The sequence below is a fragment of the Eublepharis macularius genome, chromosome 12 (assembly GCF_028583425.1).
Source record: "Eublepharis macularius isolate TG4126 chromosome 12, MPM_Emac_v1.0, whole genome shotgun sequence".
NCBI classification, from domain to species: Eukaryota; Metazoa; Chordata; class Lepidosauria; order Squamata; family Eublepharidae; genus Eublepharis; species Eublepharis macularius.
In genome coordinates this window covers 47,710,812-47,996,579 of record NC_072801.1, presented here as the reverse complement: position 1 = coordinate 47,996,579, position 285,768 = coordinate 47,710,812, and the positions used below count along the sequence as shown (strand labels likewise).

General features: G+C 46.3%; 10 protein-coding genes across 14 annotated transcripts in view; 4 read left to right on the top strand and 6 right to left on the bottom strand.

Moving 5' to 3' along the window:
• The first annotated feature begins 51,133 nt into the window (after positions 1–51,133).
• Positions 51,134–79,804, top strand: SYT3 (synaptotagmin 3). The gene is made up of 9 exons (XM_054994765.1): positions 51,134–51,218; positions 51,817–51,957; positions 52,912–53,293; positions 55,471–56,023; positions 71,085–71,205; positions 72,904–73,075; positions 74,836–74,965; positions 76,556–76,675; positions 79,495–79,804. Exons 2-8 carry the CDS (start codon positions 51,822–51,824, stop codon positions 76,640–76,642), a joined length of 1,581 nt encoding a protein of 526 aa, XP_054850740.1. The 5' UTR covers positions 51,134–51,218; positions 51,817–51,821; the 3' UTR covers positions 76,643–76,675; positions 79,495–79,804.
• Positions 79,805–85,817: 6,013 nt separating this feature from the next.
• EMC10 (ER membrane protein complex subunit 10) lies at positions 85,818–95,554 on the bottom strand. 2 transcript variants are annotated; one of them, XM_054994808.1, is made up of 8 exons: positions 95,417–95,554; positions 93,227–93,293; positions 92,264–92,376; positions 90,107–90,211; positions 88,190–88,371; positions 87,087–87,180; positions 86,760–86,849; positions 85,910–85,982 (listed from the first exon to the last, which is right to left on the bottom strand). In XM_054994808.1, the coding sequence occupies exons 1-7, from the start codon at positions 95,531–95,533 to the stop codon at positions 86,766–86,768; spliced, it is 762 nt and encodes a 253-aa protein (XP_054850783.1). In that variant the 5' UTR covers positions 95,534–95,554; the 3' UTR covers positions 85,910–85,982; positions 86,760–86,765. The 2 variants fall into 2 exon arrangements, with proteins under 2 accessions (XP_054850781.1, XP_054850783.1); XM_054994806.1 differs by lacking the exon at positions 86,760–86,849 and having other exon boundaries at positions 85,818–85,982.
• A 421-nt stretch (positions 95,555–95,975) lies between these two features.
• Positions 95,976–102,483, top strand: GARIN5A (golgi associated RAB2 interactor 5A). The gene is made up of 4 exons (XM_054995413.1): positions 95,976–96,188; positions 96,943–97,074; positions 98,623–98,801; positions 102,199–102,483. Exons 2-4 carry the CDS (start codon positions 96,991–96,993, stop codon positions 102,446–102,448), a joined length of 513 nt encoding a protein of 170 aa, XP_054851388.1. The 5' UTR covers positions 95,976–96,188; positions 96,943–96,990; the 3' UTR covers positions 102,449–102,483.
• Positions 102,484–103,327: 844 nt separating this feature from the next.
• MYBPC2 (myosin binding protein C2) lies at positions 103,328–167,818 on the bottom strand. Its single transcript, XM_054993394.1, has 30 exons — positions 167,730–167,818; positions 141,399–141,470; positions 140,863–140,898; positions 139,559–139,633; positions 137,545–137,693; positions 133,911–134,028; positions 131,688–131,733; positions 131,480–131,542; positions 129,995–130,194; positions 128,091–128,223; positions 127,842–127,966; positions 127,566–127,671; positions 124,189–124,355; positions 123,931–124,096; positions 122,994–123,100; positions 122,344–122,373; positions 120,423–120,562; positions 118,715–118,874; positions 118,511–118,615; positions 116,124–116,312; positions 115,636–115,770; positions 114,878–115,045; positions 114,480–114,568; positions 114,013–114,208; positions 110,637–110,776; positions 109,098–109,257; positions 108,186–108,322; positions 104,095–104,281; positions 103,924–103,966; positions 103,328–103,540 (listed from the first exon to the last, which is right to left on the bottom strand). Exons 1-29 carry the CDS (start codon positions 167,749–167,751, stop codon positions 103,956–103,958), a joined length of 3,432 nt encoding a protein of 1,143 aa, XP_054849369.1. The 5' UTR covers positions 167,752–167,818; the 3' UTR covers positions 103,328–103,540; positions 103,924–103,955.
• Positions 167,819–171,506: 3,688 nt separating this feature from the next.
• Positions 171,507–192,109, bottom strand: SPIB (Spi-B transcription factor). Of its 2 annotated transcripts, none has more exons than XM_054994772.1 (6): positions 192,043–192,109; positions 186,975–187,002; positions 186,375–186,462; positions 180,460–180,680; positions 177,711–177,855; positions 171,507–172,608 (listed from the first exon to the last, which is right to left on the bottom strand). In XM_054994772.1, exons 1-6 carry the CDS (start codon positions 192,057–192,059, stop codon positions 172,310–172,312), a joined length of 798 nt encoding a protein of 265 aa, XP_054850747.1. In that variant the 5' UTR covers positions 192,060–192,109; the 3' UTR covers positions 171,507–172,309. The 2 variants fall into 2 exon arrangements, with proteins under 2 accessions (XP_054850747.1, XP_054850748.1); XM_054994773.1 differs by having other exon boundaries at positions 180,460–180,665.
• A 4,927-nt stretch (positions 192,110–197,036) lies between these two features.
• On the bottom strand, positions 197,037–223,915 carry POLD1 (DNA polymerase delta 1, catalytic subunit). Its single transcript, XM_054993268.1, has 27 exons — positions 223,835–223,915; positions 223,036–223,244; positions 222,674–222,787; positions 221,876–222,016; positions 221,655–221,780; positions 220,514–220,682; positions 219,513–219,627; positions 216,944–217,073; positions 216,115–216,281; positions 215,160–215,264; positions 214,111–214,251; positions 213,889–213,999; positions 212,686–212,877; positions 212,020–212,108; positions 211,246–211,362; positions 210,159–210,272; positions 208,299–208,446; positions 206,580–206,675; positions 205,742–205,879; positions 204,227–204,402; positions 203,267–203,419; positions 202,273–202,375; positions 200,756–200,888; positions 199,510–199,623; positions 198,605–198,657; positions 198,245–198,342; positions 197,037–197,418 (listed from the first exon to the last, which is right to left on the bottom strand). Exons 2-27 carry the CDS (start codon positions 223,232–223,234, stop codon positions 197,322–197,324), a joined length of 3,339 nt encoding a protein of 1,112 aa, XP_054849243.1. The 5' UTR covers positions 223,235–223,244; positions 223,835–223,915; the 3' UTR covers positions 197,037–197,321.
• A 12,664-nt stretch (positions 223,916–236,579) lies between these two features.
• NR1H2 (nuclear receptor subfamily 1 group H member 2) lies at positions 236,580–251,365 on the bottom strand. 2 transcript variants are annotated; one of them, XM_054995675.1, is made up of 10 exons: positions 251,294–251,365; positions 248,382–248,507; positions 247,422–247,500; positions 247,196–247,318; positions 245,700–245,969; positions 245,301–245,545; positions 243,196–243,375; positions 242,106–242,205; positions 239,154–239,362; positions 236,580–237,183 (listed from the first exon to the last, which is right to left on the bottom strand). In XM_054995675.1, the coding sequence occupies exons 3-10, from the start codon at positions 247,459–247,461 to the stop codon at positions 237,037–237,039; spliced, it is 1,314 nt and encodes a 437-aa protein (XP_054851650.1). In that variant the 5' UTR covers positions 247,462–247,500; positions 248,382–248,507; positions 251,294–251,365; the 3' UTR covers positions 236,580–237,036. The 2 variants fall into 2 exon arrangements, with proteins under 2 accessions (XP_054851650.1, XP_054851651.1); XM_054995676.1 differs by having other exon boundaries at positions 245,700–245,966.
• A 7,572-nt stretch (positions 251,366–258,937) lies between these two features.
• On the top strand, positions 258,938–267,558 carry BCL2L12 (BCL2 like 12). Its single transcript, XM_054994974.1, has 6 exons — positions 258,938–259,098; positions 260,205–260,572; positions 262,228–262,389; positions 263,415–263,515; positions 265,817–266,068; positions 266,521–267,558. Exons 1-6 carry the CDS (start codon positions 258,938–258,940, stop codon positions 266,566–266,568), a joined length of 1,092 nt encoding a protein of 363 aa, XP_054850949.1. The 3' UTR covers positions 266,569–267,558.
• Positions 267,559–270,398: 2,840 nt separating this feature from the next.
• On the top strand, positions 270,399–278,268 carry RUVBL2 (RuvB like AAA ATPase 2). The gene is made up of 15 exons (XM_054993378.1): positions 270,399–270,469; positions 271,545–271,593; positions 271,817–271,872; positions 272,687–272,828; positions 273,037–273,166; positions 273,622–273,688; positions 273,804–273,910; positions 274,017–274,110; positions 274,420–274,543; positions 275,252–275,346; positions 275,464–275,582; positions 276,818–276,937; positions 277,088–277,217; positions 277,751–277,865; positions 278,159–278,268. Exons 1-15 carry the CDS (start codon positions 270,455–270,457, stop codon positions 278,182–278,184), a joined length of 1,389 nt encoding a protein of 462 aa, XP_054849353.1. The 5' UTR covers positions 270,399–270,454; the 3' UTR covers positions 278,185–278,268.
• A 1,351-nt stretch (positions 278,269–279,619) lies between these two features.
• Positions 279,620–285,768, bottom strand: part of PNKP (polynucleotide kinase 3'-phosphatase) — a 13,659-nt gene continuing 7,510 nt past the window's right edge. For both annotated transcript variants that reach the window (XM_054992293.1, XM_054992294.1), the window contains exons 11-17: positions 284,359–284,451; positions 283,358–283,454; positions 282,328–282,389; positions 282,131–282,240; positions 281,439–281,526; positions 280,363–280,424; positions 279,620–279,974 (exon numbers count right to left, since the gene is read on the bottom strand). In XM_054992293.1, coding sequence (XP_054848268.1) covers positions 279,854–279,974; positions 280,363–280,424; positions 281,439–281,526; positions 282,131–282,240; positions 282,328–282,389; positions 283,358–283,454; positions 284,359–284,451 — 633 coding nt within the window. In that variant the 3' untranslated portion in view covers positions 279,620–279,853. The remainder of the gene's footprint in view (positions 279,975–280,362; positions 280,425–281,438; positions 281,527–282,130; positions 282,241–282,327; positions 282,390–283,357; positions 283,455–284,358; positions 284,452–285,768) is intronic.

Here is a 285,768-nt window from a genome sequence, read left to right as displayed (position 1 = left end):
AAGCCTTGGAAGACACCAAACAAACAAAGATGCTGGGGAACAAAACAGGATAGGGGTCCTGGGCACCACGAAACTGGGCAGATTAGGTAGTAATTTTTCAGATGGTGGCATCAGAAGTGGCTCTAGGCACCCCTGCAGTCAAGCAAAGTGCCTTATCCTGCGTTGGATCCAACTAGCTTTTTCACTCAATCTTACTAGCTCAGCTTACTCAACAGGGCCAGCCTTGGTTAGTAATTGGATGGGGGACCTCCAATGAAGCCCAGGGTTGCAGAGTCAGGCAATGGCAAACCATCCCTGTTAGTCTCTTGCCATGAAAACCCTACTAGGGTCGCCATAAGTCAACTCTGACTTGAGGGCTCTCTCCACCACCACCAGCTTACTACAGCCACTGCTGCACATGCTTTCATCTGCATGTCTTATCCTGCCTGGCTTTTGTCCCCATGATCCCCGCATAGTCTTTTTTTGAGTAGTCAAAGGGGAACACTTTTCACCTGCCAAAAAGCTGCTTGGGTCCAATCTAATGAATCCTTCTAATTCAATCCTGTTTTTTCAAAGAATCTTGAACCCATGCATACCAGTGCCCCTCAGGATGCCAGGGCCAGGCCTGAGAACGTGGTGATAAGAGGGGAAAGCGCATCTCATCTATCCCATAAGAAACACAACAATCGCTTCCAGACCATACTAGCTTGAGCTGTAGGGTCTCTCCCAGTACAAAATTCCTCTCCTCTCCTGGAATAGCCTACAGAACAAATTTAGGATTGAAGCTTTTCTGCGGATAAAAACAGCGGCAAGAGTTAGCAAAAAAAACCCTGGTTGGATCCAACCCGTTGCATGTGGAAGGAAGTACCATGAACTGCCTCTGGGGGGCACTCTCTCCCCATACTTTCCACCAGCAGAAGAACCAGATTAGGTGTAGACTCTTGAAAGAAAGGCTATTAGGTTGGATCTTTCTCCATCCACTTTAGTGGAGATAGCAGCCAAGGCGTTCTCTTTTTAATTTGAACAAAAGCCATTCAAACAGGCCAACAGTATGTTTCTTTTTGCTGCTGACTCTTCCCTGGACCTCACAGTACATTCAAATGGTTTGCATCCCAGGAGTCGCTGAGGGTCTCCAGCAGGCGCTGACGTGCCAGCGCCCTGCGGAGATGCATGCGATAGTCCTCCATCACCAGATCATCCCAGCGTCTCAGTGGGAAGTGGTTTTGGTCCACCATCAAGCCTGTGTGCAGGAGCTGGTTCCGGGTTCGGAAATCTGACACTGTGAGCAGCCACCTACACCAGAAGATTCAAAAGGGTAGCAGACAGGTTTGGCAGTGAGGTGGCATTTCTGGCCTTATCATTATTCAGGCAGAGCGCTGCTGCCGAGTGTTAGCAACCACAGATCCAACAAGTGCCGAATTAATTGAAAAAGCTGGCATCAGGCCCAGCAGAGAAAGCAACAGCAGGGACTGATACATTGACAGTGGGCAGGGAAACAGCCTCCAAGGAGACAGAGTATTTATTTATTTAGGCTATTTCTATGCCACCTGTTTAGAGTCCTGCTTGATGTGGCTTACAATTAAAATCACCACAATATTAACAACAAGCCACTGGACAAACTCCAAGGCATTCTCACCTGGCATTCTAGAATTACAGTTGATAATCAGACTTCAGAGATCAGCTCCCCCAGAAGAAATGGCAGTTTGGGATGGTGGACTCTATGGTATACCATAAAGTCTGTGAGAATCAGAAATCCTGACATCATATCCCAGGCACCACCCACAAATCTCCAGGAATTTCTCAAGCTGGAGGTAGCTTCACAACATGTCCTCCATTGCAGGAGCCACTTCAGGGAGGTGATAGCTTTGTGGACATTGAGCATGAGATGAGAAGGCAAACTGCTAGGCAGTAGGGGGCTGGAGTTGATTATACAGAGAATGGGAGGAAGCTGAATTTTCTAAAAGATGTATGGACAGGGCTGGAAATCGAGCTTTGCATGGGCAATGAGTCCTAGTGAGCAGAAGAGACCCAGGCAAGATGGGTAGGATTGCCAGCTGGGAGCATTGGGGGCAGAACATTTGGAAGCCGAGACTGAGGAAAACAGTGTCATGCAGTGCTCTAGGAACTCCACCAGTCTCTGTGGTAAAAAGTTCAGCAATTAGGGGAATTCCTAGATTGTCACACCACTAGGGTTGCCAGTCTCCAGGTGTGGCCTGGAATTGCCATTGAATTACTGTATCTCCAGACTACAGAGATCAGTTCCCTTGGAGGAAATGGCAGCTTTGAAGGGTGGACTCCTCCCCAAACTCCACTCTCCCCAGGCTCCATCCCCAAATCTCTAGAGTTCTCAACCCTACACAAAACACCATTCCTCCACCACAAACACTTTGCCTGTGCTGTTCCATTGAGCAAGGATGGAGCATGGGGTCAGGAGGCTGTCCCCACAGTGGGCAACCTGGTAAGTCTAAGAGGGAGGTCTAACCTGTTCTTCCGTCCAGCTGTCCCACAGATCACATTGGTGTTCTCGAACTGGATGCTGCGCAAGAGGCCCCTCTCAAAGGCGTTGGGAATGGCCGCGTCGACAGCCGAGAGGACCTCTGCATGATTCATCTCTTTTTCAGGCTGGAAGCAAAGCCACAGCTCATCAGACAGGATTCTGTCCCCACCTGACCCACCCATTAGGAATGACTTCCTCTACATGTGGCAGTAAAACTACCTTCTTTCACAGCCTCCAATTGAATTAAGCACTGCACACCCACACTCAGTTTTTGAGCTATTCACAAGTATTCATAAATGGCAGTGGAGATTGGGGAGGAAAGTGAAAAAGGACCTGTCTGGATGGATCAGGCCACAGTTTATCCTGTTCAGCATTCTATATCTGCCAGTAACCTTCCAGTGGCCTTCATCAGACTCACAAACAGGATGCCTGTCCTCTGACCCCAGTGTCCTATACTCAGCAGTTCAGGAAAGCAGAGGTTTCATTGACCTATTATGCCTAAATGAAATCACCTTTAATAGACCAATTCACTATCCATCACATTCCTTATCCTTCCCATTCCTTTGATCAGTGTACATAGTTCTCCTCTCCCCCATTTTATCTGCACAACAGTCCTGTGAGGTAGGCTAGATGGAAAGAGACAAACTGGCCTCAGATCACCCAGTGAGATTCCTGGCTCAGCAGAATTTGAACCTTGCCGCCCCCATCCCCCACCTTAACTGTTCCATCACATGCTCTCACTGTGAATTTGTCCAATCATTCTGGGATTTTTTAAAAAAAATATGGCCTTCCTCACTTCTTGTGGTAGTCAACCTCATAAGTGGATGTTACTAAAAACACTGAACAAGAGGTCTTGTCAAACAGTTTATCATCACTGCAGGCATACAATTAGTTCTGAATTTTTTTTCACTGAAACAATGGTCTAAGGTAAAAAAAAAAACAGGTCTCTTGAAAGCCTTCAGTTTTCTAAAGCCACAAATTAGGTCAGCCAAGGCTATAGAAGTTCTCTCATTCTGTGGAAATCACCTGGGCTATAATCCTGTGGAAAAGAGCCAAAATGTAAGGAAACGTACATCTGGAATGGCCACTGAAAATCATGTAAATAATTAAATTCATGGCATATGCCAACAGAGAAGATGTAATACACATTACATTTGCTTGTAAGAAAGAGCCCACGTGTTAATTTTAAAATTAAAACCAGGGAACCAGATTTGGATAAAGGTTGAGTTTCAATAATTGTATATTCAGCTGTACATGTGTTGAGTGTAATGTAAGAAGTATTCAATGTGCAGAAGAAGAAAAACCTTGTGTACAATGTACACAGATTATATATAACCCTGTTCACATGTTACAGTGAATATACAATCTGCATGTATGTGTGTACATCTTTTTCTAAGGAAGAGGCAGTACGTGTTCAATTTACAAATGAAACCAGGGAGGGACCAGCACCTGGATAAAAGTGGAGTTTAAATCACACTTTGAGTGGTACATGCACTGAATGTAACATGAGATTACTCAACACATATAAAGAAAAATCAAGAATACGCTGTACAGATTGTGTGTCTGTTCACTGTAATGTGTTTACAGGGCGGCGGCTGCTACTACTATTCTGCCTTTCTTGGACTCAAGGCAGCTCTGGGGAGCTGGATTTACACTGACAGGTTAGCTCTTTTCTAATGTTACATCCACACATACGGGCAAGCCTAGCAGCTGCATATTGACAGCATACTCCCAGATATGCTCAGTTGCACTGTCCGAACAGGGATACTGTGCATATTTTGCATGCACATCTAGTTCCAAGATGTGCAAACAGGTCCCTAAAAAATCCAGTCACTGTGATACATGCGTTCGATTGTGAAGACCTGCATGCTCTGTTCCTGCTCATTCAACATGGTGACTGTGTATATCAGCAGGATCTACACACACACGCCAGGCTCCTGGTATGCAAGGATGTAATGTCTGAAAAGGGCTACGAATGCGCTGGAGCCCCTTCCTCCTCCATACACTTCAGCCAAATGCCTCAAATTCTCCCTCCCAGCACCGAAGCCCAACTGACCGGGATCTCCATACAAAGGCAAAGGGGCCGGGCAGGTGGAGGCCTGGGGAACTTCCGGATACAAGGCATTTCCATGTCCAGAGCCTCATATTCAGCAATGATTTTTTTCAAGTATTGACGCCTGCAGGGGGAGATAAGAAGGCTGAAGGGGAGAGCCCTCCATGCTGCTCAAAATGAACAAGATTCTCCGCCATTGAGTTATACTTCAATGAGAGGTGGGAGCAAGGGCTCTACTACAAAATGTTTTGCCCAGGGCTTATTTTCAGCTGCAACGTGGTGGGACGGCATTCCAGCATCTCTTGCCCTGGGAGCAAAATTCTGAGGGGTGCAAAATTTCTCCAGCCCTGCCTCTATACCCTCTCTGGGACAGCTGAGGAGAGTCCCTCATATCTATTGAGGAGACCCATTCCTCACAACGATCCAGCCTCCCCTCCCCAAGCAGCCACTCACGCCAGATCTCTGCACAGTGCCAAGCAGCTGTGCATCCACCTTCCTCCCCGCCATGGCCTCCTCATGGCGGGCCCCCTCCCTGCCATGGCCTCACTCATGGGAGTGAGCGTGGGGCTGCTCACTCCTATTGGCTGGAAGGCCAGCTGGGCCAGGAGCATGCTGGGAGATGTTGTCCTGTGGGCACCATGATTGCAGGCAAGCTCAGGAGCAGCAACGGATGCCCGGTGTGGGAGCAGAGATGGCCAAGGAGGAGTGCTGCAGCTCTTGGCCAAGCAGAAGCTCCATGGCTGGGCTGGGGCACCCATTACATCCACCCTGAGCTGAAAGCATGCACGTCCACCTCATGCATGTGAGGGGGGGAAGATGAACATTTACCGTACCCTGCAGGGGTGATAAAATATGCATGAAGGGCCGAGGGAAAGACAGGCCAGCTGACGATCCTGGTTCCAGGTGACCAAAGTGCTTCTTCACCTCATCCATGATGACGTGATGGGTTGCCAGACTCCATGTGGTGGATGGAGATCTCTTGGAATTACAACTGATCTCCAGGCCACAGAGATTATTTGGCTGCTTTGGATGGTGGACTCTATGGCAACGTACCCTGCTGAGGTCAATCTCCTACCCAGGCCCCTCTCAACTGTCTCAAAAGAGATCCATCAATAAAGGGACAGGGAGGGACCCCAGAGGAACCCCAGACTTTACTACCGTGGAATTCATGACTATTGTGATAAGTATGATCCTACTGGGTAGTTCCTATGTTGTTTAATACCACCCCCTCACACACAAGTTAGGGGGTTCTGTCTCACAGTTGATGTAAGTCCATAGCGCATGAAAATAATAATATTTCAAAGAACACTGTGTGTTTCTCCCTCATTTCCCTCTTGAGAGTTCCACCACCTCTTTTCCCAGAAAGAAAGCCCTGGTTTTGCCCATTCTCCAGACTCAGGATTCTTTGCAGGGAGCCTCAACAGTTCAAGCAATATGAAACTAATATTGTTTATTATAAAAGCTCCATGGTTTCTGGAAACATGGTGTGGCCACATGAAGAAACCCTGCCAATACAGTGCAGAGTATCATATCCAGCAGATGACTTGGTATCATCCGAAGCAGAGAAATAGGCATTTTTCAAATTGGCACTGCAGCCTGTACATTGTTTTATTTTAACATGCATTTGCTTGTGCTCTGCCACATCAACAAGTTTCCCAATCCAGAAACAGCAAATTTGAATCAGAAAAGAAAAGTTACAGGTTTAAAATCAGCAGCCATGACAACAATAAAGGACACAGCCTTAAATGCAATGAACAACAAGGGAAATAAAGATCCCCTTTGGATGCTTTACAAAATGCCTCCAACCAAGCAGAAAAGTGATCCTGCAGATGCTGGGTTGGATCCAGCCAGTTTTCTTGCTCAATCTTAGCCAGTTCCCCTCCTTAGGGGAACCCCCATTGCTTTTGTCCATGCAGATAGCCCAGTGTAGCCTTTTTGGGTAGCTCTTTTTCACCAGCAGGCTGAATCTAATCCATGTAACCCTTATAGGCTTGTCAGCATTTGAACTCGCCCATGCCTCTGTAGCAACAGCTTGAATTACAGGAATCGGGTGATACTGCTTAGCTCTGTGCTGTAGTAGCAAGAAATAAGGTTCAACAGGCCCTCAGCAGAAGTTGTTTATTAACACAGAGCACAACACTAACACAAAAACTCCACCCACTTCAGCCACAGTCCACAAACTACAGCAGCTGGAGATACTCTGACCCCTGAAAAAGCTTTGCCTACTCTTAAAATTACAATAACTGATCAAGAGTCAAGACCCCCTTTCTGCTGGTAATTTGCTACCCCTAGCAGCTTGGAAAAGATAAGGAAATCTGACAACTTGAAATGGGGCGCTTGCAGCCAATCTGAGCAGTGTATGTGAGACTTAGTGGTTGATGACTAAGGTTGCCAGTGCTGGGATGGGAAATTCCTGGAGGTTTCGAAGTGGAGCCTGGGGAATCCAGGGTTTCAGGAGAGAAGGGACCTTGTAGGATATGAAGCCACGGAGTCCGCCCTCCAAGCAGCCATTTTTTCCAGGGGAACTGATCTCAGTAGTCTGGAGATCAGTCGTAATTCTGAGATACCGCCAGGCCCCATCTGGAGGTTGGGAACCCCTAGATGGGTCTCTGCAGCGGTGCTTCAGACCAGCAAGGCTTAGCAGGTGGTGATACTTCTCTCTGTGGCCTGAAGCATCACATGCTTGCAGTGAAAGGCATAAGAGCAGACCAGGAAAGTATGTAGGGTTGGGGGTGGGATGTCTGGGTACCTTTCCAACAGGTCAAGTTGGGTTTGCCCATGTCATAACTGGAAGGAACTACTCACGAGGTTTTACGTGGTGGTGGGCAGGGCTGTTCCAGTTCTGGGAAAGGGGAAGAGGGGGTCTCTTCATTCACCAGTTCCAGCATGGATGGAGCTGCAGGGAAGAAGGGCTGTTAGTGTTCAGCTCTGAAACAACTTTTCCTGTTTTACACAGTAAAATCCAGCTGCAAAGTGAATTGAAAGTGCATTATTCAGCACGTGTGAAAGCAGCTTAGGGCTGGGGAAACTGGGTTCAAACCCCTGCTTTGAACCAAATCGTGAAGCTTATTAGGTGACCTTGAGCCAGTCACTTTCTTTCAGCTTAACCTAACTCACAAGGTTGTTGTGAGGAGGCTTGCAGGGATGTTATTGACAATGCCATGAAAAGCTTCATCTACTCCTGTCAATACATTAAGCTTCTGTTAAATGGACAGGATATTTTCTCCAGGCCTGTTGGCAACCTTAACAAGGACAGCCACAATGGCTCAGATCAAAGCTCATCTAGGACAGCTTCCTATTTCCCACAGTAGAGAGAAAAGCATCCAAACTGGGTTTTTCATTGCATTCTGACCTTGCCATTTAATTACAAAAAGTTGGACTCTCTTATTCTGCGATAATCAGCATGGAAGGGCTATATGCTACAAAACTGCAGTCACGAACATGGCTCAAAAGCCCTAGCTGGGCTTTTGATCTGTGTTCTTTCATCCCTTACCCAACAAGTGATATTTAGTGTAGTTTTTACAAAATTGTATCAGGAGGTTCCCATTTTAAAACAGATCGAAAACAAACCCTCTTTGATGCAGTTTAAGCAGGGAACTGTAGGTTAGCTACAAGTTAGGCATCCATCTGGACTGGACAGAGCTAAGCTCTGCTTTCAAAATGGCATGTGGCAGCTCAGTGCCATGTGTTTATTTCCCCTTCCCCTTTTTTCCATTTGTAGGGCAGTTCTCTTTCCCAGCACAGCCACACTGTACCTTGACAGCAGAGCTGGACTGAGAAAGGGAAAGGGCAGGGGAAGATGTTCCAGGCTTGGCGGGAGTGTTGTGATTGCCATTGGACTTTGTTTTTGTGCACCATGATGGAGGAAAGGGGAGGAGCAGCAGTGGAGTGGTGGCAGCAGTCACGGTGAGAATGCACATGTGCAAACCTGTTCTCACCCCACTTGCTGTTGCTGCTGTTGAAGTGGAGGCTCATTTTGCACCCCTGTGTAGAAGCATCCAAGGACGCATTTGGGATAGAATTGATTCTTTTCTTCTTCCCAGTGTTTAGTGTGCCAGCAATGAATGACAGAGACACAGTGAGCTGCACACAGACATTGTGGAATATGGTTTGATTGGTGGTGGTGGAGAGAGCCCTCAAGTCATAGCTGACTTATGGCAACCCCTAGCAGGTTTTTCATGGCAAGAGACTAACAGAGGTGGTTTGTTGTTGCCTGCCTCTGCAACTCTGTTCTTTGCTTAAGGGCTCCCATCCAATTACTAACCAAGGTTGACCCTGCTTAGCTTCTGACAAGATCGGGTTCACCTGGGCTATCCAGGTTAAACCTCCATTTTTTGTCATGTCCAAATACCAGCCACCCAACAAACTACGTTTTATTGTAAAGGTTAAACCAGGATTCTGGAGTTGTAATGCCAATAAAGGTTGTCGAAGGCTTTCACGGCCGGAGAACGATGGTTATTGTGGATTTTCCGGGCTGTATAGCCGTGGATCTCTGTCTTTTGGTGCTACACCTCTGAAGATGCCAGCCACAGCTGCTGGCGAAACGTCAGGAACTACAACGCCAAGACCACGGCAATGCAGCCCGGAAAATCCACAACCACCACCAATAAAGGTTGCTGCTGATTCTGGAGTGGTTAAGCCAAGATTTGTGTGGCTTCCTAACCATGGCATTTCAACACATCCTAAAGCAGAAATTATGTCTAGTTTAATAGTTCTGCCTTTACAGCCACCAAGTCACAAAATCAGCAGCACGGAGCAGCAGGAAAAACTAATTGCTCCAGTGATATTAAATATTGCTTTCTCATGACTCAACCTCCTTCTCCCCTCCTCTAAGACTTTCTCACCATCCGTCCCTCCTCCCTCCTACAGCCCCCTTTCCTGCTTGTAAGGACTCACAAAGAAACTCCAGCCCCACCTACTTTGTGGGAACCAACAGGCCACCACCATGTTGCTGAGCGCCACTCTAGCCGCTAGGCAGCAGTGGCATTATTGGTATGCCCCTGCTGTTTCCCCAGAGAAATGTCTGGCAAGTTAGTAGACTGAAGCATGAAACCTAGGTTGTCTAAAGCTAGCATTGGGCATAGGGTTACCACCCTCCAGTTACAACTGACCTTCAGATTGCAGAGATCTGTTCCCATGGAGGAAACAGAAGCTTTGGAGGGTAGACTATAGAAATGCGTTCCCGTGACACTGCTCCCTCCCCAGACTCCACTCTCCCTGGGCACCACCACCACCCAGACGCCAAGAATTCCTGAGTTGGAACTGACAACCCTAGATGGCTGTTGGAAGAGGTGCTCTGCAGCTGACAGTCCTGGGAAGAGATTGACTGTTTTAAAAGCTGGCCACCCTAGCTGGAGCTCTTAGGTTGCTCCACTGTGCTGTGTCTCAATGGAGCTGAGCTGGCAGGAGGGCAAGAGAGCAGTTCTTTCTGTCTATGCTGTGTTGCCAGCAATATGGGTTGCTCACGGCCTGGGGCGGGGGATTAAGAATGAGCCTCCCGCCTCTCCTCCAGCCCTGCAGAATATCTGCTGTGCCCCCTCCTGCTCCCCTCCTCCTCCTTTCATTTCTGCATTTCCCCCCTGGCATCCTTTCAAACTCAACTCCCTTTGACTGGATAATTATGTTAAAACCGAGTGCTGGCAGGCAGCCGCATCTTCTAAAGTGATGGTGCAGGATAAGAGTGGGAGAGGAAAGATGGGGGTGGGGGTGGGGGTGGGCAGTCCCACCCCACAAAGAGGGCCCGCCAGGGTGGAGGATTCAGCCTCTTGGGATTTTTACCTCCCATTGATTGCCGGAACTAGACCGCAATTTGGAACCTTCAGTTTCATCTTCCTGCATCCTTGGAGAGAGTTAAAGAATCAGAGCCCGATTTACACATAAGCTAAACGATGTACAGTTTACGTTATTAGGGGCTTCTAAATACAAAAATCCCCCAACATTGTTAGAATAATATGCATTTTTGGTAATGCTATGGAGCCTCTTAAACTTGACACAGTTTATGGCTTCAATATGTCTTAACCCATCCCTATTAAAAATGCTTGGAACTATCTTAAACTTGATTTCTGCCCCTCCACCCAAGCTATCCTGACTTTTGCATGAGTCTTTTGCCCCTACAAATCTTTTTTTTTTTTACCCAGTCAGTCTTGAGATGTCTCCTAGAAGGGAGGAAAGCAGGCATGAAACACTTTTCAGACTCTCAAACCAAGCTGGAAACTCCTAATTTTCCCAGTCCTTTCTGTTTGCTCATGATTTTTTGATGGGCAACTGCTCCCTAAAGCAGCATGCTGAAATTGTATCATCTTTTCATTTTACAGATGAGCAAGTTGGAGCTGATTCGCATGTTACGGAGCATGCAGGTTGGGTCTGCACCCTTACCTCATGTGACAATCCGATGTGCGCTGTGGGTTCTCTCCGCTCCGCTGTGGGTTTTCTCAACTCCTGTGGAAAATGGGCTTTGGCCTCCTGCCCATTGGGGAGGAGGGGTAGTTGGCCCATTGGAAAAACCAACTCATGTGTATCCCAGGACATTGAAGTGAACCTGCAACTCACATCTTACTATTACATAGGGAGCCCCCCCCCCCCCAGACCTAACCTACGCACTCTGTAACATGTGAATCAGCCCTTTGGCAAAGAGATGGCATCACATTGCCCTGGGGACAAGGCAGCTATGAACAGCTTTGCTTCACGCAACTGTCCCCTTCCCCATTTTTCATGTGGACGAGAGCCATCGCTTTGTGAATTTCCCATTCAAGAGGGAGTGTGCGGAGACTCTCAATAGGTTGGCACTGATCCACATTATATGTATTTCCAGATGTTATGGCAAAAAGGAGGATCAGCCCCTTTCCCCTTTCCAGTTTCTCCTTTTCTTTATCCCTTTAATTGGGGCAGTCACCTGTTCTGGGTCCTGGAAAAAGAAAGCCGTGGCAATGAAATAAATGGGGGGGGCACAATAACAGCCCCTCCATGCCATTCCCTGTGGTCTCCCTGACCCATTCAGCCCTCCATCACAGATTGGTACCCCCTGAATATAGTTGTGGCTCCTCCTCTTCTTGTTCCTCCACGCTAGAGTCTCTGCCAGTTTACTTCAGCAATTCCCTTTAAAGGGGAATGTAGCATTTCCAACAAGCCAACTGTAACAATTCAAACCCATGTTCAAGGTTCCAGAAATCTGGTTCTGGGGGGAAGGGATTGTTCTTATCAGCCTCCAGGTGAGGCTTAGACTTCTCTCAAGATGACAACTGATCTCCAGACCACAGAGATCTGTTTCCTTGGAGGAAATGGCAACTTCAGAGGAGGGATGCTAGGATGTACTATAAAGTTTAGGGGAAATGGAAGTCCGAGAGTGCTATCACATCCCTACTGAGCTCGCTTCCTAAACTCTGCCTTCCCTGGGCTCCACCTCCACATCTCCGGGAATTTCACAAGCTGGAGTTGGTATCACCAGTTGTTCTCCCTGCCGGACTAGGGCTGCCAACCTCCAAGTGAGGCTTGGAGATCCCCTGGAATTACATCTTATCTCCAGACTTTAGAGATCAGTTCCTCTGGAGAAAATGGCTGCTTTGGGGGGATGGACTCCTCAGCATGAGGTCCCTCCTCTCCCCAAACCCTGGCCTCCATAGGCTCTATCCTCAAATCTCCAGGAAACACAAAGGCTATTTTTGGGTTGAGGTGTGAAGTGTTGTGTTCCATTGGCAGAGATATATAAGCACAAAACTACAAGCAGCAGGGAAAGGGGAAGAAGTTGTTAGGAAGATGGGTTCATCTTGAGCTATGGCAAAAAGGCAGGATAGAAATAGTTTAATAAATAAATAAACAAGGGTTGCCAGCTCCAGATTGGGAAATTCCTGAAAATGTGGGGGTGGAGCCTGGGGAGGGTGGGGTTTGGGGAAAGGAGAGACCTCACCTGGATATAATGCCAAACAGTCCACCATCCAAGGCAGCCATTTTCTCCAGGAGGACTGATCTCTGTTGGTTGGAGAGCAGTTGTAATTCTGGGAGATCTCCAGCCACCACCTGGAGGTTGGCAACTCTAGTAGTTTCCTGCAAGTGATGTCGCAAAACTGGGGAAATAACTCTCCCCCAGTACTGTTTCCACATGGGAAAATGGCTTGGGAAGAATGCAGGAGCCCTTCCTCCCTCTGTGGCTGTGTTCCAAGCCTATTTGGGCTCTCCTTTTTTAAAATTGCCACTACTGTGTGAAACCTGTGTTGGTCCAGGGAACTTGGATATATAATTTGGCCCTTAGTAAAATAGGATCGGACTAATGTTCATGAACCTGTAAGAGGGACAATTGCTTTCTGCAGTGAGCTAACCAGCCTCAATCCCTGTTGAGTCAAAGAGTGTCAAAGCTGCATCTGAACTGCAACTCGGCCCCTAAAAAGATAGCGTGTGTACCTGCTAATACATTTCCCCACCACATAGACTCTGGAGTAAAAAAAATAAAAAATGAGTTTGTCTCTTTGTGATATGGGTTCTGTGGGCTGGAAGTAGAGTTAACCAAGACTAACTGTGGGCAGGAACATACGGACCATTTTGCTAGGTCAAAATAAGGTCCAACACAAGGTCAACATTCAGTTTTCAACTGTGGCAAAAACTTTGGCTGCGCACGAGCAGGCTATGACAATGATGCAAGTTTGCATTGCCAAGGTATACGAACTCTGTAAACAGAGATTCCATTTACCAACCATTCCTGGCAGTAGATTTCTTCCAGGAATTTGTCTCATCCTTTTTTATAGAAACTAATGGCCAACACCACAACCTGTAACGGGGGATTCCATACGTTAATTGCTTGTTGTAGGAATGACAATGCTTTCGTTTGGCCGGTCCTGAATCACTGTTTCATTTTGAGTTCTAATATGAGACAGTACAGGGAGAAAAATACGCTCTGGTGATGATGAGATTGGAGCCAGGAATCTTGGGTTGTGGGGAAGATACTTTTGGAAGTCAGGCAGAGGCTGGTTCCAGAAAAGAAGCATAGCAGAAGAACAGTGATATTATTGCAGGCAGAGTTTACAGCCACTGTCAGTGAGGGACAGCTGAACATAGACAGATTATAGAATAAGAAGCAATGCACTAAAAGCACTGTAACAATGCAATAGCAGTGGGTTACAAAATCAGAAAAAGCAATAGGAAAAGTATAATACAGTAATACAGTATTTTTTTTCATAAACATTAAAAACTACAACCCTATTCCCTTTATTTAAAAAAATGCCCTCTCAAACAATTCTCTCTTACTACAACCCTTTATAAAAATGTATACTGGGAGAAGTCCTTTGGCATATGCTTTGGAGTGGTCCAAAGTTGATTTGGGGATACAAACCGCCCCCTTCCTTGGTGGAATGTGCATCTATTCCTCCATGCATCCAGCTTACAATATCACCCACACAATGTTATCTAGTGGTTACAGCACCAGGCTAGCACTGGGAAGACCCAGGAACAAATCCCCACTGTGCCATGAAGCTCTGTGGGTGTCCTAGGACCAGTCTTTCACTGTCAGCCTAACCTGCCTCACAGGATGTAAGGTTGCAAATTCTGGCTTACAAAATTCCTGTAGATTTGGGGGTGGAGCCTAGAGAAGGTGGAATGTGAGGAGAAAAGGGTGCCATAGAGTGCACCATCTGAAACTGCCGTTTCCTCCAAGGTAGCTGATCTCTGTAGTCTAGGCCTACCAACCTGAAGGTGGGGGCCTGGAGTTTTCCTGGAATTACAACCAGGGCTTTTTTCCAGCTGGAACACAGTGGAATGGAGTTCTGGAACCTCGTTGAAAATGGTCACATGTCTGGAGATCAGGGGGCGGGGCCACCAGCCATGTGACCGTTTTCTCCGAGGGCAACCCACTGAGTTCCACCACCTCTTTCCCCAGAAAAAAGCCCTGATTAAAACTGCTATTACAGAGGTCATTTACCAAACGTGGCACCTATGGGTGCCATGGTGCCCACAGACCCCTGTGCCTGGTGCCCACCAAGTGTTTTTAGAAAACGGGCTGGCAGGGAGAGGTGGGGTTTTTGCCCAGCAGGGCTTCTGATTGGCCATTGGAGAGCTGATTGGCTGTACAGAAGTTGCTTTGGCAGCAGCTGATAGCACAGCACAAGGATCTTCGCTGTATGGCTGAAGATGAGTTGTGTGTATGCAAGAAAATATTTTTAAAACAATATGTTCATTTCAGAAGGCATCCTGTTAAACAGAGCTTCTGCCTGAAATGGTGAAGAGTTACACATGACCTCACTCCCTGAGATTTTGTGGTTGGCTCTGACTCTTATGATTGCCCATTGTGGTTCTGCCCATCATGCAATGTCAGAATTCCAAAGGGGCCCACAAAGGGATACCAGTCCCCTAGTAGGGGTGGGGATCCCCCCGCTCCCAACCTCCCCCTCGGCCACCTCTCACCTGGCCTGCAGGGGGGAAAGGCTTGGGTATAGGCTTGGGAGCCCCGCAGAAGTGCTCTGGAGCACTTCTGCATTGTGCCAGGAATGACAACATTCCTGGTGCAACATAGAAGTGGTGGGTTGCACACGGGGCTGATTCGATAACTCCCCAACCCCCTGTCCCCATCCCCTGGTTTCAAGGTTGGGAGACCTGATGACCCTATGCCCTAGGCTCAAAAAGCTTCCTCTCCTGGAGGAAATGGCAGCTTTGGAGAGAGGACTCTATGGTATGCCATAGAGTTTAGGAGAAATGGAAGTCTTACAGTGACATAACATCCCCATTGAGCTCCCCTCCCCAGACTCAGAGCTCTTGAAGCACTACCACCAAATCTTCAAGTATTTCCCAATCAGAAGTTAACAACCTTACATCTTTCACTCTGCAGCAAGCAACAGCCTGTGTCCTATTGACAAAGTATAATTCTCTGGCACTGAACTCCTTCCCTGCTGCCAACGTTGCCTCTCACCCCTCTGTGCTGAAGCCAGCTCGCATCTTGAAATCTGCATGTCTCAAATGTGGCCTTAGTGGATTTGTGCTGCACACACAGTGAAAGTTATTGTGCAGTGCGTTTAGCTTGCCAAAGGACCTGTGTTTGCCAGGCGACCATCCGTCCCTCTTTGGATGGTGGTTGCCTGCCACAGCCACAGTTGCGCTTGCACAGCATTGGCGTATCACCGTCTGACAGCAGATTGGGCCCACCAGCCTGAAAAATACACAAGCTGTTGCTCAGGGTGACAATATTTTTCAGGGTGTCAATCAAGCAGTCTGCAAAGCACACAACAGATTCCCTTTCTGTGCATGGAGGATGCTGGGATTGAACTCATTGTGGCATTGTGCCCCAGCATGGTTTACAGTATTGCAAGAGATCCTGGGGTATATCTAGAGTTGCCACACTCCAAGTGGAGTCTGGCTATCTCCCAGAATTACTACTGATCTCTAGACTGCAGGTATCAGTTTCCCTGGAGAAAATGGCTGCTTTGGAGGGTGGACTCTATGGCTCTCCTTCCAAACCCTGCCCTCCCTAGGTTTCACCCCCAAATCTCCAGAAATTTCCCAACCCAGAGTTGGCAGCCCTAAGTACATCTCTTCAACTGTGCTGCACAGGGTTGCTTGGATCTGCTGACCTGCAATATCAACACACCAATTTCTGTGCAGCTCTCCGTCTGGCATCTATGTATTTTTATTCCACTATTCTTCCACAAAGCTAAGGACACCGTACATGGTTCTCTCTCGCCTTGTTTTAGTCTCACAACATCCCTGTTAGGTAGGTTTAGCTGAGATCCAATGACTAGGCTAAAGTTACCCAGTGAATTTCACAGCAGGATGGGGATTCGAACCCCATTCTCCCCAATCCTGGCCCAACACTCTAACCACTACACATACTGTTTCTCCATGGAAATAGATGTCAGGGAGCATTCAGAAGGGCAATTTCCCCCTCTGGCTGGACATTTGAGAGCAGTCCCGAAAGACTACCTGGTAAGCAACCTATTGGGTTGCCATTCTCCAGGTGGGGCCTGGAGTTCTCATGAAATTCCAACTGATCTTCAGACTGCTGAGTTCAGTTTCCTGGAAAAAATGGCAACTTCAGAGGGTGAACTTTGGCATCCCATCCCTGCTGAGTTCCCTCCCCAAACACCACCCTTCCTGAGCTCTGCCCTCAAATCTCCAGGAATTTCCCAACCCAGAGTTGACAACACTAGCAACCAGTCTCCCTCAGTTTAATGCATTCCAAAAGCATGCAGTAATATTCTTCTTAGTACAGCTCTAGTCTCTGATATCTTAGATACACAATTGTCCGTGGTCTCTCAGTTCACTTTTCTCAGGCACAAAAGTGCCTCCGCCTCTTGATCCTTTGAAGAAGACTCCCCTCCCCTCCATTAAAAACGTAGCACAGGACAGCATTCCATCCATCCACTCTCCCCACGCCCATCAGCCAGATTTGCCAAATAAAGATGGGAAGAGTGATTGACTAGTTGGTCCATTGCCATGGATACTGTTACCATGGAAACAGAGATCCATAGCCCTGCCCTGGCCCCTTGATGCTTTATCCTTCCAGGAATGGACTCTGCTTACAAGGGGTGGGAATGAGTAGCCCTCTGAGCCAGGAGAAGAGCAAATGAATTAATGAATAGCGGAAGGAGGGATAAGAACTTGGTATTCTGAGCAGAGAGGTCAGTCAGGTTACTCTGGAGCAGAGAAATAAATTAAAGAGGTTGCAAAGGAGGTGTGAGCAGGACAACTGGGGAAAGGGAGAACGATAAAATGCAGCATGGGGTAGAGAAAGGGGTCCTAAGGGGAGGGAGTGGAACGTCTGCTTCCCTTGGAAAGAAGCAGGGTCTTTTGGGAGAGAAGAGGAGGGGCTGGGGATCTTGGGCTGTTCTGGCTGCTCATTCCTGTGTTAGGCGCACAGCCCAGGATCATTGTAGCTGATGCTTTTTCAATGGGAGCTAATTTCTTAGCTCCTCATAACTCTGTTCAAGGACCCTACACTTTTCTATGAAGCTGCCTTCTTCTGAGTCAAACTCTCAGTCCATCAAGGTCAGTCTTGTCTTCTCTGAGTGGCAGTGGCATTCCGGGGTCTCCAGCAGGGGTCTTTCAAATCACCTGCCACCTGATCCGAAATGCTGGGGCTTGAACCTGGGACTTTCTGCATGCTGAGAAGATGTTCTACCACTGTACCACCAGCCTTTCTCGGTCAGAACTTGGAGAAAGTGTCTCCATAAAGGAGACAGAGCAGGTGAGTAAAAGAAGGAACAGCAGTTTTGAGTTGGAGCAGTTTGAGTCTGGAAACAGCAGTTTTGAGTTTGGAAACTGACAGAGAAGCAGACAACTGAGTTGGCTGAAGGTGAAACCCTGGGGTGCACAGTTTCTATTTCTCTGTTACTATTTTTGATTCAGATATGAGATGGTGGATCTACCACATTCAATGGTGCTACTTTGCTTTCACATGTTAGACTTGCATATTTGTAAATGAATGTTACAAAATGCCACCAGTCTCCACTGATCTCCAGTCACTTATCATACATGTAGGAGGGTCTGTGGCTTGGTGGTAGAGCATCTGCTTAGCATGCAGAAGGTCCCAGGTTCAATTCTTGGTATCTCCAGTTAAGAGGACTGGGAAGTCGGTTATGTGAAAATCCTCCACCAGAGATGCTGGAGATCCTCTGCCAGTCAGAGTAGAAGATACTGACCCTTATGGGCCAATGGGCTGCCTCAGTATACAAAGGCGGCTTCACATGAGCCAATGGCATAATTGTTAGCGTAGAATCCGGGAGACCCAGGTTTGAATTCCAACTCTGCCATGGAAACTCACTGACCTTGGGCCAGTCACGCAACTCTCAGCCTAGCCTGTCACAGGGTTGCTGTGAAGATAAAATGGAGGAGAGGAGAATGAAGTAAGCCTGTTTCAGTCCTCACAAGGGAGGAAGGCTATAAATAAATAAGTATGCTCATCCCAATGGACCCAAACCCTAGTAGCATTTCCCCTGGATCTTTTCACCACCACACTTAGAAGCAGGGACTGTGTTAACAAGAATGGCGGGGTATGTTCAGATTGTGCCATAATTATGCAATTCCTATCAGAAATTGTGTGTTTATTTATCTATTTACCTCATTTACTTTCCCAATGGAAGGACCCAAAGTGGCTTGCCTCATTCTTCTCTCCTCCTCCTTGGCAAGCTGTAACCAGGCCTCAGGGAACAAGGCCTATGCAGACACTGGTACTCATTCCGATGCATTTCACCTCAGTGCATCAAATATATACATTTTACTTAATTTAAACCTCAACTTTCTCCCCAACGGGGACCCAAGGCAGCCTGCTCAGTTCTTCTTGTGTTGTTGTTGTTGTTCTACTTTCCTCCATTTATCCTCACAACAACCCTGTGAGGTAGTTTAGGCTGAAAGTGTGTGACTTATCCAAGGTCATCCAGTGAGTTTCCATGGCAGAGCGGGGATTCAAACCTGTGGTAGGGTACATGCTTTTGCACAAATAAGGCCCTGACCTTACTCCCCAGTGGGGGCTTGCCTGGATCTAAAGTGTTCGGAACAGGGGGATGGAAGGACTGAAGGGACTGAAAATGTCTGGTTGGGCTCAGCTACTCCCTGCCCCTTGTCTCTTCCTGGCATTCCCGTGCGTCATCCACGTAATTGCTCTTTCCAGTGCAGCTTCACCCGTCAGGTCTGGTTGTCAGCTAGGATTAGCCTGCCACGGGCTGACAGAGTGCCGGGCAGTGGCATTGACAGCAAAGGGCAGTGACAGGCAGGTGCCCCCGGTCAGAGAATTGGCCCCTCTTTTGACACAATGGTTTTATGCCTGCTTGGAATTATGCAAGCCTGCAGTCATGGCCCTTATGTACTGGCTCATTGGAGCATATGCAGCAGATTTGCACATCCACATGGCGCAGACTTTAGAAACATATGCTAAGCAAGCATCCCAAAAGTGTCCAAAGCGCTACCTCGGGAATCAGAGATGCCAACAGGCCCTGGAGAAAAATGTCCTGTCCCATTACTAAAAGCTTAAAGTGTGGGAAGGGGCAGCTGAAGCTTTTCATGGCGTGGCGGTAAATCACATCACCTGGAAAATCACATCCCATTAAGCCTCTATTAAAAGGACCGGATTTTTTTCTCCAGGCACTTGGCATCCTGTCAGCAGTCCTTGCAATGAGTTTGTTGGTCTCCCCAAGGACTTTGAAGAGGTCAGCTTTGAGAGCTGCTGTCGCATAGTAGTTAAGTGGCTGGATTGCCAATCAGCACTCTGCTGGTCTGAATCCCACTACTGCCATGAGCTCAGTAGGTGGTTTTGGGTAAGCCAGTCCTCTCAGTCCCAGCTCCCCAGCTGCATTGTGGGGATAATAATCAATGACTTTGTTCGCTGCTCAGAGTGGGGCACTAATCTGCCTTGAAGAGCAGTATATAAGCATTACTATTACTATTACTATTACTATTACTATTATTGATCAGAGGAATGCCTGGAGTTCCATGCTGGGAATGTAATTCAAGGAACAGATTTAGATCCAGGCTATGGCTTGTAGGGAAAAGTGGCTTCAGCCTTCCTCTTGCACATACCTGAGAATTAAGCCTGGAGAAAAATGTCCTTTTCCTTTAACAGAGGCTTAATGGTCTGCTGATGCTTAGCATGGCATGGAGGTAAATAAATAAGGGTTTCATGTCTACACATTACATCTCTGTTAAAGGGACATTTTTCTCCAGGTCTGTTGGCAACCCTAGATGATATACACATTTTGGGCCTGTTTCAGCCTGGATTGGGGCTGAAATGGCCCAGTTTGGGCCCGAAATGGCCAGGATCGGGCCTCTGATGGGTGGTGGATCACTCTCCCACTCAGCAGTGGCTCAGTCCTAACCATTTTGGGCCCCTTTTAAGCCATTTTCAGCCCCTTTTTGCCATTTTGGGCCCAATTTCGGCCTTGAATGGCCAGGATTGGGTCCAAAACAGCCAGGCTAGGTGATGTCAGGGGGTGCGGCATATGCAAATCAGTTATGCTAATGACACACTCCCGGTGATGGCAAGGGGCATGGCATATGCAAATGAGTTGTGCTAATGAGTTATGCTAATAAGTTCCTGCAGCTCTTTTTCTGTGATATGACCCCTGCAGAGGACAATGTTCCGGAACCAGCATTGATCCATGCTATTCAGTCTGATGACGACTCCAACATCAGATGGGATTTCGCATTGGAACCATCTCCACTAGAATTCCTTACCGAGGATTCTGCTGTGTCCTTGAATAAGGACCTCCATTTATACACTGAACAGTTAGTCTGGATAGCGAGATCTCTTGACATTGAGGTGGCCTGTTCTGCTCTGACCTTGTCAGATCCAGTCTTCAAGGTCCTACATTCAGAAGCGGCAGGACCGGTGGCATTTCTGATAAAGCAAGGCATGCTCGTCATGACCAAAGATCGTGACCGGACCGGCCTCAACTCCAGCTCTGTCAAAAAAGCTGGATAATTTGTATAGCACCAAACAAGAAGGATCAGGTTTCCTGTTTACTCACCCTCCTGCCTATTCTATTGTTACCGAGACCCTCCAAGGCAAGGGCCTCCAAAACAGCATGGGCCATTTGGCTCCAATTGATAAAGAACACAGGAAACTAGACATACTAGGTAGAAAGGTTTATGCTTCTGCAGCCTTAACCTTCAGAATCAGTAACCTCTCGAGCCCATAGCTACCTGCTCCCTTAAATTTCTGACAGCTAAAACCGCCTTCCTAGTGGCTATAACCTCGGCTAGGAGGGTGAGCCTCCCATCTCTGCTGAAGGTCGTCTCCACTTTTCACTTAAACCAATACATGGTCTTATAGGTATTTTCCCTACTCCTACGACTAACACAGAGGCACTTTTGCACACCCTTAGCGTTAAACATGATTTGTGAGTCTACTTGGACAGGACAGCTAATCTTTGTCTTGTTTAAAAGGTACAAAAAGTGCCTGAAGGTCTCTGCACAGACCATTTCAAATTGGATAGTTTGGCTCATTAAGGATTGTTACAATCAGTCCAAACAACCATGCCCATTGCACATAAGAGCGCACTCTACAAGGGCTCAATCCACTTCATCAGCCTTCAACTTGGGCATCCCTCTAGTGGAATTATGTAAGGCGGCCACCTGGTCTCTGCCACATTCATCAAACATTATGCCATTGATGTAGACTCCAGAAAAGATGCAGCTCAAGGCAAGGCCATCCTCAAGAGTCTTTTCCATTAAAGAGCTTCACGCCTACCTCCTGCATAAGTCAGCTCGCCGGTCTCCCACATGGGACTGCACAGAAGACACGACGATGAAAACGGGTGCACTTACCTGTCACTGTTGTTCCTCAAGTGGTCTTCTGTGCAGGCACACATCCCTGTCTCCTTTCCCACCGTGTGCTCTTTTTTCTTACCTTCCTTCTACGCTGGCAGCTTAGGGAACTGAGGGAGGGAGTGCAAAAAAGGCTAGGCAAACATCTTGCACCTCTAGGACGTTTGGAACGTCTGCAGCTGGCCTGCGTATGCAGTTCCTATGTGTGTCTGCAAAGAAGACCATTCAATGAACAATAGTTACAGGTAAGTGCCACTTTGTTTTACTAGCAATGTGGACGGAATCTTGTTTGGCTTGTTTTGTTTGTTAAAAACGTTCTGATTCTTCAGTACCTTTGTATTACATCATTGGACCCAAAATATTCAGGTAAAGTTTACATTGGTTTCGGTGCAAGGGGGGACGGGGTCTTCCTGTAATTTCTTGTCCCACACCCAAATGAGATGAAATTGTCCAGAGCTGTAACCCTCTCCCAAGAGAGACTCCATACCAAATTGCAGGGAGGAGAAAGTGCTCCAGTTTACATCCTGCCTTGTAGCGTAGGCACACAAATGTTGTGGAATGAGACTGAGTTTCCTCCATTATTTTCCATCAGGATCCTGATGTTTAGTTAGATGTTGGAAGCCCAATAGTTTCCCTTCTCTGAAGCAAGCAGCTTGCCAGTTATGATACAAGGAGGAATGGAATACAAGATCAGCCTCTTGCAGTTCAAGTTGCCTCACTAAACACTGCTACCATCCCTGCTTTACAATAAATTATCTAAATAAATAAAATTTTCAGAAGTGTTCTTTGTTGGAGCCACATAGTAAAGAACAAGAGCCCTCCCCAAGGCACTGCTGTGATAGGAGGGAAATGATATGCACAGAAATTCCAGTCAGGGTTTGGTGTAAGCATGAGCTAAATGCTCTGGTTGGACAAGGTCCCTGCCAGGCACCTATCTGCTGAGCCATGCTCTCAATTCACTGCCCTTCTGTATCCCTTGCCACCCCAGGGAAACAGAAATGTAAAGATACCATGGGGAAACAGACAGCACAGTGTAGCTGCATACCCTAATCAGTATGGATCCCAAAGTTAGAGCTAATTTCATTTGGATTAGTTACATTCCAGATTGAAGAAACAGGGTATATTCAACCCAGATTTTGATTAGTTATATTCCAAATACACGTCCTTGCAAGGTGTCTGGTACTCTTGTATTATGTGAAATTTAAATCCATGTCACTGTCCTGGGCATGCCTCAAAGAACCAGGGATATGTACAATACCCTTTCAAGATTTAATTCTTGAGATTCTTTTGAGGAGAGTTGCTAAGCCAGTTGGCTTATAAAAAAGATGTGACCCAGATATGTGAAAGTACATATTGCTAAGAGCATCTAACATGGCTGTGTTGTGCTGATGCAAAGAGAATATATCACTTCCATGTCCAGGTAACAAGTTTGCAAAAGATTCACATTCTGCAAGCCTGTTTGAGTAGGCATGAAGACAGAAAGGATATATGTGTTGCCTAGAGGTATGTGTCACTTTGCCTTCCTGTAGGCAAAAAAGGAGCAAGCCATTTCTAACCCCACATGTAGTTTCATCCTCCACGTATGCATATGCTCAAGCATGCAGGAAAATTCATGAACTGCTAGTGGAAAGCATATCTGCAGCATGAGAACAGAAAAATCACAACCCAGTGTATGCTCTTGGGTCACCCAGACGAATGCATTGGATACATGTAATATTTGATAAATGGGACTACGGGTGGGTAAATAGAGATTTCAAAAGAGATAAATTTGAAGAGGAATGGATGGATACAGTATTGTAAAATTTTTGTGTTGGTACATAAAGAGCAATGGCGCATGTATGAGGAAGGGGCAGTGTATGTTGCCAAGTGTATATATGCCTGTGCATACCAATTATTAGCATTGTAAATATGTATCTGCATTGAAACTATTCATGCATTATGAGTGCTGTATCCAAAGTGGATGCACAGTGCATGTGAGTGAACAAACACAAAAGACTAAGGATTTCGACGTTATGAGCATCTGAAAATCTTGTTTGCTTCTATGGCAAAGTGAGACCATGAGTATATACACATAGACAAGATAAATCCATAGCATTACATAATTTAAAAAATCTTGGCTCTCTTGAAAGTAAAAAGGGTCAAACCTGGATCTGAACTTTGGGGACTGCATATGTACTGATGGGATACCTGTGCAGCCTCCATTTTGGGTCAGGAAACAGCATGGAGGGAAGAAGGAAGCCCACTCTCCCCATGCACCATGTCCTGATCAAAATTGGGGCCTGGCATAGTTGAAAAATGAGCTCCCACACAGCTAATGGGGGATTGTCTGAGGCAAAGTTTGGGTGGAGAAACCTAGACAAGACAAATTAAACAATGTAACATGTCGTGTAGCATTCAACCAGCTTTCTGCTAGTGAACAAGGGATGCGGGGGGTAACCTCTGACCATCTCCCCCCCGCAAATACTGTGAGGCCTGCATGTACAAACGCCATGTGGGACAGGGGCTGTATTTATGAGGAGAATTGAGTGGGATAAAGTGAAAAAGCTGAGTAGATCCCACCCTTAATCTTCAAGGGAGTGTGTTGTGATTTACATTGAAACTGCTTATTCATGTGCTCAAGGCTAGCATCAGAGGTCAGCATTGTCGTGCAGGTGACAGAATCCCAGTGGGCCATTGCTGATACCTGACTGAGCCTTTTCTGTGGTGACATCTCACCTGTAGAATTTTCTCCCTATATCTTTTCAGCAGGTGCCTGCTGTTTTGAGCATATTTGGCCTGTTGAAGAAACAAACACATATCCAAAGGAACATGAGCTTTTCCCCACTGGGCCAAGTTGTTTCCCCAATGACTGTTCCAGGTTGGGGAAATGACAAAGGCAGAGGTGGAATGGCCATTGAAGCCACAGGGAAGAGTCCCAGTGGGCCAATGACCTAGGGCCAAGCTACAAGTGACGAATGACACTTGAACGGCAAGTGTATTTCTCCCTGTTCACTTGCCCTCTACTCAACCCACTTGCCGTTCAAGTGTCATTCGTAATGTGTAGCTTGACCCCTAGAGAGCTGCTCCCCCCTCTGAGGCCACCTGAACATGGGGGCCACACACACCCCAGCTGCCAGGGCCATCCCAGCCCCCAAACAGATGTAGGCACGAGCCACAGGTGCAGGGAAGGAGGGCCTGCCATAGGCCAGGCTGGGGAGCTCACACCACCAGCTTGCAAAGGAACTGCAAGAACTGGAGTGAATTAATATTTTTCTTTTAATTTTGGGCTTAAAATGTTTTAAGTTGCAAACCAACTTTAATGCCTTGGCAGGCAAGCTCTGCTCTGGTTAGACCTCACCCAGAGTATTGTGTTCAGTTTTGGGCACCACAGTTTAAGAGGGATATAAACAAGCTGGAACGTGTCCAGAGGACGGCAATGAAGATGGTGAGAGATCTGGAGGCCAAGTCCTATGAAGAAAGGTTGAAGGAGCTTGGTATGTTTAGCCTGGAGATGACTGAGAGGTGATATGATAACCATCTTCAAGTACTTGAAGGGCTGTCATATAGAGGATGGTGTGGAGTTGTTTTCCATTGCCCCAGGTCAGACCAGAACCAACAGGCTGAAATTAAATCAAAAGAGTTTTTGGCTAAACATTAGGAAGAACTTCCTGACAGTCAGAGCAGTCCCTCATGGAACTGGCTTCCTCAGGAGGTGGTGGGCTCTCCTTCTTTAAAGGTTTTTAAGCAGAGGCTAGGTGGCCATCTGACAGCAATGCTGATTCTAGGCAGATCATGAGAGGGAGGGCAGAAAGGGTTACATCAGTGTTTATTCTTACAAGGACAGGGTAATGCTGATCGCCACTTATAAGTCAGGAAGCAATTGTCTCCAGGCCAGTTTGGCTAAGGATCCTGGAGGTTTTTTGCCTTCTTCTGGGCAAAGAGCAATAGTCACTGGGACTGGGGGAGGTAGTTGTGAATTTCCTGCATTGTGCAGGGGGTGGACTAGATGATCCTGGAGGCACCTTCTAACTGTGATTCGATGATTTTTTTTTAAAATGAACAAACTGAACAAACTTCTTCTAATAGAAAATTCCCCCCTCCCATTCATGATAACATAAGCAGCAACAACATCAGGCCATCCGCAGTTACAGTTACACTCTGGGACCCATTCACATATGCAGAAAAACCAGCCTTTTAAAATTAACCAACCCACCAAAAACAAAAATGCCCTAATGAAAACGGAATATGCTCTAGGAGGCATAAAATGTTGCAAGCAGTTGAGTCAGTTGGGGGGGGGGGCAGGGAGGTGTGCCTCCTGTGGAATTCGTTGCCACAGGAGGTGGTGGCAGCTACAAGCATTGCCAGCTTCAAGAGGGGACTGGACAAATATATGGAGCAGAGGTCCATCAGTGGCTATTAGCCACAGGAGATAGATGGTATTCTCTTTGTGGGGAGGTGGTGCTCTGTTGTCTTGGTGCTGGAAGGAAGGCAGTGGGAGGGCTTCTGGTGTCCTGGCCTCACTGACAGTCCTTTAGATGGCACTGGATTTCTAGCCACTGTGTGTGACAGAATGTTGGACTGGATGGGCCACTGGCCTGATCCAACATGGCTTTGCTTATGTTCTTTGCTTAAGGCTTTACAGAATCCTGGCACGGGAGATCTCCCAGTTTACAAATAAATAATGCTGAAGGCCTGGTCCATTGTATGCTTATTCAGAAGCAAAGTCTCCCAATGTTCAGTGAATCTACTTCTAGGTAAGCATGTCTATGATTGCAGGCTTTGCTGCCTTTACAAAGAAACTGACAGGCAAGTCAAAAGGCCTACAGCCGGAAGGCCAAACACGCATGATAAAAAGGCCTTGCTTCGCTTGGCCAGGGATTTTTCTCCTATGGAATGATCAGCGCACAATGTTAACATAAGGGGAAAAGACAGATCCTTGCCTCAAGGAGCTTACAATTTAAATGTTTACAGCATGGTGAACGGCAAGCTGACACTGGGAAAGGAGGAAGGGAGAACAACGCGTGAGTTTGAGCTGATGCAATCTGCAGCACTCGTGTGTGGAAAGGGCACACCAAAAGGCTGTCCACATATCAAATGGACAGAAGGCTTTTTGCAGGTATATCTAGCAAGGGCGCCTTTGTGGTGCATTTAATGTGTATATACCAGTCCCCGGGGGTGGGGCATATGTTTAGGTCTGTTGCTGCAAAAACAATAGTCTTGTGGCAACATGAAGAGAAACAAACGTATTGGAGTACTGCATTTTATGAACCGGAACCTGCTTGGTCCTGCTTGGATTTTGTGAACCGGAACCTGCTCGGGCTCTAGTAACTGAAAGCTTCTGCCACAATAATTGTATTAGCCTATAATGTGCCACAAGACTCTTGGCTGTTTCATAGTTATGTTAAAAATTTGCATGCACATCCTTTTCTGTGATGAATATAAATGCCACAAACCTAGTGGATGTACCCTGCAACACATCTGATGAAGTGAGCACTGAGCCATAAACACTTATGTATTTTATTCTGTCATGTGTCCATCTTTCTCACTGAGGCTCAGGGCAGATTACAAAATTATAAAACTAGAATAAATACTAGAAAATAAATACATCATACAATGAAATAAAACTGGATTAAACAATTAGAATACAAAGACTGCATAATACATCTAATGAACAATGTAATTTAGATGCCAGGGGGACTGGCTATAGTTTTTGCAGGCAATTAAAATGTACGGTAGAATAAATACTGGTCATCTTGAAGGTATCACTAGATTCTTGTTTTAATTTGCTGTTACAGATGCACAACTCTAGCCCACTGGAAATTGTAGAAAAGTCAGATCCCGCTATGTGTGTTTACTCATATTGTATGATCATACCTGTGAAAAAATGTACAGTGTCAAGGAGTAGATGTGTGTTGAATATAAATAAGCTGCAGGCATTTCTGGCTGCGCACAGTGAAGAATCAGCTGTGTGTATGGAGTCTTTATACAAAAAGCTGTGCACATACTAGGTTCCATACATGGGAACAGGCCCTTTCTCCCATCCTTCTTTGGCTGCACACGGGCAGACGCAGCACTCCCATTGCCTGCTACTTCCCCAGTTCCCAGCAGGCAACGGAGAACACCTTCCCTGCTGTGAAACATTAAATGCAGCTTGTTCCATGGCACAAAGGCGCCCAGGTGGCGTCTCAGCATGCTACAGAAGTGGAACATGTGGTTTTAGCATAGATGGCTGCCCCACCATATACATACCAGGTCTATTTCAATCATATCGGCCTGAGCTACGAACAAGGCTGTATGTTACAATTCCCAGAAGCATAAATACAGAAGAAGAGTTGAGTTGCTACCAACTCACAGCAAACCTTTTTACAGGGAGTTCCCAGCATGGGATGGGCAGAAGTGATTTGCCATTGCCTTCCTCCATGTAGCAACCCAGTCTTTCCTTAGCAGTTTCCCATCTAAGTACCAACCAATAAACACAGAACATAGCACCAAACATAGCACTAAGCTTTCTGAGAATGTCTCCTCTCCCTTTTTCTTAAAAGATAGTTTTTAGTCCTTATGGGTGTCTTTTGATATCTTGGAACCCAGAATGGTGGCTGAATAAAATTTCCATTGGTGTGTCTGGGGGGTTCGGGGGTGGGGGAGGTCATTTCCTCATATTGCCCCACAGCTATCAAAACTGGAATATAATTAATTATGCAAAACGGTATGCAAATATTTTGCACATTTGCTCATGGTAGCGTTTCAACAGGTTGCGGAAGGAAAATTTTAGCTTTGGAATTTGATTTATACAGTGGAGAGGCAGTGTGTTTGAATTATTAAACTGAATTATTAAAGTGTCAGACTAGGATCTGGGAGAGCCAGGCTGAGGGAGATCCCACTCTGCCATGGAAGCTTGCTGGGTGACCTTGGGCCAGTCAGAATCTCTCAGCCTAACCTAACTCACAGGGTTATTATGAGAATGAAACGAAGGACAGGAAATCCATGTATGCCACTTTGGGTCTCCACCGGAGAAAATGGCAGAGTATAAATGAAGTAAATAAATTATCGATGGCTCCCTTGAAATTTGGAAACTTCAACTGGTGCAAAAGGCAGCCACCTTCTTATTAGCCAAGGCCAGCTGCATTTTCAGATCTCTGCACTGGTTGCTGATTTGTTTCGGAGTCCAATTCAAGGTGCAAGTTGTTATCTGGAAAGCTCTTCATGTCCTGGGGTCGAGACCTCCAGGACTGCCTTTGTATAACAGTTCCTCTCCTAGGACCCCCCCCCCCCCGCCTCCATTGCTTATTCTAGGGTAAAGAGTATGATCCCTGCATAATCTAGGGAATATTCAAGATGGCTTCAATTTTATGGAACAGCCTTCCTGAAGTGCTTCATTCGGTTGTGCTGAGTTTCTGTATTTTGTGCGCACAGTGGAATTATTCAGGACGGAGGGCTTTTGAAATGTCCACCTTATTTTTCATAAACTCCTTTGACTTTATGGATTTTTTTTAAAAAAGCATTATTTTTATTATTCTTGAGTCTAGTTCCAAATATGCTTGAAATAAATAATAGTTGGTGTACAATGTGCACTACACCTACAGGCCACATCTAGAAAAGCGCGCGCGGGGGGGGGGGGAACGACTGCTGCGCATACTTGTGTTTGGTGCACATTCTTCTAAACTAGGCTTCGGGGACAGAATATTGAGCTTGCCTCTCTTCTCTGCCTCCCATTGAACACCTCAGCTTCTACCAAAGGATACAACCTAGCCAGAGCCAAATCAGTCTCTCTGGGTGTGCTGCTAACTCCTTTTTTAGATATGTCAGTAGAGCAAGGCATGATCTAAAAGGTACATTCCCAACATCAGCTGAGACATGGCAAGAGATCCTTAAGCGTGCAGCCCTGATTGCACAGTTCCTCTACTCCAGGTGATCAATAAGCCAGAACAAGCAAAGGGGGGGGGGGGAATCTGTGTCCTGAACAGTGACTAATCCAATGAGGCACTTCTCACAGAACCGAGATAAGCATTGTTACCTGCTAATGGTTTAAGATTAAGCTTCTGTTAAAAGTAACAGAAAAAAGGTTGGCAGCCGCCGTGCCAAAATCAACTGGCCTTAATCCTATGGATGCAAAGCCAGGGCCCAAGTGCTCTGTGTCTGCCACCCCAAGCTTGTCTTTTGCGGGTGAATGTTGCACCCGTTGTTCCCGGAAAAGGTTTACCTGCTACCCTGAGGCTGCAATCCTGAAATCACTCTCCGGTGAGTAAGTCCCAGCGAATAAAATGGGGCTTACTTCTGAGTAGGCCTGCTTAGGATTACTCCTTGAGTTCCTCGGAGGAAGGACGCGATTTAAAAAAAATGCCCTAAAACCGCCAGGCGGGGAAGGGAAAGGCGGCTCCTTTACGCACACATCAAAATGCCCCCAAGCTTCCACGTCTGCATTCGCCTGGCTTTGCCCACCAGGCTCGCAAAGGAGGCGAAGAATTTTGGCCTGGTCTGCTCGGATGCCTCTCACAACCCGGCCGATGCGCGCCACAAAAAGAAGCGCGACCCCCTCCCAGGGACCCCCTGCAGATCCCAACCACAGCAGCAGGGTCCGACGCAAACGTTGGCAACTGCAATGCAGGCATCCCACCTTGGACCCCCAAGGATGCCCACCCACGTTCTCTCTCCCCCCTCCAGCCCTTCAAGTCTTCTTTCTACGGCTGTCCAGGGCGGCATTAAAAAAAAATTGCTTCGGGCGCCAGCAATATGCACACACCACTCAGCCCCTTGCTGGGCGTGCGCACGCACCTCTGCACCCGGACAATGCACATCGCCACGGCGGGGGAGCTCGAGCGAGAGACCAGAGCCGTCCCGCTGCCTTCCCCACGGACCCCCTCCCCAAGCGCCGCCACCGCCCTCCCATTGATCCCTCTCCCCGCCGGCTCCGGGGCTGCCGCAGCTCCCTCCTCCTCCCTGCCCGGACCGGCGCCCTCTAGCGGCACCGCCCCGCCCGGCGCCACCAGTTCCAGGGCCAGCCGGCGAGGGAGGCGACGACCGCGGAGCGCAACCGGCAGCCGGCTTGCTCGCCCGCTCGCCCGCCCTTCGCGCAGCACCAGCCACTCCAGGAGCCTGTAGCCCCCTCCTGCAGGTAAGGGAAGGGGGCTGCGTGCCGCCACCTGCGGGGAGCGGGACCTGGTTCATCCTCGTCCGGGGAGAGGGGGCGGGGAGGAGGAAAATGGGGGTGCCCAGAATTGGAGCGGGGGTCCAGGGAGAGCGATCCGTAGGCGAAGGTGCGGGGAGGATGTAGAAGAGCTGGGCATAAGGGGAGGGAGTGATTTCTAGGGAGAGGAAGAAAGGGGACAGTTAGAAAAGAGGGTGCATGGGGGGTGCTATGAAGGCCAGCAGGTGGAGCGGGGCAGGAGGCGGAGGGGGAGGTAGGAAGCGGGGGGGGCATGGGGTGGAGAGGGACAACCAGAAAGCGAAGGGGAGGCAGGCTGCAGGCGGGGGGGGCACAGGTTGGGGTTGATGGGCAGGGGAGATGGGTGTGGGGCAGCAGGGGGACCCTAGGAGGGGAGAGGAGGGAGATGGAATACAGAGGGGGGTGCAAGGGATGGGGGGTACAGGTGCTTTGGGCCCCCAGAGAATGCTCTGCTTCTGGAGAGGGAGTGGAAGAGGCTCCCGGCTGTGTTTGTGGAACTGCATGCAGATGCCGTTAGCAGCATTGGGCCCTGTGGTTGGGGGGGGCAGAGCCGTGGGGGCAGCACATCTGACTGCACAGGGCCGCCCCCACCCACACACCCCTTGCCTGGCGCAGGGTGTAATTAGAAGGCGTTTGGCAGGGCTCGACACGTCAGGGTAGAAACAATGGCCCAGCCTCCCCTGGGGCGGTTGTTGTGCCAACATGCTGCTAATGTGATTAGGGGAGCATCTCCCAGCCAGCCCTGGCCTCCTCGCCATGCAAGTGTGCGTGTGTGTGTGTGCATTTGTGTGCACACCAGTGAGTGTGTAATGAGGTGGGGAGACATGGTAGGTGCCTGTGAGGCAGTGGGAGGCTTGGTCGTGAAAGAGAGCAGGGTGTAGGGAGGGAAAGGTCAGTGAAGGCCATGTCCCCTGTAGCTGTGAGGACACCGGCTGGTACACGGGAATGAGTACACATGTGTATACATGTGTGTGTGCACCTTCAGAGCAAATGAGAGGGAGCGATTTGATCAAGAGAAATGGGGATTGAGGGGCCACAAACAAACCAATTCCCCATCCCCACAAGCTGTGCAGGAAACACATGTGCAAAGCTTTCTGGGGAGGGGCAGAAGTGTGTAACACTCTTGCACTGGGCTTGTGAGAGTGGCAGAGTGTGATAGCATGACTGTTTGCCTAACTAGGATTCTAGTAACACCATGTGCATGTGTGCCATGACACCTCAGCTCACACTTAGAGATGTGAGAAGTTCACTTGTGGTACACCAGTGGCTTTTACACACACAGGCTGTGTTTGAGTGAGGGTTGGGGATGGAAGTGTTTGCAGAGTATCTAATAGTCATTTCACATATGATGGATTTTTGGTTCAAATATCTCTTGCGTGAGGAAAATGGGTTGTACCTCACTGTGAGTGAAAAATGCATATGTGTCTGTTTGGCCATAGGTGAAGTTCATAGGAAGCCCTGTCTTGGCTGGGTGTACAACAGGGCCCAGTAGACTCATGCATCCAACACAGGCATACACGCCATGTATGTACAGTTTCTATGCAGAAACAATATCTGCTTGGGAAAAGTGTCTTGCATTAACCACACCGTATTATGTGTCCTGTGGGCCGTTGGGACCTTTGCATTTTTGCTTAGCATTGCATATACATACATGTGTGTACAAACTGCATAGTGCTCTATTTTGAAGGAAGTGCAGTATGTATTTTCCTGGTCCTTCCCACCACATCAACTCAGGTCTGCAAAGGGGAGCTGATTTGGGCTTGTAAGCATGACACATGATGTAAACATGATGCATTTTAACCTAAAGAGACCAGTGGAAAAATGCTCCCCATTCAGTTAGAGGCTCTCCCTCCATGGTCCACCCCTTGCAACTTTGCTTGCAACTTCCTTCTGTTTCCGTGGTAGCTTTTGCTCCCAACCCTCTGTTAACCCACTAGGCATTACTCCTCCCTCAGAGGACCTAGAACCCTTTGTTCTTAACCTTCCCCTCTTGTCTCCTAGAAAAGCCAAGAGTCCTAGCTCCAGTTCTTCCCATAGATTCCTTCCCTTTCAGAGGATCAAGAAATCTTTTTATTTTTTTCATTTGGGGGAGAGACTAAAAAAAAAATCCCCTGCTAAAGTGGGAAGAAGGAAAGCCCACGGAATAATAAGGGATAACAAGGTAGAGAATATTTGGGATCATGGGCTCTTTCTTCAACCTGCTGTGGCTAGGATGCCTCCTCCACCTTTGGGCCAGTCAGTTGGGCTCTTCTCTGTTCAGGGTGGCAGGACAAGTTTGTGGAATGGAGATGGAATTCCTCTTTCTAGCAGTGACAAGGCGTCCTATCGACCCGACATGGCTGTGGATGCAACAGGGCTGGGTCATGTTACCCAGAGATGCCAGCTCCGGGGGAAAGACAGCTGAGGAATTGGGAGGGGGAGGAAGAGAGAGAGGGAAACCCCAGCTCGGCCTTGTGGGTTGGGGGTCTTCGTGACTAGAGAGGGAGGGCTCCCTGGCTTGACTGGAAGAGCGCTAGAGGTGAGGAAGCCAGGACATCTGACTGCTCCGGCTGTGGTTTGAGGCCTAATACATTAGGCTGGGCATGCCGGCATTGAAGGGAGGGGGCCAAGATTCAGTGGGTTAACATTGCTAAACAATATGAGTGATTTTTGCCTCCTCTGCATAGGGGGCCATAGTGTAGCTGGGATTTAGGGCCCCCAGATGAATAATGGATGTTGAGTGTTACCTATCCTAAGGAACTGTGGAGGCCTATCCATGCCATTTAATCCTGCCCTTCCTCCAAGGATTTTGTACTACGATCCACAGTTTCCCCTCATTTTATCCTCTGAACAACCCTGGGAGGTAGGTTAAGTGGAGGGAAAGTGAATAAGCCTAGGGAGTGAGGATATGAACTTGGACCTCCCCAGTCCCTAGTCGGACATCCTTGTCTAAAATAATGCTCTTACCAGTGCACCATGCTGCCTGTATCGGTTCACTTGTGAGTAAAATATAGGTTAGCAAACAAAGGGTTTGGGGCAAGGGCTGAGGCCTAGTCAATCTGCTAAGGATCCTGTCAGAAAAGGAGGAGGGCTTAGGGCTGAGGAGGTTCCCAGGAATATGTATTTGTTTAGATTTGTGTACTTACAACATTGTTCCCTCCTCCATTTTATCCTCATGACAATCCATGAGGGAGATTAGACTGAGTGTGGAACTACAAGTGACAAAAGGCACAGATTGGACACTTGTCTGCTTCCCTCAAGTTTTGATGGGAAATGTAGGCAGCTTGGCGGAATATTGGACAAGTGACAGTTGAAAAGTCCCTTGGACAGCAGTCAGAGAGCCAAGCTTCAAGACTAGGATGCCTACATTTCCCATCAAAACTTGAGGGAAGCTGACAAGTGTCCAATCTGTGCCTTTTGTCACTTGTAGTTCCGCACTGAGAGGGTGACTTGCCCAAGGAGACCCAGCAAGATTCCATAGCAGAATGAGGATTTGAACCTGGGTCTCCCAGATCTTAGTCTGACACTTCACCCACTACTCCGCAATCAGGGTTCTGTCCAGTAGTTTAGCTCAATGAGGTGCTTGCCACCCAGAAATTCCCCAAAGGGTGTAGCTTAGGCGCATTGATCTTTATCTGGTAGTTTGGGACCCACAAGGGGGTCGTGCCCTGATTTTAGGTGAGTTGCACCTGTACCACGATTTTGTTCCTGTTTAGGTGACGAGGGGCTGCCAGATGTAAAAGAAAGCCTTCCTGGAGAGAAAAGGAGAAAGGTATGTAGAAATTCATTTTGGCAGGGGCTCCCATGTTGCAGGCTGATATTAAAGACGAGCCCTGGGTTGGGTTGGTTACTAGCCCAGTGGGTAGTGTTCTAGTGAGTCAGAATAAGCCAGAATTCCTGGGATGGGGAGGAAAGTTAGGCTGGAGTGGAGAAGCTAGGAAGAACTCACAGTTTAGTATATGTTGGGGGGGGGGGGTTAGACCCTCTCCATCTTGTCTGCATGCCTGCTGTAACCCCTTTTCCTGAGCAGACGCTAGCACTGGCCCCCTGCCTGTTGTTTTTTATTTTTCCAGGTGTGATTCTTTGACATGGTGAAGGTATATCCTTTTACCTCTCCCCCACCCATAAACACAGAGAACGAGTAATAGGGGAGTGCCCTGTCTAGTCTCAATGAGTCATGTTGTCTTTGTGCTGAGCATGAACTGTGGGGTTGCCAGAGCAGAGAAGAAATCGAATTTGCCTGAATAGCAAGGCCTCTGGGGCAGAGACTCCAGCCGTTTATGTTCTCTGCCATTGGCACATGCTCTCTGCATTTGATCTATGCTGTTGGCTCCTTCCTTCCCCATCCCTTCTCCCCTCCCTTGCTGTGCTAGAGAAAAACTGTTCTTACATTTCATGGATTCAAATGAAAGCTATTCCGATGCATTTCAGCTTCCACCGATCCCCCCCTTCCTTTCCTCCCCCAGCCTTAGAGGGTGGTGGTGGTATTTCTCTTTTATGTTTTGCTTTCCTCACTGCCTGGAGGTGGCACATAAAGCACAGATCCACCTTCCTGGAGGTTCCCTTGAAAATCCCCCCTTCCCCCTTGTTCCTCCTCCTCTCCTTCATACACTGCACAGTGACTCATTTTGTGCGGGGGTGGGGAATGGCAAGTGATTGAAGTGGTGTATTGGTTTGATGCGGGGAGCCAAGGAGCTGAAATCCCAGTGTCTTCCCCCATGTGCACACACACACACCCCTCTCTGCTTGGCTTCCTTCCTTCTGTCTCCTATCCAACTGACTAGGTGGGCAACAGGCTGGGAAGCAGGTACAGGCATGGGGAACATGCCACAGGTGTGGACTCAAAGCATGCACATCTTTGCAGCGGCTGTGCTTTGGTGTACCTCTTAAATGTGTAGTGTGAGTTGCAGTCCATGTGGAGTTTTATGTGCAATGATGAGTGTGCATGTTGACCAAGAGAGGTTGATAACAAAGATATGGGTCTGAAGTGTTTGTAGCAGGTTGTCTGTGCATGTGCTCAGTTTTTTTTGGGGGGGGGGGAATGTGCAAAGAATGTTGTGAAATGCTGAACAGTGGCTCTTGTGTGTTTCCATGCTTGTTAGATGCTGAACAGCAAATGAGCACATGTGTTGTGAGCATCGGTTTACCTGCGAGGCGATGTGCAACAGGTCGGCAAATGTGCAAAGTGAACAGCATCAGTGTACCAGATGCTTGGAGGCATACAACAGGGGATTGGTCAATGCCTTCGTGCTTGGCTTGTGAGTTTTCATAGTCATCTGCCTGGCTGCAGTTGAAAACAGAATCTTAGCTATCTGCATCTTGGTGGGATCCAACAAGATGATACTTAAATTTTTAGGAGGGGGTGCACATAATATACATCCACAGGAGGGTAGTACTGGCCCTCGGTAAGTCTATGTGCTGCTGTGCTCACATGCACGCACACAGAGAAATATTATCTATGCTGGTATGCCTTTAATTATGTGTGGCGGCTAGAAGTACTTGTAAATTTCCATATGGATTATGATAGTGTACTGAGTAGTACATAGGCAGGATTCTGGAATGCAGCGTTTAAAGAACAGGGTACACACTTATGCATTGTTCCTTAAGTGTCTGTGTTTATGCCTCTCGGTAATTCTGCAAATGGGCAGGGGCTCTGTGACAAAATGTGCAAGACTGTGTGTGTATCATGGCAATAGCCATTCCAGAGTTTGTTTTAAATGTATGGGGAATATATTTGGTAGCTTCCTATTAATTGGATCATGCTCACATGCTCAAACTGTGCGATGTGGTGCAAAGCCTATGTGGCCGCCATCAGGTTGATGTATAGGTTTGTGTGTGTAAAAAGTACTGTTGCAGGGTGCACAGATGGGTCCCCAGGTCTCTGCAGCATGGATGTGTTTTGGGATGGGCTGAAATAATCTTGAGGGGTGCTATTTGGAGAAACCCACATGTTTTAAGAGCTACACATGGGTTTTCCCAACAAGCCTCCTTGGGACTCTTTTCAGATTGGGAAAATGGCATGGGCAGGAAGATTGAAGCCCCTTCTCCATGTGTACCATGACCCTGAGCCTAATCAGGCACAGCACATCCAAGAAAGGAGGAAAATCCACATCTCATGTGAGTGTGTTACGTATGACACAGAGTGGGGACCCCAGACGCAACCTACGTAGCCAGTTATGTGTGGCAAGACAGTTGTATGAGGCTGTTAGGCTTCTGGGTCACTTTGGGCAAGAGATATATTCCCGGCCATCTCCATTCTTTGCCTCTGAAATGGGAACATGGTTAACCTTTGTCGGAGGTTATTGTGTGACTGATCAAGATAAGGAACCTTTTGCCCATTCAAAGTGCTTTTCAAATTAATAATAATAATTAGGGCTGTCATCTGATTAAAGACCTCTTTTAATTCGTTGTATTCATTTGAATTGAGCAGTTAAATCTGCATAAATCTCCATATGTATGCAGTAGTTCTAAAAAGAGCATGTGTGTTCCTTTCGATGGTTCACATGCATTGAAGTGGGTATGATCATCACAGAGGAGGCATTCCCTCTTTTCTTTCATGCCGGAGGGGAGGGAATGCCTCTTCTCAAAAACCTAATCCTGCTACTTGCTGTTCTTATAAGTCCTTGTATTCAAAAGGAGCACAATTTTTAAAGCTCTGCAGTGTAATTAATTGGGGGCACGTTTTGAGTAGGTCATGTGTCTCTAAATGATTAATACAACCAATTAATTCATGTGGCTCTTAAAAACTGTAAAAAGAAAAAAAATCCAAATACCACAATAAAAAGTGGAAATTTGCCAGTGTACAGATAGTACCTATTGTTCTGTCTGCTGCTGTTGGAACGGTACCCAAATCGTTGAAGAATAATTTCAAAGTCGTACATACCAGAGGGGGTAGCCATGTTAGTCTGTTGCAGCAAAAAACAGCAGAGAGACTGGTGGCCTTTTAAAAGCTAACAAAAATACCAGGATAGGAATTTTCATCGGCCAGAAGCCAGTCTGTTAGACAGTGTTGCCTGCAAAAGCAGATACCCAATAACTGCTTTAAGGGGCCACGGATCTTGATTATTGCTCAGATCTCAAGAAGGGGAATCGCTGTCTTACTGCCTTACTAGGAAATTTCTTGAAAGCCTGTAGTGGCCAGAACCATTAATTTGGCTTATGAAATTTATCTCTGCCATATCTGATCGGTATCCCGTGAACATTGAGAAAAGAGGATGAGTGCAGTGATGGTATCTTCACAATAACTGACTTTGGACACCCAAAGTCCAGGTCCAGATGAGTTCCAGATTTGGGCGACCTTTGGCAAGGTGCCCTCTATTAGGTCACTTCCCAGGTACAGCCTGACCCCCAGTAAAGGTTCTCGCACCTCTGTCCAGGAGAACAAGTAGCCACTCCCACTAGGAACAGCTCCCATTGCTTCCCGGTCTGCCCTTTTCCATGGCTTGGGTGGCAACCACTGGTCTTACCTATCTGAGCAGTCATGTTGGCAAAGTGAACAGTGGGCAGGGGCCCTCTGACTATCGAGCAGAGGAAGACTCATCATTGCCACCTGGGAGGGCAGTGTGCATGCTGAGGGAGGGGAGGTGGGGCCTTCCAGGTGGGGCTCGATGCCACCGTCCAGGGGAGGCAGGCAGACTGCAGTGGCAGCTGTTGAACAGTGGCAAGCCCTACTGAAGTATCTGGGAACAATGTTTACACTGATGCTAGCCAGATCTTCATGCATTTCTTTCAGTGCAATATATATGTATTGTCTAAGATACTAACTTGCTCATTTCATACTTCCTTTATTCCCTGCCTTTCTCCCCAGTGGGCATCAAGAGTAGCTGGCATTGTTCTTCTTTCCTGCATTTTATCCTCACAACAACCCTGTGAGGCAGGCTAGTCTGAGAGTCTGTAACTGTCCCAAGATCACCCAGCACGCTTCCACAGCAGAGTGCAGATTTGAACCTGGGTCTCCCAGATCCTAGTCTGACACATTGGTGATAAACGGAGTTCCAAACTTTGGCAAGAATTTGCAGTCTCCATCTAATTATGTTTTCTGTGCAGCCAGAGAATATATTGTCACTCCTGGCCAGCTTTTAAGATGTTGAGCCCTTTTAGAATTAGGCCAAAGAAGCCAGAGTAATCTTGGTGAGAGACGTGTTCATTTAACAACACCAACCAGCTGGCTTGGTCTTCCTAACTGAGCTTCATCCCACACCCCATAACACAGGAAAACCTGGTGATTTTGTGAATAGTTACAAACTGGGGCCTGTGAGAACGTACAAAGCTGCTTTAGATTAAGTCAGGCTGGCTCAGTATATAGAGTCTACTGTGACTGCAGCAGTTCTCCAGCATCTCAAGTAGAGAAAGGACTTCATGAAATTCTTTCAGGTTCCTTCCCCTCACCACATGTCAGGTGCGAAACAAACTGAACTTGCTGTGGGTCACTGCTGGGGAGGAGCAAGAAAGAGAAGATTGAACAGGTAGCCTTCATGCTGGGTTTCGGGGACTGGAGACATAATCTGAATCCCTGTATGCATTCCAGAGCAATCTGAACCTGAAGACACATGGGCAAAATGGGAGCATATTAACTGAAGTCCACTGAGCAATATTTAGCATTTATATGACACATTTAGAACATTCAGAGTACTGTTGTTTCTGTTTTCATCGAATGTCCTATGGTGTTTTTGCTCTGTGAACGCCCTAGCTATTGATCATATTGTAGTCCCTTGCAAGTACGTAATCTGCCTTGGCTCTCAATGAGAAAGGCAGACAATAAATAAACAGCAGCAACAACAAGAATAATAATTATTATCAATAATCTTTACAGTAGCCCTGTAAATAGGCCACTGTGGTCATCCTTGCATTGTAGATAGGGACAGGTTGAGGCTAGATTGCTTATGGCCACGTTCTGAGTTTGTGGCTGAGGAGAGATCTTAACGACGTTTATTTTTCAGTCAATAAATATATAAATGGGGTGTGTGTGTGTTCCTCTCATGTCATTCTATTAGCCTTTTACGAGAATGTAGCCGCGCTGCTTTCACAGTGTAACATCAGAGGACCAGGCCTCTGTGTTTTTCTTGAATTAGGCTTCATTCTAGCCAGGCCTTACAAATGACTTCAAATGTCCCTGGCTGGCTCTAGAAAATGTATTAGTCGCATTGGATATTACCTGGGATTGTTTCTCACTACATCAGCAGGCTGGCCAAAAAAACACTGCTTCTGATCATGCATAGAGTGCCATTGCCACAACCCGCTCCCATGTCTGTGAGCATCTGGGGCAGGGAATGTGATGAATAGAGAACACTGACCTTGCGCTCTCTCTGTTTTCAAAATTAAGTCTTTCTGCCTGTGTAAGCACGTTAACATTAATTTCTGTCTGTGCTGTGCAAATAAGGAGGCACAAGTGTACTTTGGTGTTCTCCCAGCTCGCAGCTGGTTTGGGTGACAACCCTGTCGAGCATCTCTGTTTATGCTCTTTTGCGCTTCATTGCTCAGGAGGCAGCAGGTACTGGATTAGCAAAAAAAAAGAAGTATGTGCATTTGCTAAATACCCTTTTCAGACAAACATGTCAGTTAGTACAGGTTTGGAACATAAGCATGTATGTTTTGGAACCAGTGCTTGTTTGTACCATCTGTGCACATATGAGTGCCTCCTCTGGAAATGTGTGTGCATTTATGGATTGTGTGCGTTTGTCGATTGTAGTGTATCTCTGTTAGCTTTGGAGACAGCTGGCTCGCTAGTTCTCATATTTTGCACACTTCCCCTGCCCCAGCCTCATCCCCAAGCATGCTGCCAGGAGGTTGGGCAGGCTGTGGCCTTGTTTACACTGGGCTCCTTAACAAAATGTGGCAGCAAGCATCTGGATGCCTGGCACTGACATGGCGGTTTGACCCAGGCCATGGGGGAGAGGATTTTCCAGAGCGGTAACCAGGCCAGGCGGAGTTCCATCAGAGGCCACTTTGGCTGGCTCTGCTTCTCTCATTTATAGCCCTGCCATACCTTCCTTTGAAGGAGTGGAGGTTTCAAGGTTGCCTCTGGGTGAGGCAGCCTGCGAGGAGCTCAGCATTGTGGGATACTGTTTTATGAAGAGAGATCTTGGCCCTCAGGCTAGCTCCCGTTCCAAAGGCTTCTGGGAGATGCTTTTTCAGGTCACCTCCTTCCTATAGCAGAGCACAGCTGTTCCCTGTGGGTTTGATGAGGTGATTGACAGCCGAAATGGGAGTGTGCATTATGGAAAGTCACCAGGGAAGTTTGAGAGTAGAAAGAAAGATGTGGCTTATTATTCTGAAAACCTTAAAGAGCTAGGTGCTGTACAGAAGATTAGCTACAGCCAGGGTTGCCAAGTGGTCTCCCGCCCAATACCAGACCCGGAGGAGAGGCGGGCCTCCCTGCACTCACCAAGGGCTCACACTCCCGGCTTCAGCGCAATGACATCACTTCTGAAAACAACATTTTCCGCCAGGCGGTGCAGGCCTCAGCCTGTCTCAGCGGCAGAGCAGGGCATGGGCTGGCAGTGGAGAGCCAGCCTGGCCAGCTCAGCCCTCCTGGTGGTGCACCCCTTGATGGCGAGCAGAGAGGCAAGTCCTGCCTGTTCTGTGCTGGTGAGTGCGCTGGCTTTCTGAGCTTGCTTGCTGTGCCACTCCTTTCCCCTTCCTGTCCAGCCCAGCCCTCCCAGGGGCGCTCCTCTACAGGGAGTGCAGAGGTGGAGCCAGTGTGGGGCCAGCCTGCCAGCAGCACCAGCCCCTGGGCCAAGTCCTGCTGGTTCAGCAGCTCTGCGTGGGCCAGTTTCCTACGCATCGTGCTGCTCACTCCCTCCTCATCTCCTCCCTCCAGGTGTCTGGTATTTTAAGACCTTTTCTCCCAGACCGTCCATCAAAATATCACACTGTCTGTGTGAAAACTGGACACCTGGCAACCCTGGCTACAACCAAGGGAGAGCTTTCCAGCTGAACAAGAGGGCAAGCTGTGAATGGGGAGGGTAGGAGAAACCAGCAGACTTGGGGTGGGGGAGAGATTGAGGGACTGCCAATAAGGAAAACATGTTTCAGTGACATGACACTCTACTTACTAAGTGTCACATTATGATCTGGAAGATCCAGGTTCAAATCCCCACTCAATCATGAGGCTGTTGTGTTATGGGCTGGTCTCTTTCTCAGCCTATCCCTACCTTACAGGATTGTTGTGAGGATTTAAAAACTCCACTGGAGTTAAACTATGTCTGCTGCTCTGAATTCCTGGGAAGGAAGGCAAGGTAAAAATTTACCATGGAGAGAGATGCTAATAATTCTGGGCAACCCATGAAAGTTCATTTCTGGAAAGGGGGAGGGGAAATGAAGTTGACAAAGATAGGAGCAGATGGGGTGGCCATTTTCCCCTCTTTTCAATTGGCGAATAGTGGTTTTGCCCAGAGAAAGAGAGGATGGTAGAGATGAGGCCTTGTGCTACCATCCAGCCCTCATACTTGTTATTCTGGGCAGGAACTAACGCTGGCAACTCCAGCGGGGATGCAGCGATGGCAGCAGAGGAGGCTGCAGAAGCTTTGGGGGCAAGCCGAGACAGGAGAACAGACCTCTCCTCTGCCTCGGCCACTCTCTCCTCTCTTGGGGAACATGACAGGGTAGCTCTCCACTGGCATCTTCTTCCTCACAGATAGGATGGAACAGGAGAAAGGGCGGGGGTGGGGGTGGGGTTTGTCTCTCTTACAAAGCTCACGCTTCCAGGCCTTTACTGCATACTTTCTACTCACCCAACCTAAAAGATCTCACAAGAAGGGACTTTCTGTGAAGGGAATTCAATTCAGCCCTGGAGAGACCTCCACAGAATGGGGAAGGGCAGGCTGTTAAATCTGCTAAGTGATGTGAAAGATCTCCACTTGAGATCCTGGAGAGTCACTGCTCCTCAGAGTAGACAAAGTGACCTTGACTCAGTAGAAAGCAGCTTCGTGTATCTGAGACCCCAGAAGGGCTTAAATGCACAAATGCTGTGGTTCCTGAGCTGCCTTATTCCCTACCCAAAGAAGGCAAAAATTTCCTCACTTCTCTCTTCCATCTCAAAATATGGGGAGCCTGTGGGAGCCAATGTAGTGTAGTTTGCTGGCTATGACTGGGAGACTCAGTTCAATCTTCACCCTGCCACAAAACTCACTGGCTGTCCTTGGGTCAATCATACTGACTCGGCTGAACTTACCTCACATGGGTGTTGTGATGATAAACGGGGGAGAGGGGGTCATTCATGCTGCCTTGAGCTCCTGGAAGGAAAGACTGGGTTGAAAAAAAAATTAAGAAAAAAATCTAATAATTGCATAGAATAAATCACATGGCTGTTCTGAAGAATGCAGGGCTCATAGCTCTTAACAGGTGCTCTTATTCCATTGTTCTAAATCTCTAAATAATATTTCTCTTCCAAGAATCCAAGGTTCTGCCCTCCACATCCTCACAACACCCCTTCCGTTTGCCAGAGAACCCAGCTGTCCTGGAACCCACCACTTCCCTTTGCAGCCTGCAAGGGTGAAAAATATTGGGGAGGATAGGCTCTTGTTGATTTGTTAGGAATATTTATATCGTGCCTTTCCACAGTATGGTCTACAAAACAATTAATATAAGTGTCCGGGGTGGGCCCTCCCCCCCCGGACTGGACCCGACCCCCCACCCCCTCGGGAGCCCACCACCAGCCGCCCGAGCCCCGCCCAGCCCCCCAACCTACCTGGGGGCCCGCAACCCCGGGCTCGGAGTGGACGTCAGCCCTCGGCTTCCCGACCGCACTCCCGCCTGTCCCGTCACCGCCGCGGGAGCCGCGAGGCCTGCCGCCACCGACGCGGCCTTCGCCGGAGCGGCCAGGCCCCGTGACGCCGCGACCGGGGCAGCAGGGCCTACCGCCGCCGCCGCCAGAGCCGCCGGGTCTGCCGTGAGGCCGGCTGCGGCCGCGGCCGCGTCTCGCGACCGCGGGGCAGCCAGGGCCGGGCCGGCTGCCCGGCGCGACGACGGCCACGCGGCAGAGAAGCGGGAGCGGCGGACGGAGGAGGGCAGCACCGGCGGCGCCGCGGCCGCCCGGGGAGGCGGCCCCGGGGCGAGCGCGGCCAAACGCGGGGAGGGGGAAAGCCCGGGTGGGGCGGGCGGAAGGAGGGACGTCCAGCGAGCCATCCCCGCTCTGGGTTGGCTGGATGGCTCCTGGGAGGGCTCCCCGGTCTGAAGCGGCACCGGGGATTGGTGAGGGATGGTGGAGGGAAGAAGCAGGCACCAGGGAGAGGGCATGGGGGGAAGGGGTGATGGAAGGACGGGGGAACCAACCAGGCGGGAGTAGCCAGGTGTCAGCCACCAGGACAGATGAGCCAGGGGAGAGGGTTGGTGGAAAGCCAGGGGGCAGAGCCAGGAGGGACTATAAGAAGGGAGCTCCCAGTGACGCCGAGGAGGAGACGGCTGGTTGGAAGGTTGGACACAGAGAGAGAGCGAGTGTATTCCAGAACGCCAGATAGGAGGCAGACCTTGGTGCTTGAACCACTGCACCTATCCAGTCTGAGGCAGAGGGAGCACCTTCAACCTCCCCCTGGTGGTCACCCCCGGGACGGCAGGACGTGGGGAAGGCGCGGCCGGCGGGGCGGGGCCTCACAAACTGGTGGAGAATGCAGGCCCTGGCAGCCCCGTGAGGCACCCGCGCCCGCACCTGCCCACTCCAGCCGGCTGGAGCAGCCCCCGGCCTCTCCTGCGCCCAGCGGTATTGAAAGCGGCGAGTGCGGAGACCCCTGCCGAGACCGCAGGCTCCGCGATGGATCTCGCGCAGTTTGGCCAGTGGCTGGCCGAGCACCAGGGGCAACTACTGAAGGAGGTGGCCCAGCAGCAACTGGACGCGCAAGCCGCTCTGGCGCGCCAGCAGCAGGACGCCCAGGCGAATCTCATCCAGAACCTCCAACAGGCGTTGGCCGGCACCGGGGCCGGGGCCGCCGGAGGCGCCGGGCCCAACCCCCGGCCGCCGTTCCACCTCGCTAAGCTGGGCCCGGAGGATGACGTGGATGCGTTCCTGGAGGCCTTCGAGCGTACCGCCGAGGCGGCAGGATGGGCACCGGCCCAGTGGGCCTTCATCATTGGGCCTTACCTTACGGGGGAGGCGCAGGCCGCCCTGAAGGCCCTTCCCAAAGCCGAGAGCGCGGACTACGCGAGGCTTAAGGAGGCGATATTGGATCGCTATGAAATCACCCCGGAGACTTATAGGCAGAAGTTCCGGTCCATCGCCTTCCAGAAGACAGACCGGCCCCGCACCCTGGTGGCCAAGCTCCAGGATGCCGCCTACCGCTGGCTGAAGCCCACCACAGATGAAGGCCGGAGGATTGCTGACCAAGTGGTGCTCGAACAGCTGCTCCAGGTGATTCCGGCTCGGGCCCGGAACTGGGTGGCCTATAACAAGCCCGCCACCCTGAAAGAAGCCACCACGCTGTGGGAAAACGTGATGGCCGTGGAGTCCCGGGAGCCTGGGAAGCCAGAACCCCGCCCCGGCAGCGACGGGAGCCGCAGCACAGGTGAGAAAGGGGGACGGGCGCGGGCGGGGCCCCGGCACCCCGCCCCTGCCCAGCTGGATCGAGCAACTGGAGGACACTCAGCCGGGCCCCGACTAGCCCTCCCGCCGCCCGTAACCCCCACAATGCCTAAGCCCGGCGGCTCAGCTCGGGAGCCGGGAGACAAAGGGCCGTGCTTCACCTGCGGGCAACGGGGGCACTGGAAGAGAGAGTGCCCCCTTATGGAGTGTGACCTGGGTTGGGACACGGCCCTGCCCGCAACAAGCCGGGCCCCCCGGCCTCCCCCTATGCTTGTCCTGGTCTCGGTGATGGGCAGGAAGTTGACAGCGCTCCTCGACAGCGGGAGCTCCGTGTCAATGATCCGCTCCCACCTCCTGCCCGCAGACCTCCCGGTGGTCCGCCAAGCCGTCATCGCCTGTGTCCACAACCATGTGGAGGAGTGCCCAGTCGTCTTGGCCCCCGTGACGTACCGTGGCCAAACATGCGAGACGCCCTTGGCCCGGGTGCAGGCTCTACCCTACCCAGTCTTGCTGGGGAGAGATTCCCCCCACTTCCACCCCGCCATGAAGACGGCCCTTCCCCCAGATCGGGAGGAAGTTGGAGAGGTCCTGGTCGGGGACGACGAAGGGGACGACGGGGGACATCCGGAGGAGAACGGAGGCGGGGATGCCCCAGCCCAGCTCCGCCAGGGATGGGGAACCGAGCCCCGGTTCGCCGCCGCCCAGGCCGAGGACCCCTCGCTGGAAAGCCTACGCCGGATGACCGCGGTAAGTGAGGGCCGGGTCCTCGATCCCCGCCGAGCAGGACGGCTACCGCGGGTCATCCAAGCAGGAGGGCGCTGGTACCACCTAGTGAAAGGAGGACCGGGAGAAGTGGCCCAGCTGTTGGTCCCGGCTGCCTACCGCCCAGAGTTCCTCAAGGCCGCCCATGATCACCCCTGGGGCGGCCATCAGGGTGCACGAAGCACTGCGGCCCGGATTGAAGCCCACTTCTTCTGGCCGGGGCTAGCCAGGGAGGTCAAACGTTACTGTCAGGCTTGCCCGCTGTGCCAGCAGCAAGCCAACCGCCGTCCGGCTCGGGCCCCGTTGGCCTCGCTACCCATCATCGAAGAGCCCTTCTCCAGAGTGGCCATGGACTTCGTCGGCCCGCTGCCACGGACCCCGCGGGGAGCCCGTTATATCCTGGTCCTGATGGACTATGCTACCCGGTACCCTGAAGCTATTCCCCTGCGCGACATGAAGGCCCCGGGGGTCGCCCGGGTGCTGCTGCGGTTCTTCGCCCAGGTGGGGTTGCCCCGGGAGCTGCTGTCGGACTGCGGGAAACCCTTTACGGCCCAGCTCACCAGACATCTGTGCCGAACGCTGCAAGTACGACAAATCTTCACCAGTGTCTATCACCCCCAAACCGATGGATTGGTGGAGAGGTTCAACCAGACCCTGAAGGCAATAATCCGCAAGTTGGCCCATGACCGCCCCCGCCAGTGGGACTTGTACATAGATCCCTTACTCTTCGCGGTCCGTGAGACGCCCCAGGCCTCTACGGGATATGCCCCCTTCGAGCTCCTGTATGGGCGGCGACCCCGTGGGATACTGGGACTGGTGGAGGAGCAGTGGGCCCCGAGGACCAACCCCGAGGGACGACCCGCCCCTGAGTATGTTCAGGACCTCCAGGCCCGGCTGGAGACATGTCGGGCCGCCGCCCGGGAACATCTACGGGAAGCCCAGCAGGCCCAGAAGGCCTACTACGACCGGGGAGCCAAGGCCCGGACATTCCAGGTGGGGGCGAAGGTCCTGGTCCACCATCGGGTCATGGGGCCGGGCCCAGGGGCCCCGTGGCGGGGACCCTACCCCATCACCAAAGTGCGGGAACCCCTGTCGTATGAAGTCCAGTGCGGGCCGAGCCCCCGGCACCGGAAGAGACTGCACATTAATGACCTGAAAGCCTGGCACGAGGCGGAGGCGCACCAATGCAACCTGTCACCCGACCCCCTGGAGCTCCCCGCCGGCGAGTTGCCGTGGACCCCGAGCGGACTCGTCGAAGAGGAGCCCGTCCTGGACCCAGGCCTCCAGGACGACCAGCGGGTGCAGGCAAGGGCGGTGATCCGACAGAACCCAGGTCTTTTCTCCTGCTGGCCGGGCCGGACCACTATGCTGTCTCACCACATACCTACACCCCCGGGGCAAGTAGCAAGGACCCCCTGGAGGCCACTCCCTCTAAAACGGTGGGAAATCGTGGCCAAGGAAGTGGAGGACATGCTCCGCCTCGACGTCATCGAGCCCTCTCGTAGTGCGTGGCGGAGCCCCATTGTGCTAGTGGGGAAACCGGACGGCTCCGTACGCTTCTGCGTGGACTACCGGCAGGTCAATGCCATCGCCACCTTCGATGCCTATCCCATGCCCCGGGCTGACGTACTAATCGACCAACTCGGAACGGCACGCTACCTGTCAGCCCTGGACCTCACGAAGGAGTATTGGCAAATACCCATGGCACCAGAGGACCGGGAGAAAACGGCCTTCGTGACCCCCCAAGGCCTGTTCCAATTCAAAGTCATGCCCTTCGGTCTGCATGGGGCCGCCGCCACCTTTCAACGCCTCGTGGACCAGGTGCTGGCCCACTGCCAGGGATTCGCCCGAGCCTATATAGATGACATCATCATCTTTAGCCCGGACTGGACATCGCATCTACAGCACCTGAGTGCGGTCCTAGCAGCCCTAGCCGGGGCAGGCCTGCGAGTCAACCCCCGCAAGAGCCGGATCGGGTTCCAAGAGCTCACATACCTTGGGTTCCAGGTGGGCCGCGGGGTCTTGCGCCCCGTACCCGACAAGGTCACTACTCTGGAGCAGAGCCCCCGCCCTCGAACCAAGCGTCAGATGCGGCGCTTCTTAGGGCTGGTGGGCTACTACAGTAAATTCATACCCCACTTCGCCAGCCAAGCCAGCCCGCTTTCCAACTGCTTGCGTAAGGACCAACCGGCTACCATCCACTGGGACCCCGACCGGCTCCGTGCCTTTGAAGCCCTACGCCGGGCCCTGTCGGGAGCCCCCGTATTGCGGAACCCAGACTTTGAACAACCGTTTCTCGTACACACGGACGCCTCCGACGTGGGGCTGGGGGCGGTCCTCTCCCAGGAAGTCGACGGGCAGGAGCACCCCGTGTTGTTTATCAGCCGGAAGCTGCAACCCGCGGAGGTCAAGTACGCTACCGTAGAGAAAGAGGCCCTGGCGGTGAAGTGGGCAGTGGGGGCACTTCAGTTTTACCTGGCAAACAACCCCTTCACCCTGGTCACGGACCACGCCCCCCTGCTATGGATGGCCCGCATGAAAGACCACAACCCACGGGTTCTCAGGTGGTACCTCTCTCTGCTCCCTTTCAGCTTCCAGCTCCGACACCGTCCGGGACGGCTCCATGTGAATGCGGACTACATGTCGCGAATCCCGGAACACTCCACGGACCAGGAGGCTCCCAACCCCCGGGGGGGCGTGTCCGGGGTGGGCCCTCCCCCCCCGGACTGGACCCGACCCCCCACCCCCTCGGGAGCCCACCACCAGCCGCCCGAGCCCTGCCCAGCCCCCCAACCTACCTGGGGGCCCGCAACCCCGGGCTCGGAGTGGACGTCGGCCCTCGGCTTCCCGGCCGCACTCCTGCCTGTCCCGTCACCGCCGCGGGAGCCGCGAGGCCTGCCGCCACCGACGCGGCCTTCGCCGGAGCGGCCAGGCCCCGCGACGCCGCCAGAGCCGCCGGGTCTGCCGCCGCCGCCGCCGGAGGGGTCGGGCCTGGCGCCGCCGCTGCTGCGGCGGGGCCGGCTGCGGCCGTGGCCGCGTCTCGCGACCGCGGGGCGGCCAGGGCCGGGCCGGCTGCCCGGCGTGACGACGGCCGCGCGGCAGAGAAGCGGGAGCGGCGGACGGAGGAGGGCAGCACCGGCGCTGCCGCGGCCGCCCGGGGAGGCGGCCCCGGGGCGAGCGCGGCCAAACGCGGGGAGGGGGAAAGCCCGGGTGGGGCGGGCGGAAGGAGGGACGTCCAGCGAGCCATCCCCGCTCTGGGTTGGCTGGATGGCTCCTGGGAGGGCTCCCCGGTCTGAAGCGGCACCGGGGATTGGTGAGGGATGGTGGAGGGAAGAAGCAGGCACCAGGGAGAGGGCATGGGGGGAAGGGGTGATGGAAGGACGGGGGAACCAACCAGGCGGGAGTAGCCAGGTGTCAGCCACCAGGACAGATGAGCCAGGGGAGAGGGTTGGTGGAAAGCCAGGGGGCAGAGCCAGGAGGGACTATAAGAAGGGAGCTCCCAGTGACGCCGAGGAGGAGACGGCTGGTTGGAAGGTTGGACACAGAGAGAGAGCGAGTGTATTCCAGAACGCCAGATAGGAGGCAGACCTTGGTGCTTGAACCACTGCCCCTATCCAGTCTGAGGCAGAGGGAGCACCTTCAACCTCCCCCTGGTGGTCACCCCCGGGACGGCAGGACGCGGGGAAGGCGCGTCCGGCGGGGCGGGGCCTCACAATAAGAAATGCAATTCAAATATCTATTTTTAAATAAAAGGTCCAAGTAATCTGTCGTAGAAGGACTCACAAGTTACCTGTCATAAGAATCCCTTGGAAATAAAATAGTTTTAACATGTGAGAAAGGTGGTCATGCATGTTTTGTATGGAGGAGGTCCCAGGTCCAATCCATGCCTTGGGAAGAGGATCTTTTTTTTTTCCTGGGACCTTGGAGAACTGCTGCGAGTTGGAAATAGACTGCTGATCTCTTACCTCAAGCAGTTTCAGGTGGGTAGCCATGTTGGTCTGTAGTAGAAGAGCAATATTCAGGTCCAGTAGCATCTTTTAGACCAACGAAAGCAGCTTCGTAAGTTCATATTATGCTGTTACTTATATATTTATACCCCAGCAAGGACCCAAAGTAGTTTACAACATTGTTCTCCCCTCTCCATTGTATCATCCCAACAGCAACAAGCCCGTGAGGTAGATTAGGCTGAAAGAGAGCGATTGAGACAAGGTCACCCAGGAAACTTCCATGGATAGTGGATCCTAGATTGTAGTCCGACAATTTCACTGCTACACCACATTGTGTCTCATATATATGTTCATAATCAAAATGCAAGAAATCTCTTCTAGGGAGAGCTCCCATCCCTATTAACCATTTACTTTGATCTGCTTTTGATCCACCTTTGGTCTACTGAGGTGGCATCTGAGGGACTCCACCAATGACTTTGCTAAACGGACAGGCTCTCAGAGGGAGAAAGCAGTCTTTGGGTGCCCCATCCCTAGGCTCTTTAGTGTTTTTAAGATCAAGGATAACCAGTGTATGTGCAGGGTTCACTCTGTGCCCTCGGATAAAGATGGAAATCAAGTACGGGCCCGTATCTAACTGGCTTTTTCCTCCATTGCAGCTATCTATGTAACTCTGGAAGGTGGCAGGAGGCAGATTCTCTGGCAAGCAGCTTCCTTGAGGATTTGGGAAACCACTCCCTGTCGCCATGAAGAAGCCCCCCAGGGTCAGCCATGGCTCTGACACCCCTTCATGGTCTCACAAATTCAGCCAGAACCATTGACGCCTGCTTAGACGGCCCTGCCTGCAGATTGTTCCCTTGAGCATCCAGCAGAGGGTGCTACTGCCCTCACCCTGCTATCCTCACTTTGCAACACATGGACCCAGCTGTGCCCCGGATGGCAGATTGCGTGCCCTGCTCCCAGCTGGCTGCTGCTCTCGTGTGGACTCAGGTCATCAGGGATTCAGCATTGGCTTCCCGCTGTCCTCCTGCCTGGCACTGACCTGAACTGGTTGGCATCCTGGATTCAGCAATACAAAAGCAACCTGACAGCCATACCCTGAACCAATTGTTGAGCAGGTGAGAGCGGAGTTGAGGGGCTGTGTTGCTCTGGAAGAGAGTAAAGTTGCCAGCTCCTAACCTAGAGGGTGTGCTGATAACAGCCTCTGTGGTCCTTGCTTCCCTTTCCTTCCTGGTGATGGGGCTGGGCCTTCCCTAATTCCCTTGAACATCTGCTGGGCCTACAGTGCTTCATCCCTTTCTGTTCTGTGCTTGCTAGTTTCTCACCCAGAGAGAGTGACAGTACCTCAGTGTGCCAAGGGACTGAGTCTTGGCCTGTTTCTTTCAGGAACCTCCTACCTTATTCTCCTCCCTCACCTTCTGCGGCCAGTAGGGCTCTATTTCCCCCCACCCCTTATTGCTGTTAGGAGAGTGGGGGCATCTGTGTTTCTCCTAAAGGCAAGTGCTGACGACTGAAGAAACCAGTCATTTCCTAGTTGCCCTCCTATAACAGATTTCCTGTGTAGATGAGGATGCTCTTCTAGTCCAACTAGCTGCCACAACACAAGCCATCAAAGATAGTAAGAACTTCACAGCACACCAGAGAGCAGACGATTAAACTGCAATGCAGGCATAACCTTGGCCTCTCTGATCTTGTTTTAATCTGCCTTTCCTTTAGGCACCATGTCGGGAGACTACGACGAAGAGAGGCATCGCAAGGCAATGGAGCTTCTTCAGGTGCTGTGCTCCAACACATGTGCTGCCCAGGAACGAGAGAAGTGTCAGGAACTGACAGGCCATGTGGGTCCCATCAACTCAGGTGAGGAGCCTGGGGGTAGTGAACGGTAGGATAGGGCCCAGACTCTAGAAGGAGGTGGAAGATTAATAACATCCTGCTTCCAGAAGTTGTGGAAGTTGTGGTTCTGTGGTTGAGCATTTGCTTTGTATGCAGAAGGTCCCAGATTCAACACCCCGCATCAGTAAGAATCAGGGACTAGGTGGCGTGAAATTCCGAAGATGCTAGAGAGCTGCTGCCTTTCAGAGCGGACAGTACTGACCTTGATGGACCATTGGCTTGACTCAGAATGAGGCAGCTTTATGTGTTGGGTTTGGGCCATGGGTTAGTGACAGAGCATCGGCTTTACATGGGGAAGGTCCCAAGTTCAATCCCCAGCATCCCAGTTTAAAGGATCAGGCAGTAGGTGATGAGAAAGACGGCCCCCTGAGAACCTGGGAAGCTGCTGCCAGTCAGTGTCTCTCAACCTTGGTAGACCAAGGATCTGACTCAGGAGAAGGCAACATGTGTGTTAATGTGAGTCTCCAAAAGCAAAGAAAACAGAAATCATGTGGTATCCCAAGTCCATACTAGGGTGCAGGCAAAAAGTGCATGGATGGTACAAAAGCTCCAGTTGCCTCATATATTGTGGAAAAGGTCTTAGCCTACAAGATGCTGCCGGTCTGAATGTCTATGATAGGAGACAGTTTCTAGACTTCACTGTTGGCAGGGGGGAAAACCCTAAATGTCTATGACTCTAGTCTCTAGTAAATGCTTTGAATCTACAGCTGAAAATATATCAGTTCTTGCGTTCAAGGTAGTGCAGGTCGTAATTCTGAAATGGGGGATTTACAGGGTACCAGGTTTATGCCAGACATGACCTCTTGTCTGCAGGGTTCAGCAGGATTGGCAGGGAATGGCAGGGAAACTGGCATGTCTCAACAGTGAAGGCTGGATACCAGAGTCATGGGTTCCTGCCTGTCTGCTTGTCCCATCTAGAAATCTTGGTCAGTCTCCTGTCGGTGATTGTGACCTTCTGTGGGATCGTCCTGCTGGGTGTCTCCCTCTTTGTCTCGTGGAAGCTTTGCTGGATCCCCTGGCGGGATAAAGGCTCCTCTTCACAAACCCAGCGCAAGGAGCATCCCCTCCACGCTCACCTCCACCACTCGCCTTTTGGGGACCTCCTGGCTGAACGAGTGGAGCTGGGACCGGAGATGCCCGAAAGGTCCTACCTCGATATGGACTCCTACCCGGAGGCCAACCTCAAGGTCAGCCAGACTTCCCCTGACCTCCCTGTGGAAGGCCAGACTAGCACCAAGGAGGGCAACATCCCCAATGCCCATTCCCACCAGCAAGTTGCAAGCTTGGCACCCACACCCAGGTGAGTGAGATGGTGGTGGAAGATCGGGGTTTGTGTGTGTGTCTCAGTATGAATGGTCAATTGTATGTGAAACACAGGAGGAGGATATATATATTCCACCGTTCCATATACATGGAATGGTGGAAGAATGGGTGATCTGTAAAGTTGGACTGTTGCATTACCAAACTTTTTTTACTTACTGAAAATGTACAAAAAGTAAGATATGGGGATGAGGAGTGGAGGAATGACTCTGTGATTGGTTGGATAATGAAGGACTTAAAGCTACAGGGCCTGAGTTCAAGTCCGACCTCTGCTGTGGACTGGCTGGGCAAGTCTCTAGCCCTCAGCAACCTATCTCGAACAGTGGAAAGAACAGAGACAACTCACGGGACCATTGTGTGAGCAATGAAAATAAACACGGTTGCCAGCTGCCAACCAAGAGATCATGCTTGCCTGAATGCAGTGAGTCAGAGTGCAGCTGGTGCATCTCCTCCCTTTTCCATCCCCATCTTTCCCTGCCTGTTGTGGGGTAGAAGTCATGTTCTACTTTCACATAGACAGGCAGAAGTACTAGCAAAGGTTCAGTGCAGGAAATCCAGTTGCGGCACCCTTCCCTGTTGCTTTAGAGCTTATTTAAGAGCAGATGTGACCTCTGGATTGACAAGCAGCCAAGAAAAAAAATTAAGATGGCAATTTATTTATTATACTTGTACCCCACCTTTCTCCCCTGTAGAAACCCAAAGCTGCTTACATTGTTCTCCTGTCCTCCATTTTATTTTCTCAACAACCCTGTGAGGTAGGTTAGGCTGAGAGTGTGTGCCTGGCCCAAGATCACCCAGCAAACTTCCATGGCAGAGGGGGGGATTTAACCTGAGTCTCTCAGATCCTGTTCCAACGCTATGTCAGTTCTCTTCGCATATCACAAGTGCTGTGTTTTGAAATGTCATGCTAGCTTTATTTGGCAGATTTCTACCTTGACTTTCACTAAAAAGGCAATGAACATGGCTTATGAATTATAGAAGAATAATCACAAGTGGAATTTGAATAATTAAAATGGAATAAAGATGAACTTTTTAGAAGTATGCACAATGAAGTATACTCAAAATCTGTCTTGCAGAAAGGTCTTCACCAAGAAAACCCAAATTTTGTCTCTAGAACATATTATTGCTTGTTTTACCTGATATACTTCTAGTTAACCCCTAACACCCCCCCCCCCCCAAAAAGAACTATTGGACTTTGGCAAAGAGAGAGAGGAATGGCAGGAGTGAAGGGTGTGGTGGAGCGACAGGAGTTCTCTGGCTGCTAGAAATTTTGCAAGGTACAAACCACTGGCTCTTGAAGGTCCCATTTTCCTTTGGTTTGTGAGCCTTTACAGAAATTGCCCACACAGTCTTTTATCCATGGCCTTAAGAGCTGGAAAGGAAATCTTGTGGCTCATGATTCAAGGTGGTTCTAGTGTTGGACTTAGACCAGGGAGACCTGGGTTTAAACCTCCACTGCAGGCCTAATTATGTATTGCAAATTTCCCTGGCCATGGCTGTGTCCAGCGCAAGAACTTTCAATCAGATATGTTTTGTGAGTCCTTGTGGGTACTCAGTTCCCAGGAACACAAGGGCATCCTTTGGATCGAGACTGCAGCATACAGGGAAAGGGTCTTTACACCTCTCATCAACTTGCTATTTTCCTGGCCTGAAAAGATGCCAGGGGAGTGCTGTTTGCCACATTGGGGAAACCTGCGTATACACAGTCAGGACATGTGGAGCCCACAACAGGACATTTTAGATCAGCAAATGGTGTGAGGGTGAGAAAGTCTGAGCTCATTCATCCTCATGCACCATGGCCCTAATATGAATGGGGCCCCCATATGCCTGGGAAGCATGGAATTGCCATAGCATCCTTATCAACTCAAATCAGGGACATACCTGAGAAAAGTATATCATGTGGTTAGAGCCTTAGCGTAAAGCTCTGGCCCCTGAGAAACTCTCAGCCAAGCCTGCCCTACTTACTTGTGGCGAGGATAAAAAGGGAGCCCCACATATGCTGCCTGGAGCTCATTAGAGGAAGGACAGGATTAAAAGCAAATACATAATGCCTGGCTTCGATCTGGATTCAGGATTCCTTACCTGTGTGGCAAAGCCACACTAGATAGTTGGAGATGACCGTGCAAGAGACTGGATTGATTTCTGTCCTCTCTACAGGTACAATACACTGCCACGCCCCATGACCCAGCAGTTGAGCAGCCCGGACACTGGTGTCCACGGAGGGGAGGAGAAGGTGGAGCAAGTGACCAGCATCGGGCAGATCAAACCGGAGTTATACAAACAGCGCTCAGGGGAATCAGACTCCAAGAAAGGGGAGGCTGCGAGCTGTGGGCGGCTGAGCTTTGCCCTGCGTTACGCTTACGGCACAGAGCAGCTGGTGGTGAGGATCCTCCGGGGCGTTGATCTGCCCGCCAAAGACGCCAATGGTTTCTCAGACCCCTATGTGAAAATGTACCTGCTGCCTGACCGCAAGAAGAAATTCCAGACTAAGGTGCACCGCAAGACACTGAACCCCATCTTCAATGAGACTTTTAACTTCAACGTCCCGTTTGCTGAACTGCCCTCGCGGAAGCTTCACTTCAGTGTCTACGATTTTGACCGCTTCTCCCGTCACGACCTCATTGGCCAAGTGGTGCTGGACAACCTGCTGGAACTCGCTGAGCGTGACAATGACACGCCCCTTTGGCGGGACATCATGGAAGCCAGTTCGGTGAGTGGGGGTTATGTTGGGAGGGTGAAAATCTCTCTCCAAAGCGATTGCATCAGAAGCCCACAGACGAGTCCATCCAACCCCATTGATCAGCCAAGCAATTAAACCCTTCCACATTTCTCAGCCCAGCTCTTTAAACTTGATGTTTAAATCCTGTGGAGTCAGCCCAGTCTGTCGATTAAGCAACCAAATGGGCACACCGGTTACAAAACTGTCAACAACACAAGAGAAAACTGGTGAAAAGAAGTAGTTCAAGTAAATACAGATGTATGTGTATTTTAAAGCACTTTAAGCATTTAAAATACATATACATTTGTATTCACTTGAACTACTTCTTTTCACCGGTTTTCTCTTGTGTTGTTGACAGTAAACTGGCCCATGAAGCACTTCTGCCTGATAACCACAACTCCCCCTGTGATTCTACAACTAGGGGCCGAGTCCAAATAGGAAAGCACTGTTTGCAAACATTTTCAAACGCTTTATGAAAAAAGCCTGCTTGCTGCCAATATACGGGAAGGGGGACATTCGTATTCACGGTGCAGCTGTGCTCTCCGTGGCACCAGTTCTGCCAAGGTGGCTGCGCTTCCCTCCCTGGTGCTGTTCAGACAATGGTACTCTTCATCTGTGGGGAGGGCCCATGGCTCAGTGGTAGAGCCTCTGATTTGCATGCCAAAGGACCCACATTTAATCCCTGGCACCTGTAGTTAAAAGGATCAGGTAGGAGAGGAGGTGATCTGAAAGACCTCCGACTGACTGCCAGCCAGAGCAGACAATACTGATCTTGACAGACCAAGGATCTTCATGTGTGTCCATTCAGGGAAAGGTGATGTGATGGAGGAAGCCTTTCCTTTCCTCTCTGTCTCAGCATCACTTACCCTTTAGGAAGTAGCAAGATCTGCATGATAAGGTCCCTATTCCTGCAAAGGAGGAGGCTGATTGTTAAAACTGAACCTTAAAAAACGGTCTCCAAGTGGCAGACCTAGAGGGGGTGGGGTCAAAAACACATCTCTTACCCCTGCAAGCCCCTCTTTCATGTCAACTTTTTTTCCTTGCAGACATTCTGCAGGGCACTGTTATAACAAATGATTTAACGTTAGAACGGAACAACCCAATGATTTTAACTCAGTCCAGCACATTGACTCATCCCAATAAAGCTTTAAAAGTCACAGTGTACCCGAGCAGTCAGTCCAACTTACTGAATTGTCCACGATGATAACGAGGCCCAGTTACATGCTGCGTTTGTGCAAGGGGAACAAAAGCCTCCTGAAGATCTCATGTTCTGTTTCTTTTTTTATTTGCTGAAGCACATCTAATAATGAGCATGAATTGCTGCAAGCCAGAACATTCATCCACCGATCCTAGTATGGTCAAGTTCTATCTGACTGTCTGGTACATTTTTATTTCACCCTTCCTCCAAAAAGTTCAGGGCAACATACATGGTACTCCCTGTTCCATTTTATCCTCACAAAAACCCGCTGAGGTAGTTTACCCAGGGAGCTTCGTGGCAGTGTGGGGATTTGAACTCTTAACTGCCACCATATTGGCTGTCTCACTGGTCATACAGTCCAGGAAACAGCAGGATTTGAGACCAGTGGAACCTAGAAACAAATAAGATTTGAATGGTATAAGTTTTCGAGGGTCAAAGCTCCCTTCTTCAGTTACAGGGAGTAGGCATCCCTCAGCCTTTATATCCCTGTCAGGAGATTGGGGGTGGGGGTTGAAGCGAAGAAGGGAGTCGGGATGTAAACATAGCTTGATTAGGGCAGAAATTAGCATCCATAGTGAGATAAGAAACCTGCATCTCTATTCAGCCCCGTGGGTTCCATTGTTCTGAACTTGTAAATGAACTCTGGTTTGACAATCTTGTGTTGTAATCTGCCATTGAAGCTTCTTTGTTTGCAGGCAGCTACTTTTAGGTCCACAATGGAATGTCCTGGAAAGATTAAAATGTCCTCCCACTGGTTTTTGAGTATTATGATTTTAAATATCAGATTCATGTCAATTTATTCTTTCCCGTAGGCAGTGGCCTGTTTGTCCAATGTAGAGAGTGGAAGGACTTTGCTGACTCTTGATAGTATATAGAACATTGGAAGATGAACAAGTGAATGAACCTGAGATGGTATAACTGGTATTGTTAGGTCCTATGATTGTGTTGTCAGGGTGAATACGGGGACAGAGTTGGCATCTTGGTCTATTGCAGGCCCTGGTCTCAGAGTCCGTGTCTGTGTTAGGAAGTACCTTATTGTGAGTGAGAAGTTGTTTAAGGTCTGTGGGCAAGAAAAGGTTTACTTTCCAATGCTTGTGACAGGAGTATCATTGTCCAGCATAGGCTCCAAGTAATGATGTGTTGAACCAGTTTCAGCTGAGAGCTGTATGTGACCACCAGTGGTGTTCTGTTGTTGTTTTGTTTGAGCCTATCTTGATATCATTCTGGCTTAGTCGATCCATTTCCTTATTACATCAGGTGAGTATTATAATTCCAACGTCTATTGTAGATCTTGCAGGTGACAGTCTCTGTCAGAGAGACTGGAATAGAGAGGCATGTCATTGTCTTGCTTAAGTTGCTGAAACTGTCCAGAAAAGACATTTCGTAGACAAAATGCTACTACTACAATGGCCCTGTCTCCACTAGCCACCTGCCTAGTCTCTGAGATTGGAGGTACCTGAAGAAGGACCTCTGCAGGAGATTTTAGAACTTGGACTGGATTTATAGAGGAGAAGGCAGGCTCCATCATGTGAAACAGAGCCACACTACACGAGACAAATTACACACATACGACATGTGAACACACTCATACGTGTTTCTAGTTCACTCTCACACCCCAGCCACACTGCATTCAATCTCTCTCTTCACACATGCTCAAACCTTCCTCTTTTCTGAGAGGGAGACTTGTTTACTCAATTGGACATATCAGGGAAAAACCACCGGGCTTCCTGGGGGGGAGGGTGCGAAAAAAGGAGGTACCACATCTCTTCTGAGATCTTGCAGTTCAGTCTACCAGGAAGCGGGGGGGGGGACATCTATGCAAAGGCAAACCCCACTTTTGGAGCCATGGCACGTTTCTTGCTGTCAGCAAGAATCAACTTTTTCATGCCTGTTTGTCCCCAGCCACCTCCGATCTCCATTATTCCCTATGGGGAAAACTATGGGGGCTCTCCAGGAGGATGGGGGTGACATTTTGCAAAATAAAGCTACAAAATTTTCAGAGGCCCTACTGCTAACTGTCCTCTAAAGACCCCCCAAGTTTCAGGGAAATTGGACCTTTGGGAGCCATTTTATGGCTCCTCAAAGAAGGTCCCCTCAGCCACCCATTTTTTTCCTATTGTGGAGAAAAACTGACAGCAAATGGGGAAACCCATAGATTGTGCCTTTCCCAGGGTCCAGTCTCCCTGAAACTTGGGGGAGGGTCTTTAGAGGACAGTTAGGAGTAGGTCCTCTGCAAATTCTGTGGATTTTGCTTGAAAAATGCCACCCCAGTCCCCTAGATAGCTCCCCTAGCTTTCCTATAGGGAACAATGGAGATTGGAGGTAGCTGGGGGCACCTTCTTTGGGGGCCCATAAAATGGTCGCCCGAAGTCCAATCTTCATGAAACTTCGGAGGTCTTTAGAGAACAACTAGGAGTAGGTCTCCAGCAAATTTGGTCCTAAAATACCACCCACAGACCCCTGGAAAACTCCGAATCGCATTTCCCATTGGAAACAATAATAATAATATTTGATTTATCTACCACCCTTCAGGGCAACTCCCCCCCCTTTTTTTATTGTACTGATGTATGCATTAATATTGCCTCCACATACAATCTATACTTCATGTACATATACATATAGAATAAATTTAGCTATCCATACATCCGATACAAGTTTGTTTCCCCCCTTTTGTTTTCCCCCTTCAGGGCAACTTAACACCCACTCAGGGCAGTTTACAAAGTATGTTATTATTATCCCCACAACAAACACCCTGTGAGGTGGGTGGGGCTGAGAGAGCTCCAGGAAACTTGTGACTAACCCAAGGTCACTCAGCTGGCTTCAACTGGAGGAGTAGGGAATCAAACCTGGTTCTCCAGATTAGAGTCCTACTGCTCTTAACCACTACACCAATGGCCAAATGTTACCCAGTTTGCTTGGTATTGCCAAGCCAAACTGAAGAATGAGTACCCCCATCTCGTCCTTTTCAGGTTCTTATATCAGGCATGTTTCTGAACTTTTGCTCAGATGCTTAATTGTGTTGCCACGAACTTTCTTCCCACCTCCTCCTTATCCCAAGCGAAGACGCTGCATGGAGAGAAGGGGGGAAGGAGGGTGTTGGAAGGAAGAGTAGGGAGGTGGCAGCGGCAACTAGAAAACAGGAGAGTTTAAAACATGCCAGATTAAAAGCAAAACAGTTTGTGTAAGCCAGATCTAAAGGCAAAAAGAGGAGAGAGGGAAGTGGAAGCCGCCTCACACCGGCGCTCTGCAATGGCAACTCGCCGATTATGACCGTGGACACTCGCAACCATGACAACACTAGCTACCTAGCATGTGCACGGACTAGTGCTAGAGGACACGTGTTCACTTAGGGTAAAATGGATATGGGCAGGTAGGAGCAGACATGATTCTAGACATTCGCATAGCCTCGTGTAATTCAGCTTGTCTAGTTCAGCTCTGAGTCTTGTGGTTTGAGAGTCTTTCTATTTTTCTTGGAAGTTGTAGCATTAGAGCAAGACTGCAGAGGTCGCTTGATCAATGAGGCAACTGAAGGCAAGCCCTGTCTCTCCTTTGACCTCAGTTTACCCAGTCTGTAGAATTAGACTGAAACGGAGGCTTGCCTCAGAAAGTGGCTGTTGTAAATAAATAAGGGCTCGGATCAGGGGATCTTCGGGTGGTTGAGCCTGTGGGCATTTCTGGAATTTACTACAAGCTCCACCTCAAAATGAGTGCCCTGCAACCAGTCAGTAAATATTGGGAGGCTCCAAGCTAAGTGTTTTCCTCTGATAGAGCCAACTGCTTCTCAGCGGGTGCTCCTTGCAGTCTCAGTGGCAATGCCGCCTGAGCACCTCCAGCACCAAGGAGGTGGAGGAAAGACAGGATTATCTCTTTGTGTTGGGGAAGAGTTGCTATTTGGCTTTGGTTCCAAGAGAAAGGGGAGGGTTTGCTCTCTGAGTGGCCAGCCTGGAGGCATCAGAAAATCTGCATCTGTGGTCCAGCTGAAAGCGCACGGCTGTAGAAATGCCTGCCTGGGATGAGCAATCCCTCAGCCTTTGGAGAGGGATGTGCCTTGTCCCCCCCCCCTACCTTCAAGACTCTTTGAATTTATCCCTGAGTCTTCAAAAGCAAGCAGGTCACCAAGAAAGATCATGGCAGGCACCCTGGCACCCATTGGTATCACATGGGGGATCACTGGCTTAAAGAGATGGCTTAAAAGCTGCCTTGGCCCAAGTTGGATGGTTGGTCTGTCTAGCAGCTGACATCCAGGGTCTCAGGAAGAGGAAGTTCATCTTGCAGCATCTGCTTCTCGAGATCCTTTAACTGAAGACGGCAGAGACTGAACCCCAGGACCTTGCGCAGGCAAGGCATGCGCTCTACGCCTGAGCAACAATACACCCCCAAAGATGTTGCACACTCCACAGTGCTATGGGAGCAGTAATGAACAGTGTGCTTGTAAAAGCATGATAGTGAGGTAGGGTATGAGGACTGTTTGCGAAGAAGAGCTGGTGGGCGAAGGTATTGTGCAAGATGTGAGTGCATGGGAGAGGAACTGCTTCTGACATCAGAGAGGGCACATAGAAGGTGCAGAGAATTTCAGGGAGCTGCAGAGAGCTCCTTTTCCTTTTGCTTATCCGCCCACCTGCATACCTGTCGGCTTCTCCCTGCACCCTTCCCCCCACGCCAACCGCTGTTTTCCCTTTGGGAGCTCAAAGAGACGTGGTTGGCGCAAATAGACTTGCTTCCCCCTCCCATGAATATTTTTAGCTGGTTTTGTTATTCATGAAATGGGTGGCTAATTAGGGCAGTCAGGTGTGAGGCAGCCACTTCCCCTCCCTTTCCCTGTACCTTGCAAGATCACCCCTTCTTCTCAGCCTTGCATTTCTTCCCCTGGTTGCACCAGCTGTTCAGATGAATCCCCCACCCTGCTTGATGCAAACCTGTAGTTGCTGTCTCTTCCCCCCTGCGCTGTCAAAGCCTTAGATGGAATGCAATTGTCATTGATCACGATCTTATTGCTAAGCTCCAGGAAATCAGCTGATTTTTCCGTTTTTGAGCGGTAGAACTTAAGAGGAGGAATGTAGGGAATGAGACTGTAATTGATTGCTCTAGAAGTTCTGTTAGCAGCGGAGAGGCTGATCCACAACCCAAATAAAGCCAGCTCAAGCCTGCTGGTGGTTCTAATAAGGCTAAATTTCAGGAGACAGTGTAGTATAGTGGTTAGAGTATCAATCTCAGGATCTGGGAGATCCAGGTCTGAATCCCCACTCTGCCATGGAAGTTCACTGGATGACCTTGGGTTAGTCACTCTGTCTCTCAGCCTAACCTACCTCACAGGGTGGCTGTTGTGGGGATAAAATGGAGGAAAGGAATACAACATTGTAAGCTGCTTTGGGTCGGGAGGAAAGCAGGGGGTAAGTATCTTAACAAACAAATAATGGGATATGTTGGATCTTAAGAGGGTATTTGAGTTGGGCAGGCCTAGAAGCTACGAGGTTGTATATATCAGAGTTCAGCTCAGCTTGTAAACCATGTTTTGCTTGGTCACCATTGGCAAGTAAGAGTCTCCCCTGGGTGACCAGACAAAGCAACTTCTGCAGACTCAGAGAGAATGAATAACTAACACAACATCTTACTATCATGGATCTGTCTGGCCAGAGGGATCCAAAATATGCAGGGTACCCAGTTTTTGAGGATGTGGTGTGCAAAACTGCTTTATTTTGAGAAGCGTTTGAACTGGTTTTCTAGCCTCTCCTTTTGAAACTCAATTTGAAGGGGCAGGGCTGGTCCCATGAATGTGTATGTCTGAGCATACCAGTTACTAACACACATAGTTCCTGCCAAGGAATAGATTGTTCAGATACGCAACTATATGTGTATGTTTTTATTTAATATTTTAAAAGGAAAGGTTCACAGTCCAGTTGAAGTTTTAAGCTCCTCTTTATGGCAAAGTTCAGCATTCACAGAACTCCCATGTGCTAAATCCAACAGACAAAAAACAGAGGCCCAAAGTGGCAAAGTGGTTCGAGTGTGATATTAGGGTCTGGAAGACCCAGGTTCAAATCCCTACTCTGCCAGGGAAGTTCAATGGGTGACCAAGATCCAGTCACTGGATCAAATGGAGGATCATACTGTAAGCTGTTTTGGGTCCCTATTGGGGAGAAACGAGGGGTGTAAATATCTAAATAAATGATTAACTTTGATTAGATTATGCCCCAAGTTCCTAGCCCTCATGGTGTCTCTTTGAAAGAATGGTAGGGAAAATGTCTGCATTGGTAAATACGATTTTCACAAGGCTGCATTTTAGTGCCCTACACAGCTCCATGACTTGCCAAAGTAGGATAAAAATAGAAACGAAGGATTAACTGCTAAATATGGAACGTTTCTGCCAGTTTCCTTCATTTAAATATTTTGATGTGTCGCAGAACGTGGGTTACCTTCACACAGGCATTTGCTACTTTATTCATTTAGAGCAGAGCATGCACAAGGCTTGGATCACAGTTTTTCTCCCTCTGGTGATCAGAGGGACCTGGGATTAGGAGCAGAGAGGGTTTTCATGAACAAGCAGGAAAGGAAAAGCAATGTGACTTGCTCTTTAGAAGAGTCTATATCCTTATCTATATCTAGAAGAGTCTATATCCTAGATCTATATCACTGTGACACTGAGAGATCTCTGTCTTTTGGTGCTACACCTCTGAAGATGCCAGCCACAGCTGCTGGCGAAACGTCAGGAACTACAGTGCCAAGACCACGGCAATACAGCCCGGAAAACCCACAACAACCATCAGTCTATATCCTTGTCTCCTCTGAGAAAGATGAGAATGATGTTGCCCCAATACTTCCAAGATGTCATAGAAGTCCTACCTTGCCACAGTGGTGCAGCATGTAGCTGAAATGCAGTTGATCAATGCACGTGGTCCGGAGAGCATCAAACAGCACCTTCTCCATGTGCAGCATTGTAGAGATTAAAAGCTTGTTGACAGCCTGACTGAGTCTTCTGTCCAGACTAGGGTTGCTGACAGCCTGGAGGAAAAATATGCCCTGTCTCTTTAATAGGATGTGAAGTTAATTACCTCCATGGCATGAAAAGCTTTAACTGCCCCTTTCCACACCTTAAAGGAGCAGGACATTTCCTCCCAGTTCTGCTGGCAACCCCAGTCCAAACAGAGAAACTGGGGGAGAATCGGTGGGTAAAGTTGATATTTTGCATGGAGAAAGGCCCAGGTTCAGTCCCTGGCATGTCAAGTTGAATGGATCAGGTAATTGGTGATGGAAAGAATTGTGCTGTCTGCCCGTCAGAGTATTCCCTGTGGCCAGACAGAGAAGGCCACAAGCAGGTTGTACTGGCAACACATCTGTCAGTCAGATGCTTCCTGGCACCTATCAGTCAGACAAACCATCGGAAAACTTCTGAACATGAAGACCTTGTTCAGTTCATGGCTAGCCAGAGACTTATATTCAACTCTCTTTTAAATCCTCTTTCTTGTAGCAATGAATTCCACAGGTCAACTACCAGTGGTGTGCAGTAGCTCTTTCTTTTGTTCGTCTTTAATCTGCTGCCAGCCACTTGCATTGGGTGAGAGGCCCTCTCTGCCATTTCTCATAGAAGGAATACAGTCTCACTTTGCAGGGCTGTTGTTAAGGAGTACTGAGACCGTTTAGATATGTAAAAACTGTAAACACTACAAATGTGCTCTGGAAGTGCCAGGGATCGTTATTGCGGCTACGAAATCTGATACTGCTTTAGGGCTGGTTGGTTTTTTTTGTTTCTTCCTTCAAGTCAAGTGTGTGATTTATGAATGGGTGAGGGAAGGAAAATGCCAGAAGGAGCTTGAATTCTAGCAAGCCCTACTCTTCGGCTGTATTCCTGCCCACAGTCTCTCCTTTTGCTGATGCCAGTAAGGTGCCGAGGCCAGAGGGTTAGATGGCCTGTCCAGATTGCAGACCTGCTGTGGAGACCAGCTGACTGGAATGCCCCAAAGTCACTCCTTGTTGGGCAGCAACACCTTCTGGGATAATGTTATGATACTAGGTGATTTTAAAAAAGGGGTACATACTGAAAAAATGAGATCCAGAAACTATTACAGCAGCCACTGGAATACGTTTTTCTCTCGTATCTTGTGAAGAAGATCTGGCCTTGAACAATTGTGTGACAGGCAGAAATTTAACAAGTAAAGCTTTCCTCTTTTAGCATGCCAACCCTTTGGGGTTCTATGACAACACATAAAGAGTAGCCACTGGGAGGTGTATGAATTGGAACCATGGGGTTGGATCCAGCTAGCTTTTTTCACTCAGTCTCACTCTATTCCCTTACTACAGATCCTCCTCCACATGATTTTGTCCCTAGAGGTCCTATAATCCCCAGCACAGCCTTTTTGGTACGCAAAGGAGATCATGCCTGTCTTTTTCACCCAAGGAAAATTACACCACTGATCCTGGGGAAGGGCAGTTAATTCTTCCCTTTGCACCATTTCCCTACCTGAAAATGACTCATCCTGCCCCATACGACTTTTAGCTCTGATTGGGAAAAAAATGTATGGGTGCTCATTTTATACCTGTACTTTAAAGACCTTAGCAGATCTTGAACTCAGGGCCTGAAGCATGGCTGGCAAGGATTTTGCCTAGCATTGGGGATCAAGAAGAGTCGCTGGACATGAAAAACTAAGATGCTTTCCTTCTACTTCTGCAGCAAGTCAGGAATATACCTTTACTGTAGAGGTAAAATTTCACAACCTTCCCAGTCTCACCTCTGCAGGAGGGAAATCTGGTCAGTTTTACTGCTACTGTTTTACAGCCTTTGTATAGATAAAGCATGCAAACAAAATGGGTAAGAGGAGACATCTATGACAGGAAATAGAGCCACGGATAGGGACGTCGTTAATAAACTTCTTTGCAGTTGTTCTTACCCCTGCAGGCAGCTTGATATTAGGGTGTATGCTAAATGTCAGCATGGTTTAGCGGTTAGAGTTTTGGACTAGGATTTGGCAGATTGAGGTTCGAATCCCCCGATCTGTCATGGAAGCATTGACCATCAACTTCACTGAATGACTTTGGGCCACTCTCTCTCTCTGTCTTTGCCTTTCCTATCTCACAGGATTGTTGTGGGGATAAAATGAATGAGGGAAATGGTGTATGCTGCCTTGAGGCTCCTTGGGAGAGGATCAAAATGAATTCAGTAAATTAAACAAGTATGTGTGTATTGCAAAGGGAGGAGAATAACGTAAGCCAATTTGGGACTCCCATTGGGGAGAAAAGGGGGGTATAAATGAACTACGTAAATGAATAGGTTATGCTACCCTCCACTGGGGATGTCAGTACAAATCTCAGCCTACATCTCTGCCTCTTAGGGTACCCACTTGTAGCGCAAACCCTTCCTCCCTTTCTTCTCTTCCAACTCTCCCTTCCTGCTTTCGTTGAGTCCATGTGCCGTCATGCTCTTCAACCCCACTCTTGCTCAATTTCTCGGCCTTGGGCTCCAGTGGGATTTAGCCCGGCTGACGTCCAGCTAAGTCTTTGCCTGTCCCATAACGAGTGAGTTGGCAAAGCAGACCAAAGAGCTTGGGGAAAGGGGGGAGGGAAGAGGGGAGGGAAAGGAGGGGGGAAGCTTTATTAATATTGATGAGGCTGCAAATGGCACTGAGCTGGTAAAAGGGCATAAAATATTCACGCAGGAAACAACTCGCCGCCTGGTAACATGGGGAGGCTTGGCACCCTCTTTCCCCCCCCCCTGGCCAGCAGCTAAAATTCCTGACTTGCCCTCACCCCCATCCCTTTGGTGTGTTTGTCTGTTTATCTGTTTAGATATTTCCACCCCTGCTTTCCTTGCCAGAGGGGCCCAAAGCAGTTTACAACATTGTTCTCCCCTTCTCCATTTTATTCTCACCCAAATAACCCTATGAGGTAGGTTAGGCTGAGAGAGAGTGACTGGCCTTAGGTTACCCAGCAAACCTCCATGGCAGAGTGAGCATTTGAACCTGAGGGCCAAGCTAGAAGTGATGAGTTACACTTGAAATGGCAAGTGAACACACTCACGTGTGTTCCTCCCTGTTCACTTGCACTCCACTTGCACTCCACTCAATCACGTGGTGTATACAGTGGGCTAGTCACGGCTCTCTGGAGCTCTCTCAGCCCCACCCACCTCACAGGGTGTTTTGTTGTGGGGATAATAATGACATACTTTGTAAACCGCTCTGAGTGGGCATTAAGTTGTCCTGAAGGGCGGTATATAAATCAAATGTTACTATTATTATAAAATAGCCACTGTATACACCACATATTCTGTCCAAAGAATTCTGTTCTACAGCCTCTTTTCTAAGGCTTCGTTCTCCCTGAGGTGGGTTAAATTAGCATCTAGGTTGAACTCCTTCAAACTGCAGGTGCAGGCACACATAATTCCTCCATTTTTTTAAAAAAAAAAAGCTCCTCTAAAAAAATCTTTTCACGTAGATTAATAGAAGTCAGAGGCCGCCTCTACACGGTGAGGATTCTCTGATTTGTATTCATCATCACTGCAAAGGCAGAGGCATACGCATTGGCAACGGAACATCCACATGGGAATGTTCTGCATATTGTTCTCCATCAGCTGCCATTTTCCCTGCACCATGCCACTGGAGTGCTTTTTGAGGATTTTTTTTTCTTTTTGATTTGGTAATTGCTAAACCACTATAACTTTATAGTGCTGCGGCAATTACCATTTTTTTAAAGCCCTCAAAAAGCCCTTTAGTGATGCAGCAAAGAAAATGGTGCATCACTGTGTGGAGCTGAGGGAAGGAAAACGGCACCAGTTTAGAACGGAACCTTTGCAAATGTGTCCTTTCCCATCCAGTCCACACCATTATGTGCTTGGAATGCTCTCTTCTCAACAGGGTCATGGCAAACCAAGTTTGGGAAAGTGTAGTGAGGACAGAGAGCGGATGACAGGCAAGCACTGCTGTATGGATGCTTTTTTAAAAAGGCACTCCAGTTTGGGTGCCAAAGTGGAGAAAAACCTCTGCATGCAAGCAATCGCAGAAAAGAGCTTTAGCCTAATATCAGGCCTTCTCCCTGATATTTTGGATTTCTACTTGCAGGGATTTTTCCTGTACTGGGGGAGCATTCAACCATGTGAGTGCCCATCAATAATATGATATGAGAGAGCAAAGAGACTGGTTTATTCAGTGAAATATAAGCTGAAGACGTGTTTTGGAAAGAAAAGATTTTCTTTCCGTAGGACATAAATTTACAGTGCAATCCTAAGGAGAGTTACTCCAGTCTAAGCCCATTGATTCAGGGTTGCTGCTGGCGAGGGTTGTGGTTATTTTGATTGGGCAGTGTGGAAAATCAGCTAAAATGCATTTCCCCCATACTTTGAGCTGTCAACTCACCAACACATGGGGTTCTGTGACAGCACATCTGCTTTGCACTGTCGTGGGTTCAGTCCCCAGCATCTCCAATTACAGTTTTTGGTGGCTAGCTTTAGGAAATATCTTTGTCTGCTTGAGATTGCACAGAGCCATTGCTCTGCAGAGAAGACAGTACTAAACTAGCTAAACCAGTGGTCTGATTCACTATGCTGCAGCTTCATATGTTTGATTTAAAGGATAGTTAAAAGTATTCTTGCATATTGTATTCATGCCTTGTGAGATTTGGTGAGAATCCTTTGAAGAATTACAGTGTTCTGAAACATGGCAGGTCCCTGGTGTTTCTCAGAGTTAAAAATGCGAGAGCAAGGATTTGTTTTGCCTGGTACTGTCTGTAGGAGGAAGAGAAACACGGCAGGTTTTATCTTCTCAGGTAGAATCCATGTGCTGCTGAAAGCACTTTTCAACCCCTCCTCTGCAGTTGGGGGTCCTTGTGTGAAAAACAACTTCAAATGTGCAAGTATCTGGTTTCTGTGAAAAACAGGCCCTTGTGAAAGCTTTGCTTGGGGGAATTGGAATCCATCAGTGGCCAAGCAAGAAGGCTGATTTACAATCCCCTCTCAACCTTATGCGCTGTACAGTGCATATGTAATTTCAGACTTGGTTTTTCGGGTGGAAGACAATTAGGGTGGTGTGCGTATCATCACTTGTAAGTGACCGATGCATGCGTTCGCGTTTTAAAAAATTTGACAGACCTCAGAACCCTGTCCATTTATAAAAAGTAGATTGCGTGCCCGTGCAGCCCTGATTCAACCATTCAGCTTTGCTTACTTTCAAAGCCAAGCTACAAGAGACGAATGACACTTGCCTGGCAAGTGAACAGACTCACGTGTATTCCTCCCTGTTCACTTGCGATTCACTTGCGCTCCACTTGATCAAGTGGAGGGCAAGTGAACAGGGAGGAATACACGTGAGTCTGTTCACTTGCCAGGCAAGTGTCATTTGTCGCTTGTAGCTTGGCTCTCAGTAATCGAAATCCTCATCCCTTTGCTTTCAGTATCATTCTCTAGGAGAGCAATTGTGTCCTTTAAAAATCCATATTTACTCCTTTAAAAAGCTGACAGAATAGGGAGTCTGGTTTTGAGCAGCATAGCCAAGTAGGAGTTGAAGGATTGCCTCTCCTTTCCAAGAGGCTCTGATCCTAAATCATGTTTAGAGCCATGCATGTATACAGTAGTTTCACCTTTTGCACGTGGACAGAGTTCCGTGATCTTTTTAAAATCCTGTGTATTTTTTCATGTCAGAGAAAATCAAACAATTGGGGCTAGTTGATAGCACCAGAATAAATCCACTTTTATGGAAGAAGTAATATTCTGAATAAACACAAATGACTGGTTAATAATAATGTATTAATATGCTGATTAAATCAGGTATTTATTTATATTGAAATGAAATCTAAATTAGGAGATATATATATTTTCCTTATGTAGGGTTTTTAAAAAAAAATTCTTGCATCAGTTCCTGATCTGCAGTTGGGTTTGGTTGTTGGATAATTATATATGTTTAAAATCTTGTTCTCTGTGTAATGGGAACACATTAATCCGCTTGGGTAGCAGAGGAGGGAGCTGGACAAAACGGCCAGGAAGGACATTATGCAAATATTGGGTGATGGGTATGCATTTGAATTGACGAAGAGGCAGTGTGTTTTCTCGGGGTGTGAGGGGTGAGTCCTGCGTTGCTCCGCATCAGTCTTGGAAAGATGTGGTCTCCCTGTGACAAAACTCTTAAGATTCACCCACTGAGGGGGAATATCCGTTTCCCACTTAGGGAGAATTCATGTGTTTAGTATGAGCTCATGGGCTGGATCCTGTCAACTTTTCTGCTGGTGAAAAGGAGAGAAGCCTTTGACCACCCAAAAATCTTTACTGCTGATCATGGGACCTGCATGGACAAAAGCCACGTGGCCTGTGGTAAGGAGTGGAATTGGGTGAGATTGAGCAAAAAAGATGGCTGGATCCTCTCATGGTGGGGGAGGAATAGGTGTGCCTTACTTGCTCCTCCTCCCACCAGCTATCTGGGGTACAGCCACCGCTCAAGCTCTGCCCTTTTCCTTGTCTACCTGGGGCTTCACCTGCAGATAGGGCTCTGGGCACGGGCATAGGATGTGTGCTCCTAGCTCCGACCCCATGTTCTCTTGCCTGCTATCTAGCCTAGCCCATCCAGGAGTCTCTAGCCTTCACATGGGAAAAGCAGCCAAGCAGGAAGGAAGGTGAGAATTCTCGACCACAGTCTGAGATCTTTAAAAAGAAAGCACACTTTAGTCACTAGAGCACCCCGAAATGATAATGTGGGATGGGGGCTGTACTGAGATGGGAAGTAAGGCAATAGTGAGTTAAAAGCCTGGCTGGATTTGACCCACTGTGTTGAGCAGTGCAGCCAGCACAACTGCCCCGTTTCTGGAGCTTTCTTCTCTGCCAAGTACCTTTTCATTGTAAACCTTCAAGCACCCTGACTAAGTTTTTTTTTAAATCTCTCATAGGAAAAAGCAGATCTAGGGGAGCTGAATTTCTCCCTCTGTTACCTGCCCACCGCTGGGCGTCTCACCGTCACCATCATCAAGGCCACCAATCTCAAAGCCATGGACTTGACTGGCTTCTCTGGTGAGTGGAGAGGGAAGCACGTATGTGAGGAGAGTTCTCTGTTTTGATTAGAGAGGTTAGTGTCTTAGGGTTGGCATCCAACCGTGAGGCTCCAGAAGTGGGTTGTTCAAGAGACATCATTGCTGGTAATGGCATTGGGCCTGTGGGGAGCCTGAGGAAGAAATGGACAAGGAAGATGGTGAGTAAAATGAATGCTGGAAACCTGACCTGAGGGTGGGGTGTAGGTTGACTGGGTGGAACCCACGATGAGCGAGGGAAATGCTGAGGATTTGTGCTTGTTGTGGCTTGATCTCCTGATGAGTGAGACAGCATCTGGACCTGTCAGTGAGACGAAATCTTATCATGGATAGAACACAAAAGGTGATTGGTGAGAAGCAAAAAGGGAGGGCAGGGCAAGTTCATCAGCTGTTGCCACACCTGGCACACTAACCACCTTTTCTATCATAGATCAGGAGGAGTGGGCTTTCAGGAGATGGAACATAATGAAGTTTCTGGTGCAATATGGACCTTTGAGAGTAGGCTGAACTGTTCAAAGTAGAGTGTAAAGGTCAAGTGGGAAAGACGACCCTTTGTGAGAGAGATATCAGGCGGGGGTGGGGGACAAAGAGAGAATGGTCGGTCATGACAAGGAAAGCCAGCTGCCCAGCAACCCACACCCTGAGGCTCCTAGGACAAGGCCTGTGACATCAAGAACATGGAGTAGCCGTACTAATGGCAGTGCTTCCACACAACCCAAGGAATTGTGCCACGGGATATCCGTGATCATGTCTACTCAGAATTCTGTGCCTCTGAAAAGATGGGCTAAAAAATCTATGGAAATGAATTATATACTATGTGTAAAATATAGTTATTTAGTGCCAGATGACAGCTTCTCATTCCAATCCCCATGGGAAGGCATACATGGAAGCTTTACAGCCAAACTGCCTGTTATCATTTTTAAGGTGTAGTGTCTGTGTTCCCTGTACCTGACTTTGACTCGAACAGTCACACATCAGGTTTGAGGGAACTTGTTTCAGACGAGTGTGGGGCACCCTTGAGAGGTGGGATGGACTGGACAGAGTCTTGATTCTGGGGAAAGGTCAATGGCTACTGTCCACTGAACAAATATTTGGCTGCCGCCAATCCTTTTGAGGCCCAGAGTAACTTGTTTCTGCTTCTCGAGGTCCTGCTGCCATCCCTTCACACCTTCAACCCTAAGTTTGCTTTATGCATGCCGTAGAATGAGGTGTTGAAATCCTGAGGTGATAAAATGAACTTACACCCCTTCAAGCTGCAGTCTTGGGGGGAGGTTTCCATTTTTCAATGTTCCCCATGTTAAAAGCTTCCTGAAAGCAAAGGAACTGACGAGTTCAGAGAATAACACTGTGCTCTATTAAAAATGTACTTATTGTATTTACAACATTTAGATCCCACCTTTTTACTCAACCAAAACCACAAAAAAATGGGCATCCCCCTCCATCTGCATCCTAGAATTGATGATGGAGGAAGTAGATTGCCTTTGCTAGGCAACCACAGGTCATGTTCTCCAAAGGTCAATACTTCCTCTAGTTGCCTAGCAACCAAAAGATCCATGCCTATCTCGGGCCAGCAAGGGCTGAAACTGCAACCACAGTAATGATGTCCACAGGTAGGAATGGTAAGATGGATCCATGGGGATCTGTGCTCTGTAATTTGGACCCTTTCTCCACCTCTCTTCAGATCCCTATGTTAAGGCATCCCTCATGTGTGAAGGGAGGAGGCTGAAGAAACGCAAGACGTCCATCAAGAAGAACACGCTCAACCCCAGTTACAATGAGGCCCTTGTCTTTGACATCCCCCAGGACAGCATGGAGCATGTCAGCATCACGTTGGCAGTCATGGATTATGACTGGTGAGTCGCACATGTCTGCTACACCATCTCCATCCACAGAGACTGGAGTCCCCAGTATGTGACATGCCAAATGAGTATCTGGCCCCGCCACGCTGCACAGAAGGCTCAGTTTTGGTTCCTTGAAATACAGCCAATCTATAAGGTCCCTAGGACACTGGCCTTCTAAGAGTGTCAAGTGTCATTGAGATCCAAGCAGAGAGATGCTGGGGGTCCGGACCATGAAATGGGAAGGGAGGCCAACATGTGGCTCCTGAACTTTCTGTGTAAAACAGGGAACCCAGTGAATACAGGGAGCAGTTGGGTTGAGATGGGGATTCTTTCCCAGCAAAGATAATGGGAGTCAAAGCTAGAATTTCTACTTTTTTTCAAGAGGGTCAAACTACATGTTAGTGTTTTTAAATAATTGTGCCTGGGTTCCCTGGACCTCAATTCAGGTTCCCTCCTGCCTACTTCCCTCCTGCCTCCCTCCCTACTTTTAAAAAAAAGAAGCGAGAGCCCAAACAGGCTCACAACGGCGCTCCGGAGGGAGGAAGGGCTCCTGCCTTCCCTCCAAGCCATTTTCCCATGCCAAAACAGTATTGGGGGTGGTGTTTCCCTTTTTTGTCTTGGTCCATATGCACAGAATATTCCACATGGAGCAACAAAAACAGGGAAATAACCCCTCCCCTCAGTGCTGTGTCCGCACAAGACTTGAGACAGAAGACCTGCCTTCCCCAGCAGTACTGTTCTGAGCTTGTTTGGCTTTTTAAAAGAAGCTATTCCCTGCAGCTGCTGCGTGGCTGTGGGGAACCTGAGTTGGGCCCAAGGAACAAAGGCATAACTCTTTAAAAACACCCATGTTAAAAAGATGTTAGAAGGAGACTGAGACGTTCATGAGCCAATGTAGGAAGGGAGGCAACAATTCCTATCGAGGCATGGGGCATCAAACACAAGAGCCAGAAATCCTGAAAGAATGGCTAGAGTAGGTCTGTGCATGCTGTTTTGTGCTCCCCACTTCCCTAACGGGTAACAAGTTCCAGGAGCAGTGCTACTAGGTTTGGTTTCCTTTGGATGTAGGAGAAGTGGAGACTGGGAGTGCCTTATATAATATTGAACATATTTGCTAATAGACATGCAGAGCTTAACTGAAGGGAAATGAGGAAGGGTGGTGGGTCAAATGATGAGACCTCCCACTTCCCGCCCCACTGTCCCCATCCCCAAATGAGAGTCAGTGTGGTGTAATGGTTAGAGTGCACATCCCTACTCAACCATCAGCTGTGCTGAGTGACTTTGGGCCCTCCTGCTCACAGCCTCCTCTATCTCACAGGATTGTTATGGAGATGAAATGGATGAGGAAAACGGTGTCTGCTGCCTTGAGTTCCTTAGGAGAAGGGCAAGATCAAAAGGAATTCTATACATTAAACAAACATGTTGAAAAACAGGCCTCATTTAGTCTGATGACAGTGATGTATAGTGGTTAGAGTGTCAGACTAGGATCCCGTCAACCCCGGTTCAAATTCCCACTCTGCCATGGAAGCTCATGGGATTATCTTAGGCTAGTGGTACATTCTCAGCCTAACCTTCCTCACAGGGTTGTTGTAAGGATAAAATGGAAGAGGGGAGAATCCTGGAAGCTACTTTCGGTCCCCATTGTAGTATAATATAAAGTACGTACTTTTTTTAAAAAAATGTGGAGTCAGTATTGAGGTTCCCTTCCCTCCGGCTTTTCCTTTTTCTTTTTTGTGAGAGAATGGAAACTAGAATGATCTCTGTGTCCACAGCATTGGGCACAATGAAGTCATTGGAATGTGCCGAGTGGGCAGTGATGCCGAAGCGCCAGGGAGGGACCACTGGGCTGAGATGCTGGCAAATCCACGTAAACCCATCGAACACTGGCACCAGCTGGTGGAGGTGAGAGCATGTACAACAACAACAACAGAGATAAAGCACAGAAATCAGCAGGGAAAACCCCAGACACAGGAGGGAAATACTTGCAAAAATGTATATAGAATCACATGTATATTTGTAAAGTGAGAAGTGCTGATAGTGAATTAATATATCTCATACAAAAATACCTACAAAAACCTATGCATAAACAGCAATCTTCACAACATATATCAAACTTCCTCCAATTCTTCCAATGATCTCAAAACTATATCAATGCAAACAATACCATAAATATCACAGATACATATTCATAAGCATATAAAGATGGCCATTATTCCCATAGTCCAATGGAAAAATAATCCAATACATTCCCAGAAAATGGCCATCATTTGGTGGAGATTGCGCTGGGTGTAGACCTTTTCGGTCTGGGAATGTATTGGATATTTTCTCCGCCCTTGAAAAAGTTAGCATTACGAAACAGGTTGAGTGACCTGGCTTCCAATTGGGCGGGGGGGGGGGGAGGTCTGTACCCCCAGTTTGTAGTATCCGACCTGTAGAGAAAAAAAACAAAAAGGATATTAGGATATTACTCGTTACAGAGACTGTCACACTTACCTATTCGTCTGCAACCTACAGTGTCTGACACTTTAAGATTTCATTCCAGCAGCTCTACAAGAGGAGAGAAAGAAGATACGAGATGATGAATTTATTTTCTATTGGACTATGGGAATAATGGCCACCTTTATATGCTTATGAATATGTATTTGTGGTTCTGATATTTATGGGATTGTTTGCATTGATGTAGTTTTGCAATCATTGGAAGAATTGGAGGAAGTTTGATACATGTTATGATGATTGTTTATTTATGCATAGGATTTTGTAGATTTTTGGTATGAGATTTGTATGAGATATATTAATTCACTATCAGCACTTGTCATGTTACAGATATACATGTGATTCTATATACATTTTTGCATATATTTCCCTTGGGCATCTGGGGTTTCCCCTGCTGATTTCAGTGGAGGTGAGAGGGCTAGTAGGGGGAGCGAGTTCCTATGTAAAGAGCTTAGAGTGGGGAGCAGAAGCCTCTACAAGCCCTGGTTCATAGTGGCTTGAAAAAGAATGGGGCACCAGTACAAAGGTTCCCAACTGGCCGTTACAAAAATGTCCCTTAATAAAGGCTGAATGTGTAGAAGCTGAAGCTCTTCATAGCATGGAGGTAGATAACATCTCCTGAGAATTGTTGCCAATCAAACTGACATTTAAAGGGACAGCTAGAATGAGCAGTTTAAAAGGTGGCAACCCTAGCTAGTCTGGAGAAAGTGTGCCTTTTTTGGGTCATCAAAGGGGACCCCTCCTCTATTTTCCACCACCAGAGAAGCAGGTTGGATCCCACCCAATATGATTAGTCTAGGAATTATTTTGTTACAGGGAACAGGCTTGGATTTTATGGCTAGCTAGCAGAAAATAATGTTGTGCTTCCTTAGCCAAGCAACTGTTTGTGGACCCCTGGTTTGGGCTTTTTGGTTTCAGAGAAAGGTTCAAGGTGGGCTCTGGGAACTGGGATTTTGGGGGGGTCTTGTGCAAGGGGGAATTACTTTCTTCCTTCTCCAGGAGAAGACTTTGAACAGCTACATCAACAAGAACCCTCCAGCACGGGACAAGCCCAGCATTGTAGTCGAAAGTGTTCATTCGGACTAAGGCCATCATCTCCAGCACTTCACCACCAGGGATGTGAGTGCTTCTGGCAGCATGAGAGACACGTCTCCAGTTGGAGTGTACAGCATGGCTGCTCATAGAGCATTCTACCATTTTGACCCACACTCCTTTGCTTTGGCTGGTCAAACATCATGAACAAACCAAACTTGGTTTGCGATGAAAACAAGGCTGGGGTATTCTTGAGCTTCCCTCTCTACCTCCCTTTCTGGTGTGGGAAATCTTCATTCGAACCACAATTCATTGTTAATGCCTGAATCCGGGCAGATTGGGGTTTGTTTGTGTGTGTAAAGTACTGTCACATTGCAGCCAACATATGGTGACCCCTGCTAGGTCTTTCCAGGTAAGATACTAACAGAGGTGGTTTGCCATTGCCTGCCTTGCATAGTGCCCCTGGTCTTCCTTGGTAGGCTCCCATCCAAGTAACTAACCAGGGCTGGCCATACTTAGCTTCCAAGATCTAACAAGACTGGGCTGGCCTGTGCCGTCCAGGTCAGGGCTTCTTGTTTATTTGCCTGCAAACTGGAAATTTAACCCATGGTTTCAATCCATAGAATCATAGAGTTGGAAGGGGCTATACAGACCATCTAGTCCAACCCCCTGCCCAGTGCAGGATCAGCCTAAAGCATCTCTGACAAGCATAAGAGGTGGGGGCGGGGGAACCACGAGCTTGTTCTTATCCTGAACAAACTCTGATTTGTTCACTGTGCCTGAATGTGAGTGTGAGAAAGATGTCAAGTTGTAGCTGACTTATGATGACCCCATAGGGTTTTCTAGGCTAGAGACATTCAGAGGTGGTTTGCCATTGCCTGCCTCTGCATAGCAACCCTGGACCTCGTAGGTGGTCTCTCATCCAAGTACTAACCAGAGCAAACCCTGCTTAGCATCTCAGCTCTGACTAGCCTGGAACAGCCAGGTCAGAGATGACACCTGAATAGAGTTATAAACAGCTGGTGCCATGGCTGCCATGGCCTTTGGTTGACTTGCAGTTCCCCCATTGAACACTTGAGGGAGTCAGAGATAGCAACAACTGTCTCTTCTCTGGACTCTGGCAAAGGCAGCCGCTTGGGGGCCTGTCTCATTCTGCACTGAAAGCCATTGAAAATGCTGGCAGGAATGGAGCTGTTCTCTCTTGAGATCCCACAGCCATTCCAGAGCCCCCAAAGAATCCAGACAGCCCTTCTCTTTCTAGGGAGACCACAAGACCTCTGGTAGAGAGGCCCAGTTTCTAGAGACTTTTCTGTTTTTGAAATGGAAGACTGGGCTGAATCAGGGCTTGGGGGCAGGAACTGTACAAAAGCCCATGTGACAGTTGGCTTGTTGTTGTTGTTGTTTAGAAGGACAGAATTGGCTGCAGGGGAAGGGGGTGCTAAGCATTTTGCCGGTCCTCTCCAGAATGGCTTTTCCCACTTCAGGGTTCAAATGTGTGTCTGTGAACATGCATTTTTTAAAAAAGGGTCTTTTGGATCAGGGAAATAGTAGTGGGAAAGAACAGGGTTAAGTAAGCCTACCCCATCACTACTCTGCTTTCAGGGCTAAACTTGTTATAGGTTGGATCGGGGGTTCCTCAACATGATTCTCATTCCCTTCAGTCAGACAGAGGGGTGGAGCCTGGGTTTGGGAGGGCAGGGTTTGGGGAGGGACTTCTGTCAGGTATAATGCCATGGAGCCCACTTTCCAAAGCAACCCTTTTCTCCAGGGCAACTGACCTGTCATCTGGAGATCAGTTGTAATTCTGGGAGAACTCCAGGGTCCACCCGGAGGTTGGCAACCCTAGACAGAGAGCAATTGCATGAAACTAATTTCCCAACTGCCACATGGGTCCTATTCAGATCAGGGCTACAAAGGGAGGAGGGGCTTCAGTCCCCACCCCGTGCCATTTTCCCAAACTGAAATGGCCCCTGCAGGCAATAGTTGCCCTACACACACACACATGCACGCACGTATGCACATGTCAGACCCCTGCACCTCTTGGAAAACTAGTTCCCCACAGCAGCCATGGGACTGAGCAGAATAAGAGGTGGATCAAGGAAACCCCGACCCAACGTATAGCTTAGTTTGACCCAGGCTACAGCCAGGACCCTTCCCTTTGAGGGCTAAACTTCTCCAGAGTCCCTGCATCTTCGTTGGAAGAGGATGGGACAGACAGGTTCCTCCCCAAAGAATATACCATCAGATAAAGGAAAGAGAGAGCAGAAGAGGGCTCAGTGTGGGCAAGGCAGGAATGTGCAGTTACACCAAGGACTGCAATTCCACGTTAGTCTGTAGCAGTAAAATTGACCAGGGGTCCCATATTACCTTAAAGACGAGCATTTATTCCAGCATAAGCTCTCATGAGCCAGTCTTTATCAGGTGCATAAGGCATGTACATCCATGGCAGCTATTTATACCTGGTTGCTTCTAATCCCAAATATAAATTGCAGTGATGAACAAAGCATCCAGTGAAATGAGCACTGACCCTCAAAAGCGTACGCCAGAATAAATGCTGGGTGTCTTTAAGGTGCCATGGGGGACTTCTGCTTTATTTTACAGATATTTGTGTAGAAAAAGGAACTGCTCACTGCCAAGCCCACAAACTAATTTTTAAAAGTTTTGGAAACATACGCTTGGGTCCTGCCAGCTTTTTCACTGGTGAAAGATGAAGGGGGAGGTCTTCTTTTGGCCCACAGTAAGGATGTGGGGTTTGTGGGGCCTGTGAAGACAAAAACCATGTGTCGGGATGGAGAATGTTGGAAGCTGCTTTGGGTCCCCTCTGGGAAGAGAAGTGGGGTATAAATGAAGTAAATAAATATATAAAGTCCTGGCTTTGAATCGTCTTTTTCTTCTTCTTTTTTCAGGGGAACGGTGATGCGTGCTCAGAATTTTCTAGACTGTTGTTTCCTCTGATCCACCCCTCAGGAATTTCCAGCAGGGGGTGTCCAAGGGTGTGAAACGAGCCCTCCTTTCTCAAACTCCATCTCCCCTGCTCGCAGAAGTTGCTGCCTGATGCATTTTTTTCAAAGCCATAAAGGCAGCCACTTGAGGCGCATTTTGATGTAGGGAGGGGAAGCCTGTGGCTGGGGTGGGGGGAATCTAAAGTGGAAGGAACACCCCCTCCCCTTAGTCCTTCAACATGAATTGGATGTTTGGTGTGGGGGGTGGGGTGACCTTTTGTGACATGCATGCTTTGGAGTCTCTGTTGTGAAAGGGGTGGGGTGGTGTTTGGGGGGTGTCCCTTTTTCTGACAGAGGTTCTGGGACTTCAACAGCTGCATGACAGGTCAATTCAACATGGTACCTCCCCTTCAAGGGGGGGCTCCCCTTTATGGGGTGTTAGTACTGTTAAAAGCCAGGGAAGGGGGCCCATCCTAGGTGAGAACCCTCTCCCCTACCCGTGTATGGGCTTCTAGCTGTGAACTTAGAACCATGTGACCACGCTGTAATGGGGAATGTGGACTTCTGTGTTGAGGGGTCAGTCTGGGCTCTCTCTTTCCTATCTCAACGGACTTCTTGAGGGACTGGGACCGTTCCTCCTGCTGCCCGACCTGGTGGGGGATTCTCTGTTCTCTGCCAGGATGCATGCAGGACCCGTTTGCCTCAATCTGCATGACCCTCCAAGCCAAGTGAAGGAGGGAGACAGAGAAGCGTTGGACTTCCAAAGGGACCACCTTGGGCCTACCAAGAGAAAGTCCAAGTACTCCACCTCTCGGGAATAACCATGGAATTTCTTGAAGCAAATTTGGGGAGGGGTTGTGGCCAAGAGGACCCGCAACAGACAATGCCCTTTCCTTGTTAAAGCTGGATTTGGGCCTCCCTCAGACCTAGTGAGTGGACTCTGAACTCTTTTGTGTGTATGTGTGTGCGTGTGTTCAGTGTATGGGGGTAACAGTGTGTTTCTTCTCTCTGACTCCCCCACCCCATTTCTAAACCTAGATAATTTTGTTCTGTCTGTGGTTTGCATGGTTCCCCTCCACCCAGCTTGGGTGGCGGGTGGTGGTTCCTCACTTTCAGCTGGGAGAGTGCCTGTTCAGATAACCCAGATGTTCTAGTTCTGATAAAAGTCCCGCCTCTGTGTGTGTCCCCCTCTCTCCCCACCTTACCCCCCCCCCCAATTTCTTCTCATTTGGAATGTCCATTTTGTTTACCTCCCTCTCCTGGTCAAACGCACGTCCATTTGTCATTCTGTCTTTGTCTGTCCTGGTTTTTTGAGATTTTGTCCTGTCGATGGTTGGTTTGGGTTTTTTTAAATTAAAAAAGTGTGAGAAATGAAGACAAACAGGATAAATAGCCCTGCTTCCTAAACCTCTGTTCCCCCCCTTTTTGGAAAAGCCATATACCTCCCCTCATTGCTTGGGGGGTACAACTCCCCAGTATTACGGGAGAGGAGGAGGGGGCCAGACAGGGTTCTCTCGATGCAATAGGTTTGGAACTTGAAGTTGCTGCTAAAAAAAGTGACATCAATAAAACTGGACAAAACTATGATCAGTTGGGCATGTGTGGGGTTTGGAAACACCACGATCAAAGTAAGTGCATGGTGGGGTGGAGGGGTGGGGTTGGCCTGAACTTCCACTTGGCACAGGACTTGTCACACTCAAACACATCCAGGCTGTCATTTTCAAATACAGAGTTAAGACCTTAAAGCACAGAGGAGACATGATCCTCTCTCAGTAAGAGCGGATGGCAAAATCTCACTGGAGTTGCTGCAGTCATCCAGTTGCGTGGTAGAGAAACTGCCTGGGGTTGACCCTGTAGCAAAAGAAGCAAATCCAGTGCAACGGATTCCTATAGGGCGATTGGGAGAGCCAGTACCAGGTTTGACCCACCCTGCAGTCACAGCTTGGTAAAAAAACACAAGTTAATAGTTTGCAATGAACATTACCAGCAAGTTGCCTGAAGACCAGAGGCTGAGGTTTCCAGTGATGTTTCTCTCTGCCAAGAGGTAAGGGGTTTTCTAAACTGGACCCATAGAAAGCTATGCCTAAACTAGCCTACCTTCCCTTTACAGGGAAATGCTGTATCTGTACATACTAAGCTAAGTCTCAAGCAGGATTTCTGGCTCCAGCTGCAGGAGCAGAGGCAGAATTTTTGCTCATAAAGGTGCCAAATCCTGGGCACCAGCATTCTCCAGGACTTTAGACAGGCTTCACCTAAATGAGTTCTAAGGCACATTAAAAGCTAAGGAATACCATAAATCTGGCTTCTAAGGCCCAACGTATTCATTATGATTTGTAAGATATAGGGGTTTGTCCCTCTACCCTTCTCCATACCCAACTTTTGACAGTTGGGCATCAGGAGTGAGGGAACTTGTTTTCCAAGTGCCTGAGCTGCAACTTGGATTGGAACTCTGGTACGGGGAGAACTGCCCCACCACCCCGATGTCTGACTGTTAGTAGCAACTTGAGGGAATCTAGATCATCTATGTTACAAATTGTAATGCGAGGTTTGGCCCTAAGAAAAACAAAAAGCTTAGTTCTGCCTGAAAGGGTAAGTCTGGATCTGTGCAGTACAGACTGTTGTGAGTACTCGCATGATAGAAATGCAAAAGAATTCTCACAGAAAACTAGCAACGCAGGGAGAACACCCATCTCCCTGACCTGCTAGTCCTCTACAGATAGGAGAGTAAAAGAAAAAGGAGCAACATTCAGTTATGTGAGCAGCCCCCTTCCCTTCAAGTAGTGTACTCTAAACAAATCCTTACTACTACCTCTTTGAGAATGAACTAGGCCAGAGTTTGTAGAACAAGATGGTCCACTAACGATCAAGATGGGTATAATGTCTATGAGGCCAGTTTCAAGATTTGAACATTAATGGGTCAAGAGCAGGGAGCCGTCTTTGCCCTTATTCTGTACAAATTCAACAGAGTACAAAACCAGCATTTTATGATGGAATTTCAAGTAGGCCTCTGTCTTCATGAATGTTGCAGGGTCATGACCAGAGGGCAGGGAATGAGAGCAGAGATTGCAAGGGAAATCAGGGGTTCTGCATAACTAAGCTAATACTATTGCTGAGATCCTGTAGGGGAAAACACCGAATCTATGTAATTAACAGGTGAGAGTCGACCAGGACCCTTGGGTTTTTCAGGAACAAAGTAAGAGACGAGCACAAGCCAGGATTGACACAGTTTGAAGACTTAAGATGGTCAGCTCTGACCTTGTGCAAAACACCATCACCACCTCTGGCCTAGATGAATAACAGATTAGAACTCAAGTAGTTAACAGCTGGAAACCAGAGATCCCCTGGACACCCTCTCCACCTTGCCAGAGATATGAGAGAGGCCTGCTGAGAGCAGCCGAGAAAATGGTCTGCTGTCCCCACCTCCCACTGCCAAGCAGTGTAGCAGCCTGGAAGATGCAGGAGAAAGAAAACATGTTACGCCACTGCAGCTGCTGCAGGCAGGACTGCAGACTCAGCATGGCTTGGCTTTCCTTTGGGAGGGGGGAATACAATAAAATGAAGTTTCTAGGCCTTGAACCACCAAGAAAAAAAAATGAAAACTCATGAGTAGCAGGGCAAATCTTGGAATACACAGAACCTGGAGATGGCTTTGACAACTTGAGCAGCTCCGTAGCATCCCCCTGCGACATGGAGGCTATCCCTTGCCACTACAAGCCACCCACTCTTTTAAGGCCCCCAAGTTTTGAATCCTGGCAGCAGAATTACGTAATACAAAAAGAAAACGCCCTAATTCCTGAGGATCATTAGGACAGAATTTGAGTTTTCAAAGTGGCAAACAGCACTCACAGAGGAATAGTGGTAATGCTCAAGACTACAGCCCCCTAGTCTCCCCTCAAATTTGCAGTGTTTTTTAATATCTGCAGATGAAGCCCTCTCCACCAGTGAACCTGCAGCCCAGTCTGTTCATTTATGCCGAATGTATCTTACACATCCGGTATTCCTGGCCCCTGCCAATTCCAAGGTGAGTGCACATCTCCCTCCTACCCCAAATTCCCAAAAGTCGTCCTGGCTCTTTGTCCAATAGTTAGACCCTCCCCTCTGGAAGGAGATCAGCTCTGCTTCCAAGCCCCAGGTGTTCTAGAATCTTTCAGCATCCTGTTCCCGAGTTCTAGTCCTTTGTAGTTACTGTGGATACAGAAGTTCTAAAGAGCTATAGTGAGTCAAACTGGATTAAACCAGTCAGTTGGAGGGATGCAGCATGGAAGAACAGCTGCAGCAAAGACCGCGGGGGATCCACACAACCAGGATCTAAGTTGCAACAGGTAGGTTGCTTGTATCTTCTGGAGGTTGTGTGTGTTGCTTGCACACCCCATCTTTGCAATAATGGGACCAGGGCATCTCCCACTCTGACAGATTCCATAATGCCAGGCAAGTACACAACATGTAAGTGGGCAATCCAACCCACCCGTTCCCTGGGGTCCTTTCAAATGTTATGTTTCTATGGTCATGATGGGTAGCTCCCAAAAAGAAGGATGGGAGAGATTTAAAAGCTTATCTATGTTACCCTCCTAATGAGGGTTACAAGTTCTTTGGTATATGCTGTGGCAGTTAGGAACAAGCCTCTCCCCAATGAACAGGTATATTAGCCAACAAACTAAAGCAGAGATTCCCCAACCTTTTTGAGCCTGTGGGCATGCATTTCTGAGATGGAGTGGTGAGTACTACCTCAAAAACAACTTCCATAGGAGGTGAAGCCAAACCTCACATGTGTACCGCGGGAGAAAGAGCTAAATGAAACACCTAACTTCTCACACCTCCTGGGAAAGGTAATCTGAAGGGGGAATGGAACCACACACTGACCAAGGAAAACTCAGGGGCTTATCAGTCCTGATCCTCCAGTGGAATCCCATTTAATTTGAGTGAGGGCAGCCAATAAAAAGCCCTGCCTTACAATGGCCCTACCCACAGCTACAGTAATTCAGCAGGCGCCCATGGGCACCATGTTGGGGAACCCTGAAGTAGAGGATTCCCCAAAGGAACAACCTTCCAGCTCCTACTTTCTAAAGCTCAGTTGTGAAGAGCTGAGAACAAGATCAAACAGCCCCATAAAGGGCGGCGGCTCTGTACAAGAGCTGCTGCATCAATCTCACACTAATAATAATGTTTATATATTGCTGATCTATACTGATTAGTGGCCCACTCAGAATGGTGAACAAAGTCAGTGTTGTTGTTATCCCCACAATACAGCTGGAAAGCTGGGGCGGAGTTCATGGCAGTAGTGGGGATTTGAGCTAGCAGAGTGCTGATTCGCTGCCCAACCATAGGAGATACTTAAATCTATCCACTGTACCTTGGCTGCAACAAACAGCATCCAAGAATCACTCTTGACAGAGTAAGGAGAGATCACCCCATCTCTGCCTGCACAGACCCCCAGAAAATCTAAGTAGTACAGAGCTCAATTCCCCATATCCCCTTATCATGGGGAGAATGTATGAAGTGGTTCAGGGGAGGCAGAGAGCCATACTGACTGCAACACGCTTTCATACCCTTCTTCCCCCAGAGCTATTGACACTAAACATGCCTTTGTTTTCACAGTATCAAGAAAGGCAGCTTGGCTCAGACCCTCTCTTCTCCCCCTCCCCCACTGCCCAAATATTCAACATTTTTCTAAACTTAAAGGCTCCCATCTTTTCCAATTTCTCTTTCTGAGATAGGAGATGGAAATTCAAAGAATTTCTTTGTGGGGCCAAAACACCCTAGAAAACACATGCAACTTGTACTAAGGGCTTGGTTGTCATTCCCAGCTCTAGAGGAGTTAGCCGTGTTAGTCTGTAGTAGCAAAATCAAAAAGAGTCCAGTAGCACCTTTAAGACTAACCAACTTTATTGTAGCATAAGCTTTCGAGAATCACAGTTCTCTTCGTCAGATGCATCTGACAAAGAGAACTGGGATTCTCGAAAGCTTATGCTACAATAAAGTTGGTTAGTCTTAAAGGTGCTACTGGACTCTTTTTGATTCCCAGCTCTGAAGCCCAGAAGCTGAATTTGTGTTGCTTTGGTACATACACCTTGGAAAGGCAGGGGGCGCTATAGTGCATCAACACTTCTTTGGATGTGAATATTCTCTGGGGGTTTAGGACAGGATTAGACCCTCTCCTCTTTCAGGCTTACAAAAAAACCCTCCCTCTTATTCTTAACAATGACATTAGAAACGTTCCTACATATAAACTTTGAAAACAACCCAACTTGCACAAGTCAGAAACCAGGAGAGGGACCACATTCCTCCAGTAATAATTTATTTACACTGCTCCTCCTCCCAACATGGGAAAGGAGACAAAGCTCCCCTCACCGCCCCCCTCCCCCAGCACTGCCTCCATTGCCCCCTCCCTGCCCGCCTGCATCAGGTGCTCCAGACATCATCAGGAAGAGGACGATGGGAATAATGTACATCCACTGTTGTGGGGAGGAAAGAGAGAAGTTAATTACATAAAGAAAGAGGATCCCTTCTATGCCAAATTGTGCCCCTTAACCCCCCCCCCAACAACAACTTCTACCCCTCTTCTCTATACCCATTCCCACACACATTTCCCTCAATCTCCAGAGAAGATTATTCGAAACCGTATGCACACTTTGTATCACCCCTTGCCCCCCTCCACCTCTCTCCTTCCTACACTGCACACAAACTCTTGTTCAGACCCCGATCAAAAGACTCCCATCACCAGGGATTGCACCCAATTGCCCCAGTGACAGACAGTCGGGGAGGGTTGCATCCATGAAGAGAAGACCTGCCACCAAGAAAGGGTGTTCTGGCTCTACCATGCAGGGGAGGGGAAAGAGAGAGGGAAACAGCCTGGCAAGATCAAACTCTGAAGGAGGAAAGGTGTGCCAGGCTCAGGTGGCACAAAAATGTGCCTTATTTCCTCAAAGGAGCTTGGGACCCCCAAGCCCTGAAGCATCTTGAGGGTCTGGGCTGCTCCCAGAATGCACTGCGCTTCAAAACAGCCCACTGAGCTAAACCAATATGGTGGGTGGCTGTGGAGGGAAAAAGCAGCTGCCTCAAGTGTCTCCAACCCCAACACAGAGGCCATGTGCAAGAATGGCAGAAAAGACTCCATTCTACAACAGAAAGAAGCCTTTTTTGCCTCCAGGAAATAAAAAAAGGAGGGTATCAAACTTATTCAGAAGTGTGCAGAAGAGAATGGAAGCAAGGTGAGGCAGGGGTGGCATTACTTAGACTCAGGGCTGACGTCCTGGCTCCCGAGGGGCTGTTGCGGAGCTGGTCGCTAGGAGAAGCACTGCCCCGCCCAGAATTAAATGCCACTGCAGGGATTGGGGAGAACAGGTATCAGAGGGAGGAGTACATCTCCCTATCCTTTTGCAGACTTCTTTGCCCTAGCCTGTGACTGAAAAGCAGGGGGCGGGGGAAGGCACAGGGATCGACATCCATCCCCAACCCAGACCAAGTGTCAGGCCAACAGGCCAGCTCTGTAACAGATCCTTTGCAAGGGAAACAGGAGGTGGGGTGGGACAGCTGGCCTTCCCTACCCTCTCACTTACATATTTGGCAAAGAAGGATTTCTGTTCCTGTGGATTCTTGGCCTTCTGTGCCTGCTCCTGCTCCATACGTTCAATAAATGCCGCCGTCTCAGGTCTGGGGAAGAAAGCCACAGGCTGTCAGCAACAGAAGAACATGTTTCTCTTCTAGACAGACCGAGGCTATAGCTGCTAGATATTTCCCAAACATTTTGAGAATGAGCATTGTACAGCGGTTAGAAGACTAGGAGTTGGATCCAGCCATATTTTTCACTCAATCTCACTCAAACCCCCTCCTTGTTGCTTCTCAGCCACATGGCTTTTGTCCATGCAAGTCCCCTGATCCCCAGTATAGCCTTGGGGCAGGGGGAATGAAAGGGGACTCCCTCCTGTTTTCACCAGCAGAAAAGCCAGTTGGACCCAAACCTGGGACCTGGAAGTCCTGGGCTCAACCCGTCCCCCCGTCCCCAGACATGAAACTCACCAGGTGATTGTGGGCCACTCACGTCCCTCATCTAGCCTACCTCATAAACCTGCAAGGATAATATAGGGAAGGGAAACCCATATACACTGCCCTGAGTTCCACAGAGGAAAATACTGTAGATAGACAGAAACTTAACACAGGCATTGCCCTAATTCTAAACTCACTTTCTTAGAAGCAAGGCCAACGAACTTCCAAGGGAGTCTACTCCTTTTAAAAGTGCCTAGCATCACAGCCGAAACCTCTGGATTCATCTCTATCAGAGAAACCAGAAGTTCTACTTGGTAACCTTCCCACTGCCCCTGGATCCTTTGTCAAGGCTTTGGGAGCTGTGTGTTCTAGCTATTACTTTTCAGAGTAACTAGGAGATAATGAACAGCTTCCGTTGCTTTTCTTTTACCCACAAGAAGCTCATCGCCCCTCAGAAAAAAAACCCAAGCCTCGTTCCTGAGGCGGAGCTCTGGAGTCCTAGCATCTTACACTGCTTGTTACACGGCAGCCATTTTTTGATGACCCTCTCAGTAACAACAATAGAAGAGGGTGTGCCCTCCCCCTCCCCAGCAAATCCAGAACTCCCGGTTCCAAACCTCTTCAGCTCTGTTGGAACCCACCACCAGCTCCACCTGGTTGCACACATAAAACTCACACAGCTGCAGGGATGGGCTGCTGGAGAAGGACAGTGCTGTTGAACAGTTCCAAGTCCACATCCTCCACCTCGGCCCCATGGCAGGAGCTCGGAATGGTAACAATTGAAAGGCCAATAATATTCCCAGCCACGTCCATATGAACTGTCAGCCTGTCTGAGAGATGCGACTCTACCATGGAACACTGCCGAGGGAGAAAGAGAGGCTGATATTCCTTCCTATAAAGCCTTCCTATATATTCCTTCCTGTAGCCCTCAACTCAGCAAAGACGTTGGTGAGGTGGTGATAAGTGAACAAATGGGGCCCACAGCTAACAGTCTGTTTTATTTCATAAAGCAGACTGTTCGCATCCTTTACAGACAGTATCCCTCTAGTAGGGAAAGAGATGTAAAAAAGCTCCCTGTTACATTTCTCCTATGAAGACTCGAGTGGAGTCAGAAAATGCTGGAATAATTTCTGTGCCCATTTCTGTTAAGGCGATGTTTTTGTAGAAAATGTGGCAGTATGACAAGAGAGCAGATTACTATGTTGTTTGGACCACAATGTTCTATTTGTAAGGATATTTTATTTAGTTATGTTATTTACAGTGTTTATATCCCACCTACCTGCCCAATCAGTGCCCCCAAGACAACTAACAGTAAAACATCATAATAAAATAGATCATAAATCTCACTAAAGAGAGAAAACACAGGACCAGAAGAAGCAATCTCTGAGAGAATGTCAGATGAAACAGAAGAGCCTCCACTTGTTGGTGGAAGGTAGTGATGAACATTGCTGGGGGCGGGGGGGGGGGGAGTTCTATCATTTTGGGACCACGGTAGAGAATGCCCTTTCTCCAGATTGCCACTAGCCTCAGAAAGCAGGGGCACTCAAAGCAGGGCCTCAAAAGTTAACTGTAGTGCTAAGGTAGGTTCATATGGGAGGTAACCCTTAAGGCATGCTGGTCTCAAACCATATAGGGCTTAAAGATCAACACCATATTTCTTTCCAAGGACATAATAACATGAAAAGAGAAACAGGGGAAACTTAAAAGGCAAGAAAGCAAGTGAAGGGAAAGGATTCCAGTGCAGGATCATAACTCTGTTATAGTGCGTATCATCTTTACATACTTTATTATGACACACATTTGTGTCATCTATAGCTAGCTTTGTCAAACCAGAGAAATTTAACAGCCAAAACCCTTTATTTTATTTTTTAGCCATTTACAAGGTTTGAATGGAATGTCAAGTTACTGAATGGCTTATGGAAGCTTTAGCGCTATTACAGCATGATTAAGGCTCCTGTACTGGCAGCTTTTCCTCACCTTAATTTTACACACTCAACATGCCCTGAAGCTTCCGCCTCAACCCTGTGCCTCATGGAGTTCTCTCTCTAAACAACATTAAGCTAAATATTCCCATTCATGTCACTATGGTAAAAGGGCACCATTGGGTTAAAGTTCCATGATTTTAAGTCCTACCAATTTCAATGAGGAAGATTTAAGCAGGTGCTTAATCCGCTCAAATGCTTTAAATGGGAATTAAAAGCACTTAACTAGGCATGATTGTGCCCCAAATTTGTCTATAGATTTTGACCCCAAAGCTAAGGGGAAATACAGACAAGCAGTTTCCCCTTGCACCATAACACATTCAAGAAATGTGAAATCTCTAGGCTGGACAAGAAGATTCTCTGGTAAAGCGGCAAGGTTGGTCCAGGGCAAATTGATGAAGGGGTACACTGACAGGCAGAGCATAAGTTTTTCATGCAGCAGGTCCTGGGTTCAAACCCTACCATGTTTAGTTAAAATATACCAAGGCTGGGAAAGACCTTTCTCTGCCGAAGACCCTGAAGACCTATTGCTAGTCTGAACTAAACAGACATAATATGAGGCAGGGTTGAGCAGCAAGGCTTTCCCATGACCACCATCAGAAGATACTCACCGCTCGGACAAAGGATGTGACATATTCAACCCCACTCTCCTCGATGCTCCCTAGGGGCCGTCGTGGTATCCGCACCCGGTAGAGTCCACCTTCTGTAGCTACCTCCTGGAGTAAGGAAAAAAACAGACAAGTAGCAATGGGCAATCTTTGCCTCTCACGCCCATATCAATCAGCCCTCCTATCCCAATAAGGTGGAAGAATCACACCTGGGTCCATACAAATTGAAAACAGGAGATCAGAACAAATTACTTTGATCTGGAATAACTTATTCCACTTCCATGATTTAGAGAGTGTCAATCATATGGATTTTTTTAAAAACCAAAAAGAGAGTGAGAAAGGCATTTCCAAGCTTCCGTCCCCAATCAGAAGAGCTAGATACTTGTTTGATTTTTCCAATGAGGGTGAGTTCAGAATATGTAGTTCTGTGCCAGATTCCTCTCTTCAAAGATAAACCTGCCATAGACAGGCAGCCCTGCCCAAATCCTCCTTCATGGGTTTCACACCAAGGCCCTTGGGCTGCAATATCACTCTGAAGCCCTGCACCACTATGCACCAAAATATACTCTCACTCTCTACAGATGTAATTACTGCCAACCACAGATTTCATCCTCACCCTGGAATGTCTTGCTTTTCCCTAGGGATGTTCCGTCTGTACTTGGACAAAGGGAAAGTCAATCAACTCTTCTTCTCTTCCACCACACTTCACTTGCCAACAGTTTAAAGGCTCTTTAGTCTGCTGCATGACCCATGTTCCATCACCCAGTTTCCAGTGAAAAAACCAATCCTGACTGTGAAGAGCTCCAGGTGGATCTCCACAAATTGGGTGAGTAAGGCAAATGAAATCCATTACAGGTAAGTATAAAGTAATGCACAGTGGGGCAACTACTGTGGTATGAACTTGTTGAGACTGAGAAAGAGACCTTAGGGTCATAGGGGATCGCTCAGTGAAAGTGTCAACTCAGTGTGTCACAGCAGTGAAAAAGGCAAACTATTTTGGGGATTATTAGGACAGGGACTGAAAATAAAGCAGCCAATATTATAAAGCCCCTGTTTAGATGTGGCCTCATTTATAATACTGTGTGCAGTACTGATCACCACATCTCAAAATGGACATTGCAGAGCTGGAACAAGTAACATGAGGGCAACCAAGATGATTAGGGGTTTGGATCACCTTTCCTTTGAGGAAAGCTGCAGAGTCTGGAACTTTTCAGTTTAGGAAAGAGACAACTGTGGGGGTGGGGGTGGGGATGAGAGTTATAAAATTATGCATGGAGTAAAGTGAGTGAACAGAAAGAACTTTCTCTCCCTCTCCCAAAATACTAGAATTTGAGGACATCTAATTAAATTGATAGGCAGTAGATTCAGGATGAACAACAAGAAATACTTCTTATGTTCACTCTTTGGTTCAGAAGACGGCAAAACACCCTCTCCTCTGCACCCTCTTGTTACCCCTTGTCTTAGCAGATGGTGTGGTTCAGTTTCCCACCGCAGAAAGACTACTCCACCCCTTAAATATGGTTGCCAACTTTTAACACTGGCCCCTCTTCCAGTGCCTTTTAATATCAACTTGATCTGCAGCAATGATCAGGTGAGGTTACTTTGCTTCATGCCATGAAAAGTGTCAACAGCCCACTTCCGCAAACTAAAACTATTAATGAGACAGGACATTTGATTAAAAAAAACACTTGTCCCTAAATCACATTTTGGAGGTTCTGATCACCGAAAGAACACCTAGCAATGACAGAAAGTGACTGGTGGTAACATGCCCCAGAGGTAGTTTGGCAACCAGGATTGCTTTTTTAATTTTTCAGCCAGAAAAACTCCAGAATGGACCTACAGGAGAGGCCTCAGGAGATTTGGCAGCCAAATAAAGACACCACACATTAAACAAGCCCTGTATCACATAATGGTTAGCAGCAAGAGAGGCCAGAATACAATTCTTCCTCCTCAATATCTCACACAGGAAATCCACATCTCCTGCTACTGTACATCAGAAAACCCTGCCTGCCTGCCTCAGCTGAGCCAAACCCGTTTTCTTTTCCCCATGCCTTCCCTTCAACCCATGCCTTCTTCCCAAAACTGCCTTGATTTCTAGTACTTCTCATGGCATAAGCCAAGTCAAGCCAAGCCTCCTCTCTCGTATGCATGCACACTCACCCTAAGTTTATTGCGTTCCTCCTCAGTTAACTGCTTCTGATTTAGGGAGAGGCTGGAGTCAGGGGTCACATTCCACAGGAGAGTCCCCCGCTTTTGGAACTGGATACTGTCATCTGTGGAAGACAGAAAAGCAAGAGGGTCTTGGATCCTGAGCTTACTCCTGGAGAACGAACCCAACCCCCTACGTACATGCTACAGGCCCAACAATCTTCCCAGAAGTCTCAGTACCTGGCCTCCCACTCAATCTCCACTAAAGCTGCCCTCTTCTCCAGATAAGCCAGAGAACACATCATTGCCCCTTTCCCAATCTCTTTACCAGCCTATCAGATGGGACATGCATGCAAACATCAACCTGAAGCAACTACACAAGCCAGCACTCAGTGTAACTCAAGCAACAGGATCTGGTGCATTCTCTGGAACGGGTTCAAGCAACAGTGGGTTGGATTCAGACAGCTTTTTCACCCGATCTCTTCCAATTCTCCTTACTACACTGGAGACACCCTTGGAGAAGCCTGTCCCACATAGTCTTTTACATCCTGGTCTCATGATCCCAAACACTGTTTTTTTACAGGAGACTCTTCCCTCTCTTTTCATATACTTCTTTAGGCAATTTAGGTCCCTCTGCAAATATTATATCAAAGATAGCTGTTATACACACATATCCCACCACCACAAACTATGGCAGTCTCTAAAGAACCAAATTAAGAGGGGAAATGGAAGATCCAATATGGGAGGAGCAGAAAAAAATCCACACCTCTTCCTGGGTACAGGGGTGCATCTGAATGGGAATCTTACCTAACTAAGTGCCAGCCTTACACATTACATGACAGCTGCATTCAAATATCACAAACAACACTCAGGTTATGACAGGCATGAGCTTGATTAATTGCTGAGCCTGTGTGCTCCTCCCTCCATCATCCTTCACTCACACATTCACCAGCCATCTGCTCTGTGCATACTCACCCAGCTCAAAGGAGTGCTCTAGCTGCAGAGTTAAGCCACAGGTTTCAGTGTCTCGAGACTCACCTGCCTGGCAAGAAAGAAGACAGATCACAGACCAAGTCCCCACTTTCCCAGTGCCCCAATCCTATCGGGTATCCCCTTTACCTATTTAATACCTGGTGGACTTCTCACAATGAGGATAGGATATAACCATTAGTAAATGGCTGCAAGAAAGCTTCTCTCTCCAAAGTCAGCCTGACTTATTTAGGAACCGACTTTCACAAATGTGCTACAATGCACCAAATGTGAAACATCTAGGTATCTTAGCCTTCGTATATCACTGAGAAGGTCCAGATTTACTATGTAAGTTTAGTGGCAACTTAAAGATACTTTATTGCAGCATCTGCTGAGGGGACTAAAGCCCCTTTCATCAGATACCATAATTACTCAAAAGGAAGGCAACTCAATATAGATGAGCCCTTAAAATGTTACACACATACAAAAATAACCTCTGGAGATAATTTGTATGCAAATGTAAGATGCCCCCTCTTTTTATATATGTGAAAAAAACTAGCCATGTATTTGAGTAAATATTGTAACATGTTTTTTCTCAACTAGAACGTTATACACATACCTGCAAAAAGGTACAGAAGGAAAAAACTGCAAATAGGGCCAAAAACCCATGAAATACAAGAGATCATCTTCAGATTTCCATGTAAAGCTCATATGAACAGCGATGTGGATTTTCCAAGAAAAACTGAATGATAACATTTTCAGATTCAAATTTAAATAAATAATCTAAATATTTAAATAATGTTAACAAAATAAGGGAAATCCACCATATATAAGCAGAGGGATTTGCCTATGCTTCATACTCCACATTTTGTCCATCTAACATGACTAATTTGCTTCACAACAGCACTGATACAACAGATAAACAATCCACGGAAAATTTTCCACATTGCTTGCTGTCTCTGAAAATTCAAAATGTATACTAGGATTTTATTTATTTTAAATATATCGTCAGCTCAGGAACCAGAGAGCTGAAGGCAACACATAAGATTGTTTAGGTCTCTGTGTCCTGCTGTGAGCTTCCCAAGGCATCTGATTGTTCAGTGCAAGAAACAAGCTCTTAGGAGCTGTGACATAAAAGTGGAGCATCTGCTCTGTGTGTAGAAAGTCCCAAGTTCATTCCCCAGCATCTCCAGTTGAAGAGATCTGGCAGTAGGTGATGGGAAAGGCCCCTACTGGGCAGCAGCTGCCAGAGTAGACTTATCTTGATTGATCACAGTCTGACTCAATATATCTTGTCTATGTGCTTGAGCCCCGTGGTGCAGAGTGGTAAGCTGCAGTACTGCAGCCCAAGCTCTGCTCACAACCTGAGTTCGATCCTTGTGGAAGCTGCGTTCAAGTAGCCAGCTCAAGGTTGACTCAGCCTTCCATACTTCCAAGGTCAGTAAAATGAGCACCCAGTTTCCTGGGGGTAAAGTGTAGATGACTGGGGAAGGCAATGGCAAACCACTCCGTAAAAAGTCGGCCAAGAAAACGTCATGATGCTACATCCCCCCATGGGTGAGTAATAATAACAACAATGAGGAGGAGGACAAGGACTCAGTGCTTGCACAGGGGACTACCTTTACCTTTACCTATGTGCTTAGGCAAACATTGGTCTCATCCAGCATAGTCCTTCTTGCATTTTCATAGACACGTGGGCAGGTATAGGGTTGCCATAGATGCAGAACGAGTGGCAACTAGGATGGTGTGGCGGTCAAGGTACCAGATGTACATCTGGGAGACAGGGTCAAATCCCCCACTCGGCCACAGAGCAATTCTGAGCCAGTCCCTCTTTGCCTAACCCATCTCACAGGGGCGTTGCGACACCAGAATAACCCAGAGAAAGGGGGAACTACGAGTTCTAAACTGAGCTCTTCAGAGAAAGGATAACATTGTGACAGATCAGAGCACAACCGTCAGCCTCCGCTCCCGGTGTCATCCGCTCAATGTTACCCAGGAGATGCTCAGGAACCTCAGCTGCAAATGCCAGCAAGCCTCGCCGCACACCTTCCCGGTCCTGCTCCTCAGCAGCCACTGCACTCATGAATATTCATGAACCTCACGAATATTAACTCCGCATCTAGTTAATATTAACCGGCCGGTTCCCCGGGAGCCACTCGCAGCTCAGCATACTGAGCAGCCACCCCAGCGACTTACCCTCAGGCCTGGCTCTCCCCGGCAGCTCCCGACTCCGGCGGCCCGAACGAGCGGAGACACGAGAAGGAAGAGGAGAACAGGCAGAAAGCACCGAAGCGGCCTCCGCACAGCCTCCATGGCGCCTTTCCAGGATCACGTGACGGGGAGCCGGCAGCGCAAGGCAGCATGGGAGAGGCCGGTAGTCTAGGGGTGGGGGGACCAATGCGCCTGCGTAGGTTGCCAGTTCCAGGCTGGAAAGTTCCTGGAGATTTTGAGGGTAGAGCCTGGAGACAGCAGGGCTGTGGGAGGGGAGAGACCTCAGCATGGTGTAATGCCACAGAGTCCACCTCCAGGAGTCCAAAGCAGCCAATTTCTCCGAAGGAACTGATTTATGTGGCCTGGAGGTCAGTTGTAATTCCGGGAGATCTCCACCTACCGCCTGGAGGCTGGCAATCCTATGCGCGTGACATGAATTAGCTAATGTTGCCAACCTCCAAGTGGTGGCTGGAAATCTCCGGGAATTATAACTGATCTCCAGGCCACGAGGTTCGGTTTTCCAGGAGAAAAGGACTGCTTTGGAGGGTGGACTCTGGGGCATTATACCCCGTTGAGCTCCAGGCCCTCCCCAGACCTTGCTCCCACATTCCACTCCACCTCCAGTATTTCCAGAATTGGCCACTCTAATTTGCGATGCGAAGTTGTGGACCTAAGCGATTTTGATCCCTCTCTGTAGCTGTGGCGGCTCAGGGAAAAAAAAACAGCCCAGTCTGCAGGAATTTAGGGGCAGTTGAAAGTAAGTGTTGAAAATATAGGAAGCTTGCTGTGGGAATGGCACTCAAAATTATCGTGTCTTTCATTCCAACTGCTCAAGACTACGGATAGTCTGCATCTTTAGTGTTACAGAAGTGTTCTATGAGATTAGGTTGAGAGAGAGTGACTGGCCCAAAGTCGAGCACCAGGGCAGTGGGGGATTCGAACCTGGGACTTCCAGATCCTAGTCTGACTCTCTTAACTATTACACTACATTGTTTCCTTGCTACTGTTGTTTCCTTCCACGGCCACATCTAGTATTCAGATGTGCTGTCCTTTTGAACACAGAGGTTCCGTTTAACCATTCTGGTTTATGATGCTGCTGTGAACTTACCTCACCCACCACCACCTAATGTAGTGGACATGACTGCATATTGAGGCAGTGAGTTCCATAATTTAATTATGAGCTGTGTGAAGATGTACTTGGATCCCTCCCAACTGTATGATTCTATCATTCTTTTTATGGGGAGAGCAGGTTAATTAGGAATATCTGAGTATTCTTACTTCATTATGTTCAGTACTCAAATTTTGGTTCTCCAGGTTGGCAATTATTTTCTCAATATTTTTCTACATTTCGCACCTGATCAAGTGCACCTCCTAGGAAGGCAAGGTGAATCAACATATCAGGGCCTTCTGTAAAGAGATGTTAACTTTTTTCCTAGGTGTTCAGGCCAGCACTGAAATCCGCAACCAATCCAACATGGCATCACATTTTCCTCTGGTTCTTTTTCCAACAGGTTCCAGGCTCCAGTAGCCAGGATACTAACATCTGCCCCATTTTTGAAATGGGAGATCTGCGGAGATGCCTAGCCAGTGGAGAATATGGCAAGCTGAAGGACTGTCCCATGTTTGAAAGCAATTTTGTACAGGTGAGGCACAGGGGAAGGGGGCTGGAAACAGAACACAAGGATCCTTGGAGCCAGACCAGGAGGATTCAACTGTTAGGCTGAGCAAAGCAGTGTGTTGAAGCAGAGCAGATTGGGATCATAAGAACATAAGAAAATTGTTCTGGATCAGACCAGTGGTCCATCAAGTCCAGCATCCTGTTTCACACAGCAGCCAGCAGGTTGCCCCAAAGGGACAACAAGGCACTGAAAGCCAGTTTGGTGTAGTGGTTAAGAGCATGGGTCTCTAATCTGGAGAGCTGGGTTTGATTCCCCACTCCTCCACTTGAAGCCAGCTGGGTGACCTTGGGCTAGTCACAGCTCTCTGGAGCTCTCTCAGCCCCACCCACCTCACAGGGTGTTTTGTTGTGGGGATAGTAATGGCATACTTTGCAAACCGCTCTGAGTGGGCATTAAGTTGTCCTGAAGGGCGATATATAAATCAAATGTTGTTGTTGTTGTTGTTGTAAGGGGTAAGCTGTCACTTAAATGATGCTATTTTCACAGGGGAAGTGTCATTTCCATTTGCTGCTTCAGGTGCTTAAAGGTTTCAGGCCCTGTTGTTATTAGGTCACATTTACCTTCAGAAACCAGAAGAATTATTCTATTCTAATTTTTTTCTTTCCTGACCAAAGAAGGCACTGTTCTTCTCTTGAAGAAACTCAGGCAGACAACCAATGTGGCTGGATTAGAAGTAGAGAGACCTAAATTCAAACCCCCATTCAGTCCTAAAGCTCACCAGGGGCCCGTAGTCCAATCACTTGAGTATGGAGTGGAAGGAAGTGTATGGGATAACTTGTCCTCTCTGGCCCCCTTCACTAGACTCCACCACCATCCTCATGGCTTCTCCATCCTGATCCAAATTTGTTCCCTGGAATGTGTTTAAATTCTGTCTCCTGCCACATTCTGAAGGCCTTTGAATGCAGGTGGCAAAATCATTCCAAAATCAATGATCCCAACAGATAAAGACTGAACAGAAAATATCATAGCCTAATACTTAAAAAAGATAAAAGTGAATCACACCAAATCACACCTTCTAGGATGCTGGCAAGGCTTTTTTGTGGGGCAGAAGAAAAGAATCTCTCTGAACCACCACAGCTAGGATCGTGTATCCTCTTTTGAGTTAGGGAGCAGTCGTAGGTAGCCCATGACACAGGGCCAAGTCACAGGGTCTGGGTGGCCCATCCCATGTAACAGTTGGCCATGAGCGTGTGTTCCTAGTTCAGACACTCACATTGCCCTCTTCAGATCAAGGCTGCATCTCCCCCTGCCCGTACACATGCGCGTGCACACAACAGTCTTCCCAACCTGAAACAGCACTGATGGGGGCGGGGGGCTCAGTCAGTTCTATGTTTTGAAGAGTGCTACTTATTTAGCTGAATGCTCGAGCATATTTACAACATCAGATGCTAGGCAGCAGGTGCCTGTGGTGTGTTTTCTAGCCCAGTAACTTGTGATTGTCAGCCTAAGAGTTTCCCCAGTGCATGTTATTATTCACCTGAAAAGCCCTTCAAAGCAATTCTCTCTTTCCAGGTCACCAAAGATGGGGAGGTAAACAACAGGATCACCATGGGTATTGCTGCCAGTAGTCCAAGCTTGGAGCTGCCTGACCTTATGCTGCTGGCGCGGCCAGTGGAGTGCCAGCAGGAGACAGACTCATGCGCGTATGTTCAAGCTGTGTTTGTCCCTCAAGAAGAGCTGCAACTTATCGGGTGAGTCCTCATCACATCCCCACACGATGACACTTTTCTCTCGTGGGAGTAGGGTTGTCTGCCTCCAGGCAGGGCCTGGAGATCTCCCAGAATTACAACTGCACTCCAGGCTTCCAAGATCAGTTCCCAGGAGGGGGGTGCTTTGGAGGGGGGACTGTTTTGCCCCGCAGAGGTCCCTCCCCTCCCCAAATCCTGCCATCTCCTGCTCCACCCCCTCCCCAAATCTCCAGGAAGTTCCCAGTCTGCAGTGGGGCAACCCTATGAGAAGTTTGATGCTGGCTGGAAGTCTTGCCTATGAATGTGTTCCCCTTACCCAGGATGGATGGGTCTTGGCTATGAAGATTCAGTGGTGAGGAAGGCCCTCTGCACATGCTCGGAGGGATTCCCCAGATTTATTTTCAGTAGATGTATACAGAAAAACAGTCCCAGCTAATGCAAAATCAGGAGTCCTCAGGATCTTAGAAATGTTTCAGAAACAGATGCTGGTGGATTTTGTGGGCGGGGGTTGGTAACAAAACAAAATTGTCACCTTTTAAAGACTAGCAGATTTACTGTGACATAAAAGTGCAGGGGCCACAAAACACTTGTCAGGTACACAAAGTGTTATCCCCTGTTGGCTTACATGCAGACAGGTGCAAAGAAAAAAATCAGTGTGTACAGTGTAATCATAAAGTAGCCAACTGGTCTGGGCAGGGGGAGGTGGAATGCCTTGGCCCTTTAACAGCAGTTCAATCCTCAAAATCTGGGTAGTTGAAGCTTTCATCTTTGCTGCACATTCAACTGATATTAAAGGACCAGCCGGATGGACCAGTTTTAAAATTTGGCAGTTCTGTATGGTCAAAAGACCAGGAAACTGAGGAGGTAAGATCTGTCATATTTACACTGCAAAGCTCAGATGTATACAAGAGAAGCACAGAGACCATTCTCAAATGCAGTAATCGGTGACAGTATAAACTGCTTCCATACTGGGATTTCCCCCCACATTGATAGTAGGAAAACCTCATAATTAAAGGCAGTGCTTTTTTTCTAAAAAAAAAAAGAGAGAGAGAGAGAGAGAGAGAGAGAGAGAGGAATCGGCAACCATGATGCTGTCCCCCTCATCCCAAGTCCCAAATGCCAAAGAGATGCTGGTAGTCCCTAAAGAGGTGCCAGTACCCTCTGGAAAAAAGCCCTGATCAAAGGTAATGCACACAGGATGGCATGCCAATTCTTAGCGCAACTGGTGAGTTTTCCTATTCCTTTTCTCCTTTAAAGCAGGTTGAAATAACCCAACTTTTCTTCCTTCTGGGTCAAAGGAGGAAATGTGGGGTGACTGTGGGTGGAACATCCATCTGGATGCTCTACCCTGCAGCCACTACAGAGAGGGAGGGCAGAGGAACTGGCACAAGGCAGCTTGCTGCTGACCCCAGCCCCACCTTAAAACGGCATGTCCCCTTGCTTGTCATGCAGTACCCTTAACAGCACAGCTGAGTTTTCAAAGGGAAAGTGAGAGGGGGGAGTGGGGGGCTCTGGGCCACAGGGGAGGCCTGGCATGAGCATCATCACACTGTTCTTTTGTGCAGGTCCGAGGGCAGAAAATGGGAGGAACAGGAGGTAGGGAAAATCAGCACGAGTGGGCAGAGTGGCACTGGATGTATGGTTCCAATCCTGCCCCACTTGCTGCTACTCCAGTAGTGGAAGTGCATTTCTCACATCTCTGTATGGATGGAGCTAGAAGCGAGGGGTTTGTTTTTTAATTACCAATTTTTCAGCTGCAATGAGAGGGAGAAATCCCTGCTCTCAGTGAAAGCTCAAAATGGATGAAACCAAATTTTCTTATCAATTCTAGTTTTGATTACTAATAATAATAATAACATTCGATTTATATACCGCCCTTCGGGACAACTTAATGCCCACTCAGAGCGGTTTACAAAGTATGCCATCATTATCCCCACATCAAAAAACCCTGTGAGGTGGCTGGGGCTGAGAGAGCTCCAGAGAGCTGTGACTAGCCCAAGGTCACCCAGCTGGCTTCTAGTGGAGGAGTGGGGAATCAAACCCAGCTCTCCAGATTAGAGTCCCACTGCTCTTACTACACCAAACTGGCTCTCTTAGGGTAAAGGTAGTCTCCTGTGCAAACAACGAGTCATTACTGACATAATGGAGGGACGTCACATCACGACGTTTTCTTGGCAGACTTTTGTTATGGGGTGGTTTGCCATTGCCTTCCCCAGCCATTTACACTTTACCCCCAGGAAACTGGGTACTCATTTTACTGACCTCGGAAGGATGGAAGGCTGAATCAACCTTGAGCTGGCTATCTGAACCCAGCTTCCGCCAGGATCGAACTCAGGTCCTGAGCAGAGCTTGGGCTGCAGTACTGCAGCTTACCACTCTGTGCCACAGGGCTCTCCTTTAGTTTTGATTAATCTAATTAAATTCTTGTTTAGATTAAATTGGATTCATCAAAGGGAAAAGCTTTTGATCAATTGAAAGGTGTTTTGATTCATCAGACAAAATTGTTTTAAACATTAATACATACTAAAAATTACCACCAAATTCCAATTGCACAGGACACCTTGTCTAAGTCACCAGGTCTGTTCAGATGTCACAAATAAATGAGGATTTTTTGTTTGTTTCCAGCACAGACATGTTGTGTTCTTGGAGCTCCCACATTACTTCCCACCTCCCTTTGCACTCAAGAGATGTGGTTGAGACTTGCAGGTTTCAGAAGTCTTCAGTCTAGCCCCATTTTTGTTTAACTACAAGCACTTCAGCAAATTGGAATTTGTTCTTTTCCCAGTAACTGGGATTCCAAACCAAGATGCTGATTTAGAATCCAGTTGCATGGAAAATCCCTGGTGTAGAATGTTGGTTATGCAGAAAGAACCAAACCCTCCTAAGTTGAAGTACATGAGTATAAAGAGAACTACAAACCAGAGTTAGATTCAAGGAGGTTTCCCAAATCAGAAACTGGATGTGCAAGAGCTCATTTGAGCCCATTAACTAGGGTCATGCTCCAGTTTGCTGATAGGACCAGAATACAGCCATGTAATGTGCATAATCTAAAAAACCCAAACGGAATGATTTGCATTACTGATGATTCCACACGTGATTACACAATACAGGAAGATCCTTGGCAGACTCATGGAATCATCAGTGACACAAATAGCCCTCCCTCTATGGCTAGTTAAAGTGTGGGAGAGTGAAGGGAGGGGATGAAGATGTTCCTCTGCCTCTGGGCCCTGAGATCATTTGTCCCCCTTCCCCCACCGGCTTAAAGGTAAACCTACAGTCACACATTAAACACAAGATGGAGTGGGGTTTTGTTCAAACCAAACTCAAGTTTGTATGAGGAAGAGGGGTTTGCTTTTTGTGGCCTCCTGATTCACACGCACACATTCCTCCTACTCACCAGGCTTCTGCCCCTGAAGTTTGTCCGGATCTTCATCCACGATGAAAGAAGATACCAGTTCAAAGTTAGCCTGGCCAATGGCCGCACGTTCTATCTACAGCTTCTGGCACATCCTCAAAAACTGGAAGATATCTTTGGGCAGTGGGTACGACTGCTCTACCGCTTGCGTTTTTACCGCACTGATGCCCCCATCACCTACCAGCAGGCGAACCTGAGCTACCCGCATCGCAGTGTATCCAGGAAGTGGTCATAGGTGATCCAAAAGAATCCCATTATTCTCGGGACCTCTTCTTTGTACCTCACCGGTTGCCATAAGAACCACGAAGAGTGCCAACCTCTTGAGGTGCACCTGAGGTGAGAAGGGAGGGAGCAAAAGCTGCTCTTTGGGGCCTCGTGGTTGGGACTGCCTGAGTGCAGAGGGAACAACGAGCCAGGCCATGGCTGCCAGGCCCGCTGGGAGCACACAGGGTGAAAGGGAGACCTGCAGGCCACCCAACCACAGGCTCCAGTGAGGCTTCACAACAAGCATTGTGAGGCCTAAGTTCAAGTTTTTTAACATTTCCAAATGTATAATAATAATAATAATAATAATAACATTCGATTTATATACCGCCCTTCAGGACAACTTAATGCCCACTCAGAGCAGTTTACAAAGTGTTATTATTACCCCACAACAATCACCCTGTGAGGTGGGTGGGGCTGAGAGAGCTCTAGAGAACTGTGACTCGCCCAAGGTCACCCAGCTGGCTTCGTGGAGGAGTGGGGAATCAAACCCGGCTCTCCAGATTAGAGTCCCGTGCTCTTAACCACTACACCAAACTGGCCTAAAACTGACTGCCTTCTATATGTCTGTTCCTCTTTCTGTAGGAGAAAATGTGAGTGGGCAGCCCAGACAATGAAGAAGGCTTGAGTGAACTTGGGACCTCCTTATCCATCCCTAAGAATGAATGCAGGACATCTCTCCCCCCCGCCTGCCCCCAATAAAAAACCATTTCCAATTCAGCTGATCCTCCAAGTCCATGCTTAGACCCGCCTCCCCTCTACACCCAAGCCGTGATCATCTACAAAGTCAGCCTGCTGCTCCCACTGTAATTACCAGTTCTCTTTCTAAAGAGATTGATGAATGAACAGATTATCCCATCAAGATCACTTTATTGACAGAACAACCAACCAGACAGACACACAAACAGATACAAGAGGATTGGCTGTTCTATGGTAGTTGCTTCTATCCCAGCGCAAGATGCGTGGCTTGTTCTGAGGTGGGGAGATAAATAACTTGACTTTCCCCTTGCCCCACAGCACACCTTGTAGGATGGAACACCATGGGAAAAAGGACAATGGTAAACTGTGGAGAAAGCAAAACAAGGATTAACCGGGTTGACTTGTTCGATACAAGCAAGGGAATTCACCCAACTAGTGTCCTCCACAGTCATATCTTCCCCAAGGCTTCCCACAATATGTTTTATGTGCTCTCTTTCCAGATTTAATCTCTTCCCCTTCAATAAGGCTCTTTTTCTCTAAATCAGATTATACTAAGCCCACAGTTTCTCTCACACAAACACAAGCCACTTGCTTAGCCCCTTCCCCCCGAACAACCACCCTGACCTCAGGGCTATTTCTGCACCGAAGTGACTTCTGAACAGGAATTCCATTCTGCCTTGAAATCCAAAGGGCTCTGTGCCCCTTCCATACACACAATGTGGTGGTAGTGGAAGGCCTGTTACCTACCTCTTTCAGTCTTGGCAGTTGTGGCAATAAGATTACTGGGGCGCTACAGAGACGAAAGAAGAGAGAAAGGGTGTTAAGCAGAGGTTCCTGGTGGGCATGCAAGTGTGAAGGAACGCCCTCCTCCTCTGAACATAGCACATGCTTAACCCCTCTTTTGCAACCCACAGTCACCTTTGACCTCCAGCTTGCACTCCACAAGGGCTTCACCCAGCTCGTTGATGGCCTTGCAAGAATAAGTGGCACTGTCGAAAGGACTTGGCTTTCGGATATTGAGGGTCAGCACCCCTTGGCTATTTTTCTGGAGGAACTTGGAATCACCACTGAGGTCCATTTTGTTCTTCATCCAGATCACTTTGGGCTGAGAATAGACAAAAGACGGATAATTTAAAAGGGAGCTGGACAAAATGTCCTAATGGTCTCCAACCCTGTTTTGATTCCAAAGTACCCAGCATTGTACTACCTACCATGCCCCAGAATAATTGGTTTCAACCACAAATATCTGTGCAACTTTTTTGCCATCAGTCACAGCTGACTTATGGCAACGCTTGCTGGGGGTTTTCGAGGCAAGAGATGTTCAAAGGCGGTTTGCCGTTGCCTGCCCCTACATAGTCTCTGCTATGCTGTTGCAATCATAGGCTTTGTTGGTGGTCTCCCATCCAAGTACTTAACCAGGGCTGACCCTGCTCAGCTTACGAGATCTGATGAGATCAGACGGGCTTGGGCTATCCAAGTCAGGGCATGCAAACCTTATAATATTTAAAAATCAAGTTTCAGAACGTGCAATCTTCTTAGCTGTAAAACTGGAAATTCATGTCAATTTCTTTTTTTAATCAATGAGGCCTAAAGGTCACTTTACAGGGGAATTTCTATAAAGGGGCTGGCTCATTCATCCACAGAAAGATCAGCTTCTGTTATCTACAAGAGAAAACCCTGCTATACATGCAGGCAGCCCTTCAGAAAATAGCTCTACAGTGCAAATTCTTCACCACTCAGCCCTCAACTAAAGTTGGGGGCTGTAATCCTGATGCCAGCCCAGGTACAAGCATTAAGTGATCTTGACCATTGAGCATCTCCGATTGAGTCTGATTATTTCTTTCCTTTTTAATCCCTGCAACTTTATCTCAGAAGATTTTTTCCCCTAGAGTTAAAAATGCAAAAATACGGCTCCTGTGTATTTTCTACACATGTACTCTTTGAAAACTTTGGCTTATTCTTACAGTTTTTTGTTTTGTTTTTTAGGTCAAGGAATAACTATTCCTTTGTTTTGGTAGTGGTCTTTCAATAAAAAGTTGCTGTGCATATTTAGATAAAAAGGTAAAGATAGTCCCCTGTGCAAGCACCAAGTCATTACTGACCCATGAAGGGGACGTCACATCACAACGTTTTCTTGGCAGTGGTTTGCCATTGCCTTCCCCAGTCATCTACACTTTATCCCCAGGAACCTGAGTACTTATTTTACCGACCTCAGAAGGATGGAAGGCTGAGTCAACCTTGAGCCGGCTACCTGAACCTGGCTTCTGCCAGGATTGAACTCAGGTTGGGAGCAGAGCTTGGGCTGCAGTACTGCAGCTTACCACTCTGCGCCATGGAGCTGTGCATGTTTAATGTCCAAATAATTATTTCAAATGCTGTGGTGGTGGGGGCAGAGCTGGATAAATCAACCCAACCAGTGCTTTGTTTGGCCACCTTGGGGACCCTATTTGGGGGAAAGAGGCTGGCAGAGAAAGTGGCAGGGCAGCCAATATACTCCACTGATGATGTCATCGGGCTGGCTCTGGGGCAAAAGAAGTGCCCAGCAAAGGAGGGGGGTGCCAAGCTGCAGCTGTTGAGGACAGGCCAGCTGTGGCTTCTGAGCAATCAGCCCCCACCCCGGCCGTCAGCACAAAAAGACGACCCAAGCCCCACCAGAAAGAAGTACTGGTACACTTAACCAGCACAAACAAAGAGCCCTGAATCCAACCATGTGGATGACTCGGCAAACATAGCACAGGTGGTAGAAGATATTTTGTAACATCCAGCTTGAGGAGGAGTTCTCTGGATTTGTAATTCCATATTTTTCACACTATTGCATTGTTCATTGTGTATCGTATACTGCATCTTCACATTGGTGTTTGCATTGTCGTTCAGTTTTGTACTCCCTATTACATTGTTTATTCAATGTTCTATACTGCATGATCCCCCACCCCCGCCAGTCTTGACTCTCAGTGAGAAAGGTGGGCTACAAATAAATAAATAAAGTTTCACAGGTTGTGTTTGGAAGAGATTTCAGGCAGCAGACAAGAACTGTCTCATCTCTCCTGCCCTGCTGCATGCCAAACTGCTCCCCGCAAATGCTGTTCCTGGGAGACAGGTGATCTCCAGTAACAGCATGAGATGGGAGTTGGAGGTCTGCAGCGGGAGGAGGGATAATCACCCCACCTGCCTACCCACCCTGAATCCAACCCCATGATCAGATCTCCCAGTGTTTTCTTATAAAAAGCTGTAGTGGGTTATGATATGGGTACCCATTGTGTTTCCCTAGTACAACTAATAGCTCTGCAGTAGGGAAAGATTTCTAATGAGGAAATGATGTGGGGAGAAGAGAGAACTACTGCTGGTATTGCAGTCTCAATCCATCCGTTGCACTGCTATTTTTTAAAAAAAAATATTAAAAATGTAGGGGATACACAGAGCAGTCCTAAGCAGAATTATACCCTTCTTTGTCCATTGAAGTCAATGGGTTTGGAAGGAAAAATATCTGCCTAGGATTGCACTGACAGTCACAGATCTCCCACATTATGGTGTGGCCCCAGAACACAAGCTTTGTCAACCCTGCACTGAGAACAATGTCCCAGATTCTGGCTCCAGATGCCAATATCCTACCAATGCTCAAAATCCATAAACAATTCCTAATTCCTCTTCAATGTAAACAGTGCAACCCACCACCCACCCACAAAGATAGCCCCCCCTTTCCACAAAACCTGCACCCAAGTCCCCACTTGCCCCCATCTCTCTCACCCATTCCCTTTTTGATTTTTTTTTCCTTCAGCCAACCACAAACACACAAGGATGTGGCACAGCAATGGCACTCTCAAAGCTGCATTGGCCAACCTGATATGGAAGCCAGAGTAAGATTCAACAAAGGGGAGAGGTGCTTAATCTTCCTCACACTCATACCCTGCAAATTGCATCTCCATTTGCCTCATGATAATCTCCAGTTATGCAGCCGGGTTCGGAAATGTCAATTGAAACAGGCTTGGGGATTTGCAGGAGAGAAATTAAACACTCCTCCCATTGCACCTTCTCCCTCCCTCAAGTAGTGTTACAAGGGAAACACAGAGCTGGGAACCTAAGATGAAAGTGTAGATAGGTGGGTGGGTGGATAGTTCGGGAGCACCAGCGTGGTACTATATATTACATGGTGAACTGTATAAGATATGAAGGTGTGACTGTCTTATACTGAATCAGACCATTAGTCCATCAAGCTCTGACAAGCAGTTTTCTCCAAGGTCTCAGGTGGAGGTCTTTCACATCACCTCCCTCCTGATCCTTCTAACTGCACATTTCAGGGATTGAACCGGGTACCTTCTGTGTGCCAAGCAGATGCTCTACCACTAGGTCATCGCCCCTCTTATATAAACTGAGTGTGGCAAGATTAAAGTATTGGTCAAAATGATGTGGCATATATCAATGTCATGTAAGAAAGCTAGAGAATCCTGGGAAATGGCTATAGCCGTCACTGATGATATTTCTGGAATGTAACAAACGTCATATCTCTGGATTCATCGTCTTAACTAGATGAAAGCATTAGCACCTGCTAATGTTCATGAACTTTTGTTACATATTTTGACAGCTGCCAGACTGGCACTTGAACAAACATTGGAAAACAAGAATAGAAACAACAATCTACGGGCTTACACGTAAAAATGTGCCTTAATTACATTAATGGTTTATCAGAAACCATCTGCAAGGTGTCAATCGGCAATAGAAGTTTGAAGGTCTGTTGCTCATTGCTTGGCAGAAGAATGCTCCTTTTGAATACTGATGATGGCTTCTTGACTCCTACCAGGTTCTTTTGTTTTCTCTTATTGAGAGTGTTTTTTTAAATTGTTACACAACCTTTATTAATTAATAAAAAATCAACCACTCTCAGTCACCCCAGCCGTTCATTCCCCTATTTTCTTTTATCTCCATCCTGTTATCTGTACCTCCAGCTTGGCCATGCAGACCCCCCTCTGAACCACCCCATTTCATCCCATTCCATTTCCTCATTCAATACATACTTTGGGGTGTCCCCTCACAGCACAGTTGAGGGCGGTGGTATAGCCAGCCACCACTGTCCGATCCACCAGCGGTGTCAGGAAAATGGGGGCCATGCGGAAGTCATGTTCCTTGTAGTCTGTCTGTTTACAGACTATTCCTGGAGGAAAAGGCAAACAAGAAAGGGAGACGTCCAGTAGAAGAGTCCCCAGCAATAACCCAGGAGTCCTAAATCTTAATCCTTCTCTGGTATATTCCACCATCTTCCCCTTTCCCCAGGAAAGGATTCTGACTCTATACATGAGATGCCTCAGCACATGTTCATCAAGTGTAGCAGACACAATGTTAGTCAGGAAGCATAATTTTAAAAGACAGAGCTGGCGGAGATCGCTCCTCAGCGGGTTTGTTAATTTAATCTTTGCCTCCACCAAGGCTCTGTCAGTTTCAGCTCTCCAGTCCGTGGGATCGCAACCAGAGGGCAGCAAGGAATGGAAATGGGCTGGAGCTGCCTTCCAGAGCTGGCCTTGGACCTGGAGAGGTTATAATGGGCTGAAGTTTCCCTTCTGGCATTTTACAGCCCCTTCACACAGCTCCACTGTATAGCAAATCCTTTGCCCTGCCGCCTGCTCTGTCTTTTTAAACTACCCTTCCCAGCTAACACTGCATCTCCCAAGACATGTTCTTCATGCGTCAGATGTCTTCTGTAGATGTCTCTTCCAATCCACTACCATTTCTAATCCTCTACAGTCCTACTGTTCTCCCATAGAACCCATAAATCCTAGTGTCTGATGTAGCTCACCAGGCAATTGAAAGAGGATGCCAGACCGGTTCTCCTTTAGGTTTAAACTATACCTAAACCATCCTGTTAAAGTCCTATAACCTCCCCTCCTAATGCATGGAAGAAACCCAAGGTATTGATCGAGGTACGTGTTTACCAGTTTTCTGAATGAAAGCTGTGTTTTTTGAGACCCCAGGAGTCTCGCTGAGTCCACATATGTTCTCACTGAAGACTCGGAAGTAGTACTCGTTGCCCATGATAAGGTCGGATACCGTGCAGCGTGTAAGACGGTTGTGTTCGTATACCGTGAACCACTCCTTAGAGAAGGAAAGAAGGAACATATGAACATTTAGAGGGGGACCTAGTATGGAAATAGGGTAGAACTGGGCTGGGGAGCCGTTCTGCTGCTATTAAGTGTGTTTACCATCACCAGGATACCGAGTGATACGGAACAAACTAGAAATTACACAGATATGCATCTGACAGCCACCTTTTCTAAAAGAAGGCAACTTCAATTAGAGTCATTTTGAGTAAAGACTGCATCCCCCATTATGGGGTTTCAGATTCAGGAAAACATACTTGGAATCTTAGCTGGGGAATGGGCAAAACAATCTGGATGGAAAGAAATGCTTTTTTCTGGATGGAAAGCAATAATTACTTTCAGTCCCAGAGTGACCTAACAGTGCCTTTCAATAAATAATGGCTAGGTTTTTAATGGCTGATTTTTAATGGATTAATGATTAGGCTCGTATTATTTTATCCTGCTTTACTTTGTGAGCTGCCTTGAGCAGGTTCTGTGGAGAGGTAGCATACAATATTGATTTATGTATTTCATTTATACTGTTTTTTTCCCCATTGGAGATCCTAAGTGGCTTAAAACATCTTCCCCTTCTCCATTTTGGTCTCAAAACAACAACAACCTATGAGGTAGGTTAGGCTGAGACTCAATGACTGGCCCAAGGTTACCCAGCGAGCTTCCATAGCAGAGTGGGGATTTGAACCTGGGTCTCCCAGATGCTAGTCTGACATTCTAGCCACTACCCCATGCTTCTTCCACAGCAAATATGAAACTACTGCCCAGTCTTTCAGCTCTAACTAACCTGGATTTAATACTGGATGGCCACTGGTGAAGTATGAACCCTACAGTAGTAGGAAGCTGTTCTCCAAAAGGCAATCACCATAATTGTATTCATATAAATACAGACTAAACTGGGTCATTGGGAGGCATGCAGTTTTTCCACATTCCTCTGCATTGCTACAGCTCTTGCTGACCCGGGGAAAGCCCATTCCTGCGACTGCAGGATCCCTGTGGAGGAAGAGCCACAAGGGTTAGTGGAATGGAAGGAGAAGGGGATTAATTTTGCATTCCCTCCCCTCAAGGAGGAGCCATTTCACCTCCAGGTGGTCCAGAATGAGCCATTCCAACTCATCCCAGGCCCCCTGCCAACCTGCATTGATGCTCCCTTATGTAGGCCTGTCACTCAGGGCCTGATCTTTTTGGGGAGAGCTGCAGCAATACATAAGAATAAGGAGAAACTAACCTTCTGTACATGGAAGGGTAGGATACTGCCTACTGGCTCAAGAGCTGGCAAGAGCAGGCCTCGGTCTTGGACATCTCAAGGTTACCACCAGCATGCATTTTCACCAGGGCCCAGGAAAAAGCCAGCTGGTGTCCTTTGCAGAGGAGCTGCCTTACCATGGTCTTCTTGTCAGCTTTTTGGATGGAGTAACCAGTGATCTCTGAATTCCCGTCGTCCTTGGGAGGCTCCCATTCTACTAAAGCATTGAATCCCCACACCTCTTTCACCATCACATTATGCGCCGGACCTGGCTTCTCTGCAAGCGAAATGGGAAGCAAGGAGGTCACGACATTGTGGAAAGAGAAAGTATAGAGAGAACAGCCCTTTAGCTAGCGGCATAAAAAAAGACACTTCCTTGTATGGGAGCCTAGGCTGAGTTAGGGCGGGGTAGGGGAGAACCCTGAGCCCCTCTAATATCTGATATTAATTCAGGCACCAGATCTGATGTTCCCCTACTGCAAAGAAGATATAGAGCAACGTTAAATGTATTTTTTCAACAAAGTTTGGGCTAAGCTGAACAAGGACTGCCAGGTAATTAGTTTAATCTCCTTTATGGAGGATCAGGGTTGGATATTTGTAACAGCGCCTGTTGAGTTTTCTCCTGCTGCGAGTTAATTGTATTAACTGTATATTTTGTATTTATTCCGGTTGTTCAGATTCTGTTCCTATTTTTGTACCCACTGCAGGTATTTTTAGCTTAAGATTGCAGCTGTTTTTTACCCACAGTCGGTTCCCACGTTCACCATGAACCATTCAGGGGGTACCTCAGAGCCAAAGAAACATGCTGAGTGGTGGATTAATTAATTGCCACTCCTCCACACTGCAAATACCCACAGGATGAAGAAGAAAGTGTGTGTGTTTTGAGAGAGGGGTGTGTGTGTGTGTGTGTGTGTTTTTTACATGCTTTGAGCTCTTTTTATATACATGTGAGTGTGGAGTATATCCACGAAACAGGCACTGATATGAGTCAGTCATCCTTCCCCGCTGGCTGGCTACTCTGTCACAGCCACCTCCTCCTGTTGGTGAACAAAGTTCCCTGCAGATACTTGCCTGAAATAGGCTGCATCCTGAGGGCCAAGCTACAAGTGACGAATGACACTTGAACGGCAAGTGAACAGCCTCACGTGTATTCCTCCCTGTTCACTTGCGCTCCACTTGCACGCCATTGGATCACGTAGTCATTCGTCACTTGTAGCTTGGCCTTGACTGCTCCCTCCTCCCTCTGCTCCAGTGTGCGTGCAGAGCTTCCCTCTGTTTATTTCAGGGGTGAAAGTAAATCAGTGCTTACAGAAAACCAATAAGAAAGTGGCCACAATTGTAGCTCCCAACCTCTGCTTCGAGCACTCAGAGACAGAACTGGTAAGACTTTTTTTTTACTGTCACCCCTGGTTGAACTGGAGTTTGCTGTGAGGTCTGAACACAGATTCAGCTGCAAGGTACTTTCCCAACAGTTTAGGCAGATCCCAAGAAAGAAAGAACGAACGAACTCAGTTGCAGGCTGCTCTCTTTCCTGGCTATCCTACCTGACTCCATGCAACATCCTCCTGTCTCAAGTGCTAAAGTCTACAACAAGAATAAGGGAAGGAGACAGCAGTACTATGAAGGACTCCATAACCACCTGCATGAGATGAGAGCTGGGCGCACTGGAGGCAGATAAACCAACAAGGAAATGGAATATCTTGCAACACTACACCTTCTTTTCATTCCCTCCTGATAACCCTCCTCCTGCCACTAGAAAGTGTGATTTCTGTTCCCTTGTGATCACCTTCATGTACATTAAAAAGAGAGTTGAAAGCATGTTCACAGCACTAGGAGACTCTTGTTGATTGTCTGTCTTCAATCTGCAACACACCAACAAAATCCCAGCCCCTCTCCAATGGTACTTTTCAGGAGGGGAGCAGTGTTGAGGGCAGCATCTTCTCAAGTATATTCTTCTTCAAAGGCGGATCAGCAGCAGGCCCTTGGAAGATGCTAAATTTCACTTCAAACTTTAGGGCAGCCAAATAGGGATTAGAGGCAGCAGATCAAAACTACGTTGCCTGGTAAAGGGGGAGGGAACACATTGGCAGACTTTTCTGCAGCAATGGGTGGGGGGGATGACATTTCAAGAAAGCTTAAATATAGAGCAAAGGAATATGATCTCGCTGCGCTAGATGGGGAAAGGGCGGGAGCTGAAGAGCGTGTAAAAGAAGATAGGGAGAACTGGGCAAAGGGTACAGTGCAGGGGGGAAAGGCTTTGGAGGGCTGGAAACTGGTGCAGAGATGAGATCCAGCCCCAAATGGGCAGCATGAGCTAAGTCTCAAAATGAGAAAGACAGAACCCATACCAGACCATGAAAAGGGGGCAGATATCACTCCCAGCCACTACAGGAAGAGCCTCTCCCCCTTGGCTGGCATCCCTACTGCCCACTTGTTCAGCTGGCAGGAGGATGAGTGATGCGACGCCAGTTCGTTTGTCTCCTTCATCTCTCCTGTGCAAGGCTTGGGAATTGGGTCCATGGAGGATTCCCACCGGGACTAGGGGCTAGGAGTGGAGACAGGTGGAACCGGAGCAGCTTAAAGCTTGTTAACAGCTTAGCAGCTGCAGTGAGAAGAAAAGGAAAACCGAGATTTGTGCCTGGCTCTCATTCCTTCCCACTGTGGGATCCAGGCCACTCCCTAGTCCTAGCTATTCTGCATTCAGAGGCCTATTTTATCCCCACATCCTGTCCCCATTTAACCCAAACCTCTGTCCTCCACAACCATTTCTTCTTTGTTCTGTAGCTGTGTAGTCCTCCACATAAACATGCAAACCTATTCCACATTGTGTGTGGGGTGTGTGTGTGTGTGTGTTTCCTCTATAGTAGTCATGTCACCTGTGTGATTGGTGCTCAATTTGCACTTGCAGCGGAGATTCCACACAGCACAGGGTCATCCGCTTTCTCACCCTTGTTAGCTGGAGTTTTCCTTTCCCATAAGATGTTGATTGCATCCCCACCCCACCTCACCCCACACACTGTTATCAAGTCACTGTCACAATTCTCTGCCCAGCTTTTGTATTTTGTGGTGCAGCGTGGCACTACTCAAAAAGAGCGCACTACTACACTTTAAAAAAATAACTTGCATTTGCCTAGCACTGCTCCAGGATCCTTGAATCCTTTGTTGGAAGGATATCCTGCTGTGGTCTCACTATCCACACTGAATAGATTAATTGGCTTCCTATTGCTTGGGGGAAGGAGAGAGAGGCCTTCAGGGACTTTTCAAATACGGGGAGAGAGAGAAAGAGAGAGAGAAACTTGCCACATGTATTGTGGTAAGATCCTAGCTTGAAATACTTTTCTTACAAGCTTGGCTGGCTTCTCCCCCCCCACCCCACCCCCAGTCACCCTCAGACTTCCTTTCTATCCCTCTTTAGTTCACACGCCATTTGCTTTTTAAATCCTAGCACGTCATTAGATTTTGTTTTTAAAGTATATTTGCTGAATCCCCGGCAGCTGAGAGATCCTTTCTTACCCACAACGCGGATCTTAATGACAGCTTTGTCCTCCATGTTCTCAATCTGAACTGAGAGTTCATAGTGGCCTGAATTGTGCCGGGCAGCCGAGCGGATGAAGAGGATGGTGTCTACCTCTGAGGTACGGACGGCCACCTCCTTGGGGTCCAGAGGCTGCCCGTCTTTTGTCCATGTGACTTTAGGACGAGGTTTACCCTGGAGATGGCAGAACACATGGCATTGGACCTCCTTTCTAGTGGTACCCCTTCACCTCCCCTCCCAAACTCTCCTGGGCGGCTGAGAGATTCCCCTTAGCAGAGACAGTGTTCTGCCCTACAAGGGTGGATCCAAACAGCTTTTCTGCTGATGAAAAATGGAGGAATGTCTCTGCATCTACTATTTATGATTTCATTGTTATAGAACTTCCCCCACTAGTGTCGCCAATTATGAGTTCCAGCGCAGTAAGTTTTCCTAGCTCGTTACTTACCTGGAAGGGGATCACTAAGTTGACTTGCTCCCCCACTCTCCTGATATATGTCTGTCGGAGGTGGCGAGGAAGACGAATCTTGGGCTGCTCTAAAGTAAAAAAGAGAAAACAAACAAGAGAATCCACGGAATCCCTGGAGGCTTATCCATTTTCAAGTTTATCCATTTCACCTCTGAGTTCTTTAAGTACTCTTCAGAGAGTTCTGTCCATTCCAAGTGACTTGTTAGTATTAATACATCAGCTGATTGTATAAGGAGACAGATCATTTGTTTGGTTCATAGAGACCCTGGATTGTCTAAATGCAAAGCACGTAGCCGGCTGATGCTCCACAACCCTTTCTGAGTCAGTCAGGATTGAGAGCTCAAGGATTAAGGATCAAAACTCCTTAGTGGACTTACGGACAATTTCTCGGATGGTTACAGGCTGCCCAAAGGTGGCTGGTAGACTCTTGCCCGCAATGTTGACTGCAACAACCCGGAATAAAAGCTTCTCGCCAGTAGGAAGTCCCTTGGCAGTAAAACCACAACGCTCAACCAGCTCTGTGTTGGCAGCTATCCATTCATCAGCTGGAAAAAGGGTGGAGAAGACAAGGTTAGAGGGCAACTATAATTTCTGCTCTTCATACAAAATAAAGTAGGCCTATTACAAATATCTTAGTGTCAAGATTTATGTAGATATTACAGGACTGGCCCAAAGGTGCAAATAATATAGGAGCCAGGAAAGGCTGCTAGAAGCTGGTTACTTTTTTAAAATGGGTAAGCTTCTAAGAGGGGCTTTGTTGTTCTTCAGGAAAAACAGGGTTTCCTGAGCCAAAGGGTGTTTAGGAGCTCCTGCTTTAACTGAGAGGCATCAGAGTCTGTCTGTAGAGACAGATGGCCCCCATTCTCCTGCCCTGCCCTGGATAGCCCAGACAAGCCCAGTCTTGTCAGATCTTGGAAGATAAGCAGGATCAGCATTGATTAGTAATTGTATGGGAGATCTCCAAGGAAGACCAGGGTTGCAATGCAGAGGAAGGCAATAGCAAATCACCTCTGTTAATCTCTTGCCTTGAAAACCCCAGCAGGGGTCACCAAAAGTCACCTATCACTTGACAGCACTTTCCACCACCACCACTTTCCCAGAGCTGCCCATCTTGTTTTCTGCTGCAGCAACTCACTTCCTTCCTTGCAGTACTCAATGAGGTAGCCATCGATGCCCCCTGCACCAATCCGATCTGGAGCACGCCATTTCAGTGTGGCTGTGGTGTCTGTTACGTCTTCCAAGGTGAGGTGAAGCGGCTCGCTCGTGGGGGCTTTGGTGGGATACAGGAACATGAATTACAAATCTATCAGACTATCTGATCTACATGGACAATGTCCCAACCTCCAGTATCCCTGTAGTACAAAAAGCCTAACAATATGTACTTTCTGGGGAAACCCCAACCCTTTGCGCTGTTGTGGCTCCTCCTTTTCCTTTGGCTGCCATTTTGAATTACCTGAAAAAGGACCTACATAATCAAGCAGGGAGGAGAAAGTAATTTAGTTGCCTCAAAGTGGTGTACAGAACGATCCCGCCCTTATTACCTTCTCTTTCTCATTGATCCATTACCTATCTCACCTAATTACTGCCCCCATCTGGTTCTCAACAGTCACCTCACCAGCTCACCGATTGGCATGAAAGGTTTGGTGTTCAGGCTGGGCTGAGAGATTCCAATGGCATTGACAGCAAAGACACGCATCTCATAAAGCACTCCCTCAATCATCTTGGTAGACTCATAGGTAGTTTCCGTGAAAACTTCAAAATTTAGCTTCATCCAGCGCATGCTTCCCTTCTTTTTACGCTCCATCAGATACCCTGACAAATACAAGAAAAATCAGTGATGGGAGGAGTAACCACCTTTGGTCTAGTCAGGGATCGATGTGGTTGTATGATGCCACATTGCCAGGAAATTCCGGAGTATTTCTAGACGCCATCTCAGTCATTTGCTGGTCACAAATGTGTTTGAGAGGAACTCTACCCTATGCAAGGCAAGGGAGTTGTAAAATGGACTGGGATAGATGCAAACAGATGCAGGTCTAGTCAGTTTCACTCCCCAAAGAAACCATTGATGGAGGGCATATTGTTCAAGGAAAATTGATTTAAAAGAATATGAAAACATTCATTCAATGGTGTAGGAGGAACAGGTAGACTTGCACTATTACATTTTAAAGGCTGGCATTAGTCTGAGCCAGGGCTTTTTTTCTGGGAAAAGAGGTGGTGGAACTCAGGATTAGACATGGGCACGATCTGAATTATGATTTCAAAAAACCCCCGATTTTGGCGTTTGCGCCATCATGACTCAGCTAATCAGTTCCGTCCATGGCAACCGATGCAGCAGTTGGAGGTTTGGTTGTTCGGGACTTGATCGGATATATCGGTTTCTGTTCGGTATTGCAGACACTCTGGCGCCAGTAATTTATTCCCGGGGCAATGGAGCCAGGGGAATGAGCTGTGTTTGCTCTCCTTCTGTCGCCCTCGAAACACAAATGGAAGCCCAGCTTTTCTTGATTAGCAAACTTCCTTCCAACCATGGAGCAGCAACCCAGGGGAGGGAGGGGGAAGGGGGTGTTCTGAAGCCATGGGCACAAAGGAAAGGTAAAAGGCAGTGCGGGTGGCTGGGAGGCCGCCCGCGCCATTCGTCTTTCCCCAGGACAAGGGGCGCGCGGGCAAGCCCGCCGCCCCTTGTCTTGTGGGGCAGGTGAACGGCGCTTGCAGCCGCCAATCCACTCACGCTGCCGCCAGCTCCGCAGTGCACCGGGACAGCCGGCTTGCTGCATGGGCGGGGGGGGGACGACCTAGGAGTGCGCGTGCGTGCGCAAGAGCCTGATAAGGTTGCCCTGGGCACTGGCAACCGTAGATCCTGCCCTGGGAATGTCCCTTCCCTGAGGGGAGGTGGCTTGTTGGCGGGTTAAAAACTCCCTCCCCTCTACTCTAAGTGTGTGTGTGTGTGTGAATGTCCCCTCCCTCCCTGAAGGGAGGCGGCTCATCGCCGCCTCCCCCTGCCCGCCAGGCCTGTCGGCCGCTGCCACCAACCACCATTCCTATATTGCTGGAAACAGCGGGGTGCCCTCCTGCTTTGGCCTTCCCGATTCCGGATCGGAAATGGGACTTGATCGGTTAGAATCGGTGGCCTGGATTCGGCAGCAGCCCGGATCCACGAACGGCTTAATCGGTATTTTTTTTGGATCGTGCCCATCTCTACTCAGGACCGCACAATGAAATCACTTTGGATCAGCTGGAACAAAGGGGGAGTTTTTTAAAGTTTAAATTGCCCTCAGTGAAAATGGTCACATGGCCAGTGGCCCTGCCCCTGATCTCCAGACAGAAGGGAGTTTAGATTGCCCTCCGCGCCACTGGCGCAGAGAGCAATCTAAACTCCTCTCTGTCTGGAGATCAGGGGCGGGGCCACTGGCCATGTGAACATTTTCAAGAGGTGCCAGAACTCCCCGCCACTGGCGCAGAGAGCAATCTAAACTCCTCTCTGTCTGGAGATCAGGGGCAGGGCCACTGGCCATGTGACCATTTTCAAGAGGTGCCAGAACTCCGTTCCACCACGGTCCAGCTGAAAAAAAGTCCTGGGTTGAGCACTTGGATAAGTGGGTATGTGCACATCTCTGGCACACTAAAAACAATTAAGAATCAAATCAAGCAGACTGTGGGGAACAAGTCTCCTACTGCCATGGTATGGTCACGAATATTTTTATTTTCAAGAGCTACATAATTAGGAATAGTTTACCACATTTCACTGTTTACCACATTAGAAAATATGAAAAAATTAGAAAGTGCTCCCAGATTGTGAATACAGTGAGTAGGAGAGGAGCTGTGTTACTATTCATATCACAGGCCTTGCAACTTTTAAGCCTATAGAAGTCAATGGGTGTAAAAGGGTGCTTAAATGGCACCGTAAGATACTCGTGTACACTTCTATTACACATTCTTAGTTGTGCAATGCTGCAGTTAAGTAATCTGATCCACAATTAATCTGATCTACAATGTTCAATGGAAGCTCTCACCTGTCACAGGCATCCCCCCATCATATTTAGGTGGCTCCCACACCAAAATGGCCCAGTCCTCTCCCACCGAAGTGATGTGCGCAGCTTCAGGGGGATCGGGAACATCTGCAAAAAACAAGGAGAGATGGATAATCAGAGAGAGGAATCCCGGGCCAGTTAGGACTGCACATCTGTCCCATATGCTCATCTCGACCTGTTACTCACCTACAACCTTGATATTGAGGGTGGCTGTGTCCTCACCCACCGGATTGGTCACCTTGATGGTGTAACTCCCTTCATCAGTGCGCTCAGCACTTTCTATCACAAAACTGCTCAGCTCCTTCCGCTCTTCTATACGAACACGGCCCTCAGTGTCAGTAAAGACCTGGGGGATGAGAGAAGATAGTCAGAAATGGTCAAAAGGATTTCGACATTTGCAGAGACAACGCAAGCTATCTACACAATGCAGTCAGAGGTGTGCCAGGAATCAGAAGATATTGGGTGGGATCCAGCCAGCTTTTTTGCTCCATGTCACCCAATTCTCCTCCTTACGATTGCCTGCATTTCACATGACTTTTGTCCATGCAGGTCCCCTGATCCCCAGCATAGACTTTTTGGCTGTCAAAGGGGACCACCTTCCCTTTCTCACCAGCAGAAAAGCTACTTGGATCCAACCCACTGAATTTTATGTTTAAAATGATGTTTTAAAATGTGCAGCTGATAAAACTGGGCTGGATCCTGAAAGTGTTTCTACCAAAGAAAGAGGAGAGGCGTCTTTTGACCTTGGCCACTGCAAAGATTATACCAAGGATTGGTAGCCATGCAGGATTGTGGCTGTAATGAAGAAGGGAATCAGGTGAGGTCAAGAAGAAGAAAAATAGGACACAACCCTTATGGTCAAGGAGATTTTCAGAGATCTCTGCTCTTTTCTCTTTGACTGATTGACTCATACTTCTCACCTCTTCCCTGTCTTGAGGGATTGCAATGTTAAAAAAAGTAAATGTAAAATAAAATACCTTAGTTAATCCTTTCAGTGAACACCTTGAGATTACTTAGCAAGCTTCTATGGCAGAGTGGTGATTTGAACCCGTCTCTCCCAGATCCTAGACTGCTGCTCTAACCACTATGTCATGCAGTTGCACTGTGTATACCCTTACAACTTTGGAGATTTTGTTAAATTATATCAGCACATCATCCCTCTGTTTTCTATCTCCATAAAGGGGAGGGGGGGAGGAAGGAAGGATTGTATCATGCTAAATTTTGTGCCAAATAATAGTCCTACGTATGGTCTCCCTTCCCCTCCACCACTTTTGTTAAATAAAACTCTAAAAAGAAATGTAGCCTGAGAAAAGAGCAAATAACACAAAACATGTTTTTCTGCCCGTAATAATATTTCCACTGCATGGTTTAGATTCTCCAATAAAAATAAAAAATAATAACTGCACTAATATACCATTCTTCTAGACAGATTAGTGCCTCACCCAAAACAGTGAACAAGTTAGTATTATTATTATCCCCACAATACAGCTGGGGAGTTGGGGCTGAGAGGAGTGGCTTACTCAAGGCCACCTACTGAGCTCATGGCAATAAAGGGATTTGAACCAGTAGAGTGCTGATTCACAGCCAAACTGCTTAACCACTGTGCTACAGCAGCTCTCAATGTTGCCATTACTGCATTCATCACCTGTCTAGTAAAATTCAAGACAGTTTTCTTCTATTCTTCCATTGTTGATAGCATACAACATGCAGTTTTTATTTCCCACTTTTGTTATGCAGGTTGCTTTTTGGTTTGCTTGGTTTATAGTATGCATCACACTGTTTTATTGCATTGTTTATTGCATGTATTATAACAGTTTTTCTAATTGCAGTGTCTTCTAATGCTGTAATTTGCCTTAAGTCTGGACAAGAAAGACGGATTGTAAATGACACCTACCACATCGCCCTTCATCCAGGTGGCAACAGGTGCTGGTTCCCCAGTGATGGGCACATCCAAGCGCACCTTATTCCCTGCAACTACCACAATGGTGTTTTCATGTGTCTTTCCAGAACAGTCCAGGTGGATCTTGGGGGGCTCTAGAGAAAACAGAAAGGACAATGACACCAAACTGAGGGCAACTCCTCCTTTATATTATATTTATATTAGACTTTAGGCATAACACCATTGCCCAAAGCAATGCCCCCTTCTGCCCTCAAGCCTAGGAAGTTCTTCAAGGGCCCCAGATCGGAACCACCTGCTCATAGATTCTTCTTTGTCAATGACAGGTTTAAGATCACGTCACTTCTCTTGACAACTTCTTGAGGTAAATTGTTTCTGTTTTACTGATGGAGGTGATGTAGTGCCTAGCCCAAATAAAACCTCATAAAGGGGTGGTAAGGATGGATTCCACATCTCTCAACTGTTTGGAGATGCCAAGTGAAGTGGTCCAGCCTGAAGCAGAGTGTTTTTCTTTCAGAAGCACTCTTGAATGTGAAGCACTTTACTACCATCTCTCTCCATCAGGTAAGCAAAATTATTCTCATTTTAAAGATGGGGAGTTGGTGAGGGAGGACAGCGGTTTGTCAAAAGTGGCTTTGTCACGCTATTTCTGACGTCACCCAGAGGCAGGCAGTGATGATTCTATTTTTGTGATGCCACAAAACCAGAATCATCACTTCCTGCCTCCGGGTGACGTCAGAAATAGCACGAAGAAACCACCAGTGTTTCATGAGTGTCAAGCCATTTTAAGGCCGTGGGGTAACAGCCCAGGCTGAGCTAGAATTTAGAATCATTTCCTTCAAGTCCAGCAGCTAGAGGACAAAGTTACATGATATCTGGGAACTCTGGTGTTTTGAACTTCCTTGGGCAGGACTTTTATTTATGAATTCCAATACTATTTATTTGTTTGTTTACTTCATTTATACCCCATTTCTCTCCACAATAGGAACCCAAAGTAACTTATAATGTTCTCCCCTTCTCCATTTTATCCACACAACAAACCTGTGAGGCAGGTTAGGCTGAGAGGGTGTGACTGACCTAAAGTCCCCAGAAAGCTTCCGTGGAAGAGTGGGCATTTGAAGCGGGATATTCCAGATCCTGGTTCAACACTCTAACCACTATACAATATTCAAGGGGAGTGTACATAGTATGTATCTCCCCTCTATTTATCCTCAAAACAACCCTATGAGGTAGACAAAGTTAAAATATCTTGATTCATAATAACATAATAACATTCTATTTATATACCACCCTTCAGGACAACTTAACACCCTCTCAGAGCGGTTTACAAAGTATGTTATTATTATCCCCACAACAATCACCCTGTGAGGTGGGTGTGGCTGAAAGAGCTCCGGGAAGCTGTGACTGACCCAAGGTCACCCAGCTGGCTTCAAGTGGGGAAGTGGGGAATCAAACCTGGTTCTCCAAATTAGAGTCCCGCACTCTTAACTACTATACCAAACTGGCTCTCATTCATGTGGATGGTAAGTAAGCTGCTTTTTCCACACTGCTATTGATTTTTTTGGCTATTTTTATTTGTTTGTATTTTAATGGTTTATTGTGAACTGCCTTACAGGTTCTTAAGCTAGACAAAATTGTGGGGTATAAATATTTTAAATATATAATAATTGAGAGCTTTGTGTTAGCAGGGATTTGAACCTGGTCTTCCTAATCCAACAGTCTAGCCAATATACCACACTGGGTCTTCTAGAACAGGAAGATGGTGTAGGAGAAATGGCTCTGTTGTGGTCCATCAGACCAACTCTGTGTAGTCCACCTGCATCCCTCCAGCACTTAAAAACATTGAGAAATATCTCAGGTTCCACCCCCACCCATCCCACACCTGCCATTCCTCCAGAGGAATCTGCTCTGAACTCACCTTGTTTAGGGACATATTCAATCTTGATTTCTAGAAGTTGGGGAAAGAAAAAATATGAGGCAAAGCAATGAGTATCTCCAGGCAGATGTTACAGTATTTGCTGCCTCCCTTCTATGTTGCTGTGGCACAACAAACTTCCCCAATAGCGGTGCCCTTGTGAGAAACAGGATGCGAGAAACCTCCCAACATCTAGAGGTCAAATACATAGAAGGCCAAGTGCAGATCTGCATGCTGTTGACTAGGGAATGTGGCCTCTGCAGCTCTCATGGAAATCTGACAAACTACGTAAAAAAAAACCCATGCACAAGAAGTTCCTGACTCCATTTGCTATAGTCTGTTGCCCAGTTCTCTTCCTTACTATAGCCCCCATCCCTCATGGCTTATGTCCATTTAGGTCCCATAGCCTTTATAGTTGGTCAAAGGGAACCATTCCTTCATCACCACCAGAAGATCTGGTTGCAGCTAATCTGTTGGCTTTCAACTGCCTACATTCTTCCCCCATCTGCTCTGTGCTGGGTTTGGAGAATCTTGGGGGTTGCTGCTCCAGCCACAAGTACAGAGCTTGTGCTTTATTTATGAAATCAGTATGGGAGGGTCATGCTCCTATGGAATCCCCAGCCCTTCTTCTGGAAGCCCATTCCTTCACTGACCCAGGAAGTTGAGTTTGGCAGATAAGGAGATAGCATATCCATCAGGAATAAAAGTATAGTCTCCTTCATCTTCTGGTCTCACGTCATCAATGACCAGCTTGTGAAACCTGCCAAACAAACAAAAAAGGTGTTAGGACAAAAGCAAGTGGAGGACAAGATAGGCAAGACAGCCAGTGCAGATTCCTAGCAGACTTCTTGCCCAGTCCCTAAGAAATGTCTTGCACTAACTTGCCCTTCTCAAAGAAAGAGATGGGCCTCTCCAAGAAATTACCTAAAACCAACCACAGTATTACCATGTTTTTGGTCTTGGATTTTTTTCCCTAAAGGACTAACGCTACTGCCTGCTATTTTTCTCTGCCTGGAAATGCACACTGTATGTTTTCTAAATCTAGTCCTCTTCTTGCCTTTTACAAATGCCTAAAGCTTTCCTTTAACAAATCCTACCCCTCATGTTGAGGCCACCCTGAGCAGTTAGGCTAGAGTCACCTAGTATGTTTGGGTTTTAATCAGGAAAAACAAACACAAAATACCTCTTGTTTCTTACATTTTATCTTTCCTTTCCTTCTTGATGATCTGAGAAGCATTTTATCTCTGCGCAGCACCCCAATAAGACATGTTAGGCTGAGAGATGGTGGCTTGTTCAAGGCTACTTACAATGCCATGCGAAGCAGAGTTATACCCAGCTAAGTCCATTCACTTCAATGGACTTAGAAGAATGTAAGTCTCCTTAGGATGGCACTATTAATCAGATTCAAACCCAGGCAAGGATTTGAAGCTGGATATCATACATCCAAATGCAGCACTTGAGTTAACACCCAGCAGATTTCAGGGACAGTTCTACAGACTGAAAGAACATCTGTCCCAATGTCCACAAATCTCTTGTGTGCAGGGACAAAAAGAGACCTAATACCCACCTTTCCCTTTTCTTTCTGCTCACCTGCCCTTGTGAGAAATGGTGATGCGTTTGCTGGGCCGGACCTCAACTCCATTCTTGTACCATTTGCCAGTCACCTTCTCATCAGACACCTCGCATTTGAAGACAGCCTGTTCTGCTGCTTTGACAGTTAGATCAGCGATACCCTGAAGGACCTCGAGTGGTTTGTCTGGGAGGTGAGAGAAATGGAAAGGTCCCACCTGGCAATATCTCCAGATCCCTTTTGGAGTCCAACTGCCTGCCCTGCCATTCCCCACAGACCTTCAACCGCCAGCTCAGCCTCTGAACTGCCACCATTAGTCAAGATCTGGTAACGGCCAGCATCTTCTTTGGTGGCCTCATTGATAAGGAGGATATGTTTCTTGCCATCCTTCTTGAAGCGGTACTTGAAGGCATCCTCACGAGTCAGCTCTACGCCATTTTTCTTCCTGGTGGGTGGAAAGAGACCCAAGATTCAGAGCTGACAAAACCAGATAGATAGCAGCATCTCCATGATACAAGTAGAAGACGGCAGGTCTTCCCAACCTCACAATGAGCAGCCAAAACCCCACCCAGTAAACATGTTGACAGGTCTTCCTTTTTTATTGTATTTTTATTGTCCACAATTTCATTACAAGGGAGAGAATAAAGCGCAAGGTTTAACATTATTATTAAATGGGCTAATTCCCCAAACATGACAAATAATGTACAGTGGCTGCTCATGGTTGTTCACCCCCAATCTCATTGCCATATTCAGGATCAATTGCAGCTTTTGAAAAGCCTTCAAGGGCAACCCCAGCTATTACCCAAACTCTCTTGGTGTGTTTTAGCAGAAGACGCAGAATGATGGTTGGAAAAGTGTTGTGTACTGGGCCGAGCAAGGCCTCTAAAGTAGTTACTGTATTGATTGTAATGCACTATACTGTGTTGAGCTTGAGGTTCAGTCAAGGCTCCCAAAGCCTGCATTCTCATTGGTCCATAATCCCTGCAATATCACTGGTTACTTTCTCATGACAGCAGCCAATCGGTCCTCTATAATAAAGACCAATCAGTGGCCTGTCTACTTCAAACAGTGTATATAGTTTATGCAGATGATGGTATTCTAAAATATGTATTCTCATTGGCTATCAGTTATTCTGGGGGTGGAGCTGCTGTATATATATTGAGGACTTCTGTTCAGTCTGTCAGTGTGTGTTGTGTTCCTGCTAAATAAAGAGCTATTGAATCACCTCGTGTCTGAACCCACTATTTAACACTGGCGACGAGGATGGGATCTCTGATTGGGTATGCAGCCCCAATACCAGAGCGATATCACTAACAAGGTGCTTGGGTAGGCAGCCCCAAGACCTAAGCTGAAATCTTAAGCGTGAGGAATTGTCACCTCCACCATCCGACATACGCTCGCTTCGTCCAGAAGGCAGACATGGCCGCTAAGGGCCACTTCGAACCGTTTGACTCAACAGCCGAGGACTGGGAATCCTACATTACCCGCTTCGACTTCTACCTTGAGGCGAACAAGATTGAAGACACAGATCTCGCGAGAGCAACGTTCTTCAGCGTGTGTGGGCGTTCCACGTTTGATATAGCACGGGCACTAGTGGCGCCAGCCCAGCTTCAAACTACAGCGTTCAACACAATAAAAAACAGACTCAAGGAGCACTTCTCACCACAGCCATCTGAGATAGCCTGCAGACATGCGTTCTACAGCCGAGACCAGGCGCAAGGTGAATCGATAGCGGCATTTGTCACAGCCCTCCGACAGGCAGCCAGACAATGTAACTTCCCTGACCTTGAGATGGCACTACGTGATCGCCTGGTGTGCGGCCTTCGTGATGAGAAGCTACAGCGCCGGCTTTTCACGCAGAAGAACCTCGACTTCCAAACAGCATTCAAAGAAGCACTAGCAGCTGAAGCAGCAGACCAGTCCACCCGGGAGGTGCGACGTTGGCGGAGTCCAGATCTGCCCCTGAACGAGGAGCCAGTCCACTATGGGGATTTTGACAGTGGCTCTGAGGAAGAAGACGGTGTGCACAGATTCCATGCAGTGCAAGCCCAGCACTCTGAGAGGCAGCCATACTACGGTTCCCATTGTTCTAGTTGTGGGGGAGACCACGAAAGAAGGAAATGCCGGTTCCGGGATGCCAACTGCCGGGCATGCGGAAAGAAGGGCCACATCGCTCGGGCCTGCATAACTGTCAGGAAAGGAGGCTCTCCGCAGCAGTCTCCTCGCCTCACTCCGCGCTGCCAAAGGCCAGGAGGAAGAGAGTGCCAGCTGAATGAATGCCACACCACAACTGTCATCATGCACACACAAGCAGGCAACAAAGATAAGATCTACACCACGGTTTGTATTGAGGGAACACTGTGTGTCATGGAGGTTGACTCCGGTCAGCGCTCTCAATTGTCTCCAGGGACACCTACAACCGCCTGTGCTCCAAGGGCAAGAACCAGCCGCTCAAGCCCAGCAGTCTACACCTGATGGATCTCCAGGGTCGTCGGGTTCCAGTGGTTGGAGCTGGCCGAGTTGTGGTCGGCTACAAGGACTTTCACGGCCTCCTTCCTCTTGTTGTGGTTAAGGGGCACTGCACGAGTTTGCTGGGACTTGATTGGTTCAAGGCGTTGGGCATCCGCGTTACCGGAGTCCAACAAGGCAGCCAAGCCATAAGCAAAGCGGCACACAGCAAGTTCCCTGCCAGGCACGTTTCATCAGGGCGCCGCAAAGGGCCGCCCGTCTCCACGCCAGCAGTGAGGACAAGCCATTGGAAGGAGCATCAGGTCCACTCTGCACTCAATTACATCAGCTTAAACTGCCTTGGCCGCTATGGGAGCAGAAACAGAACCGGGACTTTTCTCCGCAATCCACGGCCTCAAGTGGCTCGCAAACTCCCACAAGAGACTGCACCTCCAGAGCAAAGCCAGCAAGGAACACGGGGCTGTCGGCCCCAAAGAACTCTGGAGCAACTGCACCGTGCAGGCTCTGGCAGGCTCACCTTTCCCCATTCCCACTCCAGGACTCTGTTGGCATCAGGTAGTTCCACACTAGGGGGGAAGGGGTGTGATGTATTGGTCTCAGGGCCTCTAATGTATTCTGGCTCACCTTCCCCAGCCTATCTGCGAACAACAGGGTGTTCCAAACTAAGGGGGGAGGGGTGTTGTGTACTGGGCCGAGCAAGGCCTCTAAAGTAGTTACTGTATTGATTGTAATGCACTATACTGTGTTGAGCTTGAGGTTCAGTCAAGGCTCCCAAAGCCTGCATTCTCATTGGTCCATAATCCCTGCAATATCACTGGTTACTTTCTCATGACAGCAGCCAATCGGTCCTCTATAATAAAGACCAATCAGTGGCCTGTCTACTTCAAACAGTGTATATAGTTTATGCAGATGATGGTATTCTAAAATATGTATTCTCATTGGCTATCAGTTATTCTGGGGGTGGAGCTGCTGTATATATATTGAGGACTTCTGTTCAGTCTGTCAGTGTGTGTTGTGTTCCTGCTAAATAAAGAGCTATTGAATCACCTCGTGTCTGAACCCACTATTTAACAAAAAGAGAAATGAATCACAAGATTATGAAGGAAGGTTGAAAGGAATGGCTTTGTTTGGATGATGGAAACTCAAGAAAGAGAAAGGAGGGGAACGATCAGGGCAAGCAACTTACCATATCACTTGGGCTCCTTCCTCAGACACTTCCGCCTCCATCTCCACCTTGTCCCCAACATATACCTGCTGATCGTCCAAGCCAACATTGATTGTGACAGGTGGCTCTGGGGACAGACAAGCAGATTAGCCAGGGTAAACACCAGCCACAAACCCTGCCTTCCAACTCACCTGTTTAGCTGATCTCCTTTGCCCCACCTCTCCAGCATTCCTCCACCATTGCTAACCCACACTGTTTTGCCCAGCCGTGAGGATCTCAAATATGCCCTGCCCACACCTCTGACAAAGACTTCTGTGAAGCTCCTTTCTTCCCCAGCAACACATTCGTATGCTGCGTCATCAGCCAGTGTGGCTTTGGTGATCGTCATGATGCGCTTCTTGCCCACATTCTCAAAGATGTACCTGCCACAGAGAGGGAAAACCACATGTAACTAGGTTCAGCACCAACCTGCCAAAACCCACTCCAGTGTCAGATATCTCAGACATCATGGCTCCCATCAGATTCTCCAGTCCTATTCAGACTCACTTGCCACTAGGTTTGATCACTTGCCCATTCTTCATCCATTTGATAGCCAGGTCTGGGTCACTCAGTTCCACCCACATTCTGATTTTCTGCCCTTTATCAACTTGGTAGGCAGGGTCCAATTTTGTCATGAAAGCTGCAAAAGGGATGAGGAACTTGAAATCTGAAATCCTTTAACACTTGCAATGTGTCGCTTTCTAGTTCTCTACAACTTGGGTAGTTCTTGCTCCATTCCCGAGGAAAATCTCACAGTTCCTTCCTATTCTAAACTAAACTACTAAGAGGCATTCTAAATTTCTTTATGAGAGATTCACAAGTTGGATCCAGCCAGCTCTTGCACTGAATCCAATCCAATTCTCCTCCTTGCTAGGACTCCTGTCCCACATAGATTTTGTCCATGCAGGTCCTGGGATCCCCAGCATAGCCTTTTTAGATGGTAAATGAGACCTTCCCCCTTCCTCTTTTTTTTTTTTAGCAGAAAACCTGGTTGGGTGCAATCTGTATTATTTTTTAACATCAGTCTCCAGTGGAGGAGGACAAGATTGTACTAGGGCCATGGCATCAGAGAGGAAACATTTTGATTGATTGATTGATTGATTGATTGATTGATTCTACCTCTCCAGAGACCTGCTCAAGGCAGCTTGCAGCTAAGATAATAATGATAATAATAATTAACCCACTCCCTCTAAACAATTTTTCCAATTTACCACCCCACTCCCCCAGCTATAATTCACCCTTTGGGATGATACATAAAGGTAAAGGTAGTCCCCCTGTGTGAGCACCAAGTCATTAGTGACCCATCGGGAGACATCGCATCACTTTTTACAGGGTAGTTTGCCATTGCCTTCCCCAGTCATCTGCACTTTACCCCCAGGAAACTGGGAAGATACATAAGGCATCTAAATGTTCTCTCCACCACTTCATGGGGTGATTCCCCGTTATCTGCCATGAAATTCAAAGGAGAATCAGCAGAGGTTGCACATGGATGATTTCTGGAGCTCAAGTTCCACAGGGTTGGATCCAGCAATCCACAGATACAAGAATTATAGATTGTTGGTGCTTCCCCCTTCCCCCAGCAGCCCTTTTGGAGCCCAGAAAAAGTTTATTCCCAGGGTCCCACATGGCAGGACCCACATGGATGAACAGACATGTGAGTCAGGAGGCTGCTATGGGGAGAAATAAGGGGACAAAATCACTCTCTCTTCTATTGTCTGTGAAGCTTAGCTGACAGCAGAATCGGTATGGGCAACTCTATCCCCTTCCTCCTCCTCCTCACTGTAGTCTTCTGACAGGCATGGCATTTGCCAACATGGGTCCAGCAGACCGAGGGGTAATTTTATTTATTTATTTATACCCTACCTTTCCTTGTGGCTCATAAATAAACTTTCCCAGGGTCAGAAAGCCCTGCCAAGGAAGGAGAACACGGGACAGATACATGTCAGTCAGCGCCCTCTGCTGATGGATCACTGAATCCAACCCAAAGCCTTGTTGCCAGGACCTGGAAAATGTTCCAGCCTTACTAAGCTCTCAAATTCCACTCAAAGAACACTGAGTTTAAGCTAGGCTACACTTCTACACAAGTGTCATTCATCACTTGTAGCTTGGTCCTGAGAGTCAGCACAGCAGACCTCAGACATCTGCACAGCACCAGTGTGGGAGTGTTGCATAAAACAGTCCTTCCCACTTAACCGGAAGCCAATCGACAAATTCCCATTCCTCTCAACTGCACTGAAACAACAGCATGACAGATATGCCATGATGATGTGAATAACCTCCCTAAAGGTATGCCAGAAGATTCCAGTCAAAGCCTCATCCTATCCTCCTATATTACATGGACCCCGTTCCAAATCCAGAACCTCAGGAAACCAGATCCTCTGGCCTTCCTGAACTCAGGCATCCTGGCTGACCTGCACTCTTCTTGATCTCCACTTTGGCTTTCTTCAGTCTTTTGAGCATGCCACGTAGATCTGTGATGCCGTACTGAAAGGCAATGCGTTCATACTCGCTTTTCTTGGTCACGCCCTTCAGCATTTCCCAGATCTCTGGCGGGATACCCATATCATCATCGTCATCTTTCTTTTTCTTCTTCTCTTCCTCCTGCCCTTCTCTATGGGGAATAACAGAAGACGTTTTTAAGATATACCATTCCTCTGCCCCTTATACTCTTACACTCTCTGTTGTGGGTAAGAAACAGCATGCATTCACCATTCCTTTTTTCATGGGAAATTCTCTCGAACAGAATCAAGTCAGGCTCATTTCTCCACGTCACCCAGCAAATCAAAACCCAGTCTAGATCGTAAGGAGTTTGGGCACAAACATGTAAGTACCGCAAAGATATTTTGCAAGGGAACAGGTAAAAAACAGGAAGAAGCTAAATTTCATGAACCAGGCTGTGGTTCTTAATCACTGCTCACAAAATAATTCCCATGGTGCTATAACTCTTTCTTCCACATAGAGATCTGAGGACCCGGAACAAAGCATTCAAATAGGAGACCAGGGTAAGTAGAAGAAACTTCCCAGTGTCACCATCATTGTTCTCAGCCCTGATTGGCTTCCAACCTGTCTTCCTGATTGGCTTTCCTCTGGGGGTATGCACTATGCCAACCTCCCCCCCCCAGCCAGCAATCAGGACCCCACTTCTACCTCCCTGCCCAGAACCACTTATTGCTGTCCTGCAGGTGGTTGAGATCCACTGTGCCAAACTGCAAGTGGGAATGAAGCTTAGCTGGAGTTGGCAGTTCTTGGGTTCTAACGAGGCAGAAGTACTTCCTGCCTCTCTGTATCTGAACTCCCACCCTTCCTTGTGAACGATACTAGCGACTGACCTATGCTTGAACTTTTCTTTTTTTTTAATTAAACAAAATTTTATTAATAAAAAGCATACAATAAATTACAAGATAGCATAGATTAACAAATAACAATTGGTAACTAAAACACAACCAATAACCAAATAACAATACTATATACCATGTAAAGTAACAGTGATAAGGCTTAAATTCTAAGAACTACATTATAGCAATTCAAAAACAGATTTGCGGAACTTTGATACAGCCCAGATATTACTGTTTTCCAGATATTCAAAGAATGGAGTGCTTGAACTTTTTAATCCTAATAGATCTTGCAGATTGGTCTCAGCCCACTGGCTATGTACAGTCCAGTCTCTTTTATAAAGTTTTGTTTCAAATTTAGAAACTACAATGCTTATGACATCATACACAGGAGTTTAGTGGTACCCAAGACTAACAAGAATTTATTCCAGCGTAAGTTTTCATAGAGTCCCCCTATTTCTGCTGCATCTCCAGTTAAAGAATCTCAGGGGGCAGCTGCTGGGAAAAGATCTGATCTCTGCCTAAGGAGGGGCGCTGCTAGGCAATGTAGACAGTACCACTCACCGCTTCTTTAGCAACCCGCTGAAGTCCAGCTCTCCTGCAACTTCATCTTTGCCACCTTCTCCCCTGAAAAGAGAAGACACAAACTTCACCCCACGGCCCCCACTATGATGCCTCAACCAGTCAGTGCTGGTTTTAGGGTGCACGAGTATCTCAAGATGCCCCTAGCTCAGTCAAATCAAAGATCCATCCTCTAGTCGAAATCACTTACGTCCTCTTGAAAGCTTGCAGCACATTGTCTCCTTCTGTTCTGGGAGCTGGAAGAGAAGAAAACAAACATGAAGCTAAAATCCTGAACCATGTATTTCATTGAGAAATGTAATCCTTTAAGAGGCTCAGGGCAGAAATGGAGTCCATCCATTCAGACAGTTTCCTTCCCTTGGCTGCCTCATGAAATGTGCTGGAATGGGGCCTGGTGGTTCAAGGCTTTTGGGAATACTAGGAGGAGAGTGAGATCTAGAGGGTTAGAGCAGGAAATAAAAAAGACAGGACTCCTAGGTTCTTTAAGCTGGCTTGGTGGTGTTTAGTAAAGCACTGTAGTGGAACAGGGGAGAAAGGAAACAGAGAAGCTAGGTCCACTGAGATAAAAAAGGAGCCTCTGGCTTTGTTATCTATCCAGCCACAAAGAAGATGTCTCCCAGGCTCCTCTCAAGTAACTTTGACTCTTATGAAAAGAAAGAAAGCCAGGATTGGCACTTCGTTTTGGGAAAGAAGCAAGTTGCTGTTGGTAGCCACTGTACACACGAGCAAGCACCATGACATCCACAGATACCATGTTGGTATCTGAAGACTTCCTCCATAAGGGGTAAGGTGATATGGGGTACAGTCCTAAGAAGTAGGATCCAAGATACTAGCAAACTCCAAAAGCTCCCACCATGCAACATGAAGGCAATAGGGAGCATGCCAGTCTTTGTAGTGAACACCCATCTATTTCCGTGATTGCCAAACACACTGGATTTGTTTTGCCTTGCATGTGGAATGTGAGAAACAGTAACAGGAGGTGAAGGATTGGATCCAACCAGTTTTTTCATTCAATGGCACCCAATTTCCCCTCTCATTATAGTTCTCGTCTTATATGAGTTTCAAAGGAGACCCCCCCCCCTTCCTTTTTCACCACCAGAAGACCTGGTTGGATCCAACTCAACATTGCAGCACAACTCTCTGCAATGAATAAGCAGATCATTATCTTAACCCTCCCAAGAAGTGAATCCTGTGCCCAAAGTGGCAGGAGGTCTGTCAATGGGAAAAGAGGGTAGGGTAGGCTAAGGAATAGAAGAGCATCTAGGCTATAGCAACTACCTCTTAGGAAGATATAAATCATCAAAACTATTTGTTGCAATTGCTTCCTATTATTCATTATCAAATCTAAGCCTCTTGTCTCTCCATGGGCAATGAGACAGCCATTCAAGATGCAGAGAGAAAAAGAAGCATCATTTCCTCTGCTGTCCCACGATATGTGGACCACAAGTGATGGGCAGCAGCAACATAACAAGCAGTGAAAATACAGGTGTTCCTCTGAGGCATTGCCACCATTTAGTTCTGAGATGTTCCAGAATGCATGGTCCAGAGTAGTGTAACAGGTGAAGCAGGGTCCACCATGTTGATGAAATAATGGAGTCAGCCACACCCATTGTGCCTCTGATACGTCCAGTCCCACACCTACTTGTTACCCACCTTAGAGTTATTCATAATGGGGCATGCACACTAGAAAGGGAGGGGGACTTGTTTCTCTAGAATCCCACCCCACCAGACTGATGTAGTCCATGGCCTTATCAATGATGCAATAACAAGGGGGAGAGAAAAGTCCCACCAGCTCAGTGTTCTCCAGACACTTTTCTGTCCTCTGATGGTAAACCCAGCTGCTGGCTTGCCTGAAATGGAGGACTGAAGATAGTGGATAATGACGAGTCCTGAGAAAACAGCTAGTGGACACTAGCAATCAGGAATGAAGGTAAGCAAGTTCAGGCTGGTACAGACAGTACTGGTAAGAAAGGGCCCAAAGGAATATCAACCATGTTTTGCTTCAATACCACACTAGTGGGAAATTTAAGTTACTTTCACCCCTGCTAAGCAATTAGTCTAGTAAACAGGGACTTCCCAAATCAACCTCTAAATTGGCTTGAATATTGAGCAAGACACAGGCAAAGAATAGGGTGGCTGCTGCGTCAGCTTTCTCATCCCCAGCTCAGTAGGGCATCAACCCCAAAGGCAGCCATACAAAGTAAAAGAAAGAAAGATCATCCAGAGAAGGGCAGTTCCAGTGCTGGGTGGCAGCCACTGAGAATATTTCTCGATGTGTTCTCACTGCTCACGTTCCACCTTTGAAAGGCACACTCAAGCTTGCTGTTAAGATCACAAAGGAATTATGTGGCCTCTAAAGTGTGGCGCATGGGTTCAGACATTCAGGGGTCAGAGACAGGGTTCCTGATCATACCTTCCACATCAATGTTGAAGGGGCAACTGTCAAACTTGTCCTTGGCCTTCACCTCACAGCGATAATCCCCCCGGTCTCCAATCACCACTTTGCCAATTTTCAACTCATAGCTGTAAACCTTTGGGGGAAAGCAAAGAAGAGGAAGGGGCAGAGGGAGGTAATTAGTAGCATCTACATAATGGATGAGATTATTGAAATGAGGGGAGAACTAGATGTGACAGGAGAAATTGGTAGAGTTTCAAACTCTCTTAATTCTAACACAGGAGTCGGGATGGGAGAATCAGCAATGGTGAGAGAGAGCTTGCCCTTTCCCAACACACTGATTCTTCAGACAACTGCCTCTGCCAAGCAATTTTTAATCATTTTTTCCCTCAGCTGCGCTCTAATACTGGAAATAATGTCAGATGGAGCAAAGATGGCCTCTGTGGGATTTCACAGGGGTCTCCCACTTCCACTTTCCCATTATGCCAGTTAATGAGGAGTTGGGACTACATTGTTTGTTTGTTTACTTCATTTATACCCCACCTTTCTCCTCAACAGGGACCCAAAGCAGTTCACCTCATTCTCCTCTTTTCCATTTTATCCTTACAACAAACCCATGATGTAGTCTAGGCTGAAAGACTGTGACTGGCCCAAGGTCACCCAGCAAGCTTCCATGGCAGGGAAAGAATTTGAACATGGGTCTCCCAGATCCTATCCCAACACTCTAACTAGCACTTAATTCTGGCTCTCAATGAATTTAGAAAGGTATTATTCTGCTTAAGATCACACTGAAAGAGCTGCAAAAGATGGTCACCAGCCTACCCAGTACCTCGAAGACCAGGGCTGCTCCTGAGGACTTTTATACAGGAGAGGATAGTGATGCACCTCAAAGATAGAACCTGCACCTGTAAGCTTCCCGATGCAACAGGAACTGAAAAAGTTGGTGCTTCTACTATCTGTTGTGCCCCCCAGTTCTCTCATCCTCCCCACTACACACACACTCAACAGCAGCACAAATGAAATCCAGCTCACCTCTTCAGGTGAAGTATAACCAGCATAACATCTAATTTTGCCTTCTACACATTGTTGCTTAAAAAGACCTTCAGCAGGCCTGCATCTTATGGGGTATGCCCAGTGTAGCTTTTACCTTTCTTTTCTTACTTTTAGCCTGTAAATCACTATTTGTCCCACTTCTGATATCTGAAACTAAGACCTTTCCAGGTGTTATAAAAAGAAACAACAGAGTTTCATCTTTTGAATAAAAGTACAGTAGCACTTAAAGACGAACAACATTTATTTCAGTATGAGCTTTTGTGAGTCACAGCTCCTTTCTTTAGATATATGAAAGGAAAATCATGCTGGAAGTTCTTGTTATGGGATTACAAGGTGGGGGAGAAGGCGTTGAGGCAGAGAGGTTTGGTACGGATTCTGTCATGAATCTTTCAAGAGTAAATTCTCTATGTAAGAGGAAAAAGAGGACTGAGGTAGAAAGTTTAAGTATCAACAGAATTAGCAGTTATATATAATGAATAATGAAAGAGGTCAGAGGATTCACAGATAAGCCAAGTGATGATGTAATTATTCAGGAAAAAGTAATCTAAAGATTAAGTGAAAATGAACGGACATTGGTAGATGGATATAATCTGATATAACATGTTAAGAAAAATCAATTAAAATTTCTAAGAAGTGGGCTCTGTAGAGCTAGCTATTAGAGATTATAGTTCATCTGGAGAGCTATATTAACACCACCACCCCAAGCCAGCAGCAGATTGCAATATCTCGGTCTGATATAATGGATGTAGAAAGGAGGATGCTGACTGCAGAGTGATAGCTTGATCCCAGGAACAGACCTAGTGATATTTCCCCGCTCGCTTTCTTTAAAAACTGGGTGAAATGCTGGAGCGGCAGGGTCCATGGCTGAAAAAAGCTATGAACCCCCACCCCCTCTCTACAGGACACTAAATGTTCACAAAGGACTCAGGCATTGCTATCAGAAAAACTGTTCATCTTAATTTCCAGTGCTGATCTTTTCTTTTTCATTTTTAACAGACTACATGAGTAGTTGGACAATAACAGTTGGAGAGCACTCAGCCTCTGCAGAGTTTTTAAAAAACAAAATCAGATCATTAAGGAGAACTTGCAATGGGGCACCGTCATGGAGAAGGAAGCTCTTAAATGATGTCACAGTCACTGTCCAGTAGGTGTCATCATGATACTTATGCAGACATATTTCACAGCACAATGGTTAGGCTGACAGGCAGAAGAGAATTTCATTTTCTCTAGTTCAACTGGAGGGAAAATGCTATTTTAGTGAGACAAAAAATGCTAACCTGTAGAAAGAAATCTGGGTCCCAGCAACAACCTGGAACCAGCAGTTAATTTATTGCGTTAAAACATAATGTTTAGAAAGGTCCCAAGACAAGTCTCATATTCCATCGACTGTGTCAAACTCTCTCTCAAAATGCCTTAAAATATACAAAGATTAAACAGCTTACAGAGCCAGAGACTGACAGCTGTAAGCTGACGTGGGTCCTGAAAAGTCTCATCACTCAAATGACATACTGAAATGCTTAAACTGGTTTAACCTGGGAACTGTGATTTTATGAGCCAACTAAGCCCCCCAAATAGACATCAACCCTTTCTAATAACTAGCTACCCTAGGCTGCTGTAACTATCATACAGGGGTGGGCTGTGTAATTTTGCCATCCCAAGCAGGTACCATAACACTGCCTATCATGGGTCTAAGTCAGATCCTCATAGTGCTGGCAGCACCCCAGAGGGCTGCTTAGACTTGCATGAGGGGCTTGCATCCTGGAATGAATGGGTGTTGCCTGTGTCCCTCCTGGGTTTCCTCCCACACCATCTGCAGCACAGCTCCAGAAAGCAATGACAAGCACAAGCCACATCCGTCGCCTCTTCCTGCAGTGCTACAAGTGGATTGTGCTGCCCCAAGTATCTGCTTGGGTCCCGTGGGCATTGCACCAGCCTGGCACTGTGACTTTCTTCTTAAAGAACTGTATTTTGCAAGGGTAACTAATGAAGACATCTCTGTTATTCTCAGAGTCTTGAATGGCCATAATCAGATCTCCTGCTTTTAATAGCAGCTACAAGAAGGGAGGAGGATTTGGATCAGAGCCAGATCGTCAGGGCAGCTGAGCTTAACATTTTCCTATTGTGCCAGTTTCCTGATGCAAATTGTCCCCTCTCCCAGGAGCTGCTATTTTCCACATGAGGGAAACATACAGCACCTGCCCCCCACATGGCAAACAGGCTTCCTCAGTGATGTCATTCACTCTTTTTTTGAAAAGCAGGCATTACAGTCACAGATCTCCAGCCATCCTGCTTAGGTGCTGCTGAGGAACACATAAAAACAGCAAATTCACCCTTGCAAAATACAGTACTTGGCATCTGTCGGAAGGCAGCCATGATATAGCTCAAGCCCATGAAAGATTATGTTATGTGATATTTGTTAGTCTTCAATGAGCCACAGGAATCATCTTTCGTTTTTAATTTCAGATGGCAACTAGCTGTCAAATGGATAGTTGCAATTAGAGATTAGCGTCCCTACTTCGGACAAGTTCTACATCCATCATTGTGAGAGAGCAGATAGACTGTAGCAAATCCTTAACTTCTCTTTCCATAGAGGACTCACGTTTTTCTCCTTGTCGAAGCTCTCCTTGAACTGGAATCGCTGGCCACTCTTAATACCTAGCTCCAGCCATTTACCCTTGAACCATTTCACTGTGGGTTTGCCAGGGAGCTGAGTTCCGTCCACTTGAAAGGTGATGGACACATCCTTCCCTGTATAACCAACACATAAAGGTCACTACATTCATCCCTCCCAACATAGTATACCATCCCCTCTCATCCAACAAAGATAACTAATAAACATTTGGTAGAAGGAAAAGCTGACTTTGGAGGAGAGCTACTTTAGCAAATGGTGCTGAAGGGACATCTAGTGTACATCCACATAAATGTTCTTCTAGTTAACCCTGCATAGCTTCCATCCCTGGGTTCTAAGCTCATAATAACTAGAAGGGATTAGTATCTCTTGTTCGCATGCAGGTACATCCCATGGCTAGTGCCAAACTGTATGTGACATTTTGTACATTTTGTACATGTTCTCATGTACAAAATGGGAAGTGGAGTGGGCAAGTCTAATCCTTTCCCTCAAAAGATACATGTGGGCAGGGGAAACTGAGTCCTGCCCCCTCCTCATGCCCTGTTACTGCTGGTCCTTTCCTTCCCAGCCCAGATAACTTCTGGTTCCTTAACCCGTAAGCGCATGAATCACTGATATGGCACCGATATGAGCATTCCAAGGATATGATTTAAGTGTGGTCAAGTGTCTCAATTGGTGTGGGGAGGGGGGAGAGAGAGGATGTTACATTTGTGTTGACATCCAGTGATATGAGGGAAAGTGACTGATCTCATTCACGCCTGTCAGTCTTCATTTGATGCTACAGTTAATGGCGGGTGAACCTGAGTATGTGACTATTTGAAGCGGCCTTCACAGGTCCACCTGGCTCAGTACTGATGACTCTGACTTCAGCTACTCTCCAGAGTCTCCAGCAGTGAAAGAGCTTTCTGAGCACCTGCTTACCTGAGATTCTTTAGGTGGAAATACCAGTCCCTGAACTTGGGACCTTCTGCTCTGCACTGGGTCATGAACCATCCTTATTTTAGTACCTAATTGCAACTAATCCAACTTTTTCACCCTCTTTAGCCACCTTTCTTGAGATTATATAACAGGAGCTGAAGATGGATAATTAATTAAATAGTCTTGAGTATGAGGACCTAAAGTAAAATTAAGAAAACTCTCTTCGGGAATAAGGAGGAAACCCTTATCTTTTCCAACATCTGGGAATGAATTTTCAGGGGAGTCAAAACGGCTGCATAAGCCCCGTATGCTCAAATACCTTCAAAAAGAAGATCAAGCCCAGAAATGGATAGCTGCAATCTGGACATAAAGAATGGCTCAAAAATTAATTTAGGATGTTCAGATCTCAGGCACTAAGTAAGGTTGGTCCTATTTAGTTAGTACCAGGATGGGAGACCACCAAGGAAGGAAGTCCAGGCTCGTTACACAGAGATAGGCAATGGCAAACTACCGTCTCTTGCCTTGAAAGCCCTACGGGGTCACCAGGGCTGTGAATTGATGGCACTTTCTACCACCACAGGCATATACAATTTTAGCGGTGCATCTGCTGTGGAAGCACAGCCTTTGCATTTGAGACACAAATGGACTCCCCACCCCCCCACCCCCAAGAAGATCAACCTGTTCTTCTGGTTGTCAGCAAATGCCAGATATGCACAGTGCTGATTGGCCATCCTTTGTGTCAGTCATAAAACCACATTCCCCCTCCCCCTGCTCAAAGCAGTGTTTAAAAAGTAAACAAACATGTAACTGAACATGCACATACTTAAACACACAAATACGTCAGGTGCTGGATCCTCCCCCATCATGCCAAATCTGAAGAGTGGGGCAGGGGACTCAGTATTGGATCTAGAGGCTGCATGTGCACCCTAGGAGAAGCACAGGCAGGGAGAAGCAGGGAGAAAACTTGTGCCTGCTCCCATTTGAAGGTACACCTGTATGCAACCTTGTTTTAAAAAGGAAAGTCTCGTGCTGAGAGGCTTTGCGGCCATTCAGCGCCCCCACTTACCACTCTCTACTAACGCATGTTCCGGCTTTTTGATAAATAACCCATCAGACTGAGAGGAGGGCTCCCCTTGGGTCTCTGTTAAAAAAATATGGAGACAAAAAAGGAGGAGAGAAGACATCTCGTTGCTGAACCTTAGAGCAAAGAATACTATAGTGAGAGGAGGTACTGGGCAGGGGATGTGGCTCTCTCTGCGCTGGGGTTCTCAGAAGGACGGGGAAGGAACTCAAACAATACCAGCAGAAGCCACATGGGAACTGGCTTTCAGCAGATGCCAATTTCATTCAGCAAGGACTGGTTAGTCCTTGTATCAGTCATGATGATTCTACAGCCACAGGCGTGAGCTTCCTATGTATCTCCCCAGGGGTGCCAGGTGGCAGCACCAACAGGCAATAGATATTCCACCCACCTAAGGAGTACCCCAATGCCCTAAGTGTGTATTCTGTTTGTCCTCCCCACTGGGACATTTCATCAGACATCAGCTGAGAGTTTCCCATAGTTCTCAAGCATTCAGGGCCCCGATTTGGAACAGGGCTGCAGCAAATGGGAAGAAGCGGCTACTTCCTTCCCCCCTCCAGGTTGTTTTCCCAACCCAAAACTGCCCCAGGAAACATGATTTGCCCCATTGGGGGCTGTACATGTCCTGATCAACTATACATGCAACCACTAATGTCAAATAGCACCCTCTGGAGGCTGTTTGAGGTCAGGAAAAGGGCTCAGGTGATAGGCAGAAGAAACTCATTCTCCCTGTGTGCAACAGCCTGAGGCCAAATTGGGGTCCCTTATGTTTGAAAATTGGGGAACTCATATGTTATGTGTGACTAAAAGTTCCTGCGGAGTTTAAAAGTAAAACACTTTAGGATCTAAGGCAAAACCATTAGGGAAACTGAGATTATTTCCATCAGAATTCTGCAAAAGCAGTAGTAAACCTGAGACTTCTCGTCAATGGGGGTGGGCTCTCATAAATGGGATATCCGCCATCAGGGCTTTTTTTCTGGGAAAAGAGGTGGCGGAACTCAGTGGGTTGCCCTTGGAGAAAATAGTCACATGGCTGGTGGCCCCGCCCCCTGATCTCCAGACAGAGGGGAGTTTAGATTGCCCTGAGGGGCGCGGAGGGCAACCTAAACTCCCCTCTGTCTGGAGATGGGGGGGGGCCACCAGCCATGTGACCATTTTCAAGAGGTTCCGGAACTCTGTTCCCCGCGTTTCCCCTGAAAAAAAGCCCTGTCTGCCATACCCTGGTCTATGTATGCAGAGTATACAGCTTAGCTGTCACAATGAAGGGCATGTTTTTCTGTTGGTCTCACCTGCAGGAGCTGGTTCTGCCGGTGTTGGTGCCTCTGCTGAAGGGCAAAAAAGGGGAGAAATATTAGACCCTTTGCTCAAACCTTGGTGGTGTTCTGTTTTCCAACTACTTCAAATAAATGAAATGAAGCACAACTGGCATGATCCTCATAGGCTCAGGGGAAATTTCTGTGTCTGGATGTTAGAATGTCAACCTTATTCCTATTCTGTTCCCAGATATTCATTTTTAAATTAAAGAACAATCTGGAATCTCTCACTCTGGAAACAACTGCAAGAAACAGATTGGCCCTGGAGCTACGCAGAGTGTGTATTCATGACTTATTAAATTATAAATAAAGTGACTTACAACATTTATCCTCACAACAGCCACCCAAGGATAGTAGGACTGCAGTGAACAGAAGAATCAAGATAAATCAAGCAGAAAACCCAACAAAATCCAACTTGGTATTTCCCTACATCTCTCAATTCTTCCAACCCAGAAATGTGACATCCCCAATGCCTGCTGGCCAGCATGCCAAAATAGGATTCCTGATTCTACCTTTTGGCTCCTCTTTCTTCTCTTCCTTCTTCTCCTCTTTTTTGGCTGCCTTTGGGTCCTTCTTTTTTGCTGCTGTAAAGGAATGGAAGAACATCAGACCAAAACAGGAAGATCAAGAACAGCTTACAGCGTACACTCATGCACGTTGGATCAAAGTATTTGCCATTCATGACAATAATACACCCATTATTGAGCAGCACACCTATACAGCAATAACAGAGCAACGTCAGCAAAAAGAACAGGTCCTTGCCCCCAAGAAACATTTTGAAAATGTGAGTGATAAAAGGAAAGGAAGAGTCAACGGAAATCAAGAATGACCGTGACTCTGAATGAATGTATATTGGGCTTTGTTTTGGTTAGGGCAATAAATGAGCTGAGCTAGCATCCATACAGAAAAGATAGCTTCAAGGAAGGACTTAAAGGAAGAGCAATGTTATCATGTAGATATTCTGGGAGGAAACGGCAAACATACTGAGTGGAGAATGGACAGAGTAATTGAAGAGGAGACCTGCATATTAAAACTAGGCTCAAAATATCACACACATACACACTGCACCATAGATTTGAAATGTTGTATGCCTTCGTACAATAAGTAATTATCTTTATGTATTATGCTTGCCCCACCAAGGAACTCAAGCTTACTGGTTCCCCTTCCCCATTTTATCTCCACAACAGTCCCATGAGGCAAGTTGAGTTGAGAGAGTGGCTGGCCCAAGATCACCCAGTAAACTTTGTGGCAAAGTGAGGATTTGAACCTGAGTCTCCTCAGTCCAACACTCTAACCACTACACCACAGTGATTTTATTTATTTATTTGATTTTTATACTGCTTCCCTTTTGATAAGAGCTCAAAGCCGTTCACATCATGTCATATCCTGATGAGCATATTCTTGCAGGGTGTTGCGATGATGACTGTAACAAAAGTAGCTCCTTTTCAAAGTAAAGCCTAAGATAAATTCATGGGAAAGTAGGCTTATCATCAGCTACTGTTTAGGACAGCCAAAGGTTCTCACTCTCCATATTCAAAGATAGTCTATGACATCAACTACAAGGCAGAGCCTAAAAACTGGAGACAGCTCATGCCCCACTTGTGAAATTTCCTGGGCTTTCTAACTGGACACTGGTGTGAGATGGGATGCTGAGCTAAACAGACCATTGGAAATACTCATACCCATAAGAACCTAACAAAGATCTGCATATTTTATACCTACTGTTCTACACCAGATAAAAAGTTTCCAGTGGATCGATCATCTGCTCTTTAATGAGTCAGACAACAATTAAATTTAAATTAGGTTGCCTATCACAAGAGCATTTTTTGAGGTACTGAAGGGAATGTGATGGAAGTGACTAGCAGGGTCTCTTTCAAGAGCACTTTGGAATTAAAATACAGTGTGGAACTATTAATGAACTGTAGTTTTCTAAGAAACCTGTAACATCCCACTGCTAACTGGTGTTGATAGCATAAGGCTATAGTGAGGATACAGTCGTTATATCTGAAGAAGTGGGCTTTAGTCCACAAAAGCTTGTGTGGGAATAAAATTTTGTTTGCCTTCAAGATACCACAAGACTCCTGTTTATTTTTATCATGCAGACGTCGTCCCTTTGAACTGTTCTCCTCTGACAGGGATGATAAGATGCCGCATTGTCTCGGCCTTCAAACAGCAATCCTTTATTTCCTGGAAAATAACATTAGATCCCTGATGGGGGATTGGAATGGAGTGACTGCCCCCCAAATAGACAGGAGCTCTGAGAAACATATTAAATTGCTCTAGGGTAAATTACCAAAGAATTTTTTGATCTGTTGGATAATTTGGGTTTGGTTGATCAGTGCAAATGAAAAATGGTAAGAGATGATACATATTTTTCAGAAAGGCATAAATTCTTTTCAAGAGCAGATGTGATTCTGGCATCAAGAGACTTACAACGCCCATTGATTTCAATGAACTCAGATTGGAGTAACTCTGCTTAGGATTGCATTGTTAGCCACCAAGATTTATAGAGTAGAGATTCTGCCTAAGACTTTTTCAGATCACAACCCTGTGACTATGACCTATAAGATGAAAGTGGGTACTTCTAGACGGAGATTAAATAAAGTTTTGCTATAAAATAAGACTGTAAAAGTAAACTAAAAGAATTTTTAGAAATTAATTTAAATAAGGGTATGGACATGAGAGTGGTTTGGAATGTAAGTGAAGCCTTTATTAGACATTATTTAATACAGCACAATGCTCAATTTAAGAGAAAGAATCAGGAGGAAAAAATATTTTGGATGAGATAAAAAGTAAAGAAAACGATTTAAAGAAATCTCCACGAAATTTAAATATTTTGCAACAAATTAAGATTGTACAGCAACAACTATCGGTGTTAACATTAAGAGAAATGGAAACAAAATTGAACTATGTTAAACAAAGAACTTTTGAATGGCAAATAAGCCGGGGAGATGGTTGGCATATAAATTGAGAGAGAGAAAAGAAAATGATACTGAAAATACAAGAGGGAGACACTGTATTAAGAGACACCTTGACTATACAAAAAGCATTTCATCAGTATTATTCTAGTTTGTATAAGAGCTGTAATATATAACAATGGAAAAATATATATTAGAAAACAGAGTTTACCCAGGATTACAGAACAACAAAGACAAATTATGAATGAACCTATAACAATAAGAGATGGATGCTCTAAACAAGATTAAACCAGGGAAGGCACCTGGGCCTGATAGCCTCCCAGGTAGCTACTGTAAGTATTTCGAGGATGAACTTTCACAACCCTTACAAAATACTATTAACTCTACCTTAGAAGGAGGTAAGATGCCAGAGATGTGGAAAGAGACTAATTTAACATTAATAACAAAAGATGGTCAAGGCCAGACACTGACAAGAAATTATAGGCCAATATCACTATTAAATAATGATTTAATACAAGTTGTTTGCAACGATATTAACTGGAAGACTTAAAACAATCTTTCAGGATATTATTGATGAAGATCAAAGTGGTTTTCTCCCTAAATGGCAGCTGAGGGCCAATGTTAGAACAATATTGAATATTTTGGAATATTTGGAAAAACATAATGAAAAACAAGCTGTGTTGATCTTGCTAGATGAAAAGAAGGCTTTTGGTCATTTAAACTAGAAATTCTTGTTTAAAGTCTTGAAGGATATGGATTTTGGAGGAAACTTTATAAAGTGAATAAAATCGATTTATACATCTCAGACAGCACAAATAATGGTAAATGGAGAGCTGATTAAACCATGTGGAATACAAAGAAGAAATGGCTCCCGGACTCACCTGGGGGCCAGATTGCAGGCAATGCGGGAGAGGGAGGCGGGGAGACAGCATGGCAGCTGCCATGTTGTGGTGGGGATGGGGAATGACCAGGGGCCAGGGGAGCACGCCCAGGCACATCCGGCACAGGTCCCTGGTCCGGGAGGCTGCCCCCTACCCCCTCAGCCCTTGGCCCATGGTGGCATCCTGCCCAACCCTCCCTTTCATCACAACTTTAGAGTTAGTAGGCTGCAGATTGGCATTGGGCACCAATCCATTGGGGGGGGGGGGAAACAGGGCCCTCAGGCTCAGTTTCCCTATTATGGGGATCCCCATAAGGGGTCTGGGGAGTAAGGAATGGCCGGTGCATGCCCAGTCGCGGGCTGTCAGTCTGCCTCACTCCCAAGTAGCAAGGAATGTTTCACACAGGGGTGTATACCCACGTGACATCCCACTGGCTGTCATCCCATGGGTCCCCCCCCCTCAACAGGGGTCCGAGGGGGCGTGTGGGTCATCGGCTTGGCAGGTGGGTCAGCCGATGCTCAGATCCATGCCCTATGCTTGCCTTTGCTCCCTGAGCTGTAATCCCAATAAATTTGTGGCCTTCTTTACCTTCTTTAAATGGAGAGCAGATTAAACCACGTGGATTATAAAGAAGTACAAGACAAGGTTGCCCACTGTCACCTCTGTTGTTTATACCTGTTCTTGAAGTACTAAATGGAGATATAAGACAAGATGAAAGAATTGGAGGGATAAAGGTCAAAAAGGAGACTTATAAGGTCAATAAACAGAAGACTAAAATGTTAAAAAAAAGAAAATACAGGACCAAATGAAACTGGAAAACAAAACAGAGTTTAAAACTGAGAAAAAGGTAAAATGTTGGGGTATTATTTTGACAAATATGAATTGTATGTTATTTGTGGATTTATGAACTAAGGAACTTGGACTTTAGAAAAAAGAGAGCCTTTATATCTTAGAGTAAGAGATCATTTGTAAATGATACTGTGATATTTGTCACAGAGAAATTTGGAAGCCTTCTTTTAGTTTATATAGTTTTTCTTTGCTTTCTATGGTTTGTTGGGGTTTTTCGTCCATATGTTTTGTAATTTCGGTTTGTCTGTTAGCTGATTTTTTGTATGGTTTGTTTGGTTAGTTTTTGTGTATCTTTATGTTTTGCCTTTTTTATTAAATAAAACTCTCTCTATATATTAAAAGAAAATAACATTAGATCCCTGCCCTTAGCTCACACAAGTTTTGCTATTGCAAGCATTGTGTAGTGTGCAGTTACACAATTGTCACAGCTACCTATTAGATAACTTTGTCTTTGGCACCATTAAACTCTTTTTTAAAATTTCAATGGATCAGATCCAGTGACTGTCTTCCACTACGTTGGTTTCACATATTTCCCTTCCTCTAAAGGCCTCTTCAGACATTATGTTTGAGAATATTGCACGAATGTTGAACTATGTTGTGGCTACATTTTCACTGTGCTGAAAAAAATGCTTACAAATTGTGATGGAACAACCCTTCATCCAAGCAAATTTGCTGTTTCAGGCTTCTGAATGCTGGATTGAATGAAATCATCTTCCCACAATGTGGACCATCTACATGCACTTTGCACTTGCTCCCAGGAGGATATCCTCCAAGCCCAATACATTTCCCCTCACAGTGCTTTCAGTTCCTTGAGCTGTTCTCCAGCTTTGCTCACCCCCATGTGTGAATGCCTCTGCTGGGGGTGTTAATCCAGGACAAGGACACTAATTTGCACCTATGTGTGGACGTAGAAGGCTGTGCAGTGGGCTGTGTAGTTGGTGGAGTGAACTGGGAGACTGTAGAGGATAGGCACACAGCAGCTCTAGATGAGCCCCAGGTATTGGATGGGGGCATGGACTACTGGGGTGTGTGGACCCAGCAAGCAGGGAGCTGAGACAGATCCATCATCATGACGGGATGGAACCAAAGGAAAACCACAAGAAAATCAAGCAAGAATGCTATGCTTTTGTATTTGTAGTGTAAACACCACTTTCCCTATGTATTCTTCCAACTGAACCTTTTTTTTGCTGAGCATTCAAGTACGCAGTGCAAGGACTACAAGACTGATGCTAATGCTTAATATAGGGTGCAAAGCATGTAAAACTCTATGCTTTATGTGTCCAACAGAGGTTGCTGTACTGTTGATTTAGATTTCACAGAACTTGCATGTATATCCTCTTTCATTATGCCTGTTCAATAGTCCCATGAAACTCACAGGCTTGCATAACCTTATAGGAATTTAATTGGAGTAGTAAAACAAAGTTAGACTTGCTACAGCCAGCTCAGCAACCACTGATGAACGTTTAATATGACATTTTAAATACACTTGGAAGGCTTTGCAAGTCTTGTTTACTGGAAATTAACACTTATTTGAAAAGCACCCTTAGGAGGGAAATCATCTGGAATCATCAGACCTCACAAAGCTATATATATGACGTGATCGCCCTCTGCAGGGTTTTGGTTCACATGAATGGAAGCTCTATTTCACATGTAAAATCCATGCATTGCCCACTTCATACGATATGACAATTGCATGCATTGTACTGTCAAAAGCCACACAGGCGAGCTCTGGCTCTGCATGAATGGGTCAATGATGTAACATCTACAGAGTGCATATCCATCACAACAAGAATTCTTTGAAAAACCAAACCTACACGTTTCACTTTCTGTGTAACTTTCACCACCTTTATTTTAATGAAAAGTTGCAGTTGTTGACTTTGGGAGTGGAGGAAAGGCAGGTAGGACTGGCCAAAGGTAGTTCATTTAGCTTAGAAACTGAGCAGGGATTTGGAAGCTGTGTCTTCCAAGTTCTGGTCCAACCACTATACCACACTGGCTAAATCTGATAGATAATACAATTTAAAATGTATTTTGAAGCCTACCTGCCGCACAGAAGAATTTTATTTATTTACTTGCTTACTAACATTATTTATGGTCTGCCTTTCTTACTGAGACTCAGGGCGGATTACACAGTCAGTAAATCAATATGATCAACAGCTGAGACATTCAATGAACAATATAATTGGGTGCAGATGGCAGAAATTTGAAAACAAGTACAAATCCAATACAGCGTGAAAAACAATGGTGAAACAAAACATAAGCAATTTAATATATTAAAGAACATGGAAACAAGCAAGGGGAAAAGTAGGGAGATCTAGCACAGAAACTAATATTCACATTCTGTAAAATAAATTTTGCCCTTCAGATTCTGAACTTGCGGTCTGAATGAAAATTTTATCTCAGAATTTGAATTCTTTAGGTTTGTTGTTGTTTTGAATTTTATAGGCTTAACATATAAAAGCTCATGGTAGTGAGGCTCAAGGCCCATGGTAGAGCATCTAATTCGCATGAAAGTTCAGTCCTCGGTCAGCATCGCCAGTTAAGGATCAGGTATAAAGTGACATAAAAGACCTCAGATAAAAACACTGGAGAGCCACTGCCAGTTTTAATACTGACCTTGAGAGACCCATGGTCTGACCTAGTATCAGCCACTGTCTTGTGTTCAACTGTGTCTTCCAAGTTCTGGTCATATGTTTATTTTTATTTTATTTACATTATTTATAGTTTGCCTTTCTCACTGAGACTCAAGGCAGATCACCGTGGTCAATATAATCAACAGCTGGGACTTTCAATAAACAATACAATAGGGTATAGATTGCAGAAAATTTGAAAACAAGCTGAAGTCTGATACAGAGCTGAAACAATATTGAAAAAACATAAGTAATTTGACATGGCATAATAAACAGCAGCAGCAGACAGTGCACAATAGTATAGTCTACAGTCCCTATCCCTTTGTCGAGGCAGCTCTCTGAACCATTTCCTGACGGCACAACTCTATTAGCTGTATAAGAAAGCCTTCCTGCATAATCCAGTTTTGCATAGTTCGCAGAAAGCCAGGAGAGCTTTCCAGATCTCTTCAGGCAGAGTGTTCCACTACAGGGGGGCCACTACAGGGAAAGCGTGTGTATAAGCAGCTCATTTTGCCCTTTTGCAGAAGGCCCTGTTCAAATGAACGAAGCTGCAGTGGCAGAGTACAGAGACAGAGGCAGTCCCACAGATAATGAGGGGCCAAGAATATGAAGGGCTTTGTATGTGATAGCTAAATCTTAAATAGAGCCCAGTAACTGATGGGCAGCCAGTGGAGTGACTGCAGAATGGCAGTGATATGCATGCTCTGCCTAGTTCCTGATAATAATCAGCCTGCAGTGTTCTGCACCAACTGGAGTCTCCAAGTTGACGTTGAGGGGGGAACCTATGCAAAGCGCATTACAGTACTCAAGCCTCGATGTTGCCATGCCACAGATGCAGGTAATCAGGTCTGCCACATCAAGATAGGGGCCCATTATCCAGGCTAGATTGTAGAAGGCGTTTTTGCAGCTGTATTAACTTGCTTCTCTGCAGCAGTGCTAAGGCCAGTATAACCCCCAGGCTCTTAACCAAGTTAGCCAAGGTCAGCTGAACCCCACTGAAGGGGAGGCGCACGATGTCCTTCAAGATGTCCACCTTCCCAACCGGCAACATTTCTGTCTTGCCGAGTTTCAATTTCAGTGTGTTCACTTCCAGCCAACTGACCACAGCTGTCAAGCAGTGATTTAAGATCTCTGCAGCTGTTATCTGTGACATGCTAATCAAATCAAAATACCACTCTACTATTCTTTATTGCATCTTTATCCTCCCTTTTTCCTGCCAAGGAGATCACAGCAGTTAGGGTTACCAACAGCCTGGAGGAAACAATGCCTTGATATTAGGCTTTAATAGGAGCATAATATGGGCAGCTGAAGTTTTTCATGGCATGGAAGTAAATAACATCACCCGGTAAAACATATCCTATTAAGCCTCTATTAAAGGGACAGGCCATTTTTTCCCCTCCAGGTCAGTTGGCAACCCTGGGGGGCAAGCTATTTTCGACTTGGTGTCAGAATTTTTGCTATTTCTTCTTCTCCCACTAAGCCCAGCCAGGCCTCTTAACCTGTCTGGTCTTGCCCCAGCCCCATCAGACTCCACCCCAGTCATTAGAAAAGAAGGAGTACCCCACTAAGGCAAAATGAATTTTAAAAAGGCAAAAGGTGCAAGGGAAGATTCTTTAATGTTTATATGCGTTTTGCAGCAGCTTCATCAGGGGGATCTATCAAGAATACAAGTCATAATAAATACATCTTAAAATTAATAAAACTCAGGACTCTGTCAGCACCCCAATGGGTTAAATGAGAACATTTCTTGGCAAACTCTTCTTTAGATAAGAGCCTAAGCAAGTCTAGACAGTCTATTCTGCTATAGTGTATACATTGGAAAGATATTAAAAGGAATTTGGAAGGTCAGTAAAGTTTTGTAAAGTTTATTCCTACACAATTTAAAGCGATTATCTTTGTTGTAATTAGGAAACAAGGAGTGTATATTAATGTTGGTTCAGTTATCCATGTATTTAGCATTTATTATGAATTGCACTCCACACATGCTCTGTGAAATAGACCTGTGTTTTAATAACATGTTTTAATATGTTTTATTCATTTTAAGAGGTATTTTTAAGATGTATTTATTATGATTTTTTTATGTTGTATTCTTCATAGATCCCCCTTATGAAGCAGGGGTTATATAAATGTTAAAAACTCTTCCTTGCACCTTTTGCCTTTTCCCCCTTAGTTTTTCCACCCCAGTCCTGCCATTTACTACCCTTATCACCAAGGCTCCTTCCTCTATATCTCACAGTGTCTCAGGCTCTGAGATATTTGCTAGCATGTCCTTGAAGAGACATAAACCAAGAGCCAGCTCTACTCAGCTTAATTGGAGCCAGGGACTCAAGGCCAAACAAGGTGAGAACCACAAATCCACAATCACAGCTTCCCAGCAACAATTCAAACTGGAGCTGCTGCATGGAAGTAGAATGGTTTCAATCCTTCCCTCCCTGTGCAGTTCTGCTGATCAAAACCAGTACCACCTCTATGGGTGATTATTAACCCAAGAAATGGAAAGAGACAGGCATTGAAAGGAGATCCTTTCTTATTTATTTAATTAATTGTTTAATTAATTCATTAATTGTTTAATTAATGAATTAATTAATTAATTTCTATGCTGCCGCTTTGGAGTCTTGCTTGAGGCAGCTTCCAGTTAAAATCACAATATAAAAAACAAGCCATTAAAAACAGCCCACGATGGGTCAGTTTTGACTGCCAAAACTACAGAGGCAGTAAGAGGTGAAAAGTGTTAAAATGTCACAACCCTGATCTAAATTAGGGATTCCCCACAACTGCCATTTCCTTTTAGAAACTCCTAGAAATACCCAAGCGTGGCTCTTACAGTGTCTTCTCTGGTTTGGTCCTCAGCCCCAAGGCACACGAAGTAGTAAAGAGAATGCCTCTGTCCTTGTTGTGGTTGATTTTGGTCACTGGGCACATTTAGCATATTTAAAACTATATTTAACATATTTAAAACATTTAACATATTTAAAACTATAAACACTAAAATGATCATGTCCATTTTTAAATTCCACGCATAATTTCCAGTAGTAATTACAAGGAAAAACATAAAAATCGATTAATAGTATCTTAAATAAACACTGAGAAAAAAACCCATGTCAGAAACCACCAGGCAGTCTCATAATGATCAAGGTGACAATAAAAAAAAGAGAACTGGCAAAATCCATCCTCATTCCATTTTAGCCACTGCAGACACAAAGGGGGGCTCTTTCTCCATGGTCCAATCGTTTGCAATCAAAAGATCTATTAACAATTGCAACCTTTAGAAAAATGAAGGAAATAGCATTGAAAAACCGTTTACTGTGAATTTAATTTTACGTTATTGTGATGATTTCACACTCCATTAGCCACCTTGAATACTATGCAAATAGGCAGGATAAAAGTACCTGAAATAACTGATTACTAACTGGAACAGTCTTCAGTGTTTTGTAGGTTGATCTCAGTTTGGCTCAGATTTTTCAATTGCAGGGAATGCTCTGGAGAGAGCCCAACCCAGAGGGTGCTGATTCTGAGAATCAAACTAGATGTTATGTGTGACTCAAGTCTGACCCAACTCGCTGTCTCATATAAGAATTAGGTAGTCTGTCAGTCAACAGCTGAACCCCGATGAAAATGGGGCAGGGACACGGGGGGAGGGCACTATCAGTGTGAAGTCACTTCTGGGAAACCCTGAAAATAATGTCATACCACTCTAGGAATCGCCCAGAACTCTATAACAAAAATAGCTTTTCTAGTGATTCCTAGAGCAGCATGACTTCACTTCTGGGTTTTCCCTATAAGTGATGTCATGTCATCGTGCCAATGGTGATTTTTAAGTTACTTTTTCTCCCACTGGCTGACAAAGCAGTGGTGGGAAGCAAGGGTTGCTGGCAGGATGTCTCCTGACATAGCAGGAGACCTTGCAACCCTAAAACTGGGGAACTTACCTTGAATGAGCTCCATTACCCTGTTTGGTTCCAGAGTGCTGAGGGAGGGAGGGCTTCTGGTTTCTCTCCCACATCTTTTTGCCAGCAAAAATAGAGGTGGAGGGGCTGTTTGCTCCTTTCTCTGGCTCCACATGTCCTCTCTGGTAAAATCGGCATGGGAGGGAAACCGGGAGCCCCTCCTCCTCCCTCATAGTGCTCTAGAGCCGAACAGAGCACTTTCAAAATATGTTCCACAGTTCATACATGAGACAAGTTGGGTTGGGTACCTATGTCTGTATTCATGTCACATGTAAATCAGTTGCAGTCTGCCTGCAAATCCCTGTGGTGGTCACACATTAAATGTCACATCTAGTTCAGACTTCAGTACATGCACATTGCCATCACAAACAGGGTTACACTCTTTTAAGCTCATTGAAATCCATGGGCTTTAAAAAACTATAACCGCTGTTTGAACTGTTAATTCCTGATTTCAAAGGATACATACCATCTCAACCAAGTTTAGGAAGCAAAAGGCTGCTACTTCCCACTTCCCCAAACATCACAAGATTGCTGTCCATAACATTTACAGTCTGCCTTGGGGCATGTGTGGAACACCTTTGCCATATCATCACAAACCATCCCTGACCCATTGCCGAAGGTACAAGTTACAGCAATCATTTTAAAGCTAAGCAGATATGTGTGGCTGGTACCTGGATAGGAGGCTGCCTGGGATCCCTAGGAATGCCACCTTGGGCAAAATGAGGGATATAAATAAATAAATGTGAGCTGGAGGGGGGAGATCGAGGCAAGCTTATGCCACAGCACTTCGCATTTCAGAAAGTAAGCACTGTTGCATGACGCCGTCCCACTTCCATCCCCACTATGTGCTGACCATGCACTCCTTGCTTCCCAATCGAGCTTCCAGGCTGTCTGACCCCCCTAATATAGCCAGGCTCAGCATGCTGAGCCACCAGTGGCAGTGATCAATAATAACCCAGCCTCCTGGGCTACAATGAATGGAGCAGGGAGATGAGCGACAGAGAGGTCCAGCTGTCATCTGGACTTCGCCAGAACCTGCAAAGCTCTGCTCCCCCCAGGATGCTTTGCATTGCTCCCAGCGAGAGACAGGAGTGTGAAGGGGGAAAGTGGATCCCAAAGGCTTTGGGCTTCTTCCTGACCCAATGAAGAGGCACTAAGGTCAAAATAACAGGGAGGAGAAACCGCATCACTTGACAACTGTTCACTTCTTACTGTGGCTGACTCTTGTAGAACCATTCTTTGAAAGAAGAGAGTAGCTCCCCATCCTCATTCCAAATTGCTGGGGAGGGGAGGCTGCATTCCAATATCTCCTAGCCCACATCAGTGTAATAATAACATTCAATTTATATACTTCCCTTCAGGACAACTTAACACCCACTCAGAGCTGTTTACAAGTTATGTTAGTATTATCCTCACAAGAATCACCCTGTGAGAAGGGTGGGGCTGAGAGAGCTCTGGAAGAGCTGTGACTGACCCAAGGTCACCCAGCTGGCTTCAGGCGGAGAAGTGGGGAATCAAACCCGGCTCTCCAGATTAGAGTCCTACCGCTCTTAACCACTATACCAAACTGGTTCTCACAAGTGTTGGACCCGTGAGGTTCAATACCCCACTCTCTTATAAAAGCATGCTGAGTGACCTTGGGCCTGTTACTGACTTTCAGCCTAACCTACCTCACAGTGTGGTTGTGGAGAGGATAAAATGGAGGAGGGGAGAATGGTGTTGTAAGGGGGGGTATAAATAAATAAAGCATATATTGTACTGGACTATGTTTTCCATGTAATTATTAATGTTATGTTTTTATTATTTGCTTCTAGGTATGTCTAATGCATATTATCTTCTTGCCTGGATGTACACACACATTAAAGTTGCTTTGGGTATTATGATGGGAGATGGAATGTTATTTTGTGCCTTGGGGTTACTTAGTGTACAGCTGAGGCATCTCTGCCTCTACAAAGTGCATCTGATTCCCGTGGATTGTTCTGAAACCATCCCAGAACTGGAGAAAGAATGCCGCTGTACGTCTTCAGTCCATACAAATCCATGTGAGTAGTAGGCTTGAGTCATTTATTGCATGGAAAGGAGGGGAGGGCAACTGCAGGACCCTTGCCCAGGATGAATAAAAGAGTGGAAACAGATTGGAGATGGAGAGATACCAACTTGGTCTTTTCTTTTGTCTTGGGGAATCCAGGAATTTCTCAAGCTGGGGGATTTCTCTTCATGAATTTCTCTTCATTGAGATCTTCTGGGTTCAGAGTAGACTTCTTTAGAGGCGGACGCACCAAAGCCTGCTTCAGAACAGAGTATATCCTGCATATGTTCTCACAGGGTGTTCATACATCATTTTACCTGTTGGTTGTATGTATACTTGAGTTACAGTTTAGAGCCATTTCTTAGGCTCAAATTTGTTTGATTAATCCTTTGGGAGATACTCTGCCCTCCTACATGCACACCCTATAGGAATCTTCTATACCTGAGGGTTTTTTTCTCCCACCCACAGAGATGCCGTTTGTGGAGTTATGGCCTAGGTTCAGCGAACACCTCAAGCAGAAGCTGAACAGAGTAAACTGAGATGCCCAGTTTGCCTAAAGTGCTGATCCCAGGGGATTCTGCTCTGGGCCTAGGGGTTGAGTTACCTCACTCAAAAGGGCCCGAAGCCAGGCAGCTAATTATAAACACGCTTCCTTGGAGCATGGAGGCCTGTTCCCTCAGTGTCCCTAATAGGACACAGGGTCCCAGAAAAGGCAATGTGAGATGGAGTCCATGAAAGGTCAAGTAGGCACTCAGGAAAAGATGAAGGACCCAGACATGGATAGTGCTAAATCAATGCCCCCTGGAAGAAGTGAGACTGACCCTGAAGGGTGAGGTAGCCTGCCTCAAGTGGCAGCTTTTGGGATATTCATTTGAAAGCTTGTTAAGTTTTATCACTTTAACCAGCATTATAATTTTCACCACCATTATCTGCCTCCAGCACCCAAAACATGTTAAGCAGTTTCAGTATGCTTATAAAAACATACACATTGTACAATATGTGAACCACACAGTTTAAAAATCCAGGCAGATAAAATGTCATACACACTTCACAATAAAAGGTCAATTATCAGCATGTTTTTCTTGCTCTCCTTCTCCCATACAGACTCCAAACACAGAAGCAACTTAAAGCATGCCTGATACATCAGCTGTGTGTACCGTGGTTACTTTCACATGTCTTGTTTGACCCAGAATGGATGCTGTTGGAAAATAAGTTTTATTCTCACTTCCCCAGAGAATGGGGGAAGCACATCATAGGTTTTCTCTCACTTTCTGTGATCTTTCCCAAACCTGCTTTGCTGCAATGTTTTGGGAAATATTGTGACAAAGCTGGGGTGGCTGCTGTGTGGGGAGAAAGTCCAGATTTTCCCAGTCCTGCCCACATCAGTGCCATTCTCCCAGTTCCTGCAGCAGCTATTCCTCACATCTGCCACCAGGCGGCCTTTAAAGTTTAAAAAAACAGTGATACACTGGTATATTAGTATGTCAATTAACTTTTTTTTTAATGTTGGGGGGGAAACCCTGCCTGACACAGAAGGAAAACGGCTGCTGCAAGAACTGGGATAAGCAAATGTGAGGAAACTCACCACGTGGAAGCCCCATAGCTTCTGTGCTTCATCGGCAGCTTCAGTGACAACAAGAAAACCCAACAGAACCATTACTGTGTGGAAGAGAGCAGGGAAACACCAAGTGAAGATTCCAAAATATGATACAATGCCATCCAGTTTCAGTGAATTCAACTGCAAGGCACATGGCACAAGACCCACACAATGCACCGCTATACTCTAGGCATACAGTAGACAAGATGGCCCACATCTATGATTCCACACACATAAGACATACACAGACACACAGAGAATAAACACCCATGTTTCTATCTAGAGTAGATTATTGTGATGTACTCTGTGAGAATGCCCTTGAGAAGCAGATGGAAACTTTAGTGGGTGAAGAATGCCATATGCAGGATGTTGACTGTATCACTCCAGTCTTGGCTCATCTACACTGGGTCCCAGTTTGTTTCTGGGTACAATTCAAAGTGCTGGTGCTGACCGTTAAAGCCCTATACGGTTTGGGGCCAACGTACCTGAAGGACCATCTACTCCCTTATGAACCAACCTGGCTACTACAGGCAGCTTTGGAGGCCATGCATCAGATGCCCCCACTTTCAGAGGTTAGGCAGGTGACAACTTGGGAGAGGGCCTTTTTAGTAGTGGCACCAAAACTCCTTTTCCCCCAGCTGGCCAGATGAGTGGCAGTTGGTGGCAGAGGCTGGGAGCAGGGGATCCCCTGCCCTAACTGGGGGACTGGCAGCCCTACTTATTAAACAGGCTTCTTTCTGCTGGATTCTGGTAGCTTAAGAAGGAAGCATTGACTCTCAAAAGCTTATACTGTGGAAAAACTTTGTTGGTCCCTAAAGTGCCGCTGGACTCAAATCTGCTGTTCTACTGCAGACCAACATGGCTACCTTCCTGACACTATCTGATGGATTATGGCCACAATTTGCACACGTGTCAGTACCCCAACCTGCGCTTCAGTATGCACAAATGCACCAACTCTACAGAAATACACTTTCTGGTGTGTGTGGGGGACCCCACAACACTGCATGATAGGGCTGCCAACCTCCAGTTAACACTTGGAGTTCTTTCAGAACTAACCTCCAAACTTCCAGTATCAGTTTCCTTGAAGAAAATGGCAGCTTCAGAGAGTGGATCACATCTCTGCTGAGTTTCCTCCTCCTCCCAAACTCTGACTTCCCCAGGTTTTCCTTCCAAATCTCCATGAATTTCCCACCAAAGGGTTGGCAACCCTAGCACATGCATTGCAGTCTGCATTCCCAAACTGACAAGTGAATCCCTGTGGCACAGCAACCATCCCTCAGTCAGTCCGACAATGCAGCTCAGTCATGTTTTACAAAGCAGTCTGGAAAAGGTCCAAAATAGCTAGAGAATCCAGAGTCCAGGCCTTGTTTACACTAACATTTCTTTATTTGCTTAAGAGCCTTCCCTGGCAAATTTCCAAAGGCTGGAGTGGGGATCAGAATATCAATAAATAATATGACATTACAATAATCAATACAAGAGCCTGTGTGAACTTTGGGGATCATACACATTGCTTTATTCCAGAAATTTTAGATGCCGCTTTCCCCCACAGTAGGGCATTTGAAGCAATTTACAGTGTCCTATAAACAATACATATTCAATAATGATAACAGGTAGCACCAGTAAAACCAAAACCCATAAGAATTGCAGTGGTGGGAGTAGGAAGCCACTAAAGGTTTTGGCATATGCTATATGCTAACAAATGGTGCTAGGTGCTGAGTAAGGGAATTCCACGATCAAGGCAAGGTCCCCCCTACTGATTAGTGGGAGTTGGGGGATGAGAAGGTGGGCACTTATTCTTCTTCTGTCTGCGTGTGCCAGCGAACATGCAAGCTTGTGGTGCCAATCAATGGCATCACTTTTGGTGCAATCTGGAAGTGACAGCATCATGTCAGGACTGATTCTTTAAGAATCAGCCCAAAACGTAGCATTTTTGCTAGTGTGATGCGGTCACTTCCAGGTTGTGTCAGAAGTGACTTCATTGGCTGGGGATGCAGGAGCATTTAACAGCACTGTCCATCCAGTATTGAGAGTTTTGAGGGTGCTCAATTAAACTATTACAGTTAAGCAGGCTTAAAACTGGTATTGGCAAAGACACAACAAACATCCTGGTTAGAGCACTGAGTTTAGCCCTGGGAGACCCGGATCTTAGCTCATTCCCTAGTGCTCATTGAGAAATATACTTCTCAGCCTAACCCGCCCCACAAAGTTCTTATAGATAAGAACATACTGTAAAAAGAGGGAGAGAGAGATAAGGATATTAGCATAGCACATCCTGGGAAAGAAACCTAAAGATACTGAATACACATGAACACACTAAGCTGCTTTATATGGAAACATACAATTGGTCTGTCAAGATCAGTCTTGGTGGCTTCCACACAAGAGGCACAGGACTCTGTGGTGGTCATGTTGCCAGTATGACTTTTTGTCAATTTGCACTTGCAACATAGATTCCAGATGCCATTCCCATCGTTGTTTGCTGTTGCTTCCCTTTTAAACCAGATGTGCTTTGGACCACCCCATCCCCTGTGTCAGGCCACTGTAAAGATTCTTTGCCCACCATTTCAACTAAGGATGCCCTGTGGATGCTCTGCCACTGAGACACTACCCTTCCCATAATAGCCACGCACACTTCAGTCTCAACCATTGGAGGGGTCTGACCCAGGCAGTTGCTGGGACTGAAGGTTGGGGCCCTCTTAGTACTCAGAGGGGTCGAAGAACCGCCCGAGTTCAAAGTGGGAAGGAGCAGAAAGAAAAGAAGGGATTGGGATGGCAATGTTCTTGGGGGTGCCAATGAAGAAATGCCCCCAAATCTTTGCAGCGACACAGAAGCCCTGTTCATACATTGCAGTGAATGCACGATCATTTTGCCTGTATGTGCACACATCTGTCGGTACAAAAAAGCCAACACAACTTCCCTGTACAGATAAAACCAGGGGTCAGTAGTACCTGGGTAAATGTGGGCTTTGTATCGCACATTCACCTTTACATATACTGGCTGTAACATGAGAATTACTCAATGCACATACAAAGAACAATCAAGTGCATACTGTACATGGATCGTATGTGTATTCACTGTTACTTGTCACTGGATTTATACACTGTCACTGTATTTATACTCCATTCTTTTCCACAATGAGAATCCAAAGTGGTTTACAACCTTTTCCTATTCTTCATTTTATCTCACCACAACCCTGTGATGTTGGGCTGAGAGTATGTGAGGAGCTCAAGGTCACCCCAAAAGCTTTTATGGCAGAATGGGGATTCAAAGCTGGATCTCCAAGATCCTAGTCCAACACTCTAAGTACTTACCACTAGGACTCATTTTTCTCCTGACTCTCAGCCTCTGGCATCATGGGAGGAAGTGATGCACATAGGCGCATAGATACTTCCCTATACTTCTACCTCCCAGAAAGAAGGCAAGCACCAGCAGTAGCTGCAGTGCCTCTTGAGCTCCCCTTCCTAGCTCATCGTCTGCCCAACCTGCACCTCATTATATGGAAGCAAGGTGGTAGCACAGGCAGGGCCTCTAGGCCTCTCCTCTGGGACACAATGCAGCTTATGTTCCTCTCCCCTCATCCATTTTATCCTCTCAACAACAACCCTGTGAGGTAGCTTAGACTGAGAGACTGGCCCAAGGTTACCCATGACAGAGTGGGGATTCGAACTTAAGTCTTCCAGATCTTAACCTAACTCTCTAACTCCTATAACCATGCTCTCCTCCGGTACAAGCCCCAGAGAAAGGAACAGGCCTTGCACAAAAGCGTTCCTATGTTCATGGAAAGGTCCTATTTATTTTAATGACATTCACATTGAAAAAATGCCTGGTGTTGTGCCCTGTCTTTTCAAACTGAACAAGATGCTGCAAGTTACAATACTGCTTACCTTTAACACAATACTTCTGCTAATACATCCCCAAATTATTTCAGATTTTTTTTTTGCATCAGCACCACTCCAGTGGCATAGCTCATGTTTTAGTTTGTTCTTCATTATATATAGCCTGTTCATCCTTCTTAGCTACAGGAATGCTGAACTAGGCATCTCCCATTTAATTTTTGAGCATATAAAATCAATTGGTGTTTAGCAACTGAGTTCACTTGGATGTAGGTTGCACCCATAATTCCATTTCTCTGTGCACAGCATATTTCACATTGGTCTTTATTCAGTTTCACCTGTATCTGGTCTCTTTTATCAGCACATTGTGCAATTCCTCTAATCCATGTGCTGCTTACAAAACTGATCTGCATACAAAGCTGATCTCTCTCTCTCTCTCTCTCTCTCTCTGCCTGCCTAACCTATGTCAGCCTTATAAGGATAAAATGGTGAATGATGAATACTGTCCCAAGCTCCTGGGAAGAAGTGTAGGGTAAAACTAAAAACAATTAAATTTATTTATAATAGGTCTCCAATGTTCTGTAGTCCTGCTTCGGCTGCATCCATACAACAGTGGTTGCCGACTTCAGATTGGGAAATTCCTGGAGATCTGTAATGGAACTTAGAAAGGGCAGGCTTGGGGAAGGGAAGGATATCAGCAATAGAGGCCACCCTCCAAAGCAGTCTGGAGATCAGTTGTAATTCCAGGAGATTGTCAGAGACACCTGGAGGTTGGCAATCCTATGATACAACACTGGATATTGAAATCATCCACAACTGAATTGTCCTGCACAGTCAAGCCAATCTTGTTACAAATGATTTCCAAAGAGCCATGACAGTGGTATCTACTAATGTGCACATACGAACACACAGACTGCTGAAACTGGGGAGTTATCATAGATCCAGGCTCAAATATGTGAGGTAACACGCATCACCCACCCTCAACTGGTCTTTCCCACCCAAATGCTGGGTCAAATGCAGATTCCAAACCAAGGTTCTTAAGCTTCTCCCTTAACTCTAGAGACAATTTGAAACCTGATGCCAGAATAAAATTTGGCTAAGAGGGTCTGCAGGATCCCTAGGGGTGCCAATGTCCAGGTGGGGGCTGGGGACATCCCAGAATTATAACTCCTCACCAGATGATAGAGAGTTGTCCCTTTGGAGAAAAGGACTGCTTTGGATCGTGGACTCTATAGCATTATATCCCACTGAGGTTCTTCCCCTTCACCTCCCCAGGTGCCACCCCCAAATTCTCCAGGAATTGTCCAGCCAGGAGTTGGCAACCCTAATAATCCCCCTCAACCAGCACCAGATTCCCTGTCATGGCCCAAAGTGCTCTGAGCTTTCACACTACATGATGCTAAGCAAGATTCCTGTCCCAAAGCACATTCTCCCCCCAAGATTTCCGGCTTGGAGAATACAACTGGGTCATATTTCTGAACTTGTATTCATTTTGCATTGAGGGCAAACAGGCCTGGTGGTTTCCTAGCAAACAGCCACCCTGATACAAACCCCAACTCAGAAGGGCCTGGGGAGCATCTGGAAGAGTTGCCAGGCAACCACACTTCCTTCAGTCTCCTCAAAACAAAACAGCTCAGAAATGCAACACCAACTGGGGAAAGGGATGGGATGGAATGCTGGCTGAATTTAGAGAGTCCTTCCATCAGATCCCCTTCCTCTTACTTGCAGCTGGCTTGTCTTCTCCTTGGGCTGTCAGGAGACAACACTAGCCCCTTGGTGTCCTAATTTACATGACAAGCTGCTTGTATTAGAGCATTCATTCATTCAGATATATTATACCCCACGTTTATCCACAACAAGGACCCAAAGTGGCTTCCCTCCTCCATTTTATTCTCATAATAACCACCTTGTGAGGTAGGTTAGGCTGAGATTGTGTGACCAGCCCAAGGTCGCCCAGTAAGCTTCCAGGGTAGGGTCAGAATTTGAACTTGTGTCTCTCAGATTCTATTCCAACAATACTTCATATAGCCCTTTCAGAGCCTTCAAAGTGCTTCATAGGCATTATTTTGTTTTAATCCTCACAACAACACTACAAGGTAGATCAGTATTATTCTCATCCCAATATTAATGAGAGAAAGCAACACAGTAGAGGTGAGATTCAAACCAGGGATTGCGTAATCTCTTAATCACCAGCTCATACAGTAAATTGGAAACTGATTGTGGACCCATTGTTCTTTTATGAAAGAGAACCATGTCAACAAAACTTTTAGGACTGAAGGCAGGCAACAGATTTTAAGGAAAGTAGTGTACTAGAATCATCATTGCAGGTGGTAAACAACATTTTTGTCTTGCTGTAAGCCCTTTTCAGTTGTTATATTCTTTAATTTTAATTTTATTTATGTTATTTATAGTCTGCTATTATCACTGAGACTCAAGGCGGATTACATAGAATATATTCCAATATGTTCAACAGTTGGAACATTCAATAAACAGTATCACAGGGTAAGGATAGCAGGAATTTGAACACGAGCAGAAACCTGATACAGTGCTGAAAAAACAGTTTTGAAACACAACATAAGCAGATTGAGATGACATATTAGACAAATGCAGAACTATCAAGTAAAAGTATACTTACAGCAAGAGATGGTACACAGTAGCATAGATTACAGTCCCTAACCTTGTACCAGTGCATCTCTTTGAACCATTTCCTTACAGCACAGCCCTATTACCTGTGTAAGAAAGCCCTCCTGAATAATTTGGTTTTGCATAGTTTGCAGAAAGCCAGAAGAGTGGGAGCTTCAAGCACTGGGGGCCACCACAGAGAAGGCATGTGTACGAGTAGCTTTGAATTTTGCTCATTTGCACTTGCAGAAGGTCCTGTTCAGATGAATGACGCTGCTGTGGCAGAGCATAGGAAGAGAGGTGGTCTGAGTGACCGAGGCCATGGAAATTGGGAGAATGTGCTGCATGCGCTCCTCTTGATACAGCAGTTTCCATTTGGGGGGAAAGGGTCACACCATGTACATTGTTGCCCTTTTCAGACAAAATGGCAATCACACTTTTTTATGGAGGGGCCATGGCATCTTCTTGGCATGCAAAAGTCCCAGGTTCAGTCTCCATCATCTTCAGCTGAAAGGACGGGGTGATGGGAAAGACCTCTGCCTGAGACCCTGGAGAGTTGCTGCCAGTCAGAGTGGATGATACTGACTTTGATGGGCCAATGGTCTGATCCAGTACAAGGAAGCTTCATGTGTGTGTATGGGAGGATCACGTGTAGGGCATTCTCCCTGTACTTGTTGTAAACATAACAGGAATGGACTATTGTCTTGTCAAACAGTCTCTAGTCCTTTTTGTTGCAGAGGTACGAGGGTTCTTCTTGATATCTCTACACCTGTATGCCAGGTGACATTGATCTGTGATACAGCTAAGACCTTGGCACAGAAGCATGGAAAAGCTGGCCTTATCCTATCTCTCCCTCCTCCCTGGCACCAAAACAATAGATCTTGGGCCAAGTGCCATGTTCCCACAACCTCATCTGCTCCACCCTCTTGGCATAGTTCCCAGGTAGCATCTGGCACCCTCTAGCAGAGTACATTGCCCCAAATCCCACTCCCATAAGTATCAGAGTAAGGGGAGGGGGGTAGGGCTGCCAGACCCCCGGTGGGGGTGGGGGATCCCCCGCCCCCACCCTGCCACCCCCGCCCCTCCCTACCTGGCCGGTGGGGGGTGAGCACCTTCCATGTGTGCCCCCCCTGCAGTGCGGCGCCCCCCCACGCACAGCAACCAGGGGGGAGATGTGCCATGCTCTGCAGAGAGCCAGAAGAAATGCCATCAGAGCCCACCCTTTGCCCTCAGGATCAGCCCACAGTGTTCCATGAGAAAAGGCGTAACAATACCACAAAGGCCTGCAGAGCACAAAACTCTGGCAAGTAAACCATGCCATATACCAGAAGCTCCTCCCAAGGTATTTTGCAGGCTGTACCATGATGTCGGAAGGGCAGACGTGATGGAACTTTTAAAAAAATGTTAAGTACAAGGAAGTGTCGCTGGAGACCAAGATCAAGATCATTCATACTATGGCATTCCCAATTAATATGTATGGATGAAAAATCTGGACAATGAGGACAGCCGACAGGAAGAAAATTAATTCATTTAAAATGTGGTGTTGGAGGAGAGTTTTATGGATACTGTGGACTGCCAAAAAGACAAATAAGTGGATCCCAGATCCAACCAAGCCTGAATTCTCCCTAGAAGCTAAAATGACAAAACTGAGGCTATCATACTTTGGTCACATCATGAGGAAACGAGACTCACTGGAAAAGACAATAATGCAATGCTACAAAAAGATAGTAGAAAATGAGGAAGACCCTAAATAAGGTGGATCGAGTAATAAAGAAAGCCACAACCTCCAGTTTACAAGACCTGAGCAAGGCTGTTAATGGTAGGATGTTTTGGTGGTCTTTAATTTATAGGGTTGCTATAAATCAGAAGCACCTTGACAGCACATAATACACATGTCAGGGTGAAATTCTCAGATCACATGCTGCTTTGTTGATGTATAAAAACACTGCTTCCCCAACCAACTTCTTGGGTTTTTTTGTACTATCTGGCTGGGCCTGCCCTTCATTCTCCCTACTCTTAGATAATCTTACTGAGGATATGTGTGGTTGTGTATTCTGGAAACTAAATGTGGCAAGCAAAATGTAGGCTCCAACACTCTCAGAAGGAAATTTTATGAGGTACAAGTCTGCACCATTTTATCCCAGGTAGAGACAATCCCTCTCCTTTAGACCTCCAGAGAAACAACCCAAGGTCTTACATAGAGTATGAAAAAAAAACCCCACACAGTATAGAAAAACCCTCCTGACCGAAACAAGCCACAAAGGGATCACCACCAGTTTAAAAGTTCTAGCCCACAAACACTTCTGCGATAATAATCTTTTTCCTTTCACGTGCCACAAGAATATTTTGTTTTAGTTTTTTAAAAAGTAATGAAATTGCCTCAAAAAACCCATTCAGCTCTGATATTCTTGGAAAAAGGAGCCATCCCTTAGAGGAAAGGAGTTTGCCATTAAAGTAGAATACAACCACGGAATTATTTCCACACACCTTGCCTGCCTTTGGTGGCCTTGTAGGAAAAACGGGCAATTCTGAACAAGGGAATATCAAGTTTCTGACATATGAAAAAACAAAGGGGTTATTTTGAATGCACTTCTACTAGCGTTCTCAGCCTGCAAGAAGAACCTGGATTTCTCCTGGAATTTCAGTTGATCAGGGCCAAGCTACACATGACAAATGACACTTGAACAGCAAGTGTATTTCTCCCTGTTCACTTGCCCTCCACTCAGTCCACTTGCCGTTCAAGTGTCATTCGTCATGTGTAGCTTGGCCCTCAGACTACAGGGATCAGTTCCTCTCGAGAAAATGGCAGCTTAGGGGTGTGGACACTATGGCATCACATGCCTGTTGAGGTCTCTCCCAAACTCCCCCTTCCCCAGGTTCTGCTCCTAAATCTCCAGGAATTTCTCTACCTAGAGTTGGCTACCCTTTCTTCTGTCAATGCTTTACACCTGGGATTTTGGTATAACATATTTATTATGGAATCACCTTTCAAGGCCCAGAGGCCACTTTGTAAGATGCCTGAACTGTTAGCCTCAATTGGCTAAGTCTAGGGTTGCGTCAGCGGAACATGTAGGGGCAATATATTTGAATAAAACAGCTCCTTTCCCCATTGCACCACTGGTTTTTTTTTGTTCTTTGCCTTGTCCTTAGTATGGCCCTCTCCTTTGGCATGCACATTTCAGACCTCCAGTTCAAAAATGACCTGACTTTTCCTGTCATAGATGACATTATGAAGCTTAAACTAAACCAAAAAACGGACCGTATACATACTGTCTGATCTAACAGAGTGCACTCTAGCCCACAAAAAGGTTATGCTGGAATAAAAACACGTGTGTCCTTAAGGTGTCACAAGACTCCAAGGTCGCAGGCAGAGAAAGATATTTTTCCATCACTTGTTACCTGAGAACGCTTAACTGGAGATACGATAGAACCTGGTACCTTTGGCACATAAACCTTGTGCTTTATCATTGAACCACAGTCTGTCCCCAGCTAAGTGCCTTTATATACAGATAAGAGATGATTTACTAGCTGTGACCAACACATTGGAGTAGATATTCAAGCAAAGTATTAGCTGTCATAAGTGATGTAACCACCTGTTGACTTAGGAGGGGGGCATTGCACCCAGCTGGTTATTTCTAAACTTGCTTTCCATGTGTGGAGAATATTAAAACTGGCACCTATTTCCATTTATCTGTTATTTTTATTATATTGCCATCAATATATGATTCCTGAACAGCTTATAATCTAAATTTACAATCTGGCATGGAATTTTTCTTTATTTAGACTATAAATAATAACATAAAAGCTATAGACAACAAATATAGAAGATTTTAAAAATTCTATAAATAAGACACACTAACAGTACATAAACAAGTGAAAAAAGAAAAAAGGGGGGAAAACCCTTAAACTAAACTACTTTGGTTTCTTTTCAGATCACATAAATCTTTTGCCTTTTACTAAATTTACAATCTAAACAGCCAGCATGGTGTGGTTAGAATGTTAGAAGGATGCATGAAAGAGATTCAGGTTTGATTCCCCACTCTGCCATGGAAATTTACTGAGTAGCCCTGAACCAGTCATTCTCTGTTGGCCTAACCTACCTCACAGGGTTGTTGTTACAAGGATAAAATGGAAGAAGGGACAATGATGTTGTAGGCTGTTTTTGGTTCCCCTTTGGGAGAATAATTATGTAAATAATATCCAAGGCAACAAGGAATGATAGTATAATTGTACATAATTGTGTTTCCTTTAAGTGGGGTGTAGAACATCAAATGCTTCAGGGAAAAGATGGAAGTTGAGGGTGAACCAACGCAGACTAGGATGGAATGTGCGACTTCCCCTCCGCAGACTGCAAGAGCTCAGGTTAGCAAAGTGGAAATCAAAAGGCATGAGACTAGGGGGCGGGCAGCATGGTATAGCGCTATAGCTTAATATCTTGGAAACTAAGCAGGGTCAGTACTTGGATGGGCGACCACCAAGGAAGGTTCTGCAGAGGAAGGCAATGGCAAACCACCTCTGCTTCTCACTTGCCTTGACAGACGCTTGCTGGGGTCTCCAAAAGTCAATTGCAACAGTTGAGGGGGGGGGGGGGAATTGGCAGCAGATTATAAGCAGTTGCGGGGGGGGGGGGGAGTTACTAGCTCAAGAAGAGAAACTGACAATTCATTCTGTTTCCTGTATCCCTCCAAAAGTTTCCCTGTTTCCCTTCTGAAAGTCAAAGTCGTTTCTTGCTCCGGAACACCACAGGCCCTTAGAACACGGCAGGTGCCTCTTCTCTGGACATTTTGAACTGGCTCTTTGATTTACCACATTTTTATCCTGCCCTTCCCCAACGCAATGGTTCTCCCACTTCCATTTTATTCATACTACAGCCCAGAGAGGTTAGGTTAAGAGACAGTGATAGGCCCAAGGTCACCCAGAAAACTCCATGGCAGAGTGGAGATTTGAACTTAGTGGTCCCATTCCTACTCTAAACACAATACCACACAGACTTGGCACTGGCCACATCTCTCACACACATACACACGCACATACAAACACCTATCTCCATTTGACCCTGGACTCCTTGGGGAAGAGATACCAAGCTGCTGCCTCTAACTGGTTTCTGTAGCTGGTTGAAAGGGACCCTAAAAGGCTTAAATCCATATTTTGCTTTCACTGAAATACAATCCAAATATAAAATCTGCCTCATGCAAAATACAGAATTCTGATTGCAAAATGCCTCTCTTCTGCTTTCCATCCCAAATTAACAAATGTCAACTAACGGCTGCTTGAAAGATTGCAAGGTGATTGAAAAGTCATACCAAAACGTCTATATTATGCCAGTTTGCACACACAAACATCCAAAATCCAAAGAAGGGGCAATGGGAATCTGGGGACTATTGCTGTTCAAAGCCGTTATTGGCGGAGGGGAAAGGAGGAGACACGAATGTAAGCCACACCTGCAAACCATCCCAGCCCTAATATCCCATTAAAAAAAGGTGGGTTCCTGAGCATCTCCATCCACGATGACCTTGACAATGCGGAGCCCCCTTACCGGGTTTAGCGGGTTCAGGCATGGCTAAAACCACAGGGTAGATTCGCTGTGACGGTCTGAGTCGAGGATCTCCCCAGGGAGCAGACTTGGCCCCGTCCCTTTAAAGCCCCAGCAGAGGGGACACTGAGAAGGCGTCATCTGACCCTCTAGGGCCCTGTGCCAAATTCCAGAGCTGTGGCTTAAACCATCTTCAAATCCCTGGCTTGGCCTTACTAGAAAAAGAACTTCAGCTGGGGGAGGGGGGAGGGGGTAAAGGGGAGTGTGTGGAAATACAGGCATGAACCAGCTCAGAATAAGAAAGGCGAGGAGGGTGGGGGTGGGAACAGTCCAGGGAACGGCATCTCTATAAAGAGGACACCAATGTTGCATTTCCAAAACGTTACCCATTCAGAGAAGATGCAGAAAGACGTTGATAGTGGAACTTGGGATTTGCCAGATCTATCCTTATGAAAGGGTTACTCAGCTAAACTGTGGGGTGTGTAAACCCTTACCTCCACCACCCCACACACATGCACCACACCTGCCACAATAGAGTAAAAACTGAGAGCCAGTGTGGTATAGCAGGTAGAATGCTGTATTAGGCGTGAGGAGACCCTGTCTCAGCTCCCCACTTAGCCATGAAGCTCTTTCTCAGCCTAACCTCACAGGGAGGATAAAGGGAAGAAGAAAGCAAGATGCTGAGGGAACACACACAAAAACGGAGGTGAATAAAATGCAGCCTTTTGGCTTCTGGGGGTGGGAGCTCAGTTTAGCTCATTGGTGAGACCAAAGGGGTGTAGCGGTTAAGGGAGAAACTTGGGTTTGAATACCCACTCTGCTAGAGTCAGGGATGCTCACTGGGTGACTGGGCCAGTCACTCAGCCTAACCTACCTCACAGGGTTGTTGTAAAGATAAAAAGAGGTGAGGAGAAGGATGGACACTGCCTTAAACTCCTTGGCAGGATGAAGTTGCGCTAAATAAATAAATACATTTAAGTATCAACACTTGGTTGGAGTCCAGGATATTTGCAATGACAGTTTTTCTGCACCGTCAAGGTCAATTCATCCTTATTAGGTCAGAGACAAGTTATTGAAAGTACACCTGTTTCTATTACATTTTTATTCCACCATGGCCCAAAGCTTGGTGTACATATTTCTGCCCTCTTCCATCTCATCACTACCTTGTAAAGTAGGTTAGTTAAGAAGGACTGATGGCCCAAGATAACGAGATAAACTTCATAGCACTGCAGGGATTCAAACCTGGGTCTCTCCATTCATGGTCTGACATTCCAGCTCCTACACCACACCAGCGCCATCTGTCTTTCTGCAAATACACCAATTTGGTTGTGTAAACCCATATGGCACTGTCATAAAAGCAAACATTGCCTGTATCGGCACCTGAGAAATCACTTGCATCGCATGCCGGGAGATGAGGAGTTGCTTGATTAAGGCAAACCCAGTCAAGAATCTAACACCATTTCAAAGACTGCATTGACCATTTCATCAGAGACCAGGAATAGCTGGCCTGCCCCTCACTTCTACTGCCAAATTCTGCAGCAAGAATTTGAAACTTCCTGTTTGAGAGATTAAAGATTAAATCCCCAATTTAGTGGCAATTGAGCTGGAGGGGCAAAGAGGCAGATTAGTTCATATTTAACCCTTGCTAGAAATCTGGTTGGCAGCCTCCGCAAAGTAGAGTTCTGACAGAGGTATGTTGGCAAAATAGCCCAGGATCCTCTCCAAGTTAGGGCATAGCGCCCCCCTGTGGTCATGAGAGTGGAAAATCCTAAACCAATTGCAAAATCAAAAAGAGTCCAGTAGCACCTTTAAGACTAACCAATTTTATTTTATTGTAGCATAAGCTTTCGAGAATCAAGTTCTCTTCATCAGATGCCTGATCCGAACTGTTCGGATCAGGCATCTGATGAAGAGAACTTGATTCTCGAAAGCTTATGCTACAATAAAATAAAATTGGTTAGTCTTAAAGGTGCTACTGGACTCTTTTTGATTTTGCTACTACAGACTAACACGACTAACTCCTCTGGATCTAAACCAATTGGAAGCATGTGCAAAGGGAGAGCCAGTTCATTGTCATTTAAGCAGAATAAAGTGGCAAAAGTTTCAAGATTCCACCCCTTCAGCCTCCAGGACAGTGTTACGTGCTCTTTGCCCTTGGAACTCCTGGCTACTGGAGAAAGTGGGAGTATGTAACACAAAACACAGAACCCAGGGGAAAGTACCATGCCAGGCAAATGGGAAGTTACATGCTTTAGTGCTCTTATTAAAAAAAATCCTATGCTCACTTGCATGCAGGGCATGCATGATTGGCGGCAGGAGCCTACTCTTCTTTTTTCCCCTGCTGGAGGACCTGTTAGTCAGTCCTTCAGTGTGAACAAATCTGAAGCCTGTTGCTTTAGTGTCTAACCAACAAACTTTGACAAATGGTGTACAGGGTAATCGGCCTTTTGTCCATAAAAATTTGTTGCTGCCCCTAGCTGGAAATGAAACACATTCTCTTGCTGGTAATTTACTGTCTGCTGAAGAAGTATTGATTTGCTTCTACTATGCTTGGCTGGGATATTTATTTGTAAATGAAGCAAATATTACAGCTCCCTTCCTCCCCAAACTTTTACAAACTTTAAAGGTGCAGGGAACCTAATTTTGATTAGCAAAAGAGAGGTTAAATCCCATCTCCCCTTCCTGAGTGGCCCTAAACCAAATCACAGCTGCATGCATGTACAGATTTATCTTTTACAGAAAGATGGAAATGGGTGATCTTCATCACCCATTTAGCCATTCATGACAGCTGTTTGGTTCTGGCATTTTAAGTCTCCACTGATGTTTCACCCAAAGGAAAGTAAGACTACAGTCCTCTGCCCACTCACCAGAAAGTAAATCCCATCAAACTCTCCAGGCAGCTGGCACAAGGCAGTCTTTCTAATTCTGGTGCCCTGGGCAAAAATCCAAGATGGGCCCCCAGAATGACTGCCACCCCACGGCCAGGTTCAAAGGGTGGCTCTTGCTCCATATGGGGTGGGTGGGAGCCACTACCACAAGCAGGGCATGCATGATTGGCAGCAGGATCCTACTCTTCTTTTTCCCCCTGCTGTAGGACCTGGGACAGCTGTCCCTGTTGCCATTGGCTAAGATCTCTCCCAAGTTAACAGTCCTACATATGGCCATACCAAAAATGTATGCTGTGCGATTTGAAAGGTACACCGCAGAATCCGTTGTAATTGTACAGAAGATGGTGCTGCACTTCTCTGGTCTGCACCCAATACGGGTCTCAGCATCTTTTGGCAATACTGCAAGGAAGGCTGATATAATGGATAAAGGGACTGACAGCGCAATCCTGTTATGCCCTTCAAAATCCAAAGAAGTCAATGCACCAAGAACGGTGTAAGTCTGTTTAGGATTACACTGTGAGATATGACTCTGGAAGTCCCAGCTTAGAATCTAAGCTCTGCTGGGAATTCATTAGGTGGCCTTAGACAAGCCACAGTCTCTCAGCCACAGCCGTATACAGGGGTAATTCTACCCACCTACCTTGCAGGGTTCTTGTAAAAATTACATCAAGATTACGCAAGTGAAGCGCTGTGAATACTTGGATGTAATATATGAACATGATGTGTACTTTATAAAGTAGCTTCACTGTACTTAGCGCTTCACAAAAGAGAAGGGAAGAATACCCAAATAGCCAGATGATTTACTTGTTGGCCTGAATAAACATTAATTCCCCTTAAAGAAAACCTCAAGAAAGCAGCTAGCCAAATTGGTCATAAAATCTTTATTATCAAATTTACAATTTATACAGAAAAGATCCATTAAAAAATAAATCAGATTTGTACAAACTCTGGAGATAAAAAAACCCCTAGTATTAAATAAACATCTGAACTATATACAAAAGTCCCAGGAAGGAATTTTCATAGGCACTGTTGCCTCAGATAACCTGAATGGCCCCATTACCCTCCTAGAAGATCCAGCAACCCACATATTTCCTCACAAAACATCCTTCTTGTTCAACCCGCCATTCTTAGACTCATTTGCCCTGCAGGAACACAGGAGCCTTCCGACCCATCCGCATTCTGGACTCCTTCTGTTTCACGCTCAATGCCACCATCTCCAGTCCGCATCTCATAGAGCGAGCCCCTTCACCATCAGAAGGTAACCGCACAGTCTATTTCCTATTGAAAATCTTATTTTTCTGCTCCCTCACTGCAAAAAAAACCCAACCCACTATGCAGTGGTCTTCAGTTGATAGACTTGTTCCTAACCCCCATTAACCAGATAAAACCTAATCCCCTCCCAAGAATCCCAGAAACCCTAATTCCCAACCTTGTCCTTGCTTTATAATGCTACCTCCCTTCCCACCCAAGAAAATCCAGCAGCCCCAATTCCCCCATGAAGCTCAGACCCATTTACCCTTGGACATGGCCCCTTGCTGCAACCCCCTGGAATCCATCTTCCCTTCGCAGAAGATTCTGGGGAAGTTCCCACCTGGAAGCAGAATTGCAGATTCTGAGGGGGACAACACAAATTGGGGGTGGAGATCTGTTCATTTGATTGTCTAAAGTCCCTGTAAATCCTGAAAAAGAGGACCCTTAGGAGGGAGTTGCCTTGGCCAGAAGTGAGGTCCCAAACTGGTATGTGAGCTTCTTCTTCACCTTCTGGATCTCGCCTGTCTTGCTGTAGTTGCGTAGGGCCCGGGCCATCTTCTGATAGGTCATCTTCTTGCGGTTCCCCTTCTGCTGCCCCCAGCGGTGTGCCAGGATCTCCTTGTGCTTTGAAGAGAACTGGAAGATGCCCGCATCACGCTGGACCCACCACACACACTCCTTCATGTCCCCACGCTCCAGGAGTTCTAGCAAGAACTGGTACAGACGCAGCTTTCGGCGGGAACCTGAAGGCAAAAAGAAAAGGCCCAGGTAAATATGCGTCAGGTCCTCTGAACATGATTCTGTGGGAAAGCTATCTTGAAGAGGAAGCTGGAGGAACCACACCTCCCCCTAGCAACTGAGGTAACCACCTTAGGTCTCTCCCTGCAAACTTTGTTGCTGGTGCCCCCTGTCCCATCAGAAAGGTCCTGGGCCTTCTAACTCATGGCATTGGCTTTATGGAATAATTTGCCAGAAAACATGCAGAGGGTACCATCTTTGGTAGCTTTCCTGTAAAGCTGTTCTCTTCTGGAGGGCTTTTCAGGCACGATTTTATTTTGCAGGCCATCTTGCAAGCGCTAGTTAATACCTGAGGACCATCCCCTCCCACCCCATCCAGCCTGCCAGTTAAGATCTGCCTCACAAGCCCTGTTCTCTGTGCCCCCTCTTCAGACCATCTTTGTACCAAGGCTTTTAATTAGGGCTTTTATCTGACTAACTTTTTAATGGTCTGCTTGTTTTATGGATAGTTTTTATACTGTTTATGTTGAGTGACTTGTTTTTAATTTGTTTTTATATTGTTACATTGTTTTAATTGTAAGCAACCATGAGCAGGAATCTTTTTTACTTGTACACAGTTATGGGCTGTATTATTTATTTACTGTATTTTTATCCTGCCCTTCCTCTAAGGAGCCCAGGGTGACATACATGATGCTCCCCTCCTCTGCTTTATCCTCACAACCCTCTGAGGTGAGGATTAGGCTAAAAGAAGGTGATTGGCCCATGGTGACCCGGTAGGTTTCATAGGTAACAGAGATTTGAACCCAGGTCTCCCTAGTGCTAGTCCAACAGTCAATAACTTTAATGCACTGGTGTATTTATTTAAACAAGGATTTCCCCCCAATTTTCTGATGGTATATCCATTCCATTTTGCTATATATAAGCCACCTCCAATGTAGGCAAAGAAATAAATATGGGGCAAGAATCTATGCTAGTGGTCATGGACAAAAGCCGTGAGGGGTTATGGCTGCAGTAAGGAGAAAAAGCTGCAAAAGGTGATTTATGTCTCAGAGTTTGTTTTCAGCAACCATGAAAGATATAACACAAATTTAATATTTCCCTGATTTTATTAACTAGACATGTTTCTGTGTGGTGGCAGAAAATTCAAGCTAAATATATAAATAAACACTTCTACCTCTCCTCAGGTCAGTGTTTAAATTTTTCAGTCACAGCTCACGTCTGAGGAAACCACAAATCTCTGACATTCTCACACTGCTGAATGTACGCTAAACAAAACCACGTATTTGTGGTTTAGAATAAAGGTTTTCAAGTCAGAGTGGGCAACTTTGATCATCAAGAGCCCTCCAGTCAGAAAATAACTGTTGTCTGGCAGAGTGGGCCAGGAAAAACTTAAGGATTTTTCAATTGACGTCACTACAAATTCTGACACATGAACTCATCTCAACAATAATACAGAATGTGTACTTCCTTAAATCCTCTTTTCTCAAGCATATGACAAAGAGAGTTGTGGTTTTTGAAAGCTTATGCTACAATAAAGTTTGTTAGTCTTAAAGGTGCTACTGGACTTTTTCCTAAGGTTACCATTGAACACATGAAGATGTCTTTATACTGAATCTGAAGACCATTAATTTCTTGAGGTTTGCTCTACAGTGCAGCTCTTCAAGGTCACAAATTAAGGTCTTTCCTATCACCTGTTACCTGATCCTTCCAACTAGAGACGCTGGGGATTGAACCTGGAGCCTTCTGCATGCAAAGCTACCACTGAGCCACAACTCCTCTTATTCCCCAGCACATCTGTTAACTTCCTTGCTCTTTCTCTCTCCCTAGCTTATATAAACTCTCCTACCACACTCTTTCCCTCTGTCCTGTCATCTTAAAACATGTGGTGCCCAATTGCTCCCACTCCATCCCCCATCCTTGGTCCAACCTCCTGGGATGTACCATTTGTCTTATTTCTAAGGCGTTGGTGAATGCATCCAATCCTAATTTGCTTTTAAACATTAATGCAAGTCAAATATTGGCCCATGCTCCAGTTAGCTCCTTCCTCCTTTCATGTGAAAATGAACTCTGTGCTATTAGGAAGCTTGCATACATCAATGAAGGTAGCAGTGAAGATTCCAGAGGAACAGGTGTGTTCGCTTGTAGTAGCAAAATACAACAGGAGTCTAGCAGCATATTAAAGACTAATTAACATCTATTCGATCATAGGGTTTTGTGAGTTAGAGCTCACTTCATCAGATGCACTGGAGTGTAGATCCATTATGCAAATACAGTTGAACTAAAAGATGCAGACAACAGAAAGGGGGCAGCGGGGGGGGGATCTTTCAAAGAGAAGCCAGTTTAAAGTTCAAAGCAAAGCCAAATTATTTGCAAGGGCTTTCTTGTGCATGCAATAGGGCTGTGCGGAAAGGAAATGGTTTGGATAGATGCTTCAATAAAAGGACAGGGAATATAGACTATATGACTGTGCACCGCCTGTTACTGTCATTAATTATGTCATGTCAAATTATTTTGCTTCAACGTTGTTTCAGCTCTGTATCAGATTCCGGCTTGTTTTCAAATTTCTGCAGTCTATACCCTATCGAACGACCCTGCTGTCCACTGCATGGAATTGCCCTGTGTAATCCACCTTGAGTCTCAGTGAGAAAGGCAAAATATAAATTAACAATTATCAACTCACTTGGAGTGGATGAGGACCACTCCCAACTACTGATAGACAGGCAAAATAGGATTTCATGATAATGTTATCTTCTTCGTGAAATCTGATTTTATGTTAATACTGCTTTTGTAAGTCTACCACCAAATGGGAGTGGTGCTCACCCACTCTGACTGGACTAATTACTCTTTTGATTGGATCTTGTTTTCAAGCAGGGCAGAGAGAAGTTGCTTTTTGTAAGCGACTCCGTATTTCTGTCTCACCGGTTGCTGGCGACCCCCATTCACACAGAGAGAGGCAGTATCTGATTCTCTTCTATCAAGCTAAAAAGCTGCTTGTGGTGTGACCTCTCCTCACAGCTGTATGTGAAATGCAGGGCTACAGTTGCAAACTTCCTGGAGACAACAACATGTGACTCACAAGGTGATGTTCAAGATCTGCAACCAATAGCACCTTGGACGTTTCCACACGTCTTACCTGCCTGTGGAACATCACGTGAACGACCTGGAAGACAGCGTCTTCTCACGCGAAATTGCGCCAGGAAGACGCTGTTATCTGGGAGTTTTGTGCAAAATCGTATCTTCCTGGTGTGATTTCGTGCGAAAAGATGCTGTATTCCGTGTCTTTCGCACGATGTTCCACAGGCAGATAAGACACGTGGAAACAGCCCTTTGATCAACTAGATTTCCAGGGTATGAGTTTTTGAGTGTCAGGGCTCCCTTTCTCAGATCCTTTCTGATCCCTTCTGATGAAAGAAGCTCTGACTCTCAAAAGCTCACACCCTGGAAATCTAGTTGGTCTTTAAGATGCTACTGGACCCAAATCTTGCTCTTCTACTACAAACCAATGTGACTACCCACCTGAAACAAGGTGATGTTATTTATTTCAATGCTATGAAAAGCTTTAACTACCCATTTTTGCACATTAAGCCTCTGTGAAAGGGACAGGTCATTTTTCTCTCGGGCTGTTGGCAACCATCCTCTGGGCTCAGCTACATATTATGGCATCCTCTGTGTTTTATTTCAAAGGTATTCCAAATGCAGCCCCCTTTACCAGAAGAGAACAGTGAGAGGAGTTAGGGAATCTTTAATCCTTTCTTTCATGCTATTTTCTCAGCAGAATAAACCCTCCCCTCAGCTGCTTTTATTCCTTGCGTAGAGAGAAAAAAAATACAGGAACCTGTAAAAGTCCCCCAACAGGGGCAAAAGCAACTCTGTGGGGTAGGTTTTCCCTAGCAAGAAAACTACAGGGAGGAAAGAGTTCCAGTCTCTTTCCACATTCACTTTTACTCCCTGATAATAAAGCAATTCTGCAGGCTGCATTCTAGAAAAAAAAGTTGTTTAAAATAAACATGGCAGAAGTCCTGTAGTTGAGCCCTCAGGAGATAGCAAAAGAGGAACTTTGAACACTCAGAGCAACCTCTGGCTTTGTTTTTGAGGCAAACAAGTCCGAAGCTAGTAGCAGCATACTACTGACTTGCTTACTCATTACTAGTTGTGTTTACACATGCAAGTGCAGCTTCTATTTGGTGTTGTGTGGGAAAGAGCAAGCGATGCATCTCTGCCTGAGGCAGCTGTAACTTCCTGTATCCTTTCAGTGCAGAGAGGAAGTTTACTGGACCCGACACCAGCAAGGTTCCATCTACACATTACAAAGCCCTCTTGTTGACTGAAGAACAATGCAAGGACTTATTATTATCACACGTGCAATGGGAGTTTGCGCCTCACGGATGCATGCTGACCTTTTCTGTTTGTCACCAGAATAGATAAGGAGAAGCACCTTTAGCCCTCACCCCCACCCCTCCTGTACTGTTTTTGCATCCTCAAACCACCTCATGGAGCCACTATTGGCTCCACTGTGAAGTCTGCATGTAGCCACAACCATAATGTGATTTTTACAGTACAGCCAATAGTGGCTCTATGGAGCAATCTGTGGAAGTGAAAACAGTGTGTGGAAGGGGGAGGCTAAAGCCCTTCTTCCTCAGAGCTGTGGTCACAAACAGGGAAGAGCCAGCATGCATGAAGGTAGCACGAAACTCTCATCACACATGTGATACGAAGTCCTTGTGTTATCACCAACAAACACAAGGCCTTCGTAAACAGATGGAGCCTAAATATGTCCAGGTATACAGGAGAGTCAGAACTCTTATCATTCAGTGGGCTGAACTGCTTCTTTCTACCAGCTACACAATGGACCCAGTGCCTGCTCCAGTATTTGAAAGACCCTTGAACAAAATTCCAGTGTGGTCCCTCTTAACTAGAAAGAGGGAAGCCAAGAATACTTTTATACCCTCCCTGACAGCTGCCCCTTGCTGGCCCTGGGATCCCAGCATATACCCAGCTTTGTCATCACCCTGGTGGGTCCTGGCCTACCATCATCTGTTTACCACTCATCATATGTTCTGATTTATGTCCTTTAGGAGATCAGCAGTCGGAAGGTGGAGACACCTACCTGGATCAAACCCAGGCAAGAGATTTTCGTCTGAATCGCTGTCAGACACCTCGAGAGTTGGGCTGCCTGGACGGAATTCTTCTTCCTCGGAAGACGGGATGGAGGCGGGCCCAGGAACAGAGTATGGTTCATATTGGAAACAGCTCTGTGGAGGCCAAAAACCAAACAGTAAGGCTCAAGGAAGTATTATCCAGCTCAGAGGACAACCCCAGGTCTCAGACCGCTTAGGATCAAACTACTCACCACACAAGAGATCCGTGAGGGGATTAAACAAAAATATTCTCATTGAAATGGTTATTGGGGGATGAAGTTTACCAATTTGATTGAAGCAGGTAGGAAAAGGGGGTTTCACTCCTCGTCCAGGAGTTTTCATGGTCCAAGTCACCTTTTCACATGTGTTTTTAAGATGGCAGCATCCACGCTTTGCTGCCCCACTTTCACATGTGGAAAAAGAGGGTGTTCAAAATTCAGACACAAAACCCTGCAGGCAAGGTCAATGCTAGAGAGTTTCCAGCAGGGGAGAGGTGGGGGGCTATGAACAGAGGAAGTCACCAAAGGCAGGCTTTACCAGTTCAAAAACAAACACAAGAATGGAGTCAAGGTCACATGGCAGATTAATCCAGAATGACTAATTACTGCCACTTATGACAGAAGGATAAGTAATTGGGCTATGCTGTAAGGAAATGGTTCAGAAAGATGCTTTACTTTGTACAGTCCGTTGTTGTAAGTTTGCTCCTACTGGGTAGTTTCCACATCATTTAATATGTTATGTCAAATTGCTTATATTTTTGTTTCAGCATTGTTTCAGCTCCCTATTGGATATCTGCTTTTCAAATTTCTGCAACTCATACCCCATTGTACTATTTACTGAAGGTCCCAGCCATTGATTTATTGGCTTACACTGTATAATTTGCCTTTAGTCCCCGTGAGAAAGGCGGATTATAAATAAAGCCTCAGCCAATAATATAGCAAACTGTGTTCCTTCTCCCAGCCCTGAAATCTTAGTCAGACAACACCGCAAATGCTGAAATCAACATGCGCAAAGAGGAAGTGGGCAGGAGTGCACCGCCCCCAGCTTCACCTACATGTGATCACCAGTTCATGAGTCAATGAGGTGTAGTGGTTAGAGTGTCTGACTAGATTCTGGGAAACCCAAGCTAGAATCCCCCCCTCTGCCATGGAAGCTCACTGGGAGAGCTTGGACAAGTCTCACACTCTCAATCTAATCTACCTCACAGGTTGTTATGATGGTAAAATGGAAGGGAAGAGAATGATTTAAGCTCCTTTGGGTCCCCATGGCGAAGAAAAGTGGGGTATAAATGAAGTAAGTAAATAAACAGTATCTACAAAGTGCACGATGGCTCCATCCCCGTGACTGGCAATCCAGCTCTTTTTTTGCTTACACAAGCAGACTCCATGTTCACAAGCCAGCAAACATGCGTAGCCAGGGGGTGGAACAGCACACTCACGCCATTTCTCATCTAGATGTACTGATTTCAGCACACATCCTGTCCTCTGTAGAAGGGTCTTGCCTATGTGGGTAAGCGGGCAGTATAATCTAGTGCATTTGAGCAAGGGATGCTGGGTAGAGTTATTAGGAAAGGGATTGCTTTTTAAACTCCAAAGTTTACATTATGCCAGAGATCCACAACTGGTTCAGGATGACTAGCTAGAGACTTTGCAAGGCTGCTGCAGCCCCCAGAGACAGAGAAGTCTTGGGGGCACAGAGATAAAAGTAGACCCTGGGCTAAATTAAGCAGATGTCGCTTAATTTAGCTCAAATCTACACAATGGGAAATAGACGGGGACTGGCATAATTTATGCAAATGTGCCCTTGGGGCTGGGCCCCCCCAAAAATGTCTGCCTTAGTCAGGAGGTGACACTCCCTCTGAGAATGGAGACTGTGCCCCAGGAGATTCGGGGCCACACTTAGGGCCACATTAAACATTACACAGGTGTTTGTACATCATCTTGATGGCCACTTCTGGAGAAGCATTTGGGATCAGATAAGCAGAGTTGGGAGTGAGAGTGCAAATCCCATTCTGTGTGTGTTTCCCCACCACCACCACCCTAAATTACTCCCCCACATACAATTTCTAATGCAGCTTCTGGAAAAGCCCCTGAAGTGGGGGGGGGTGAGTGGAGTGAGAGGGGTACATAGTGAGTAACACACTTGTAGATTTGCAGCCTTTTCAATGTATATACAAGGATCACAGCTGGGAGATAGAACTTTCGTACGGAACTGTCACGTGTGATACTTGGGTAAAACAGTGGCGGGAATTAGTCATTCCGGATTAATTGATCTGCTTTAGAACAGCAGGATTTGAGTCCAGTGGAACCTTAGAGACCAACAAGATTTTCAGAGTGTAAGCTTCCGAGAGTCAGAGCTCTGGTCTCTACGGTGTCACACTGGACTCAAATCCTGCTCGTTTTGGTTTAGTTCATCTACAGCAGCCTTTTGTTCACATAGAAAGTCAGCCAGCCATTCTCACACCAGCAACTCCCCTGTATCATATACTACTTCACAGAGCAGCCAACCGTACCTGTTCCTCACTCCCTGCAGCAGCTGCATCTGTCACCCTAGATCCTCCTTTGTTCCCAATGAATCTATCAAACAGTAGCACCTTCTTGTTTGAGAACTGATGAGTGTCGGCTTCCCTTTCCTGGATTCACTCGACTCTTTCCAGAGAACGGCCAGTTGTCTTAATCTCCCCATCATTCTCACCCCTCCACTGAGACTTCTCCTCACCTGAGTATTAAACTCATCCTTGGACCCAAGACACATGTTCTGCATGGGCGTCATTTCATCTGGGTTGTAGACCAAGTCTGGGGAGAGCTGGAGGTAAGAGCCAGGCAAATAGGAGACTTGGACATTCTGCAGCTGAGCCAAATGTCCTGCTTCAAAGGTGGTGTTGTAGCCTGGCTCCTGCATCTCTGGCCAGTTCATGCAGCCCTCTGAAAAAGCAGACCCTACATCAGAAAGAGAATCCAAGAGATTGGGTTTTTTTAAAAAAATCCCACACATGGAATTCTTTTAAGGAACAAATTACGCAATGGCACAGGTTTGTACGTTCCGTACATGTGCAGAGTTGTGGCACAAGTGCAGAACCTCAAATCTGGCTGGCAAAGAATTAGACTGCCTTTTTAAAAAATTCAACTTTCTAGTCCTTATCAGAGTTTGTTTGTTTTTTAAATGAAATCAGGATATAGAGTTTTAGGCCAGTTTGGTGTAGTGGTTAAGAGTGTAGGACTCTAATCTGGAGAACCGGGTTTGATTCCTCACTCCTCCAATTGAAGCCAGCTGGGTGACTTTGGGTCAGTCACAGCTTCTTGGAGCTTTCTCAGCCCCACCCACCTCACAGGGTGTTGTGTTGTGGGGATAATGACATACTTTGTAAACCTCTCTGAGTGGGTGTTAATTCATCCTGAAGGGTGGTATATAAATTGAATGTTGTTGTTGTTGTTATTGTCCTTCTTATGTGGCTGTTAGCCAACAAACCTATCACCAATCTTCATACCATTCCATCCTCCCATTCCCTTTTATTTATTTAATTACTAAATTTATAGTATGCCATTCTCACCAAGGCTCAAGGTAGATTACAAGATTTAACATAATAACATGCGATTTATATACCGCCCTTCAGGGCAACAATGCCACACTCAAAGCGGTTTACAAAGCGTGTTATTATTATCCTCACAACAATCACCCTGTGAAGTGAGTAGGCCTGAGAGAGCTCCGAGAGAGCTGCGACTGACCGAAGGTCACCCAGCTGGTGCCAAGCAGAGGAGTGGGGAATCAAACAGCTCTCCAGATTCAAGTCCTGCTGCTCTTAGCCACTACACCAAACGGCAAAAAAGCAACATAATAGAAACAGTATAAAGACATGATACATCAGAAACCATGCAAAAACTGAATTACACTCAGTACAATCCTAAACAAACGTACGTGCATACGTGCATGTGTGCTTGCGTGCGTGGAAAGTGCATTCAAGTCAGAGTGGACTTACGGGCGACCCCTCGTGTACATCCTTCTAAACTGATTGACATCAATGGGATAAGAAGGGTGTAACTCTTTTTAGGATTACACTGTTAGAAAACAATGCAGTGAGAACAAGACAATGCCTTCAGTAAACAATACCATAAACTACAGCTCTATTGTCTTTAGAAAGTGCCCTCATGAACAATTGTGTCTGACACATTCTCCCTTCCCTCACATGCCTGGGGCTGGTTGTGAGGAAGGAAAGGTTGGGAGCAGGCTGGTCCTTCTGTTTAGTTGTATAGGTGCTGGCATAGGCTTGCCGGCTCTGGGTTGGGAAATTCCTGGAGATTTGGGAGGTGAGGCCTGGAGAGGGTGGGGTTGGGGGAGAGGAGGGACTTCAGCAGGTTATAATGCCATGGAGTCTGCCCTTCAAAGCTGCCATTTTCCCCAGGGAGATCTGATCTCTGTGGTCTGGAAATCAGTTGTCATTCCAGAAGAACTCCTGGCCCTACCTGGAGCTTGGCAACCCTATCCTGGCAGGCCACAGCCCCTGGAGGGACATTTTTCCATAGTGCTGGCCAGATCCATACCTCCTTGCTCCCCAGCCATTTAACTGGTCACATCAAACTGCATTGTCTTTTCATTCTTGGAATCCAGTTTTTGCATTGTTTATGGCACATCTAATACTTCTTTTGATACTGCCCCGTTTTCTAATTTTGTAATCCACCTTGAGGTTCAGCAAGAAAGGCAGACTATAAAGAAAGTAAGTAAGTGATTAAATGGCCAGGGGTGCCCAGCATATGTCCACTGCTTAGTCCCAGGCATGGCTTTCCCTTCAACATGACACGTTTGCTGCGCAACACCAGCATAAACAGACTGAAAAGCTGCTCTAACCTTCCATCTTCCCCCACCTCCTGGAAAACCCTGGGGTCCTGGCTCTGACGTACACCTGGCTGTCTCAGGTAGAGGATGGGGACACTCCGTGCAAGCTACAAAGGCCTTTCTGTGTTTTGCCAGCAGCTGCAGGCCTGGAGCTGTGCAAATCAGGAATCATCGCTTTGCATAGGGTGCAGCACTGAAATGCCAGGCGCAAGCTTGCCACTTTATCTCTTTCCATAAGAGGGCAGTTCTTTAAAAAGCAGAGGGTTATTGATCTTGCTACGTTTCTTCCTCGGTAAAAATACTGATGACTAACAACCTCTTTACTTAAGGTTGTGTGGAGGGGGGTAGAAGAAGTTAACCCATGCAGTAAGTCTCATACTTTAAAATGGGTGTATACATGTACAAATTTCTCCCCAAAAGATGCTGAGGGATGAAGCCTTCCTAGTACCAGTAGGGAACTTCTTTCAAAGAGTTGGCAAGGCCAGAGGTGATCTTAAAAGCACTAAAAAAAAATTGGGATAGCCTTTGGGTCATGGCATTTTTAATTTGGGGATTTTTTTTAACACTCCCTAAACAACATTTTTACATTAAAGGGGAAAAACAGACCGCAAGAGAGAGATACCAAATAGAACTAAAATGATAAAAATCATTGCTGTGCAAAATTAAGTATCTCTAACTACCAAACTCTCCTCCAACTTTTAGAAGATACTGTGCTTGGACTTTGTCAGCTAACCTAGAAGAAAGAAGCTGATCAGCCGGCGACGGAACACCGTAAATTCCTTTATAGTGTTTCTGTAAGTCTTGGCTGTTAGTATTTGAGACCAAGAACTCTTTGGCTCACCAGTTAAGATCTTCATCTCAATGCCTGTTCTCTGTTCCCTTCTTCACACAGGCAAGAGGAGAAGGCAACTAGAGACAGAGCTTTCTCAGTGGTGGCACCCTGTTTTTGAATGGTTTTCAGCCACCAAATTATTACCATGCATAGCACATTTGATCCTTGAAACAGAACCAAGAGATGAGGTTTAATTCCTACTGAATGCCAGCAGATCTAGCCCTCATCACAGAGCATTTGTGCTTCTTTCTTTCTCCCCTCAAAGGAAATGACTGACATTCATTTCTGTGGAGCCTATACTTGGAAACAACACTGTGGTGGGGTGTGTGTTGGGGGAGGAGGGGTCTTGGCAATACACATCAAAGGAAGTAGTAGAGCATCTGTCTTATACAGACAGCCCCATGTGTAACCTCTGGCAACTGAAGGACAAGGGTATCAACTGGCATAAGGTAATGTCCTAAGCCCTTCCTCTGTGCACACCTTACCCATCATGAGGATGAACAATTCGCTATTATCTTGTATTTTCACGTGCGTTGGGTCAAGCCCTTATTTCAAAGTCTTGCCTAACCATCCCAAGCCCTGGGGTGCATACAGAGGTTTTACACCCATATGGAATAACTGGCATCCTGCAACAATTCATTCACAGTTTTAGAAACAATCCAGACTGATTCACTGAGAGAGCCACTGTGTGATCGGGTGAGGATCCATGCTTCAGCCAGCCCAGCCCTGTCTAAAGCTGAGGAGCTAGAGCATATTAATGTATTAAGAAGAAGTCTATTTTGTGTGCTGTCTTTTATGTACAACTCTTGAGCTGGAGAGACTAAAGATCTTTTATCAAAACCACACAAGACGTCTCTGGAGGGAAAGCTCCTGACTTTTGAAATACAGACACTGCAATACAGACAGAGCCAGCGTGGTATAATAATCTGAGTGTCAAACTAGGATTTGGGACACCTGGGTTCGAATCCTCACTCTGCCATGAAAGCTTGCTGGGTGATCTTGGGCCACTGAAATGCTCTCAGCCTAGCCTGCCTCCCCGAACTGTTGTGAGTATAAAATGGCAAATGATGCAAGCTACTTTGGGTCCTTACTGGGGTGAAAGGTGGGCTATAAATGAACCAAATAAATAATTGGTTTAAATCGTAGATTGTATGCTCTCTGGGGACAGAGACTCATCTAGTCATCACTATGTAACTTTATAAAGCACCCTGTATGGTGATGCTGCTGGAATAAAGTGGTGCCACACAAGGAATCACGGGAGGGGGGAACAGGTTGGAAATCCCACCTCCCAAAGCTCTCACTCCAGGGTTTTGTGAACCTTTGGGAGCTTCAGCATGCTAATATCCCTCCTCTTTCTTCCTCTTTAATCCTTTCTCAGCTGCTCTCATGCAACCTTCCAATCTCTCCTGGAGCATACTCAAACCTTATCAGGCTATTTTTGTGCATGTGTCCCCTTTTGCTTATTTACAAAGTTGCATTTTGGGGTACATCTGGGGAGTCCCCCGAAGATGCAGAAACCTCAGTTGCCTGGGCTTGCTGCTTTTGTGATTGGTATAGGCCTTTTTTTACTTTCACACTGTTTGGTTTGGTACAAAGAAGATCCTGCTTTGAGGAAGGAGTACAAGCTAGTGCAGGGTGGCCAACATTTGTTCTAACAATCCAAAGTGGTCCAGGCTGTAGGCATCTGAAACTCACTCCCTGCTTTGCTCCTCACCACAGCCTTGCCACCTGCTTCCAGAGTTGGCACTTCAAGGCAAAAGCCACATCAAGAAAGTGGCAAAGAACCAGAGCTACTTATGTACACCAGCGCACGTCAGACTAGATTTGACTTATGGTCCAGTTGCTAAAAAAGTCAGCCACCAGTGGACCAGATCACGATGCCCAGATAAGAACATCAGAAGAGCCCCACCAGATGAGACCAGATGCCCATCTAGCCCAGCATCCTGTTTCACACAGCAGCACACCAGTTGCCCTGGAGGGCTGAATGAACGGGACACAGAGGACAAGACCCTTACTGCTGCCTCCCAACACTGATACTCAGATGTTTTCTGCCTCTGTATATGGGGGCTCCCTTCCATCACTGTGGCTAGTAGCCACTCCTGGACCTCTGCTCCAAGAGAGAAGGAATGTGCCAGTCTTCCAGAGACCCCAAATGCAGCATTTCTTTAGAAACAATATAGGGTTCCGTGCCTGTGACAGAGTCTGTCCAAGCATTGAATAAGAAAGCTTGTCCCAGAAACCAGGCAGCAAACCAAGTGCATGCCTACATCCAGATTGCGCAAGCAAACAGGGAGGTTAGGGGAGTGCAGCTTTCCTGTTGTCATCTGCTGCTAAACAGGAAGATATGCTTGCAAGTCACTTCTCTGGACCATCTGATGACTGAGCAGAAGTTTCCTTTGCAAACCCAAAAGGAGCCCTTGAAAGACCAGCAGTTTTACTGGGGCATAAACACCGCTCCGCAAAAGCTTACGCCAAAACAAGTATGTTAAAGTGCTGCAAGGCTATTTTTTCTTTTGTCTGGCACAACGAACTGTGGCTGTTGCTTTGAGATTCTCTAGCAAGCAAGGGCCGATCTAGAAAAGACGTGCAAGATTTGCGATAGGATCTCCCGTCTCTTCTCTAGATAGAAGCCACAGGGGAACCCAACTTAGATCATGCTAGGTGATGAGTTTAACCCTTTCCCTCCACGTAAATAAGCAGTGTTTTCCCATACGGCAGTGTTGCCAGAGGGCCAATTTACATTGGGGAAAAGGCTCAGGATGAGAAAAGCTAACCCCCTTCCCCTTGCCAAAATCGTGCTCCAAACCAGGATCCCTTGTGCCAATCATGGATCTCCAATGTCTCTAACAGTTTGGTCCGGAAATAACGTTATTTACAAAGACCCTCAAAACTCTAGGCACAATACAATACATTCATTACCATGTAACCCCACTGCATGCTCTTTGCATATTCCCCCAACACGCCTGCTTACCCAGGGAGCTCTCAGGGTCTACAAGACAGGAAGGAAAGGAGAGTTCTTGCTTGCAAGAATCCAAATCACAGATGCCATCACTGGGGTACTAGGAAACACAGAAAAGACAATGAGCAACGTAAAATCCTTACCTCGCTCCCAAAGCCAGGACAAGAAGTCCTGGCTCTCAGCCTCACCCCATTTGCTAGTCTGACTTCCTCCCTCCAAGAAGAACATCAAAGATCCTGGCTGTCAAGATAGGATTTCTCAAACTAGGGTCTGGGAACTCCAAGGGGTTTGTGTGTCCTTGTAAGAAGAGACAATAAGCCTGACTCACGGCCAAGCAGATAATGATACAAACATTGGCCTTAGATTTGTTTTTAAAGCACAGCTGATGTGATTCTCACTAGTGTTTTGAGGACAGTGGAAGACAGTGGCTTTTATGGGTATGTGCAGCTTGCTGCACACTTGGAAACTGGGATGTCGGGCACATGGTGGTCTGGGGAAGGGAGAAGAGGAGGATTTGGGGAGTGGTGGGTCTGAGAATGGGGGCCCCTGGCTAGCTAAATCACTGCTCTAAGATGCCTATTCCCTTCCCACAGAACTGAACCGATTGCTTACCATATATCCATACTGGGACCCTTCGAACCTGCAGAGAGAAAAGGTAAATTGGTATATGTGATAGGCCAAATTAGGTCTCTTTTCCCTCCCTCCCTGTCATGCTTATGACAATTACAGCCATTATTGAATAGGAGAACATTGGCACAGAATATAACGGAGGCTTGAGGCAGAAGGGAAAATAATTTTGTGCTGCAACTCATTAGTAAGGCTGTCCTGGTATTTACAGTGCAATCCTAAACAGAGTTACATCCTGCTAAGTCCATTGAAGTCAATAGGCTTAGAAGGGTGCCATTCAGTATAGGATTGCATTGTTAAAGGACTACATCTGCAAAGCAACCAAAGGTCTGATGTGGTGTAAGGGTAAAAGTGTCAGACTAGGATCTGGGAGAGCCAGGTTTGAATCCTCACTCTGCCACGAAAGCTCCTTAAAAAGGAAGAGGGGAGAATGATCTTGTAAGCTGCTTTGGAACCTCACTGGAGAGAAAAGAAGGTTATAAACCTCTAAAGATAGTTTAGTATAGTGGTTAAGAGTGGCAGGGCTCTAATTTGGAGAACCAGGTTTGATTCCCCACTCCTCCACTTGAAGCCAGCTGGGTGACCTTGGGTTAGTCACAGCTTCTAGGAGCTCCCTCAGCCCCACCCACCTCACAGGGTGATTGTCATGAGGATAATAATAACACAGTTTGTAAATGGCTCTGAGTGTGGCATTGTTGTCCTGAAGGGCAGTATATAAATCAAATGTTGTTGTTGTTAAAATAAATAACGTGCAATTACATAATCAAAATCTAGGAAAGGCCATCTAGAATTTTCCTTTTTTCCACATGACCTCTTACACACCAGACATAAAATAGCCTCAGCTATTAAGAAAGGCCATCATAACAACTTCCTTCTTAAATTTGCCTTCATCCATTAAAATGAGCTAACATTCGGGTTGATGAAGCGACTAATTAAACAGATCCAGGGTTGCAGGCCTGCAGGTCTCTGCGGAGGATTTTTAGGTCGGATCCGGTCAGCTTTTCCACTGATGCAAAAAGACCCCCCCACACACACACACAATACACTGGGGCTCACGGGACCTGCATGGACAGCAGCTACGTGGGATGAGGACTGTAATAAAGAGTGGGACTGAACAAGATCTCTGTTGGAATAAAAGCCTTTGTCTCAAAAACAGAAAGATGGAGCCGCTGTTGTTCCCCTTTTATAGAGTAAAAACTAAGACTAAACAAGGGCCGATTCCAGATGGCCCTCCCCACCTCGAAACGTCACGCGTCATCGCGTGGAAAACGCGAAATATCGCGTTTTCTCACGCGAGTTTTGCGTCGCGCAAAACTCGCGCTAGAAAACGCGATATTTCGCGTTTTCCGCGCAACGACGTGCGACGTTTCGGGATGGGGAGGGCTGTCTGAGGTAAGATCAGCCTGAGGTAAGATCAGCCTAGGGCACCACAATATTTTTACAAAAATTATTACAGCTACTACTCTAGCGTTTGGATCATACAAGTTCCTGTACACCTACCATACCTACACTGGACCAAGTTTTAAATCCTTGATAGATACAGGTGTAACCCCTATAGGGTTGCCAGCCTCCAGGTGCACCTTGCACTTTGAAAAATATATATAATTAATTTCTAGATTTGTGTACCCCCGGTTTGTTGGTTTCTCTCAGTTTGGTTCTAGGGGCTGCCCATTGTCTTCCCTCCTTAGCCTCCAGGTGGTAGCAGGAGATCTCCCAGAATTACAACTGATCTCCAGGCCAAAGAGATCAGTTTCCCTGGATAAAATGGCTGCTTTGAAGGGTGAACTCTATGGCATTGTATCCCACTGAGGGCCCTCCCCTCCTCAAAACCTGCCCTCTCTAGGCTCCACCCCCAAAATCTCCAGGAATTTCCCAACCTGGATCTGGCAACCCTAAACCCCTATGAGGTAACTGGTTTAGCCCAATAGGGTGGAGTCAGCAGTTAGAGGCAGGCTGCTGAGGAGGCGGCTGGTTGCTGGGGAGCTTAATAATAGTTTATAAGCTCTACCTTGAATAAGGTAATCAAATGTTATATGTAAACAATATGACTTAAAGTGGTGTTTGTGTATTGTATTTGGTTGGTGTTACTGGGACTGTATTATTTTTCCAGCGCTGTAATTCCCCAACAAGAGGACAGAAGTCTGGGATACAGTTGCTTCCAATTAGTGAAAAAGGACTCACCACTTTGTGGAATGTCAAACTGTTTTACCTTTTCAAAGACATTGCTGATTTAATGTTTTCTGTATGGTTGCACTTATGAGTTAGTTTTAAGATAGTTGTATTTTATTAATTGTTTAAATGTTTTAAAAAGAAAGATTATTTCTTAATTTAAAATTGTGTGAAAGTTTGCTTCCTAAGCCCCATAGAACCCATAAAAAGAGAAGTTACACAGGGCTTTTTTGTGGCAGTACTGACTGGTACAGAGTACCGGCACTTGTTGGGGGGCTCTTCCAAGTCCTAAGGGGGGAACTGGGTCAAAATCAATACCACCTTATATATGAGTACTAGTACCTTTTCTTTGAACAAAATAAGCACTGGATAGATGACACCAAGAAATACCCGCCCTAAGGATACTGTGGGTAAACTCTGACCAACAGTGATTCTTTGTTGAAATGAATCAAAAGAAAGCCAAATGGAATGACTGAATTGTTACTTCTCTTAAAACTACACCAGGGCACAGTGAATACATTTCTATATGAACTCAGCCAAAGGGGTCTCAATAGATATTGGCGGTGTTGATTGATTTGAGACCCAGATTCTAATCTGAGCCCAGCCTTGGAGGGGGGCCTTCAGATGGTCACAACCACAGATTCCCCCCATAATCTGCAACATAACGGGGCAGACCAACTATCTGCCCCAATGGATCATCTTGATGGTGAACAAAACCAGTATTGTGAAGTACTTTGCATGGATTCAAAGATCTATACACAGAAATCAAACAAAACAGGATAATAAATTCCAAATTTCTGGGAATGCAAATAGGGTGGAGAGGACTTGAAAGCTTAAAAAGTGAAATTAGAAGAGGGGGGAAAGCAGAGGGGAGGAAAGGGTGGTGTGGTAAGCGGGAGGGGGAACTTTGTCAGACAAGGCGGGGATATTGACTGGGCAGCAATGAACAGACATTTTGGAAGTCATTAATTCATATGGTCACCATAAGTTGGAAGTGACTTGACAGCACATCACATACACATTGACTTGGCAAGCAGGATGTATTTATTTAGATATCGATGCCCTACTTTTCTCTCCAATGGATACCCAAAGCAGCTTCCAACATCATTCCCCTATCCTCCATTTATCCTCACAAGAACCACCTTGTGAGGTAGGCTTGACTGAGAGGACACAACTGGCCCAAGGGCACCCAGCAAGCATCCATAGCCAAGCAAAGATGTGAACCTGGCTTTTCACAATTCCAGTTCAACATTTTAACTACTACACCACACTGGCTCCCCACTTCTTTTTTCTTCACATCATCCCTGTGAGGTAGAATAGATTCAGAGAAAGGCCCAAGATCACTCTATAAAGCTTCAAGGCAGAGTAAGGATTTGAACCCAGGTCTCCTCAGGCATTAGGCCAACACTCCAACAACTACATTGCGCTGTGTTTCACATGGAGTGATGGTTACACTGGTGGAGGGGGGAGGCAAAAATAATCATCAGGAGGGAGGCTATTGCAGATGGAAGTTGGATGCACACCCTTCATGTGTCCCTGTCCCCCCCCCCCCCTTCATGCAAGCCGGCACTATCTGCCAACAGTCATATGCTTTTGAGCTAAGGAAATATTCAAATCTTTTTTCCTCATCTTTGCAGGCCTCTGTATTTGCATAAAAAGGCCAGAGAAGGGGAGGGAAAGTGAGAGTGAGAAAGTTGCAGCCCCACAAAGCACCTGACAGCAGATCAAAAAAAAGAGGGTTGGGGAGGGGGAAGCAAAGGGCCTTCTATTTTGTTTGGGGTTTTTTTAGCAGCAAGGTTTTTGTTCACAAAGTATTCAAAAGTAGGTTTCCCTCCCCTACAGTCTGATGTGGTGCAAGTTCCATTTTTTATTGCCATGAACTTGTCCTGTTATAAGCAGCTGAATATATTGGCGACAACTTACTTTGGAGGGTCACCCCTAAATACCAAAGCCTTCTGAAATGTATTTTTAGGCCAAATAGCACAGAAATCCTACCAACTTTAAAATAAAAATAACCTACCAACACGCACATGCAGCACACCCTAAAAGCCCAACCCGCTCTTCCCCCTGTGTCTTAGTCACTTTAATATTTTCAATATTAGGATCTTCTAATTTGTGATGGCATCCAGTTTCTTATTATATCAGATTGCTCTGAATGCTGTTTTAAGAGATTGCTAGCCAAGGTCTGTTGCAAGCTGCCTCCAGGGTAGAAAGTGGAGTCTAAATCTGAACTCACCCCCGCTGGCTTGCCAACCTCCAGGCTGGAGATCTCCCGGATTTATCTCCAGCCAACAAAAATCAGTTCCCCCGGAGAAAATGACTGCTTTGAAGGCTGGACTTTATAGCATTATACCCCACTGAAGTCCCTATCCTCTGTAAATCCTATCCTACCCAAGTTCCAGCCTCAAATCTCCAGGAATTTCCTAACCCAAAGTTGGCAGCCCTACCTCCCAAAGAACCGAGAGGTCCTGGCTGGCGATCTTCCTATCGAAGCTGCCCTTTGGAACTCCCCACCCCAAAACTACCAGATCCCTTTCGCAAGCCGGCCCAAAGCAGCGGGGCAGAGCCCTGCGGAAGTCACTTCCCAGGGTTAATAGCAACTCCAATTGGACTCCGAGTCGGGAGAGGCAGCCGCCGGAGAGCCCGCAAATGGAAAGCCCCTCTCTGTGCCTAACCCCTGCCCATTTTTTCTAAAGAGTGTCGGGCCTCAAGACGCGCCGCCCCTTCATCCCAGATAGGGGCTCTGATTCTGCACTTTGCATATGCTCAGAGGCCACGCTCTACTTTAAAAAAAGAGAGAGGACAAACTAGGCTCCATGGCACAGCCCCTGCCTCTCCACGTGCCCATCCCCTTTTGATCCCGAACCAACTTCCTTCCACTCACTGTGTGTAGTCCAGCATCCTTCCTCGGCGGGGAAAAGGACGAACGGGCCAGGGCCGGCTTAGACGGGCGGATTTATCTCTCGGCTGCAGCCGGGCGGGGGGATTTATATAGCGGCGCGCAGGGGGGGTGGGGGTGGAGTGATCTCACACCGAAATTCCCCCGATGGGGAGGCGGGGCTGGCAGGCTGGCATTACGCAAGGAGGGTTCCAAACAGTGCCAGGAAGGAGGCGGGGCGGGGGAGGCTAAGGCAATACCCCTCTAGGAAAAGATGCTCAGGACTGGGCGGGGGGGGGGGGAAGAGGGGAGCTGGTGGGGCACAAGCTGGCTCATGTGCCAACCCACACGCCCTGCAAGTTCCTTGTTGTGCCAGTAACAGCCCCGCTGTATCACCGCGACGCTTTGCTTACGCAGGAGTAAGTGCCAAGGAGTTAGTTCAAGGCCCCCCCTGCTTCCTAGGATGAGCGAGGCTCCGATTTGTGGTGTGGCATAAGAAACCGTATACTCCCCCCCACCCCCCGACGTACATGTATGACTCTCCTTAACCCCTTTTTAATGTCTTCACAACAACCCTGTGAGGTAGGCACGGCTAAGCGTGACGGAATGGCTTGAGATCGAGGCAGAGGAGCAGCCCTATGAGTCTCTTGCTGCCAGAAATAAACAGGAGGTTTAAATCTGGGAGGGAGTAAGACCCACTGAAGTCAGATTAACTTCTAAGTAAACGTTTACTCACAGAGCAACCTCATTCAAGAGGCTTTGCTCCCTAGGAATCTGAAGTCAAAGCGATTTACTTGTTTATATAAAGTTGTTTTCCAAAGTCCAGAGGAAAAAACTTGAGCCCTTTTAGCAGGAAGGGAGGTATCCTCAGCTACACAGAAACAGCGTTGGGTGGAATTGGGGGGGGGGGGTGGCCACTTAACAGTTGCACCGTTGCACGTCATGAATAAATCTTAGTACCCTTGGCACAGAACCCCTCTAACATGGGGGAAAAAATCTCTTCTAAATTGCTGTGTTAGGAACACAAAGCCCTGCAAGATCAGACCAAAGGTGCATCAGATCTAGTATCCTGTTTCCATGGGTGGCCACTCCAGCTAAAGGCATTTGAGAAGCCCACAGCTTTTTGATGGCTGCTTGCCCCTGCTGACCGGCAGGCAGAAGTACGCGGCCTACAGACCTGGAGGTTCCATTTGGCCAGTAGCCATTGAGAGAGCCTGTTTTCTGTGGGCAGTTTTTTTTTTAATGGTCATTTCCAAAGAAAGTCAAAATGGTTCTGGCACTTCTTAAAGGAGCGACAGATCTGCAGGTAAATGTACCAAATTTTTCCGTACCAGAGACCCTGTTCGGTCTGGTGCTGAAGTTTATACCCTGTCCTATGGCATTGTTTATTGAAATGTCCTTGATATTCACTGTGCTAATCTCACTCCATGTAATCCGCCTTGAGTCTCAGTGAGAAAGGCAGACTATAAACAAACAAACGGTAAGCTTTGAAACACTCTTAGATCCCACCTCCTCCCCATGAATTTAAAACTTCAGGAAAAGGGGGTGGAGGATTCGAGTTGCGAACCTTAACTAGCCTCCTGAAGAGTAGGAATTAGTAATGTGCAATACGAAAAGGCAGTCAGCTCCCTTTCCACTGTGTATGGCCATCTTAGGCGGTATGTTGACACACTAACACAGATCTACAGGAACCTCTTCAGTGCCAGGACTCAGCCCTGAACTAAAAGGAGATTGCTCTGAGCATGGACAGACTGTGTTTCTTTCCCACTCACCCAGCAACCACAACCACCCCTGCACCTGGCCTTCTAGGATACAGGGTGCAGCATCCGAGCATGGCTGAACTTCACAGCACTTCTCATTTTGGAAATTAGCGCTCTTATCCAGGAGTGAGTGCTGCATGTAGTGGCTTTCTCTGCTTCTTCACCTAATGAGGTGTAGAACACAAAGTACAAACATTTCCATTTCTATTTTCATAACAGTCCTCTGAGATAGGCCCTTTTTGATCCTATTTCGGAGTGCCCTCCTCTCACCTGGTGTCGATCTTCTTGTTCTTTAGGTACCAGCCCAAAATATTTCCTTTAACCTCAGCTTTGAACATACAGATTTCATCTTGAGAGCCAGTGTGGTACAGTGGCTAGAGTGGCGGTCTAAGATCTGGGCAACCCAGGTTCGATCCCCCTCTCTGCCATGGAAACTCACTGGGTGACCTTGGGCCTGTCACACTCTCAGCCTAACCTACCTCACAGGGGTGTTGTGAGGATAAAATGGAAAGGCGGGGTATAAATGTACCAAAATAAAAATACAACATCTGTTTTTGTGACTCACTTCTAGCCTCAGGACTTTTCTATGCATCTCATAGACTTTGTTTCCTATCATTTTTATGCCCTTGGCTTATTTTAATATTGATAAATCTTCAGTCGGGTGTGTTTTGTTGGTTTTTTTTACAATTTTATGGTTGTTGTTTTTTTAAACTTGTGAGCTCCTTGGAGGCCGTCTCTGGAGAGGCAGCATTATCGTTCCTAAATAAAATAATTTGACAAGCAAAGCATTAAGGCAAAGTTTATGCAACAGTCCTGAGACCACAGGAGGTGGAGCTAAGCACATCACAAACTGTAGAGGTGATAAGGGCCTTCGTGCTTTCTGCCAGTAACCATCATGCCCCCTGAGAGATTTCATGGTAACGAGAATACACTCATGCCTGTGAGTAAAAACGCTAGCGAGAAACCCTGAGGCAGAACTTGAACCCAGGCCTAAGTAACCCAGCACTGTGTGTGGTGGAATAATAGATTCCAGTCCACCCCACTTTATGCCACAATGTAAGTCTTCAAGCAGAGAATGAGACTGCTTTTGCTTTCTTGGTTACTCCCTGCATAACTTGCTCCCCCCCCCCACTCCCAGTGGGTGTGGCCCAACAGGGATCCTGGTGCGCCCCCTCCCCCCAATTTGCATCAGGCTTATGCGGGGAGCTCACATGAAAGATCAGCCCTCCTGACTTGCAAAAGAATCTGAAAAGACTTATCTCCCTCAGACACCTTTCCTCCCTATCTCCCAGGTCTCGGCTCCTCCATCCGGCCTGGGGGGAGGGCCCTTGCTCAATCTGAGCGAAAAAAGAGAGTGTCTTGAGAGGTCTCAAGTCGCTTGTCACCTTTCCCACTGGCACTCTGCAGCTCCTGACTCAGTTGGTTGACTGATAACTCTCCTCAGCAGGCTGGCAGGAGGAGGGGGCCAACCCACATTACAGGCAGCGGGCAGGTTGTGGGTAATCGGGGAAGAGGTCAAACATTGCAGCCAGAAACCCCCAAATACCTCTTGGCAAAGCTCAAAACTACTATTAAGGATTGTCGTGCAAGATGAAGCATCAGGGGGCAATTCCCAATCATCCTCAGTCACCCTGTGAGAGAGATTAATACTATTTCCATTTTAAAGTTGGGGAACGGAGCCTGCACATGGGAAAGCTGCCAAACAAATCCTGTCTAAACTGGGATTTGAACCTGCATCTGTTGGGGCTTTCCAGGTACTTTGCCGCAGGTATGTCTAGTACATGTTTATTGCACCAAGAAGTTTAAGGGAGCATACGTTGCTCTCCCTTCACGACCTCCCTACAAGGTAGGTTAGGCTAACAGTGGGTAAGTGGCCCAAGGTTACCTGAGCAAGCTTGGAGTCTAAGTGGGGATCTGAACCCATCTCTCAGAGACGAGCCTGACACGCTAACCACTGCCCAATACTAACCCTCTGAGTTAATCACATATATTTTCATTACAGTGGTAGCACTGTTGATAAGAAGAGCTGCAAAGCTGGGTTACACCAAGTACTCAGTCAGCATTAAGTAGCATTAGGAGTAATTTATGTGTTTCCTTATCTCATTTGGTGATGGGGGGATGAGAATGAATTAGGTTCAAGGGAACACAGGGAAGGCAGTACACAGATAGCAACTGGGATCTTGGAATGCAATCAGGAATATGCTGAGTGAAAGTTGTCTCATCCTAGGAGCAGAAATCCAACCTGTAATTTGTCCACATATTTGGAATATCACATCCTTATCCCACCATGAGAACAAGCCATAATCTGGAAGTAAAGCAAGGCTCCAAGTCATAGGATTTCCTTGGGACAGCTGGCAATTTGGCATTCCAGTTTTCTATGCTGTAGCCCACAAATGGTCCTCCATGTGAATTATCCCCTACCAGCACACTCCCACTCTCACAGAGACACACTTAAGAAGACGACCAAGATTAAAGATTCTGCTGAAAAGCTGAAATAGGACTGGAGCCCAAAGGACTTTCCCCACCCCCTTCCTTGAACCACACCATCCTACACATTGACTCCCTTAGGAAACAGAAGAATCTTGGCTCCGGCTGCCCCATACTTAACTCATGCATATCCCTTGCCTCCAGACGACCCGGCTCATCACTTCTGTTAATTGCAAATTCCTTTTCTGTGGATCACCACCAAACTATCCATAATGAACAGAATTATGTACTAAAATGATAAGAAATATATTAAAAGGTCCCTCGCCTCATAGGCTGCCTTTCCACAGACGTGTGTGGTGACTGGCTTGGGGACTGCTAGGAAGGCCTTGGCTAGGCAGGCATGGGCATGAGACACTGTGGTCCCAAGTTCAAATCCCCACTCAACCATGAGGCTTGCTGGGTGGCCTCAGGGCAGTCACTCTCAGCCGAACCTAGCTCACAGGATTGTTGTGAAGGTAACATGGGGAAAGGAGCTGCCCCAAGATCGTTGGAGCTAGGGGAGATAAAAATGTTACTAGGACAGATGGATAGAAACGCCCTGCTGCTACCACCAGTGGCGGGTGTTTCATCCCTCAGGGCAGCAGTTAGGGGGTAATATTTATATCCAAGCATTGTGATAGCACATAAGTTTGAGGTGCTTTAAAATGGATTCTTTGTGAATCAGCAGTAGCTTATAGGCATTTCCTTTTAGCCCTTTCAACTCTTCCTTCCCCTTGTTTTGTTACTCCCAAATAAACTTGAAACATAACGGGAAAAAATAAAGAAAATCTTTATTTGTAGAAACTCTTATTACAAGGACAGGTCCACTCAATCATTCGGTTCAAAGGGATGGTAATGTGTTGTGCGCGACACCTCTCCCACAGCACTCGAAAGTCTTCCCGGCTCCTAAATCCTGACTCTGGAAGCCACGCCCAGAAGGAGATACAGCGTTGATTGGCGTCCCATGATAAGGAGCAATTTCCGTGCAGCCCCTCAGGCTGCCCTCTGCCTGGGGGCGGGAAGGGCTTCAGTCTGATCCAAATAGCAGCAAAGGAAACATCACCATGTCGGGGGACCAAAACGTGAGATTAGCCCTTCTTGATCATCAAGGTCCTTCTGCACTTTCTTCCGCATGTAGAAGATGGGGCAGTCGCGGCTGAGGGAATGAGACCAAGAGAATCATTAGCTCAGGGCCAAATAGACAACAATTGAGAGGAGCTGGCAACATCAACAGGGATGGCAGAAGAGTGAGGGATGCTTGCGAGGGTGGGGGGCAGTGCCAGAAGAGAATGGCCTCCCACATTTGGAAAGAAAGAGAACCCAGCAGTTCTAGCTCCTCTCATTCTCTGTTTGAGGTGTGGTCTACACATCTGGCAGAATGCAACAGTAGTGTGGGGTGAGCTGTTCAGGCAGCAGGAAGAGAATCGCATTTTTCTAAAGTGCTTTTCCTAACAAAAGAAAACATGAAGACAAAAAACAGTGCAGCTGCAACGGGCAGGGCTAGCACCCTCTCTCCCACTTTCGTATGTGCAAGGTGTATTTAACACAGGGAGAAGTGGTACATCCCATCTGAAGTGGTCCTCTCTATTCCACCACTGTTACCTGCTGCACGTGCAGAGCCAGCCTCAAGTGACTACTACTTCCCTCTCTCTTTAACGTTATCACGCCTCACTCCTTTCTCGGGAGAACCCCAGTGACCCAGCTGATATCTTTCGAGCAGGAGCAGAACGACTCTCCCTCTCCATTCTCCCGCAGCCTCCTTGACAGCTGCTGTATTTATAAAGGCCATAAAACAAGTCCAGCAGTACCCCACCACCCTACCTCTCCGTGGGAGCCATCTGTTTGCTGATCTAGGCCCTGTCTGATAAGCAGCTGTAAACAACATGGGGTGGTATAAAGCCATATTTTAACCCAATATCCCGTGGGAACGGGAGAAGAGGGGGGCTGCTTTGTAAGGGTGCGGTGGGCATACCAGTCCTCACCTAGTACACAGCACGTCCTCATGGAGGCTGCCCTGGCAGCGTTGACACTGTGTCCATAAGCGCGAGAACTTCTCTTCTAGGGCACTCAGATGGGTCACCTATACAGGGGAGAAAAAACAGGCAGATGGGAGAGCCCAGGCCTTGTGCCACTATTTATGCCCCATTTTTAAATCTTCTCTGCACTTCACTTTCCCAGTCTCCACCTCCTCCCTGCACAGCTGCCAGGATTCTCAACCTGAAACTCACAAGATGTTTCACCCTGTACATTAAGGTTCATGTTATCCGAAATATTTGCTGGTCAACCATTACACAGCTTTTTGTGACACCCCGCCCCCCAGCTCTTCCCACAGACCTACTCACCTCTTTCTGGTAGAGTTCAGACTGACGGCTTAAGCAGAATTTGCAGACAGCACCTGGAAGGAGAAAAGGAAGTCAGAAAACATTCCCACCCTCTTCCCATTTAGGATCTTACGCTTCTATTCCCTGCACTTGCTCTGCAGAACAACCATGAAAAATTCCCGATATCACAGAGCTGCATCTGCTGTGGAAAATTTTGGTGGATCAGTTTTGCTCATGCTCAGGAAGCAACTGACCTCTATATTTGGGTCTAGGAACTATTTTTTATATGTCCGATTGGCTCAGCAATCCAGACATGTTTGGTTTTCTATTCTAAAAGGTGGCTTGGCTCTCTTGCTCAAGTAATCTGAAGTTATTCATCCTGCCGTTTCATGACTTAATTTCTGGTGCCCTGTGAATTCACTTGCAGCTTGGTAGGACTGTGAGAGCTGAGGGCAGGGCGCTCACTACAAACACCATCCTTCCTCAAGAAACCTCCTGGTGCAGATCAAAGTTTCAGCAAGACACTGGCATGCTCCCAATGTCACCCACTAGGATTTACTTTCTACCAGAGACGTCCCATATTTCACTAAGCCTGCCCCATTCTGAACTCCTCAGACACCTTAATTTTTAATCCCCATTCTACAACATGCAGAAGTGGAGGACAGCATTTTCTGGATAGATGCAGAACTGGGAGGGGGGTCATGCAGGTCAAGATCTGTGTGTTCTAATCTATCAGAAGGTTTTCCTGTTGGTTAACAGAGGCAAAGCTCATACACACACACACACACACTTGCTCTGTGGCAAGTTCCGGCAAAAGGAACTTACAACACACAGTGCTGTTAAGAAGCTCTGGGGGGAGGGGAGCTTATTTCGATAAGAATGAAAAATGCCTGGGTCAGGCAAGATGGATGCAAACAGGATCTCACCATGGTGGTTGAGCACAGCCCGACAGCCGATACAGGTGCTTCGCTTGGTGGCAAAAGCCATGAGCCCCCCGACTTTGGCCGTCAGGACAGTTTTGCAGCGAGTGTGGTCCCCCTCTGCAAGAGAGGGAAGTAAAAAGGTCAAGCACACTCCATTCCACATCCTTCATATGTTTTAGCAGAAAGGGTCAAGTCTCCTCTCTCGCCATACCCCCTTAAACTGGGGCAGAGTACAGTCAGCATCCCAAATGTCTTAATAACATCCCAAAAGAATGAGCCATCAGAGCCTGCTAACGCACCAGAAGGCTCTATTACAGAGCCCTTTTACTGGACTTCTGACCCATGGCTCGTGTGAAGGATGGGCCAGCCTAGAAAAATCTTTGCTTCCCTCCAAAAGCAGGAAAAAAGCTACAGTGAGACTTCTTTGGAGGGGCACACTTTTCTCACCTGCAGGTGGGGCTCACACCTGGAGATAACCGCCCCCATTTATTTAAAGGTGCAAAGTACTCATACAGTTAAAATACAGCGAAGAACATCTGCCTCCCCCATTCTGAAAATCGCCCCAGGAGGCCTTTTTGGCATGCTTCATAAATACAGGGGCACTTCAAGACACTCTAGCCAGCCCTTGGTGTTCAGGGTGTTCTGGGCATTTTGCCATCACAGACATGTGCCAGGATGCTAAGGCAGATGCGCTTAACAAGCAGGAATCACTGTGCTCTGGGAAGTGCATTCGCCAGGCTGTGGTCAGATATGAAATCTTTCGTTCCCCTCTTAGGGGAAACCAGTCTGCAGAAGAAGCTGGCTGTGCATTATACTGATTGGCTGGGAGGGGCTTATGACATCACAAAGTCCTCTCAAAGCAAAAAAAAATGAGCTGGATGATCTTTTAGAACAGATAAATGCACAAAGCATTAATTTAAGAATATATTTTTTTAAAAATACCAGGGCACAATCTGCCTGAAGCATGCTGGAGAGGAGTAAAAACTGCCAAGATTAATCATCGTTCGATAAAAGACAGGTGAAGTGAAGTGCAAAAGGCAGAGAAGGAAATCCCCCCTCCCTGCAGTACCCCATTTTCAGGTATGTCTAGATTCTCATTGCACAGGCAATTGTGAGCATGGAACCAAGGGATGGTACACATTCCAGACCAACTGCAGTCAAGATCAGAGGGGACATGTCTCTTCCTTGCTACCTGATCGGGAGCCTGAGCCCTGCCCCATGCATGTTGGAGGAGGATGGTAGCACTCACTCAGCAGAATATTTTGTGCCTTGCTCTCTCCCAAGATGGGGTCAAAGATTCGCAGGAGCGGTTTGGCCAGCTGCTGCTCCAAGTAGTACTGGGTGTCAATGGGCAGGTTGTTCTCCAGCACGTAGATCGGATCCTGAAGAAACGAAGACGATGTAAGCAGGAAGTGGTGCAGGGCATGGTGTAGGGGGAAGGGTTGCAATAGTACATATGAGAAGGGTCGTTGCCCAACCACTTCCACCCTGGTCACTTGCAAACCAAACCCTTTGCTGCTAGAGGGCTTTGTGTGTGTGTACATGTGCACACATGCATACCAGCATGCACATGTATGTCTGCACAGGAAAATATGTGGGAAACTCACATTGGCCTCAAAGATCAGGTTCACTGTGATGCCCTAAAAGTGAAATGGCATTTTGATCTGGAGCAAATTAGAGGGCCAGATGGCAATGGGCATGTAGCCTGCTGAGAGATCTAGTCCCCCGCTCAAGAAAAAAAAAATCCTGCCATCTGCCCAGAGGCTCAACTTCTGCCTCAAACTTATCAAATCAGCAGGCAGCAAGAAGATGAGGGAAAGAACAGGACAAGACCTAGCTCAGCACAAATACACAAAGCATTGGATGCTCTTGTGGTGGGATCCAAGTAGCTGTTTTGCTGGTGAAAAGGGGAGATAAGGGTTGCATTTGAACACCCAAAGAGACTATGCTGGGGCTCGGGGTCCCTGCAGGGGCAAAAGCCACATGGCTTGTATTAAGGAGGGGAAGTAGGCAAGACTGACTGAAAAAGCTGGCTGGATCTCCCGCTAGGATTGGATTAAGGAAGTGGTAGCGCAGCTGCTTTGCATGAAGAATTTATTTTATTCTCTCCCCAATGAAGATCCAAAGTAGTTTACAACATCTGCTCCGCCTTCATTTCATCCTCACAACCACCTGGTGAAGTAAGTTAGTCTGAGAGTGAGCGACTGGCCCAAGGTCACCCAGTAAGCTTCCATGGCAGACTGGGGATTTGAACCTGGGTCTCCCAGATCTTAGTCTGACACTCTTACCACTACACCACACTGAATCTCAAGGCCTCAGGTTCAGTTGCTGGCATTTCCAGCTAAAAGGATCAGGTAGTAGGTGCTGCAAAAGACTTCTGCCCAAGACCCTGGAGAGTGGTTGCCAGAGTAGTCAATGCAGATTTTGATAGACCAATGGTCTGACTCAGAAGAAGACAGATCCATGTGCACAACCCAAACAAAACCAGTTACAGACAGTAAGGCAACCCACTGAAGATGGGTGTAGGGACTCCATAATTTGCAATACACGTTGCTTCCTAAAGCCCACTTAATTTGCAGCTACCAACCTTTTTTCCTCCCCAAAGCAAAGCAGCGAATGGCTTCTTTCCTGCCTAGGCTTCTAGGTTAATAAGCAGCATCACTCCTCAATGCACAAACAGCTCTGCACATGCATGTGTGAATATGCACACCCACAATTATTCCAAGCTGCCCATCACATCCCTCTCCCTCCCCTGCCCCAACTCACTTCAGATTTCATGTAAGCCGCAACTCCTTTGGCAGCACCAATAATGACATACGGAACTCTGTCCCCCAAGTTGGGGGCACTGCCGGGATCCCGTCGACGCATCCTATGGGGGGGGGGGGAAGGTCAGGTTCAAAGACTGCAAGAAGGGCTACCTCTGTCAGGACTGAACACATTCTTTTGGTACCAAGACACATTTAAGGGCACGCTCACCAGTAAAGGAGTGCTACAGATCAGGCCTAAGGAATCTTTTCATAGCCAGGGTGAGGGTTTGTGGTAAGGAAGCAGTGAGTTTAAGTAGTAGTTAGGGACAAGATTCAAAAGAGTTTTGAAGATGATGATGTGGGAGGCTGGAAACAAAATGACACTACATTAATAGCATAGCTATATTGGTATGTTTACCCTCAGAAGAGAGATTGTGCTGAGACACGAAGTGATGGAGAATGAAACACAATTCTAATCATCTCTGCCCCACAGATGACACTGGGCAGGGTGCCTTCATCTTGTTTGCTAACAGGCAACGAAGCAAACCAAGCTAAAAAGGAGCCAGCCTGCCACACCAGGGTGTCTGTGTGCAGCAGGTGAGACAGCCGCAGTCAGTACAGGAAGCCCTGAGCCCAGGGGTGGGCGTCTCAGGAGATTCCATTTGCAGCTGGGGCCTAGCCACGGCTATTTCTGCCCTTCCCTTCGGTCATGCCTCGTTGGCCACCCCACGCCCACACGCCTCCCCCCAGTACATACAGGCTCCCACCAAGAGTAAAGGCACTAGGCCAGGGAGATGGGGGGAGAGCACAAGACCCACAGCCTCAGATGATCAGTAATAGTCTTTGCTAAACCCACGCACTCCACAGCTGGATATCTGGAGTGTTAGGTCAAGAGCCATCACACTACATGCTCTTTTCTTCCACAGGTCAAAGAACCTGAAGCTGACTCAAGAAACTTCCCCCTTCAGTCTAAAAAAGAAGATTTCATAAAAATAAAGCGCCCTCAAGCTCACCGCTCTGCCAGCTCCACATGGGCCTGGCGCCCTGCGTATTCATCTGCTGTGCGGGTCAGTTCCTTGGTAATTACCAGCTGCGAGATGTCGACTCTGTTACACAGCAGATCAGAGATCACCTCCTTGGCATGAGCCACAGCACCCGCAGGGTCCCTGCACAGACAGAGAGACATGCGTGTAACAAATCAGGGTTCTTTTTTCAAAAAAGACTACTGAGAGAGTCCAGATGCTCTACAGTCTTTAGAAACCAGATTTTAAAAGATTTATTCTACTATCCAAAATAATCATTCAAGAAGGGTAGTAGCTGTGTGGGTCCTGAAGCTGCAAAATACAACAGGAGTCCATCAGCAGCTTAAAGACTAACAACAATTATTCCAGCATGAGCTTTCATGAGTCAGAGATCACTTCATCAGATGCATCAGAATGCTCATCCGAAGCAGCTACGCTGATTCTTGTAGTTCAAACAACAAAAAGGGCAGTGGAGTACAGAAATTACAAGGAGAGGTCCAGTGAGCCAATCAATCAATCAATTAATTAAATTAATATTTAATTAGTTCTTGATTTACACTGGCCTCTCCTTGTAACTTCTCCACATTGCCTACTTTGCCCTGCCCCTTTTCTGTTGCTTGAACTCTTAAGTTTTGATGCTCTGGATAGATACACTGTGCATCTAACGAAGCAAGCTCTGAGGGTCAAACCACACGAGACAAAATACACTTGAATTACAAAATACACTTGAATTACCTGTGTAATCTGAGTGTATTTTGTCCCACGTGGTGAGACCCTAACTCATGAAAGTTCATGATGGAATTCGACTCCTGTTTAATTCTGGCACCTAGGAATTGGAAATATTGGTCAGCCCTGGACTCAACCATACACCCACCACCACATCCTAGGCCAGGCTATGAGATCCCACTTTGAATGGGAGGGGGGGAAGCTCCAAGGCAAATGCCCACAGACCTATCTATGAGCAGCTTCTGCAGACAGGTGTTGATGAGGTTCGCCACTAGGGGGCAGTTGTCACGGCGCACAGTTTCAATGCCTTTGCAGTCCATCTTGTCATGTGTGTCAGGGTTAGATGAAAAGTACAGGCCGGCATAGCGCTTTTTATTGATGAGGAGGTAGGGAAAGTACACCTGGCAGACAGGCAAATTTGAGCAGACAGCAAAACCAAAAATAAATCATTGCATGACTACAAGCAGGTAAGGATTTATATAGTTTCCATCAAATGCTAAAAACACACTGCTGCAACAATAGATATCTATACCAGATTTATAGGTATGATCAACTGTATTAAAACATTAACTGTTTTAATGATGTGTTTTGGTAGACTTTAATAGTTTTATAATGTAGTTTTAGTATGCATGTTTTAATCTGTTAGCCACCTTGGCAGCCCTTAAGAGGGTAGAAAGGTGGGAAATAAATTTTGTTAAACAAAATATAAAATATATATATTCAAATACAATGTTTTTATACATAGATGTTGGGAGAATGTTCCAGAGATCATCCAGTTTTCAGAACCTTCCGGTTACTTCTAATGGTAACAGAAGAACTTTTATATCTAGCTTATTCCTGAATGTATCTGAGGGAAAACTTCCAATTATATGGGATCTCTGACACCCGCATTTGACTCTGAAGTTATTCATTATGAGCTGGACCCAACCAGCTTTTTCATTCAATATCACCCAATTCCCCACCTTACTACAGCCCCTGTCGCACACGGCTCTTGTTCATGCATGTCCCAGGATCTCTGATAAAGCCTTTTTATGGTCAAAAGGGAACACCTCCTCTTTCTCTCTTTTTCATCCACAAAAAACTTGGTGATTTTCCTACAGGGAAAATCCTTTCCAAAACGAATAATTTTTTCAAACATACTTCACTGTTTGTCGATTGACTGGATGCTCTTCCACGAACTTTTGCAGACCAAGGAAGATCAGCTTTCCTCAAGCAGCTGCTCAGAACCAACCGACTTCCAAAAAACTTTCTACAATCTCTCCTTGCTTTCCTGGAACCTCAGAAGGAAAGCAGGAAGAGAATGTGGGAGGCCAAGGAAGTCAGTGAATGTGGAAAAATGCCCAAGAAAATATTTTTGCCTCTCCTGGTACCTACAAACACCCCATTTGGAGGACCACTCTAGGCACTGAGAACCTTGCCTCACAGGTGTGTTTATCCTCCATCCAGTTTCAAAGGCAGGCTTTATTATTCTCAGCCCTCATTTGCCGCTCTCTGGTAAGAAAAGGAGAGGCTCACCACTGCCTTTCCAACACTGGAGGTGCAGCAGCATCTGGTTCCTCCCTGCTTAACTCTGAGGACATTAACACCTTAGCAATGGGAGAAATAGAGCCTGGCAATCACAAAGCAATATAGGGGAGGCAGAAGAATCCAGCTTTTTAAAATCGTTGTAAGCTGTTTTGACATTTATGATCTACAGCAAGATATTGATGCGGCGAATAAACCAATGATCGTGCAACTCACCTTCTCAAACTCAAGCTTGATGGGTGGTGTGAAATGACTGGAGACCCAAGCAGCTGCTTCTCTGCCTACTTCCATAGCCTCTGCAACCGATGGCACACCCATACGGCACATCACTGAGTCTGTGTCCCCATATACTACCTGTGAGTTGAAGAACATCAAAATGTAGCCTTTGCAAGCTAGGACCCATTTCTTGGCTTCAGCACAGAGACACCAGCTCACCTGCCCCCTACTCCGAGTCCCACAGTGCAGCTACCTGAACGGCAAGGAAGGTGGTATAGAAATAATAAATGAACACAGTCTCTTCCTCTTGCAGCTCCCAACTCATGAAGACATGAAGCTGCCTTCTATTGATTCAGTCCAATCCGTCTATCAAGGTCAATATTGTCTACCCCAACTGTGGCCCTCCAGTGTTTAAGGCAGATCTCTCACACATCACCTACTATTTAGTCCTTCAAAATGGACATGCCAGGGATTGAACCTGGGACCTTCTCACTGCAAAGCAGATGCTCTTCCACTGAGCCACAGCCCCCTCCTAACATCCACTTATTCCACCGCCTCCATCACTTCCCCAGTCACAAGGCTGGCAACTGCATAGATGCCCTCCCACTCTTTCCACTATGGCTTTCTTCACTCTCAGTGGACATTATGAACACATCAACATTACCAAAGACAGCACACAAGGTGAGAGAACAAGGTAAAAAACCAAAACAAAACAGGATGAGTTTTAGGAAGCATGCTTCCTTCCCCTCAGGAAGTTGGCAGCCAACCTCTCTCTTCCCCTTATGGAAGCCTGGCACTGCCCACTGTTACACAGGGAGACCACCCAGCTTCTACCAACCTTTGCGTCGGCGCTGTAGCCATTGGCAATAGTGTACTTGGATTCCACCAGCTGCTTCGTCTTCTCAATCATCTGACGCCCAAATCCAGTCACACTCTGGACACAGGAGACAAAGCAAGATATGAAGGATGTTTCCTGGGCTCCAGGAGATTCCAATTTATCAGTGCCTTAGATGTAATCTGAGCCTCTCCCCCTGCACCCCCCCCACATGGTAACACGAGTTTTCTCAAAATGACATGCACCTTTAGATCCCAATCTGTCACCTCATACAAAAATTCTTACCACCTGAGACCTACTTTGCACAGGCTCAGCAAGGCTTTAAAATGCCTTTTTACCATTGTTCATTCAGTCAGCAACAATGGCTTAAAAGGATAAAGTGGAGGTTCGTAAAAGCCTGAGCTTTCACGAACAGTTTTAGGGAAGATGCTTGATTGAAAAGCTATTTAGAAATGCAATAAACTAAGAAAATATACAAGAATAACCCCCTGCTGAAAACAACCTCTTTCTTTTCTCCCAGTGTTGCTCAAGCTCAGGTTTTGTAAGCAACGAGGGAAAAACCCACCGGGAGGAAAAATGATATGCAAGAACAATATATATTCTAATGACAAAGTTATGAAGTACAAAATCTTCACTTACTAATAGTGACTCACTTAATGTGCAAATTCCACCTATATACAATGTAGTGGACAGTCACAATTTATACAGCAACTCCTATACAGCACTCAGCCCCTCAAACATGTCAAAATATCGTTACAATGGATCCGGGAAGAAGTAATCCAACTGGTAAGTATATATTTATAACATTATTTCAGAATGTCTCATGTATAACATTGTGTTCCGCAAGTATACAAATGACAGCAGTTGATATTCCAAGTCCTGCTATCAACTGCTGGATCCAGCGATGTGTGAGTGGAAAATGAATTTAGTGCAACTCCATTTGCAGCAAGAGCATGAGCTGCACCAGTGCATGGCACTTCAGTTATCTTTTTTAATGAAATAACATGCATACGAGCAACAGAATGTACCACAAGCAATTTGCATATTATTACTTAAATCTACTTTTGAAATTGTATCAGAAGAAACACCTCCTGCAACGTTTTCTTGTGCATGCGGACAGGATAATGGGAATAAAATAGGTTTCACTTAGTTCAAATCAGACAGGATGCTTCTGTTTGCACAAGGACTGTTGAACATGCAGAAATATCCTGTGAGATTCAAGCCACACTACTTCTGTTTGTGAAGTTTCTATTAAGCTGTCAGGTCTACAATAGATTTAGAGCTATCCCCCATGCATTTTAATCTGTTTCTAAAAAATGTAATCTGAACCAGTGGTAATTATCATCTCTTGTGGTTTGCGAATTCCATAAAGTTAATGAAGACTTGTACAAAATCCTGCTTCCTTTTGTCTGTCCCAATGCCAATCTACGATAACAATGTTTATTCACTGAAATGTAAAAAACAAACATACTTCATAAATCACAGATCACAGCAAACCACAAGCGGACAGACAAGACCAAGGATCACCCGTAGGAATTTACTTCGTCAGTTGAAGTGACAGCAAAATAAAGGATAGCTTAAGTTGCCATCCAATTTGCCCTCAACACCAACACACAAGTGACTGATTTGATAACAGATGGAGGATGTACAATAGCAGCTTCAAGAGTGACGTTTGGTCATGATTTTTCACCATGCTAAACTCAAAAGAGAGGCCAGGCTTACCTGAGAGATCTCAAGGCATGGCAGCTTGCCCACTTGGGCCCCAGTGAAGCCATAAACAGAGTTGGCGCTGACCTTAAGGGCCAGCTGCCGCCCATCCAACACCTGGCGCTTGAACGGATCAGTCTCCCGCTGCAGCTCTCCCTTGGCCCTGTGCCATTCATGACAAAGAGGGAAGATCAGAAAGCTGGTCAAAGTAAAAGTCAGCCTAGACACGACAGGAGTACCCACGTTTCTTTCCGCTCACCTGTAAAGCATGATGGGGTCTTTTTAATTGAAAGCACAACTTCTGGGGTGAGGGGAGCAAAACCCTATCCTCCTCCTCTTCGCTTGCCATGCTGTATTGCTTTAATCAATTTTTCTCCGTGCCTGGTTTTCTTCTGGTATCAGATTTGTGCAGAGAGAAAAACTCTCAAAGCATCAGAGCACTACAAGGTAAGGTGCGGCAGGGCTCAGCTCCGGTTATCACATGAACATGCCGGGTCAGATAATTCGTCTATCAAGGTCAGTATTGCTTACTCTGATGGGCAGCGGTTCTCCACGGTCTCAGATTCAGGTCTTTCCAATCAACTACTACCCAATACTTTTAGATGGAGATGCTGAGGACTGAACCTCACCACTACCCCACGCAGAGCCCTACCTGCTTAACAAATGAACTTGTAGATACATTAACAAATACACATGGATACCCCCATCACCACATCTAGCTTAACCTTAATGGCTGCCAGAGAGACAATGTGGGCCCCTCTCCCGCAGCCCCTGTTTTGTATGGGAAATAGTCTGTACTCTTGGACAACCCAGAGCACCTATCTAGAAGTGCCACTAACCATCACTTACAAGTTTCAACCTTTCGAAGTTCAACAGCCAGGAATTATGGCTTCCAAACCCTCTCGTCACTAACTGGTAATATCAACTAGCCTACTATAATGCACTCTATATCGGTCTGCCCTTGAAGTCAACGCGGAGACTCCCACTGGTACAAAATGCTGCAGTTTGGCTACTATCCGCAGCTAGGCAGTGCAAGCATATTACAACCATTCTGCAGTCACTACATTGACTGTCCTTCAGCCAGCATACTCAATTCAAAGTAGTGGCTATCACATATAAAGCCCTTCATGGCACTGGGACCTCATATCTACAGGACCTCCTCTCTCCCTACTCCCCACCACAACAGCTTCACTCATCTGAGCAGGATCTTCTGCAGGGATCACTCTGCAAATGGATAACATTAACAACTGCTTGTACTTGTGCATTCTGTTTTGGTCCCTGGCTTGCGGAATGGCTTGTGGAATGGCCTGCCAGAGAAGGCTAGGAAACCCCCCTCACTTCTGGCATTCTGCAAACTTTGTAAACAGAATTGTTCAGGATGACATTTTTATGAAGGCAATATAAGTAATACTTGTCTCATGCATAGCCAAAAGCCCAAGTACTCCAGCCAGGTATTCTAACCACCATTCAGAGAATGCAAACCTTTTAAATCTCTCTCTCTCCCCCCCGTTCTCCCACACCTTCCACTTAGTCATAAGTCCAACCTATTGCTCCTTTGTTCTCTTTAAATTTCAGTTGAAGAAACCAGAAACCCTGGCTGCCCCATTCCTCACTACAGAAGATTCTGGATCCCACGTACGAACATACAAAGCTTTGTTTTAGACAAAGCCAAACCACTGGTTCATCCACTTTAGCATCATTTAGGCCAACAAACGGTACACACAAGTCTCTCTCTCAGCCCTGTTACTAGAGAGCCTTTTAAATGGAGGTGCCAGGGGCTAAACGTAGAATGTGTGCACTTGACTATCAAGATAAGGCCCATCCTTCCACTATTTCCATCACTTTAAGACCCACAGGTGTCCCCTGCTGCTTCACCTCTTGCGGGCCGCCAGTAAGTTTTCCAAGATTTCAGGCAACAGCCCTTTGCGAACAGACGCCTTCACAAACAGGTCACTGGTTGGGGTACGGATGAACTGCTCCGGCAAAAGCCTAGACGGGAAAGGCAACACTCAGAGGGTGCACAAATCTAGAATCTTCCCACCCTTTATTATACATCATCCCTAGCTCCAACATCTCCTTCCCCCCAAACATCTCCTAATTAAGCAGCTTCATTCCTGAAATTCCCATTAATCACACCCCACTGAGATCCTGAACCAGAGGAGGAGGAGCCAAGTTCTTAGGCCTTGAGGATTAAGCCAATCAAACATCGGGTGGGGTGGGCTTTAGGGGCAATCTTAGTGATTCTGGGGCCCTGGTCAAAAGTCTAGGATGGGACACTAGATTCACTGCTACCCCACTGGTTATAAGATCCCATTAAAGTGTCTTTAGTTTTATTGGAAAGGTATGATCATAAAGTAATACTCAAAGTAAGGTTGGAATTCATTTAATTGCTCTTGGTGGCTACTAAGCTCCTAGCTGCAGCATTTTGGAAAAAGATAAAAAAATACCTCTGATTAAAAATGGTATCTTAAGATCTGGGATCTTTTGATATTGCACAAAAATGTCCTCCAAATGATCGATAATGCATTTTACTCAACTAATTTAACAAACAGAAGGCTACCCTTTTTTGAGACTTCGCTGGAAAAAATCTAAACAGCAAAAGGCCTTGAAATACAGACCCATCCTTGTCTATTAAATCTAGAATATTATAAATCTTTCACCCATCATCCAAATTCTATAAGATGTGACTACATAAATGCTCACTGATCCAAGTATACCTAATTTGGAAAATCACTAGTTATTGTTACTCCTGATCCTTTCTTCATGGTTAATTGTTTATTGATGTTCTTGTAATCTGTTGTTATTATTATCCATAAACACTGCTAACAAATAAAGTGTTTAAAATATATTTAAAAATACATAAAGAGCTCATCCTCCCCCACACCACAAAACAACCTGACTGTGCTCCTCCCATCCTGCTAGCCCAGCATAAAGCAGCAATAAAAAGATGCTCAGCGCTCACCCATAGCGCTCTACCGCCCCCGATTGCAGCAGTGTGGTGTAGCACAGGTTGTGCGCCATCATGATGGAAGGGTACAGGGAAGAGAAGTCCAAGGTAGCTATGGGCACATCATAATAGCTAAGGGAGTGGATAAAATAGAGAAAGATGTCATATTCCTCCTCCTCATCTTGTTATGTTTAACCCTAATACCCTACCCTACCTTCCCAAATGACCACTGGAGAACCCATGTTCCAGCTCTGACCCCTAACTACACTCTTATTTATTAGGTTTTTTAATCTATAGGGAGCTCAGAGGAGTGTACATGCTTTCCCCCCCTCCTCTATTTTATCCTCACAACCATCCTGTGAGGCAATCACCCTGTGAATGGCTGGTCCAAGGCTACCCAGTGAACGTCCCTGGCACAGCAGCAATTTCAACTCCAGTCTGGTATTTCAGCCACTACACCAGTGACTGCTTAACAAAAATTAGTCAGCCTGGTTTTGAGTTCCATACTTTGCCCAACTTTATTATGAAACATCCCCCTCCTGAACCCAGACTCCCTTAAGTCCACTGTTCCTTCCCCCACTTGCACAAACATCTTCTGGCCCCCTCATTACTTTAACCCACTTCCCTTACAAGGAACCCAGAACCCCACACATTCCCTACTCCCTGCAATAACTCTTAATAGGCTTCGCTGAACCAATACACACACCAGGGAAAGAAGTAACCATGCAACCCTTCACACAAAGAGGGAGGACTTGATCTCTCACCAGCACTGACTCCCGCAGGCCTTACCCCTTCAGTGGCTCGATGACGGTTGCGCCAGCATAGTCTTCCCCACCTTCCGTCTTCACCACTGGCATCAATAGATCCTGCTTCATGGCCTTTGGGTAAACAGAAGAGACAGATCTGAAGCCTTCTTGCTACTCTTCCATAACTCACCTTGTTATCACCACATGTGTCTGTCCCATCACCCTCAGTTCTACCTGCTTATTGTAGAGATAGATAAAAACACCAGCAATTTACATGGCACTTTACAGAATAACCTGTATTATCAGGAAAGGCATTTCTAGAATGACTAGGTACTGCAATGCCATGATCAGCTGCTATTTACTACTACCCCGTCATTTGGTCACCAATGGAGAAGAGCCATAGCCCTGGTGACCAAACAGTTGGGGGGTAGCAAATCCAGAAACAGCATAGCACCACGTGGCTTGAGCCGGTAGCTCTGCCTCCCTGAAAAAGAATAGTATGGGGCTTAAGAAACAATGATCTCTAGCCCATGCTGCTTGCTCGAGACCCAGAACTGCCCATTCCAAGCAAATGGTGACAATGGGACTACTATGCACCTGTGGAATCATCAAAAAAGATTTGCATAGGGGATGTGAACCCCTCGACTGTCCTCAGCTTTCCCTTGCCTCCATTCTGCCCACATCTCCAGGGATCTCAGGTGCCCCTTACCTGCCTCAGAAGCTGAGAGACAACCTTGATTTGCTGCCCTCGTGCCAGGAGGTAGCTGAGAGGGACACCAGTGACTCTTGCCATCTCCATGTAGTTGATGACGCACATGAGCTTCTCTAAGAGTCGCAGGGGCAGGTAGGCATCCTTGAGGCAGTACACGGCTAGTCGCCGCCGTGACTGGTCTGAACCGTTCTGCGAAGGAGCAGAGGGGAAACAGTTTGAAGATTTCAGAGCAGCAAAAGCATCTATTTAAAAGCATCTCTTTTCTAAAAAGGAATCAGCCTAATAGCCTTCCCTGACTTTGAGCCTAGCATGCTTAAATACGAGAGCAGGATAAGACTGCTGCAGTCTTCTACTCTCATACAGAAGCAGTTTGTCAGGAATTCTATGGTTTGAAAGAAAGCAACATACACCAAATCACAGAAAAAATGTAGATTAGGGGATGGGGGGGAGGTGCCATGAAAAACTGGTTTATGTTTTTAAGTTCAAGAGCATAGGTATGGTGTAGGAATTAGTGTTGGATTAGAATCTGTGAGACCCAAGTTTTAATCCCCCCTCTGCAATGGAAGCTCGCTGGGTAACCTTGAGCCAGTAACTGGGTTGGATCTAGACTAATCCAGCAATTTCCACCAATTCCCCTGTCCTGCTGCAGACCCCCTCCCTCATCTCGTACCTCGGAGCCCACCAACATTTACAGTGCAATCCTAAATAGAGTTACACCAGTTTAAGTCCATTGATTTCAATGGGCTTAAACTGGAGTAACTGTGCTTAGGATTTCACTCTAGTCTGGATCCCACCCACTCTCTCTCGGATTAAGCTACTCAGATAGAGTTGTTGAAAAGAAAAAATTGAGGGGAACACAATGATGTAAACTGCTCTACTTCCCCATGGGAGAGAAAAGCAAGGTATAAAGAAAATTAAGTTTCACCAACTGCTCCTTACAAAGAATATGGCACCACAGGCTGTATTCTTTTGCCTCTTTTCTATCAAAATTCAGGAGGGGGGTGGGGGGCATGCATGGATATATCAAACAGAAAGACCCTTTTCAGGAATAAGCTACTATGAACGGCTGGTTAGTTGAATTAAACCAATCAGACAACACGTGGAAGCCAAATGGATGGTCAAGGAATAAAAGCCATCAAATAAGTTTGTTCAATGGGAACAAGAGCTGATCAGTCACAAGGCCTGGCTGCCAACCGTTACCTGCAGGTCTGTGATGATGGAATGCTGCACGTCTTCCTTCTGCTCCTGCAGGAAGTGATAACTGACAGCATTTAATGTGTAAGAACGAAGTTTGTAATCCCGTAGCAGAACCTGGGAAAAGAAAAGGTCGAAGTGTGAGGCTGGTCAGCACAGCCCAGCAGATAAAATGCCAGGCTTGAACTTGCTGTCATCACCCTCAGCTTCCACATCTCTGGAGCTTACCTGAAGCAGATCAAACTGGATCCGGCCTTCCATGTTAATGACTTTGTTCTCCCTCCGGCCCATCTGCTTGGACTGGAAGGAAGAGTCACGGATGACGGACTTGCGGGTAGGGATGCGACCCAGGAAGGGAAATGTAGAGACCTAAGGGCATAGAAAAGTAGGTTGCAAGCAGCTGAAAAGTGGAGGAGGGTTACAGACAGAACAGGCAGCAAAGAGGAGACATGCAGGAAACACTGGGTAAGTGTTGGGCAAGGAGAAACCTCCAATGCAGAGAGAGCAGCAGGCATCAGGCACATTGGGAAAATCCACAATTTAGGGTCTGATGGACTGAATGTACAAAGGGGAGATACAGGACCACAGCCCTTATCATTTGCCTGCCCTGTTGTAATCGCCTTACTAGTTTGTCAAAATTCCTAATCACCAAAGGATGTAAGACCCACTTTAATGAGGCTTTCCAAAGTAAGGGAGGCCTGGCAACAGAAGTGGGCCCCAGAGGTGCCAACGTGGCCCTTTGTCCAAGGATGAGCTGTGTCTTTCCACAGCCCTCAGGGAACACTCTCCACCAAGAGAGACAGCTATGGCCAAATAGCCTCTTCCCCAGCCACACTCCAGCTATGGGTTATCCAAGCCTCACTATTTGGGTTGGCAGGTGGTCATCTGGCCCATCTGCAGTCAGCTCCTCCCCTCCTTCTTTGCCATCTCCTGGCTGGGATGATGCAGCCCACAACCCCTCCCTGCTGCACAGTCATTTTCTCCTGAATTGTTCAGGGGGGTGGTAGTTAGTTGCATCGTTTTACTGTGTTGATTGGCTTACTGCTGCCAAATGAGGTTGCTGTTTGGGATATTTTTAGTGCACTGGGATTTTCTGGATTTTCCTCATTTTTTAAGCGAGCCACCCAAACTGATTTTTTTCAGGGGCGGAGAGGGAGCTGTTTATACATTGCTGACTGTTCTACTGTTTCTCATTATTGTTTTATTGACTGGTTATAAGGTGCCTTGAATTCTTGCCTTCATTGTTTTTAAAGCAAACAAAAAGGAACGGGGTTTACCTTGAGAGTTTGGGCCCGAGTAATGAGATATGGAAGGTCAAAGTTCTGGATGTTGTAACCAGTGATGATATCAGGGTCCGCAATTCGTATGAATTCTGCCCAGGCCTGGAAGAAAAATGACATGTTCACAAGAACCCTTGTCACTAAAACCTGTGACCCTCTTCACCCTCCTTCTTCCATCCCCCTGGTGATGTAAATAATAGAAAGACTAAAAAAACATATTTCACAGGTGACTTAATTCAAGGTCCATCCTAGCCCTGCCCAAGGAAAGGAAGGATGCTTTTGAGCAACCAAACAAGTTGTTAAGATTCAACTAGCAAGGTCTTCAGCAAAGAGATCTTGAATACTAAGGCTGGGGATGATCCTGCACGGAAGATAAGATGCTGAACAGAAAGAGCTGCCAATCATCTCAACCTAACAGGTTCCTTGTTTCTTCTAAATGATGGCATTAAAAGCTTCCCTTCCCAACAAGCCAGGTGTGTAGATTTCCAGTCTCTCAGGAACCCTCTTCTTCAGCTCTAGGAGCACCCTCTTCTCCAGCACCCTCTTCTTCAGCTCTAGGAGTATAACCAAGCCAAGCAACAGAAGAAATAGGCAAGAGCAGCCATGAGGCCCACCTCATCATTTATCATTACTGGACAAATACATGGTGGTTCAAAATATTTCTAGAGCAGGTGTGATAAGAAAGCATGTTTCTACTTCCATCCCTCCTTTCTCATACAAGTCAGGTAAGGCCAGCTCTCTCTGAGTCTCCATTTTCATTTTCAAAAATTTAGGGAGACTTTTCTTCTCTTGTAGTGGGCAGAAAAATTCTGTACATATTTGGATAAGAGACACAGACACACACATAACCTCCCATCAATCTTTTCAGTCCATATTTACACAGCATACTGTGATCATGCCAAGTTCTCCCCACCTTGCAGCTACCACAAATCCCGCCTTCCTTCACCATTACCTTCAGCAGCTCCTCCTCTTTGGTGAAACAGAGCACCTGAGAACCAACAATAGGGGCGCAGTTCTGCAAAGTGAAGACGTTGCGCACAAAGGCATCCTTCTCCCCCTGGCGCAAGACCATGTTGGCGATCTGGATCACCGGATCCTTTTCTGGTTCAGGAAAAATACCTGAGCAAGAACACAGGAAGGGGAGGTTAGACCAACAGCTAAAAGCACCTTCAGTGGCAGAAAGATGGGGATTTGCTTTGAAGCCTAACGGTGAAGCCATCGGCTTGTTTTCTTGGAACAGATGCACACCTGAAGTTCTTAGGGTGTACCTTCTCACAGGTAAGGTGTGATTTACTGGTGCAAGGCCTTAGAACATAAACAAGGTGCCACTGACAACACAGCAAAAAACCTGTTCATTCTAAAATCTAAAGAAACCTCTTTGCCATTAAACACACATGTTCACGTAGTTGTTTCATTCCTTCAAAGGGTCTACATAACTGTATCAGCTACACAGTCTTGCGGTCAGTTCCTTCTGGGTAAGTAGGCTGCCAGAGCCACCACTCAAGAGATCCCATAACAGATGATCTAGCAACCATTTGTGCTTCTCTGGAGGGCTGGCCTAAGGAAAGGCTGTTTCAGTACTAAATTCACTTGTCAGTGAACAGCTCTGTTCCAAGTGGTTTGTTCCGAAACACAAATGAGGGCTGTCTCAGGGTTTTAAAACCTTGCTGTGCTTAGGAACCTTGTGGAATTATCTGGTAGGACTCAGACTCCAACCTCCTTGCCCCAACAGCTCAAAACTGTTTCTCCATGTCACTTTGTTTCTCATGGTTTCCCCATACCTTTGCGTCCAGCACACTCAATATCAAAACTAAGCACACGCAAAGGGGCAATACGTTGCCACTCTCCTTCTGGGGGGTGGCTGATGAAATCCATCCAGGCCACATCAGCCTCCAGCTGACAAAGCGATACCTACAGAGGAGAGAAAAGGCAGAAATGAATGAGCAATATGTTTTTGTTGCTCTCATTAAGAAGTCTTCTACCCTGGAACATTCCTTATACCTCCTTGTTCTGACTACACCCCACAAAGATGCACTATGCTTGCCTCTTCCATGGCCGGACCACTTTGTCCCGAAGGCTTGTCTGGGAGTACCAACCCCCTCCTGCACAGGCAGCAAGCTAATTTATGCTTGCCCACGGAGACTAACAGATCCAATTGGTTTCCAGAATGCTCTGCGGGATCTGATGCCCCATGGTGGTCTGTTGGATGAGCTGGTGGAGGACTGGTATGACCATATCTCAGAAGCAATCGACGAAATCGCTTCCCGTCGCCCTCTCCATTCCCGTGCCAGACTAGCCCCCTGGCATACAGAGGAGTTACAATGGATGAAGCGGGAACTGAGACAGCTTGAGTGAGTGTGGCGATGGAATCAGGACGAAGAGGCAAGATCATCTTATAGAGCATTTATACCTATGAACATATATAGCCTATGAGGTGGCTGTGAAGGCAGCAAAGGATTACTACACCACCTCCATAGCGTCTGCAAGCTCACACCTGGCAAAACTATTTCAGGTAGTTCAGTCCTTGGTCTCCCTCTCGCAAGGAGACTGCCAAGTTAGAAATTCAGCCATTAGCTGTGAGGCTTTTAGGAGCTTTTTTACAGATAAAAACTTGTCCTTCTGCCACGACCTGCTGGCCATGGTTGACACAGTAAGGAAACTCGAGACCCCTTGACCATTTTCTGGTTTGATTTTGGATCATTTCATCATTTCAGTCTGGTCAACCAGGAGGATGTTGACAGGATCCTGCGGTTGGTGAGGCCCACTACGTACTCCTTGGCCCCCTTCCTTTCATGGCTGGTTAAGGCCAGCATTGATGGGCTGAGGGCCCCTCTAGAGGCTATTTTTAACTTATCATTGAGCTCCAGGGTTTTTCCCGGGGTGTTAAAGGAAGCTGCAGTGAAGCCCCTTCTGAAAAAAACAGCTTTGGACCCCACCGACCCATCCAGTTACTGCCCAGTTTCAAACCTCCCGTTTCTGGGTAAGGTGATTGAGCAGGCAGTAGTGGAGCAGCTGCAGGCCTTCCTGGAAGATACATCTGTCCTGGACCTATTCTAGTCTGGCTTCCATCCAGGCCACAGGACTGAGACAGTGCCAGTCACCCTCACAGATGATCTCCGTAGAAACCTGGATCGAAGTGGGTCAGCACCACTGGTGTTGCTAGATATCTCAGCAGTGTTTATCACAGTTGACTATGAACTGTTGACCAACTGCCTTGCCGATGTGAGGATTCGAGGGACCGCCTTGCAGTGGCTTGTCTCCTTTCTCCATGGTTGGGGACAGAGTGGCACTTGGGGAGAGGTTATCAGCATGCCATCCATATGGTTGAGGCCAGCATTGGATCCATCTAATCAGCCCCCCTGCCAGTCTCCTACTAGCAGGGCGGGGGGGGGGCGCATATGCTCATTTGCCCCCCACACGAGTAGTTATAGAATACCAACCCACACTTCCACCTTTCTTCTTATATATGGTGTGCAGGGAAGGGTGAAGGGGCCCTTCTGGGATACTGGAATTTATGTTTGTTGAGCTTGATTATAGGATGTTATATCCGTAGACGTGTGATTTTAGTGTTTTTATCTTTTGCATTCTAATTTATTGCTGTAACCTGCCCTGAGTCCGCTCGCGGGGAAAGGCATGCTATCAATTTAATAAAATAAGTAAGTAAGTAAATAAACAAAACACCTAACCAGAGCCCTATACACCAAACTCTGGCCATACCCCTGAGATTCAGATGCCCTCACCCACTTCCACACACAAGCTAGGCCTAATTACGTCTTCCCCCCTCCACAACTTCAAAACATCTCTGGCTTCCTCCACACCCTGACTAGACTTTCCTTTATCTACCATCTGTTTGACAGGTCTCCCATGACCCTTAACAGAGCAGTCACGGGCTTCATGTTTTAAGCCAAACATATAAAACTGTAGTCAAAAATCTGTTATCTTCTGACATACATTAAAGAAATATGTTTGAAAGTACACCACATTTTAAAGACATTGGCATGTATCCTACTCACCCCAGTCAGCCAAATCCAAAGCCCTCCTCCACCCAAGGAGACTTCTTAGACCACAAGTGGGACCCCAACTCCCATATGAACCTACCCAACCTCTTTGGAATCCCTGCGAACTGAGGCTAGGTAGGCGACCATGGGCTTTCTTGATCAGGGTGTTAAAACTTTGTAACACCCTCCCCAGAGAGATTTGTCCATCTCCCTCTATCATTGATGTCTTCCAATGGGTGAAGACTTCTTCGTTTGGTGTTCCCCACTAACTGTTATTGGCCTCCCTGGTTGTGTATGCATGTTTTTATGTTTTAATGAATTGTTTTAATATTTTATATATTTCATACAGCACCTTGGGTGGGTTCTCCTTGTTGGATTCTCCAGAAGGTTGTTCCTGCCGTAAGCGGTATTTGCCAGAAGGCAATTCAATCCAGTTACAGCCAACGACGTCTCGGTCCACCATGAACCTAAATTGAAGACATATGTTGGGTCTGATGGAGATGAGGAGACCTGATCATTCACATTTTCCTTCCATGCCAGCCTGAGAAACAGGGCAGTTGCAGGATTATGGGAGGGCAGACTGGAAACATCAGGATTGTCAACAAGTCCACCTCTAAAGCCAATACTCTCAGACCTCCATCCAGATGTTTCCAGCTTTGCAGGATCCTGGCTATTCATTTTTTACAGGAAAATAACAGTACCCGCATAAATGGCACATGGAAACACAAGCATTTGCATTTATGGCGGAGACTGCCCTCAAGTCGTAGCTGACTTATGGTGACCCGGGCGGTGGGGGGGTTCATGGCAAGAGACTATCAGAGGTGGTTTGCCATTGCCTGCCTCTGCAACCTTGGTCTTCTGGTCTGCAAGCTTCTGAGATCTGATGAGATCAGGCTCACTTGGGCTATCCAGGTATGGGCTACATTTGCATTTACTTATTTATATCCCACTTTTCTAGCCAGTTGGAAACTTAAAACAGCTTAGAACATCATTCTCCCCTCCTTCATTTTTCCACAATAAGAACCCTGTGAGGTAGTCGAGGCTGAGCATTTGTGACGAGTTCAAGGTCACCCAGCGAGGCTCCATGGTAGAAGTAGGGATTCGAACCTGAGTCTCTCAGGATCCTAGTCCAACACTCTAACCACTACACTGCGCCAGCTCTATGCACATGAAGACAATCAACTTTGCCTGGTCTCTCCTCACCATTTTTAGTTTTCTCGAAATGCCACATATTTCCAAGGAGCCAAGAGGACTAGATGCACTACCCTGTCAAAGCCACAGAACATACCAAGCCCTGCTTGTGGACAGAGTATATTGAAGGGAGACCCTAGGAAACCTGAGAGGGAACTCTACCTGATCTCGAAGTCAATATTGGCCTCGTAGGCTTGATAGTTGTGTGTTCCCAACGACCCACACCGCAGCCCTTGTTCCAGCAGTCTCTTGGCTGGTGCAATCAGCCGGGGCAGTGCCATAGTAATTTTCAGGAAGGGTAAGAGATGTTGCCCATGGTAGCCATACATGCCTGAGGTAGAGGAAAGCAGTCATAGTGTGAACTGGGGAATTCAGCCCCTAGAAGGATCAAGGAACCCCATAATTAAAATCCCCTTAGAATCATATTAGACCCCACCCCCAATTCCCTGATATTTGCAGTGATATTAATGGCTTTCAGATCGGCCACATCTTCCATGTAACCTTCTGGAGTTTGCCACCCTACAGAAGTTTATTAGTTCATCTCACAAAAACTATCAATTTTTTGCAAAGATACTCGCCCCTGGGTATCTGGAAACAATTATTTGTCATGAGCTAATGGATGAAAGCTGACATACAAACAACCAGCAGAGCACCTCATCCTTTAACACAGCCACTCCAGACTTCAGACCCTGCCAGTAAAAGATCTGAGCCTCAGAGCACTGCAGACGTTGTTGTGGAAAACTAGGGTTAAACAGTCATTAGTTTGGGCTTTCTTGACCTTCTATGCCCAGTATACATGCAACTCATCTTCTATTCATGCCCAACTCAACTATTACAATGGCACTAAAGAAAATGGGTGGGATCCAGTCACTTGTTTTGCTACTGAAAAAGACAGAAGGAGTGTACTTTGACTCGCAAAAAGTTTAAGCTGGGGATCATGGGACCAGCATGTACAATAGCCATGCAGGAGGGGAGCGGAATCAGGTGAAGTTGAATTAAAAAGAAGGCAGGATCTAACCCATGGGCAGTTGTAGCAGCATGAAATGTAACTCTGCAATCCCTCCTTCCTGTCTTGTATTTAATTACTGTTTTATGTATTTTAGTTTTGATTTTAATTGTTTTTATTAATTTTATAGGTTTTTAAAACAGCCACCTTGGTGGCCTGCATTAGAGAGAAAGGAATCATATACATTTTGTGAATAATAATAAACAACGTTGGACGGGATGGCTAGCATTTCAGGCTACAGCAAGCACCCCAAATGTGAGCAGCTTGCACAACACTCTCTCTCCCCCACTCACTCACTTTGCTTATTGCAGATTTCCACTGCCAGAACAGCCTGACTCAAACCATCCTTGTTAGACCGCATGTCCCGAATGACAGCTGTATTCAGCTCCCGTTGGAAATCAGACAGGTGCACTGCTTGGAAACCTGGGAGAAAAATTGATGAGGGGGTAGAATAGGGAACCATCAGTGGTAATTATGACAGTGGCTGGAGTTTCCCCATTACCATATTGCCCACTCACCAGTTGGGGCAGGCACATAGAAATAAGGGGCAAAACCATGGATGTGACAGCAGATGCTGTTGCCGGTCATGGTGACACCAAACATTCGTAGCACAGGAACTGGACCATCGGTGGATCCTGGGAATCCAGGCATGTGAGAACCTGCCTCGGGAAGAGAGGGATACTAGATCAGTTGTTGAACACCTCTGTCACCCTTGCAAATCCTGCAATCAGTGTCATATAATATCTGCACAGCATTATCATAACCATTACCCATGCCCCTCCAAATAGCAGATGAGTAGGAGAGTAAACATGAGTTGGGGGGGATGGCCAGTTCTCTCCTAGCCTGTCATAAGCTGGTTTTTAATTCTTAGCAGAAATGGCCCATTTTATTCTGCAGCCATGAGGGCTGGACACATTTTTCACCTCAAAAACAAAAGTGAGTTTCTTTAAGGTTCTGTGCAGGTATTTCCAAATACACCTTTCTACAGCATCATCTTACGACTGGGCAACCAGAAATGTAAGATTACAATCTCTCTGGGGAATTCCAGGGCTTGTTCCCTATAGGAAGCAACACTATGGACACTGTGGGGCTATTGTAGCTACGAAAAGCCCCAGTACTACAACAGCTTCAAGACTTCCCCTCCAGTAGCAGAGAGGTATTGTTTAATGAGGGACAAGGAATTATCTAGTTCCCCAAACTTTTCATAGTAGAAGGTGTCAACCAGGGCTTCTCAGGAGCCAGCTTATTCCACTACCCCCGCCCCTGGTCACCTTCAAGGCCTTCTCATCAACATCTCAACCTCCTTAAAGACTTACCCACATAATAATCCAGTTCCACTTGCTGGAAACACAAAGCATGCTCCTTGGGGTTTAATTTGGGAAGTGATGGCCTCTGCCACTTAGGATTCCACACTGATGAGAAGAGATTTCCTTTGGAGAAATCAAGATCAAACATGAACTGTAACCCTCAATCTGCACAATTAAGATTTTCATCCCAAATCATTCAGTCTGATGGGTGAAAAGAACTCCCTCAACCATACACAGACACAAAACTCAACCATACTTTGGCAGTACAGGCTAAACAGCACTTTCTTCAGCTGGTTTATTGCTTTGTAAAGCCACTGATTGGGTCCCTCTGCCTTGTACGCCCCTTCCCATTTGACACCCATCTATCTCACCTAGAGGGATGTCATCAGATGTTCCCTGTGCTTCCTTCGCCTCCAGAGCCATCTCGGCTTCCACCTCATCTAGAAAAGCCAGCTCCTCTTCAAACTGAGAGGGGCCATCCTCTTCCCAATCTCCTCCACGTGGCTTCTTCCGCTGTGACAGAGTGGGCTCACCCACACTTCCTAGGGAAGCTTTTCGCTTGTTCTCCATCTTGGGATTCCTGGGAAAGTGAGGGATGCTTTCAAGAACCAGCCAACAGCAATGGCCAACCCTCTCCCTCACCTCAAACTTCTCCTGAAGCTTCCCAGCCTTTGGGTCCTCTGTCAGTACACACTACACTCAGAGAAGAACATGTCAATCCAGACCAAAAAATCCAAACAAACCAAAATAGCATTTTGTATCCCTACTACTTCCTTGTTCTCACTTTCTGCACTCTTTCTCCCCAATAAGGTACCAACTGCCACCTCCCCCTGGCTCATTACCGATCAAAAACTACACATTTTGTAAACTGTGCAGACAGAAGGCCTTGATTCTTTTTCCTACATGCACTTAACACAGTGTGAACAGGTAAAGTGAAGGGCCAGTGTCTCCCCTCACAATCCACCCCCTTACTAATCAACCACCCATTGGAGTGGCGGGCAGAAGGCTTCTGATCTAGCAAATGACACTCCACTCACTTTTCAAGCAACCCACCCCCTCCTCAAGTTGTCCCCTCATGCCCTACCCCCTCACTACCCCACTAGGCCTGTACTGATCCCTTTGCTCTCCACCCCTCCCCCAATTCCACCCCTTCAGCCATCCCTCACTTACACTCGAAGTCCCGTGGGCCTACTCACATTCCCACTTGCCCCACACTAGCAATGCACCCCAAAACTCGCTCCTCCGCCACACCATTCACTCCCCCTACCCAGTCTCCCGCCAACAAGCTCAGAGGAGGAACTTGCTTCCCCACACGCCCCCTGTTGCCATGCCAACCCTCTGCCTATTGGCCACCGACTCTTCACCACGTGGTTTTCCTCCGCCCAGGGAGTGACGCAAAACCAAACGCTTTAGGCGAGGGACGGAATATGATAGCACGCGTGCGCGTCTCCCTTCTCTCTGTGGCGCTGCCGCCGCCATATTTACAGCGGATCATGAAAGGGCATCAAAGCGCGCGTGCGCATAGGATAACGGACTTCGAGGCTACTGGACACGCATGCGTATTAAGAGACGATGGTGGATTGACGCTGTCAAGAGCGTGGCGTTGAAGAAAGTGGAGAGGAATTTGTGTTTGCTTTTGCTTGTATCTCGAAGAAGCCACATGAGATCAAGTCACAATAAAGCAGAAGGGGGGAACTAAAGAGGATAAGGAGCCATGGGGCTTAAGACCACTTGGCTTTCCACAGTTCATAGTAAAATCAAAAAGAGTCCAGTAGCACCTTTAAGACTAACCAATTTTATTGTAGCATAAGCTTTCGAGAATCAAGTTCTCTTCGTCAGATGCAATTGGTTAGTCTTAAAGGTGCTACTGGACTCTTTTTGATTTTGCTACACTAACACGGCTAACTCCTCTGCATCTATGACCACAGTTAATAGTGCAACCCTTTACAGAGGTACTTCAATCAAAGTCCTCTGAAATCAGTTGTCTAAGGCTGTAGTAACTCTGCATAAGACTGCAGTAAAAGAGGCAGCATTTTTATTGTTTCCCAGCCTGGCCTTCCAAATTATTTTTGAAGCTCTGAAATAAAGTGGCATCTTCTAGGGAATGGCATGCTGCCTGATCTGCAGATACAGATAAATGAGGTGCTAAGCAAGGTGGTAGTGTGGACTTCATCATCTCAAACTGCAGGAGAGGGACTTTTTCAGATTCTTTATCAGTAAAAATAGTCTCAAACTTGTTAAGAAATCCAAACCCACTTACCTCTCCGGCCTTAGAAGGGGCCTGGGATTCAGTTGCCAACTCCAGGTTAGGGAAATTTCTGAAGGATTGGGAGGTGGTCCTGCAGCAGGAATTGAGCAGGGATGTGGTGTCATAGAACCCACCCTACAAAGCTGCCATTCCCTCCAAAAGAACAGATCTTTGTAGGTTAATGACCACTTGTCATTCTGAGAGAACTCCAGGCCCATCCTGGTCAATTACTTCATCTCTACCTCTGTAATGTCTTACTGTTACCTGCTTGTGTAGCGCCTGATGTTATTATTTCTTCTGTACCTAAGAATTTTATTTATTTGCTTCATTTAGATCTTGCCTTATATCCCAAAGCAACTTACATGCTCCTCTCCATTTTATTCTCACAAAACCATTGTGAGGTAAGTTACAATGGGGGGCTCATCTCTGAGTGAATTAATTACTTTTTATTGGATCTTGTTTTAAGCCATTCTCTTTTTTGTAACATCTTCCCCCTTGTCTACAGCTTTGAGTATAAATACTTTTGCCTCTAATGAAGTGAATTCAGACTCAGCTTAAAAACTTACATTGTGAACTATATTACCTTTACAGTGCCACTGAACTCCAGTTTTATTTAGGCAGGTGGGGGGGGGGTGATTATTTACTCAATTTCTTCCCAATTGGGAGCCAAAACAGCTTACATCATTCTCCTCCAACAGCCCCCTGAGGTAAGTTAGGTTGAGAGTGTGAGACTAGCCCAAGGTAACTCAGCAAGCTTCCATGGCAGAGTGGGGATTTGAATCTGCCTCTCCCAGATCCTAGTCTGACTCTCTAATCACTACACCACAGAGAAGACCAATAATAGCTGTTTCAGCAATTGCATAGGATGAGTCTTTGGTCAACTGTGTGGATTTCCGTGAAGTCTGCTCAATTGCTATGCAATAGGTTTGTTTCCTATTAAAGTCCCCAAGTTGTGAAAAAAAGTTCTCTTTTCTCCCATTTCAAGTAAAAACACTTCTCTTTTTTGGTAAAATGCATTACTAAAGCACACATCGAAGAGGAGGTGCCTAACTGGGAGGTGAACTTGATTATGTATATGAAGGGGATGGGTTCAAATCACCCCTGTGGGCCAGCAATTTGTGCCCCAACGCAGAATGCTGGAATATTGTCTTGGAAGAACATGGCTGATTGAAGTTCAGATTTTCAGTCAGCTGTGAAGCTTAATGGATGTTCTTGGGCAAATCAATCTAAGTCCGATCTACCCTATAGGGTTGTTGGGTGCCAGGGGCAACAACTGCGAGTAAGTATGTTAGTTAATTATCCAAATGTATAATAATACAATTGAGCTCATGGGCTGCAAATCACCACTCAGATAATGGGTGGAGGTTTGCATGTAAAGACAATAAGCAAGTGACATTCTAAGGATGTACTTTTTCACTTTTAAATTAATATGTATTTCTGTTGTATCAGAAAAATCTAATGATGCCTGCCACCATCCATCTAACATGTATTTAATATGTTTTTACCCTTCCCTTCCTCCAAGGAGCTCAGGGTGACATATATAATTCCCCCCCCCTTCTTCATTTTATCCTCCCAACAAACCTATGAGGTAGGTTAAGCTGAGAGTGTATGATTGTCCCAAAGTCACCCAGTGACCTTCCATGGCAGAGGGGGGATTCAAAGCTGGGGCCTCCAGAACCTGCTCCTACACTCCAACCACAAGAGCGCACATAAATGTTGCGTAACATATACACCACATGGGCTCTCATAAACATGCATACATATTGCATAAATATGGCCTTAGGACTTTCCCTGACAAAGGTCCTTACCCTTGGAGATGTATTCTCATATTGATATACTAAAAATAGCAAATTAAAGCAATGTCCTCATCCCCATGCTATGGGGGTGGGGGAGCTAGTTTCGCTGATGGTGGATCACTAAAAAAAATTTTAGGAAGTGTGCTTACACATCAGAGAAAGTGGGCACATAGTAGGGGAAAGTAAAGAAACTGGAGGAACCAGCTGGGAAAAAAACAGTTCAAACATGGCTGTAGTATAATGGAATGGTTCAGGAGGGTGCTTTTATAAAGACAACAATATTATATTGTTGAAGGCTTTCACGGCCGGAGAACGATGGTTGTGGATTTTCTGGGCTGTATAGCCATGGTCTTGGCATTGTAGTTCCTGACGTTTCGCCAGCAGCTGTGACTGGCATCTTCAGAGGTGTAGCACCAAAAGACAGAAGTCTCAAGATCTCAGAGCCAAGCTACAAGTGACGCCTGACACAGGTTGGACACTTGTCAGCTTCCCTCAAGTTTTGGTGGGAAATGTAGGCATCCTGGTCTTGCAGCTGTAATGGAGAGCCAAGCTGTAAAACCAGGACGCCTACATTTCCCATCAAAACTTGAGCTAAGCTGACAAGTGTCCAACCTGTGTCAGGTTGGCTCTCTGTCTTTTGGTGCTATACCTCTGAAGATGCCAGTCACAGCTGCTGGCAAAACATCAGGAACTACAATGCCGAGACCATGGCTATACAGCCCGGAAAATCCACAACAACCAACAATATTATAGTTTATTTTCCTGTTGATTGCATGGATAGTCTTGCTCTTACAGCATTATTTTCTACTTTTGCAATATGTTTTTTTGCAATGTTTATGACATAATATATCTAAGACATTTTTTCATTGTTTCCTCACTTTTCTACCAGCTGGCTGGATCCAACTTTATGGCTAGGATTCAGCCAGCTGTTTCACATCACTCAACCTCAACCAATTCGCTTCTTTCCTACAGTTCCTGTCCCACATAGCTTTTATCAATGGAGGTGCTATGACCCCAGCATGGCTGTTTTCTGTGGTCAAAGGAGACCTCATCCTTCCATTGTCAACAGCAGAAAAGCTGGTTGCAGGCAACCCATTATGTTACATTTTGGCATGAATGTAAGTTATCCACGGGGCGGGGCAGAGAACTCTTTCAGATTTGTGGCAGGATAAAAACACAAAGAAAAATAACAACATTAAAATAAAAGACACCTGGGCTCAACCAAGCCCTTCTGCTGAAAGCCAGACTAACATTCCCAAGAATGCACAAAAGATTGGTTTATTATTGCAGAAGAGAAGGATTAAAATATAGGCTAGAAAGTCCCTCACATTTATGTTTCCGAATAGACTTTTCCCCCTATCTGGCATTTTGCCCACACACCTACACATTCGTTATCTCAGTTGCCCTGTCATCAGACCCACTTGAGATCCCTGTTAATCTTTTATAGTTCAAACTCTTTTGTTCTGTGCAAGGCTCCCCTTATCAAAAGATCTTTTGCTGTTGGCATGGGGTGGATCCAGCCAGCTTTCCCCCTCAGCCTTCCCCAGCTTTCCTCCTTACCACCACCACCACCACCCCATCCCATGGTGGACAAGGGAACCATTTATTATTATTATTATTATTATTATTATTATTATTATTATTATTATTATTATTATTATTAAAGAAAAAGAAGAAGCAAGGCCAAATAACATGTGACCTCTGCTTATTGTTGATTGTGTTTTCGATAATTCGAATAACAACAACAACATTCACTTTATATACCGCCCTTCAGGACAACTTAACATCCACTCAGAACGGTTTGCAAAGCATGTTATTATTATCCCCACAACAATCACCCTTTGAGGTAGGTGGGGCTGAGAGAACTCCTAGAAGCTGTGACTGACCCAAGGTCACTCAGCCGGCTTCACATGGAGAAGTGGGGAATCAAACCTGGAGTCCTGCCTCTCTTAACCACTATACCAAACTGGCTCCCAGTTGCTCAGAAGCCAGTTGTATCCAGTTAAAACCACTCAGGCAGTAGCATTTTCACTTGGGTTACTATGAATAGACGCCAAAGTGGATGGACCAGGCAATAATAACAACAACAACAACTGTGTGCTTATATACTGCTCTTCTGGACAGATTAGTACCACACTCAGAGCTGGTTAAAAAGGCAGTGTTGTTATTATTATCCCCACAGTATAGCTGGGGAGCTGAAGCTGGGAGGCGTGGCTTACCCAAGGCCACCTGCAGAGTTCATGACAGTAGTAAGAGTCGAATCAGCAGAGTGCTTGCTTGGAGCCAAGCCGTTTAGTCCCTATGCTACAGCAGCAAGCCTGATCTTGTGAAACCTCAGAAGGTAAGCTGAGTTGGTCCTGCTTAGTACTTGGATGGGATACCACCAAGGAAAATCAGAGTTGCTGTGCAGAGGCAGACAATGGCAAACTGCCTTTCTTGGTGCCTTCCCTTGGAAACCCCAGCAGGGGTTGCCATAAATTAGCTGTGACTTGACAGCACTTTATACACAAACAGCATGATGATCTTTAAAAGAAATAATTCCTTTATTTCTTAGTTTTTATAAGGGAAGGAAAGGTCACATACAACTTGGAGAACACTTACGGTCTCAAGAGAAGATTACTCGATATGGAGAAAATATCGTTCTTTGTATCAATTTAGCTGACTCCTTTTCCCTAATCTTGGAATAAATTAGTTCTTCAGATGGAAAGGAAACATGTAATAAATGTTCACAGGGCTTTTTTTCTGGGAAAAGAGGTGGTGGAACTCAGTAGGTTGCCCTCAGAGAAAATGGTCACATGGCTGGTGGCCCCACCCCCTGCTCTCCAGACAGAGGGGAGTTTAGACTGCCCTCTGCACCCAGCTGGGCACGGAGGGCAATCTAAACTCCCCTCTGTCTGGAGATCAGGGGGCGGGGCCACCGGCCATGTGACCATTTTCAAGAGGTTCCGGAACTCTGTTCCACCGCGTTCCAGCTGGAAAAAAAGCCCTGAATGTTCATAATTCTCATATAACAGCTGGTATGATCAGTGCACCTGCTGCCATGACAGTAGATGCCTGCATTAATGTATGTGGTGCAAATACTGGGATACTATTTTGCAAAAACAGCACCTTGACTTTAGAAATTTGTAATAGTTCTTTATGAGATTAGGATCTGAGGTGGAGTTGCTAACCTTCTGGTGACGCCTGGAGAGCTCCTGGAAAATGGCTGCTTTGGAGGGTGGGCTGTATGGCATTACACTCCACTGAGGTCCCTCTCCCCAAACACTGCTTTCTCCAGGCTCCACCCCCAAGTCTCCAGGAATTTCCCAACCCAGAGTTGGCAATCCTAGTCTGAAGACTACAAAGGGGTCTCCTGGTATAGGTTTGGTTCAAATGACACCTGATGGTGAAACAGATCCATTGTCAAATCAATGTTAATCTAAATGGACACCTTAACCGCTGCTACTTGTGCATGCACTATCTCAGAAGAAGCATTCCCTTGTTCCTCTCACCCAGGCATTTCTTCCCAGGCAAGAGTGAAGAGGGGAAGCCTCTTCTTAGATGGTGCTTGCATTGTCCTAAAACAAATAAATGGTGTGTTTTTTTCTCCCTTTGGGATGATTTTCTTGTCTGCATGCAAATTCATGCAGCTTTAGTCGAACTCATGAAGCTGTCTTATACTGAGTACTGGTCTATCAGGTCTTTTCTGCTTAAGCTGGCAATGGTTCTCAAGCCTCAGGATAGAGGCATACTACTTGATCCTGCTACCTGGAAGTGCCAGAGATTGAACCTAGGATTTTCTACATGCAAAGCAGATACTCTATCACTGAGCCGTGACCCCCCCCCCCCCCACAAATGTCATATGAACTGATTTACCCTTAGTCAGCTCACTGGTCTATCAAGGTCAGTTTTGTCTTCTGGCTGGCAGTGGTTCTGCAGGGTGTCAGGCAGTGTTCTTCCACATCACCTACTTACTCTCTGATCCTTTGAATTAGAAGGGAATGCATGCAATGCAAATGCCTTGTTGCTGAGCCACACAACCCCTGCAGTAAACTCAAACCTACATTTAATTGACTCAGATTTCTTTAACTGGCTATAACAGTCAGTGTGGTGTGGTGGTTTAAGTGTGGGACTAGATCTGGGTTCCAAACATTACTCTGCTGTAATGTTTACCTTAGGCCAGTCACTATTCTCTAGTTTGAGTCCCACTGTAACCCAATGAGAATAGGGATCCCTATTAGAGGTTTGTGTAGGGCAGTTGATACCTCTTTCAAGGCCAAGTAGTGGAGTGAAAAAATAACAGCCATAATAGCTTGGAAAGTCCCTAGTTGCAGAGTTTGGGCAGGGAGGAAGGAGAGAGGTGGGGGGATCCCCTGGCTTCTTGGATTCCCAGAAAGGGGAAAAAAGGAGAAAATTCTCAAGGAAGAGATGGCAGGCCACAAAATTAAAACTGAATGATGGGCATCAGGGCAGGGAGGTATTGTTCTGGTCTGACAGCAGAATTGGTCAATGAAACACAACGGGGCTTTGTTGGCATGAGGAGGGACCCATGTGATCCCAAACAAAATGAAAAGGACAGAATTCCCCCAATGGTGTCTGCCAATGGGAGGGATGACATCACCTCAGGATCTGTGTTATTCTTTGGATTCACGTTCTTTATTCTGTTGTCCATTCCTGACCCTGTAATGAGTGACTTCAAGGTGTCTTAAGTGGAGGCTTCATTTTCATACTTCAAGAGAGTAAGGCAAATACTGTTGTCCAAGATGGCGAAGCACATCATGTTGGGAACACAGAGATTCTGCTACCTGCAGGTGTTAGAGAGCTCCCACCTGGAGCCATAACAGGTATGTCACCTCGTCTTGGTTTAACAGAAATCTATTCCCTCCCTCCTTTATGAGGCCTGGTCAACCATGCCACAAGACAAGATGGTAGAAATCCTGAGATGGTAGGGTGGCATGTCTGTACCAATACAGACTGTAAGCCACAGAGAAGATGCTACAAGGGTCAAGCTATATCAAATAAAATATAAGCAAAATAATTATTTATTACCCAGCATAACAATAATAAAATTACAATCAAGGGGCCTGAATGTCAGGCTGCATTAAGAGTCAGAGCAAGCTTTACTTAAGCTGTAATATGTTCCAAACACAGCTGATGAACATGTCAAATGACCAACACAAGACCATATGCATTTCGGCCCCACAGGTTTTCCTCGGTGGTCAATGGTACACACACGAAGAATCATAAAAACAAACCGACACATCTAGAAACTAGTATATATCAATTTTGGCTGAATGTTATTTCATATAATATGTAGTGCGATATAAATTTAGAGATCGAGAGGAATTTATAGAGAAGGCCATGTATTCCTTCACATGGTAACTGCGCTCACACAAAGCTCTTCATTTATGTTATAATCTGATGTAAAGTTGCCAGTATTTCTGGATGTGTGTGTCATAAATCTGTAATTGAAATTTTTGTTGCAAGCAACTGAGACCATTTTTGAAGATTTGTTTGTGTTAAAGAAAATCATCTCTGCAAGGAAAAATTAATGCACCAGGGAAAAAGAGCTAGAAGTAGGCAAGCAGAGACCCTGCTATTTTCTACTTGCAGGCATCTTAAAGCAAGTGAGCAGGGGATAGTATCTTCTGAGTCTGAGATGATACAATCCCTTGTACCTCCTCATCCTTCTGCATATGAAGACCGGGCCTCAGTAGTCATGGCAGCAGGGCCTTCCTTTTTGCTCCCATGTGCTGTATTGCTGCACTGTCTTTGGAAGGGGCTTGTAGCTCTCTTCTCGTTGTCCCTTCATCCTGTCCTCCCCTGTGACCACATCCCTTCCTGTAACTCTTTTCTTCAGATTGGGTCAGTTCCTGCTTTCAAACTTCCCTATCTAAGGCAAATCTCTCCCTTTAAGAAGTATCACTACTCTTATTTTACCTCCTTTAGAATCTGTAATGCATTTATTTATTTTATGGGCTTTGACTCTTTCAGGGCAATATGAAAAAGCACAAAATTAGAGATTGGGCAGGCTAGGGAATAGACGCTGATGTCAGAGGCCAGCAATTGGTGTCTTCCATCCATCTCCACTCCTCCTTCCAAAAAGCCCCTATATACTTATCTACCCTTTGAGAATAGCACACAACAGTAGTATTCATTCACACATGAAGTTGCATTATACCAAGTCAGAACATTGGCCTAGCAAGGTCAGTATTGTCTATGAGAGGTCAGACTGAATAGCAACATAAAATATGTATTCATATTTATTATCAAGCAAAACCACATCTAAATAAGGGGGAAATATTCTAAAGAAGAGCAGAAGACCAGGATAGAATGCCTTCTTTAAAATTGTCAGAGAAACCATAATAGAGTCAAACAAAGAGCCTAATAAGCATCACAATAAATACAGCTATCAGAAGAGCACTTCTTATCATCTCTTACTGACCATCTGCAATTATAAAGCATCAATATCTTAAGGAAGAGTAGTCAGTTATCCACAGGAACACATGAAACTGCCTTATTGAGTCAGAACATTGGTCTATCAAGGTCTGCTCTACCCAGAAGCAGTTCTTGGACTCTCATCACTTACATGATCTTTTTAGTTGGAGTTGCTGGGGATTGAACCTGAGACCTTCTGCATGCAAAGAAGGTGCTTTCCCCCTGAGCCACAGCCCCTTCCATAATCCACATAATAGTAGTCTTTAAACTAGTTCTTTGTTTCTTATATATTAAGGAATATATTCACTCCAAACAGATGGCTACGGTATGGAAAGTACCCCACTCAATCCCATCAAAAGCTATTTGACCATCTATTAAAAAGATCTATTCTTTTCTATCTCCAATAATATTAGGCTTTTCTCAAGCTTCTGTTAAGTATGGAAATCATTATCAAATTTGACTTTGATAGGGGTGTGTTCTGTGAATGACAGTGACGCTTTGAACGTTCAACAGCCCACTCAACTTACCCTTTTGAAGGTTTGTCACCATTTGATGAACTGCTGTTGAATTATTCCAAGATTGCTTGGTGTTAACAACAACAAAAAACCCTTGCATTGTCTTGGCAGAAATTCCCCATGTCAAAATGAGTATGGCCTCAATCCTGGAATAAATGTATGTGGAAATGGACTGAGCACGCACTGCTAAGCACATGTATCTGCACCAAGTCAAAAGACACTGTCCAAACAGATACTGCCAACCACCTGATGGCAATATAGGCATAGTTTTCAGTGGGGACTGTGTGGCCAGAATCCTACTTTCCCATATGCATCTGAATCAGTACAGTTACGCTTCATTACTTTTAATGATACTTATCTCATGTTATCACACCTTTAAAGAACATTTTCTTTGCAATCTTACTTGCTCCTTGGATAATGGCAGGGAGGAATTAAATGAACATTTCCTGTTTGCATATGTTAAGGCTCTTGCTTCAGTTTCCTCTTTCTTTAGAGAAATATCAAACTGTACTGACAAGGCATATCATATTTGACTGAATTGAAATAATTAAAAAAAACTGAAAAAAATGTATCTGACTCCTAAATGTAGACATTTATACCCTATTTTTGTCCCCAATGGGGATCCAAAACAACTTACAAGATTCTCACATCCTCTGTTTTATCCTCAGAACACCTCTTCAAGGTAGATTAAGTTGAAAGAGAATGATTGGCTCATGGCAGGTTAGGGGTTTGATCCCAGCTCTCCCAGATTCTAATCCACCCTTCTAACCCCTGTGCCACACTGGCTCTTGTGGCATTAAAGAAATGTGAGGATGATTGGGAGCCACCCATATGTCATGGGCAGCCCCCAAGTCTATAGAGCACATGGCCTCTGCTGTAACAACTGGATTTCTGGGTTTCAGCTCATTTAAAAAAAAGTACTCTGCAGGAATAATTGCACAGGGTTTGTTTTCACGAAAAATGGGTTTGCCAAAAAGCCTGGGGGTGGGGGGTGGGCGGGAGCGCCCCATCCCTTTAATAGTGGCTTACTTGGATGTTATTGACCAGGTGATATTGTTTATCCCCATGCCATGAAGAGCTGCAGATACCCATTTTGACACATTACGTATCTGTTAAAGGGACCGGTTAATTTCCTCTGGGCCTGTTGGCAATCCTTTCCATGACCAACACAGCTACCTATCTTTCATGACTTAAAGTCCTGCTCTACTCCTTCCAATATACCACACTCACCTCTTTACCTTTGAAAATTTCAGAGTCTGCAAAAACACGCCCCCCCCACACACACACACCAGTCCACAATAAAAATATTTTAATTGGGCAACTTTATGCAAAATGATGATTATCTGTATAAATCATGTAGAACTTGGAAGTTTGATTCTTTTCTGCAGAATAGAGACTGACACTCCTAGACTGGAATTTTAGGGGTATTTTTTAAATTTTCTCTGGCAACAAATATACACTATCTTATGTCAATGAACTACCTTTAGATCAAATGAACAAGCTAGAGGGGGGAAACCCAGTCATTGCACAATTGCAAAGCTATTTTTTTTTTAAAAAGAGCTTAGAAAATCTGTGGAATTTGGGTGCCCCCTTGTGGCCACTGTGATGGGCTCTATGAGGAGGAATTCCCCATTTTTCCAAAGCTGGGTTTTCCCAGCAATTTTTAACTGGGAAGTTCCAAGACAGGAATTACAGGGATTGTTTAGGGGGGCCCTAAGAGACCTGCAAAATATTAAAACAGACAATTGTGGACCTACAGTTTCTGTCTGCTGTTCCAGCACTCTGATGGGGAGAATCCTGGGGCCCTGAATCCCATTTCCCCTTTTGCCACCCATTAAGAACTCTTCTTACTTTGGAGGCTTGCCACTCCCATACACTAGACATACCCAACCAGACCTCTTACAGCTTCCAAAGAATGCAGGGGGCCTGCCTCTCTAAGGTACTCAGGCATGCTGGTTCCCAATTGTCCTCAGCCCATAATAACTCAAACAGCACCATCACCTCCCTACCAACCAAAGAGTAGCAGGGAGGATAATTTTGGGAACATCTGTTTGCAGCCATAAAAGCCTGGGTGAGGCCACAAGCATGAAATAAAGGGGGGTATCAAAGGGCTTCTGATCCTTAGCCTGTGGCCTTAAGCAAGCTGGCCTGTGGATGCAGGCCAACTGAGGATGCTATTTATTGTATTTATTTCTCTTAATCATTTATATTGTTGTAAGCCATTTTGAGTCCCCATTGGGGAGAAAATCTAGGTGAAAAATCTATATGAAGGCGAACTGTGTTTCAGACAACTCACTTCCTACCCTGATGCGCCTGCAGAGGGCGCTGCTGCGCCTGCAGAGGGCACTGCCACAGTGGGAAACCCAGGCCGAGACCAGGCACAGAGCAGGCGGCAATGCCGCCCCCCCCCCCACCATCGCCTGACTGGGACCAGGCACAGAGCAGCCGGCAATGCCCGCCCACTGCCTTTGTCTGGCCAGGACCAGGCACGGAGCAGGCAGCAATATTCGCCCGCAACTTTCACCTGGCGGGGATCAGGAGGCAATGCCTGCCACCACCTTCACTCAGCCGGGACCAGGCGCAGAACAGGCAGCAATGCCCGCCCGCCGCCTTCACCCAGCTGAGATCAGGTGCAGAGCATGCGGCAATGCCTGCTCCCCCACCTTCACTCAGCTGGGATCAGGAGGCAATGCCCACCACCACCTTCACCCAGCCAGAACCAGGCCGGAGGATGAGGCAATACCTGCCTGCCCACCATCCCCTTTCTAGAGCCCGTTGTATTTTTTTCCCCCACAATGGGCTTTGTTGCTAGTACCTAAATAAACCGAAAAGGTCCTGACTGCTGTTTCCACCCCATCTCAGAAAGGCGCAAGTAATACCCCAAATACTTTCCATTCACACACATCACAAGATCAGGCAAAGATACTTGGTTTATCAGGACTGAGTTTATTTTTCTGGGCGTCTGCCCCACACCAGGCATTCGGTGACCCCCCTCTCCCACTGCAATACTCTCCCCTTCCCTAGTAGGGTGCGTGTGGGTGTTGTTAGACGAAAAAGCCACATAGGGTGGGGTGTTCATTCCTCATGAAACAGGAGGGATAAGTCTTTGCAGCAAGTCTCTTTGCATCTTCCCCCCTACTCCCCATGCACAACTGACTTGTATCTTCCCCTCTCAAAAACCAGAAGAACAAAATCGGGAGGCAAGTGCTTGAGAGGAAAAAAGTAGATGGGGAAAAAAGTGCTTAGTAGCCCCTTGCTGTAGCTCCTCTGTCTGTCTTTCGGGTTCAAGTTTATGTTGAGGTTCAAAGAATCCTCAATGGGATACAATGTTTCCTGGGGCTTGGAAAGGTGTACATAAGAGGGAGGGTCTGTGGCCTCCCCTTACACCCAAGACATCTATTCGTGCACATCCCAGATCTCGGAGAGAAGCGGTGGAAGTTTCTTGTCTTGAAGACGCAACGCAAAGACCTGCTCGGAGTGTACGCTGCTCAGGGTCCGCAAGCTCACCAGCTTCATCAGCATGCGTGGGAACATCAGGTGGTCCTAAAGGAACAATTGGGAAAAATTTAGCCAACAGTACCTTGGTTAAAAATCCCAGTTGTCGATATACGACCACTGTATGACATATATGTCTACTTAACATTGACAATGTCAACAGTAAACAGATTGGATCCTTTCTGCTGTTCTGTTAGCAGAATGGTCCCACAAGATCTAACTCATTCCAACAGTTAAAAAAACTTTTCAAAAAGAGGCAGAAAGAGTCTCACGCTAATTTAAAAACAAACGACATAGGGACCCTTGTGACAGCTTCGTCTCTGCGCGTGTATACCAGTAGTGAGTTGTAGGTAGACTGAAGCATTCTAGGGATTTTGCAAGGAGCAACCAAGCTGTGGGAGTGCTACAGGATGCTGCCGTGCCAGGGCAAGTGATTCTGCAAAGAAAGAGTGCAGATACACCTGTGGGGACAGCCTGAGGAGGAAGTTGTCTCTGTGACACAACGGATACCATTGTGTCGAGGAGTTCAGCTTGATTGATTTCCTGTGGTGCATCAGAGTGCTGCCTGCTTTGGGCACAGATACCACCTGCATTGCAAGACAGACTTTCAGAATAATAAGGGTAGAATTAACAACCAGAGGCATTGCCTGGGGGCCTGGGAGGTAGCTAAGAGTGAGCAAGCACGAATGTCACAGAACAACAAAGCAAGAGATGTAGATTATTGATTTACTAGTACATTTTCCTTCCACCCTTCCTCCAAGAAACTCAGGGCGGTGTACATGCTCCCTGCCCCATTCTCTTCTCACAACACCCCTGTGACAGATGTTGAGCTGGTCACTGGTCTCTCAGCTGAAGGACACCTGGACAGTCGCATAGCCAAGTGGAGATTTGAAAGTGGGTTTCCCCTATACTATTCAGGGACTAACTACAATATGCAATTCTAGGAAAGCCATTTCAGATCTCACCTCCGAAGTGAATTGCCTATCAGAGAGCTTATTCTCCCTCTCTCTTAAGATTAGAACTTAGGAGCACTCAATGATGATAGGCAATAGCTTCCGAGATGGACAAAAAGAAATCTCAACTCAAATGACGAATTAAATTATGGTATTCACCGCCAGAGAATGGCCACAAGCATAGATGGCTTTAAAAGGGGACTAGATTCTTGGAAGATAAGTCTATCAATGACTAATAGCCATGGTGACTAAAGGGAACATCCACGCCCAGAGGCATTAAACCTTTGAATTCTAGCACGAGGAGGCAACATGGTCTTGGTCTCGCTGCCCTGTTTGACTGCCGCCCAGGGACATGTGAAACAAGATTCTGAACTAGAGAGATGACTGATCTAATTTGGCAGTGCTCTTCTTATCAGAGCCTCTGTAAATCAGAGATAAAAACACTGGCCTACATTACAGGGTCGTTGTAAGCAATACTGAGATAATGCAAACTATAACATGTTATATAAATGCTAAGTATTAGGATTAGATCTTAAATCTCATGGTGCCCAAGAAACATCCTGCAAAGGGCTTGGAGCAAAACCCCATCCTTCAGAACTGCCATCTCCCACGTATGGCATTTCCAGTTTTGAAAAGCGTAAGAGATTGTTTCAAGGATTAGCCAATGTCACCATTCTGGTCCTATATTTGGGGGCCTTTCCACCTTCCGTTCCCTGTGAACAAGTTGCTGCAAGGAGGCTTATTTACCCTTATCCACAGCTGAAGGAGAAGAGAGAGGCTGTTCCAATCTGCAGGAAGGAGGTGGTTTTTGTCTCTCCCTGCGAAATCACTGAAGAGTGAAGGTAAGTTCAAGGGCTCAGGGTTCCTTCTTCCATCAGCTGGGAGACCCTGGAGTAAGATTTGCTGATGGCCAACATGCTGTCCTAACAGCAAATTCTGCCAGACAGAGTTTGGCCTTGAGTCCTGAAACTCCAGCAATTTTGCTCCTCATCCCTTTTCTCATGACTCCAGTTTCCCGTCCCATTTACTTTACCACACTGCCCACCCAGTGCCCAGCCAAGACACCTGCGGACGGTTGAGCCGGATGTAGGAACTGAGGGCCTCAATGTATGGCTGCTGCAACGCCTCCACCAGGCCATGGTCCTGCACGTTGGGCCGATCCGCAGAGAAGATGTTGATGGCAATGAGAAGGGCGTACTCGGCATCATCCAGCTGCAGCTGCCGCATGGCCCGGGAAAATTCAAAGATGGGGTTGATGAATTCCACTTGTAGACCTGATTTTGCAGGGGAGGAGTATGTGAATTCAGGGGATCAGAACAAAAAGGGTACGTCTTGCTTGTCAGATTGAAATGTGCAAATGCCAAGGAAATCTCTGCTAAATACAAACAGAGACTACCCACCAGAGATCAAAGGCCAGAAATGTAACCATCATAAAATAATCCTGATGTATTTTTTCAGCAAAAAAGAACCTCCCCATGGAGCGCCATGTTAATAACAACATACCAAAGCATGGAGGTTCAAAGTCCCAGCTGAGCCAGAGGGCCTGAAACAGATACACCCTTTTTGCTCTCGAGATCGTACGTGCGAGATAAAGAGACATGAAAGATACAGGAGTAGAACGCATCAAGCAAGCTAGAATCTAAATGCCTGGGTGATAAGACCACCCAAGCAAGTGCACCACCCAACAAATGGCTAAAACAACGGCAGGAACATGCCAGATCCGGAAATGCCGTATACAAAATGTGCTGAGCTATGAATAATACTAGAATTGTATAAGAATAATTTTTATATATTATAAAAGTGAATGTATTATTCATACAGAAATATAGAGATACAATGTATAGTAGTAACTGTAATAACATCGCCCACCCAGAGCAAACAAGCAATGTGTTCCAATCCCTACAATAAACCAGACGGAATAAATATGTACAGATAGCCGATGTTCAATTTTTTTTTAGAAAAGCTACAAAGAATCACAATTATCCAGTTCAAGTTACCATCAATGAATGACTCTACCAGCAAACAATATCGGCAACACAAACTGTCATTTCTGCTGTGCAAACTCTCACATTATAAGCAGAGACGACCCATCCACAATTTAACGTGCTGTCAATGCTTGCCTTAAGGAGCATTCCGGGGAAACCTGAAACCCGTTTCCAGCAGCCTTCCCCAGAAGCCGTAAGCTTAAGTACTTAGCAAAGTCATCCCAAAAGAAACGCTCCCTTATAACGTGAGACTGCCTAAATGACGGCTTATTTGCTCTGTGTGGGCAATGTTATTATAATTAATATACATTGTATTTCTGTATTTTTGTAAGAACCTTTCACTCACTTTTATAGTATATAAAAATTATTTTTATACAATTCTAGTATCATTTATAGCTCAGCATATTTTGTGTACATGGTGGTTCTTTGTGTTTTCATTCCTTTACACTGTGAGCCCGGTATATTTGGTAAATCTGGAAATGCAGCAGTCTTTACAATGTCCTTTCTCCAGAAGCATAAAGAAATGTCTGTTACAACACTGTCGTGAACCTTTTGTTTGCAAGGGAAGTGTTCCCTTGCAGCACAATCCTAAGCAGAGTTGAACGTGAACATATGAAGCTACCTTATACTGAATCAGACTACGGGTCCATCAAGGTCAGTAAAGTCCACTCAGACTGGCAGCAGCAATCCAGGACCTCAGGGAGAGGTCTTTCCCATTGTCTGCTAACCAAACTTCATAACTAAAGATGCCAGGGACTGAACCTGGGACCTTCTGCAGTCCAAACCGATGTTCTACCACTGAGCCACAGTTTCTCTCCACCCTTCTAAGTCCACTGAAGTTAACAGGTTGGATCCTAGCAGCTTTTCCACTGGTGAAAGGAGGTCTGCTTTTGACCAGGTGGAAAGGCTATGAGTTGGATCCAACCAGGTTTTCTGCTTGTGAGAAAGGATTACCCCCCAAAAAACTATGCTGGGGATTGCTGGACCTGTGTGTATACAAGCCACAAGGGACAGCGGATTTAGGCCAGATTAAATGAAAATGGCAAAAACAATCCCATGCCAGGGGTCATAGGACACACATGGACAAAAGCCAAGAGGGATGCAAGCTACAATGAGGAACAGAACTGAGCAAGACAGAGCAGCAAATTTGGTAAGATTCAAACCATATAGCTTAGAAGGTTGTAACTCTTTAGGACTGCACTTAGCAACATATTTGTTTGCCAGGAGTGACCAGAATACCCATTAGAATCCTCAAAATAACAGATTAAAAGAGAGAGAGAGAGAGAGAGAAAGCTCCACCCTGCAAAAAAGCCCCTTTTTGTTTTCAAAACTGCACAAAATTTTTTGAAAAACACAATTGCCGTTCCCCATCAATTCTATATATTTCTAGTTAAGCTGCTGTTCCTATTTGTTGCAAGTCTAACCAAGTGGAGCAAATCACACTGCAATGAAATGAGTGCTGGTAAGATTCTATTGGCCAGGAAATTGGAACTATGTCCAGGGAGCTGCACGACCTTGTCCTTTTAGTTTCTAATAGCAGCAATGTTTGGTAAGGTTCTGTTTCCTTTTAGAGAAGGCACCTGTTGGGATTGCCACCCCATGTGCTTAATTGCCAGTCTTTGCCAAATTAAAAACAAAGGGCACAAACAATTTTAGAAACGGTTTTTCCTTTAGCTAGGAGTCCTTTCCTCAGCAGAGACTTTTATGCTAAGCAATAGATGGATTAAGATATCAAATGGAACAGAACTCATGAACTTAAAGTGAAAAGTGTCCTTTTTTTGTGAAATAAGGGAGAGAAATTAGTATACCCCCAAAGTCACCAACAGTGTAATTCTAAGCAGTTACATCTTTCTAAACCCATTGACTTCAACAGGCCAAGAAAGATGCAACTCTACTTAGGATTGCACTGCAAAATAATTTTTTGGATCTCCCTTAGCAATTCTTAATAGATTTCCACTGGCATAGTGTCCCAAGGAGAAGAATTTTCTGGGAATAGACTCCCAGACACCCCCAGGACTTTGACTATTCTCACCTGCACGGTGAAAGTCATCCTTGCTGTAGGTGAAATCTTTAAGAAATGTAATACACTGGGTCTCATGATTATAGCGTCGTGCTGTTTCCAATAGCATGATCTGTGGAGAAAGGCAGGTGTGAAGTTGTCCTCTCTTCTCTGTTTACATCCAACATACAAGTACACTGATTGACGGGATATGCAACGTCTTGGCCTTAATGAAGTTCCCACAGTATTCCCTTTCCAGAGTTAACGATTTCCAGAGTAACTCAGAGTAAGATGTAGCTCACACTATGGGCTGGATCCAACCAACTTTTCTGCTGATAATGGAGGAAGGCACGGATCCCGCTGACTACCCAAAAAGCCTATGATGCCATGCTTACGAATCATGGGTCATGCAAGGATAAATGCCATGTGGGACAGGGGCTGTAGTACGGAGGGGAATTAGGAGAGATTGAGTGAAAAAGCTAGCTGGATCCAACTCTTATGTCTGAGCTATACCACTTGGGTCTGTAGGACAGCAGGATAGAATTTAAAAAAATGAATAGATTTGATCCTTTACTGTAACATAGTTCAAATGTAATGCATACTCTTCTTCATTTCATATTGTAATACATAACAACTTTGATAAGTCTGTAAACTCATACAGTCTACAACAAACCAATTGAACCCTGCATATCGAAAACATTCATATCAGGAAAAAAGGGTTTGGAGCCTTTTCCCTAACATGGTAGTTTTCTGTGCTTTTTTGTTTTTAATGGTGTCCCCACCACATCTGGCATTATGAGTGGTACAGCCCACAGGTTTGATCCTTTAATGAAAGCTCTTTTACTTCTGTTTCATCCACAGCTGCAATCTCCCAATCTGCATTCTTCATGCTTATTTAACACTGAACTCTTTCTTTTCATAAGCAGAACATCCAATGCTATTGGATACATGAGATTCCATCTGTCAGTTACAACAGCCGGATCCAGAGGTATTACTCAGCATCCAGGAAGACTGGGAACAGCCCTAGGCTTAGAAATGATACTTCTAACTTTTTAAGCTCCTAAAATGGAGAGTTTGGAGTTTCTGGCAGGAGTGGAGCACAACACGCGCCACACTCGTTTACCTCAATGGTGGAGGCCTTGAGAAGCGCAATCTGGTCCTCCCGAGAGAGCTGCAGGAAGCCGGGTACCTGCTTGGCAAAGTCCACAATCTCCTGTACCGAGATGATGGCCAACTCCGTGAAATGGGCAAAGCGTTGCTGGCGTGCCTCCCGGCTGTTGGGGTCACTGCCCATAGGCCAAGGCTGGGGGCGCCAAGGAAGTGGTATTGCAAAAGATACACAAAGAGGAGAGATGAGGAATGAGGTGGATCTAGGCACTCACTCTGCACAGGCTGCCCAGACTCTGTGGTTGCGCCCCCTCCCCCTGCCCAATCCTACCACGTATTACACAATCTCCTTAATCTGCAAACTGATAGGAGCCTGGGATCTTATCCAAACAAGATCTGAGCTGTTTTCCTAATTCATTGTTCATTACCCTAATTACTAAAATTACCATTTCCCATTTACAAGCAAAGGAGTCCCTCCAGACTGCATTTTTCTTCTTACCCAGTAAAATATCTTGTGTGCAAAGGGAGGCAGGAGACAGGATGGAATGGGACACAGGAATGAGAATCTGACCTCTGCTCACCCACTAGACCCCCTCCCCTCCTACACAAGTCCAGGGGTTCGCTCTCTCCTTTTCCATATTCCGACTTACAAGACTACTATTCTGTACAGAGATCCTCAAATTTTCCATTTCTCTTAGCACCAGCACATTGAATCTCACTGTCCCCAACTTTTCAGGGCAGCCACTGGATTCTGCTCCACTGCCAGAGATTCCCACAAGGCCTAGTTCTCCCTCCCTCTAGCATATTTCTTCTCTCCTTACTAAATTTAGATGAAGAAAGAGCTGATGAAGTAGAAATACCATCTCATCTGATTGGGGTGGGGGGTGGGGTGCCTCTCTATTCTTTTTTTATAATCCCACCTTGTGACAAATCAATGGGCAACTTGAATATGCCAGTCATAATACACCAATTAATGATGGGGGGGGGGTGAGTGTTTGTGTTGGTGAGGGATTCTTTTGGCTCGTGTTCCTGTGTGTTTGCAAGTGAGGTGGTATTAGAAGGAAAAGGAGTGTTTACCTGTCTTGTATTCAAGGAATTTTATTGAGAGGGAGGTTTACACAAGAGTGAGGGGAGACAGGGGTGGCTCAGAGTGTTTTGACAGCTGAGTGTTTTGACAGCAATGGCCAACCTCGCCACCACCAGGCCCGAAGTGCCACATGGATGATGCCTCCATTCCCTCCACCCCAGGAGCGAGGGGAGATAATTGTCCTTACCTCTTTGCTGCCACACGCTCTTTAAAGATAGCAAGGCAAACCTAACATGGCCTATAGAACTTTCTTGAATTCTTGGAAGATTTCCTTCCTCTTGTGAGAGTTTGGCTACCATTTTAGTTGCCCTGTCAACATTCAGGCAGAACCCTCCAGTTTGGAAACTGGACTCCAGTTTGGAAACTGGCATGTGTGGCTTGCTGTGCTGCTTTGGAAGAGCCCTGGGGGAGCAAGAAGGTTTATCTCCTCTGTCTCCTGGGTGGGGGAGACAGTCAGCTGTCTGACAGTGGGCCTAATGGAAGGCTACCAGTCTCCCAAAATCTGCTGCCTGAAGTAACCACTTCAGGTAGCCAGCCATGAGGAGAGGGAGATTTAAGGAGATTAGTTGCTACAGATGGGATTCCTAGGCTTGCTCCAAGGTACTGCAGGCATGCAAATAAAGAGCACAAAGTGGGAGGGGGAGAATACAGCAATTACTCATCCTCCAACCAAACAGAGACGTCCTAATCCATTCCTTGCCTCATGAGAAAGGCTTCTTTACTTCCCTCATCCCTGAGAGGATACAAATCACTCTCCCTTTCTCAGCCCGGCTCAGGCAGTCAGCAATGGGATATAGCCATACCAGGAATAGGAAAGACCCCAGAGAACAAGTGGGTTTTACCATCTCTGCAAGACTCCAGGGTTCTCTGGAAAGCATGGTGGGGCCTAATGATTTTCTATGTGGCCAGCAGCACATAACCCACCCTGAACTCATGGCTGATAAATAGCTACAGCGTGATGGTTCTGAGGGGTGGCAAGTAGCATCCACTGGGGTTTTGTGCATTGTCTCTACCCAAAATCTGTCTATGATTACCGTGACTTTGGGCTGGTCACTGAAGCTCCTTTTGTTGCATTGCTGTTGTGCGGCCACCAGCTGCCGGATCATGCCCTCTTGCTGGGGGGTGAGGGGGGCTGGTTCAGGCTGAAGCAGGGTGGGATCACAGGGCAGAGGGGGCACCCGAAGAACCTCACCTCCGCCCCCTTCCCCACTCGATGTCCCCTCCCCCTCCTGCTGTTTACGGATCTTCTTCTTTCGGATCTGCTCTTCGGACAACACACCTGAGGAGAAATCACAAGACATACACAGCACCCCTGAGTTTCAGATATGCCAATACTCAGCCCCCCTCTCTAAAGAACCGTATTCCTTTACCAATCCCCTTTCTGAGGCACAGCCCTGCCCCAGATCCCAGCCACACATCTCCCCTGTACTTACATTCCTCTCGCATGCCTGCCTGTCGACATTTTTTCAAACGGCACTCCTGGCATTTGCGGCGCATATACATGTCCATGTGGCACTGCCCACTGCCCTTGCAGGTGTACTGTGCCCCCTTGATGACACTGCGCCGGAAGAAGCCTTTGCAGCCCTCACAGCTGAGGACGTTGTAGTGGAACCCCGAGGCCTTGTCCCCACACACACTGCACACTTCGTCCCCCAACATCTTCGGGGCAGGGCCCTTCTTGCGCTTGCGTGCCGGCTCCTCTGCTGGGGAGGAAGGCAGGGAGGGGGTTGGGAGGAGTAAAAATTATTTTGAGAACCATGGCACCATTCCCTTTCCTGAACATTAGTTATGATTTCTGCACATTCCAATGCCTGCAAATAATTCTTAATCACCTGTACAACAGAGGTCTAAGAAAGGGCCCTAACAGCCCCATTTTCCAAAAAGGGAAGTGAAGCTGAAAGAACAAGAGGAAAAAAACTTGTTCAAGACTACCTTCTTTAAGTTATATAAATGATGGTGGGGAGCCATAATTGGATCCCTCCCCCAATGTAACATAGATGTAAAAAGCAGTCACAGAGGTATGTTCAGGTATTAGGATGGCCATTTACACATAACCAAAAGTCAGGACAAGATCTTTCTCCCTCCTTCCCAGGACAATATTTGCATATTTTAATGTACATTCAGAGATGCAAATTATTGCTATAATTTAAATAGAAATACCACTCACTACAAGGCCAGCTTTGTCTGGGGCAGCAGGCGGAACTCAGCTCCTTGACTGACTGTTACTCAAATGTTTATAAAAAGTTTCTTCAGCAACAGCCCTCACACATTCACACACATTTCAGCCAATTTTAAAGATAGAAGCAGAACTCAGGCATTTAAAAACAATAGGACTGGGAAAAGGAAGATCTCACAACCCTAGCGTGTACTGTGATATGGGGGCACAGAACTAGGGAAGGGCAGGAGGCTTCACCTTTTGCTCCCACACCATTTACCTGACTGAAAATGTTGCTGTTCTAGACAACTTTAAGTCCAGCTAGGGTGGAGCATATTTTTAACAGAGAAATGCCTCAAGATAAAAGCTTAGCACCCCTCCACAGCTCTGATCCATGTCAAGTCCCCCCATAGTGCAGCATTTACACATCAGGAAAGCCTACCACAGATCCGCTGTTTAACATGGAGTTAGATCCTTAGGTCAGGCAACATACAGCAACTTTCTAAATGGCTCAGTGTGTGATAAAATGGTTTCAAGAATGTTCCTGACCTACAGGCTGCAAGTGGGGATTGCATGGGTGAATGTTCTGCCATCTTGAAAAAAACCCCTGCACGTAGAAATGTAAACGACAGAGAAGGGTTCTAAAGCTGCTACTTCTCTGCAGTGCAATTCCAATATAATGAAAAAGCACGGTTTGTTTTGACTACAGTTAGGGAGTGAAACCAAGATTCACCATCACCTGGACCCAAAGCCAAGTCCCTTTCCCACACTTACCCGCACTGTGTGTAGAACTCTCTCCATCATCTGTGCAAATTGCTTCAATTTTCACAGTGCTTAAAGTCTCTGGCCTGGTCTCTGTCCACTCATCTTTGATCTGTGGAGTGGGCTCTCCATCTTCTATTGAAAAATAAAGGGGGGGGGGAGGAAACATTTGATATTTGAGAAGCCCAGCTCCATTCAAGTCGTTGGCCAGCAGGTTAGTTGTTAGTTAGTGGCTTACCCAGTGGTAACCGAGGTTCATCAGTGCCTCTTTTGGCCATCTCAGGGTGTCAACCACAGCAACATTGCATAATGTAGTTCTACAATCAGGTAGACAGAAGGAAGAGAGTTCAGCTAAGCCCACACAGTCCCCCTGTTCTGCTTCCCCCTTGTCCATCTCTCCCAGAAAGGGACAAAGGCACCTCCATTTTGCCCAGTTGTAACTGGGGACAGGTGCTTACTCAAGGCCTTGAAGAGTGCAATCTGGTCCTCCCTAGATTGATTCCTCCAGTCAGAAAGAATGTACTCAACTTTCCTGGACCAATTAGTGCCACACTCAGAGCGGTAAACGAAGTCAGTGTTATCATTATCCCCACAATACAGCTCGAGAGCTGGGTCTGAGAGGAGTGGCTTACCCAAGGCCACCTGCTGAGCTCATGGCAGCAGTGGGAGTTCAACTAGCAGAGTGCTATTTCTCAGAGTGCTGATTCACAGCCCAGCCACTTAACCATTATGCTACAGCACTTTAAAGAAGTTCCCTTCATACTTTGCTTCTGGACCATCCTCCCACCTCAAACCAGTCAAATAACATCTAAATGTTATTTATATAGTCTTTGAAATGGAAGAGGGCACAGACTCTCTCAGCCTCTGTGTATGACAGTGACAGAATTCACACACTCCTTCCTTCATCTGTCAAGTACAATTTTATTCCAGCCATCCTCTAAGAATCCCAGGGCAGCATATATCACTCTCTCCTCCTCCTGCGGGTAGGCTGACAGAGAGGAACTGGCTCAGTGTTACTCAGCAAGCTTCATTCATCGATCTGGTTTCTACTAAAGCTAACTGCCTTATGGTCACATCTCTCACAACTTTCCTTCTTCCACAGCCTCACCCACATCTTTCCCAAGTTTTCCACTTCCACCCACACTAAACGTACAATGTAGAAAAAGAGCCGATAAGAAGAGGTTTCCTCAAACCTCACCTTTCTCCCCACAGTGGGGAAGAGACTCAGCTAAACGACGGACACATAACAGGGTTCATGAGGCAGTGGTCAGGAACCTGGAGTGGGGGGAGTGGTTGAGCTAGTGGTCTGAGGAGGGGCTGCACACTGAAAGAAAAAAGAGAGATCAAGAAGTCCTCTTCTGCCCTCATTCCCTTTCATTTATTTACTTCATTCGTAGTCTGCCTTTTTTGTTGACACACAAGACAGATTACGCAATTAAAACAACTGGAAGAGCACAATACATACAATGCAATTTAAAAAACTGGATTACACAACTAGGGAATGCTCTAGAAAATACATACAATAAAACAGGATTACAAAACTGCAGAACAATGCAACGAAACAAGTACAATATATAATGCAATGAAAGCTGCCTAAATTTCCAAAGACAATAACTACAACTCCATTCCCTTCACAAATATAGATGACAGAAAGTTAGTACATTCAGGATCACTGGCATTCACCTCTCAGCCATTTATTTAGTACATTTTTATCCTGCTTTTTCTTCTAAGGAGCTTACATCAGTCTCCCCTCCTCTATTTTATCATCACATCAACCCTGTGAGGTAGATTAGGTTGAGAGGAAGTGAGTGGCTGTCCCAAGGTCACCTAGCAAACTTCCAAGGGTACAGTGGGGATACGAACATGGATCTTCGAGATCCTCGTCTGACACTCCAATCATTTCACCGAACTGGCTTTCAACATAAATATTTCAACACAACAAAGACATATATCACGAGAAGACAAAACAAGACAAAAAGAAGAGAAGCCACCAAGGATTAGAACTCAACAAGCTTCAATATTGTTATCAAAAAAGAATACGCCTGTGAAAACAAAGCCATCAAAATATGTATATTTTTATTATTTTTACAGATGTGTCATTTCCCTAAGTGAAGATACTGAAAATCAATGGGAGTCAATCCTTATGGTGATGACCATTTTGTCTATATGAAATTAGGGGACCTGACATGGTGCCAGAAGCAAGGTGCTAAACTGCATCCATAAAGATGCAGGCTAGACATTAGGGCTGGGGTATCTTGTAAATCACATATTTTTTCTTCTTGTTAAGAGGGTCACAATCTATAACCATGACCATCCTTTGTTCCATGTTCAAATCAATAAACAGAGGAAAATAGTCAAAACCATGCACTGAAGGAGTTTTTTAAAAGGGCCATTTTTACAATGCTGTAGCCGCCTTGAATACGAAAAATCTTTGATGCATACAAAGAGAGAATTCATCTGTGACCTGAGATGCATTTCTTAGGGATCCTATTCAAGATTATAATGCAGATTAGAACAAATGGATAATTAAGAGCAACTAGATCAAGATGACTGAAGTAATATTACTTAACATTTATATAGCACTTTTTCTTGCTAACGATATTGCAAAGCATTGGGTACCAATTCTTAAAAGCTGTAATACTAAGAACATTTTTATCTCACTCATCCTCCAAGGCATTTGTGGGGATTTGAATCTGGCCCTCCCAAGCCCTAAACCAGCACATTAGCCACTATTCTCCGCCGGCTCGCGGTAAGGATTTCACATCCATAACCTTATATAACAACAGCCCCGTAAAGCAGATCAGTATTATCATCCCTGTATTGCGGATAAGGGGCTAAGAGGGTGGCGAAGGTGAAAGCTGAACTATGGACTTTGCAGATCACAGTATCATTTAAAGCTCAATAAACTGTGGTAATTTACTAATGCGTGGAATGGTTAATTCTAATCTGCAATACTATGAGAAAGATGGTGCAGTAGCCATTAAGAGCAAACAGATACACTACTCTGTATATGTCCCATATGCCACTCTGTAGAGCTGTAGAGCTCTGTAGATTTTCTCACTAACCACTAAGGGCTGGTAGGGTGCAGTTGTTAGTGCTGGTTTAAGATCCGGGCAACCCAAATTACAAACCCACTCTGCCAGGGAAGCTTGGAATAGTCACACACTCAGTCTAACCCGCCTCCTAAAACAGAGGAGAGGAGAACGATGCAAGCCTCTTGGGGAGAAAGCGGGTGTGTGTGAATGAAATAAAGTAAATACAATAAAACAACTTGATCACTAGTACTCCAGGACTTAGGATGCATTTACCATCACTAAGGGATGCATAACGGAGTAGATTATAGATGTGCATGCCACAACCACATAGTTTTGAAGGGCTTGACCACTGTTGACATACAAGCAAGCGGTTCTTCCCACAGCTACCGGGGTGGGGGGGGGGAAGATAGGTGGGTAGCGGATTTCAATACCCCTTGCTAATTCTCTTCTAGAAAGTTGGGAGTTGAATCAGAGCAACTTCTATGCCTCCAGAGCAAAGAGAAGCAGAATCTGACCCGCGAAGCCTCCCGCCACCCGTCCCGTAGTCATCTGCTTAGTAAATTCGTTCCCTGACACCTACACCAATCCCCTTAGTAAACAGAGTGCGGAGGGGGTGAAGTCTACTCTCTAGTCTTGTCGAAGGCTTTCACGGCCGGAGAACGATGGTTGTTGGGGGTTTTCCGGGCTGTCTTGCCGTGGTCTTGGCATTGTAGTTCCTGACGTTTCGCCAGCAGCTGTGGCTGGCATCTTCAGAGGTGTAGCACCAAAAGACAGAGATCTCTCAGTGTCTCTCGACACTGAGAGATCTCTGTCTTTTGGTGCTACACCTCTGAAGATGCCAGCCACAGCTGCTGGCGAAACGTCAGGAACTACAATGCCAAGACCACGGCAAGACAGCCCGGAAAACCCCCAACAACCATCTACTCTCTAGGCTTTTCTGCCCAGATTCTGGTTCTCCGGTGGGGGGGACGCCTAGCTTCTTGCCAGAGTGCCAGCTGCCCTGATCCCAGCCCCTACCCAGCGGAGCCGGTCCCCAAATCTCGCTCCTCCCCCGCTTTCCGCCTCCTTTTTTTACCTCTCTCCGGCGGCACCCTCCACTTGCAAAAAGTGAAAACACTTGCCTGGCACATAGAAGCAGGGCTTCCGGGAACCCTGGCTTGGCGTCACTTCCCTTTGGCAGCCTGGGAAAACCACCCCTTCTCCCGCAAGCACCTCCCCGCTTAGCCGGGTTTGAGTGCGAAGGCAGGATATGTACTTTCCAAATGCTGGTCAGGCCGACGACCCTCCTCAAGGCTGGATCCCGGGTCTCCCATCCTGTGGCTCATGTGCTGAGACACACCAGTCTAATATGAGATTTGCTCTCTTGAGGAGGAGGTGCTTCAACCCAACTTTTCTTGTGTGCACAGGCAAGGGGCAAGTTGCCATACTCTGCTGCTCGAGTCAAGCGATCTCATCGTATTATTTATTGCCCGCCTTTCTCACAGAGATCCAATGAGGATCACGCAGTGCAAGTGAAATACAATATAATCAACAGCTAGGACTTCCACTGAGCAAAATACAATACCCACCTACAGTTAGGATATTCAGTGAGGAGATACAATAGGGAATGGTAGCAGAAAATTTGAAACGAATACGTTTCGAATACGAATACGAAAATTTGAAACGACAAGGGCGGAGATGAAATCTGTCTGATACAAAGCATAACTAGTTCACATGGCAACGTGGAAACTCCCAAGTAGAAGCATATGCACATCAGCGGACAGTACCCAATGGTGTAGTAGTCTATAGCTCCTGCCCCTACCAATGCATCCCTCCAAGCTATTTCTTACAACACAGCCTATAATCTAGGTAGAAAGCCCTCCTGAAGAATTCAGTTGTGCATAGTTTGTGGAAAGCCAGGAGAGTGGGAGCTCAGGAGGTCATTCCATAAGGTGGGGAAAGCACATGTGTGGGCAGCTGTTCCTTTTGCCCAGTATCTGCAGAAGGCCCCATTCAGGTGAGTGAAGATTATTGCACAGATATGAGGGGCCAAGGTCTTTGGATGTGATAGTCATCAGTTCAGTAACTGATGGGCAGCCAATGGAGTGACTGCAGAATAAAAGTGATATGCATGCTCCATCTAGCGCCTGAGAGTAAACACACTGCAGCGTTCTGCACTAGTTATCTTCATTTAATTATGTAGATACCATTGGTTTGTATACCTGTACACTCAGCTAAAACAATCCCTGCAGAGAAAAAGGGACTTTTGTTTTTAGCTGATGCACAGGTGCATCACTAGCTGCACATTCAGCACCATTAGAGAACTGGCGTTCTCTTCTGTATGTTAGAGAAGGAGAGATACCTCTTCACAGAAGGAACTGTGACTTTGTGAGCACTTAATGTTATCAACAAAACCATTCAGAATTGGCTGCCCAATTAATTCAAGGGGAGGGGCATTTTTTAAACTGATCAAAAGATTTTTAATTGATTCATCTACTCAAGACCTTTCTATGCTTGCTTGCTTGGCGGTAGACTTCCCAAGGGAAAGTGACAACGGGGTGAGTTAAGGATGATTGTGGATCCCTTATTGGTCACACTGCTTGCTATTTTAGTTCCTCACCAGAATGAAACAGAAGTCTACTGGCTCCTTAAAGACTAACAGCATTTATTCAGGTAAGAACTTTTGTGAGTCAGCACTCACTTCATGAGATGCTTGAACCTTACATCTATAGCAAGTATGCTTACAGGCAATAGTAGGATGGGAGTGAGAAGATGTTACAAATTTAGGCCATTTTGAAACAATAACCAAAGAGTAATCAATCCATTTAGACTGGATAAGGATTACTCCTAACTGTAGAGGATGGGCAGAGTAAGGTAAACATAACGTTTATTCCTGGAAGAAGCAGTAGGAAACATAAGCGTGACTAATTAATATCTGTAAAGGCTGGGTGATGCTGAGCTTATTAACATCTGGAAAGGGACCAGGTAGGTCATGCAGAGCAAAATCCACAATCTTTATTCAAATCTGGAGGAAATGCTGTTGGAATCTATCTGGGAAATCCAGTTTTATATCTGTTTGTTCCAACTGTGCTGCAATTTTATTTGTACCAATAATTCTGCATGCCTGCACATAACAAAGGATGGAAGTGCAATTCTGATAAGAGTTACTCCAGTCTAAGACCATTGAAATTAATGGGATTAGACTGAAGTAAGTCTGTTTAAGATTGCACTGTTAGATGCTTAGTAGATGAGGGGAGAGGGGAACAGTAGAATAGACGATCTAGGCTTGGGTGGAGTGTCCGTATGGGGTGTTCAACAGTACAATCCTATGCTGAACTATTCCAATAAAAACACACTGAAATCAGTACATAGGATGGCGCTGTGAGAATCTCTAGAATGAACTGCTTTTTAAAAAAAGCAACATTTTACTGCCCAGAATGGACCCTGGAGCTTAGGGTGGGGCCTGTAGGTCCTTTGGTGCACTGCTCCATTTATTGCTATTTGGCTATGTGGGATGGGCAGTTTATGCTGGGTGAGAAACAAATAATAAAAAGGATTCAGAAGTTCTGTCTGAGTATTATAGCAGCTTCTTTTCAATCTTATTAAAGCATAATTAAATGCAAAGCAAAAAAAATGAAAAGCAAAAAGATATCATGCTTTATAGCTGAATAGTGTTGCTAGTTAACCATTAAAGCAGAATTATTAGAAACATAATGAGATACATTTAAAACACTTAAGATGTGAATATGAATAAAACATTAACATGAATACCACCAATATTTCAAGCTACAGACCTGTTTCTTGCAGTCAAGCACTTAATTATAATACTTTTGCTATCTATACATTCAGAGGTTTCCCTATTGATTTATGTTGGTTAACTGATAAAATGTGTAGGTAGATATTGTTTCCTTCTTTGAATTCCTTTGTTCTTTTGCAATGACTTGTGGTTTTACGCAAATAAATCAAATTGATTAATATGCACTAGTTATTATAAACACATTACTAAAACAATCTTGAGACACTGTTAATCATCACCAGGCATATATAGGACAGCAATTAAACAGTTATTAAAAGAATAATAGGTGATAATGCAGGGATGGCATTTTTTCCAGGGAGCTAGCAGTGTTAGTCTGTTGTAGGTTTAGAGCCTTGAGGATCCCAAAAGATTGGCATAAGCTTGCAGGGGTTAAAACCTGCTTAATCAGATGTTTGAGGCATTTGGTAGATATGTAGGCATATGCATTTTTTAATATTTATTTCCTCCATTTATGCCCTCCCTCCCTAATGGGGACCCAAAGAGGCTTACATCCAGGGCTTATTTTGAGGGGGAACGCGCAGGAACGCAGTTCCCCAAAGAGGTCACATGTCAGGTGGCCCCGCCCACCTGACTCTCGGCCATTTCAGCCCGTTTCGGCCTGGATTGGGGCCGAAACGGCCTGGATCGGGCCTCTGATGGGTGGTGCATCACTTTTCTGCTCAGCAGCGGCCCAATCCTGACCATTTTGGGCTCCTTTTCGGCCATTTTCAGCCCCTTTTTGCAATTTTAGACCCAATTTTGCCACTGAATGGCCAGGATTGGGTCCAAAACAGCCAGAATAGGTGATGTCAGGGGGTGTGGCATATGCAAATCAGTTATGCTAATGACACACTTCTGGTGATGTCAAGGGCTGTGGCATATGCTAATGAGTTATGCTAATGAGTTCTTCCAGCTCTTTTTTCTGCGAAATGATCCCTGCTTACATCATTCTCCCATCCTCCATTTATCACAACAACCCTGTGAGGTAGGTTAGGCTGTGTACGGCTGGCCCAACGTCATCCGGCAGGCTTCCATGGCATTGTGGGGATCTGAACCAACCTTCTAACCATTACATCACACTGGTTACGTTATCCTGTAGAAAAAGGGTGACTGTAGCCTCCAAGCAACTGGGACAAAGAAGAGCAATTGGCTCAAGTTAGCAATCATTTGCTCAGCGCTACTGGGTACATCTGAACCAGGAAAGGATCGTGGGCCTTCCCAGCTGACCTAATTGGAGGCAAACTTGAGCAGCTCTACAGTCTCTACTGGCCTCCCAGCCCAAAGGAAACCTGTAAATGTGCACGTTTTTAGTCTACAGCTGCAGTCCTGAGACTCTCATCTAGATCCATCCAGTTCCCCTGCCTTTCTCATGGTAAGATCAGACAGGAGAGGGCAAACAACCCCCCCCCAGGCATACAATCAACAATAATAGCCAAAATTATCAAAACTAATATCTAATGTATATGGAAAGTGCCCAAAGGGCCTCAAGAGTCAAACTCCATCTGAAACAATTCAACCATATATATATACACACACTTTTACAATATTCAATGGTGGGAACACAATAAGTACATAGAAAATATCCAGTATATGTCTAAACCCATTCAAGAATATATGTACATAAACATTGACAGTATTCTATGGTGAGAATACAATTGGCACATGAGAACTATCCGGTGTTTATAATTCCATAGTGGTTTTGTACATATCCAGCTGTTAACAAACAGTTCATAGAACTATAGAAGCCTGCAAAGATGCAGTAGGTGCAGGACACAGATGTTCAGTCCAAACAACCACGCCTTTGGGTTTCGCCAGCATGTCAAAATTCCATACCGTTTCGCATACATAGCTTCTTCACAAGCAATTTAATAATATTTTAACCAGTCAATTTCATACCACCATTAACTTCTGAGATAAACGTATTAGCATCGTCATTGATAAACACTGGATAGTTCTCATGTGCCGATTATATTCTCACCATAGAATACTGTCAACATTTATGTACATATATTCTTGAATGGGTTTAGACATATACTGGATATTTTCTATGTACTTATTGTGTTCCCACCATTGAATATTGTAAAAGTATGTGTATATATATGGTTGAATTGTTTCAGATGGAGTTTGACTCTTGAGGCCTTTTGGGCACTTTCCATATACATTAGATATTAGTTTTGATAATGTTGGCTATTATTGTTGATTGTATGCCTGGGGGGGGGCTGTTTGCCCTCTCATGTCTGATCTGTACCCCAGGGCTGCTCGTTTCTGGTTTTTCTCATGGTAAGAGGCAAAAAGGAGGGGGTGAATGAATGATGCGATAGTTTCAGGTGGGTGGCCGTGTTGGTCTGCAGTAGTAGACCAAAATTCAGGTCCAGTGGCACCTTAAAGAACAAGATTTCCAGGGTCCTGGCTTTCAAGAGTCAAAGCTCCCTTCTTCAGATATATTTAGAAGTGAAACTGTAGGGTGCCCGGTGGGAGACATATTTAAAGTAAGGGTGTAAGTAAGAGAAAACTGTAATTAGCTTGATAGAGTTGGGGTGTAATTGAAAAGTTACAATTCAGCATCTGTAGTGAGAATAATCCAATGCCCCTTATCAAACTCCCAGCGCACTGGGGGAGGGGGGGTCTATTGTTCCGAATTTGCAAATAAATGCAATTTCAGCAATCTCAAATTGTAATTTCCCTTTGGAGTTTCTCTGCTTGGGAACTGCTACTCTCAGGCAAGCGATGGAATGTCCTGGCAGATTAAAAGGTTCTCCCATTGGTTTCTGAATGTTTGTGACTTCAGATTTATGTCTATTTATTCTTCTGCGAAGGACGAGTGAGACTATGAATGGTTATCACATTATCACAGTAACAGATTCCCTTTACAGAGGCGTGGTCTGGGGGAGCCCAGTGATGCCTGGTGTGGGCTTTCGGGGATCACAGTTCTCTTTGTCAGATGCAGCTGGCAGGGAGAGCTGTGGTCATCGAAGGCTTATACTACATAGGAATTGGATACTTACAAATGAATACGGCAAACTGACTGAACACCAAAAGGAGATGTTTACATTTCCAAGCAAAGGAATGTTTTGACTGCCTCCAAGCTAATTGCATTCTGTCTCCTTGTGATATATGTCACCTTCTCTCTCCCCTCTCATCCCTCCTCTTCTGTATTTGACCAGTTCGGATCATGCATCTGATGAAGAGAACTTGATTCTCGAAAGCTTATGCTACAATAAAATTGGTTAGTCTTAAAGGTGCTACTGGACTCTTTTTGATTTTGTCCAATAGAGAGAGTGGAAGAGCATGGCTGCAGCCTGTGACGCTCAGCCAGCTTCCCTTCCGTTCTCACAGAAAGAGGCGGGGGGGGGGCAGTGACGCACGCATGCGAGTGAGGCATTTATGCAGCTGCAACTCCGCAGGCGCCTCCTCCCTTGCTCGCCCTCTCACTTTGGACTTTTCCAGCCACCACCAGCCGGCCAGCGATCCGGCCAGGGGGCGTGGTTTGCACTGGGCCACGCCCCTCGAAAGGCTGTGCTTCTCACTAGCGCCAGACAGAAAGCGGTGCGAGTCACAGCGCATGTGCAGGTCTGGAGTAAAAGTTAGGAGGAAGTTTCCAGCCGGAGCGGCAAAAGTTTTCTTGGCACTGCTTGGATCTCCCCCTCGCTCACTCCTTCTGCCCGGGTTGTAGATCAGTGTGCTGAGGGGGAGGGAGAAGGTGATATGCCCTGTTTCTACGATGGTGGGAGTCTATGGGTGGAGCGGCAGAGCGGATGGGAAGAATGAATGAGGGGAGAAGGCAGAGGGGAGGGGGCGGGAAGAGGCACCATTTGACAGCTGCCGGCTGCGGGAAGGTGGTTCAAGCGGGCGAAACTTTTAAGTAGGCTTGAGGGCGTGCGGGATCGTTTACTTCTGTGTTTATTTTTATTCATCCCGGTTTCCTCCCCAATGGGAAACTACAACGGCTTGTGACATGGTGCTCTGTTTCTCCCCGACTCTGTGGGGTAGGTTTGGCGGAGAGACAGTGATGTGCCCAAGGTCTCCCCGTGAGCGTCCGTGGTAGAGTGGGGGTTTGGGCCCGAATTCTCCCAGATCGACACTATTTTGTTTCATTTATAGCCTGCCTTTCTGCCCAATGGGGACCCAAAGCAGTTTATATCATTCTCATCTCCTCTGTTGTATCCTCAAAAAGCCCTGTGAGGTGGGTTGTGCTGAGTGTGTGTGACTGGCCTGAGGTCACCCAACAAACTTCTGTGGCAGAGCAGGAAATCAAACCTGGGTTGCCCAGGTCTTAGTCCCATCACTCTAGCCGCTACACCACACTGACTGTGGAATTAGCCTGAGAAATGAGTATATGTATTGGGCAATGGTCAGATCGGAGCTTTCGAAGGAATTGGCAGTGACACATGGGCTTTGTTTCCCTTGCACTGCTGTCGCTTGGCTCACTCGAGGCATACAGGGCTATATGCTGTGCTGTGCTTGTGTGCTGGCTTGCACCAGGTTGATCTGTGGGGGAACAGTTGGTGGTAAAGGATATTCTTGTCTTTAGGCAGGGAGCTAGCCTTTTGAAACCCTTGAAATTCTTGGGGAAGGGGAAGAGAATGGGGGCAGGCTGTTGATCAGTAGTATGAATGACCAAGTAGGGGCCCCAGTAACACCTTTAAGACTAACCAGCTTTATCGGATGCATCTGAGGAAGAGAGCTCTGGTTCTCAAAAGCTTATGCTACAATAAAGATGGTTAGTCTTAAAGGTGCTACTGGACTCTTTACTATTTTGCAATTACAGACTAACACAGCTAACTCCTCTGGAGCTATGACCAAGTGTGGGGGGGAAAGTGCAATAGGTGATAGAGAGGAATGGCAGGAAGAACACTGAATGTTGCATTTCTCCCCCACCCTGCAGTGATTAGTAGATGGGCAGGAACAGTGACCTTTCTCCGTGTCTCCTTACCTTACAGGCTCATGGCGGGGAGTCCGCTTCCCCATAGATCACAGAAGCAGGTGAGAGAAGAGACCCGGCGGGTACTGGAAGCGTTCCTGCAAGGAGTACTGAGCCCCAGAGATACAGGGCCCTTGGGTCATGTGGGCCGCACCTACCATGACCCCCAACGTTACATATACAGGTAACATGTCTCACTAGAAACTCGTGACTTCTCTGTGAAGGAAAGTGGATATAGGAAACCCAGTAGAGGGCTCAGTCTGGCTAGGAAGCTTGGGCTATCTAGAATGGTATTGGATCTTGCATGGTGAAATTCTCGGTTGGGATCTAGAAAGCTTGGATTCTCCAGGAGAAGAGTGACTCAGAGGAGCCTGGCAGCCTGTAAGTGTTACCTTGGATTCTTTCTGTGGATAAAGATTTCTGTGGTTTGTTGCTGAGAAGGAAAGGAATTGGGAGCCAGGAAGCCTGGCTTCTTTGGGCCAGGATGGACTATAATAAGGCTTGGGGGCGGGGAGTGCATTTTACTGTGAATGTACCGGCAGCCTGGCTGAGGCTGGAAGCCCATTCTCATGGTCTGGCCTGGTAAGATGATTGCAAGCTTTATAAAAAGGATGTTCCTTTCACACTTGTGAGAGAATTTATATGAATGGAGTAAAGGGACTAGGGGAAGATGTCTCTAGTAGCCGTCCCCATTGATACATCACCCCCTCCCCACACACACATACCTTCTTGCAGGTAGAATCAGAACAAAATTCCTTTATGTTCCCTTAGTTGCTACTGGCAACCATATATTCCTAAAGAATGATTATTTTATTGATATTTAAATTTGTTCTTATTGACAATTTGGTTTTTAAATTATTATTTCTACTGTTTTAATTGTGATTCACCTGAAGTCTGGAGAGTCTAAATATATAATATCCATTTCCTCCTCCTCTTCTAAATATATAATAGTCACACCGTTCTAAATCCATGGGTATCAATGCATTTGCACTGTTAAAAGATTACCAGAGTCAACTCTGCTCTTTCCAACATTGCGCCTTCCTGGATTTGGGAGATTGCCCCAACAGTCACAGTGACCCTGCAGTCTCCTGTTGCTGGTGGGAATGGGTAGTCTTACGGTCCCTGGTGGGTGGTGGGCCTACGTAGTGGTCTGACCACACCAGCCCTGGGGTGCCATGCTACAAGTTTCTCCTGGGGCTAGAGAAGTGATGATCAGGACCCCAATGCACCCGCTTGGGCGTAAGGCAAAGAGCCAGCACCCCATGATTCCATTACCCTCTTCCATTGCAGATCTCCGACCGAACATGCCCAACCCTGTCCAATCTGGTCCAACGTCCATGAGGAGATTAACCGTGTGGAAGAGAGAAAACATGGCTTCCGTACCAGTATCAAGCGCCTCTTGCAGCGGCGGCCCAGCCCCCGAACACCCCCTGACAGCCTCCCTCCCTCCAAGGATTCCTTAAAGCGGTCCAAGTCTGGAGGAGAGGGGGCCCACCAGAAACGTAGCTTCTCCTTCAAGAGCCTCCTACGGAAGAAGGGGATTCCCTCAGGGGAGATGGGAGGCCCTGCTGGACCCGGTCAGCGCCCCGACTCCTTGCCTCTTGCTCCTTGTTACTGTGAGCAACTTCCTGCTGTCCAGACAGAGCCCCAAGCAACCAGTAAGGAAATGCCAGCAAACCTTATTTGGAATTTTCTTTGCTTCAGAGTTGGGGGGGTCCCAATTTCCATGTGTCACCCCTAACTTTAGAAAAGCCAGGAATTTAATTATATATAAGAGGGTACTTGTGAGGACTCTCAGGGAAGGGGAAATCCCATTCCTGCCTTCTTCCCCTGCTGGCTCCTTTTCCTCCTCTAGCCCCCTACCCCCGACAGTTTGTTCCATTTCTCCCATCGCCTCCAGGCTTCCTCTGTTCCTCCCCACGTTGCCACTTGCTTCCTCTCCCCTCCTCCATGCCACTTGTTCCATTTCACACACCCCATTCTGCTTGCTTCCTGCCTCTCCCCACTGCTTCTGCCTCTGTTCCCCCACTGCATACTTCCCCAGCCCTGCCTCCAGCTTCTCCTCCTCCTGGTGCTGGTGGCTGGAGATATTTGGGGTTGCTGTGTCCATCCAGAATGTGACCTGAACTTTGTTGCCCCAGCCAGTGTCTAAGTAGACATCACATTTCCTTTGGGGAGTATTTCTTTAAACAAAACACAAATTGGGATTTTATGGAGGGCTGCCACCCAGGCTTATAGAACCTTAAATTGTTGCCAGGACTAGCCCTGTTTTGTGGCGGGGGGGTTATCCTCGTGGTAGCTATCCCTTGGCTTAGATATCAGAAAATGTCTCTCTCTTCTGTCCAAGGAGCTCAAAGTGATATGTTACCTTGACAAAAGCCCACCTTGAGGCTGGAATTGAACTGGTTTCTTAAATTCCTGCCCAAATCTGTACCACAGTCCTGATGTTGAGGTTGCAGGATGTATTATTCTGGAAGTACTTAAACTGCAAGCTGAAGATACTTTGATTGGCATAACATATGGCTTCATTATCATTTGATGAGATGCATGGAGCAGAATTTGTGATGAGCTTTACAATATGGTTGCGAGAAGGTGGGCACATGATCCAGCTATTTTGCAGAACCTTCTGGGTCGGGTCAGTATCTGGATGGGTGGGAACATGGCCCATTTGGTCTTGAATTCCATGAAGGAAAAAAGGCAGAATTTTTACATACACCTGCTATCCTAGGCTTCTGAATGAGCTGCTGCATTCATTAAGCTCTTACCAGGAAGCCGTGGTCTGTATTCCCTTGGGCCCCAAAACAAATCCATGATCTTTCAAGCAGGGTCTTTTGGGTTGAGACACCTCCGTTTTGTCCTCCCAGCTGAAACGGGCCATTGAAGCCCATCAGATATTTGCAACCTAACAGCTGTACTTTAGATGTTGAAGCAGGTATTTTATATGGCAAAAGCCTTCCGGTTACACAGATCTCTTTACCAGATAGTTATTTCTTAGCGATGCTCGTTGACTTAAGCAAATATTTCCAACCATCACTGTCTATAGTGATTAAACTCAGTATATTTTACCTCTTCAGATGATAGTCATTAACAGTGACCTGGCTCTCTGGTTATGAACAGACTGCTTTTCCTTCTTGCTTGTTGAAAAACTGTGTAACTTGAAAGTGTTCCTATCCTTTCAACAGCTATGGAAGTGGTATCATTTTTCTTTCTTTTGCATCCCTTAGTTACGGGATAGCAAACATAGCAAAAGACTAACTTGTTAATGTAGAACTGAGCTTTCTGTGCTGCTAACTTTTCCCATCCTTTATTCTAGATAATGAGGCAGAGGATACTGAATTTTATACACTGGTGGCCCAGAAACTGGACCACTTGATAAAGCAGCAGCAACTGATGAGCCCTTCCACAGGAAAAGGCTTGCCTTCTCCCACGGACGAGTTCCGCACTCTTTCTACAAATTCTGCATCTGGCACATCAGGTACTGAATTTATTTAATTGCTTGCGGATGTGTGGATATGTGCACATGCCTCTCCTTGTCCAGAAAGCTCATTTTGAGCAAAAGTGCTTGCATTAATCCCCCCTGCTTCATAGCGCATACAAGTTAAAAGACTGAGGCTCCCATCCTTGCTGAGTCTGTATTGCTGAGTTTTGGAATTGTGAGACAGGAAAGCCAATCCTCTACAAGCAGGCAAGGCAGTCACAAAATGGTTCCCCTGGAGCCAATCACAAAATGTTGGGTAGTTCTCAGCCAAGTATCCTCCTATAACAGAGGCAGCCACTTCCAGATGAGTGCTCTGTATAGGAGCAAAGGCTCTTGAGTTCTTGTAAAGGATCTCCTACACCAAGGGAGCAGCCGAAATCCAGGATGGCTTCTTTGCTTTGAGGAAGGGATGCTGCTTGGTTTCAATTTCAAGAGAGGAAGGCAGGGAGAATTGATCCCTGTATGCCCACACCACAGGGGAAGTTTTCCAAGCCTAGAAGTAAGACAGTCTGGCTGTATGGGCAAGCTGAGGGCACAAGGCTGTAACATTCCTGCCGAGGAGAAGCTGAGTATTATTGCTAATCAGATAGCTGATCGGGAACAATCTGCAGCTCCCTGACATTTTTCCTGGTCCATTGAAGAAGCCTTAGATTTCATTCTCAAGTCTCAGGAAACAAACAGGTGCTAGGAAACAAATTGGCAGGTGTCACAGTGCACCTGGGGGCTACGCTGAGGGCCATTCGGTCATAGAGATTAGGATTTCCCTGGTCCTTTGCTCTCCACAGCACCCCCTGCTGTATCTTCAGTGACAGTGAAGACTGGGGTGAGGGTGATTCAAATTTCATATTTAGGCCTGATCCGATTAGGAATTCTCTAACCTCAGGATCCTTTCACCTCCTTTATGGTGGCAGTGACCACCATTCCCTGATGGTCTCCTTTGCATTTCTCCCTTACTCTCTTGTCATACCTGTATTTCATTTTGGAATTGCACTGGGGTTGACCCTTGCCCTTTCCACTCTCAGTTAATTCGATTACACTGGAGGGAGGCACGAACGAGAAAGAGCAAGTCCTCCAGAAACTGGTCGCCCTCTTGGAAGAACAGGCCGGGATCATCAACAAGGAGGTAGTTGCGAAGCTACAACAAACAGGCCAGGCGGGCTGAATTTCTCCACTTGCTTTTTAAAAATAATATCCCCTTCTTAAGTCTCTCCACCCTAAGCAAACTTATTCAATCTCGGCTCCTGTGGACTCTTTTTCTCTTCAACCAGGCCAATCCTTTCATCTGGAATAGCCTTTCTGTAGTCTGTGAAGAATGCCCAAACCATGTCTGTTGAAAGCCCTCATGGCTGCCATGAGAATTTTGTGACATGCAAATGGCCCCGAGTCTTTCTGGAACAACATTTCTGCTTATCTCCTTCTTGTATGAATCACAAACCCACTCCTTCCATTGAATCTCAGGTGCAACAACAGCTCTGCTTTTCTGTGACTACTATTTTTGCTCTGCCTCTCTCAGTGTGAACTCGCACAGCACCATACATCTGCCCAGAGTCCTCTGTTTGTCAGTTCTTCCACTTCCCTTTTGCCTACCTGGCCTTCATCCAAGATCAGGCCATTTCTCGTGCAGCTTCTGAAACAGCCTGCCTAAGGTTTTGCAGCACACTTCCTCCTTACTTTCAGGATGGTGTGTAAGGCCTTTCTTTTTCAAAGTATGTTCTGAGGATAATGAGGGTAATTTGTTTTGCGTTGCTGTTTTGAGAGGGGGGGAGCTGTTTTCTTTTTGTGGGCATTTAATTTATGCTGGAATTTGGGGGTTGTTTTTTTTTAAGTTTGACTAGGAGGGTTTTTTTGGATGGTTTAATGTAATATCTGATTTCTGTAGTTGCCTGCGGTAAGCCATTCAATAATCAGCAGAGAACACATGTTTTCAAATGAGTTCTATCAACACTGTCTGCTCTCTTCCCTTTGTTCTTGTTTTATACAAGCTTGGCAAATAAATTCACAAAAGTCACTCACCCACAAAATATTTCTGCTAATGTGCCTGCTCATGCAGACAAGTATCTATGACCTATTAATAGCCAGGGTTTAAATAAAAGAACCTAATCACTTAACAGATTGCCAGCTTTTCAACTAGCCCCTTTAACTGTCTTTAATAGTTTGATTTCCAGCAGTTATGCAGATTATCATATTGAACTCTGTGCCATGAAAAATCTTTTGTCTTTTGATTCTTGCATATCAAACCCATATTACAAAGACAAGACCAAGCCAGGGTATTGTTCCTTCTAATCACTGATCAGTTGGCTCTCAATTTTAATTTACAAAAGCAAATTTGTTTCCCTGGAGCAATTCTTACTTGCCACAAATGAGTAGGCAAGTTTCTCTTTACAAACCTGTCTAGCGTGGAAAACTCATGCATATAGACTAGAAGTCTTCTCCTTGATATGCTATTTTTTCTGCTTGCATGGAGCATTTAAATAAGAGATTCACCCTGCATGAACACCCATCCATCTTGCTCTGAAGTGGCACAATGCAGGGAAATTTTATTGTGATTTTGTGGCATGTGTACATCAGCCTTAAATAAATACAACAGGGAATTGATTGGTATTCCAAGTCAATAGTTTGGGTGTAGAGAAGAACTCACGTTTCCCTCCTAGTGATTGTTTATATACTCACCTATTTATTTACTTTCTTATATTAAAACGTTTATATTCCGTCTTTTCTCATGGCTCAAGGCAGCTGTCCATACATAATGAAGTCAGTGTGGTATAGTGGTTACAGTGCTGGACTAGGATCTGGGAGACTCAGGTTTGAATCCCCACTCTGCCACGGAAGCTTGCTGGGTGACGTTGCAGCAGACACATACTCTCAGCCTAACATACCTTACAGGGTTATTGTTGGGAGGATACAACAGAGGAGAGGAGAATGATGTAAGCCACTTTGGGTCCCAAACTAAAGGAATGCAATATTCTGTGAAGTACTATTGTGAACACCATAGCTTAAAAAGGGATCTGGAAGTACTAATAGAAGGTGGAATCTGGCAAGAAGTATAGCAGCCCTTAGACTAGGCCTGCACAGCTTCTCTAAATGCATTCTTGATGTTAACTTCAGATAAGGAGCTTTGTTGGTCTGCAGTTGAATAGCAGGATTTGAGTCCAGTGGCACTTTAGAGACCAAAAAGATTTTCAAGGCAAAGACCCACTTTTGAGAGGTAAAGCTATGAAGAAGATACCCGAAGAAGGGAGCTTTGACTCTCGAAAGCTTATGCCCTGAAAATCTTGTTGGTCTCAAAGGTGCCATGGGACTCAAATCTTGGTGTCAACTCAATTCTTAGTAGGCCCTTGTGACTTGAAATCAGAGTTGCCCTCACATGCTTTGCTCTGACATCTGAATTCTTGCTCTTTCACCATCTTTTTTCCCTCAACGGTAGATCGAATCAGACCCGCTGCTCCGGAGCACCATCTCCCGCCTGTCTTACCGCAGCTTCTCCCGCATGGCTGAGGCCTTCACCTCCCGTGCTCCACCTGGTATCCCAAGTCCACAGCTGGCCAAGTTAGCCCTCACCATGGAGCTTACACGAAAAGTAGCCGGCATCAACAGCCACGCCGTGCACACCCTCATGGGCTACAGTCTGCAATATATGGATATGTTTGTGCCATGGTTACAGCAACAAGGTGGCTGGGTATGTGGAGAAACCTGCAGGCATGGTTTTTTACTCAGGCCGGAGCTATTTTTGTATATAAATGGATTTATAACCTGAAATACAGCAAACAGGAAACTTAAAAACCAAAGAGCTGGCAAAATTTTAAATTCGATTAAGGCTTTTGGAGCAAGCAAAGCCCCAGGGGTGCTGGCAGTATCTTGGAGATCTGCCTTGGCCTCCGCTGGTGACTGTGAGGTCTTGGAGGATGATGGGCATAAGCCATGCCGGTTGCCTTCTCCCACACTGCCCATCTCAGTGGTGCTGTCAGTGCCTCAGTTGGTTGAGGAGTGGTTTGTCCCCGTGTGCTGCTCCTGGCACATGTGCCAAGGATTACCTACCCCGGGTATAAAGCTTGTATAAAACAGATGATTATGCTAAAAGGCGCTTTGATAACAACTCGTGATCCTAATGTTTCTTTCTTTTCTTTGTAGGAGAATATTGTGGCTCAGGACGAGATTTTTGACCTACAGATAGATTAACCCTCGCAAAGGAAGGTTGGGGTGGGATCTGTATGCTCTCAATCCCACCACCACCATCACATGCCAATGTTCTTATGGCTGGGACGCTAGGGAGGGTACGCACTTGGGATTTGTTTTCAGAAAACTGTCCCCTGAGGGGTATCTTTTTAATCGTTCAGAAAAGTTCTCTTATTTCTCTCCTCACCAGGAGACATGCCAAAGAGATTTCTTCCTAACACTGTGAGTGGACCTCGATTTTTGACAATTGCAGGGCTAAAGCACTAAATCTTGGGATCGACACTAACGGATTAGCAGTGTCACCCTAAACAAAGTTATACGTTCATTGATTTCAATGGATTTAGGAGATAACTTTGTTTCGGATTGCATTAACCCAGTTATTGCCAGCTTGGAACCATTTGCACTACTTTTGAGCTTTATTTTATTGAAAATCTGTTCTTCCAATATTTAGAGGTCTGTTTTTTACATTTGTAATTCTCTGGGGAAAGGAGATTTGGGACTCTTAGAAAAAATGGAAAAGGTAGTGTATGAAAAGCAAGGAAGAGGATGACATGAAAAAATCAGGTGTTTTTTAACTGGCTCACTCTGTGGCTGCTTAGATGCACTCCATATTTTAAAAATTCCCTACTATGATGAGGACTGGCAACTTGGTTGTGTTTTTTAAAATGAAATGATAACTGTGAATTTCTGGGTTTCGCTGGAGGGACATAATCCTTCCATCTGTTAAAATTATTCTGTGTGCCTTATACTCAAATGAGAACTGAATGTGATCCTGTATACACTTACTCAAAAGGAAGTGTAACTGAGTTTGGTGTATATAATAAGCAGCTAGGTAGGTTGTACCCTGAGACTTCAAGCCTGCTGTAAAGCTAACTTGAGTTTAATGGGACTATCTACCAAATAAATTTGCATAGTTCTGGCCACAAACTCAGGGAACATATGTGAATGTTTACATAGAACACTAATAGAGCTTTGGAAGATGTGATTTTTTTAAAAAAAGGAATTTTTATTAAAATATTTAAATGTTACAGACTTTTGTAACTGTATCTTTTGATGTTCCTCTGTGTCACAGATTTCCAACATGAGGCCTATGGGCTAAATGCAACCCTCTGGACCCCTCTGAAATTTAATTCTACCATAACTACATCATGAAATTGAGGCATTATGAATTACTGACTAAAAGTAAACAGATACGATTAAAGCCTCCACTGCACTCGCAAAATACTCATAAAACAAGCACCAGGGCCTTTCAGCTCCAATGTTCAGTGTTGATTTTGCCATGTGGAAGTTACTGAGTGGTTAAAATTGGGGATGAATGCACAACACTGCCTTGATGTTCATGTGGCCCACTACTGAAAAAACTTGGATGTCCCTATTCTATGTTGTATTTCCAGACTTCTTCTCAATTCATCTGTATAAAGAGTTCGACTTCCATTTTGCCTCAGATTTAAGAACCAGTATCAGTGGCCACAACATCCAGTCTTTGGTGAGGTTTGTTACTATCTCATCCTCCACCCCATCCTTTCTGCCTTTTTGAGCTGGTGTGGAAACAAAGACAACAGCGCCGGGGTGGGTGGGGGGGCTACACATACAATATTCGATTTATATACCACCCTTCAGGTCAACTTAATGCCCACTCAGAGCAGTTTACAAAGTATGTAATTATTATCCCTACAACAGCAATCACCCTGTGAGGTGGGTGGGGCTGAGAGCACTCTGGAGAGCTGTGACTGTCCCAAGGTCACCCAGCTGGCTTCAAACAGAGGAGTGGGGAATCAACCTGGTTCTCCAGCGGCTCTTAACCACTATACCAAACTGACAGCCCCCCACCCCCCACTGCAACAGTCTTCTATTGCCAGATTTTCTTGGTGATGATTTCTGGGGAGGAAGGGCAGTATTGTGGGTGGAGGATACCAGATAAGAACTGGTCATAGCTGGAGGGGCCTTCCGTGAGCAAGAGAGCTAGCCCGTTACTGCTTAAATATGAGCTGCCTTGAAGCTCCGTATCAGAACAAAAAGGGGGATACGCATGTTTTAAGTAAACATTATACTATTCTATGTAACATCCTGGCAATAAAAACACTATGAAGAACATCTGGTCCACCCTTTCCCCACACCAGGACCCTCCACACATCAAACCATTCCAACACCAAGAGCTAGCCTAATGAAGATTGTACGGAATAGATTTTCCCAGGAATCTGACTATGCAATCTGATACCAGCTGCAACATCTGTTCATGACTGCCTGGCACTGAACATAGGATGCAGACAGGTTGCTTTAAGATCAAGGCCTGAAACATCTCCTCAAATTTAACTTCTGGCCTGATGAAGAGGGATGATGAGATTGGCTTGCAGTTTCATATCTTGTTGGCTGGTCCTATTAAAGGTCATATCATGGTTTTGAATTTTGATCAGGACCAACAAAGCTACCCGAAGGGCTGTGGAATATTTAGTGTTAGTAATCTCAAGGTTAGGCTTGAAGTTTTTTCAGAATGACTATTTGCAGAGTAAGGTTACCAACCTGCAGGTGGGACCTGGTTGGCATACTTCGTAATAACAACTGATCTTCAGACTATGCAGAACAGTTCTAGAGAAAAGGGCAGATTTGGAGGGTGAAATGTGTGGCATTACATTCTTGGTGAGCTATCTCCCCTCCCCAAATTCCATTGTTCCCAGATACAACTCCCAAATCTCCAAGAATTTCTCAAGCTGAACACCCACTACAGAGATCAGTTTTCCTAGGGGGGAAAGGCAGTTTTCCTACAGCTTCACATCTCTGCTGAATTTCATCCCCTCCCCAATTTTTGCCCTTGCTCCCCAGGGGCTGTTCCAAACAGAGGGGGTGAGAACGGTGTATACCACTCTTTGGAGGAAGGAAAGGGACAAGCACTAAATAAAATGAAGTGATCTACTCCCTGCTAGGGCAAAAGCCCCCAAACAGCTTGAAATTTGGAACGAATTTCTTCCATGCTGTGGAAATGAAACATCCACAAAGCCGAAAGGCAACTCATTTTGTAGCATTCACAGTCCTATTCTATACAATTGATTGCAAAGGAGCAGCCAACCATGTTCGTTCCTCATAGCTTCAGTCCTGTCTCAGATTTCTGGTTTGTTACAGAATTCTACAAATCCAAATCCTATTGCATGGTTTATTGGATGTCCCATCCTGTTGATTGTTTTCACTTAGGGCTAAGCTACAAGTGACGAATGACACTTGAACGGCAAGTGGATTGAGGGGAGTGCAAGTGAACAGGGAGAAATACACTTGCTGTTCAAGTGTCATTCGTCACTTGTAGCTTGGCCTTTAGTCTACAGAATCCTTGAGAAAGGCGGACTATAAATAACCTAAGTAAATGATAAATAAAATTAAAAATATTTGGTGGCACTTTAAAGACCAGCAACATTTATCTTGTCAGGTTGCCAGCTCTGGCCTGGGAAATTCCTGGAGATTTGGATGCTATGCCTGTGGAGGGGGAATTTGGGGAGCCGAGAATCTGTACCATAGTCTGCCCTCTAAAGCTGCCCTTTTCTTCAGTGGAACTGATCTCTGCGGTCTAGTGATCAGTTGTAATTCCAAGAGAACTCCAGGCCCCATCTGGAGGTTGGGAACCCCAGCATCTTAGCCCAAAGACCGAGAAGCGATTTTTTTTTAAAGTAGTTCTCCAGGAACCACCACAACCCCCTCTAGTGTTGATGGATGGATCGCCTCCCGCCTGCCTACTCGGCTAGGTTGAACAGAATTCAGTACGCGCTTCCCCCCCTCCGTACACCCCCAGATCATAGATGCCGGCTAGATCGTCCCCTTGCTCGTTTCTGGTTCCGGTCTGCTGAAGCTGTTGGGAAGGCGGGCCGGGCGCTTGGCGACGGCGCGAGACGGGAGCAGCAACAGCATGGCAACGGGAGCGGTGAGCGGCAGCTTCTTGGCTCGAGGGGGGAAATCCCAGATGATTCCCCGTCTCTTGTTTGCCTCAGTGCTTTGGAGGGGCGGGCGCAGATGGCGGCCCCCCTACCTCCCTTGTTTCCCACATGCGACTCGTGTCTTCTCTCTCCCTTCCCTTCAGTTGTCCCGCCGCCCACCTACCCTTGCTTCAGTCTCTTCCTATAACTCTTTCCTCCCCGCATCCTCTCGCTTGATGACTGGAAGCGCAGCCCTCTGCACGCTTACTCAGGAGTAACCCCCACTGTGTTCAGTTAGGACTTGCTTCTGAATAAACGTGCAGAAGGTTACACGTGCTCAGAAGGGCTTACTCCCCATGGAAGTTTATGTAGGTCTGTCACCGCTGGAGCATCAAGTGTTGACTTGCATGTGTGAATGAGCCAACACGGGTAGATCCATGGGGCGGTGGGCGTTGCATCTTAATGACAGTAAATCCTTTGTGTGTTCACTTTCAGGGATCTCTGGCTAAAAGTTCTCAGATAGGAGATGTTAGGAAGGGCCAGCAACTCTGAAGGCCAGTGCTATGAAGGGTAACCAGTTGGCCAATGTGTGAAACAGGTTACTGGACTAGATGCACTGGGCTGATCCAGCTTGGCTTTTCTTATGTTCCTTCTGTGCCAGAGACTGGAGAGCTGTTGCTACTCAGAGTAAAACTAGATGGGTCCATAGAATTATCCACCTGCTGTATTCTGACGTTCCCTTCATCTTTATCACCAGCATGTCTCTGAGACTGTCAATCAGAATGTGTGGTGTTACTCCATTGAAAGGGATTAGAGTAGTGAGAGGCGATAAGAAAGTCAGTGGTTGATCTGTAATTTCCTTGCTCAAACATAAATAAGGATGTATGTGCCAGCCTTATTGCCACTTGTCAATCTTGGCTTTAAATCTAGTATGTCCAGTTGCCTGGCTTAAACATGAAGTGGAGTGTATCCTAGTTCTTTCCAGCCAGCTGTGGATCAAAGCTTTGTGACCTGAGGGAGGGGTTAAATAATTATTTTTTTAAAAAAGCTTTCGGATCTGAGTCATAGTTTCTCCTTCCTCAGACTACCAAGGTCCCTGAAGTTCGGGATGTCACTCGAATTGAGCGCATTGGTAAGTTTCTACCCCCTTTCTTGCAATTGCCTTTATTGCTGTCTCACAAGACATTTAGCTGTCAAGTCCCTCTGTATGCAGCCTTTGGGGAAACTGGCACCTATAGGTACCCAGTTAAAGGGCTGTGCAGGGCTAGACAAGCGTACAGTTTCATTGTTGCACAGTCCCCACCACCGATGTCTTTCTAAATGCAGAAATTGTAATTAGTCACTTTCTTTCACAGGTGCTCACTCTCATATTCGAGGGCTTGGCTTGGATGATACCTTGGAACCCAGACAGGTACCTGGAGAAAGAACTTCCAGGGAGGTTGTGGTGGGGAATCTGACCAAAGGAAAGAGGGCTGGAATAAGTGGGGCTTGCAGTTTGTCTGCAGATAGAGGGGGCTGTTTGGAAAGGGTGTGACTTGGCATCACACTGTATATATGGATGCTGTTCTCCACACATGCAAATTCTATTGACATTGTTACCACTAGAGTACATAGGTAAAGTATGAGATGAAGGGGAGATTGATTAGGAAGCAGGCAAGGCAGATCACTTCCTGGGTTCTAACTTTTGTGCTCTCCTGCTGTACCGTCTCTGGCTATCTTTGCCTGGCCAGTTACATGTTAATATAGGTTTGCTAGAATCAGAAAATACACAGGTTTGTCACATTTCCCTTCTTATGTCCCTGGAGTAGGGAGATGCAAAAGAGATCACAAAACTGTGAACACCACTAGAAGCCAGAAAGGTGTTGATGGAGGTTTGTAAACCTTTACCCCAGAAAAGTTGAAAGGGGAAAAGATGGATATCAGGATGTGTAGATGTAGATTTACCTGGAGGCAGGAGATGAAGAGGTAGAGTGATCAGTATGAAGTGTTTGAGAACAATGGTGAACGTGCATAAGACAGGCACAGGAATACGTGTCTGAGAGTGTCGAAGAGAAAGTTTGTTTGGCATTTAAGAGCAGAGGCATGGCTCAGAGAGAGAGCACTTATTTTACTTCCAAAGGACCCAGCTTTAGTTTCTGGCACCTCAGAACATATTTAGCTAGATGGACCAGTGGTTGGACACTGCCTAGTTGCTTTTGAACATAACCTATTTTTCCCCTTTGTAGGTGTCCCAGGGTATGGTAGGACAGCTGGCAGCTCGACGTGCTGCTGGTGTGATTCTGGAGATGATCAAGGAAGGGAAAATTGCTGGCCGGGCTGTTCTGATTGCAGGCCAGCCCGGCACAGGGAAAACAGCCATTGCCATGGGTAAGAGACAGCGACTACAAAACGGCACCAGTCTGCTAACATTTCAAAGGGGAGGGGTGCATGGAATTTCATGTGACTTTGGGGGTTGTCTACTTTGGGTCCCCTTTTCTTGGATTGCCATACTGCTGTATCATTGAACCAAGCAGCCACTGGAGCTCCTAGCTTGTTCTTGCCCATGTTGTAACCGTGCTCCCTTCTCTCTTCCTAGGGATGGCGCAGGCACTAGGTCTTGACACCCCCTTCACAGCTATTGCTGGCAGCGAAATTTTCTCCTTGGAGATGAGTAGGACTGAGGCGCTGACTCAAGCTTTCCGGCGCTCCATCGGCGTCCGAATCAAGTAAGGACTGCAGCAGGTTTTTGGCTAGCTGATTTCAGCCAGATAGGGCCCCTCTCCAGGAGTGAAGAATTGATGCGTTAAAATGGCAGGAGAGCTGGCAGTCCAGATTCTAAGCTTTTCCTTTGGAAAATTAGTGGGTTGAGGGAGCTGGGTGGTAATCATTGTGTGTGTGTGTGTGATTTGATGGCTGAACTTTTGGAATGCTTTTCATACATTACCTTTTCATGTTATTTTAGTAAAGAGTGCAATTGCTAAGTTTAAAAAATTAAAACAAAAATGGGAGCTGGCTTTTTTAGTTTTTCTGGGAATTGGAACTGATGAAAGATGTCCTGTCAGTTTCTTTGATTTCAAAACTCTTATTTCCAGTTTTTGTGGGTTAGAGGAGACTTAATGGAGGTGAGGAATTCTGCAGGGCATCCTTCCCCGGTGATTCATTTGTTTCCTTTTATCCACAGGGAGGAAACAGAAATAATTGAAGGAGAAGTGGTGGAGATCCAGATAGACCGCCCAGCCACTGGCACAGTGAGTTGAAACTTGAGTATGATGTGACATGAGAAAGGCTCTCTTTGGCAACTGAGTGGTTGTACTGTGTATCGAGGCTTCTTTCCCATGACAACATTCACCCTTCTTGCTGCAGGGTGCCAAAGTGGGGAAGCTGACCTTGAAAACAACCGAAATGGAGACCATCTATGACTTAGGCACCAAGATGATAGAGTCATTGACCAAGGAGAAGGTGCAGGCCGGGTGAGTCTTCTGATGCTGACGTCGGGGTGGGTCTTTATGAGGCATCTTACCACTGAAGCCACAAAGGAGGCCTCAGCACTAAAATGTCCTTCCCCTCTTTCTCCAGAGACGTCATCACTATTGACAAAGCCACAGGGAAGATTACCAAACTGGGGCGCTCCTTCACTCGGGCCCGGGATTACGATGCCATGGGTTCACAGGTATTGGGGTAGGAGTTACATTGGGAGTGAGTGTACAGAGACCCCCCCTCCCCCAGCCTCAGGGTGGATTAAAAATGAGTTGCAACCTGTGAGATGCATTCCTGGTAACCCTTCCAGCCCATAGTGCCCAAGCATAGAGCATATGTTTTGCATGCCAGAGCTCACAGGTTGCATGCCAGAGCTCACAGTTAAAAAGAAAGCAGCTTTGTATGTACATGTTTCAACTTCTGCCACTAGGGTGTGAAATGAAATGGGGTTGGGATGAATGCATGGAGAGTCCTTCAGGACATTTCTACATCTCCCCACCAGACCAAGTTTGTACAGTGCCCTGACGGAGAGCTACAGAAGCGCAAGGAGGTGGTGCACACGGTCTCACTGCATGAAATTGATGTCATCAACAGTCGTACACAGGGCTTCTTGGCACTCTTCTCTGGTAGGAGGCTGGGAAGGGAGGGTGGAAGTAAAGTTGATGTATTGGTAACATGACTTTTTCTGTGAAGGAGGTCAAATTGCTGGATCATTATATTAGGCAGTGGTACTCAGTCTGAAGATTGTGGAGAGCTGTGTTTGCAATTCCCAACAACCAAAAGAGCCGTATGTCCTGCATATTACCTCAAGCATCTCTTTCTTATAACCAGAGTACCACTTGAGTATGTAGAGTTGTCTCTCCCCACTATGGTTGAATTGTAGCCAGTCCTTGTGTCTCTGGAGTGAGTGGAAGAGCTTACAGCGTGAGAATTATGACACAAAACAGTGTGCAAGCTTTCACATTCCCCAGTACTAGTTAGGAGGCTGGATGTTAAACAGAAAAAGCTTCTCTGTGTTGAATGTTCCCTTCAAGTTTTGCTCTCATTTTACAGAAGTGATGGTTAGATGCTCTCTGTGCTAAGTTTTCTGTGCTAAGTTTTCTGCTTGCAAGGAATTTTGTTTAATATGCTAGCATTCAGCTGCAAGTGTTGACCAGCCTCATACACAGAACCTGTTCGTCATAGCCTCAATACAATCTTTGTTAGTCCTGAAAGATCCACCCTGGAATGGCTGGGACCTTCATCCCTTTTCAGGCAGTTTGTCTACCTAAGCAGGAGGGAATGATTTGAAAGCTGCTTCTCATGTGACCTTCCTTTTATGTCTTTGCCTCCAGGTGACACAGGAGAAATAAAGTCAGAGGTGCGAGAGCAGATCAATGCCAAGGTAGCAGAATGGCGAGAGGAGGGCAAAGCAGAGGTGATTCCAGGGGTGAGTACCTTCAGTCAGAATCAGGGAGCAGTCACAGAAGCTGGAATATTCTGATTTTTACGACAGGTAAATCTTTTCTCTCACACAACCTGTGGTGCTTTTCACACTTTCATTTAGGTTCTGTTCATCGATGAGGTGCACATGTTGGATATCGAGTGCTTCTCCTTCCTGAACCGGGCCCTGGAGAGTGACATGGCCCCTGTCCTCATCATGGCTACCAACCGAGGCATCACAAGGTTGGCAGGGACAGGCCAGGGACCATCAACCAGTTGGGCATCAGGGTGGTGGTGGAGGAATGGTTGTGCCTCAATGTTCTGGGCTAGCCTACATATCTCATGCTCGGATGTTCCGCAGCTGTTATCTCTTGGCCTGATTTATAGTGTACATTGGCTGTCTCCAAGGTGGAGCAAAGACTGAACACAGTGCTCTCATTTCACTTTACTCACAAGTAAAGGAGCATACGATAGGTAGGGGCTGGGAATCAAGAAAGAATGCCACAACAGGAAGACCGCTTTGGGGTGTATTACCTAAGTCTGCAGAATGGACAGTTAAAGGGAGGCAGTGAAAGTGTTGGCCATTGGTAATGAAGTCGGGGGCCAACTGAAATGAGATTATGCCATCAGATGGCAAACGCTTTGCAGAGTACAAGAAGATGGATCCCTGCCCCATGGATCTTACAATCTGTGGCAAAGGAAATGGCACCAAGAGGGAAAGGAGGTAGAGGTAAACAGGATGTTGGTATAAGACCATGGCTAAATTGTGGCAGCAACGCTGAGGACATGCTCCATCAATATATATGGGGATGTTTCTCTTGTCCCCCAGTTCTGAATCCTAGAGTTCATAGGGGTCTTATAGGCCATTTAGTGCCACCTCTGGCTCCAGGCAGGAAAGTTAGAGCATTCCAGACTAATAGCTGTCCAGCCTCTGTTTGAAGACCTCCAGAGACATCTCCAGCCTACCTCTCAAATGATGTAATCAGTTCCACTGTCAAATCATTACTTGCATTAGGAAGTCCTCCTACTGTCCAACCAAAATCTACCCTCCTATAACTTAAGCCCATCATATCTAGTCCAGCAGCAGAGAATAAGCCTTTGTCCTTTTTTGTGTGAAAGGTATTTAAAGAACACAATTGCACCCCCACCTTTCCTCTAGTGTTCACCAGGCTAAATATCAAACCCAGTTCCTTCAATCTCTCCTTGGCAGGATTTGTTTTCCACACCATCTCCATTGCCTGAACCCATTCCAGTTTGTCTACCTCTTTCTCAAACTGCCCCATCCAGAACTGGGCAGTACTCCAGATGAGGTTTGACTCACACAGACCAACAATGGAGCTGTTATTTCTTGTGACCCTTGGGACAGTGCTTTCAGTAATGTAGCTGAAAATAACATCTGACTTTTTTACAGCTGCACCCCACTGCTGTAGGAATGCTGGTTTGGCATCTCTTTCATTTCGTGTTCTCTTTCCACACAGGATTCGTGGCACCAATTACCAGAGCCCCCATGGGATCCCTATTGACCTTCTTGATCGCCTGCTCATCATCTCCACCTCCCCCTACAGTGACAAGGAGACCAAGCAAATCTTGAAGATCCGGTGAGGGGGGTTATGATGTGCTCTGGGCTTGGGCGTCTCCTGCATATTACACTTCTCTTCTGACTACCCCAACTCTTTTTGTTCCAGCAGCATCACTGCAGTGGGCAGGAGGCTTCTTGTATTCAAAATTCCATTGAAATTCTCTTGCAGGTGTGAGGAGGAGGATGTCGAGATGCATGAAGACGCTTACACAGTGCTGACCCGCATCGGCTTGGAGACCTCCCTGCGCTATGCCATCCAGCTTATCACAGCAGCCAGCCTGGTGTGTCGCAAGAGGAAGGTGAGCAACAGCTTTGGACTGCTATTTATTGTGAGACTACAGTTTCTGTATCATCTTGGAGGGAGAGTAACATGAATTACAGCAGGTGGACCAGTGCTCAAGATCTTCATATGGCAAAGGTCTCTACTCTCTCTCTCTTCCTTCTCAGCCTGACCTGCAAATTCCAAGAATTTCCTTCTTTGGGGCCCAGAGGCTTCTCTTCCATAGTTATTATCTTCACTTGATCAGGAGTTTCTGTGATTTATGACCCCTGTGTTAGGACTGGGAGCAAAGATGCTTGCTTTCTGGTGGGGGCTCAGTGCCTTGAAGGGAGTGGAAAATAAGTGTGCTAGACAAACTGTAGGTTCTTAGGACCATACATTCTTAAGGATCTAGTCCAGAGAGGGTTTGGAAGCAGAGATTCATGTCAAGAGAGCAGTCGTTGTTGGTGTGTTTTTTTCTGTTTGTAATTCTAAATTCCTTTGCTTAGCTGCCACCGCCCCCCCCACCTTCCAAGGTGCACTGACTCAACCCCCTTCCCTTGGCACCCACAGGGCACAGAGGTTCAAGTGGATGACATCAAACGCGTGTACTCACTGTTCTTGGATGAATCCCGCTCCACTCAGTACATGAAAGAATACCAGGATGCCTTTATGTTTAATGAACTCAGTGAGTAAATGGGGGTGGGAGGGAGAGAATAACTTCTTGTTGCCCTAGGCTAGGGACTCCCCAACCTTTCTGTTGCTGGGGGGCGGGGGGAGATGACACCCTGCTTGCAACGAATGCAATGCATGCTTACAAAAACTGAGGGCTCTGTTTGGATTAAGGCCCCAACAGCGACTTCTCACTCACAGCTTTTATATACTGGAGCTCAACAGGGGTTTAGTTTTTAGATGTAGTTGCATTACATGATGTTACAGGTACTATAGCACTGCATCTGACTTCTGCTTTTCCCTTTTTAGAGGGGGAGACCATGGACACATCATGATGCAGCTTTAGATACTAGTTCTAGTTGTGTGTATGAATGAATGTTTTTCTTGTTTTTTTGTAAAATAAATCCTTTGGAGAAGTCCTGCTGTGTCTGATTTAGAGTAACAGTAGGAAGGTGTTGGGGAGGGACTGGGAAGAAGTAGACTCTTTCGTCAAAGCTGCCTCTCTGTATCTAGGAGCAGTAATGCTCTGTTCGAGCTGGCAATGACGACGTCACTGTAGGGACTGAACTAGCTGGTTGGGGATCAGGGGCAGCATGGAGGGGGTAAGAGATTATGCGCAACTGCAATAAAAATGCATTTTGTGTACTCGCCCCATCCCTCAAGCTGATCATCTGCACTTGGCAGTGGTCCCCTATCAGGTTTTCTCTGCCTGTATTCAGAGAGGAGGGGAAGTTCCAGGGCCGTTTCATCCAGCGTGTCATTAGCCAGGAAGTAAGGTTGTAGAGAGACCTGCCGCAGAAGAAAATTGCTGCACCTTTGGAGGATTATTTGTAAGGATTTCTGAGGACAGCAGGGGGAAGGACTTTGAGCTCATATGCTCAATTAGAGCAGCAACTGAAAAAGCGTGGCTCCCCCCCGCCCCTTAGATTTTGGGCAGTCTTGGCCAAAGACAAAGCTCTCTAAACCAGAGTTTCTAGAAATGTGGATGTTATGGGGAAAAACCAAAGTATATATATGCAGTCGTATCAAACTTATTTTGCTGCAGCAGCAGCATAAGATACATAAGTTTATATCCTTGTCAGCATATTTATGAAATTTAAAGAGCATCCAGTTTGATGTAGTGGGCAGAGTGGTGGATTAAGGATATGGCGATCCAGGTTCAAATCCCTGCTTTGCCATAGAAGCTTGCAGGCTGACCTTGGGCCAAGTCAGTTTCTCTTGGCCTAGCCTACCTTGCAGGGTTGTTGTAAGGGCAAACTGGAGAAGAGCATGATGTAGGCTGCTTTGGGTCTTTGTGGGGGAGAAAGCCAGGGTATAAACGAATAAAATAAATGCCTTGGTTTTCCATGAGCAAAACTGCAACTATACTAGAGTGAGCTCTTCACCTTGTGGTATCTAAGACAAACAGTTTAGTTTTAAAAGGTCACTAGTCTAAAGGCTAAACCAAAAAGCAGACCCTAGCGGTGCTGATTATCATTGCAAAAATGCATCTTGGACTGCAGTGGTGTAGCTGTCTACAGTATACATGGGACTTTTTCCTCTAATGCTGTAGATTGCTTTACATTAAAATCTTCAAACAACACATTTTGAATGAGTAAAACCTTGTCTTTAAAAGCATTTCATTTATTCCAAAAGAAAGACAGACCTTTCCCAGTGCTCTTTCCATTGAAAAACATTCAAAAAAGTGTGTGTGTGTGTGGGGGGGGGTCTTTGCCAGGTCTTCTGGCTGTACCTTACCTTGGTCCTTGCCCAAAAGAAGAAAACAGTAAGTTTGGGTTCTAAACTTTATTTCACATTACTTTTTAAAATGGTTTTTCCAGAGGAGAGAGAAATTAGCTTCCAATTCACACCGCCCAAGGATGATCTGCCTCAGTCCAAATACTTGGCTCCACTGTGACCAGCAGGGGGAGCACCTCCGTTGGCATACCTTCTCTGGCACTTTGGTCATATTTCAAAATCTCTTGGGCAGGAGAGTCCAGGGGCTGGTGCATTGCCACGGTGCTGTCATCCTTCTGAAAACTGACGGTACAGCGACTCCAGTTCTGGGTTTTTGAACTGAGGCACAAAATGAATCTTCAGAATTTCAGCAAACCCTTCTTCTAGTGATGGTTCTACATATTTACCCCTGTGAAGGAGAAAATTGGTTGTTAAAGCAATGCCCCCAAGCTCCACTCTCTTCTGTAACTAAAGTAGCCTGTGATTGTTTTGCTGGATTTTCTCAGGGCTGGAAATCCATCTGTATGCAGTTCATTTCAAGTTCTGAGACTTCCTTTTTCCCCACAGAGCCATGAGAACTAGTAACTTGCCAAGTCATGAAAGACTAGATTTTTCTACCAATTAGTTAACCAAAGTGTGTTCCACACTTGAAACAGCTGCAACTTTGCAGACTCTGGAGTGTTTCATCTGGATGGGGATAGGTAAGAAAGGAGACTTGGCAACCTTTAGCAATGACATGGAGCCCGCAGGCCAGGATGTTACCCAGAAGCACCACCATCCCTTCTCCAGAAACTCACTTGTAGGTGTTCAAGACAATACTGTTAACAGGCACATGTTCCTTCTCAGTCATTTCCCGGAACTGGAAAAGAAAGGAGAGAGCTTTCTAGTCCCTCTGGTACTGCCATTTTAATCAAAACATGAAACTGTTCCCTTCTTGGGCAAACGGGAGCACATGGGAAGCTATAGGTGCTTGTGAGGCAGATTTAAGACAAACACATCATCTGTAGAGTTAAGTAGGTTTGGTGATGGCCAGCAGGATCAGTGGCTTCAGGAAAGGAAGGGTAATGTGCTTTGGCAGTGCCCACTAGTCATGCCAGCCAGCAACACAGCCTCTGCTTTCAGCGACAAAGACCAGAGGAAGTTGTAGGTTTCTTCAGTGCCTTCAGGCAGGGAGGTGATGTTTAAATGCTATTCAAACAAATAAAGAAGTGGCAAGTATTGTCCAGCATTGCTTGAAAACTTACACAGAAGGGCACCTCTGCTGTTAGGGGAAAATGAGCTAGAATGACCACAGTCCCAGTACTTCACTGCCCTTCATCACTGCATGGGCTTAAAGTCTCACAGGGTTGGATCTCATGCAGCATTTCTGCAGATGGAAGGGACTCCGCCTCTCAGCTCTTCCCTCCTGTAGCAACCCAAAACTGCCCCTGCCAAAAGGGTCCTTCTGGGAGACAGAACACGCCCATCCCCCTAGGAACAGGCGCTCTCCAGCAGGAAGAGGGATAATTGAACATCTACCCCCCCCCCCAAATGTCTGCAGAAATCCATGGTAGCCAAGCACTGAATTACTCAGTAGAGCAACACCCTGGGGAAGGGTACTTATTTAGACATTCCCAGGTTAGCCAAGGTCAGTTTATTGTCTTCCTGAACCAGAGGGAGAACCAAGCATCGGTTTTGGCTTGGGAAGAAGGCAGCCCTACAATCTGCCTTTTAACAGGCCTCAGCTGCAGAGACTTCAGTTTGCAGTTCTCCGCAAATCTGGGATAAAAAGCATTTGGGCAGTGAGAGGAGAAAAGAGACATTCATTCAAAGTGGCCTTTAGAGGAAAGGGAGTCAAAACCCCTTTCCGTACCATCACAATAAAGGTACTCACTCTGTTGTTATGCTTGGCTAGCTCCAGCGAGGCTGTGAAGAGGAAACACCGGCAGGGAACCCCAAGTGCCTTGGCACAGTCGATATATCTGGTACAGAAAAGGCAAAGAGTGTTGTTCAGAGAACATGCCTCTTCTGGGAGCTACAACAGGCCAGACTTAGGCCTAGGCTACACATGCAACAGAAAGTGAGGTAGAATTCTGGGCTGAACAACTTCAAAGGGCAGAATGGGCGGGAGGGGGGAGGGTCAGGTTGAGCTGCCATAGCATAATGGTTTAGAAATTGGGCTGCAACTCAGCCTGCTGGTTTGAATCCCACTATTGCCATGAGCTCAGCAGGTGGTCTTGGGTAAGCTACTCCTCTCAGCTCCAGCTCCCCAGCTGTATTGTGTGGATAATAATAACACTACTTTGTTTACAGCTCAGAGTGGGGCATAATCTGTCTAGAGGAGGGGTATAGAAAGACTATTATTATTATATGCTCTCCCCATGTAAAAAATCCCTGCAAACAAAAATAAATTGGCACATCAGAGAGAATGGTTATAACCGTTGCATGCAGCTTTTTGTTTAGTTTTTTCAAAAAGTGATTTCTCCCTGGCTGTCTGAAGTGGTACAGTCCATTCTGGCACATCATTTTGTAGTGCATCCAGACCACGCTTAAGCTCCATAATCTGTGGGAGGGGAAGAGCCTCACCTGCATCTCGACTCTACATCCGGATTGGTGTTGTCCACTGCCACGCTTTTTCCTGCCTGCAGTGCTGACTGGCACACAGCCACACACTTCTGCCAAGAGCCAAGTGTGTCCTGGAAGTGATGGGAAAGACAGGTTACAAGAGGGGTGGAAAGGGAAAGGTTTGGGCAAGGAGGAGTGAGATTTAGTCCCCCACTTACCCTGTTGGCATAGGCATAACCAGCTGAGACCAAGTGTTGCTTCAGAAATGTTGACTTGCCAGCTGGAATGGGATAAAACAGAGGAAGTCAGAGCAGGAAGATGGCTGACAAGGGAATGGAGCTGGGGAAGATGGAGCTGAACATGGATGCTGATAACACCATAAGCCTAGCCTTGTACCTCACCATTCGACTTAAAAGCGCTCTGTAAAGTTTGCAATTAGTAACTCCCCCCACAATAACATAAAAGCAAAACAATTAAAGGGACACAGTCAGCAGCAAAAATACAATCCTCCTCCAAATAAAAACAGGATTGATACACCAAAAGCCCAAATAGGTAAAACCTAGGATCCAAAGGCTGTTCAGAAGATAATTATTTTAACTGGTTTCCAGAAAGCCATCAATGAAGGGATGAAGGGGCCATCTGGGTTTCTCGGGGTGGAGGGAAGCAACTGTGGAAAAGACACCATCACAGTATGCAGACCAGCCCCAGAAGCCCCTATGTGAGGGGCAGGTTCAGAGTGCAGCCTCCTGGCCCAAGGCAGTTTAGGGTTCCCCCTGCCCCTGATTTCTTTCTGCTGCCTCCCAGTGCCTTGTTCTTCCTCCTTGATTTGCCTGCCCAGCAGCTGCTGGCAGCCACAGATGCACCCAGCAGACAAAAGAGACAAAACAACAGCTTCAGCTACCTTGAAGTTATCCTACTCTTTATAGAAAGTACACGACCTGTTTCCCAAACTATTGTGCATTTTAGAATACTGCTATTTGTAGAACTAGAATAGGAACCATAAGGATTTACGGGGAAATCTTACCTCCCCACTCCAGCCCCTCATTCCTTCTCTTTTGTTCTGCCTCTTCCCAATTGCTTGGTTCCCTCCACCCATCCCAGCCAATACTTACTGGCTGAGGTTGTTTCTAAACGTTTTAAATCTTTCATGTGCTGTTTTCTCTGCTGCTGCTAATCAAAACAGGCAAGTACTCCATTTAGCAGACAGCAATGTAGGAAGTCAAAGGATGGGCACAAACAGCTACTCACCAGCAGGGAAGCCAACCGCCAAAACCAGCTCTGGGGAGGAGGAGGTCAGGGAAGCATCTTGGGGATCGTATAGCCGTGCCTTGGGGTCCAACGTCCGCTGTATTGGGGGGGAATGATGGGAGTAAAGAATTTCAAAAAGCTCCAGGATGCAGGCCATAGGATGCCATGGTATTTATTTATTTAGAAATTTGATATGTTGCCTCTGCAGAGACCTTCTTGAGGAAGCTTACAACTAATAAAACAAAGCCATTAAAACACAAGCATTTATTGATCCCCATCAAGTGCTTGACTATAGTCACCCAGATTCCTCTGTGCTCCATTTCAATTATCAGGAGGGGAGCTACTCACCTTAGAGGTGTGTGTTATGTGCCGCTCAGATCCTGCAAACTGGAGGACGTAGCATCTTTTATTGAGTCAAGCCATCTCATTTTAGGTCTTCCTCTTTTCCTACTGCCTTTCACTTTTCCTAGCATTATTGACTTTTCCAGAGAATCTTGTCTTCTCATGATGTGACCAAAGTATGATAGCCTCAGTTTTGTCATTTTAGCTTCTACGGAGAATTCAGGCTTGATTTGATCTAGTACCTACTAATTTGTCTTTTTGGCTATCCATAGTATAGGAGGCTTAAAATGGTGTACACGTATTTATGAGATTACAGGGCAAAGCTGCACCTGAACATTGGTGCAACTTCAACCAGCAGATTGCTTTTCTATACTCAGAAGAAAGACTAAGGGGCTTAGCCAATGGGCGCTCCGTCCCCCAGGTTTAGGATTCCGCTCCAATGCTATTATCCATGTGTATTTGGTTTTTTAAAAAATGCACTCCTTAAATAGGTTCTCTCGCTATTGCTGACATCATAATACACACCATACTTCATAACAGGAGCCACAAGGGATGGATTGGAACTAGCCAAGTGGACCCTACTTGCTTCTGGCTACCATAAGCTCAAGGGCTGCTCTCTCCCTGTTGCAAGGCTTTGGGAAATTTGAGAAATTACTCACTGGATCAAAATCGGGGAGTGAAAATGGAGCCTCTTTCCAGCCCAGGAAATATTCTTCAGGAGTTTTGAAAGGCAGGCCAGCATTCAAAGCAAACTGCAAGGAGGAGCAGAAGAGTCATTAATTGGGAAGGGGGATCCACAGAGCGCACATGAGAAGCACACTCAGAACACACACATTCAGTCACCCCAAGAAAATGCACAATGCATGCATGCTGTATGTGCACAATTTGCTTCCGAGGCTTAGATTTTCAAGGGATCAGGAACTCTTTGGCCTGGAACAAGAATAATGATAATGAAGATGTCAGAGAAGCAGGCTGCAGGAGCAGTGGCCATAACTGCGAGAGAAGAGACACTAAAATCCTAACTTTTAACTTCCCTTTTTCAATTCCTCACTTCTGTAATGTTACCGTCGGCAGGTTTTCAATCTTTTCTTTGCAATATGACTAGACACTTTTTCTACATAAAAACAAGGAGTTGAGATCCTTAGGCTGTTGAGTTTCATACCAAATATAAACCAAGCTTGTAGCTTTTTGTTGTTCAGAAGCCGAGTTTTTATTTTGCATGGAAAATATACAACTCCTTTCCTCTGACCTATCAAAAAGACTGATGAATCTGTGATGAATCTTTTCTACCTGCAGCAGTAGCAATGGGAGCTGACTGGGAGCTGGGTGCTCTATTTTCTGAACTCATGAGGTAGCCTTAAAACTGAATCAGACTCTTGGTCTATCAAGGGCAGTCCTGTTTACTCTTACTGGCAGCAGCTCTTTAGGGTCCCAGACTAAAGGTCCTTCCCATCACCTGATCCTTTTACTCAGAAATGCTGAAGACTGAACTTGGGACCTTCTGCATACAAAGCAGATGCTCAGCCACTGAACCACAATCCTCTCCCCAGACAGGCCTGCCAGGTACCCTACGCAGGCAGCTGCCCGGGATAAACGAGCTGACCAATGCTCTGAACGCAACACACATCTGTGAAGATTCCCCGCCCCTTTTCATAGTTCAAAGAACTTCCTGGAGGCTTCCTGACTCTCTCTGTTCACTGCCAGAACATTCCTAGACCATCCCCACCTTCGAACACACACAACAGGAAAAAATTAGACAAATTAAGCAACTGTAACTAGATTGATGTGATTGGCATAACTGGGCAAAAGATTTTGCTTTCTACAAACAGGATGCTAAACTGCTGCAACACAAACTCACATAAGGTACATAGGCATGAATTATTCTGTTTCTATAGTTCCAGTTTCCGAATTATTTGTGGGGTTTGGATCCAATGAAATGCTGATGGCAGTGAAGAACAGTAAGGGAGGTGGAATAAAGTTTCCAGATTTTACTAGAGCAGCTTTAAAACTGTTTAATTAATTTTCCTCAAAAACCAAGTTCATGAATGTTAGAAGCTTAATTGAAAGCT

Coding starts and splice junctions, on each gene's coding strand:
- SYT3 (XM_054994765.1), top strand. CDS start 51,822: ATGTCGGGAGACTACGACGAAGAGAGGCATCGCAAGGCAATGGAGCTT. Junction 53,294..55,470: donor AGCTTGGCACCCACACCCAG/GTGAGTGAGATG, acceptor TCCTCTCTACAG/GTACAATACACTGCCACGCC. Junction 73,076..74,835: donor GCAGTCATGGATTATGACTG/GTGAGTCGCACA, acceptor CTGTGTCCACAG/CATTGGGCACAATGAAGTCA.
- EMC10 (XM_054994806.1), bottom strand. CDS start 95,533: ATGGAGGCTGTGCGGAGGCCGCTTCGGTGCTTTCTGCCTGTTCTCCTC. Junction 92,377..93,226: donor AGAGCACTCCTTTGAGCTGG/GTGAGTATGCAC, acceptor TGTCTTCCACAG/ATGACAGTATCCAGTTCCAA. Junction 88,372..90,106: donor TCACATCCTTTGTCCGAGCG/GTGAGTATCTTC, acceptor CTCCCTCGGCAG/TGTTCCATGGTAGAGTCGCA.
- GARIN5A (XM_054995413.1), top strand. CDS start 96,991: ATGGGAGATCTGCGGAGATGCCTAGCCAGTGGAGAATATGGCAAGCTG. Junction 97,075..98,622: donor TTGAAAGCAATTTTGTACAG/GTGAGGCACAGG, acceptor CTCTCTTTCCAG/GTCACCAAAGATGGGGAGGT. Junction 98,802..102,198: donor GAAGAGCTGCAACTTATCGG/GTGAGTCCTCAT, acceptor CCTACTCACCAG/GCTTCTGCCCCTGAAGTTTG.
- MYBPC2 (XM_054993394.1), bottom strand. CDS start 167,751: ATGCCTGAACCCGCTAAACCCG. Junction 141,471..167,729: donor GCCTGAACCCGCTAAACCCG/GTAAGGGGGCTC, acceptor ATTCCTTTACAG/CAGCAAAAAAGAAGGACCCA. Junction 120,563..122,343: donor TGAATATGTCCCTAAACAAG/GTGAGTTCAGAG, acceptor TGTTTTCTCTAG/AGCCCCCCAAGATCCACCTG.
- SPIB (XM_054994772.1), bottom strand. Junction 186,463..186,974: donor GGTCCCAGTATGGATATATG/GTAAGCAATCGG, acceptor TGTGTTTCCTAG/TACCCCAGTGATGGCATCTG. Junction 172,609..177,710: donor CTTGCCTGGGTTTGATCCAG/GTAGGTGTCTCC, acceptor TTTTGCCTTCAG/GTTCCCGCCGAAAGCTGCGT.
- POLD1 (XM_054993268.1), bottom strand. CDS start 223,234: ATGGAGAACAAGCGAAAAGCTTCCCTAGGAAGTGTGGGTGAGCCCACT. Junction 214,252..215,159: donor CTCGGGCCCAAACTCTCAAG/GTAAACCCCGTT, acceptor CTATGCCCTTAG/GTCTCTACATTTCCCTTCCT. Junction 214,000..214,110: donor TCCAGTTTGATCTGCTTCAG/GTAAGCTCCAGA, acceptor TTCTTTTCCCAG/GTTCTGCTACGGGATTACAA.
- NR1H2 (XM_054995675.1), bottom strand. CDS start 247,461: ATGGCCAAAAGAGGCACTGATGAACCTCGGTTACCACTGG. Junction 245,970..247,195: donor GAGTTCTACACACAGTGCGG/GTAAGTGTGGGA, acceptor CTTCCTCCCCAG/CAGAGGAGCCGGCACGCAAG. Junction 245,546..245,699: donor GGCAGGCATGCGAGAGGAAT/GTAAGTACAGGG, acceptor ATTTCTCCTCAG/GTGTGTTGTCCGAAGAGCAG.
- BCL2L12 (XM_054994974.1), top strand. CDS start 258,938: ATGGCGGGGAGTCCGCTTCCCCATAGATCACAGAAGCAGGTGAGAGAA. Junction 260,573..262,227: donor GACAGAGCCCCAAGCAACCA/GTAAGGAAATGC, acceptor CCTTTATTCTAG/ATAATGAGGCAGAGGATACT. Junction 262,390..263,414: donor TTCTGCATCTGGCACATCAG/GTACTGAATTTA, acceptor TTCCACTCTCAG/TTAATTCGATTACACTGGAG.
- RUVBL2 (XM_054993378.1), top strand. Junction 274,111..274,419: donor ACGATGCCATGGGTTCACAG/GTATTGGGGTAG, acceptor TCTCCCCACCAG/ACCAAGTTTGTACAGTGCCC. Junction 276,938..277,087: donor AAGCAAATCTTGAAGATCCG/GTGAGGGGGGTT, acceptor ATTCTCTTGCAG/GTGTGAGGAGGAGGATGTCG.